The 278,179-nt window shown below is 42.7% G+C and overlaps 14 protein-coding genes across 47 annotated transcripts; 7 read left to right on the top strand and 7 right to left on the bottom strand.

The window, feature by feature from the left end:
* Positions 1 to 22,296: 22,296 nt before the first annotated feature.
* On the bottom strand, positions 22,297 to 27,448 carry eme1 (essential meiotic structure-specific endonuclease 1). 5 transcript variants are annotated; one of them, XM_049015308.1, is made up of 9 exons: positions 27,363 to 27,448; positions 26,144 to 26,901; positions 25,413 to 25,540; positions 25,107 to 25,196; positions 24,724 to 24,845; positions 24,181 to 24,319; positions 23,748 to 23,863; positions 23,362 to 23,551; positions 22,297 to 22,623 (listed from the first exon to the last, which is right to left on the bottom strand). In XM_049015308.1, the coding sequence occupies exons 2-9, from the start codon at positions 26,871 to 26,873 to the stop codon at positions 22,447 to 22,449; spliced, it is 1,692 nt and encodes a 563-aa protein (XP_048871265.1). In that variant the 5' UTR covers positions 26,874 to 26,901; positions 27,363 to 27,448; the 3' UTR covers positions 22,297 to 22,446. The 5 variants fall into 5 exon arrangements, with proteins under 5 accessions (XP_048871265.1, XP_048871263.1, XP_048871264.1 ...); XM_049015306.1 differs by having other exon boundaries at positions 27,233 to 27,441; XM_049015307.1 differs by having other exon boundaries at positions 26,144 to 26,880; positions 27,237 to 27,441.
* Positions 27,391 to 28,616, top strand: mrpl27 (mitochondrial ribosomal protein L27). The gene is made up of 4 exons (XM_049015310.1): positions 27,391 to 27,515; positions 27,736 to 27,864; positions 28,125 to 28,192; positions 28,278 to 28,616. Exons 1-4 carry the CDS (start codon positions 27,479 to 27,481, stop codon positions 28,482 to 28,484), a joined length of 441 nt encoding a protein of 146 aa, XP_048871267.1. The 5' UTR covers positions 27,391 to 27,478; the 3' UTR covers positions 28,485 to 28,616.
* Positions 28,617 to 35,900: 7,284 nt separating this feature from the next.
* xylt2 (xylosyltransferase II) lies at positions 35,901 to 50,474 on the top strand. Of its 2 annotated transcripts, none has more exons than XM_049013890.1 (11): positions 35,901 to 36,366; positions 37,614 to 38,112; positions 39,298 to 39,473; positions 41,308 to 41,510; positions 42,387 to 42,467; positions 44,565 to 44,781; positions 45,573 to 45,749; positions 45,958 to 46,214; positions 47,011 to 47,206; positions 47,313 to 47,646; positions 48,043 to 50,474. In XM_049013890.1, exons 1-11 carry the CDS (start codon positions 36,235 to 36,237, stop codon positions 48,363 to 48,365), a joined length of 2,595 nt encoding a protein of 864 aa, XP_048869847.1. In that variant the 5' UTR covers positions 35,901 to 36,234; the 3' UTR covers positions 48,366 to 50,474. The 2 variants fall into 2 exon arrangements, with proteins under 2 accessions (XP_048869847.1, XP_048869848.1); XM_049013891.1 differs by lacking the exon at positions 35,901 to 36,366 and adding an exon at positions 36,413 to 36,739.
* A 387-nt stretch (positions 50,475 to 50,861) lies between these two features.
* On the top strand, positions 50,862 to 73,840 carry LOC125742167 (ras-related protein Rab-37-like). Of its 2 annotated transcripts, none has more exons than XM_049013892.1 (9): positions 50,862 to 51,886; positions 57,189 to 57,299; positions 68,234 to 68,275; positions 68,388 to 68,454; positions 68,662 to 68,714; positions 68,883 to 68,948; positions 69,587 to 69,643; positions 69,809 to 69,885; positions 72,268 to 73,840. In XM_049013892.1, exons 1-9 carry the CDS (start codon positions 51,746 to 51,748, stop codon positions 72,371 to 72,373), a joined length of 720 nt encoding a protein of 239 aa, XP_048869849.1. In that variant the 5' UTR covers positions 50,862 to 51,745; the 3' UTR covers positions 72,374 to 73,840. The 2 variants fall into 2 exon arrangements, with proteins under 2 accessions (XP_048869849.1, XP_048869851.1); XM_049013894.1 differs by lacking the exons at positions 50,862 to 51,886; positions 57,189 to 57,299 and adding exons at positions 61,776 to 62,273; positions 63,232 to 63,342.
* Positions 73,841 to 74,376: 536 nt separating this feature from the next.
* On the top strand, positions 74,377 to 103,509 carry LOC125741838 (Na(+)/H(+) exchange regulatory cofactor NHE-RF1-like). Of its 2 annotated transcripts, none has more exons than XM_049013256.1 (6): positions 74,377 to 75,085; positions 90,894 to 91,064; positions 95,512 to 95,665; positions 98,896 to 98,939; positions 101,316 to 101,426; positions 101,793 to 103,509. In XM_049013256.1, the coding sequence occupies exons 1-6, from the start codon at positions 74,627 to 74,629 to the stop codon at positions 101,967 to 101,969; spliced, it is 1,116 nt and encodes a 371-aa protein (XP_048869213.1). In that variant the 5' UTR covers positions 74,377 to 74,626; the 3' UTR covers positions 101,970 to 103,509. The 2 variants fall into 2 exon arrangements, with proteins under 2 accessions (XP_048869213.1, XP_048869212.1); XM_049013255.1 differs by having other exon boundaries at positions 101,790 to 103,509.
* A 99-nt stretch (positions 103,510 to 103,608) lies between these two features.
* On the bottom strand, positions 103,609 to 157,384 carry LOC125741837 (caskin-2-like). 6 transcript variants are annotated; one of them, XM_049013249.1, is made up of 22 exons: positions 157,076 to 157,384; positions 154,709 to 155,132; positions 129,969 to 130,020; positions 123,299 to 123,396; positions 122,615 to 122,760; positions 120,376 to 120,471; positions 119,782 to 119,912; positions 117,274 to 117,382; positions 116,939 to 117,047; positions 116,063 to 116,157; positions 114,346 to 114,463; positions 111,334 to 111,507; positions 111,020 to 111,103; positions 110,337 to 110,470; positions 110,075 to 110,156; positions 109,568 to 109,662; positions 109,125 to 109,235; positions 108,806 to 108,907; positions 108,499 to 108,637; positions 106,599 to 108,377; positions 106,070 to 106,328; positions 103,609 to 105,889 (listed from the first exon to the last, which is right to left on the bottom strand). In XM_049013249.1, the coding sequence occupies exons 2-22, from the start codon at positions 154,800 to 154,802 to the stop codon at positions 105,784 to 105,786; spliced, it is 4,113 nt and encodes a 1,370-aa protein (XP_048869206.1). In that variant the 5' UTR covers positions 154,803 to 155,132; positions 157,076 to 157,384; the 3' UTR covers positions 103,609 to 105,783. The 6 variants fall into 6 exon arrangements, with proteins under 6 accessions (XP_048869206.1, XP_048869208.1, XP_048869207.1 ...); XM_049013251.1 differs by having other exon boundaries at positions 110,075 to 110,132; XM_049013250.1 differs by lacking the exon at positions 157,076 to 157,384 and adding an exon at positions 155,307 to 155,659.
* A 7,538-nt stretch (positions 157,385 to 164,922) lies between these two features.
* On the bottom strand, positions 164,923 to 175,885 carry LOC125742477 (alpha-N-acetylgalactosaminide alpha-2,6-sialyltransferase 1-like). Of its 8 annotated transcripts, none has more exons than XM_049014518.1 (11): positions 175,814 to 175,873; positions 174,934 to 174,980; positions 174,607 to 174,827; positions 173,445 to 173,949; positions 173,172 to 173,334; positions 172,650 to 172,809; positions 168,759 to 168,897; positions 168,282 to 168,385; positions 166,015 to 166,098; positions 165,596 to 165,695; positions 164,923 to 165,492 (listed from the first exon to the last, which is right to left on the bottom strand). In XM_049014518.1, the coding sequence occupies exons 3-11, from the start codon at positions 174,702 to 174,704 to the stop codon at positions 165,289 to 165,291; spliced, it is 1,557 nt and encodes a 518-aa protein (XP_048870475.1). In that variant the 5' UTR covers positions 174,705 to 174,827; positions 174,934 to 174,980; positions 175,814 to 175,873; the 3' UTR covers positions 164,923 to 165,288. The 8 variants fall into 8 exon arrangements, with proteins under 8 accessions (XP_048870475.1, XP_048870479.1, XP_048870476.1 ...); XM_049014522.1 differs by having other exon boundaries at positions 174,607 to 174,765; positions 174,910 to 174,980; positions 175,814 to 175,846; XM_049014519.1 differs by lacking the exon at positions 174,934 to 174,980 and having other exon boundaries at positions 175,814 to 175,885.
* Positions 175,886 to 176,120: 235 nt separating this feature from the next.
* On the bottom strand, positions 176,121 to 195,685 carry LOC125742480 (uncharacterized). 5 transcript variants are annotated; one of them, XM_049014533.1, is made up of 5 exons: positions 195,051 to 195,685; positions 189,109 to 189,415; positions 186,574 to 186,694; positions 185,039 to 185,109; positions 176,121 to 176,440 (listed from the first exon to the last, which is right to left on the bottom strand). In XM_049014533.1, the coding sequence occupies exons 1-4, from the start codon at positions 195,465 to 195,467 to the stop codon at positions 185,076 to 185,078; spliced, it is 879 nt and encodes a 292-aa protein (XP_048870490.1). In that variant the 5' UTR covers positions 195,468 to 195,685; the 3' UTR covers positions 176,121 to 176,440; positions 185,039 to 185,075. The 5 variants fall into 5 exon arrangements, with proteins under 5 accessions (XP_048870490.1, XP_048870487.1, XP_048870489.1 ...); XM_049014532.1 differs by lacking the exon at positions 176,121 to 176,440 and adding an exon at positions 178,653 to 179,201; XM_049014534.1 differs by lacking the exon at positions 176,121 to 176,440 and adding an exon at positions 178,653 to 179,196.
* A 489-nt stretch (positions 195,686 to 196,174) lies between these two features.
* Positions 196,175 to 204,144, bottom strand: jmjd6 (jumonji domain containing 6, arginine demethylase and lysine hydroxylase). Its single transcript, XM_049014529.1, has 6 exons — positions 203,742 to 204,144; positions 202,871 to 203,259; positions 202,499 to 202,785; positions 200,555 to 200,690; positions 199,822 to 199,960; positions 196,175 to 197,667 (listed from the first exon to the last, which is right to left on the bottom strand). Exons 1-6 carry the CDS (start codon positions 203,868 to 203,870, stop codon positions 197,536 to 197,538), a joined length of 1,212 nt encoding a protein of 403 aa, XP_048870486.1. The 5' UTR covers positions 203,871 to 204,144; the 3' UTR covers positions 196,175 to 197,535.
* A 1,066-nt stretch (positions 204,145 to 205,210) lies between these two features.
* LOC125742482 (serine/arginine-rich splicing factor 2-like) lies at positions 205,211 to 208,933 on the bottom strand. 3 transcript variants are annotated; one of them, XR_007398117.1, is made up of 4 exons: positions 208,389 to 208,932; positions 207,282 to 207,823; positions 206,116 to 206,208; positions 205,211 to 205,605 (listed from the first exon to the last, which is right to left on the bottom strand). XR_007398117.1 is itself a non-coding variant. In XM_049014538.1 (3 exons), the coding sequence occupies exons 1-2, from the start codon at positions 208,712 to 208,714 to the stop codon at positions 207,292 to 207,294; spliced, it is 858 nt and encodes a 285-aa protein (XP_048870495.1). In that variant the 5' UTR covers positions 208,715 to 208,933; the 3' UTR covers positions 205,211 to 206,793; positions 207,282 to 207,291. The 3 variants fall into 3 exon arrangements, 2 of the variants coding, with proteins under 2 accessions (XP_048870495.1, XP_048870494.1); XM_049014538.1 differs by having other exon boundaries at positions 205,211 to 206,793; positions 208,389 to 208,933; XM_049014537.1 differs by having other exon boundaries at positions 205,211 to 206,208.
* Positions 208,934 to 210,022: 1,089 nt separating this feature from the next.
* Positions 210,023 to 227,180, top strand: LOC125742475 (glutamine-rich protein 2-like). Of its 7 annotated transcripts, none has more exons than XM_049014513.1 (16): positions 210,023 to 211,020; positions 215,437 to 215,541; positions 216,098 to 216,178; positions 216,376 to 216,489; positions 216,576 to 216,840; positions 217,910 to 217,995; positions 218,429 to 218,551; positions 218,996 to 219,070; positions 219,356 to 219,520; positions 219,872 to 219,990; positions 220,368 to 220,433; positions 220,522 to 220,623; positions 222,423 to 222,597; positions 222,727 to 222,838; positions 223,306 to 223,425; positions 224,228 to 227,180. In XM_049014513.1, exons 1-16 carry the CDS (start codon positions 210,628 to 210,630, stop codon positions 224,404 to 224,406), a joined length of 2,280 nt encoding a protein of 759 aa, XP_048870470.1. In that variant the 5' UTR covers positions 210,023 to 210,627; the 3' UTR covers positions 224,407 to 227,180. The 7 variants fall into 7 exon arrangements, with proteins under 7 accessions (XP_048870470.1, XP_048870469.1, XP_048870467.1 ...); XM_049014512.1 differs by having other exon boundaries at positions 223,300 to 223,425; XM_049014510.1 differs by having other exon boundaries at positions 216,651 to 216,840; positions 222,423 to 222,838; positions 223,300 to 223,425.
* A 2,375-nt stretch (positions 227,181 to 229,555) lies between these two features.
* Positions 229,556 to 239,674, bottom strand: ubald2 (UBA-like domain containing 2). Its single transcript, XM_049014541.1, has 3 exons — positions 239,344 to 239,674; positions 235,592 to 235,648; positions 229,556 to 232,012 (listed from the first exon to the last, which is right to left on the bottom strand). The coding sequence occupies exons 1-3, from the start codon at positions 239,461 to 239,463 to the stop codon at positions 231,686 to 231,688; spliced, it is 504 nt and encodes a 167-aa protein (XP_048870498.1). The 5' UTR covers positions 239,464 to 239,674; the 3' UTR covers positions 229,556 to 231,685.
* Positions 239,675 to 239,904: 230 nt separating this feature from the next.
* On the top strand, positions 239,905 to 260,436 carry rnf157 (ring finger protein 157). Of its 2 annotated transcripts, XM_049014517.1 has the most exons (20): positions 239,905 to 241,038; positions 242,315 to 242,433; positions 246,475 to 246,563; positions 247,597 to 247,743; positions 248,726 to 248,843; positions 249,390 to 249,456; positions 249,624 to 249,667; positions 249,879 to 249,926; positions 250,740 to 250,811; positions 250,899 to 251,058; positions 251,304 to 251,416; positions 251,501 to 251,736; positions 252,135 to 252,243; positions 253,229 to 253,337; positions 253,453 to 253,631; positions 253,738 to 253,803; positions 253,895 to 253,940; positions 255,480 to 255,599; positions 257,177 to 257,211; positions 258,179 to 258,286. In XM_049014517.1, the coding sequence occupies exons 1-19, from the start codon at positions 240,951 to 240,953 to the stop codon at positions 257,209 to 257,211; spliced, it is 1,965 nt and encodes a 654-aa protein (XP_048870474.1). In that variant the 5' UTR covers positions 239,905 to 240,950; the 3' UTR covers positions 258,179 to 258,286. The 2 variants fall into 2 exon arrangements, with proteins under 2 accessions (XP_048870474.1, XP_048870473.1); XM_049014516.1 differs by lacking the exon at positions 257,177 to 257,211 and having other exon boundaries at positions 258,179 to 260,436.
* Positions 260,437 to 262,159: 1,723 nt separating this feature from the next.
* On the top strand, positions 262,160 to 267,691 carry foxj1a (forkhead box J1a). Of its 2 annotated transcripts, none has more exons than XM_049014528.1 (3): positions 262,160 to 262,345; positions 263,075 to 263,681; positions 264,743 to 267,691. In XM_049014528.1, the coding sequence occupies exons 2-3, from the start codon at positions 263,112 to 263,114 to the stop codon at positions 265,610 to 265,612; spliced, it is 1,440 nt and encodes a 479-aa protein (XP_048870485.1). In that variant the 5' UTR covers positions 262,160 to 262,345; positions 263,075 to 263,111; the 3' UTR covers positions 265,613 to 267,691. The 2 variants fall into 2 exon arrangements, with proteins under 2 accessions (XP_048870485.1, XP_048870484.1); XM_049014527.1 differs by having other exon boundaries at positions 263,040 to 263,681.
* The last annotated feature ends 10,488 nt before the right edge of the window (positions 267,692 to 278,179 follow it).

Genomic DNA, 278,179 nt, shown 5'->3' with positions numbered 1-278,179 from the left:
AAGAATTGACTTGAGAGGACATCATAACAGTTTTTTGATGTGCCAAAAAATGATTAGTTAGGGGTATAAAATGTGTCATCGCTTTTTACTTTTAATATCTTATTTCCTGCTTTCTCAGTCATGTTCTGCATCTCAGTATGAGCAGAAAACTCAATGGACTCAGTGTTAGTTTATCGGCCACCCTGAAAAACAGGCTTTTCTTGCTATATTATATTAACAAATATTCACCGGTTTCGTCACTTGAGTGTTTTTTGAAAGAACTACAGTATTAGAAAACAGCACAGGGTCTTTCATGCTAGTTAGGGCTCCGACTCATGTTCACGATCCAAGAGTGCCCGTTGTTTGTGGTACCCATCTGCTTATTAATAATGCATTGCAACTCACTCTGACAACATATGGTGTCTGGGAAACGAAATGGAGAGTGAGGAGGACGGAAGGCTGCCTAGCTGGGCTTCAAACACATCCGTCAGACTGTAATCACAGTTCCTAGTGGTCAGGGGTCATGCAGTTACACAGTAATAAGATGCACATGCTTTTGGAGAAGACGCGCAGTCCTCTCCCCAGCTGGTATGGTGCTGTGTCGCTGCACTGCACTGCTAGCGCTCAGGATTCTCGAGGCTCGTTGATGAGGTAGCTTGAGCCTGGGCCTCCGCTCAGGACTGTGAGAAGGAGAGTTTTTAAGGAATTAGCATCTACAGGTACAGGTATCTTTTTTTTTTTTACTCGGGGAGGTCACTCTTTCATCAAAAGCAAAGATATCCCCCCTTTTAAACAACCCTAACCACCCCCACACTGCCCACTACACTTACAGATTAATTCAGAGTCTCTGGCTCGGGCTTGGAGCTAAGACACATTTCATCACCGAAGATGAGCAGTACCCACAGTAAAAGCTCACGTATGCCAGAAATATCCAGGAACAGCCTTTCGCCATCCATTTCCAAAATACAGGATTTTTATAAATACTTAAAAATGGCTCAAAAGTAGTCACAATTTACCATGCATTGTATATGCAAACAATAACTTCGCTTACATTAAAAAACAAATCATACGTTTATTTTGCATGAAGCAAAACATTAATAAACTACAGAAATAACCAGCTGAAGATACCTTCTCCTGTTGAACTAGCATAAGGTCTCAGAGTAACTGCTCTTCATTTGCTTGGTTTGCTTGGCAAATAGACTGAAGACTCAACTCACAGAGCTGTTTCTTCAAGTCTTATGACTAATCCTTAAATATTTTATTATAGTCCCCGTTTGAAGATACTATTTGTTATGTTTGCTGAAGATGCACTAGAAATTTCCATTTTTCAAAAATTGGCAAAAGGCTCCAACTCCTCAAAAGAGCTTAACAATACGTTTGGAAAATGCGATTTTTGGTATGGTTAAATGAAATAGGTTTATAGGGAAACTTGTGACTGAAATGTGTGTGCCTGATTTCCAGGGATTTAGGTATTATCGATGTTTAATATTAAAGTGTCGGTATGCAACTATCAAATATGTTGTGTGCATTGCAGTGCCTCTAGATTCTAGCTTTAATATGCTTGGTCCAGTTCTTGGGTTTGGGCACTAAATTTGTCATAAGCATCACTCGAATATTCTTTCCACCCCTAGAATTCCTATTGAAAGATGCTGAACTGCTGTTCATATAGAATCTTACGTGGGAATATTTCCGAAGATTCCAAGAACAAGGCGGAGCTTCGTCTGATCAAATGCCTTGTCCTTATTTCTGCCACATTGTTCTTTTTAACCCCTTCAACATTAGTCCGACCACAGGCTTTTCATTTTTGACAGCTCTTAAACGCTTGACCCTTGGCAATTAGTTTGTGATTAAGCTTGATATTATAGTTTTATAAGTAGTTGATTATATACTTCAAAAGCACTGGGGGAGTCTTAAAACCCGATGCAATGAAGGGCACAGTGGAGGAGCAGGTGTTGTTTAGACAACAGCAATTATTAGCTGAGAAAAGAGGATTTGTGCTTGTTTTTGCCTGATACTCTCTCCCCTAGTCCTGCTGAGCCCTGGTTGGAGGCTAATTGAAGCTCCACTTTAGGAACAGGGCATTAAATTATATTCCAGCATGGTTTTACTAAGCATTGATGTTTTCAGGCCCTGTTTTCTTCCAGCCTGGTGAAATCTGTTGCTGCATTTCCTGAACCAAATGCTTTACTATACTGGTGAGCAGGGTTTACATCAGAATCAGAAAGTTATCAGTTACAGAGATGCTGTATGTTCATATGTTGGCATGTGGTATTACCACTGTAATGCAATACAAAATAGAATCATTGGTTATTAGGGGCTTCATATTATACGACTTTTTAAAGTCGGAAATTATGCCATAAAAGTCAACTTTATGCTGACTAATCACTGATGACGTCATTAATAAAACGACTGTGGAAGGGAATGCTTCGCAATATGCGACAATCTGCATTCGCAAAACTTAATGCATATGTTGACAACAGACATCTCATGCACATGTTTTATGTGGTAGAAACAAATAAAAACAATAACAGGTTGCAATTTAGCAGCAACAATTTATACAACAATAACTCGCACGCTGCAACTTCCATGCAAAGCAGAAAGACTGAAATGTTGGTATAACGCTTGGGGAGAAAAACAAATCTCACACAGGATCCAACCTGTAAGCCTGCTTCTCACTCTCATAATTAAGTGTAACATATTATATTAGGCATCCATGTTGTTAGTGTCATAATCACATGATCAGCGACTAGTCGACATCAAGCTTAACACGTTGTCACAGAGCAGTAAAGTTGACGTGTTGACTAGTTGACTAGTTTGTGCAAGCCCTGTTTGGTATTGTACGTATTGCATGGTTAAAGAGTACTTGACATTTTTGTACAAGTGTAACTTGTAAATAAAACTTTAAAATGCATCAAAATGGCTTATCGCTACAAGTGATATTCTTGTGTATTCATTAATAATGTCCTTGTGAAAATGCTTCTTACTCGCATCTTACCTCTAACAAAGGCTAGGCTGTCATGCCCGGCTCGTCCGATCCTCGTGTGTGCCACGCCCCCTGATTATCCACGTGTGCTTCCCCAATCTTGCCCAGCTGTGTCTGATTATTTTCACCCAGTCTTGTCTATTTGAGTCCACGTCTTGCCCTGGTTTTGGTCCGTCATTGATGTTAGTCGATGTCAGATGTTTCCTGGTCTCCATTTCCCTAATAAATCCTCAGTTTTCCTTTATTTTGCCTGCCTGCCTGATCCTTCCTGCCTGCCTGCCTGATCCTTCCTGCCTGCCTGCCTGTTCGCCTAACCCACACCCTGACATAGGTAGTATCCAGTGCTGTATTGGCAACAGCCTGGCGAAGCGAAATAAGTCAAAATATTAAAACAGGAGACAGAAATCAATGCATCATCCACTCAAGACATGAATGTCTAATCAGAGCTAGTAATATAAATTAACATTAAAGAGGAAAAAACATGATTTTTAGTGCAAAACAACGTTTGGTACAGTAAACTGTTCAACTTGAATCTTTTACAAAACTCTGGGATATCCAAAAAAGGTTAATGTTGCACGAGGTGGAGCTGCTCTCTGGCAGGGTGTCATTTGGATACGAGGGGGTGGAGTTTGACAGTGTAGGCTTTTTCCTGGGGTGTGTTGCACTGACAGGACTATTTTAAGACACTCACCACACCATAGCCTGCTACTCATGTACGATCTCAGGAAATAGGGTAAACATTTGTAGCTTTGCTTGTGACTGGCGCTGTATCCTTAAGGGTCTGCCAATTGTACCCTTAGCTATAGGTGACTGTACCTTTTAAGGTACAGAAATGGACTCTGAGGAACATTAGGTAGTAGAATGTAGGATCAGTAAGGCTTTTAAACCCTCCTGGTTTGCAATGTGCATATTTTGTAGCTTGTTCTGCTATTTTTTTAACTGCGTATTATATCCCACAAGAAGACTAATTTGCCTCTCTGGCACTGCAGTACTCAAAAACAAATATTTAAGCAATATCAATTATTTGCACATACATAAAGCTCATATGTTTCTTTACTTCAGGGAACCAAAACACCTAAGCTGTAAGTAGATGATTCATTCAGGACACATCGCAAAGTCATACATATGCACATGAACAATCAAGCCAAATGGAATGATCCCCTGTAGCTGTCATTCATTAGTGACATAGTGAAAGTGATTAATTGTCACTGTTGACACACCACTGCACACAGGGCACAACAGCAAAATCTGTCCTCTGCATTTAACCCGTATGTGACACAGCAGAAGGCAGCTATTATTTAGCACCCAGAGAGCAGTCTATAGGAGCTCAGGGTGCCTCAGTGGGAAGGGATTCGAACCAGCAACCTTATGATCACAAGTAAGCTTCCATAACCATTAGGTAGCATTACTCCATTAACCCCCCAGAATACTGAATATTGTTTTGTTGCTCTTACATTTCCAGCAGCATTTATCCACTGCAGTCTTAGTGTAGGACACATAGCTATTTTCAAAAGTGAAATAAATATGATCACTTAAACATATAGTCCAGGCTTCTTCAGTTTAAATGTTTCTTGTGTTTTATGATTTTGTAAACAAATGCATGTTGTAGAGAAAATTAAATGCAATGGAGTTCCTCCTTCGTAGTTCATTTCAGCAGCGGTACCATCCATCAAAAGTCTCCTAAGGAGGTCGGTCTGGCAGTATCTGCCGAAACACTTGGTGCATGAAGGAAAGCTGCCTCACATGCTCCAGATTCCCTCTCCTTACGGGTCCCATGAAACATTTGAACATAGGAAGACGAGACAGGACATGACAACCAGTGAAGCGATGGTTGGTGACGAGGCCAATGCATCAAATACTCCAAGGATAATGTCTTACAGGCCATGTGAAAATCAGCCTGTCGGCAGTCCAGTGCTCAATAACTTTAAATAACATTAAAAAGGGTATTTTAATATTGACAACATATAGGCATATTGGGTGTTTTGAAGGTATTCAAAATAGAAAGCAAGGTTTCGATGACTGTATTGGGATTTTTTTTAAGTGAACATTAAATATTTGGTTTGTCTGAAGATAACTATTCTGAATCACAGGTATTGACAACCACCTGCAAAAACGTTATTAAGTTCAAGCAATTAAGTTCATATTTTTTCAGTGAGTGGACTTTCACCAGATGTTAGAAGTCCTATGCATTCGGTTGAATCCACCATAAAAAACCATCAGGACAAACAGAGATGAGATGAACACCCTTCAAAAATGCCGTCAGTAATCGGTAGAAATTAATTCAGCTCAATGTCTTAACTGTGCATTGTTTCAGCTCAAGATATAATCATATTTGACGTTATGTTCTTCACCATTCTGACAGCAATGCACAGTTCGTACAGTGGAATTACAAGGAATGGAAAAAGTTATGTTGGATTTCTGTATACTGTACAACACTGAAAAAGAATAATGCTAATTTTACAGTAATGATTTGTGGTGCAGATAGATAGATAGATAGATAGATAGATAGATAGATAGATAGATAGATAGATAGATAGATAGATAGATAAAGCTGTTTTCACAGAAGATGTATAGCAGATCTGATCATCTACCTGTGAATCCATACGAATTGACTTTCTGCAGATACAGGTCAGTGATTCACAAATCAGCACGTATAAACAAGATGGAGCAGCTTTGATAGATTGGATCAGACACCCTGGTGCACACAGCTCAGTAGTCTCCTTGTGTAAGAGCAGGTCATAGATTAAAGCTGCAAAAAACATCTGTCATGGTATCAAGTGAATTCGACGCAATATGCTGTACTTTTCCACTGTACTTGTCGATGCATTCATCTTGTGAAGTGTTCAAAAGTGTCTGGTTCTGATTTCATATGACGTTTTTGTCACTCTTACACGCTAATAAGCATTACCCCTCCTACAGCATTCATTTGTGAAGAAACGACAAACTAGGGAGTCTCATTAAAGACCACACTACTACATGTCTGTGATACGACTGTCCTAAGATGCATGAGCTCTGTAATGTATGCAATGTGGACTCCTATAGTATGTGGCTTGATCTAGAGAAAATCTTTCTTTTCTCAAACTTTATCAAAGTAAACTGAAAATAAATGCAGGGAACGAGCAAAGAGCACCGGGCTAGGGCTGAATCTGAACCAAGGATTTAGAGTTTGACTATCCTGCCCCTGCATATATCTCCAGCATTCCTTTAACCCTGATTACATATGTGGGCAGTGCCTCAAGCATAAAATAAGCTAGTACAGCTAACCGATGTCAGTGCATCGAAATGGGTGGGTGTTCCACAAGGCAGGATTTCTCAGCCACCTGAGTTAACGATCGTCCTATAACTGAAAATGTTTGGCACGCATAATACAAAGAATATGGAAACTCGGGAAGAACCATTTTAAACATAATGACAGCCTATAAAGTAGCTCGTTTAGGGCAAAAACAAGGTTGAGGCAGAATGATAGGGAGCAGGCATTTCAAAATGGGGATGTCTGAAAGGGGGATTAGTTTAGACCATCAGGCAAAACAGAACAATGTTGACCAAATTGAATGAGTAAATGAGGACAGGAGTTCAGCTTCATAGTGGGCCATGCTATAAACAAACTAATAGACACAAATTACAGATAGAGTCTGGAAACCTCTGTTTACAGGTCCCGGGGGACACAGACAATGGTCGTTTGGGCAGTGAAGGAGAGTATCATGGTCTGGTGAGTCCTTCTACACCTTTATCTTATCGATGAATGTATATCTGTAACAAAAATGACAGCAGTCTGCTAGTGATGGGTTTTAGCAGAAAAGGGCTCCTGCTGTTCTAAAGTATCCTGGGATGCATCATTCTGGCCTGGGTTCCCTTATCTAATAGGAAAGCAAAGATAATTGAGAGACTGTGAGACAGCTTCGCCCATCTCAAATAACATTTCGGATTATCTTACCTACCTCCAATTAAAAAAATCAAGACTCTAAATAGGATCAGTCTACGGAAGGGTTTCAAGTATTTAAAGTATCTTTAAGAAAGAAAATAAGTCAAATTTATCCACATAGCAGGTTATATTTTTTTCATGTTTTTGACAGTTTGAATGGACATGTGCGTCATTCACAATTATTTAAAAAATCTAGTTTGCTTTTATAGCAAATTGCTTGCAGCAAAAAGTGTGCAGTGAAAATATGGTTCCCAGACTTTGTTGTACAATAATCTTGTGTCTTTTTTTCCTTTACAATCAGCCCTTTGATTAATTACATTTTAAGGAATTTGCTAAATAATTCGATAGATACTTAAAGGGAATATGTTTGTTGTTACAGGGTTATTTGCATAAATAAATAAATACTTGAGTGTGTAACAAACAGAATGCGAATCGGAGGCAGACCCCAGGTTGCCGGAGACATGGAGCCTGTACTACGAAGTGGGGTTACTGGCTTATCGGGGTATGTAAGTGAATGAATATGAAGTCCATTTAAACTGTGGTACCTTAAATCTGACAAGTTACCCCTTTGCAGACAAAGCCTAAACAGGTATCAGGAATCGTGGTTTGGATGGTTGCAGGAGATAAAGAGCCAGAGAAGTCAGTCCTACAGGAAGGCACGGGACGAGAAGACGACAGGGAAGGAGGATCGAGGGATACGGGTCAGGTCCCGATGTCAAGTGGGGCAGACCGGGATCACAGGGTAGAACAGGCAGGTCGGGCAGGCAGGGCAAGTGGGGGAGGGCAGGTGAGACTGGCAGGCAAAGTAGGAGAGACAAAAGACAACCGCCAGCTCAGTAATACCCCGGAACATGGCAACAATACTTCACGTAGTCATCTGGGTTCTTTCCGCTTAAGAAGCGGAGCTAATCGTAGGAGATCTCAGGCAGCTGATACGTCCCGCCCGTGTGGGCGTGACATGTTGCTGTAACTTGATTGGTGCCAGTTGTGCACTTTCAAAAACAGAGCAAATTATCATCAAAATTAATTAATGAGGATAAATCACTTATAAATTAGTTGATTATTCAGGGAACAGAAACTATTAGATAATCTCAGAAATATTTATTTTAAAATATCCTGCAACGTAGGATTAATAAACCCACAAAGAGCACAGATGGTCTTACATTTTGTTTATGCTCAGTCATAAATGATTATTTAATGCGACTGGTGTAAAGACAAGAGCACTATTTTAGTGCTTTTACTACTAATTCTACTAGCAAAGATAGTGTCTCGATTGCAGGCAGGCAACCTCACCAGTAGTCTAACATCACATGAGGATCAGGTAAGGATCAGAAGTGGGTTTCCTAACCATTTAAAATGCACAAAATAGCCAAAAGAATTTCTCATAAAATCATTTCAGTTCATTTTATTTATTTATTTATTGTTTCTTTTTTAAGTGAATGGGAAATATTTTGCTCTTCATAAGACTGCTGCTGAACCTAATTCCAGTCTGTAGGAGAGCACAAATAAAAATAAAAAGCCTTTCATTTTCTTATATATTCCCTGGAAAAAGAATTAAATAATACATTTTGTGTGCTTAGAATGAGAGTGTCATACCGAACTGCCGGACTACAGTGTAGAAGTAACCTTTCCAAAGGGAGGACATCATGGAAATTCACTGCTAGGGAGTAATTTGTCCATGTTGTGTTTTAGTTTTACGGGTCTAAATGTCCAATCAATGAACAGAAAGGGCAGTCAATAAGTTCCTGAATTAAATTTTCTTGGTTTAGGTTGTGTTTTTATCACTTTTCAGCTTTTGAGACTTGAGGCATTTCTGCATTTTTCGGCTCAATAATTTGTTCTAAATAATTGAAAACATAAAAGTTAGAATAATAGTAGAGCATGTCCAGTAGAGCAGTGTATCCCAAACCGGTCCTCGGGGTCCCCAGACAGTCCACAAGAAATGAGAGGGAGCAAAATTGTGGACTCTCTGACAGGGAGCAAAAATGTGGACTCTCTGACAGGGAGCAAAATATGTGGACTGTCTGGGGGTCCCTAAGGCCCGGTTGGGAAACCCTGCGGTACCCCTGGTACACCTACAGCATAGCCCAGGAGGCATAGGGAGACCCCAGCTGACATTCAGGTCCATCTCAGGTTGCACACTCACACATACACACGTCATTATGTGCCATGCGACAGTTAGAGATCCACATTTACATAACAACATGTTTTTGGACTGTGGGAGGAAATCAAAATGTGCAGAATCCCCCTCTGAACACAGCTCGGAGACATGGGCGCTGCAGGATGGAACAGGGAATTATTTTGGCACCTTTGGAGTACAAACAGGTAGGGAGCATAAAAATAACAAATCACCAAAAACTCCCCAAAGCTGGATCTCTGGTCCCAGTCTCTCTCTTCCCACACAAAGGAAAGGCTTGACCCCTCCCATGAAACATCCACACCCTTCCCGTGTCACAGAGAGAGAAACCAGAAAAAACCTCCACAAATGCAGGGAGAAAATGGATACTCCGAACCTGCACTTATGCAGGGATGGCGGTTGTTGTGAGCCCACAGTGCTAACCACTGAGCCAACATTAGTCAAAAAAGAACCATTTTTATTACAGGTAGATGCTCAGTATATTAATATTTACAACATATTGCTTACAGTCATCTTGTTGGTAGAATAAAGTAGTTTAATACCTCATACGTTGACATGGTTTTTCTGTAAAACTGAATATAAGGTACAAGTTTCTTTGTCTTTTGCCTCATTTCACTTTCATTTTATAGAGAAACCTGAAGGGGTTCTATCTCCCCCCCCCAGTGCTATTTGCAAATTCAGCACTTTTCTTTGTTCTGCTGAACCAGGACATGAGGGACATGGCTGCTTTTTAAATGAGTCTTTTCTCAGCTCTGATAAATAGTCCATCTCCAGAACATCACTCAGTTCTGATAGAGCTCACTAACACCTCAAGGCCAATGCTGTAGGTTTCCCTCTTGTGGTGATATTGCAGTGATGCTTCTGCAAGTCGCCAGGTTGCCCGAGTTGCTGGTTATTATGGGATGATGAAGGATTGCCTCAGTGCTGTCTTGCATCTTAGCCCCTTATCATTGTGCTATTTGTCTTGTTGTCGAGCCATCTCTCATTTTCTAAGCACTAGCTTCTGTTTTTGAGCTAGCGTTTTGGTCAAGGCACACCAGGAAAGAGGACAGACTAGTATAACTATATAGTTGCAATTGCTGTTTTATGTTTTTAGAATAGCTTTCAGAGATATATGCTTTCTCACTCGGTTGGAATTTGATGTGCCCAAACTACTTTTTTTTTGCACTGGAAGTCATAAAGTAAACCACCCATCCATCCATCCATCCATCCATCCAAAACACTTACAATGACTTACAATAACATAAACTGACTGGATGCATCAAAAGACTGTGATTCTTTTCTTTTACCCTCTGTTTAAAAACAACCAGTCAGAACAATGATGTGTACAATATCTCCCTTACCAGAATTTTGTCATGTAGGCCCCGTATATTTGCAAAATATATACGCTTTGGTGCAACGCTGGAATCCATGAATAAAGCAGGTCATATTCACTGCTCATGTCATCAGCCGCAAAACATTGTTAAGGGGAATATACCTGCTATGTCATATAGGCAATGCAAGCTTCAGCTGCACATAAGAAAAATATCTATTACAAATTTTAAAACTAAATATTGCACCTTACTATATATGCATGGTTGATCCTCAGCTCATTAAACCTAGTCTTCCATGCTATTTAATAATGTTTATTCCACTCTAGTTATCTTGTAATTGTAGAGAGATACAACTCCAATTAAATCAATGACCATAGCCTCTTGTTGTAGATAGCTGGGAGCACAACAACTCTGAATCAAGTAAACTTTGTAACACAATGATTTGGACTGTGATTAAAGGCTAGGTGGGTTGATCTAGTGATCCAGTGGATGGCTTATCAACCTAGAACTATTAAGCAGCTACCTCCACTAATTAAAAATACGAAGGCCCGCCCATTAATTAACGACCACGTCATTTTATTTGTCTATCTCCATTATTGTGAAGCTTTTTTATTGACATTTAAGTTATTAACCTATAGCAATTAATTTAAATGTATGCCCCTTGTATTCAGTATATTCTGTTTTTTTTTTATCTTAGCCTTTTGTTATCTTTTGTGAAACCGATATTTCATTTAAATTGGTGTTTGAATTTTAAATCCAGGTTAGGAATCATTTTATTAGACCGCAAACCAATATAATTAAACAATGGAATTTTTAAACAAATCCAATTGTAGCCAGCAGTCTATACCATGTACATGTATTCAGTCATTATTTCTGTACTCATGTATTGCCCTGACATGTTTCAGTAAGAATGGTATTTTCATTCCAAACCATCAGGATAACAGTGGCTATGGATTTTTTTTTTGTCATTCTTTTACTTTATTGTTACACTTTTAGTGTAATTTCCACAACAATACACTACAAACTCCGTAACAGAGGTGGATAGTTCAGGTTCGGAAAGTAAAAATCCAGACCAAGATTTTTTTTCCAGCCATCCTGTTGAGCATAAAAAGTCACAGTCACAGATACTCAGCTGGTTGGTTGAAACAAAATCTTGGGCTGGATTTTTACTTTCTGGACCTGAAATGTCCAACTCTGCTCCATACTCAGACTGGAGTAATTTTAAGTAGAATTTTATGCTCATTATTGTCATGCCCGGCTCGTCCGCTCCTCGTGTGTGCCACGCCCCATGCCTTCCCACGTGTATTTCCCTGATTGTACCCCGCTGTATCTGATTACTTTGATTAGTCTTGTCTGGTTTTAAGTCCTGGTCTTACCTGTTAGCGATGTCCGTCATTGATGTTACCTGATGTTGTTGGTATCTGTTGCCGTCCTGTTTCCCCGTTTCCCGGACTTCCCCATTAAACTCCCGTTTTGCCCCGTATTCCGCTTGCCTGCTTGCTCCTTCCACGCCTGCCCGCTTCGCCCGACCGCGACCCGTGACAATTATAAAGTAAAGTGTTATTTTTTATGTAATAAATATTTTGGATCCATTACTAAATTTCATTTGTAACTGAAGCATTTATAATATGAGCAGATTTATATATATATATATATATATATATATATATATATATATATATATATATATATATATTTACAGTAATTATTAGATACAAAAGGATTAGAGCGGGGGTTATTTTAACAATCCTATCAACTCATGTTAAATTTACTTTCCAAAGACCCCAAACATGCACAAAATCACACCAATATATATAAAATATGCATAAACAAAATGTCCCACAAGCAAATTGAGGAAGCACTTCAAGTTCAATGGTTGCCCCTATAATGGTCCATAAGACAAGTATGGTAATTGATAAAGAATTTCAACATTGCTCTATAACAAATTGGGTAAAAATGTTAAATTAGCATGAAGCCGAAACCCAGAAGGACGAAAGCAACATTACCCAGTTTAATGGTAGTACACCAACGGCTCCTTTGGATAATTACCTCATTATCTTCCTATCAATCTTTATTATATCTATCGAAAATTGAATAAATCCCAGAGTCTCCAAAACATAATGTTCGTTCCTTATCTCGTATTATTTACACGCATCAACATTAAATAACCTTGAAACCCATGATGGATGAAACGAAAACTCTGCCAGTGCTACTCAGTCATGTATAATGTTTCTAAGTTGAGGAGAGCTTTCACTGAAATGCTGAGCGTATGTGGGGGAAAAGTAAAAATAAAGACAGTTTAGTCTTCATTAAGCCTAAACCCAAATTTCAAAATGCAAACATAGCTTATCACAACGTTGTAAAATTCAAGAACTGTGTTTGCTAACATTTTCCTTTACTTCTACGTATGACATCCTGTCATTAGACTGTGAAACAAAATTACTGGTGAGATTTTCCACAATATGACCTTGTTCTGCATATTACAGTCAAACAATGAAAAAAAGCTTGCATAACTGCCCTAAATACAATGCTTATAAACCAGATAAAACTATATGAATACATCTATAGTCTTTTTCAAATGTAAGGTTGACAGTATCCCCATGATCACCTTAAACATCCAAAATAGCCTGGTGGCAGGAACGTAGCATATACAGCATGTGGACAAAAGTATTAAAACACTTGCCCATTGCACCTATTGGAGCTCTAATGACATTGCATTATAAATGCATAGACCTCAATATGGAGTTGGCCCCCTCTTTGAACCTATAATAGCTGCCACTCTTCTGTGAAGGCTTTCCACAAGATTTTGCAGTGTGTCTGTGGGAATTTTTGCTTATTCGTCTAGAAGAGCATTTGTGAGGTCAGGCACTGATGTCGGACGTGAAGGCCTGGCTCGCAATCTCTGTTCTAGTTCACCCCAAAATGTTTGATGGGGTTGGGGTCAGGGCTCTGTGGGCCAGTCAAATTCCTCCGCACAAAACTCACTCAACCATGTCTTTTTGGACCTTGCTTTGTGCACTGGGGCACAGTCATGCTGGGACAGAAAAGGGCCTTCCTTCCCCAAACTGTTCCCACAAAGCTGGAAGCATAGAATTGTCCATAATGTCTTATTATGCTGAAGCATTATGAGTTCCCTTCACAGCAACTATGGGGCCTACCTCAACCCCTGAAAAACAACCCCATACCATTATCCCTCCTCCACCAAACTTTACAGTTGGCACAATACAGTCAGGCAGGTAACGTTCTCCTGGCACCCGCCAAACCCAGACTCATCCATCAGACTGCGAGACAGAGAAGTGTGATTCGTCACTCCACAGAACACGTTTCCACGGCTCATGAATCCAGTGGTGATGTGCTTTACACCACTCCATCTGACACTTGGCTTTGCGCTTAGTGATATAAGGCTTCCATGCAGCTGCTCGGCCATGGAAGCCCATTCCATAAAGCTCCTGGTGCAGTTTTTATGCTGGGATTAATGCCAGAGAAAGTTTGGAAACTCTGCAGTTACTGAGTCAACAGAGCGTTAGTGACTGTTACACTCAACACTCGGCGACTCCGCTCTGCCACTTTGTGGCTGGGTTTCTGTTGTTCCTAAATTCTTCCTCTTCGCAATAGTACCACTTGCAGTTCACCATGTAATATCGAGCAGGGAAGGAATTTTACAAACTGACTCACTGCAAAAGTGGCATCCTATAAGAGTACCATGCTTGAATTCACTGAGCTCTTCAATGGCCAATTCTTTCACAAATGTCTGTAAAGCTACATAGCTAGGTGTTTGATTTTATACACCTGTGGCAACAGGTCTGAATGAAACACCGGAATTAAATTGTTAAGAAGTGTGTCCCAATAGTTTTGTCCACATAGTGTTCCAAAGTAAACAGAAGCATTTATTTAGAGTATCATGGTACCAAAGCACATATTCTACACAAATCCTCCTATACATCTGTATTACATTAGAAACATTAGAAACATTATAAACGTAATTCGTTTTCCTTTTATGAAAGTTAAATGACTAATTCTTAGTGAAGTGAACATGGGTTATAGGTAGCTGTGTAGTTTATATGCAGTTTATCTTACAATGCAGAGCATGACTGTTAGGGATTCTTCTAGTCACTGAAAGTCAGTGTGCTCCTGGACCCTCAGATTCTCAGTGCACCTGGGATTTCGCCAGTTCCTGGGGTGCTGCTCTAATTGGAGGTGTGTCTTCATTTTAACAGGAAGCCAGCTGACAGCTCTCAGAGCTCATTTTTGGAAAACACTCCTGCCGGTTCCATTTCCACAGTTTTAAACTTCATGCTTTTTCCTGCTCGGCAGCTCCTTTGGTTCGTCTACTCCTGGTTGTAAGCCGTTAAGCTCGCAAAATTTTTGCCACATTTGAAAGACTTTTCGCGAAGGACTTTTGAAAAGCTTTGATTCCCTGCCAAATAGTATTAAAATTCCCTTTCTGGAGAAGAAGAGGCTTACAGTGGAACCCTACCTCATGCCTTGGTCACATTTTCAATTTGTAAATATATCTAATATATTGTATAAAACGATACATACGAAATATATTTTATAAAAGGATAAACAGCATGGGGATTTTGGCGTAACTACAATGCGCCTTGCCTCCCATTTGACCTACTTAAAGATGCTCATGTTATCTCGGCCCAAGCTGGAATGCATATGTGTTACATTCCTCAGCTGGACCGAGGATAGTGCCGTCAGCACTCAGGAAAGACCTTGGTGCCAAACTCCTTAGGGAGGCACAGTTAGCATGAAGGCCCCTGGCTGATGGTGTAAGCAGAGAGCACCACCAGAGTCTGTGTTCTAAGCATCTGTATCCATGCATGAAGGCTGATATTCTGCATGGACAACAACATGCTAGTCCTTGGGAGTCCATGGATGGGGTTTGTGCTTGGGGGCCAGCTAGCTTGCACTGGGTATGAACAATGGTCTCCTCCTTGTGTGAAGAAACAAAAATATGTGCTGACGATAGTAACAGCCCTTTTTCCAATCTGACCTGGAAATATTTAATATGTTATCATCGTGCTAGTTTTCTTGGTGAAAAGGGTCCAGATACTCACCGACATCCCCTTTTCACCTAGGACCTAATGGAAAGATCTGTCAAGTTATTATTAACGCTATTAGTATAGCAGCAGAAGATAACCTGTTACAGCCAAGCGGAAGCTACACTCCTCTGAATGGATTACGACATTATAAATATAGTGGAAGTTATCTCTGGACCTAATACTTGAGAGCAACGATTTTACACAAAGAAAACTAACCTACTTGCCCCAGACACAGGGTTCTCTCTGTACCACATTCTCCTTTAGGATATCCCAGAATCCTTGGTAAAATTCAGTTTTGATTCTGTCTAAACTTTTTATTTAAAAATTCATCTTGGCAGTACTCAGTCCGGGGGATATGCTGTGCTTATCTTTGAAATCTCGATCAAGGCAGTCCGGAGAACAATCCATGAGAGCATTATGGACATTCATGACTGAAGTACCTGGACTTCTGCTGGACCTCTTCATATATCACAGCAGGTATCACGTATATCTTGTATCTTCTATAAGCCCCCAGATGTGTGCTCCAAAAGTAAAATTATCAAGGAGGTTTGAAGATGGCTTGCACTCCTTCAACCTCTTGAAGAAAGTTCATCTTCAATTAGTTAATAAAAATGGCATTCATTTCTAGGGAGTCTTGAGTTATAGCCTGTTTAATTTCTGACTGTTTTGTAAGCTATACACTATGTACTTAGATTGCTCTATACGGCCAAAAGTATATGGGCACCCCTCATAACTAGAAGAACTGACTGATTAAGTCACATCCATTGCTGACACACGTGTATAATAAAGCACACAGCCATGCAATCATCAACAACAAACACCCACACCAAAATGGATGACCTAAAGAAGAGGCTAATGACTTCCCTACTTCATACACCATCATAGGGTGCCATCCTTCAAGCTAGTCAGTTTGAATTTCTGCCCTGCTGTAGTTAGTCTGGTCAACTACAAATTAACTGAGAGGGAAGTGGACACGTCTGGTTTAGTTCAGTTGCAGTGGTGGGCCACACAAATTCACAGACAGCGACCTGATAACTCAACATCAATACCCAACCTGGATGAGAGCAAATCCCGCCAGAAATGTTCCAAAGTCAAATCGCACGCCTTCCCAGAAGAGTAGAGGCTATTACAGCAACAAAGAGTGACCACTTTCGTATGAAACCACTTGGTTTCAGATTGAGATGTTGGGCAAGCTGGTGTCCAAATACTTTCGACCATGCAGTGTATGTCAGACTGATAAACTGATAAAGAAAAAATTAAAATGGATTTGTTGAATCGGCTCAGTTGTTAATGTTTTACATTTATTTGACGGTTTTTGCCACCCACAACACTCAAGTTGTTTGTGGGCTTAATATTTATCCTTCTCTTCCTGTTCATATATTTTGAAAATGCTTCAGAAAACATAAATCACCGTCCCCTCTGCCTACAGCAACCAAAGACAGGAAGGTGGGAAGAAGATATCAGGCAAGGGCCTGTATTAACAAGGACGAAACTCCAGCAGCGGTAAGACTGCCTCCTGTGAGTAGGCCTTGGTAGCGAAACCTCGCCAAGAAGGAGCACGACACTGTCCACGCCCTTCCCAGCCTGTGCCAATCGACCGGTCCTCCATGGTGAAGATGGACTGGGGCTGACACTCCAAACCCCTGTCCAGAAGCAACATCTGCAAAGACAGATCAGGGTGTCGTTGCTGCAGGCATTGGTTCCTTCCCCAGTTACAATAAAGCAGAAAACGTGCTCAGGATCTATAGCTGGTAGAAACAGGAAAGGTGAAAAAAATTCTGGAAATAAAGAGAGTCTTTATTAAAAGGCTCGATGAAATATTTAGCTCAAGCAGGACTGAAGTATAGAGGCACCGGCAGGTAAATCTCTTTCTTCCTGGGAAGTCAGCTCCATGGGACCCTTCTTGTCCCCACAAAAACATACAGACACAGTACTGTGCTGTAATGAAAACGCAATAGAAACAAACAAAAAGAAGATGCACAGCTAATTTACATACTGTGCTCTTATTGCACTGTGTTATTGAATCAAAGTTTATGAAAACCAGGAAGATGGAACTTATTCCAAAAACAAAAAGCTTAATGGATATTGACAATTTATGAAGTTAAAGGCCATCTGTTATATAGACAGTATATGTAACATAGTAAGGTCAAGTAAGTGAATTCTGGTTTTGCTTTTCATTATTTTTCTTCTTGTTCCTAGAAAATCCCCACACAGCCACAGACCAATTATGCTCGCAGACACCGGGTGCTGAAAATAAATTTTAAGAAAAGCAAAACTGAATTATACCTTATATAATTATGAGGTTTTGGGCCATTCCGGAATGCATTCGTCATTTCCACTCCAAATCAGGGAATAGAACAGGAGTTGGAATTTAAACCTCCCTGAAATTCTAATTCCGTTCCAGTTCTGTTCCCCATAGTTTTTTTCCCAAACCCAACTCCAGATCCATTTCCAGATTTGTACTGGGATGGACGAATGCATTCCGTAACAGCCCCAACCCTGATAATTACATGAATGTCATACATGTCAGCTGTAGAGAGAGAAAGGTATAGCCCCAAGTGCAAGCCGTATGGGGTGGGGGTAGGGTTATAAAAAATAAATGCATAAATAAATTGGGGGAAAAAAGAAAGATGAAGGCTCTGTTGTAAAAGGGATGCATTCCATGTCAAGCAATACACTGATATTCATGGTACAGAATAAATATTATGATAGAAAACAACGTGTAGCTGCTCTGCTGTGAACTCTGTCAGCCGGTGGTGCAATACCCTGTACAGAAAAACTAAAAAAATACAGTTATATGTACAACTGCCAAAACTTTTCATTACATTGACCCTTTTTAGTTTAGTTTATTGAATGGAAACAGTGATAGATTAACTGTATGTTGTACGCAGATTATGGACGAAAATTATATCCATAAATGGTGAAAACATTTATATGTAACTATGCATTGACCAATGAGACAGTAATGCAGTACAGACTCTCATTGTGTCTCATTCTGGCATCAGGGGGAACTTTTTAACGAGGCACTATGTCAAGCCAGTGAAAAAAGACATGATGAATTGCACCTTCTGTCGCTCTTATGCTCCTATATCACACAGATCCTTTGTGCGAGTAAACTCCATGTTTTGTAGACAGCCACTGCTGCGGAGGTGACATCACTCTGTGGAGGTGAGAAAAATAACCACGCCGACCCAGGAAAAGCTAAGTCAGAGGACAGCAACCTTGGATGCTTGAAGTATGTTCCCTGTGGGAAATGTTACACTTCTTGGTTTATGACAGCGCAGTGAGTGAGGCAGTTCGTACGAAAGACGCACCCGAACACCGCCGTCGTAAAGGGCCAAATGCTACCCCAAACACCCCATTAATGAGCGAACGCCGATTGTGTGTCTGCGCCGTTCTTCCTGGTGAGCAGAGACGTGTGTATCTGGTACACCCCCTCCAAGTTTTTTTTTTTTTATTCTCTTATCAAAGACTATTCCCAATTTGTTTCTGCGGATCAAGCAATCTGGCAGAGCGCTGATCAGAATGTTAATAAAAAGCCCTTGAGGGCGATGGCGTGTTGTGAATATTGAACGAGGGCACTCCAGACGCTACGCTCACCTGGTGCCGGCACGCGGCGCGCGGGCTGCTACACAGGCTAACGCAGGCCGACGCAGGCTAACACAGGGCAAACCGGGGCTCCCGCCAATCCTAGCCGGTGAGATTGCATTTACCCCCCGTGCTTTGTGTTGGGTGCTTGTCAGGAGTGCTTAGTCAATAGAGGCGAGTGTTTTCGTTAAAGTAACACTGTTTTACTACAGATGGGGGAAAACGTACAACAGCAAACAGACGACAAATGTAAACTAGTTGCGTTTTGGAGCCACTTTAGTGGAGGCGACATGACTGAAGTGGACTTCCTGTGGAAAAAAAAGGGCTAGCTTAAAAAGATTGCCCTCCAGCATGTGATGTACAGAGATTGGCATGAATATTGGACTGACTTTTTTTTTTTTAAGCTTGAACAACGTGTGCGTGTGTTGCAACAAAACCCTTCAAGGGTGAGATAGAAACTAGAGCATAGGAAATTGAGACAAAGAGAGCAGGAGGAGAGAGTAGAACTGAATAAATGACAGAAAAGAGAATAGGGGGGAGGTACAGAAGGGCATATTTTGGAATGTTTCTGCACCAACATCCTCACCAAAAAGTGGTCAGGCCATCATTGCTCAGTGAATGTTATTCTCCCAAGCTGACTGCAGCTCAGCAAAACAAGACAGACCCTGTCAGTCAGGTGACCCTTAGGACTGTGTGTGTAAACACAAAGCATAAAGGGCATCCGGATATCTAACGGTTGCCCGGGCAGAAGAGCCACTAGAATCAGAATGTTCTGGAAAAAAAAGGCTACAGTTGGTGATGTTCTCCAGCAAGGTCTCCACACTCCCAGCGACTGGCACATAGATTTCTGCACAGATTCCAAAGCTAAGACACGAATACACACACATACACATGCAGACACCATATCTTCCCTCCAAGTCAAAACACATCGCAAAGCTTTACCGGCATTCTCAGATACCAAGCCGAATTTACTGAATAGAATATCAACAAAAATACATGCATAAATATGCATGTTTTTCCAGTGTACAAATAAGTGAGTAGTGGCGCATGGTTAGTCCCTTCTCTTTGGTGATTAATCATCAAGGTCTTTTTCTGTTATCTGTATGTATCGCAAGCATAAGCCTGTTTATTTAAAAGCCCCTGCACAGAGGAAAAATTGACAAGGAGATTGCATGTATGAATATACTTATACGTTTGCATGCAGCTCCATTATAAAAAGCCTTGGTTTCTACTTAAATAGGTTCTATTCCAGACCTTTTTACACACATTTTTAATTTTTCATTTTTAATGCCTTTACGTCTGGTATTTAAATTTCACATGCCATGCTCTTCATTTCAAACTAAATATACGAGCGTAAAACAAGTCTGCCCCCCTGTGGTTACTTTATAAACTCCAGCAGTACCCTAGTAATTCCTACCCACCCTCCCCCAAGCAAAAAAATTAGCTGTCCTCAGAACTGTAACAATGATCATTTACGCGGATTCTGATGCTGTTGGGCAGCACCGTGTAAAAATGAGGGGGCAACTGAGAAAGACCAGAGGCAGCTCGTGTCTAATGGAGGAAAACAAACACCATGCACCCACTTTCAACTCTGCTTCTGGAAATTTTCAAACATTTTTTCCATTGTCTGCAGGGGTATAAATACTAAGAATTTTCCCTGAAATGGCAGTAGGAAGAATTAGGGAGGTATGAAGAGGTATGAAGTACAGTGCTGAAAACATTCAGAATTGCCCTCATTTCAGCCTCAATTTTGCCCGAGCTGCTAAAAATCTTAATGCTTCGCTAAAGGCAGGCATATGGGAGGTGTCATTATTTATGATGTTTGATTTCGGAATGACATTGGAAGGCAGTGCTACACGGATTGGGGTGTTTTCTCAAATAGGTCGCAAAAGGCAACACTTCAGACCTCCTTTAGAAATACCAAACCGCAAATGGTACTGGCCCTTCAGTCTCTACTGCAGAAGCATCTGGAATTTGAATTCCTCCCTTCATAGAGCATTTCAGTTATTCTGATTCTGCGGGAGAGATGCGTCATTCGCTCAGAGACCGTGGCGTAGGCGCTTTTAAAATATTGATGCGTCCGAAGACATATACGTCATATTCAAAGCCCGTGCTGAACATCCTTGACGGATGAAATTTGAAGGACAACGAATAGGCCACCCACATTCTCCCTGGCCGTGCCTGCGCCCATTTACCGCGGCTCGCTCTGCCGACTGGCTTACGGCGCACTTTGAATGGGGGAGGGCGGAGTGAACCACTTAGCCCCAATTTCCCCCTACCCCGCTTCACTTACGGGGTGCAATAACGTGTCGCCCTCAGAAACACAGGCCTGATATGAGACTCATCTCTTAAGCACATTTAACGGCTCGTTACCCACCTTTTCATTCCAGCCGTACGGACCCTTCTTGGTCAGGTGCCACTTCGCTAATGTGTCGGAGATGAGCCGTAAGCAGCACACGTCTTAAATCAAAGGCCGCCGACGCTCGGCGGGAACAGAAACTGCTACATCACGGCTCGAGCGCGCGTGCCATCGTCGGGGGCGAGATGACCAGAGAATTGGGTACAGGGAAGAGAGATGTATTTTATTTTTGTGGCTAATGGCAGGGGAACTTGCATTTCTGGGCTGCTGGAAATGCACTGGGGAAAATTACAGAGGTGAATGGTAAGAGCTTGGACATCGCTGTAACAGATTGAAGGCTGTTTAAGGAAACTCACTGTAGAGGTTTCCCAACCAGACAGGCTACAGTGTACATCCAGGATTCAAAATAGACTAAGCTGACTGTGAAATAACAGGCTACCCGAATTCATGCCGAACGACAACACGCGCTCAAACAATAGCATGTAATATTTAAGAGCACAGACTACACTGGATGTTCTCAATGAGCAGAGAACAGCCAGATAATGCAAGAGTTAGGCATTTCTCAGTGGAATATTCCGGAATACTACATATGCCTGCGACAAGTGACTCAACAAACATGAGAATTGGATATCACCACTGTATTTATGTTATCAACGCAAGTTCTTTCTCCAAGACAGTTTCTTCTCATCTCCACTGTGAAGGGTCGAGAAACTAACAAGCCTTTGTTGTAACAGACAAAGCCACGTCTTTGCAATTTCAGAGAGAAAAAAACGGATGCAGAACAATGCACTGGAGGGGGGAAATAGAGTCCAGCTTTTCCCACTGAGAACTGCCGATTCAAGTGCATATACACAGCCAGACACATTCATGTTCTTGTTACAAAGAAAAACTGTTCTGAAGAGATTCAGTGTTTTAAATTACTGCTTTTGACAAACAGCAGTAAAACAAGTCAAATTAAACAACAGACTTTCAATAATATTCTTTAATAAAAAAATCAATGCAGAACAACAGAAAAATGCTACTTAAAAGGCCAGACGGCAGATTCAGCTGCACGTTTTTTACATTTATAATATCTGAAGCTCCTTGCTCTTCTCCCCTTCCAGGTATCCAGCTGCATTCAGCTCTTGGAGTCGAGAGTCTGATGGGGGTTTGATGATGTCATTAGCAGAAAGAGGCGCTTTGAGAGCTCTGGACCAACCCTGCGAGTCGTAGAGGTCACACCCTCCCCGCGGCGAATCAGCAGATCCGAAAGGAGGGACAGTTTCTCACGCTCGGAGCAGCACCTGGCATATGCCTGTAGGAATACACATGAACTGAGAACCTTTTCAAGGTCATCCAATGATACCCCAAACCCCAAACAGAATATTTACTACAGAGCACAGAGAACCATATCCTGTTACACAGAGAAGTTGAATAAAATACAGAAGATACTAAGTGAGTAAACATTTCCAAGTACATTATTGTCAGCATTTGTCTAGGGACCACACTGATTAATTGTCATGAAACATTCCTTATAAAGTTAATCAGAATCGTAAGGATTTTTTTTCCCTTAAAAAAAGGCCATTTTCCCTAACAGCACAGATCCGTGCTGACTTGCAGAAATGAATACTAAATACGATTCATTAGATTCCTATTGTTTTTCCCTGTGTGCACATTCGTCATCTGGCCTTGATATTTTTACTGGTATATTTGGTTTACTTACAATGAGGAGAGGAAAAGAAAAAAAAAACCACCTTCGGAGACACTTAGACAAAAACCCTGCAGTCCTTAACAGTAACATAACTGCAGTGAACTCGTGAAGGCTTTCAGAAATGATTTATGCACGTAGGCGGGACCCTGCATTGCTGTTCCTCCTCCTGTTATCACAGATTTTTGCATTTGCATATCTGTGCAAGCGGGTTCAGCATTTCGCAGGCATGCGCACACGCTCCGAGTATCTATTTGCATGCCTGAGCCAGTTGCCAATGGCCAGGATTTATTATATACACACACACACACACGCACACACACACGCAAGGGATGCTTGGTTCACCTGAGCCAGCAGCTGCGGGGAAGGGTAGGCGGCGAGGATGGCGTTGGCTATGTCTGGGCTGACCCGGTTCAGCTGCTGGATCTGCCGTCTCCACACCTGCAGCAGGCCCTTGCCGTCCCTGTCCACCCGCTGACCTCCCGCCCACTCGCTCTCCAGGCAGAAGCTGAAACCTGTCTGTTCCCGCTCCCGTCTGGAAAACGGAAGGGAACAAAAAAAAGCAAAAAGCACGGCATCCACGAGCGAATACATGCTGTCCAGCTAAGCCCCCGCTACACATTTCAAACAAATTCTGTCATTTCTAAAGGAAACCCAAAGGCCCGAGCTCAGCACCCCCCAGTACACCAATCGGCGCAGACTTGGACGTGTCACACGTGAAACCAGCTCACTTAAATGGTGCCTCTGCCACTGCTTTGGTTGACATGGCGATATAATCTGAGAAGTCCTTCCAGCTTGCCAGGAAGTGCACTTGGACCCCTGTGTGTAACTGCAGGTCCACCAGGGCCTGGAGATAGGAGGAAGGCGGATAAAGGAACGGATGATGGAGACAAGATTTAACAACAGCGCTATCAGAGATACCAATAACCAAGCACTAGCAGTTTATTTCATCAGCAATATCACAAGCTGCAGTGAACACAGGGCCCTGTCTCCTATTCTCTAGAGCAGGGTTTCCCAACCCAGTCCTCAGGGGCCACCAGACAGACCCATTTTTCCCCAACCCAGTCCTTGAGGACCCCCAGCTCCCATTAGGGGTCCCTAATAAAAGCATCATCCCTCAATTTTAAATCCTGCGCCGAGCCTAGCCAAAGAGAGCCAGCATACCTCCTCCAGAACAACACGAGAGATCTCCGGAAGCTTCTCTCCCGCCTCCTTCCGCTTCCTCGCTTTCCCGGGAGCAGCCACTGCTTCATTCCCCAGCACGGCCTTGCGGTACTTCCTCTGGCTCTGCGCCTTCTGTGACCTAAAGACAGAGAAAGGCACATCATGCCAGAGGATGCCAGCTGTTAAGCATGCCACCTACTGCTCTGCCACTGCACCAACTGGGTATCTGTGCTGTAGCAGTTTATCGCGATATGAAATGAGGAAGGGGGTGTCAGGAAGAACATTCTGGCAACTTTGTGTCAATTACACCTGTTCTTTTCCTCCTCCCGGTAATCCTGTTCTGATATACCCTGATGCCCACATCCAAAATAAATTTTAATTTTACTCTTGCTGTGTTGACACTGCCCCTACCTTGTCCATGGGAACTCTGCTCAGTGCCCTGTCCCCATGTGACATAGTTCTGGGTTCTCACAGCATTATACACGAAGGCACTACCAGTGTTTAAGGGACAGCAGGTTTGTGGAGATCGGCTCCCTCGCTCACCGGAAGTAGTCTTCTATGCCGACGACAGCCAGACTGGGCATTCGGCCTGCACTCTCAGCCAGGAGGCTGCTTGTCCATCCAGTCAGAGTCTGGCTATTGTCAAAAATGTCACCTCTCTGTTCCTGGCCACAAAGCGGAAAAGCAGATACAACTGTAATGATATGCAACGATATTCTCCATACCCACAAAATCGAATGATCAATATAATGTTAATATAAACATTTATTTGTATTTGTGAATGCCACAAGGCAATTTAAACAGGAGCAAAAGGCAACCTAAAAACATATGTGACACGAAACACAAGTGATTAATGTGACATTAATCAGTGCAGGCCATTCTATTGTCCTAGCATTAGCTTCAGTGCTACAACCCTATGGTCTTACCTGACTGTAGTTGCTGACCATTGTGATGAAATCACTGAGTGGCACATGAATCACCACATGGGATTCTGGAACACACCGTGCCTCGTCAATCTGCCAGTCAAATAACAAAGGGACTGAATAGCGCAGGAAGAAATATAGTAATTTACAAATAAACACCTATGTCCAAGTACAGTACAAGCTTCAGAAAAAAACAGTAGGAATGCAGACCGTTAAGTGCTTTGAATAACAGTGAAGCAGATGTATTAATGTATATGGTCTTAGTCAGGTCACGGGGTCTAGTTAATGTGTGCAATCAGCGGGACTAGCCTGTGATTCCGGTGCCCTCCTAGCCCATGTGATGCTTCTGGGAAGGGCCTGTCTCTCAATAGCACAACTGCAGCCCAGCGCCTGGAGTGATGTCAGGAGTGTCCCCCCACCCTCGAGCTGCAGCAGAGCTGTGGGGGAATAAAAAACACACAGAACAGGGCTATCTTAGTGATCTTTATCACATTTCAAGCCCAGTACTCCTCTGAACACGCTCTGCTTCAACGATCTTTGAGATACTCTGTAGCCCGATATCTATCCTAAGCAATTACTCAAAAGCTATTTAGAAAGTAAAAATAAATAAATAATAAGTTTAATGAGATACAGATTTATGGATGGAGCAACATGCAAAATATTGTCAGGCACTGAAAAATGGCCAATATGAATTTTTTTGTTTTAGCAGAACATTTAATGTCATCCTGAATATAACAAATCTAGCTCTCTCTTTGTTAAGACAGTCATCTCTCTAAAGAGGCCCGAAAGCTTTCCCAGTCAGCAGTGCACACTGGGCAGGTCATTTCAGGCTTTGCCACAGCATTTAAAAACAGGGGCCCGCCAAGTGTGAAATATACACCGGCAGGCCAAAAAAATTTCACTGAGTGAGTAGTGCTTAGTGTACCATTCAAGTAGTAAAATCACCATATGTGCTTCTGAGGTTACAGTCCTGGCGTGAAATATATACTGTCTACTGATTCTCTCTGCCTGTAGAGTTACATTCTTAAGGAAACGTTCACCTGGATCTACACACACCACCATGTGTTTGATACACTCTTCTGGCCGTAGAGCCTTAATAGCATCAGCGAATGCCTTCTTCTCAGCCCTCTGCCTCTCCAGCTCGAGTTTGCGCAGCCCCCGGACAGCCTGATTCTTCTCCCGGGCCTCCCTCCTCTTCAGGGCATCCTCCCTTGACGCCCTGATCTCTGTCGCACTGCGCTTGGCGGCCCCCCCTGCTGAAGAAGAGCCGCCAATGTTCGTCAGTGCTCTGGGTTCCTCCAGTGACCCGGGGGCTGAGGAGCCTACGGCGATCCGTGTGAAGTCCGGGGCTTTTCCGAATTCTTCGGAGCAGAGAGGGAGAGGGAAAGGGGCATGACGTTGGCTGGCTGAACCGGAGTCTGCTTTGGCTTGGTGCCGCAGAACTGAGCTGCCAGGCTGGCACACAGAGGCTTGGAGAGGCTGTGTCACAGCAGGGACAGATGACGTCGAGCCCCCCAGGCGCTGCTTTAGTCTTATAGCAAGGGGGACAGTAATCTCTTCTTCATCACTCCCACTGCTGATCATCACTACATCCCTGGGTTTGCCTCTGGGCTCTGGGCGGGAAGCGTGGGGCAGCGGAGCAGTAACATCCGTCTGCTTTGCTCGACCAAGATCTGACTGGTTAGGTCGGGGGTTCAGGAAGGCACAGCTGGGTAGGTCCTCCGTATCGCTGGAGTCGGTAGATTGGTCATCCAGTCTGCTGCCTCCCATGCCGATTCTGTCCAAAATTCAGCCAGTACTATGTGGAACAATTATACATCAACAAACAAGGTAAACATAAAAATATACTTTCTATAATCTGACATGTACTCATACTATACTTATATACTCATATACTGCCCAAAAATCCCGTTTTGCAACCTCCGGGAAAAAATACCATAAAAATTATGCAGTCAGCCTTGTTATCTGAAGTTGGACAGCTATATAGTACCATTCTGACTGGCTACTAACATTGATCCTATGAAATTAACGAGATCTGACTTATGAAAAACTCCCCTACTGAACTGTTAAGTCTCAGATGTAACATTAATTTTGTAAAATACGTTTTTGTTACCTACTTATCTACCTACCGACCTTATTCCGATATAGATAGAGATCAGTGATCTTCGGCAGTGCCACGAATACTCTCCACCTGGTCTTTTAAACTATCATCTATCCTCGTATTTTAGTAATATATTACAGTATTTCAGTAGTTTTTACCATCAGCCGGAGTACACGGGCGCTCCTTTAGATTGAATCGCCCGCGTTTGTTGCCCGGCACACGGCAGCTTGTACTTCCGGGTGAGGGGTCGGAGTGCGAGGCTGTGGAGCTCAGCATGGCCGCCCTGTCCTTCATGCTGCCGGCCAGAGCGGGTAACAAAATGCAGTGATTCAATGCAACAGTTCATGACGATCATGCTCATTTGCGGATTTATGTAGTTTTACTATGTATCTTCGTGCGTGCTTAGTTTTTACACTAATCTGACTAGCCTTCACGTGTTAAGTGCAGTATACTGTGTCTCCCTTACTTAGGGGAAGCATCAGCGTCTGACTTGCAGCCGTCGATTGTCTTTATTTTTCATCTTTATTTCAGGTGTCTTCGCACCGTGCTACAGCCCACTGGCGGTCTTTGCAAGGTTTGCTTCTAAGAAGTCGGGGGGAAGCAGCAAGAATTATGGATCGGGCAGTCCCGGTCGAAGATACGGATACAAGAAGATGGATGGTGCATTTTCTCCTCATTTTAAAAATTATTCCAGTTATAAGCGTACTGTCATGTATGGAAACTAACTCGTCTACGTTAGGTTACAACATGCAGTAATTTAATGGAAGTCAATATGGAAGACCTGCAAAATTAAATGAAGCTATACATTGTACAAAGCAAAAAAAGGAAATCAATTTGTTTAATTTCCGATACAGCTACATTAGCGAATTAGTCACAACGTAACCTGGTATACTATATGATGCCTTATTATCTTTGTACAGGAAGTTTTGTCCACGCCGGGAACATCCTCGCCACCCAGCGAGGCATCCGCTGGCATCCAGGAGCGCATGTAAGACATTTAACGTTTTTGTATTTTAAATTACTGTGGAGCTTGATGATCTGGATGTATAAATCCTGTGTCTGTTTATTCCAAGGTTGGAATCGGGACCAACAAAACATTGTATGCCCTCGAAGATGGCACTGTGAGATTCACCAAGGAGGTGTATATTCCCAGCCCTCGGAGCGTGGAAGCGGTCAAACTTATCCGAAAGCTCCCCAAGGGCGCGGTCCTCTACAAGACCTTCATCAACGTGGTGCCAGTCAAGCAAGAGGGGAAATTCAGACTTGTGGGAATGCTCTGAAAACGGACTCTAAATTCCTGTATGCCAGCTGGAGAGCTGTATGTATTTATTTTTATATTTGTCGGATGGCGTTGTCATTGGTTGACGAGTGCTAAATGCAGGTACTCCAATAAATCATTTTTCATGCTTTAAGCTTGTTTTATGTGGTTTTATAGCTCTTTAAAACTCTGGTAGAAAAAATTGACCAATTTCATAAAGTCATAATGTGTATTGTGGAATGCTGTTGTCATGAAGGGGTGTACTTGGTCTGCAGCAATGTTTGGGTTGGCGGCATGTGTCAGTGTAACATTCACGTGAATATGCCAGAATCCAATGCTTCCCAGCAGAACATTGCCCAGAGCATCACACTGCCTCTACCGGTATGCATTATTCCCATAATGCATCCTGGTACCATCCCTTCCCCAGCTAAACAATGCACACGCACCCAGCCATTCACATGATATATCAGAAAATGTGGCTCATCAGATCAGACCACCTTCTTCCACTAGTCCGATTCTGATGCTCACATGCTCCTTGTAGGCATTTTCGCCGGTGGACAGGGGTCAGCATGGACTGATCAGTCTCATACACAGCAATCAGCCATGCAGTGTGTCTGACACCTTTCTATCATTTATGCTACAGTAGCTCTCCTGCGGGATCCATGAGATAAAATTAGTGTGCCTGATATAGTACTGTATCGTGCCATTATGAACCCAGATATATTGCGTTGTAACAAGGGATCATGGTATGTGGAAAGGCACTCAAAGCAACATGGCTACAGAGGGTCTAGAAAAGCAAATATAAGTGGAATTAAAAACATTGCTGTGTTTCTATATGAAAATAATTAAATATTTTCAGATGTTTAGGATCTAAGACCTGTGCAATGTGTGCATATACAAAAAGTTCAGGTCTTTTACATTTGAAAACCAGTTAGACTCATTCACTGAAAAGAATGATTCATTCACAATTTTTACATCACTATCATTCAATTTGATAGCTGTTATTGCATGCAAGTAGTGTTTCTCACTATAACGCATTATAGGTTGCATAGTGCTTTTCTCTCCAACTGAAAATTGCACAAATATGTGATTCCACATTGTATTGGACTTGGGTACTAATAAATCAATCATGTTAGAACAGATTTGCGGTGTGATATCAGTCGTTGTAGCAGAACTGACTGTGTTCCGGGTGTTCCCCTGCCCTGTGTCCTATGTGCCCTGCGATCCAGGTCTCTTCACAGCACATATGGCTGACTTAAAGCAAACTTTCTAGAGCCATGGTTGAAACAATTGTGGATTTATGGACTGTATCAAATGCAGGTTTCTGCTGGAATCTGGTAGGAATATAGAATCTATTTCCCATGATGGGTCACAGCAAGCCTGCAGTATATCCGTGGAAGCAAAAGGGAGACGTGTTGAACAATTTGCCAGATTTTCAGCAAAATGGTATGTTTGGTTGTGAGTGAATGGTGTGTGAGTGTGCCCTGCGATGGGCTGGCCCCCCATCCTGGGTTGTTCCCTGCCTCGTGCCCATTGCTTCTGGGATAGGCTCCGGACCCCCCGCGACCCAGTAGGATAAGCGGTTTGGAAAATGGATGGATGGATGGATGGATGGTATGTTTGGTTCACAAGGAAAGCCATGATAAGAAAGGGAGAACAAGCAAACTCTACTGACGCTGATAGGAATGAAACCCACATGAAGCCACAATTGTTGTCTACTTTTGATGAGCTTGTGTATTTGCTAAGGTATTTGCTATAATACTCAGGATTGACCAAGTTACAGCATGAAAGAAATGTCAAGTTGTGACGACTTAAAAAGTTAAATAAACTGCGCACACAGTACTGTCACAATAAACTGAGATCTTTATTCTTCATAATTTTTCAGAACAATACATTTTACTTTATATATCTTTATACATTGGGAGCACAGGCTAACTTGTGCCGGAAATGAGTGAAATGTTCTTCTGAGGCATCCATTAACATTAATGTAAGCAATTGCAGGCTATGCTTTTGCAGTAGCTTGTTTTTTCACCAACGCCAGAATGAAGTAACCCTGTATAAAACTAGGTTGTCAGAATTGCAGACAAAGATTATACAGCATAGGGGAAAATGTTTGACCTAAAGTTAAGAACCATGAGAAATGAGTAACTTAACTGAAACACCTACTGAGGTTAATGACTCCCTATGACGACGAGCGACAAGGTCCACTTCAGAACTGTTGCCAGATATCAGGTGTTGTGTGTTCCTTGGTTAAAGTTGGCCAGAAGCCTTCCAGATAAGTAACAGACGAGTCGGAAAATCCTGAATAGCCATGGATTGTTTTTTGTTTCATCCTGAGTCATTTAAAAAACAGGGTCACGATCAAAGAACGGGGCATTTTGCTGTTTAGTGAAAAACAAAAGTCTCCATCAATAAGGCATTGTGGGCCTCCTCGCTTTGAGTGTAAAGGTTCAGAAAGAGACACTGGCAACTGTGTCTGCCTTCTGGCACTGGTGTTTAGCCAGTTGACACTGATACTCAGCCTTTGGCCCAAATCCATTGACTTCTTAACTGGGACGATGTTATCTGCGTTTTGTGTTTCAGTTATACTTATCAGAAGACCTGAAGTGCGTCTCGATCTTACGGAGCCTTTTGGGAAAGGGGGCGGGGTGGCATGAAGGCTCTAGATAGGCACAGGGGCAGAGCGAGCATTTGGAGTGGAATGCTGCCCTGAGATGGCCTCTCTCACCTCAGCGGAGGGTTCACTATGGTGAGAGTCAGTAAGAGAGGGCGAGGCAGTTTGGGGCTCCCCAAGTCCACTGCAGGGGACCATGATAGAGTGGCCAATGGATTCCTCATAAGTCGGGGGCGACTGAAAAGCAAGCAGCAAACAGAGCATTCATTTGTAAAAGAGGGTGGTGACAACCACAGTCCTATATCAGAACAGCAAGTGTCCACAACATTCACACAAGAAATCAAGATGCTGATGATCTATTTTTATGATGTACCTTTGAGACTTCAATTAGAAATTCTTATCGTCAAATAATACCATTCTTGTGGTTTTATTCTGCTATTTTTCTTGTGAAAAGTCCAGAGACTTTGACATGTCAGTGTGTGACTATGCCTCTGTGACTGTGATCACAAGGACGCCAGTTCGAGCCTGGATTTGCCATGGCTGCGAGTCCTTGAGCAAGGCCCTGAACCCCCAGCTCCCTGGGTGCCACAACAGGTGGCCAGCCCTTAGCCGGCAGCTCGCCCTTACCTACAAAGAGCAAGCTGGGGGAGGTATAAAGAGAATTTCCCCACAGAGAACAATTAACCATTTATTCTATAATTAAAAGGTATTTTTAAGTATTTACAGTAATACAAGGGTTGTCATATAGGGAAGAGACTACCATACAAGTAATTACAATTAACTACTAATTTTCAGACATGCAGAAGTTAAATTTAGATAGGAAAGAAGAAATGGTTAAATCCCACCATACACAAGCACCACTATCGTCTGGGAAAAATAAAAGGGGTTCGTTTGAAAGTCAGATGAACATCAGATGTTTCCCCACAATTATCTACAGGCTGCTTTGTTCTATTGATTGCATGTGTGAGGAATCTCAGTGTTAGACCCCATTAACTGTGGCTTGGCTGCTGTTTATCAGGACTATACAATTAAAGCAGTGTTCCACAATCCGTTCCTCATGACAGGCCGGGATTAATCAGCCAGAAATAACGTAGTATTTATTTGCATAACATCCCTGTTTAAAGCTCAGTCCTGACAATCCCTTCCACTTCTGTGTTTGCGCCCTTACTTTGTATCCCTTATCTGTTAATTACTCTGACGCCCCAAGGTAATAGGGACACCGTCCTTTCTTTTCAAGGCAAAATGAAAACATAAAACATCTCTTTGCTCTGGGAAAGCTAAATATCGTTGCCCCCCACAGATGTAGCGCACTAGTTCTGCAATTAATTGCAAAAGCATCAGTCAACTCCGGAGGGTTAATTGTCTACAGGCCTGAATCATTGAAGAAAAAAAAGAAAAGAAACGCTGATTAATTGCGGATGATCGTCTAATAATGCCCTGAACAGAAACATGCCTTCCAGTGAAGCTGTCTTCTTGTATCAATATTTGCAAGCAGGAAGCCCTTTGATTGCGCAGCTGCTCACCTCGTCTAGGACAGGGCTACTGAGGCCGAACCGTTCCGTGATCATCGTGTGGATCTGCTGTTGCCGGGCCTTTTTACGAATGCTCATGTAGGATGGGAGATAAGGCAGAGTGTTTTCCAGTGTGTGCCACTGGTAGTTGCTTGGCTGCCCGGTGAGAAACAGCTGTCCGGGCTGGTGGAAGAATCAGGCTAACGTGAATCAGGCACATTCCTGCAGTTTTTTCAACACTTGATGGAACAGAGTAGTTGGCTTGGTCGCTAGGATGACCAAAAGTGATGGGAGTCTAGACGTTTAGACAGACTCCTTACCTGGGTCACTGCATTGTCATAGGCCATCACTGAACCTTGTACATTACAGGGGGGGGGGCACTAATGATTGCCCACTGTTGTAATAGTGGGGCAGAGCATCCTAAAATAGAAACATACTGTCAGTGTTGAAAACTTACAAACATCACCCTCATATTAATTATAGAGTCATATTTAATATCCTGAAACCAATTCCCTATTTTATCCACAGTTCCAAATTTTGGATTGTCTCCTTATAGACCAGCCCGTTTGATTTGAGTCTTACAAAATGCTGAATAGTAATGCTTTCTTCTTCATCCACATTCACCCAAGACGAAGGCTTATCGTAGTAACTTTAAGAGTCTTAAGATCCCCATTGAAATGAGTGACAACATAGGAACTAAATAAGAGCCTCGGTATTGAAAGATCCCCTGTCTTTACACTTGGTAATGTATCCTAGCAAGAAACCACCAGAAACACGTATTGACTCGGGATATAGCTGAAAATTTAACTTGACTTCAGCAAATCTTTAATAAATCTGAACAACAAAAATGTAATTCCCATTCTTTCCCCATAAAATGCTTGTATAGGTTGGTGTCTCGTCTCATTGTAACTTTTGCATTCTTTTTAAGCTCACTGTGTTCTACTGAAAAACATTCCCTAAAATATTTCATCTACTCTAAAATCATCAAATTTACCCCAAAGCTAATAATATATGTATATGGTACATGTACATTTATATACCAAATATAACTAACTAATCAATCTTGCACCACTTTTCCTGGTGTTGTAGTGCACTAAATAATGTCCCAGACAAATATCTAGGGAAACAATAAAGTAATGAGTAGTCTTATCATAGACTTAGCATGCAAACTCTTTCCACCATCAAACTTATTTATTATTTAATATCGTGTACATATACTTTAAAAATACAAAAAAATAAAAGCACATTTTTGACTCATGTTTAAAATCTAACTTTCACTTCAGTCAGAAATGCAGGCAACTTACTTTCAAGTGCCTGATTAACAACTATTATGAGACTGGTTAAAACCACGAGTGTATTTTATTACATTACGTATGTAGGCTTACGTCATAGCTTCTAAGTCTAATAGGCATTTCATAGACATTACATCTTTTACATGACATATATGTCTTCAGTAACCTGAATTTGTCACGGTAGCTTTTCTGCATTACTGGTCTGAAAAATCGCCGTAAAGGTTTTAAAACTTTGTATGCAGAGAAAATTCACCATAACGCTTACAGAGTTTATTTAACTCCGTCTTTCCGTACTTGATCACGCCCGAGGGGGCTTACAGGGTATTGACGAGAATCCTGATTAGTCCTGATTTTGCAGCAAAACGAGTGTCTCTGAAAGAGGACGGACAGCAGCACCAGGATCGCCACAAAAAACACCAGACAGGAGACTAAAGGGAGCAGAGTAATACAAAAAAGGTAGATTTTACTGTATCGATATACAGTGTAAAATCTTCAATAATAAATATTATATTTATTATAAATAATAAATCTATAATAAATTTTAAAAGTTTTGAAAATAATTCAAATGATCAATACTCACTTGATGCCAATATTATCAGTTGATCCGATGATAACTGTGAGAATGTGGGCGTTATCTGTGTAGTGATTGGCAATGTGGCCATATCTTCTAAAAACACTCTATGTACTTACAGTCTATGTATTTAAATTTTAACGTTAATTAAAGACCTTAAGGCAAATGATCGCAGTAACTCGATCTCTTTTCTTGTCTTACTACTAGAGCCCAGAAACACGCCGTAGATCTCCAGCAGGAACTTCAGACAGACCAAAGCATCTCTTCTGGAGTGACTGTTCATCAAACGGTATTTATACACTTAAGTTCCCGGTTAGTTATATTCACAAGGGTGCGGACTCCCCACACCAGCGATCCTGGGGGTGTATGAAGCGTCGCCTTTGTAAATTAAAAAACCTCAAGAGGTGAACTCTGCCCCGCCTTCCAAGCCCAATACCGATTTACAGATGCTGCACATTACTTCAGACAGTTAATATTTTGCAGCGCGGTTAATTATCAAACAATCTTACACCATAAAGTAGACCTAATCTATAGTCTTAAACTGGGTAAGACTAACCGTTAACAATGTTTGCCCCCTCGTGCATTTAGGAAATTGGTGTTCTAGCTAATCTGGAAAATAAATATCGTACTTCATTGTGGTCCTCGGCATTTTAAGAGACTCCACTGTAACTCCCCGTCCACCATGAAAGTGAACACATGCAGGGATAGGACCGGTCTTAATGTTATTAAGTTAGTGTTTTATGTTAGCTGGGTTGCTAAGTAGTTTGGTTCATGTTATGTGTTAACTTCTAAGTATTTTTAAGTACAGAATATAAGATTTCAGTGGTGGTCCCCTTTGGTGGTACGGTTATGGTTTCTTCGTTAACTGGGAGATATTAGAGACCAGAGCTGACACCTGACGTTGCGGTCAGATTACATAGAAATTAAAAGCCGATGGAAACTTTATCGCTGGGATGAAAGCCCAGAGAAAGATTTATTATTACATAAAGTTCGCCTGGCAGTTATTATATCTTGTCCACTCCAAGGTCGGAAGCAGCGAACCTGTCTTTGCACGGGCCTATTGTGCAATATCCCCAAATTAAATGTAGGGTGGTCACTGATATTTTTGTCCTAGAGCTGTTCGTACTTGTGCAGTCAAGTATTTGATCGTTTTATTAAGCATGCATAAGCCACTCATTTGCAAAAATATTCAGTTATATTTCCATGAGCATGCATAAACCAAATTAAATTAAAACAATATTTTCAATTTGTAATTTTCATGTAGCTGTCTCCGCAAGCACCTGTAGCTGCGGCATCTGTGACCTTCAGACAGATAAAAACACAATTAGACCTAAATAAGATTACGATCTTTTTTTGTTTGTTTGTTTGTTTAATATGAAGTACGAAAAATATTTTCAACATAAACTTCAATGCAGATGCAAGATACAGTTTATACGAAGTGAGGATGTGGAGACCCATATGTTGCATTTATTTCCCAAACATTTAACCCCGCTTGTGGGGGTGTGGACGGCGAATCTGGGGCTGGTTTCTGGCAGAAAGGTGTCCGCCGCAATGGCGGAGCCCGGGTCCTCCCCACGTCACCAAGCCATGCTCGCCCTTCCCAAGGCAGACCCCCCTCCCTTCCATCCCCCTCGCAGAAGTGCAAGCTCTGTCACTTATATCCATCCACCATCTTTCCCCCCGTGAAACTCTAGCTCGGTTTCCTTCCGGATGCGATTGTGTTTCCAGCCCATAGTCCCTGTCCTGCTGCCCCATGCCAGAGCCGAGGCCGAGAACCGGAAAAGATGGTGGCGAGCGCTCGGGTGCAGAAGCTGCTCTGGCGGTACAAGCCGGCGATCGTGGCGGCCCTGGTCGTCCTCCTCGTTCAGGGGCTTGTGGTGTGGAGCCTGAGGAGCCTTGAAGAAGGAGAGGTGGAAGTAAGTAGCCGAATGTAATGGGCAAGCTAGGGATAATCGACCATACACTCGTACTGATCATTCGCCGAAACATGACAGCACTCCCATAGTGGGTGTATTTTACCTCGTCTCTCCGTTTAACTCGATTCAACAACTAGCTGCTTGGTTATAGCAATTAATGCGTTACGTCTAGTTAACCTCGATCGCCTTGTTTACTTCGGGCGAATTGCGGACGCGAAGGTCCGGTTCTATAAACAGGCATATGCTGGTCCCGGTGCACTTGTTATTTATATCAGCGCCATTTTTCAGTTTGGTCGCCTTTTCTGCTCGTTTTATTTACATTTTCCACCATGTTCGGGTTTTCCTTGCTAGATCACAGCTCTGGCACAGTGCGGTGAGTTGCAGGGGTGGCATCGTAAACAGTGAAAGCCTGCATGCCTTTGCACAGATGCTACCTGCCCATGGGTACTAATTTCTGTAACGTTTCGCTGAACTAAATGTATTGTTAATTTGGTCAGAAACTGCCTTCCCCTCTCTCTGATAATAAATGTATAATACGAATCGTATTTAATAGCAGCTGCTTTGCTGTCTAGGTGGCGTGTTTTCGATTTAAATCCTACCATAATTTCCCGGTGGTGTTAGACTGGAAAAACTTAATAGACCTAAAGCAGAATCGCTAAAAAGCTATGACGTCTGTGAAGCGTTAACCGAGATCACCGGCATTACTACGGGGGCCCTAACTTCGGTGGATATATTCTCTCATATTGTTGACTAATAACTCGCTGCTGTTATATAAACGATGTGTACTTTCTGTGACATTGTTACATTTCTTCAGCCAGGAATGAGTTCATTGTAGTATGAACCTTACAACCCCTTCGGGGTTAAGCAGATTAGGTATTACTTAAAAAAACTGTCATATATGCAAGTGGTTCTGCGAGAAAAAGGAAGTGCGTACTTCTGTCTGTCCAGAATTATTTTGAGAATATATTCATGGCAAATCTTTGATTTTCCCAGTTTGGATATTCTGTCCCCTTGCATAGAAAACTAAACTGGTTTAAAAATCAGTGTAATACTGTGTTGGGATTTGATAGGCGTCTTCTTTACCGTACACACTCTGCAAGTCCTGACTTGACTATTATGCTTATGACGTCATGGGAAACTAGTACCTTTAATTGTTATGTAAATGCTTCCTCCTGAATAAAGCACCTAAAGAGTTCGGTGAATTTAGTCTTAAAACTGTTGATCTCTGTTGTCGCTCTTTTCCCCAGAAGAAGCACAGAAGGTCGAAGCTGCCTGACAACAACAGCCACGATTCCAGGCGGGCTACTTCCGTATGGGAGGGACAGCATGGGGCACTGGGGAGAAATCGCAGCCGCTGGAGGGTCGGAAGGGACCGGCTCGGGGGCGCGGCATCCCGGGCCCCGATTCAGGAGCCAGAGCAGCACAAAAGGGCCGGCAGGAGACGCGGAGGTACAGCAGAGGGGGTGCCCTCCAGCAGCCGCAACTTTACAGAGCAGAAGGCGGAGGAGGGGATGGGGCCCGTCCTGCCGGCCCAGCAGGGTGACGTCGGCAGTGTGGGGGGCGCCCCTCCGGCCCTCAGCAGTGACTTTGTGCCCAAGTGCGACATAGTGGGCAAGGACGCGCTGTCTGCCCTGCACCGTGCCAGCTCCCGCCAGTGCAGGCAGGAGATCGCCAACGTCGTGTGCCAGCATCATGACGGAAAGCTGATGCCGCAGTCGTTCCCACAGTTCTGCCCGCAGCAACACGGTGAGCCTTTAAAAAAACAACAAAAAAATGACACGCCTGTCCAAGAAACCGCACACAGGTTTTAATTATTATTATTCATTGCTGGAGTTCAGCCTATAAGCTGTTTTTGACTGGTTTACTGATTTGTAAATGCAGGAGGCGCTCAGTACAGAGCAAGGGTGGGGAGCCTGTTCCGTGGACGGCCGGAGTGCCTGCGGGTTTTTGGGATGGCCCCTCAATCAGCCAATGACAGTGGGTTCCCAGGACTGGAGTTGAGAACTGCTGCTTTATTATTGGCTGATTGAGAGGCCGTCTCAAAAACCCGCACTGGCTCTCCATGGATCAGGAGTGTCACATGTGGTATAGAGCGTACTAGCAGGGCGGTGTAAAGACTTTGGGGGGCAGGTGCTCGGCGTTAAAAGTTGTCTCGTGGGGTAGAGTAATTAGAGCAAATAGTCAGGTGCTCAGGCACCCCCCATTGTAAATAATGTTGGAAATTGTTTATTATTATTTAAATTTTGCTGAGTTTTGTTTTGTTCAGTGTTTCTGCAAATCTTTGAAACTGGCCTTAAAAAACATTGCATTGTTCTTTTGCACTTCTCATTTACTTAAAATACTTAAGTCACCCAAATTGTGTGTTGGAGAACAACTCCTCTTTACCGGCAAGCGTAGCTTATGCTTGGGCTAATGTTCACATTGTCCTACTGCGTCAGAATTTCGGTTCAGATGCGTAAAAGTAACCATATGAAAGGGCTGCGCTGCTATAAATTAAAGGTGAGGATAAAGGCTCTGGGTACAGATATTCATCCAGATCATGTTGGCAGGAAGGGACCATGTGCTCGGAAAGGCGCCAGCCGGCCCTTTAACGGGTGAGCACTTTTAAAGTGGGTGTTGCAGCGATTCATAAAAAGGGAACATTTGCCACATAAAAATAGAATTTTTGCTTTCATCATATGCAGCTGCTGTTGGCAAGAGCTCCTGTACCATTTGGTGCAACACATTGCAAATGAACCGTTTCCATAAACAAAAAGTAGCCGTAAGCTAAACCTACGGAGAATGTCGCTTTCCCTTATTTAATTTTTCAGATGTAATTTAGCTAGGTGTTTTCTAACCCGGTTAAGTCTATTTATAGAAAGTAGCAGCTTGTCAGGTACTTCTTGCTTATAAGCCTGCCTGCTTCCTCCTTTCCCGACTGTGCTCCCACAGGTCTGCCCAGTCCCGTGCTTCAGAGCAATGACCTGGACGACGGACAGGACAAGGTGGATAATCCGGTGCGTGTGGCGTTCATGCTGGTGGTCCACGGCCGTGCCATCCGGCAGCTCAAGCGCCTCATCAAAGCCATATATCACCGGGAGCACTTCTACTACATACACGTGGACAAGGTAGGGTGCCTGGGTGCGCGGGGGGCACGAGGTCTAAGAAGGGTGGAGGGAGCGATTCCGATTCGCGCCACTTCCATGAACCGCCGCGTTTGTTTGCTCCTGGTGTCGCGCCTTGTGCAGGCTCCGTAATGCTTTGGAAATCTCCTGTGAAAGGCACAGTGGGGAGAGAGGGATTGACTTGAATGGAGGAGCGAAAGACAGCCGAGTGCTTGCTGTGAGTGACGCTTGTTCTTTTCCCCCAAGTAAACATGCTGATGTGCTCGTGGCACCACAAAACGGCTGAAGTGAACAGCAGCTGGGATTAGGAATGAGATCTAGGCCGTATTTATTTATCTGTAATCTTTATACGTGTTGTATATTAATATTAGAATATTGGTGCTGTATAGGGCGACTGTAGATGATATTTAAAGCATACGCAGCTAAATTGTAGCGTGAATAATTTAAATTTAGGTTACCTTTAACTTAATTAAATATGCACTTTATTATGAAGAAAAATCTTCAGGAGGCAGCAGTGCAAACTTGTTTCTTTATTGATTTGAATGAATCCACGCAAAATCGAGCTTTAATATCCCCTTTCAGTCTCCTGCGCACAGTGTGTTTCTATATGTTTCCCAGGGAAAGTAGCTAATCGGGAATCTGACAGTTATAAACGGTGTTGATTTTTTTTTTGTTGCGACATAGGATTACTAATTATTTTATACTGTTGATATAAAGTTAGTGAATCAGCTGGATTGCTGAGGTGAAAAGTAATATTATTATATGTTATACGATAAAGCCTGGATATTTGCATGGTGTGTCCTGTTTTTTCCCTTGGACTAAAAAAAGACAAAAATTTCTACCATAAATCTTACACTGTACAATTAAATGTCAGTTATTTTGAGCAGTGCCGTCTGTGTTCTGTGTTCCTTTGCCTTTTAAATAACATTGTGATGTGGTTGGCTGGGTCCGGATGATTTTGTATCTTACAAACTACAGTTGAATTGCTGTTCTATTTGAGAAAGTAAGAATATTTAATATCACATGTCTGTCAGATTCCATCTTAACATTTCTGTACCGTTCCGCTCAAGTTAAATTAAGACATCTAGCAAGGTATGTTATCAGTTATATGTTCAAAAGCGCCAGTCAGTATTCAGCAGAATTATGGCTGCAGATCTTACCATTTGTTGAACCTATGTTAAGGCCACAGTGACGATATGCAATCATCTGTTGCTGATTCGTAAGAAGTGTGCGGGTTGATATGCCATGGATTGAAAATGAAATTGGGAATGGGTGTGACATTTTACTTGAAGAACAACATTATGAAATTGCCGTTTTTGCACAGATTAAAGAATCCCATCCTGTAGCTGACTATAAAATCATTAATTACAGATAACTTTATACATGTTAAGCTTTAAAATTGAGAAATGTCTTTCTCGCCTATTGCGGCCCAGTAAGGACGCTGAGCCTGCTGAGAGCACTAGCAGACTGCATTAGTGTAAATGCTTGTGCTGCATTCCTCGTGTGCGTGTGTGTGCTCGTGTCTTGCTTGAACCCTGTATGATCCGCGCGTGTCTTTAGTGTTGTATAAATTACCCACCATGCGTGAGCATTACCGTCTGCTGTGTGCCCTCCCTGTGTTTCCCTGTTATATTTGGGATCGGTGATTGTTGGTCCTTTTCAGGACTTAATGAAAGGGTGACGTTCTCCCCTAAAGAAGCCATCTCATCATTCGCCGTTATTGCTGCGATGCCCTACCTGCACCCTTTCTCGCTCCGCTGTGACTGCATTAATGTCTGTCTGTTACCACAGCCACTCACTCCCCCTGCTCTCCACCTCTCCTCTCTCCCTCGAGCAGCGCTCCAACTACCTGCACCGTGAGGTGCTGCTGATCGCCGAGCGCTACCCAAACGTGCGTGTCACGCCCTGGCGGATGGTGACCATCTGGGGCGGGGCCAGTCTGCTCAAGACGTACCTGCGCAGCATGCAGGACCTGCTGGCCATGAGAGAGTGGAAGTGGGACTTCTTCATCAATCTGAGTGCCACAGACTTCCCCACCAGGTGCCTGCAGCCGGCTTGCAGACGAGCGCCTGCATATGGCAGTGCTGATGCTCAGTCTTACCTGCCTGAAGTGCCTTTTTTATCCGGCTTTTTTAAGCGCCTTTACTACTCGTAATATAAGCTATTGCAGTTTCGAAAGACCTTAAAACACATTACATAAATCAAGCCCTGGCACATTCATACCTGCATACACAAAATCATAATAACTCACAATAAATTCTGAACTGTTTAATTCTAAATTGTTTAATAATGTATTGGTGCAGTTTAACACCGTTACCACTGCAGGAAGGTGACACTTTTATTTGTGCATTTATGTGTGTCCCATAGCTTATGGTTTAATGGTTTGTCTGTAGGATAAACTATACAGAATTACTTGGGTTTTGTACAAATATTCACACAAAACTCTCTTTACATCCTACGTTGTCTGTCAAAAAGCAGTTTGCTGTTGTCTAATGATTTGGTCCTTTTATAGAGTAGATCTGTCTTTTATTAAAAGTATATTAACGTTGTTGGGCATTTAATTATTATTTTATTATTAATATTATGGGACTACTGTCAGTTAGTGTCTCAGTGTAGCTTCAGTGTTACTTAAGTGTCTTCTATGTTGCTTTGGGGGCTTTTAAGATTCACGAGATCAAGATCATTTCATTAAATCAAGTTAAAAGGGGACTGGTAGGCTAAAAGCAAAGATGCTGAAAAAAAAATAAAAGGCCATACCACTTAAAATAAAAGCTTTAAGTTATTTAACTCATTTCAATGTTTTTCTTTTGGTTAAAACATGTTATTCAATGCTGACATTCTGCTACAGTTGATAATTGCAAAACCATTTTCTTGCCTCACTTGTTTGGCTGACGGTTCTGTGTCATTTCAACATAGGACCAATGAGGAACTGGTGGCTTTTCTCTCTCAGAATAGAGACAAGAATTTCCTCAAGTCTCACGGAAGGGAAAACACAAGGTACCACAACCTCGGTCAATCAAGCGCATGTAACATTGCACCCAATTATGAATGTGTCAGATCAAAGTCCCCTCTGAGTGGTTTTCACTCAGCCTCAGGTGACTCATTGTAAGCGAGGTTTGTTGATTCAACTGAGCTCCTGATTAATTAGCCTTTTCATCTTATTTGGCTAATTGAAGATTCATCATCATTTCTTTCAGTACTGTAAATTGATTTTTCCTTCATAGAGCATTGAAAGTATAAAAGCAAGCATATTTCTCTGCTTTATTTTTACTCCTTAGAAAGACTAATGCAATGGTGGAGCTAATTAAGAGCTCAGTGGATGAAAGCCAGTTTAAAAGCAGACAGTAAGCACCACTGGTCTAATTTGGTGTTGAACTAAACCTTTTATTGCAACTATTTTATTGCACATTTTGATGGGAGACATTAATTAAACTGGAATAAATTAAATTAAACGCTGTTACATGTATACCCTTGTGCAAATTAATTGAAACAAGTTGTCTCACGGACATGCATGCAGTGGCCTGGGACCTGTTGGTTTGCACAGCCAACTGGACAGAGAGTAGGCTGAGTGGATGGAGAGAGAAGGCCCTGTGTCCACAGACTGGCAGGCCTGCTTGGGTGGGGTTAGAGCTGAGTGGATGGACAGAGGAGGCACTGTGCCCACAGACTGGCAGGCCTGCTCGGGTGGGGTTAGAGCTGAGTGGATGGAGAGAGGAGGCACTGTGCCCACAGACTGGCAGGCCTGCTCGGGTGGGGTTAGAGCTGAGTGGATGGAGAGAGGAGGCACTGTGTCCACAGACTGGCAGGCCTGCTTGGGTGGGGTTAGAGCTGAGTGGATGGACAGAGGAGGCACTGTGCCCACAGACTGGCAGGCCTGCTCGGGTGGGGTTAGAGCTGAGTGGATGGAGAGAGGAGGCACTGTGCCCACAGACTGGCAGGCCTGCTCGGGTGGGGTTAGAGCTGAGTGGATGGAGAGAGGAGGCACTGTGCCCACAGACTGGCAGGCCTGCTCAGGTGGGGTTAGAGCTGAGTGGATGGAGAGAGGAGGCACTGTGCCTACAGACTGGCAGGCCTGCTCGGGTGGGGTTAGAGCTGAGTGGATGAAGAGAGGAAGCCCTGTGCCCAGAGACTGGCAGGCCTGCTCGGGTGGGGTTAGAGCTGAGTGGATGGAGAGAGGAGGCCCTGTGCCCACAGACTGGCAGGCCTGCTCGGGTGGGGTTAGAGCTGAGTGGATGGACAGAGGAGGCACTGTGCCCAGAGACTGGCAGGCCTGCTCGGGTGGGGTTAGAGCTGAGTGGATGGACAGAGGAGGCACTGTGCCCAGAGACTGGCAGGCCTGCTCAGGTGGGGTTAGAGCTGAGTGGATGGACAGAGGAGGCACTGTGCCTAGAGACTGGCAGGCCTGCTCGGGTGGGGTTAGAGCTAAGTGGATGGACAGAGGAGGCACTGTGCCCAGAGACTGGCAGGCCTGCTCGGGTGGGGTTAGAGCTGAGTGGATGGACAGAGGAGGCACTGTGCCCAGAGACTGGCAGGCCTGCTCGGGTGGGGTTAGAGCTGAGTGGATGGAGAGAGGAAGCACTGTGCCCAGAGACTGGCAGGCCTGCTCGGGTGGGGTTAGAGCTAAGTGGATGGACAGAGGAAGCACTGTGCCTAGAGACTGGCAGGCCTGCTCGGGTGGGGTTAGAGCTAAGTGGATGGACAGAGGAGGCCCTGTGCCCACAGACTGGCAGGCATGCTCAGCCATCCATGTATGTTTTAAGTGAAGGGGGGGCGCCTCGCCTTGTCATCTTAAGGTGTTCTCCGGGTGTTTTGGTTTCTCTCCACAGTCTAAAAACATGCTGCAGTTAATTGGAATTCCCCATAGTCATGGTGTATGTACCCTGTGAAGGCGATAAGCATGAATTAATATGACTGATGTCCGTCTTAACTGTGGTCAGTCTGACTGCATATAGATGCAACAACATGTTTCAGTTAATTTGCACAAGGGTGTAAGGTAATGACTGAGGTTAGTAAGTACATTTTCTTAGCCTGTGCTATTCGGTCATGATTTGTTGGAAGTGTCGAGTGCTAAGTAACTCGCTGTTGCCGTGGCAGGTTCATCAAGAAGCAAGGCTTGGACCGCCTCTTCCACGAGTGCGACTCCCACATGTGGCGGCTTGGAGACAGAGTGATACCAGAGGGCCTGGAAGTCTCAGGTGGCTCCGACTGGTTTTCCCTTACACGCCGTTTCGTGGAGTACGTCATCAACTCCCAGGACGCGCTGGTATCAGGCCTGAAGCAGTTCTACAGCTACACCTTACTCCCGGCTGAGGTAAGGTACAGTACATCACACTGGGTCACCTGATTGGATGCTGAGTGAGATTTGGCCATATGACGTAACGGGAACAACAACGGAAATCAATCGGTAACTGATTCATTACTGATTTTGGCGAAATTATATACAATGCTCACAGAAAGTCTTGGGATGCATCCTCAATTCAGTAAGAATATAGCAGATTTTTTTGGTTTTATAACAAAAAGCATTTGTTTACTCATTTTCAAAATAACACATTAGAAACTACCGGGAGTTTTAAGTAAAACATTAATTAAAACCCAAATATTAGTTCTAAAAGAAATTAGTTCATTGACAGTCTCACTGGGTGCTTTATAAAAAGTAGCAGCTTTGCAATAGCATGACTCCAAAAAATTGCGTTCCATATCCCTTTAGGGAGCAGTGACTACAATTGCAATAAATAGTAAGAAAAGAAATGAATGAGTCAGTCAAAAAATTCTTAATAAAAACAAATGCTTGTGCAGATTTGTTAAACATTGCTTGTCAGTGTACTTTTGTTATGAAACCAGTAAATTTGCAGCATTTTTTACAGAATTAAGCAAGTGTCCCAAGACATTATATGAGCCCTGTATGTTGTAGGCTGCCTTGGAAATAGATTTTATTGAAGAGATTAGAGATTATTCCTGTGTATCTATTTGAATTAATATTTGTTTCAGTCAAAATTAGCTCTTATGAGTATGGATTTAATTGCTATTTTAATTGATGTAATATTGCTATAGTAATGGGCCTGACTTAGGACTTAGGGGTTTGCCTCTACTCCAACCCCCCAGTCATTCTTCCACACGGTCCTGGGCAACAGTCACATGTGTGACACGCTTATCGACAACAACCTTCGCGTCACCAACTGGAACCGCAAACTGGGCTGCAAGTGCCAGTACAAGCACATCGTGGACTGGTGCGGCTGCTCGCCCAACGACTTCAAGCCCTCGGACCTGATCAGGATCCAGGTCGGTCACTGAACCGAGCCGCTCGGCTGCTCCCGGATTCAGGATGTCGCCATTGTCCTCATTAGCAGTAGATGGTCATGATTAGGTTATATCCCTGGTTGTCACAGGAATATTACTTTTATATTTTGATTCTTCCCTGTATGGTATTTGTCACACCTTAAAATGAGGTTCTCATACCTGTGCTTCTGCTTCCTCTCCTCTTTTGCAGCAACTGAGTCGCCCGACTTTCTTTGCCCGCAAATTTGAGTCGACGGTGAATCAGGAGGCAATAGACATACTGGACGCCCATCTGTACGGGCATTACGCCCCCGGCACGCCGGCGCTCAAAGCCTACTGGGAGAGCGTCTTCGAGGAGGCAGATGGCCTCGGTGCACTGAGCGACGTGGCCCTCACCTCCTACTCCTCGTTTTTTCGCTTGGGCCTCCGCAGCCTAGAGGCCACCCACGGAGGCAGCAAAGCCTGCCGGTGAGGGGGCCTGACGCGGTTGTTAGCCCGACGCGGCGGCTGTACGCGCTCCCTCGTACAAGTCTTGCCACTAAATGTGGCTCTGTTTACTGCAGGAAACATGTCACTCGGTGTTCTATAGAGATACAACTGAGATATAGGGGCAGTTTGGGAAAAAATAAAGGTTCCTTGATTTGCTTATTTCTGCAAGTGCATGTGGTACGTAGGAGGCTGGCTCACTGGCCTTGTCCTTACATGTGATTTAACACTGCAGAGGGCAGGGTGCTTAGCCAGAATTTTGTTGGCAAATGGGTTAAATGTCAAATCAAAAAAAGTCAATTTGTAAAGCTGCCTGCCAGGCAAACAATAATTTAATAATGTAACTGCTTACACATTAAGTGTTATTTAATATGTAAGCTGCTAACACTGAGTAAGGAAAGATTCACACGCAGTCTGTCCACGAAGCCTGCCAGATAAAAAAAAAAAAAAAAAAAAAACTTCCAAGGACAACGACAATTTTGAGAATATTGTAGTAAATGACCTTAACCTCTGTTTTGTGGCTCCAAAAGCCTGTTAGACCAGTTCTCCTCTGTAACGTCAGCTAAATATGTTCATTCTGTGCTATCTTCATTTTCCATATATTTTGCTGATCTGAAGAATAGAGTATGTCAGGGCTGTACCTGGGAAAACGTTTAGCGGAGAAAACTGATGAGTGGTGTAGTAGAATTGACATGATTTAACCATTTAACTCTGGATTATTTTTGTTCATGTTATTTTTATTTGCCTTTTTGATTGATTCCTTTGCATTTTTCTTTAGGTATGAACCTCTCAGCCATCCCATATCTGTGCAGCTGTACTTCTACGATGACCGTTTCCAGGGCTACCTGGTCAGACAGGAAGTGCAGAATGTCGTCATGAGAACGAAGGAGGTTCTGGAGATCTGGGCCGTGCCCCAGAGCACCCTGCAGCTGGAAAGCAACCTACAGGAGTTTGAGAGGCTTAAGAACCTGGAGGTTTGAATGGGCTTAATGAGGGTGTGGTCCTTTTTGGATGCTCTGACTGTATGCATGCTACTGTACTTCGCCCCAGCCTTGTTAACACTGTGTGTGCCTTTATCAGGTAGGGACACGGTGGGACCCCAAGGAGAGGATTTTCCGCAATTTTGGGGGGGTTCTGGGCCCCCTAGACGAGCCTGTGGCAGTCCAGAAGTGGGCGAGGGGACCCAACCTGACGGCCACTATAGTCTGGATCGATCCGACCCAGGTGGTGGCAGCTTCCTATGACATCAGCGTGGACGTCGATGCAGAATTCACGCAGTACAAGCCACCTTTACAGCGGCCCCTCCGCCCCGGGGCCTGGACAGTGAGGGTCCTTCGCCTGTGGGAGCGCATGGCTGAGATCCAGTTCCTGGTAATGCCCTTGGCATTTAAAGGAGGGCGGCCATTACAGAAAGGTCAGTCACCTCCTGACATTTTCATTTTTGTACTCTTTGCACGTCTACCTAATTAGTCCTGGAGAAATATGACCATGCATCCACCTTCCTTAATACTCTTATCCAGTGCAGAAAAGCACAGGGAAGGCAGCAGGGGAGATGCCAGTTTGTCCCAGGGCACACACACACCAAAACACTTGCACTTTGGCAATTAAGACACACTTGTTTGCCTAAGCACAGTGCTCAGGGAGTGCTAGAGGAGACGGCTCTACCAGAAGGGACATTTCAGTAAAAACATAAAGGATGTAGCACATGTTTTGATGCCCATTACATTTGATGTAATTCCACTGATTTACAAGGCAGGGACCTGTTCTCTCTCTCACAAAGTTGTCACTCCCCTCAATTTTGTCTTTCCAGAAGAGGACAGCTGGCTTCACGCTGGTCCCCCTGGGAACCTCTACATGGAACAGGGCTTCCAGCAGCTGAACCAGGTTCTGAAGCTGCCCAGTGGAGATGCCGCCCTGGCGCTGGCCAACAGGAACTCCCTGCTGGTGGGCAAGGCTCTGGAAGACTGGGTAGACCGCAGTGTCAGGGCCTTTTGGTTGACTGGTGACCTGTGTGCTGCTCGCTCCTCACCCTGCCCGTCTTTGGGCCTCTGCCTCAAATCCACCTGGAGTTCCCTTTCTCCAGACCCCAAGTCTGAACTTGGGCCAGTCAAAAGTGACGGTCGTATCCGGTAGCCCCGGGCCTGGGAAGCAGGACGGACTCAGTGGGAATCATCTTTGAGTTGAAGTTCATGACTCAGGGGGCTGTCTTTAATTGTGTTAATGGGCCCTAGATGGTGACGACGTTTCTTTTAAGGATGCTGTTGTTCAGGTCGGCAGCTTTCCGGATAGGGAGCTGAAGAAAGTGTTGACATACTTTGCACATAACAATTTGGACTTTGTTTCGGTTTACTTTTCTCCCAGGTTTCTCATTTCACTGCACATGTATAAAACGGTTCTTTTTAAAGACGTACATGTCATACGTCATAAACATTCAATGGCCATCAGGCGTCTGGTTCCTAGATAACTGTGTGGCCAGATATTTACCTCCATGCTGTTTAATGTTTTATGGGTCATTTGTTTTTAGTTTTCTACACGTCAGTTGTTTAAGGATTGTCAACCAATGGACAGAAAAGTGCACTTTAGCGTAAAAGGGTCCGTTCTCCCTGAGTGAGAAGACTTTCGGCAAGGAAGATCATCATGACCAAGCTCATTTCACTGAACTGTAGCTGCCTTTTTTAAAACCACGGTTTATTTGTTTAACCCTCATTTGTGCTGGGGAGTTGCTGGACTCTGTGCCGTCATACTGACTCAAAAAGACGAGCACTATGATGAACAATGTTCTGCTCCTCTTTTAGATTTTAACTGGTAAATTTCGACCTGGTCTTTTCAATTTTAGTCTAATTTAAGGTACAGAAATGGACTCTAGGTTTTCAACAGGCAATCTGTTTCTTCCCCTCCTTTTTCTGAATAACTTAACTATCCATTGTGAAACTACTAGAAGTTTAGCATAAAGGAAGTGCCTTCCTTTGAACCAATTATGTGTATGTTTGAAATTTTGTAATTAGGAGTAAATCACTTCTTGAAGGAAGCATCCATTTCTGTACTTACAATAATGTCATTTAGTTGTCAAGTTGTTACAGGTGAGAAAGCAGAATTAGGGAAAGTTTCACGCTATGCCTACTTAACAATTCTTTACAAGAATTTTGATTTTACTTTTTCACTTTCTGAAGTGTTTTATATGAAAAAATTAGTTTTCCAAAAAGCTTAGAACTGTCATCAGAAAACAATCAGAAGACCTGAACTACTGCATTGATTTCAATCATGTTCAGTGTAAGAGATTTGTATGATTTTTCAGAATGTGACAGTGCACCATATTTCTGCTTTCTTATCATTTCAGTCGACTAAGCAAACTGATTTGCATCAATCCCCTTTAAAAAGCTGCAAGGTTGCTTCTGTGAAGCCAAAACTATATTAACAACTTGGTTAAAAAAATGGAGGGTTCACAAAGACAGACACTCAGATTATGTTGGGTGTTAACACATTCTTTGCTTTGTAAAGTGTGAATTTTCTGAATATGGGTGATCTCTCATTTGACGTTCAGTCAGTGTAAACCAATGGTCAAGCTAATGGCTTTACCAGTGATCTTAAGAGCTTCCCTCTCTTTTTACTGGAGTAAGGTGGTACATTAAAATCAGGCCTCTAGTAAACAGTCATTTCACTCATGTGACTATTAAATGTTAAACAACATGCGAATGGTTCTATGTGGCCTTTCTGTTTAGTAGAAACCCATTCGCATCTTCATTTTCTCTGTCAGTAATGGTTCGGCTTTCGTTTGTATTCCACTAGTTTTGTTCTGATAAATGGTTCCTTATCTTTGCTAATTTAATGAAGTCTAGCTGCCTGAAGATTGTCATTGGAAAGGTGCCTTTTGGGTATTGGGTAATTGTTATGCAACTATTTGTAACGGCTTCTGAACATTTTGGCATCTTGTGACAAACAGCGGGTCAAGATAGTATCCATCATGATTTGTGCTTAAGATTGTAATTTGTAATTGCAGGGGACACCCTAAAATGGATACCAGTCCAACACTACCAGTCACATACTAAAGAAAACTTTACCATTTAACAATAATGTACTGCAAGAAGAAAATGGGGTACTAGTAGACCACAGCCCAAGCATAACACCCGCCAAATTAAAACAGATCAAGGCTGCTTCCCAAAATGTCCTTATGATATGCTGTTATTATTGTGATATGTTTTGGAAGGTCTGCACGGAATTACATTAATTTTAATTGAAACTAAATTGGATGCCTCCTTATTTTATAACGCTGTTCCTTGTGAATATGGTACGAAGTTATTAAGTGTTTCCATGGAAACAGATCGAAAACTTGTTGGTGTTTTATCTGCAAACATGGCCAGGAGCTCCGTGAAGGCGGGTGCGAGCTGGTGCGTCAATGTTGCCACCCGACAGCAGAGGGCGGTCGCGGGGCTGAGACGCTAAATCCTGACGTAGCATCTATCTAACAAATTCCATTTTCTGTGAAATTACTGAAACCCCGTCCGTCCTGATACATGAACCGGCACGACTTAGGTTCGATTCATAACCTCCCGTGACCACACTACTTATTTCATTACCGCCCCCCCCCCCCCCCCCAAAATAAAAAAGCAGTAACGTCCGCTTTCGTCTTGTAGTGTACTATTGTATTCAGATCCTTCCACCCATGTTCACGTCAAGATCAAACGATACCGTTTATTTACATAACGATTAAGCGATAGAAAAATGTCATTTGTATATCCTTCGCGATAAATATTTGGTTTTAATGCGCAAAAAGAATCAACGCAAATTGTCCAATAAGGAAAGCTAGAGACGTAACTCGGTGACAGTTCAGACGCCGGGGCGTCGCCTCAATCGGCGGTCAGCTAGGATGACATGGCCACCAGCCCAAGACCAAAGGTTTCATTAATGAATCTGCGCCTCTTTTGTTTCGGATCTCTTTTGTTTTTAACTGTGTGAGCAATATTAGCGTAGGCTACATGTACAGAAATACGAAACTGCCAGGGTATACAGATACATAGCATAACCAATATAAGGAATTACTTTATTATCCTACCCTGAAGTCCATTTTTTATTATTAAACTGTTAATTGTATAATCATAGGCTAAATTTTTACTAGACCCGTGTATGTGACGCCTTGTATTTATATTGTGAGACTGAGAAGTGATTTGGCTTTTTGGTTTATTTCTTATTTTTTGTTTTTGTTTTTGCAATAAGGAGCTCTCCGGAGTACTGAAAACCATTTCTGGAAGTAATATTGTCGCGGTAGCATTTGCTCGGTTTAGCTAGTCCACCTCCAAATGGATTTTTAAACGATCATCAGGTTCTCTTGAGATAATAAGCTTCTGCAGTTAGGTTTTTCTTTTTTTACGCATCGCTGTCAGAAGCCGCAAACGAAAGCGTGAGAAAGAGAGAAGCAGGGGGAGAAAAAGAGGGGGAGGGTGCGCGCAACGCCGGCTCCTGCGCTCTTAAGGGCTGGATCTCGACAGCCACAAAAGCGGAGCGAACAGAGCGACGCGATGGAGCCCGATTCCCGGTATCAAAGTGAGACACTCGGCGCAGAAAGCGCTTGTGGCTCCCCTGCCATGGACACGGACGCTGAGGAAGGGTACTACAGTTCACCGGCAGCTCTTCCCTACGATGAAAACTTAATGCACAAGGTAATTAAGCCTTAGCCATAAATCAGCGCTACTAATTCTATGCCGTAGGTTTCCCGAGTTAAAACGCACAATGGAGCTGATGCATGAAACTTGAAAACCGTTCTTCATCTCTCTGACATATGGACACTTACAGAGTTCTGGCCTATACCTTACTGTCGTGAAAGTCCATTTAGCGTTATTGCATTGTGCGGTTAATTAAACGTTGATGAGTAAACGTTGATAAATTGACTGTGGATATGCATTCTAACCAAATAAATTAAGCACAAGTAAATGAGGTGGCATTTCGATGTGTTAATATGCGAAGCATTTTTGTTGTTAACTGCACTGAATCACGTTCCTGTTATTGAAAGTTATAACCATAGAGTGTGACGGCGGATGGACTTACAGAGTATTTGTGTTGTAAATACCCCACCTCTTTCTTAGGCAGTGATTTCCATCAGTCCGCTCCCGCTAGTTCTTCCCATTTCCTTCTTTTCTTTTGTTTTCTGTTTTCTTTATTATAATTTTGTTGCTCAAATAATGGGTTGTTCCCTGCCTTGCGCCCTTAGCCTCCGGGATAGGCTGCACACCCCCGTGGTTTTGGAAAGATGACTAGAGGGATAGATAGTTAGATAATGGTGAAAACCTTTGTTTGGATGGCACAGGCACTTCGCACTGTCCATAAGTAACAGTGGACTTATTTTTTTTGCTTGAATGAAAAGCGGATTCAGTGGCACCGCCAGGAAGATCCTTTGCTAAACTTCTTCCCGAATGGAATTGGTATCTGATGATACATCATATTTATGATGCCCACTTTTTAAAACTTGGTTTTTTTTATTTATTAAGATCTATATTGGCCAGCAGACGTTTCATAACCTGAATGGCAAAGTTATTGCTACTTGCATCGTAGCTAACATGGAGTCTTCTTCGAGAAGAGAGAAATATGGGCAATGTCATGATTCAGATGCATTGGTACTACTGCTGGTACACTATTTAATACTTGGTGCTTTGTCAGTTTAGCAGTATAACTATCAATACTAAATACTCTATTGGAGTAATATTGTCTGTCCTTTGAGGGCCAGTCCAACACTACTTACTGTAACTTAAAATAAGGTTCGACACTTTTGCTCAATCAAGGCTAATCTGTCTTTTTATATTACGCAAGTACAAAAAGTTACGACATCTTAACAATTACGACATCTTAACAGTGTACAGTGGTGCAGTGGACAGCACTGATGCCTCACACCTTTGGAACCACGGTTCGAGTGTCTGCCTTGGCCCTGTGTGTCGTGTTTCCATGCTCTCCCCATGTTGTCGAGGAGTTTCTTTCGGGTTCTCAGGTTTCCCAAAACAGGTGAAGGGGAACTAGTTGCCCAGTTGCCCACTGGTGTGTGTGCCCCGAGATGGGTTGGTGCCCTGTTCTGGGTTATTCCCTGCCATGTACCTGTTGCTTCTGAGATAGACCCTGCAAAGATCAGTATGGACAACATCTTCACTGTCACCTTTATGAGTGTTACAGTATTATAACACCCATCCAGCCATTCTCCACTGCTTATCTGGGTCCAGGTCGCTGGGGCAGCTGTCTGAGCAGAGATGCCCAGCCCCCCCCTCTCCCGAGCCACCTCCTCCAGCAGGATACAAAGGCGTTCCCAGGCCAGCTGAGAAATATGATCTCTCCAGCGTAGACTCAGGGTACAACGGACAGCATTATGGACATGTCAAGCCTAAATGTTATTTGTTTTTATTATTCTCTTTCAAGATGCCTTACATACCTTAACTTTGTTTTTCTCATTGTGTTACTAAAAAGTATCCCCAAACCATATCTATTCGATGTTTAGATAAGATATATATATCCAATGTCAGAAAAAAATATTTCAAATTTGTGCTTTGGCTTGTAACTGGGGCTGTACCTTTGAGGATTTGCCAACTGTACCTTAGCTGTAGGTAATTGCACTGTATAAGATACAGTATTGGACTACTTGGAACATTTTTGTATCATTGATCGAACATTAATATTGTTTGTACCTTGGGGATATTCTTCAGAGTTCATTTCTGTACCTTAAATTAGAGTAAAAGGTACATTTACCTATAGCCAGGGTACAACTGGCAGACCCTTGAGGTTACAGCCCCAGTGACAAGCAAAGGTACAAATTGCTACTCCTTTTTTGACAATGGGTAAATTTGAATTAAAGATTCTTAGAATTCATTATGTGATAATACTTGATATATAGTATACTGATCAAGACAGCAGGTGGTGTGGTGATTAAGGTATTAGACGGAAATGCTCCAGGGAGAATCCATCTGTGGGTGAAATTGTCACAATGGATCTCACAAAGGTCTCATTTTTCTAACTAGATGAAAATGGAATTGTTACCTGTCCTTAAGGAGATGTTTATAAATGATGAGAAACGGAGACCCATTGAGGTGTCTTCTACTTAAATAATTTATTTAAAAATAATAAATTTTAAAATCTATAAATAACTTAAGCATCTTTCTCTGAAAATAGCATCAAGATATCTTGATATCCATTTAGATGTATTAATAAGATCTGGCGTGGATGCATTCATAAAGAAATGATTTATAAATATTTAACAAGATAAGGATATCACAATGTATTTAAATAGTAAATATATACCCATCCACTTATCCCAGTTACTGTGGTGGGGCTTTAATTAAATAGTGAATAGCTATCTCTGAATGATCATTCAGCTTCATTTGTTTCAGCATTGACGACATTATTCTGAATTGTTTCCATTTTGACACGAAACAAAGGCTGAGATTCCTGAGAGAGTCCTTAATTATATATATATACTTCCATGTCATTGTATATTTCCTTTGATCTAAACAGATGTAACAGGCCTGGAAATGCTGGTATATCCCCGCGAATAACTGCGAGAGAGCTACTGAGAAACAGTGTAGACAGAACAGCTGAGGGGATTTTTTCCCACCACCCCTTCGTCCCAACATCACCCGCGGCTGACTGCAGGCTCTGTGGGTCGTATGCATCCTGACAGAGTCGCGCTGATGTCATCGTCCCCTCCCCAGGCAGTGCAGCAGTGACACACTCATAAAGTCCCTGGCCGGCCGCAATAGCTCTGACGTCATTGGCCCACACAATCTGCTCTATGCCAGTGTTAATAATCCGTGCAAAAAAAAAGACGATGTACTGTAAAGGAAAGAGGTTATAAAACTCAAACTGACCTTTATTAAATCCAGCAAACACAGGCTCTTCTAGCACATTGATGGCTTATTAAAGCAAATGGTATTTTCACTTCAACCGTATTATGAGTTCTGGCATCAGGGAAAATGATGAAATATGTCCGTTTGCTCTCTGGTCTGTTTGCTCGGGAATAGAGAAATATGTCACTTTAGAGGAGTTTAGAATTAACATTTTTAATAAGGTGTTTTTGTTAGCTGTGTAATGTGCAGCAGTTTTGCAGCTCACAAAGGCCTGCTAATGCATTTGTATTGGACTGGAAGTTTACAGAACAGAAGGTGATAAATGAAGTTCACACATCTCAGACATAACTATTGGGGATATCTAGTGTATAATATTTCATAATCGCTGTTAGATATACCCACCCATTGTCTGAACACTCATACCGGACAGAGCTGTAGAAGGGCCTGCATAAATTTGTATGGGTGCCAGCCTGCATTCTGCCTTACTCCCTCTGCTTCCTGGGATGGGCTCCAGATCGCTGTGGGTCAAACTGGGTAGGCAGTCACAGAGAAAGAAGAATGGGTGGAGGACTGCTTAGGTGGATTTTATTAAAAGGCATATGCAAATTAAGTTTGAGAAATATGGAATTCAGCATATCTACACATTTTATTTTGACACTGATACGTTCTTCTCGTCACCTTTTCATATTTCTGTCAGGCTCCTTACACTTCCTATAAGTAATGCGTAATTGAACACCTCAAACCCGGTATTTTGTCAAACCTTGCCTCCCTTTACCTGCATGCATATCTGTAAATCCTTGTGGAAAAAAATAGTTGAATGTGATTTTAAGTCTCCTATCAGTGCTGATAAAAATATATATATATATATGGGCTTGAGAAAATCGCATCCCATTTTATCCAAGCTGCTCACACTATCACACCCCGATAATTCATTCTTCGTTTCTCTTTTGTAGCAGTGACAGAATAATAATAATCATTCAGTTGTGAATGGAACGTATGGGCCGGATGCGTCGCTATTCACGGAGTCTTACTTCTTACTGTGGAATGACTCATCAGGGAGACAGTCAACTTCCGCTCTTTATAGGGCCTACTAACACACGCTGGTGTTTAGTAGGCACACTAAATGTGAAATTCCAAAAAAAAAAGAAACTGGCGACTCCACTTAATTGAATCTACTAGGAAGGGGGTGGGACTTGTGCTGCACAAATAGCTGCGTTGCCACAGCAACAACAGTACGCTCTCTTCCCCCTCACTGATTACATGTCTTGCCTGTTTCAGTGTCAGTAACGTGGTGAGTTCATGCAAAAAAAAGTTACAGAGCCGTTTTTCAACAATCCCAAATTCCTGTAAAATAATCATGTCAGAGTCTAAATGCCGGGGCCTGTATCACAAGGCTGGATTTCTTGCTCTGCCAGATATTTTGTTGGATTTTGTTTAAGGTAGTCTGGGCTAAATGTAAGTAAATAAAGACAAAGTCCATTTAAACTCTGGTACCGTAAATCCAACAAGTTATCTGGTTAAGCAAGAAATCCTGCTTTGTGGTACAAGCTCCTGGTTCAACATCATGGTGGAAGTGTTAGAATCTTTTAAGTGAAGCCTATACCTAAGAGATGCAACATGTCCGCCGCTTTTCAATAGAATCTCGCAGTCAAGCTGATTTTATGTGTCATGCTTAAAAGAAGTCTTTCAAAAAACTGAATTATTCCACACGACACACAGATGCTGCATTTTCATTCACAGGAAGATTAACACAAGAATTGTGCAAAGTCGTAAAACATTATTCTTATTATTCATAAATATATTCTGTATAGCTAGACCAAGAATGTGAAATGTTGATGTATGTATTTATCATGCTGATGTTAGGCATCGTAAGTCAAGGGCGTAGGTGTGGTTTCGACATGGGTTGGGGCCAAGTCCGGCCCAAACCGTCCACCCCCATAAACACACATGGTACTCCTCCCTTTTTGGTGGGCACATGTCCCTACAATCCATACCCAAAACCACACCCTTGTTGTAAATCTTCGTTGGGTGTCACTAGGGAAATAATCCATTTGTTCTCACTTACATTTTACTTGCAGCTGCACGTACCCTCTGCATGGATAAACTGCATATTCACTGGATGAATCTCTCTCCTTGACTGCAGACGATCCTGGTGGGAGACAGCGGGGTGGGAAAGACGTCACTCCTAGTGCAGTTTGACCAGGGCAAGTTCATCCCCGGATCCTTCTCTGCAACGGTTGGCATAGGTTTCACAGTAAGTCATTCTGCCCACACCCCGTAGTGGCATGTCCTTGGTGACAGTGTGAGCTCAGGTTCTTCAGAAACCGGTGCTGTAGAGCACCGGTCCTGCCGAGAGCCCTGTCAGAAAGGTTTGGGTTATCTGACACGATTGTGGAAGAATAAACAAATTTGTTTATTCCATTGTGTGGAACAGGACAGTGTTTCCCAGCCCAGTACTCGTGGACCAAACAATCCTTGTTTGGACTCTCTGGCAGGGAGCTGGGAGGGGGAGAAAACATCTTGGGGTCCCCCAGGACTGCGCTGGGAAACACTGGCATAGGGAACCGACTGGCTGATTGACAGCATGGCATTAATTGATTTTTTTTCCATATTTGCCTATAGGAAACCGTTCTTTGTGCTCGGGTGATAGAGCATAATCAGAAACCTTGTCTAATTACGCAGAAGTAGATTAAAGATAGAGGAGGACGATACCTGCATCTGAATTATTATTTTGCTGTGTTCCAGGCCATAGTCCCTGGGGCTTTTCTCAGGGTGTGTCTGAAATCGCATTCTTACACACTAGGTACTGAATTTTGTTAGAAGCCTATTACTTAATGTAGTACATACTGTATGTATGCATAAGAACAATGTGCATGCATTCGGACATACTGAGGTCACTGTCTGCATATTACCTGCCCCAGATATATTCCAAAGATGTAGCTTGTAAAAACTTAAAAATTACCAATGAAAAGAATAATGAATGCAACCAGGCATTGTCTTCTACTTAAATTTGCACAGAGATGGCACTTTCTCTGCCTTCTTGACAAAAATCTCTCAGCAAGTGCTGTTCTTCTCTGGCTGCAGGCCCAGTGGCCTTGTGGGATAGCGTAGCACCCATTGCACAGTACTGTCTCATTCATACTGAGGATTCAACCATACTGCTTACGTTTCATGCTATATCTTGTCATAGCAAACAAGTATACAATTTCGGGCCTGGTTACCAGAGCCATTTTATGTGCAAAAATTAAACTGTTTTAGTGATTTCTGGTTTCAGTGTAACAAGAAGCATCTCTACTCTTAAGGACCAGCAAGACCTACCCTATTTCTCAAGCCACCTAGTGTTATATTTATAAATGCATACTCTATAATAAACCTGTCTGTGACCACAGGCTAGACTGGATAACCCATTGGCTCAGTATGTAACCCTCCTCTGTGTGTGTGTGTGTGTGTCTCTCTCTCTCTGCGTGGAGTCTGCATATTCTCCATGTGTTGCCGGGTTTTTGGGATGGCCTTTCAACTCCGTCCTGGGGACCCACTGTAACTGCCTGATTAAGAGGTCCATCCTAAAACTCCGCACTCACACCAACTCTCCATGGTTCTGGTTCCCCAACCTTGCCATAGACCAGTGGTTCTCAACCTTTTTTGCACCACAAACCAATTTTTACCATGCCAGCTCATACACAACCCTATATCAAATATATGGGTCTAAATAAACACTAGAATGCAGTGCACAGAGCACTCTGCAATTTAAGCCAATTAATGCCTGTTGCACAAAACTGATTGAATGTGCCAGTGAATTTTAAATTAAACGTCTGCGTTTTGGCTTCTTGGATTGGTTGAGGGTTCACTAGTTTTGCGATAAACAGCTGCAGACCCAAGACCCATTTATATAGGTTAATTCTGGGACTGGGGCTGGGGAATCTGATCGTGGATCAGCATAGGAGCTGGCTGGTTTTAAAATGCTTTCATTTCCAACTCGGCCTTTCAGAATTGGGTTGGAACCCACGAGTTGAGAATCGTTGCCATAGACTATTTGGTTTGACAGAGATGTCGTACTGACCACTAGGGGGAGGCAAAGACAATCTATCTTCAGGTCTTCCACATGAAAAGCCAAGTAATACTTTTACAAAGTGCTAATATGGTGTACAGAATGTACTATATTCACAAGTCAGTTTTTGCAGTTCTGGTGCTGGTAATTAATCCTAGTTAAAGAAGAAAAGCAACAGCAATCAAGCAGGTACCATTATATATCGTACAGTAAACTAGCAGAAGAAAAACTTAAAGCTGTGGTAAGTCTGGGTACACTTACTGAAAATAAATTCCTTTTCAAGAAGATAATGACCCTAAGCACACCTCGAAGTTATATTAGTAAATATTATCTTGTGAACAAAGATAGAGATGGAGTGCTGTGACAGATGACCTGGCCCCCACAACCCCCCCCCCCCCACCTAAACCCTTTAGTGCTGATTTGGGCTGTGTTGGATCGAAGAGTAAGAGCAAGGTGGCCAACTTGTGTCCAGTCCAGAACTTGTGGAAACTCCTTCAGGACTTTTGCAGAATTATTCTAGGTGGCTACATCTGCAAGCTGGTTGAAAGAATGCTGAGTCTACAACCCCTGGCAAAAAGTATGGAATCACCCCTCTCAGAAGATGTTCATTCAAATGTTTAATTGTGTAGAAAAAAAAACAATTACATACATGCCACAAAACTATTTTCACTCAACAATCCAAACTTCTGGCTGTATAAAACACTTAAAAAAAAAAACAAAGAAAGATAACTATAGTCAATGACAGCTGTTTTAAAGATCAAACTGAGGAAAATTATATGGAATCACACAAATCTGTGGAAAATTATATGGAATCACCATGCACTTTGCATTTCTAAAACAAACACCTGTATATGATTACAACTGCTAATTAGTCTGCAGTTAAAAAAGAGTGCTTGCACACATCAGTGACGTGTCGAACCAAGATAATTGACATAACTCATGGCTCCAACACGAGAGATGTCAGTTGAAACAAAGGAGAGGATTATCAAACTTCCTGAAGAAGGTAAATCTTCACGGAATGTTGCAAAAGATGTTGGTTGTTCCCAGTCAGCTGCGTCTAAAATCTGGACCAAGTACAAATCAAATGGAAAGGTTGTGAAAGGGAAGCATGCTGGTAGACCAAGAAAGACATCAAAGCGCCAAGACAGAAAACTTAAGGCAATATGCCTTGAAAACAGAAAATGCACAACAAAACAAATGAAGAACATTTGGGCAGAAAGTGGGGTCCATGCCTGTGACTGGACAGTAAGAAATCGCCTAAAAGAAATGGGATTTTCATACAGAAAAGCTAAACGAAAACCATCATTAACATCTAAACAGAAAAAAAACAAGGTTTCAGTGGGCTAAAGAAAGACAATCCTGGACTGCGGATGTTATATTCAGTGATTAATCACGAATCTGCATTGGGCAGGGTGACGATGCTGGAACTTTTGTTTGGTGCCGTTCCAATGAAATTTATAAAGACAACTGCCTGAAGAAAACATGCAAATTTCCACAATCATTAATGATATGGGGTTGTATGTCAGGTAAAGGTATGGGAGACATGACAGTCATTACATCTTCTATAAATGCACAAGTTTATGTTGAGATTTTGGACACTTTTCTTATTCCATCAATTGAAAGAATGTTTGGTGATGGTAGCATAATTTTTCAGGATGATAATGCATCGTGCCATAGGGCAAAATCTGTGAAAACATTCCTACAGGAAAGACATATAATGTCAATGGCATGGCCTGCAAATAGTCCGGACCTTAATCCGATTGAAAATCTGTGGTGGAAATTAAAGAAAATGGTCCACGACAAGGCTCCAACCTGCAAAGCTGACCTGGCAACTGCAATAAGACAAAGCTGGAGACAGATTGATGAAGTATACTGTTTGTCATTAGTTAAATCCATGCCTCTGAGAATTAAAGCTGTTATAAAAGCCAGAGGTGGTGCAACAAAGTAGTAGAAGTGGTTTTATTTGGTGATTCCATACAATTTTCCTCAGATTTGTGTGATTCCATATTTTTTTCCTCTGTTTGATCTTTAAAACAGCTGTCATTGACTATAGTTATCTTTCTTTGTTTTTTTAAAAAAAGTGTTTCATACAGCCAGAAGTTTGGATTGTTGAGTGAAAATAGTTTTGTGGCATGTATGCGTTTGTTTTTTTTTCTACACACTTAAACATTTGAATGAACATCTCATGAGAGGGGTGATTCCATACTTTTTGTACAAGGTGTCATGGAAGCAAACGGGGGCTTTCCTGAAGAGTCCAAAACAAAAACATTTCTCGTTTCTTGCAATATTCGATGTCTATTTTTTTATTGCCTGAAGGCCTTTTACTATACGGTGAATAGCAGCTGAAACAGAGACATGTGCATTTAACACAGGAATGTCCAGACATTTGACCATTATATGTTTACGGAAGGGTTTTGTTAGTTTCTGTATTGTGAACAAGGTGAAAGGCAACAACAGTGCGATGACAATCGTGATTATATGCAAGACAAAGTCAAAACAGACAACTGCATGTTGAGCAATTTGCATGTTGATACATTGCCATCGTTTTGCTCATCGCACGCCACCTTCCGTATTTGATGTGTCCTCGGCCACCCGGCAGAGCAAATGTTGCTATGACAGGATCTAGTGCCCTTAGGTTATTTCTTGCAAGCAGCTTTTTATCTTTAATGCCCCCTCGGTCCTGCCGATGACTCGATATCTTTGCGGTCACGTCGTTTCCCACGATCTTGAACCACTCTTTAATAAATCTCTCCATGCAGAGGAGTATACGAGCACATAACAAAATGTTTGGCAAAACAGAAATGTAGGATATAAGTCACATAAAGAAGATGACGTTTCGCAACGACCAGCTTCCCCCGGAGCTCGTCGATCGCGACCAGGCGCTTCAGCACGGGTTCGCTTCTGCTTAACTTCCTGCATGGTCGCTACCTAGTGGCTTTATCGATTTAAAATGCGTTTCTGATCGTAGCTAAAGCCAGGAGGTGCCGAGTCGCCTACGATTTCACATTTCCTGGTGCCGAATTTATCAGATTGCAGCAATCGTTCACGCAAGACATCTTGCAGCTCGCCGTGATGTCTACGAAAAGGGTATCCGTTTTGAGAAAGGATACTAAAAACGGGAAAAACCCGATTCTGGAAAGGTGCCCTTCGACTAATGAATATTTCGATATTGCATTCAAGGTATGTATTGATGTTGATAAAATCCGTGTTGTTTATACTGCTGTCTTTAACAGGTGATTATCCTGATTGATTTGTGTAGTGTTACCGGTGGTCAAAGTTGTGAAAGGCGTGTGCATATTGTAGCAGTTTATCTTTACAACAGGTGGAAATCTCTTTACATTTAAATAGTCGACTAACGTATATAATAGATTGAGCAAACGAGCGGAAGAGAGACGGGTAGATGAATATAAAGTGAAAGCAGGAAAAAAAAAACCATGTGGTAGTGTGCGATTTTTGGAGAACCGTAAAGTTAAAATTGTTCATTTTCACCATAACGGATGATGAGAAGTTTCATCTGCGTCCGCCGCTTGTAGGGATCATTTTCAAGCGTGTCCCTCTTAAAATTTTATATTTTGCTGTGTGAAAAATTCGTGCTAATTGTTTGCTCAGATCTCCCCCTAAGTGGCTGGAAAATATTTGCCGAAGGACGGCATGCCCCCAAGGCAAATGTTTCACAGCAGGACGTCTCAGTCCACCTTAGGAAATATATCAATGTTACTATGGGGAAAACGCATCAGCAAAGCCAGTTGTAATATGCTGTTAGTTAATATATCAGCGTGCCCACTGGCAGTTACATGTATTTGAATCGGTTTTTATTAGGCTGAATGTTATCCAAAGAAGCGTGATATGATAATTCATCTAATGAAAACCCTTTTGTAAGATCAGAAGGGAGTTTGAGTAATTAAGGTGACTGTTTTGATATTAAGGCACATCGAGGAAGTTTATTATGGTTGGTTAGATGTTACTATGAGATAGGGCTCTGCTTAGCCAAGGTTGGTAATTTTTTCGGTCATTTGTATACCTCGGAGATAAACCTTTTCCTTTTAAATGGCTTCTGCGCTGTTGACTTCTTCAGGGCTGAAGTTGAAAAATGGCCAGCAGTTCCTGTCCTAACTCGACTGTGCTGAAACTTCTACAGGTTATGCTGCTGGGAGACTCCGCTGTGGGGAAGACATGCTTCCTGGTCCAGTTTAAAGATGGTACCTTTCTTGCCGGCAATTTTATTGCCACCGTGGGAATTGACTATAGGGTGAGATTTTGACATGAATGCCGCTGAGCATATTCACGGTCCATGGACCTACAGTACATTCACACAGCCGTTTCTCTTCATAAATAAAACACGTGAACAGTAATATAACCGGACTTCCTTTCACACTTTCGTCTGTATCTGGCAACGCCACGTACAGGTTGTCCTGTTTGCCATTTTATCACGTCAAAATTTATAGGCTTTCATTTGTTATTCTACACATCAAGTGGTGTAGAAAGAAAAATGTTTTTTAAAGGATTAAATATGGGTCATTTGACTCTTGGACCACCCTGTGTCATTCATAGGAAACCTATAAAAATCTAATTTCCATACAGTGTAGGATACCTGAACAATGCAGATTAACAGAGGCAATACTCCAGTCTGTTCTGTTTCAGAGATTGATTCGCTTTTTGTTGTTGATCAGCTTTCAGAGTGAGAACATTTACATTAATTTATGTTGAACTGGCATCGTACAAGGGGGTGGTAGGGTGCAGTGGTTAGCACTGTTGCCTCACACCTCTGGGACCCAGGTTCGAGTCTCCGCATGCTCTCCCCATGTCGTCGTGGGGTTTCCTCCGGGTACTCCGGTTTCCCCCCACAGTCCAAAAACATACGGAGGCTAATTGGACTTGCTAAATTGCCCGTAAGTGTGCGTGTGAGAGTGAATGGTGCATGAGTGTGCCCTGCAATGGGCTGGCCCCCCCATCCTGGGTTGTTCCCTGCCTCGTGCCCATTGCTTCCGGGATAGGCTCCGGACCCAGTAGGATAAGCGGTTTGGAAAATGGATGGATGAATGGCATCGTACAAACTAACTGGTGTAATTTCCTCATGTAAAATCCAAGGCTTTAGATTATAGAAGAGTGAGTAAATAAACACACAAACAAGCAAATAAATAAACATTTAGGGAGGAAGTTGTCATTTTTGTTCCTTAATTATTCTAAAAATTCAAAGAAATAACACCAGTGGGGAATATTTACTGCTAATAATGTTACTTATGAAATATAAAATTTGAAAGATAAAAGTGTAGAACTTTTTATTTTATATTCGCCCGTATGCAAATGTTGTTGCGAGCAGAAATTTCATAGCGGTGTCCTCTAAAAGGATATGCTACACATGTTGGATGACTGCAGCCTGTTAATCTTGTTGCTGGTGTTTGTTGTGGGCTTTTGGGTGTGGCTGCTTTATTTAAATAGCAAAGCACAACATAGGAGCTCTTAAGGAAAAGTGCTCATCCAGAGTGCTGCGACTATCACCACGATTTGAGTTTGCATTGTGCTAGGAGTTGGATTTTAAAGGCAAGTCTACAGACAGAGGTACTCTGCTCTGCCTGCCGGCAGAGCCACGTTGGACAATCACTACATAAACCTCCATTTTGTTTCCCCCGGTGATGGAGAGTAAGCCTTCCAGCTTGTGCTGGATCTCATGTGCAGACAAACTGTGTGAGTCGCAGTTAGCTGGAAGGAGTCTGCCTTAGGGAACAGTACACTGTGTCCTCAGTTTTTACACCATCATGCCACTATCTACCCTCCTTGTCGCCTGTCATGCAGTGGATGGAGATCTTTGTGTGTGCAGCGTCACAGGGCTGAGCAAGGAAAGGGTCTAAGGCACATAATACTTTGTGGGTCTTTAGGTGATAGATGTTCTTAGTTTCCTTACCCAGAAATCACCAAAACGACCTGTACAAGACACTGCAGACATCTGTGAATTTCCTTCCAAATTCTGGTCCTGGACCTCCAGACCCAAGTCAATTTGTACATATATCGGTAGTTAATGGGGAGAGGCGAAACTACAGTACTGCAATACACGCACAGCATCCTACAGCAAATACAGTAAATATAAAATCACAGCGCTTTATAATAAAATGTGATACACCTGCTAATGTCCTAGCCTGTCCGCTTTCAGACGTCTCTCGAGCAGTGTGTATTATTTACTATGAATCCTCGGATGTAAATGGCATTGGATGTTATTCGATAGGATGTAAGTTGATGGGTACCTGTGTTATACTATTTCAAAATAGCTTCTGAAATGAAACTTGAGTCCCTTTTGTGTTTTAGTTGACTCCAGACATTTAATTTAAATAAAACAAATTATCTTCTACCCATCAATAAACTATAACTTGGCATCATTTTATTTTGTTCACTGAGGCGTCAACATTCAAGTCGCAATACATTCGCATTGTACAAAAATAACATCCCACCTACAGGTTTCTCTGAACACTTAATACTTCCTTTCTCGAAGTCTCGTGGGAACATTTGGCTTTATTTCTTCAGTAATTATATGGTGTGTGTGTGTATGTGGGTATATATCTTTGCAAATTAATTTTATGTACATGTGTACTGAATAGTTTTAAAATAATGGATATTTCTATAAAATCCCTTGTGCTGGTGCTCGGATCATGACTGTAGCCTTTTTGATTCAAATCCTGGTCTCCCACATTGTCGGTGGTGACACCACATCACCTCTTAGCATGACTAGGAAGACCCAATATGAATTCGTACGGCAGTGGCAGTGAAATACCCCCTCTGTCTCCCATTTATAGTAAGAAATGAATGATCTGAATTTTAGGTGTCGTCATGCAGTCTGATAATAATATAAGCTATATTTGCATTACATTCTAGTTTAAAATACTTTGAGCGTAAGCTTAGAGTATGATATTGTGTACAATTCCAGGGGATATATATGTACACGTATTTTGTATATTACAACCTAAACAACTAAATGGTAATAATTCAAAAACCATTTGTACTGTGCTTTTTGAAGTACAATGTTTCATTCATTGTGGTATTTAATAATTCCTGATTGCTTTGGTTTTGGGCAATATCATGTCAAACTATGAGCTCATTAAAGTAAATATTTCTCGCAGTGATGCCCTCTGCTTTGCTTTTGCTCGGATTCTTACGCCCTTGTTCACTTTCGACAGGAAAGCCTCGTTGCAGTGCTGGTAAAAGACATTGTGCCCTGTTGCTGTGGCAACTCTGATGGTCTCAGCAGTGTTTCCAGAGATGCACCTGACATAAATCACTAGGGAAATGTGGAGTTTAAGGTTCCTGCAGGTTATTTGAAAAATACTATTAAATGCATGCAAAAAAACAGATTTGAAATGATTGTAGAATTGAGAGAGATTATGAACTGTTTGCAGTGTGTTCTGAATTGGGCAGATTGAAAAAAAAAAAAAATTGTTCCGTGTCTGTATTTCATTTGCAGTTAACACTGTTGCCTAGGTATCTCAGTTTTGGTATTCACGTCTCCTATCGGAAGTCATGGTACGGAGTGCAGGGATAATATAAAGGGAGAAAATGTTTTGGTGCCTGGGACAATGGCTTATGTGTAATACACAGCTGTTGTCCTGGGTATCATAGTCACAAAATTCACTTCCCCTCTTGTCTGTGTCTGGGTGAAGGTCGAAAGTGCAGATCATCTCTACCGTTTGAGGTGTTTCTTCAAAACACCTGTGGTCACCGTGGTTCAGGGAAGGGAGTCCCTGCATAGATAAGTGAAACCGGGTTGGAAATAGCTTCTGAAAAACTGAAAAGGTTGTGCCCATTACAGACTGCTCATGACCTCTGGAGGCACTGTAAAATTCTCATAATATCAGAACCTTATTTTCTCCAAGCAGTGTTTTCTCATTTGGGGAGTATGCATTATAGCTAAAAAAAAACTGTGTTATCAGAGCGAATTGTGTGAATGGAATTATTGCTGTTGTGATGTTACGGCTGTCATTATTTACCGTGTATATCTTTCCTTTTCTAAAAGGACATTAGCTATACAGGTTTTAGATTTGGTTTAGCTGTAATTGTTACTATACAGGCTGCTTTTGCTTTTCTGGTATTGCAGACATATTCCTGTGTGATGCTGGCATTTAAACACAGATGGTCCGGTGGCACGCGCAGAAACCAAGCCTTCGGGTACACTGCCGGCCTTCGCACCACAGCCCTCTCCGGCTTATTCTCCAGTCTGTTTTCCCATTGTTTTGCCGGAAAAAATTAGAAGAATATAAAGCTGTGTTTGATGAAGTAGTTAAGCCAAAAAAGAAAAACAAAAGCGAAGTGTGAAAAGCAAGTGTGAAATGGGGTATTTTTGAGTGTGTTTAACTGAATATAATTTCTCTGATGGTTCCGTGTACATCAGTAGGTAATGAATGAATGAATGAATGAAGGCATAAATGGACAGTATGAGAATTATCTAGTGCTGTATTATACCTGTGTTAAATTAAAGAGTAGCACTACTTAACTGTGCACATAGCGCTGTGTTTATTAGACTCCTTGCCATTGTGTCCTTCTGTCTGTAATTGTTAATTGTCTGTTGTAATGTCCGTAACTGTAGCAAACTGTGCCAAGAAAAATTTCCACTAGCCTTGGTCACATGGCAATAAGTATTCTTATAAAGATGATATTGCAAATGAATATGTTGCTATCTCTGTTATTAAGTTAAAATTGTATATTTTAATAAATGGAATTGCTTTGCTGTGTTGATTTCTGATAGTATTTTGTTTATAATTTGTTTTGATATGGGAAAGCATGTCAAGCTCAATGTGAACCATTATTACTGCAGATGAGTCTTTCGCTCTCTGTTTTAAGAGCTGGTCTTGCACCACAGGATGTTGCTATGAGTTTCTAAAAGGAAGTTAACTGGAGGGCTGTATATGAAATATTTTTCTCAGTTGTGTGATAATCTGAAGGTCATGGTGAGAAGATGTGAATGACCAAGTGCAAAATGTCATATTAGAAGTGTATGAAATGGATTGGCCACCAGTTTGTTATACACATGGAATACGCACGATGAATCCACTAAACCTAAAGTCAGTAGTGAGTTATTCTCATTGTACTTTACAGGGCATTTCATGTAACATGGCATTATTTCACCTCTTTTGTTACTGATGTTCCCATTTCCCCAGAACAAAGTGGTTACGGTGGATAATTTGAAGGTAAAATTGCAGGTGAGTTAAAAAAAAAAATAATAATTGAGTATATGTTGCAGGACGTTCACATGTACACTATCTGTATGGTGGCTTGATTAGATCTGATGCTGAGTTTATGCTTGGCCCTCAGATATGGGACACGGCAGGACAGGAGAGGTTCCGCAGCGTTACCCACGCCTACTACAGAGATGCCCAAGGTAAGTCCCTCCCCCTTTCCTCTGCCTTTCTACTGCATGCATCAGCCTGAAGAGAAACTAAGAGGCCAAGTGTTGAATAAGCAGACATGCTGAATCACGTGCCTCTTTTTTGATTCGTCTGTCTGAGTCAGAGGGCCTTGTTTAATCTGATTTATGTGCCATTTATGCTCTAATAATGCCAGTCACTTGTCTCTATCATTCTTCTAGCTCTGCTTCTTTTGTATGATATCACCAGCAAGTCTTCCTTTGACAACATTAGGGTAAGTGCTTCCCCCACCAGGTCTTGGATTACCAAAATAGATACACTTCACTCGTTACATTTCTTCCGATATACATACATTTATATTTCTTTACTGACATCAGTTGTGACCTCAGAGCTCTTTTCTTCTTTGGTTGTCCTACGTAATCATGTTTACATCTCTATGTAGGCTTGGCTAACAGAAATTCATGAATACGCACAGAAGGATGTGGTCATCATGTTGCTGGGCAACAAGGTAAGGACGACTTCCTGCTATAATACCATATCCACCCACCAGGAGGAAATAAAATGCTGGTTTCTTTCAGCCAGAATATTGTTGACCACATAATTTTAGACACAAGTACTCCACCCCTACTATGTTGTTGATTGTGAAAGATCATGCTTATTTGCTCAGTATTTCCAAACGTAATACCACAGAGAAAAAAAAAAACATTGTTTATTGACTGGTTCCTGTTTCTGATATACATATTTAACTTCCAGGCCAATACATAACCAGGGTTTTCTGCTGTAGTGCAAATGCGATATTACTATTATTATTGTGCAGAAACATTTTGAATACATGTTGCATACACAGTGTAGTTCATCACATGAAAAATAAACATGTTGAACGACTTGTTCATGATGCATTTGCGGGAAAAGCACTTACACCATCTAGTGGTGACATTTTTTAATCTCCTTGTTCTTTTGAGCATGTGGTTCAAGGTGACATTCTCGCAGTGCAAATTGATCACAGTGGGAGATCCATTTTAAACAACTTTAATAAAAAATTTAGAATTTACATAATTCTTAGTTTTAATTATTTGAATAGTCAAATACAATTAAGTAGGTGCCAAATGCCCTTTTTTGATGACGCATTTTGTACTTTTTGTACAGTCTGATATGGTCCACGAAAGGGTCATCAAGCAGGAGGAAGGACAAAAGCTGGCCAGGGTAAGGGGAATTCTTTCCGTTTTGCTTAGCTAAAGATGTGCAGATTGATAAAAGGTGATCGAATTACAGGGCAGGCCTTATGAAAATCTGCTTGGATGTGCTTACAGTAACTATGGGTGCTTGGTGTTCTCGGGTGTTAATCTCAGATTCTTGGTTGTGATTCAGGAATATGGAGTTCCCTTTATGGAGACAAGTGCCAAGACTGGAATCAATGTGGAACTGGCATTCCTAGCAGTGGCCAAGTAAGTTCTGTAGCTCTTGATTCTACCCACGTTTTAAACAATGACACTCTTAGAACAAAATAGAAATATTTTGATGGCATCGTTTATTCAATTTTCCCTTATTATTTATTGATGTACAAACCCCATTTCCAGAAAAGTTGAGAGATTTTCTAAAATGTAATTAAAAACAAATCTGTGATTCATCAATTCACGTGAACTTTTACAAAGAATGATTTTCGACAGTTGTACTCACCAACTTAATTGTATTTTGTAAATATATGCAAAGGTAGAATTTGATGGCTGCAACACACTGAACAATAGTTGGGACAGATGCATATTTAGCATTGTATTACATCATCTTTCCTTTAATAACACTTTTTAATCGTTTTGGAAATGAGGATGCTAATTGTAGTAATTTTGCTTTTGGAAATTTTGTCCATTCTTGCATGATTTCACTGCTCAACAGTCCATGATTGCTGTTGTCTGATTCTCCTCTTCATGATGTGCCATACATTTTCAGTAGGAGATAGTTCTGGACTGACAGCAGACAAGTCAAGCACACACACACTCTGTGTCTACAAAAAGACGCTGTTGTAGCCTGTGCGGAATGTGGTCTGGCATTGGCTTGCTGAAATAAGCATGGACGTCCCGGGAAGAGTTGTTGCCTTGATGGCAACGTACCTCTCTCTAAAGTCTTAATGTATGGCTTGGAGTTAAAGGTATCTTCACATGCATGTAGCTCACTCATGCCGTTGGCACTGCTGCACTCCCAGACCATCACAGATGCTGGATTTTGCACCTTTCGCTGACAGCAATCTGGATGGTCGGTTTCATCTTTGGCATAGAGAACTTGATGCCAGTTTTTACCAAAAAACAAGTTGAAATGTGGCCTCATCTGACCACAGCAAATGGTTGCACAGTCTTTCAGTCCATCTGAGATGAGCTTAGGCCCAGAGAACTCGCCGGCGTTTCTGTTTAGAGTTAATGTATGGCTTTACATTTACGGACTGCATTATGTGACAGTCGTTTTCTGAAGTACTCACAAGCCTGAGGGCTCGAAGATCACACACATTCAACCGACCTTGCCCTTTACGCACTGAAATGTCTCTGCATTCTCTAAATCTTTTCACAATATTATGTGCTGTAGATGTTGCAAGACAGAAATCGTCTACAATCTTGTGTTGAGGAATGTTCCTTTTCCTTTTGATCTGACTAACAATTTTCACTCGAATTTTGGCACAAAGGGAGCCATGACCCACCCTTGCTTGCAGAGCCTGAGCCTTTGATGGATGCTACTTTTACACCCAATCATGATGCTTCAGCCTGCTTAATGTGGAGTCTTCCAAACCGGTATTACCGGATATTCTGTGCACGTCGGTCTTATTTTAATCCTGTCCCAACTTTTGTTGAGTGTGTTGCAGCCATATATTTCTATGTTTACGAAAAACAATTAAGTTGGTCAGTACAACTTTTGAAAATCTTTTGTTTGTGCTTTTGTCAGTTAAAGGTTCGCACAAATTAAAATATCACAGTTTTGTTTTTATTGCATTTTACAAAATATCCCAACTTTTTTGGAAATGGTGTTTGTAAATTATTATTCAGTAAAGGTACATATTAATTTGAACTTGAACTTTATCGATCTCAGGGGGAAATAACATATTGCAGGTAGAGCTGTGCGATATGACCAAAATCTCCTATCCCGATACAAGTCAGTCCAACAGTCCGATCAACAGACCGGTGTAACGACAGTACACATAGCGCAAACAAATAAATGTAATGCAAACAAATTTTAAACATTACACAGCACACAGACAAATGAAATGTACTGAAAAACAGAATGTGAAATTAATACATCTAAGTTCTTCTTTCTTTAGTTCCACGCCAACTTCTATTCAGAGGAACAAAAACACTGGTCTTACAATCTGACTTGTCATTTGATCATCATTATATACATACCTTATCGTTAAATATTTATTTTAATATCATTTTGAAAACATGTTTATGTACAAATAAATACAATATTATTTACATTGTGTGACATGGAAAATGCTCCATTCTTTATGGATCCTATACCAGGTTACTAGGTTAATTATTGGTTAATGTGGAATTAAGATTGCTGTTGTTTTTAAAGGTGGGTTTTTTAATGGGAAATTTAAAGAAGCCAGTTATCATGACTGCTTGTCTTTGGACCGTGGGACACATGCAAACCCACAAACTCCACACACACAGGGCAGAGGTGGGATTGCAACCCTGTCTGTGGAGGTAACTGCGATACCTACCGGGGCCATTACTGCCACTGTTTCTTTGCTTTTTCCTACCCCTTTCGCCTCCTTTGCCCTGCTTCCGCTAAACTCCTTCTTTCCCCATTTCCCTCCGTTATTGCTCCTCCTTCCTGTTGCCCAGGGAGCTGAAGCAGAGGGTGAGCCAGCAGCCCAACGAGCCCAAGTTCCAGATTCACGACTACATTGAATCTCAGAAGCAGAAGTCGGGATGCTGCGGCTTCATGTAGAGCCGCTCCGGGACGGGCTCGCTGGAGTGGGCCCGCGGGGCACTGGAGGACCGCCGGGAAAGGCCTGTGCCACCATAAGGATGGACGTTCAGATCGGGTTGGGGGGCAGCTTTGCCGGTGCGGCTCAAGCAGGGGAGGGGGTGTCACCTGCTCGCTCCCTAGTCTGCTCTGACGCATTATGGATGTGAGAGATTGCAGTGCATGATCCCCTGCCTGCCTGACACCCCCGTAATGCAGACATGGGGAGCATGCTGTACTGCTACCCGGTTCACTAAGAATTTGTCTGAATAAATCTTGGGCTTAATTTGCCAAGTAAGATGGATGTGGTCACCAGCCAGAAAGTATTATTAATAGGTTTTGTAATTTGTTGTATTTGGAGGAAAAAGTTTGTCGTCTTTTTCTTCAAGAATGCACTCTTACCTGAATTTGATAAACACCCACCTCTCTTGAGTTGCCACACATTAGAGATTTATACAAAACCAGTGACCCATAACGTGTTCTTATTTTCACCATACGTGTTTGTCAGTTAAAACTCTACTGCTGATTTTCGTAATGCACACAGTTCTTTTGGCTGAACTTGTGAGATGGAGATTAAATGAAAGTGGCTTGTCTTTGTTGATAACGGTTTTCTTTTGTTTTACAGTTGTAGATTCGTATTGTAGTTGTTTGTGGTGAGAAGCTACATTCATGTTGCGCTGATTTTAACGCATTCTGTGCGTAACAATGGAAATTATGGAGTCACATCCAGTGTGCCAGTATGACAGGACCTGGTACGCTGATGGTGCCAAAGACATTATGATCAGAAACATAAGTAAAAATATTAAGTTTTATGTCTGGCTAATATTTGCTCCACCTCTAAAGTACCTGTAAAATTCTAGTTTGAAACATGCGTATTTCAGTTAGAACATTTTTTCCCCTCAAGATTTTATTTTCTTCGTAACATAGCATTCCAAACCCATTATTATAAATCAGTTGCATGTTTAAAATTTACGTCATATACCATACATTTATGTATATGATTGAAACTGATTCACCTTTGAAATTATGTTCCGTTAAACCTTTTGACAGTGTTAGTGTAGGTGTGCCCTTGTTTTCATTTTAATTATGTATTAATCCTGTTCCTGCAATAGTTCATCCCTGTTCAGTTCACTGGAGCCCAGGTTTCCAATTACATATGATGATGACAAGAAATGTTTACAAAGCTCTATGAGAAACAGATTTATATTTTGTTAACGTCTGTTTTTCATTGAGACTGATATAAGTATCTGCCTTGTTATGTACTCTTTTACCTGTGAGTTTATGCTGGTGGTTCTCAGGTATTTGAATGTCATTGACCTATAGAGAGTGACCTGTATGTACCTCCCACTGCTCCCAATGCACTACTGCACAGTGGGAACCTTTAAGCGGTGGCATGAACACCAAGTAATTTTCATGTATTTTGTGCTATTAAAATATTGGCCATTACTATTTGTGCTATTTTTGTTTTCTGTGACCTTTTGAACTTTAGATGACTTTTTACGTGCACTGTCGTTACTGTTTTTTATTACCCAGGGAAAGCCACCATAGAAAACACAATATTTAATGAACACATATATTTCTGCTGCTGAATCGCCTACTGGGGTAACCACTTCCAAAAATATGCAAGGGAAAAAAACAAATGTGAATCTCACACACACTTTCATTTATTGGTTATTTCATCAATTCTGATGTTTCTCCATTTCAGCCTTACGATTATTTAGTAAGTTATATGCTTGTGTTTTTGTCAGGTGAAATACATTGAACGTTTCATACTTCTTAAAGTAAAACTAATCCCTTCCAATGAAACCGATACACCTTTCAAAACGAGAGGTGTCGTAGAATACACTTCGGTGACCGGGGCTCACGTAAGTAACCTAAAGCGTGGAACGGCGTCCTTCTCATGCGGACCGCTGATTGGCGCGTCACCTGTCAACCCCGATGACGTCACTGTGTTTTATAAACTAACCGGAGCGGGCAGTCTCGCGTTTGGTGGGTTGGGACGGCTGGGTGTTTGCTGCGCGTCCGTGGCCTTTATTTAATGAGATTGCGACAGACTGCTGTGCTGCTTGGAAGTCAGTTTCGGTTTAGTGTGCAACAGATAGTTGATTTACGAATAAGGGTTATTTTTGTTAGTCTTTTTTTCTTTCTCAGTTGGACTTGAAACATCTCTTTTGGTCCTTTCGCATCCCTCCGGAGTAGTTTCTACCGCTTGGGGACACTTCACCAAAAGTAAGTATGTCTAGCGCGCTGCGTCCCAGACTGTGTATTTTAGAGAAGGGGGGCAATGGCTACGGCTTTCATCTCCACGGAGAAAAATCAAAGTCCGGCCAGTTCATTCGCCTGGTTGAACCAGACTCTCCAGCGGAAGCCTCGGGTTTACGTGCTGGGGACAGACTTGTGTTCGTGGGTGGTGGGAACGTAGAGAACGAGAGCCACCAGCAAGTCGTGTCCCGGATACGGGCTGTAACGGATAAGCTGGAGCTCGTCGTGGTGGACAAGGATACCGATGAGCTGCTGACAAAGCACGACCTGAAGTGCCTCATAGAGTACGCGACCGAAGGAATTCCGCTGCCGGGTAACGGCTCCGATGACGGGACTGATGCCCAGAGCAGCACCCCGAGGGAGTCGACGCCGGTCCCCGAGGAGAATGGAGCGGTCCCCCTGGAGAAGAAGCTCAGTGTGAGTTCGGACAAGGTGAGCAACGACTTTTAAATGCATCATCCATAGACAGCATGATGTAGTTTACTCGTGTTGCTTTGAAAAGTGAATTAACCAATTGTTTTCTTCAAAGTTTCAAATTTGCAGAAAGGGTCCGTGTCGAGTTTGTTGGCAGACTGCTGTTCTGATTAATTTTTCCGTTTCTGTGGTACTGTATGAGTTTTCAGCAGTGCCTAGCTCGAACATGCAGCATCTAAGTCTAATTTTTCATTCACCATCCATATGACAGTAAAATGAGCGTAACTTTGAGATAGAACCCAGAAGTATGCAGGAGTGAATGCAAAGATAGCATACCATTGACCCTTTAAGACAGGCTATCACTTTATCAGGCAGGGCAGGGATCCAGACTTGCATCCAGCAGAGCTCTCCATGTGCTCAGCCTGTATGCCCTCCCCTCTGTTATATGGCACCCTCCCACATTCCAATGACAAGCAGTTCAGGTCAACTTAAGGAGCAGATGGTTTTCCCTGTGCCTTGCTGATATAAAACCTAGTAGCAGTAGACTAGGAATGTCTCTTTCCATCTTGGCTGAAAGAATTATAAATGTTGGTTCTCTGACTTGTTTCCCTGCCTGACATATATCTGCATTTTGTTGAACTCTTCTCTTTTTTTCCCTGATGAAGATGACTTGTGATGCTACATATGGTTGCGGTTTTATTTGCCGTTGAAACTTTTGATAGTAGTCCTGCTTCTGCTCATTTTTCTGTAGTGACACTCAGAATTTGCTTAACTGCTGTATGCCACATAGCATTCACATCTATAAACGACAATTTAGTTTTAAGCTATTATTATAATAATATTCCCAATATGAATATTTATGTAAGAATATTCTTACATTTGCATGGTTTTTTTTTTCCTGTGGAAAATGAAATTTCGATCTACAAGCCAGATTCTATTATGAAGTAACTAACTTTGCGACCTCTTCCAAGTGAGGAGTAAGCTGACGAAATCCCTCGTCCTCCACTATGGAAACGGCTGATAGTCCAATGTAGTCATTGCCAGTATTTAAGTACAGTCTCTAGCTCTGGTCTAGTCTCTAGCTCTGGTGGTGCTAACTTTGAATATTGAAATAGTTTAAATATTGGCTACGATACGTCATACATGAGACCGATGCTGATATCTTGATTTTTATTGAGTACATGTTATCCAGTATATCGTGCCTCTCTACTTAGAATGTATGGGTTAAGGGATTCCAGACACCTTTTATCACATATCCTTTCTTCAGATGCTCTGTATATTTTTACATCCTGCAAAAGTCATTTCTATTGGTCAGTCACTTGCCTGTGTAGTAGAAGTTCAAAGAGACTACGCAATCATATCTTTTAATTTTGACACAAAGAGAAAATGACTGCATGTTTCTGTATGAACTGCTTTGTCTAAGGAAAGTGAAATTTTTCTTGACCTTGGCAGGCAGGCTGCTTTTGCTTTCTGCAAAGGGAACCTTCTTGGTGGAAGTGTAGCAGAGCCAGTGAGGAAGCCAGTTTTTTCTTTTTCTAAGTGTCTTAGCATGCTAACCTAGTCATGTTTCGCAACACTTACAAGCCGTTCTTACCATATAGAGACCTGCTGTAAACTGCAGGCTGTGCTTGTAACGTGTCTGCGGAGATGACGTTTAATACTGGAATTTGTCATTCTATTTGATAATTTAAAACTTTGTAGTTTTCCAGTGAACCCCAGGAAGTGATTTTAAACAAATCACCTTAAACAAAGGTGGTATCTTGTGCAGAGAAACACAAACTTGTCTTTTAACCAAGTAGTTGCTATCATATCTTTTCCTATGCTCATAGTTGTAAACACTGCTACCCTCACACGAACCATGTCTACACTTTCTACATTAAAATATTAATTAATTTTAAAATTAAAATGTAATGGAAATTCCCGGCCTAACTTCAAACTTTGCAACCTTCTCCTTGGCTGATCTGATTGTTTGTCCTCCCCCCCACCCCCCCGGATTATAATGGGCTGTAAGAGGATGCAGCCCCTGAGCTCTTCAGATGAGAGGTGAATTATGCTGGAGTGTCTGATTCTGTGTAGTGTCCCGATAAGCCTTACTCACCCTACTACCATGTGCTTCTAGATAGACCTGGATAGTGCAGGGCAGGGCAACTAGGAGAGCATTGGTTAAACAATGAAAGCAACTGGTTGTTGTTTAAGATACTAATTGCTTAGATTTATTTACTTGTAAATTAATTAGTAAATAATAAATTGGCAAGTAATATAAGTGGACAGCAACATGTTTGGTGACATTGTCTAAGCAATTTAAAACGAATATTTTAAATATGGCAGAATTGCAGTGTTGTAAGGAGGGAAGCATCTGCCTGTTTATGGTCAGGTTACACACACAATTGAAATTCAAAAAGACAAAGGTGAAATGAGGCCTCGGTCTTGTATTGCCTTAGAGAGCTCCGAGCTGTGTAAATGAATCTGTGGTTTGTTGGCTTCCATTTGCCTCCCCCGGTCTTTACAAAAGCCGAGATGCTTTTGGTACATTCATGGCCTGTGGGTCACTCATCTGGGCTTGTCTTTGATGCTCGTGTCAGGACAGCGCAAGGTTTTGCATTTTGCAAGCGGTTTTAAAATATCATGATGTAAAAAAAAAAACTCCTGTTTCTTTTCATAATAAAATGGACCAATAAAATGAAAAGGGAGACTTTCCTACACTGACCGTATATGCATGTTGGATGCCACATTTATTATAATACTATATATGATAAGTGGGGGGCGGCATGGTGGTGCAGTGGTTAGCACTGTTGCCTCACACCTCTGGGACCCGGGTTCAAGTCTCCGCCTGGGTCACATGTGTGTGGAGTTTGCATGTTCTCCCCGGACCCCCCGCGACCCAGTAGGATAAGCGGTTTGGAAGATGGATGGATATGATAAGTGATGGTGACTACTTGTGTGTGGCATGTCACACATACGCTCCCCATTGTGCTCCTGTGCTTGATAAGGATGTGGCCCACACCTCTCGCGTTTGAGTTTTTGGTGCTTCCTGCTTGATGGTGCTGCGAGCACCTCCAGGCGAGACTGTGAGATTCCAGTTCACAGTGACAGAAGCTACTGTGTCAGCACCCTGCTTCTCATCCACTTTTGGGAGAAAAATCAAAGTCTGTTTACAGGGAAACTGCAGTGCGAGGTGTGTTTTTGACACAATCATGAGGTAATCATGTTTTGCCGCAGTATATTCCTCAGTGATGACAGAACATGGTGTGTGGTTCTTTTTTTGAATGTATTTTTTATTATTACAGTGAACCGCCGCCTATCGCTGAAGACCCATCAGTGATAGCTGAAAATCCGCGATATAGAAAGACCATATAAAGAAACATTTTTTTAATAATTTATAGTTTAAGCCTTAAAACAGCACATATGACATGTGGATGTTGGGCTAAGGATATGAGTAACACAGAAATAATAATAATATGTAATGTAAATTATATATGTGTGCACATCTCTCTCTCTGTATACGTAATGGAATATATAAAAATACGAACATTTTAATAATGGTGAGTGACGTCCGCGGAGCGCTTTCCTTCCCGAAGCATATCCAGGAGTTTTACCTTCTCCTGAATGGTCAAGGTCTTCCTCTGGCGCTTAGGCTCACTACTACCAGAAGGCTTAGAAGATGCAGGACGCTTGGGAGCCATTGTAGGGCTTAAAGCAAAACAAGAACAATTGGACCACAAGCAAGGTACACGATACGCAGAGAAGCGTGACGGGTCGGGGAAAAATCCGCAAAATAGCGGGGACGCGATAGCTGAACCGCGATATGGTGTGGGATCACTGTATTATTTATTTTTTTTTTGCACTGTGGTTAAGCCAACTTTTGGGCAGCCCAGCTCTGAAAAATATCACACGAGGTGTAAGCTGCACAGCATAGCTGGGGATGGCGCCTCTGTTACGCCTTTTCCTGGAATGACTGATTTAGCTGCTGCCACAGGAGACGGCTTTAAGGTTGCCGTGGCAACAGTCAGATGGAAAGGATGTGTGTATTCTGTATGTTTTGTGTGCCTGTGAATCACGAAAAAAAGAGAGGCAAGGAGAGGCCAATAGAGGAAGCAAGAGCCCTGCAGCTCCCCTGGGAAACCTCTCCTAACTCCTGGACTCTTCCCCATCTCCTGTCCAGTGTCCAGAGGGGAATCTGTCACTAGTGCAAGTTTGTGTGCATACATACATCTGTTTAAGTAAAAACTACCCGAAAAGTCGTATACTCACATTCAGCAGTGGTTTATAATGGAATATATTCTACTTCATTAAAGAGTAGGAGAGTCAGAATACTTAACTTGAGAAATGCTTAACATTCGTGGAAATCTGTCATCAGTTTGAAAAATAGGGACCGGTTGTTTTTAAATTAATTATTGTCTTATGCGACGTCTACCAGTTCGCGTCGTGAGTTACTCTTTTCCAGCCTCTAGTACTGATTAAGCATTTCCATCCCTCATGACTTGTGCGTTTATGCTTGACTGCTGAAATTTTGTAATGATACTTTGATTATTAATTTAGAGAGTGGCCGGTGATATCCTAAGCGGTTATTGTGACTTTGTAGAATATTATAACATTTTTGTGTCCAGACTGGGCTTTTTCGGTGTTACAACTAGTCAGTTATATTTTCAAGCGTATCCTCTCTTATGTAGCACTCCTGTTTGGGTTTGTGTCCGTTTAAAGTTCACTGTTGCAAATTTATTTGATATACGGTTGTTTGGACTTTTTGAGGTGAGGTATAGATTTTGTTGTATAGAGACTTTTTGTGCCAGGGCTTCTTTGGTAAGAAAATTTCTCATTTGTTTGTATTTGTATGGGAATAAATTTTAATACGTCCTCCCTGTCGACTCTAGTCTTCTTCATATCTATTCTAAACCGTGCGTGTGTGTCCCTGCATGAAAAATTCAGGGGAAACGTAGTTTTGGAAACTGCACAGCCCCCACCCCCAGCCATTTGCCAACTGTTGTTTGTTATTCATAGGCTTCTACATTTCCACAATAAAATCTTTCTTGACAGACCTTTTCTAATAATATATATTTTTTTATTTACCTCTGCTTGGCGGAGGGGTGTAAATGTTACATGTAGATGTATATGCTACATCTCTTTAAAGCAAATCTGTTAAGAACAAATGAGGACATGTTTTTGGAAAATGATGTCCGGAGGCCTTGCCAGCTTGTCATGTTGTGTAATTGTGTGCGTGTGCATTTTTAATCCCAAAGGCCGAGTGACAGAGGCTGTGTAATTTGGGGTGTCTGCTTTCCTTCAGTGTCTGGCACCTCTTGCTGCTGTCGCTTAAGGAAATGGCAGAATCCTCAAGGACCCTGACATGTGACTCACTTGTGGTCTGAAGTAAGCAAATTAGAGTTGTAGTCCTGCTCTTTCTGCATTATACACATGAGATACGTGTGTGGAAAATTTGCATATTTTTTATTCTTTGTATTGGAGGCAGAGTGGAAGGATGGATGAAAATAACTAAATGCTTTTGAACTTTTGACTTAAAATTATAATTCTGCATTTACCTGTATTCATTTGTGATTCTGCATAAAAAAAAAACAATCGTGATATGATATTATCACCCATTCCTAATTACAGGCTAGTGGTTAGCATCCCATTTGATTCTGTGACACTGTCCACTGTCCCCCCCCCCCCACCGTGCTGCTATTTTCAAAGCTTGGGAGTGGGTGTTACCCACCCTTCCCTTAATGTTCCCTGGATTGTTGATCTGCACTTCCCAGAGGAAATTTATTTTTAGTCAGGGGTGTGTGTGTGAGGGGAAGGTTGGCGCCTATGTGCGTGTCGTCTTTAACCTGGAATATCTGCATGCTCATCAGGGTGTGACCAAGGAGTTTCTGCTGCTGTGTCAGTGACTTGGAATCGTGCCTCGAAGCTGGTTCACCTCGTTTAGATGGCAGCGCACCGGTCAGATTCCTGGAGCTACTTATCTATTAACTTGCTCACCAGATACTCTGCTACTCAGTCTTTTGCTACTAAAGAATAATTGTGTGGGCAGTACTGTGCAGAACATTTGGAAAGCTACATCTTTTCCCCACCCCAAACACACACACACACACACACAGACCAATGTTTTTGGTCAGTTAGCTAGTAACGTTCAGCCTTTCTCTGTGATAAGTTCCACATGCAAATAAATAAAGAAAAATTTATATTGATGTGTCGCTCTAACCACATCGTGGCATCTTGCAGACCACTTCCTAAACTCTGGTGTCTTTGTCTGGAGAGAATTAGCCAGTGATGAAATCAATGGAGCGCGAAGCCTTAAAGAGGATCTTGTGTTGTCATCTTTCATGGGATGCAAGACAAGGCTCAGATTGTCCCATTGTGTCTCCCTGTGTGCCTGAAAAGACTATAATAATGTCCCTTCATCTTTCTCTCAGACAAACCCGCTTCTAATGACCCGGAAAAGGATGCTGATTGTCAGTATGGCATTATTTAGCACATGTGACAATTGTAAAGAAGTTAATCACATGGAAACATAAAATTCCATAAAATTTGAAGAGCGATTTCATAGTTAGATCTGACCATTTCGTAAAAGGCATATGGAGAATGTCTGCAGAATCCATAATAATATTTAAAACCCACCTTACTATGTATTTATTGCTAAAATAATAAAGCATTCTTGGTATGTGGAGAAAACTGTTACACAGTTCACTGAATTTTGGTTAAACGTCTATTGAATACTTTGTTTTTTGGGTACCACTTTGCAGTAAGGCTCCCCTTTGCCGCTTGTAAATGGTAGTAACTCATTAATAAAAATAAAACTATGTTATAACTTGTTTCAAATTGTCTATTAATAATTTACAGAGTGTTAACCTAATTAATAACCAGTTTATAAACCATTTATACGCTTTATATGGGTAGCCTTATTGTAAAGTGGCACCGTTTCCTGTAATTAAAATTAATTAACTTTGCATGTAAGAGAATGATCTTTTATTTATTGTTTGAATGGAGTGGGAGGTGTGAAACATTTTGTGTTGTAGCAAACTTAATTATGTTGAGATTTATGGTGGAAAAGCATGAATATTCATATAATTCAAGTTATCATTATTGGGAGGTAATATCATTGACTATGCCACAGTTCTCATTTTAGAGATAAAGCCATGGTAACAAGACTGAAGGCTTCAGTAGACCCTGTCTGACATGGGAGTTCTGGATATCTAGAACAGCCAAGAATTTTAAAGCAGTTTAAAATGGCCATCCTAGTGTTATATCCCTATGCATATTCTGTATATGATTTGCCACCTCTGTGTTTGCTTATTTTCTTCTTTTCTGTGTTTTTGCTCAGGTATTTCTGGTCACTATTTGCATACAGATTTGGTCACCATTAGTAGACAGGAGAATAAAAGACTTGTTTGGAGGGGGGGGCCCTCTCTCTCTGCTTTCTCTCTCTCTCCCTCCCTTCCCTTCCTCCGTCTGGCTCATTGGGTGCTGGGAACTGTTCTGGAGCTGCATTCAGTTCGCTTGAAGAGATCCTTGTTATTGAACTGACATTTGTTTTTTGAGCAGTCTGACCGATTTCCGTGTATAATTTGCTTGAGGGTGCTCTCACTCTATGTAAAATTCCCATTTCTCAGGCTTAGAACTCCTATCACTATCCCTCTTTTTGTTATGAACCCTGATCCAGTTTGTGACACTTGTAATCGAGTGAACTCCTGTCCTATCACCAGTCTTTGTACTGGGCGAACTTAATTGTAAGCACATGATGTAACGTGCAAGTAAATGAATGATGAATAAATAAATGATTGATCACATTCTGTCACTGAACGGTGCATAGCTGGATCTGTCTGAAAAGGTTATGTAGAGCAGCGGGTTGTGTAATACCGCACATTACATGTAAACTTAACAAAGTCGTTGTGTTTTATTATCTGACTTCAGATTAATGGTGATGATAATCGCATGAATACCAATAAAAGTACAAGCATAGTTTACATATCTCACTATCAGTGTTGCTTCAAATTATGCAAAGCTGTAACTGAAGCAGTGAGTGACTTCACTCAATCCTGAATTGTAGAAAATAATACTGTTTTATCACCTGGACAATGTTCCAGATCTGAAATTCTTCAGTTACAAGCAAGTGACATGCTTATAATAACAATGTCATTTTTTATCGTGTGTTTATAATCTCATATAGTACCCAAAAACTCTTTTTCTCAGTTTCATACAGTCCCCTCTGCATAGTGCAGAGAGAGAGACCCTCCCCAGATTTAGTGTGGCAATAGAGAAACAAAACTCTGAACTATGTTGATGGTGAAATTCCAGTGCTTGAAGTTGAAGGACAAAGTTTAGAACAGATTAGTCATAATAGTTTTATTGAGGTTCTTTAGAAACTCAGTCAGCTCTGAAAAATGTCAAATGGACCTTTTTATTTTGTGGGCTCTATCTCTGATAATCATTTCCCATAACTGGATGGGGACAGCAGCTGATTAATAATGTGCATGGCTGTCATTTCACGTCGTCGTTACTGAGGGGGGGTCTTGTGGTTTCTCCTGTCGCTGAATGATCTTATCTTGAGGTCAGGGCTGTAGCTAGGATTTGAAAAATAGGTCTGGGACCCTGGGGTTGGGGTGGTTGGGTCTCGTCATTCACAAATTATGTACAGGAGGCCTGTTTCTGTTTGCAAGAAATGTATTTTAGAATATATATTTGCTCTCCTATTTTTTTCTCCCACTGAGCATTGTTCAGCTGCTTTCTTCCAAATGTCCGATGAGGATAGCTGTACTATTTATTCTGAAGTAAATTTGTTCTGTCTCCATCTGTAAGTGCTTCACCCTGAATGGTTTTATTATTCATCCTCTGAGGGTCATTGGCATGTAGAGTGAAGCCTGCATGTTCTCTGTCTGTTTTCTCTGCGTCTCTGTTCTGTCCCCCCTCCCTGCTGTATTCTACCCCTCTGCCCCTCTGCTCTCCATCCTCCTCTTCAGTATGGCTCTCCTCTCTGTAATGCACCTCTCTGTCCTCCTCTTCTGTATGGCTCTCCTCTCTGTACTGCACCTCTCTGTCCCTCTGCTCTCTGTCCTCCTCTTCAGTGTGGCTCTCCTCTCTGTACTGCACCTCTCTGCACAGTGTTAAAATAGAGTTTATATCAATGAATGGATAGTTTAGGTTACAGCAAGCTATGTGGAGCTATTATATGAATGTGGCTTACTGAATGAATTTACACCTATGTCATAACATTATAGAGCAGTAAAATATGGATATGAAGCATATAATGTAAGGTTATTTGTAACCATATATAAACATAAAAATGAAAGACAAATGTTATATATTAATATATCATTACGAGCTTACATCATCAGATGCACTTGTTTTTATCCAAATTTGGCTTTGAAATATCTCTATGGAGGGGCGGCATGGTGGTGCAGTGGTTAGCACTGTTGCCTCACACCTCTGGGACCCAGGTTCGAGTCTCCACCTGGGTTACATGTGTGTGGAGTTTGCATGTTCTCCCCATGTCGTTGTGGGGTTTCCTCCGGGTACTCTGGTTTCCCCCCACAGTCCAAAAACATGCTGAGACTAATATATTACATACATACATACATACATACATACATACATACATATGTACACACACACACAGCAAACACTATTAATAACACATTTCAGCTGACTTAAGAACGCACTTGGCCTGAGGACATTTTCAACTGCAGATTTTTATTTATTTATTTAATTCAGGTAAATATTTAACTTTTATTTTTAGCTCTTAGAATAATTATCGAGGTCCAGACTTCGGTGAACTCATAGCTGGCTAAGGTCCTTATTGAGATATGGTTACACAGTCAGGCTTGTACTGACAGTGATATGAGATTCACGTGTGTTTCCAGTCCAGTCCCCATTGCTCTTCTGTTCACAGACATCTGCCCTTTGTCTTTTCTAACCCCTGAGCTTGAAGCCACTTTTGATACGTTAAGTGTAGAAAATGTGCTACACGTCAAAAGGGAAGAACAAGTTAAGTTTCATCAAGCATGGTGATTCAAAGCCCATTTGCCCAATTAAAACGGAGTGACCCATACTTAACCTTGTTATTTAATTACCTCTCTGCTGATGTCTCCCTATTTTCCCGCACCTCTTAATCTTACCAGCCGGTCGCATGCCCCTGACTGTAACCGGAAATCGTTCCATAAATATCCTTCTGTATAAATGGGTGAAACTGCAATCCATGTTTAGCCTCCTGCTTCAACGATACTAGACCTTTTATAGCTTCTGGTGAAGCTTTTTAGGGCTGATTGCTTCTGTGCCCACTGCCTGTTTATTTAGGCGTCATCTGTAGGACGGAAACATGGCAGCCCGTTAGGCTCCACAGTCTTAGTCACTCATTCAAATGCAAATCGCTCCGCTAGCGGCTACGCGCTAAATGTTGAATGAAATGTCACAAAGCAGGATATGAAGAGCTGTCAGTGCCATCAGTTGTTTTTTCAAACAGTTTCTTTAAACCGAATTGCTGTCATGGTTTTATGGCTGACAAAAACTCATTTTCAATTATGTCATTTAGTTACCTATAAAATGTTTCTTCTAAGGCTTGACAGTTTTGTTTTAAGCCACTAATAATATCTTCACATTAGGCTGTGAGCTTTTTCTCTTCTGGCTGATAGTCACATTATTTTAAAAGTGAAAAGGAGTTCCTGTATTTTTTTTTTATTGTGAAAAGTATTCCTGTTATGTTAGATAAGGTACGGGAAAATCACCCAGCAGAATCTGACAAGTGAAGCGGCTTTTAGTATCAAATGGTAGTCTGTCACCAACCTAAAGTACTCCTGGCAGTTTTACTCCCCCGGGGCCCTTGTGTGATGTTCATTTATCTAGCCTGCAGCACTCTCTGTCTTGTTTTCCGTCTCCTGAGTCTGTTTTTCTTCCCCTTTCCATTGACCCGAGGCGTAATTTATGTTAGGAGTGTTTAGCTTAATGACACAGCTTGGCCATTAAATGTCATGTCATGCACAGTTACCTTTCAGGGCAGGGGACATTAGTGTGTTCTCTAGGGCAGAAGTGTGTCTACCACTGAGCTCAAGCCTTGTGATCCAGCTGCTCTTTATGAAATCTCTGCTGTCTGGTGTGAATATCAGGCTGCGCACTGGTTTGACTCTGATGTACTCTGTTTTACTCTATAACCATCATCAATCGAAGAGGATCTTGTTAATGTTTAATTTTGCAGTTAGATGCCTAGCATTTGCAACTTATGCCGGTTGAGGGCATTTTTGCATTTTCCCTTTTTAATTCTTTAAGAAACTATGTAATGTTATTTCTTTGTGGATTGCATTGACAGTGTCTTGCAATTAATGAAGTTGATGTTGAGGGCTTTGAAATTCCTGTGCTTCTTGTTGTCGCTGATGAATTTGTATGGAACTCAGAAAGCAGGCTAGTGCTGTAACGAAGACTTACTGTGTAGCACCCTGGCCGCGCCTGTCCCAGGTAACGCACTTTCTTCGCAAGGAGCGTTCCGCTGACTGTGACCCTAAAACAAAGGCCATCATCAAGCCCATGCCGTCATTCCTTCTGATCCCATGAGGGCCTTGGGTTGGCGTGAGCTTACAGAGCGGCCCTTTGTCTGATCGGTTCCCAGGGAGCCGTGAGAGAGTGGTGCAACGAGCCGTCCACACGGGCTCCGGGAGGTTCCCTCTGTGCAGACGGGCCTTTAGTCACTATATTTCCAATTCTAAATGTACCGTATGTGGTTTAACAGCATGACATTGCGTGCTGGGCACTCTGGACGCTTCGGCATCTTCTTGTGTCCATTTCTCCCTTCTCAGAACTGGGAATCTCCTCCCCTCTTACTGTGCGAATTGGATAAAGTCAGATTCAGTCACACAGAATTAGTTGCCTATTCATCAGGACTGGGGGGGGGGGCTCTGGCAGGGCAGTTGGCTGTGTGTTGGCCCTGGGCTTGCAGCCTTCAGCTCTGGCTTGAATAACAGGAAGCTCCCTGCCTGCTTTCAGTCCTTCAAACATGGGCAATGAAGTTAAACATGACTCTCAATACCTACATATGCTGGATTGCTTCAGCTGAATGTAGTGGAACTACAGACTGTTAAGGTGCATCATTCCAGGAAGTAGGTTATGATTGGCCCGTAGAATGTTCCCCCTATGTCCTGTTCTCAATGAGGTATGTAGTCCATCAAGTAAGAGGTTAACGGCCATGTGGCTCAGCTTTGGTGAGCTCATAAAGGCAGCCTTTAAGCCTTTTCATAATCCTCAAATTATTTGTTAATAATTCGCTAAACATATCTTATCTCCAGATGGTGATTGGTGGTTAACCAATGAAATATAAACTGAGGGAGGGAATAAATCGCAGACTGTTCTTCGGGAATCTTTATTACCGAGCAGTAAAGTTTCACTCACGACTGAAACTGAAGGATAGAAAAACCCAATCACCTGTTCTGAGGAACAGTGGGGACAGGAGTGACAGCTGTGACTAATGCAAGCTTGGTTTAGCATGGTTGAGATTTTGCTAGGGTTTGATACATAAAGAGGGCTGGAGGGTGGTTTCTGTACAAGCCTCATTTTCATTTAGCTTGGGGGCAACTGATCTGGATGGCATATGCTGGAAAAATTAAACACTGCTTTCCCAGGATTGCCCCTGTTTATGCCCTTGGCCCCTTCGGGTACCTGTTGCGATTCAGCTCAGTCAACCGAATGCTCAACGTGGGCCTGGATCCTGCAGGTTTGAGGCCAGTTCCTGTGGGCCTCCCTGCTGGGACAGACAATGGACATCAAGGCAAAGTCTGGCTTTTTTTTTGGCTGCTCCATTATCTGGATCCTTCCATACGCCTGCCAAGTCAGGGGTTTCTGGTCTTGCGTGTTTGACCTCTTGCCATGTGTGAAATCTTACTGTAATGTGACCTTGTTAATCTGGATAGCCTGTTTTTTTGTGTGTGTGTCGAAACTTGCTGTTCCCCTGGTGAAATATGGTACAACTTTCACCTTTTAAACAAACATCTGAACAAAATCTGTTTTTTTTTTTTTTTTTAGTCAGTCTGAACACATTGTACATTGACATTTTTCCTCTGTCAGCATCTGTAATTAGGGACGTTTTAGTGAGTCGGATGCCACTTAAATTACAAAAACGGAAAAAGGTGCATAAGAGAAAGAAAACGGAATGAGAGAAGCACCAATAACAATTTTGCTACCCCTGAGGCGTTTGAGATATTTTTCTTCTTTAAACGTTCATGCTTCATCAGACTGACCCTGCACTTGGTGGTACTGTTTGGCCCTGGAATGCTAGTCGGCACTGAGCGAAACGCTCGTCGGCAGCACGGGCTGCCAGCACCAGCGGGGAAGCTCTGTGTTCGGGGAGAGTCATCAGTGCAGGAACTCCTCCAGAATCCCAGTGCATGTAAAATGTTCCTGTTGAGTAATAGCAAAATTACAGCCTTTCTCTAGGCACATAGCCTAAGAAACATGCATCATTTGGAGCAGCATTCCACTTTATCTGCTTACTGTCATATTTTCCATGCGCGGTCCTATGTAGTGCCACAGAATGCCTAATAATAATTATTTTTCAGAAGTGTTTTTTTTATGGCATTAGTAATAATGATGCAATATCAATAACCATGTGACGTGAGAATCACCAAGGCCAGCCATTGTGTTTTTATGGTTTGGATTGTGCAGTATTATCAAGACATGACTCGGCTCTTCCTGAAAATGAGCTGTGGTACTCTCCCATGTTCCTCTTTCTGTCGGTGTGAGAAACTCAACACCACTGGAATGCAGAGACGTTTGTACTGTGCCGCTGCACGGTGTTGTAAACCTGCAAAAACAGCCGACGGAGGACCAGCTGATCCATAGCTGTGGAGGGTTTGCAGAAGGTCTCCATGTCAGGCTGGGAGTGCTGAGAAGGGCACTGGCTGTAAGAATGACCACTGTAAGTGATTTCTCTCATGTTTCTGTGTTTCCTTTAATCCATCCAGCAGTGCAGTGGTTTAGGCTGCATGTGCCCTTGTGCATGTAAGACCCTTCAGCTGCCATGTCCTCTGATGAATGCCTTACTTAAACGTCAGTCTAGTACAGAGGATGGTGACACCTGTTATTTTGGGTGGTGTTTCATTTTGCTATCGGAAATTCTTTTTTTTTTTTTGTTCAGTTTATGCACAGCTGTGTTGTATAACAGGTTTTTTTTTTTGCATTTGCAAATTGAACCTTAGTTTTACAGTTGCTATAAAGTAACCTGATCTGAGTTCTCAGACTGTTAAACCACTTGTGGGTATATCTGCCTGGATTGCTGGGGTGCTAATAGCCATTTTGGCACATCAACAGTAAAACGAAGGTTCAGTGGCACGGGCTGAGTGAGAATAAGGGTTCTGTGTGGCCTTGGAAGGCTTCTTGTCTCAGGGCTCCGTTTTGTTACAGCAGCATATGCTGTGGGCCCTCTGCAGTGTGTTGTCCTGGAGGTGACGTTCAGCAGTTGTGAATGGGGATACTCCATGGATTTTTTGCTGATCACAGCCTTACCTCACTAGTAGACAGTTAGACCCGTTGAGCTGCCCGAGATCTTTATGCAGTCAGAACAAGCGCACCCTGTCTGTAAGTGCGGCGTGCCGAATTGACTTTATCGCCGTGACGTTAGCTCAGCTGCGCCCCCAGCCCGTCCCATGCAGGAGTCCATCCCTTGAGGCATGCCAGCCCGATGGAGCCCCTGAAGGCACAGTCTCACGTGGAAAGCATGCCCGGGGAAGGCTTAGTGTTCGCTCTCAGCAGGGACGTTCATTTGTCAGAGTATGATTTTGGTTCTTGTTTTAAACAAACACAATGGTATCTGTGTATGTGTTCTTCGTTTGGCGTTATTTCTCCCATAGTGGAGGCTGGCATTGTAGTGATGTGTGGGAGGCTTCCTTGAGGGGATAGTTCGCATACTTGGAGTGTACAAGGCAGCATAACAAGCTGCTCATCTGAATAGACCTACTCCACAGCCCTGTGCTCTCTGTCCATAATCCCCCGAATTCCTGCATGTTAACACCCAGCTATATTCACAGGCATACAGAGCCGGCTATTGAATAAATGCAAAGGACCATTGCAGTTATTTGTCAGTTAGTATTATGGCACACTGCGTGCTGTGTCCTGGTCCAAAGCGGACAGCTCTAATGAAATATCTAAAATATTTAATCCAGAGCGGCCAGTGTGGTGCCTGACTCATCAGCTTGTTGTTGCTGCTGTTTTTTGTTTTTATCGTCTTTCGTGGAAAAGTTCCAGAAACTGATTTTGGACTCCGCCCACTGGTAAATTCTAAGGTTGTAATTTTCCCCTGCACCTTGAAGTTCATACTGCGGTACGTGCCTTAAAACCAACATCCATCTGTGAATACGAGTGCAGTCATTACAGTGAAGTAATTCTTAACATAACCAGACAACCTTTTTTTTTTTTTTTTAAACATTCACAGGAATAAGTTTTTAAATGATCAGGGAGAATTTTTTTTAATGGAATATCTACACTTTTGCCATCAATCATTCTGTGTGACTTATTCAGCCGACAGAATGCATTTCCAGTGATTAAACCTTCCAAGAGTAATGGGAGGACAGCAGAAGGTCATGCCGTTTCATCTGTGGACACCTCCACAGTCCACCACCCTCTGCATTCTTTCCCTGTTGCTAGGGAGGTGCCACATGTGAGGAAACTGCTCATAAGGGTGGTATTTTTGCTGGTATGCAACCAAACCATAGCCAAACAGTGAACCAGAACGAGTTATTTCTCTGTAGCATGTTCATGGGTACGATGCATGTGTGACATTAATGAATTCAGATGGATGAGTAAATACAGTGATTTTGTCGAAAGAGCTGTTTTGATCGGTGCTCCTGTACATCCACAGGAACCCAAGAAGGAGCTGCGTCCTCGACTCTGTACCATCAAGAAGGGGGCCAATGGCTATGGATTCAACCTGCACAGCGAGAAGTCCAAGCCAGGGCAGTACGTGCGGGCAGTGGACGAGGACTCGCCAGCCATGAAAGCTGGCCTTCGTCCCCAGGACAGGATTGTGCAGGTACAGACCTCCTGTCACAAGTGCTCTGTGCCTCTGTCTTCTAGTCATCCTCTGGTTGTCTTAACAATCACAGGTGCTGTTAGTGTCCAGTATTCTCTGTTCTAACGACAGTTCCATTTTGCGTGGTAATATGGTACAAAGCTCACACTGTACCTATAAATGGATTGCCATTGTACCATCTGTCCACACATATTCAGCAGCATGTATGTATGGTAAAATATCCATATTGGAAGCTTTCCAAGTTATGAGTTGGGATGCTGTGTAAAATGTAAATATAAACAGAATGCAATGATTTGCAGGTCATATAAACCCATATTTAATTGAAAATTGAAGAAAGATATCATATCAAATGTTGAAACAGAAATTTAATTGTTTTATGACAAATATATGCTCAATTTGAATTTGATGCCAGCAACACGTTACAAAGAAGTCAGTACTGTGGCATGTTTACCACTGTGTTGCTCTCTTCTTTAAGAAACACTGTGTAAGCGTTTGGGAACAGAGGAGACCAGTTGCTGGAGTTCTGAAAGTGAAATGTCCTCCCATTCTTGCCTGATATAGGATTTCAGCTGCTCAGATGTTTGGGGTCTCCTTTGTCATATGTTTCATTTGATGATGCGGCAAACATTTTCAATGGGTGACAGGTCTGGACTGCAGGCAGGCCAGTCTAGCACTCGGACTCTTCTACTACGGAGCCATGCTATTGTAATACTCACAGAATGTGGTTTGGCATTGTCTTGGTGAAATATACAAAGCCTTCTCTGAAAAAGATGTTGTATGGATGTGAGCATATGTTGCTCCAAAACCTGTATATATCGTTCAGCATTAATGTTGCCTTCCCAGATGTGCAAGCTACCTAATCCATGGACACCAATGCACCCCCATACCGTCACAGAGGCTGGCTTTTGAACAGTCCGCTGGATGGTCCCTCACCTCTTTAGCCCAGAAGATGCGGCATCCATCATTTCCAAAAAGAATTAGAAATTTTGATTTGTCAGACCACAGAACAGTTGTCTATTTTGCTTCAGTCCACCTTAAATGAGCTTGGACCCAGAGAAGTCAGCGGCGTTTCGCATCATGTTTCGATATGGTTTCTTCTTTGAATGTGTTTCATCCTGCATTTGGGGATGCAACAACGAACTGTGTTCACAAACAGTGGTCTTTGGAAGTGTTCATGAGCCCATGCAGTGATTTCCACTACATTGATCCCCCGCCTGTAGCAGAACTTACATCAGCAATAGGTGAAAATCCATAGAAATACCAAATAGAAACAGCATATAACTTTTTTTTTTAATAGTTTAAGCCTTAAAATACCCCTCCCACATGCTTTAAACACATGTAAACTTGTTAAACCACACTTTGTAAACACATATGCTATGTGGATGTCGGGCTAAGGATATGAATTCCATAATAATAATAATAATAATCCATCCATCCATTTTCCAAACCGCTTATCCTACTGGGTCGCAGGGGGTCCGGAGCCTATCCTGAAAAGCAATAAACTTTGTAAAGTGATAAACCAGTAATAATTATGCTTTCTTTCCAGTTCACCTACATTTGAACATATTTGGGCCTTAAAAAGGCCAAACAAAACCTGCAGCTGTGACTGTGTGTACAGGCAGGATTCTTTAGTCACAGTGGAAGGTAACAATGCCTTCAGACGTGGTTCTCCAGGCAAACACCACAGGCTGTTACTGACTCAGGTTGAAGTTCCTACTGGATCCACCGAAGAAAACACCTCTTCATTGTCGCATGCAGGAATTCACAAAAAGGCAGAGCTGTGTGGCATGAAACTAGCGACGGAATGCAGCTTAAGAAGCTTTTATCTCATTTCTGACGCACGAATGGAAGCTGCGACGGCCTTGCCTGTACCCCCCGCACCTTTGGCTTTCGCATATAGTGACTAGGTTGACGTTGCTGTGTTTACATGACTTGCATTGTTCAGTTTCCGCTGCATGGCTGGTGTGAGCCTGGGGCACACCCTACTCCCCTCTCCGTCGCAGGGCTCTCCCACGTGCAGGAAGTCCTACTTCGTCAGAGATACACTCCACAAGAATGCGTACATGTACAAAACATCAGTTTCCCTACTGAGTCCTCTCGTGAATAATGACTATGTTTACATAGCAGATGTATAACAGGAATAGATTGTGCATACAAGTTAGAGTTTTTATGTATGTAAAATGGGGGGAGGACACCCCTGGATTAGATCATCATATTTTGTTATCTAGCAGTAAACAGGACCTGGTTAAAAGTGTAGTATTTATTATGCTATAGGTTTAGTTTCATTAATTTATATGTTAGGTTTTTTTCATCAACGGACGTATATTATTAATTGATTGCATTACATCACCATATTAATTCCTTAGCCTAAGGTTTTTAAATAAGAGCATAATGATCATGTAGGCTATTTTCCTTGCTTTAAAACCTGTTATCTAGGGGTTCTTCCTAGCATTAGCTGAAAGAACAGCCCGATAAACACATTTTATAGGGATCTGTGCCTGTTATTGCACTACTGCTGTGATGGTAATAGTACTTCCTGAATGCTGGGTTGACATTCTAGTTAATGAAGCACCACCATTAGCAGTTGTCGTCATAACGTTTTAAACTCTTTAAATATTTGTCATCAGTCATTTCATGATGTATCCACCATTGTTTTTTTGTGAAGTTTTACTGTGTCAACATACAGAGCTTTGCTAGTGGGTTTTATCATTTGTTTTCAGTCTGTACCTGTTTATACACACGCAGTCATGCCATTGTAATATGCAGGCTAAATGAAATGTCAGGAAGGTTATTTACAGTTAGTGACGGCTTCAGTGAGCCATGTGTGTATAAGGGTGCGTCCACTGAGCAGGCGAGCTCTACATATTAATGAAGTGTCACTCGCAAACTGCCGTGCCTCGTAATGGAGCATCTGCAGGTGGCTGTGGTGCTCCCTTCAAGCGTACATGGAGCACGCTGTCTCCGTCTCTGAGGGTGGCCTGTGAGGAATCCCGAAAGTCCACTTCAGGCCTTCCTCCCTCAGTAGCGGAGCCTCATCGGCGCCCTGCACCGCAGCCTCGCCCTCCCGGCCGTGCTGGTCTTACACTGGCGAAAATAGCACTCTGATCCAACCATTTCACAGTGATTTAGAGCCCTTAGTCTCCCCCCTCCCCATGAATTTCCTGAAGACGACTTTTTTTTTGTTGTTGTGTTGGTGATTGTGGGTGTGCTTTTCTGTGGTTAATAAAGCAGACGCAGGATTTCCTTCTTGGACGTGCAGGAGGGGGGATTGATAATGATGACGAATGAATCCTGTCATTGGGGAAGACTGTGCCTGTGTCCTTTGTCTGCTGCAGTAGAGTCCAAGGCCAACATTTCTCTTATTTACATCGGCTCTATTTAGCTTAACTGTTATCGGTGTCAGTTTGCGCGCTTGCTGTCAGCCCAGCCTATGCTTATTATTAGCTGTCTTTGACTCTTTGAGCTGTGCCTGAGAAATTGTGTGTGTGTTACACTTGTTAGTGTTTGGTTAACATGACAGAAATACATGACACAGATTAAGAATGCATAATGTTCTGTTGTCATTCTGGGCAGCGTTAAGGCAAAGTGGAACCTGATGTAATAATTTGGACATGCTAAAACAACAATTTTATAAACCGAGAGATGCTAACCAAAGGTCATCCTTCAGTAAGTGTATTTGTCTGTTTCATAGCTGAACTGAAGATAATCCAGGGCATCTCCCATGTTACTGGTTTCAGTTATAATGGTACAATAAAAAGAATGATCTTTTGCCTCCATGATAAATGTGGCAAACATTTAACTTGGAATAGACTCATGTCAGCAGATATTTAACTACTGGCAACAGATTAGCAATAACTAGCATTTGTAGATAGATTCCTTTAGCTAATGCTCAGGTGAAGTGAATGGACAATGTCCGTGGAGAAATACCAGCTGAGTCTTCTAGGAGACAACAGGGACCTTTTATAATGTTCTTCTCTACCAGGCTATTCCACAAGCTGTGTGTGTCCATTATGCTCTTTATTCAGTGAGACATTCTGACATTGGTTCAATTTTGTATGGATATTTAGTTAAATTCTTTGAGACAACAAAATTTTTAAATTTTAAGAACATTATTTGCACGGATCATGTCTCCGTTTCAGATTCATCCAGTGGATGCTGGTGTAATTCTTGACAGAAACCGTGGCTCTGTTTGCCCTGCCTGCTTTCAATCTTAGTAACACAGCTAAATATTGCTGTTTCGTATTAAGACTTTTTTTCAGTGATTTATGTGTTGGTGAATAATATTTATAACTTCCTCATGACCTCAGTCAGTGTCCCGATTCCTGATTGCAGTGGAAGAATGATTAAATCCTGCCAGATTGGCCTTTAGTTTCTAATTTGGCATGAGACTGGATCATTAGGTGACATTGGTTAACTCATTGACTGTTTTCTACTGTACTCCATCCAGGTAAATGAAGTGTCTATGGAAGGGAAGCAGCACTCAGAAGTAGTCGCAGCCATCAAGGCTGGGGGCAACGAGACCAGTCTGCTGGTGGTAGACTCCGAGACAGACAACTTCTTCAAGAGCTGCAAGACCACCCCCGCAGAGAAGCATCTAACAGGTGCGCTTATGGGGAGAGGCACGGAGCCGATGCTGCCATTCTTTACACTGTGTTAAAGATGCTTCCAAATCAGATTGGTCTAGGTTTCTCTTCTGGGGCCTTTTTTATAACCTCATGAAAATGATCTCACTGAACACATTTTGAGGCCATTCGCATTATTGCCTCATTGAACAACTTGAAATATCTTCTGTCCTGAAGGGTTGCTTCCCTTACTTTACCCTTGGGGCTGTCAGTAGGAAGAATCTAATAGGAAGAGTCCTTCAAGAGACACTGAGCACGTGTCTTTGTTTCCGGATATTCCGCCAGCTTCATTCTCAGGCTCAGAGGCACAGTAAATGTTCCCCGCTGGTCATGAAGAACGGAGCAGGGTAACCTCTCCAGAGGAACCGCAAGCTATGGTTCAATTCTAAACCTTTCTGCTGAAACGTTGCAAGATATTTTTCAGAGTCGACAACAATCTGCTTGCATGTGGATAAGACATGCCAGCTGTGGCCATAGCGACAGTGTGTAGGAAACTGTCAGAAAAGATGTTTGGTGTTGGGAATCAGTTATAAGAATCTCTTTTTATCCGACAGATAACATTAAATATGATATTGTTCAATTAAATCGATTATAATGTAACACTATGAAGTCGTAGTGTGCTTGGAAGTGTTTATTTTTCTGGAAAGCCTGAATGAACAGGATGTAATGAGACTCTTTCAGTGAGCTCATGTACCTCCCAGTTTCCAAGTTTTCCTGTTATTCAGAGGCTGGAGTTGTTTTGAGGAGAAAGTCACTCTTTGGCTTGCAATCACTTATAGCCAGGCTGAGTGGAATGGTTGAAGGTATACTGAAGTTCATTTAGTGCAATACCAATTTTTTCTTTCAGGTGTGTTAACTTTGTAAGTTAGACATTAACTAAGAAGAAATGTTTTTCACTGCGTCTGGCTGCTGGCTTAGACCGTATTGATTGTGTGGTCACAGCACCCCCCCCCCCCCCCCTGCCAGACTTTGCTCAGTATGTGCTTTCTTCCTGTTGATTGGTGGTCCAGCTCTCAGTGATCTCCTCCAATGTCTGTGTGCCGGGTCTGCAGCACAGCATGCTCACCCCCTGGCTCATCTCCATATTGTGTGTCTTTTCATACTAAGTGCTGCCTTCCGCCTCTGGCTGGTTTGTGTTTTTCTGGACTCTTTAAAAAAATTGGTTATTGATGAACTACACTGAGTGATGCACTTGTAGATAAGTACAGCTATTATAGGCAAAATATGTAGCATATTTTTTGTGTTCTGGTGTACGGCTAATAATAATAATAATAATAATAATATTAATGCCCTTCACATCACAAGATCTCAAAGGGCTACAAGTTAAAATAAGAGACGAAATAAACAGTTTTTAAAAGTAAACAATTTTAAAAACTCTAAGTGGAGGAACCAAAGGTTTTGTTAAAAAGAAATGTCTTTAGATGCTTTTTAAAACAGTCAGTGGGTTGTGGTGCCCTCAGGAAGTCAGGGAGGGCATTCCACAGGCGTGGAGCAGCAGCACAGAAAGCCCTAACTCCCATAGTCTTCAGATTGGTTCTTGGTTTGTGGAGGAGGTTTGCGTGCGTAAAACGGAGGGAACGTGTTACGCGTTATGAGTTGATAAGTTCTTTGAGGTGGGGGGGGGGGGGCATGTCCATGGATGCATTGATGTGTAAGAAGCAAAACCTTATATTCAGTCCTGGCGGAGACGGGAAGCCAATGAAGTGAGTGGAGAATGGGGGTGATATGCTCATGTTTTCGCACTCTCATCAGGATCCTAGCTGCAGAGTTTTGAATGTATTGGAGCCTCTGCAGGCTCTTGCTAGGTATCCCATACAGAAGTGCATTACAGTAGTCCAGTCTAGAGGCTATTTTATAGAAAAAATGCTATTTTTCTATGGATTCATCTATCGACTATTTTACCGATTGGTCGATTAATCTAAACGATTAATTACATTCCAGAAAATCAAGTTGCCCGTTTAATTAGTTTGTTAATTTTATTTGACAACAATAATGTCATTGCATGAGTTTAGATAATGGACGCCCGCTTTTCGGCACTATGCGGACGTAAATCCCCCACAATTCGATAAGCAGATTAGTTGTATGCCTAAATATTAATGATATGCTTATTGTAATGCCCAAAAGTTAGTAATTTGTATAAATTCATTGTATCTTTATGCTTATTAAATTCGGTTAGCGGAGCCCCACGTGCTACTGTTTTGGAAGCAGTAAGTACTAATGTTGCGGTGAAGAAAGGGGCAGCTTAGCAACTACATCATTTAAAAGAGGGGATATTGTGGTTAAACTAGGAACAAGCCCGACGCGCACGAACACAGACTGGTACCGTCAGTCATTATAGAATAACCACAAGTTTTAGCACTTATTCAATGGAGATTCTAAGTTAGCAGACAGACAACTTTATGGATTTAATAATGTGTGTATTTTACACAGACAAATGATCTCCATACAAATGGCAATTTACTAAACATGAATAGACAACACGCTAGTTTTGCCTGCACCGGCAGTCCGTCGTCCGGAACAGCGCCAGTGTGTTTCCGCTTCAGGTGCCGCCGTGGTGTAGGCCAACATCGAAACTTTTGTACTGTAAAACCACCTTTTCGTTTAGTGATAATTTGAACTACTCACACGGTTGCGCAGTGATATTAAAGGAAACGTGTTACGAATAGAATCGTTTTATAAATTATAAAGGTAATTTCAGTAAAATAATAAAAAATGATGCGTCGATTTAAAATATTGATTCCACTGCATTTTCAGCGTCTACGTCATCGACTACGTCGACTAATCCCAGCAGCCCTATTCTGGGAATTTGTTCATTCGCTCGTTGGCAACGGACACTCATATGTATAGTTTGCTCAAATTTTATAATATATTATATTCTAGCAAATCCAGTCTAGCAAGTATGTACTGCTGAGGTGATTCTCACACACTAATTTTGGTCTCTTGGCCATTGATTTCTGGGTCTCTCGTCTACTGGCTTCTGAGTCTAACCAGAGGAGACAACTGGAAGTAGTGGGTAACCTTCTGCTTAAAGCTTTATTTTAGTGTGGGTATTATTGCTTAGCAGTCCACCCTCTTTATGCCACACTGTGCTAAATGTAAGAGTAGCCTTTAAAGCAGTAAACGTTGGGCTTGTGGTCCACGGAGCATAGATGGATAGATGTGTTTTTTTTATCATGAAGAATAACCCATCTTTGCTTTTGTTGTTTCAGGACCTCTGCCAGAGCCTGTGACCAATGGAGAGACGCAAGACATGGTGAATAAATTTATTGTGTATATTTTTTTTCCAGAAAAGACTCACAAAAGCCCAGACATCAAATATTTGTAAAAAAGTGACACAAACTGTGCAAAGTGGAAACCCTTGGCTGGAATGGGAGAATTTGTTTATACGTTGGGGATCGTCTGCCTGCCTGTGGTGTACTGATGGTAGACATGGTCCTGATGGGACCTTTTGTTCTGTAAAGAAACAAAGGAACTGGAGGCATCCCAAAGTGGGGGGGGGGTCCCTTTGGGAAGCCGTGGGTGGGGTCCCAAATCATGGCGCTTTGCCCAGTGTACAGCTCTTCACAGGCTTCTTGAAATGGACTTGTAGGTTTGTGGGGCTGAACCGAGGGGCCTTTATACACCTATCAGTGCTTACTGGGACTGACAGACCTACAGATTAGATCAGATCTGCCGATACTTTGTTTTACCTGAAACTGTTTTTGCTAAATAAACTAGATACTTGACTAATGATGTATCTAGAACGTAAGGTTGGGTAATTTGCCAGTGGAAAGAGTATGCGGGACAAGCATGCAAGGATTTACTTGTTTTCAGAATTGGGTTATATCCTAAAATGGCAAGTAAGAGTGTAATGGAATCGGCTGCAGATAGAAACCTATTCCAGTGGAGTTATTGACAGAGGACACTCTTCTATTTTGTGAGTTTTCCATGCATGTCTGACACTCCTCCGCAGCTCAGCTCAATGCTTGACTTTTGCATTACAGACCGGCAAAAGGAGATAAATTTCATTTCTACAGAAACTGCCCAACCATACCTTTGAGATAAGACTTGTATGCTTCTTCTCATACCTCGGATGTGTGGCCTGTTGGATAAGATCCTTAATTTGTCTTTAGAACCACACTTGCACACAGGGCTAAAACTATCCACGCAAAAGAGATATTTGCCTGGAAAAATTTTGGGGTTGCTTAAGGGTGGAGTGGTGGCTCTGAGGTTAGGGATCTGTGCCAGTAACTGGAAGGCCACAAGGCTCCACTCAGGTTCTCATCCCTGAGGTGGTTTGTCATGTGGTGGGTATCAGTGCATGCTCCTTACTTCTCTCTCTTGTTTAAAGCACACAATACTAGAAAGTAAAATATGTAGTTTCAAATATGAGTTTATAGTTACTAGAATGTGAAATTTAGTGGGGTATGTTAACATAGCGGTTGCCCCGTTTCTTTGTCCCTCTCTATGATATAACGTCACAGTGCATACACTGGTTCAAACCACTTGGGGCTTTAAGTCGGGCCCCATAAAGCCGAGGTAATCTCAGTGAATTAGGTGGGAAGATGAGCTCTCTGGGGCCACCTGTTACTAGAAAGGCACCAAGTATTCGCTACTAAAGAAGAGCATTTCAGTGTGCAATTAATAAGGCATTGGAGAAGATGGAAAGGCTTTGACCGATGTTGTTCAGCATGGGGGGTAGGCAGAGCTGCATGGTGGATTATCTGTGTCACAAAAGCCTGTGTTGTATGGTAAAATGGGGGGAAAATGATCTAGAAACATTTAATACGGCAACAAGAATACATTATTAAAATTTAATCCTCAGCAAGTCGACTCACAGCATGAGCCGTAGAACTCAAACTCAAGGTCTCATTGGACTTGACATTTTGCAGACTCTTTAATTCTTCAGTGTAGTAGAAGTTCAAAATGGTTGTGCTTTGGATTTTGTAATTAGTAAGGACATGAAAAAAGCAGGCCTATATGGGTTAATAAAGTGAATGTCATTACTGTTGCGGTTTTCATTACCGAGTTTTGAGAATAGGTTTATACTTCTGAACATATCCTTATTTTTGAGTGTAAAATCTTTATAAATCAATTTTAAGGAGCCATAATTTACCTCTGCTTACAATAACACTGATGATTGGTGTTGCAGCCTCCAGTGGTGAGGTGGACTATCAACAGGACAATGACGAATAGTAGCTGCTTCAACTCCTGCTATTGAAAATGACCGAGTCCCACTTCTTGCTCTCAATCTTCAGTGGAATGATAGTAGATATCTAGACTTTTTATGGTCAAGCCTGCCCCCTAGTGGAATGTTAATGCCCTAAACCAGGGGTGTCCAATCTTATCTGCAAAGGGCCGGTGTGTATGCAGATTTTTGATAAATTTTAGGTCAGGTGTTCAAGCCCAGATGTGAGGACTATTCAGCCAGTCAGTCCTCTAATTAGTAACCTAATTGGAGAATCGCCGTGAAAACCCGCATATACAGCGGCCATTTCTGGATAAGACTGGCCACCCTTGCCCTAAACCATGTGTTTTTTTCCCTCTTTGAAAAATAATTTAACAGACATGCATTTAACAGCAGCATTTTGTTTGCCAGCTGCTCTTACCTGGAGCATCGTACTGATCCTCCTTTCTTGGGACCTTACAGGTTAATGGGAAAATGGCCAAAGAGCTGGACACAACAGTTAGCCATCCAAGTAATACCATCTCCACTGCTGCAGTTACAGAGACACAGCAGCAGAGTGCCGAGGCCCCAGCGGTGAGCTCTCACAAACGAATGCACTCTCGAATACCCATACATGTCGGCATTGGTCTGTAAGATTCCCACTTTGATTCCTGAAGTCAAACCAAGAAAAGAGTAAATTTGATGATAAAAACTAGTAATCTCTTTAAATAGAATTAAAAAAAAACATTACTGATCCCAGGAGGGAAATTTGTTTAAAATATATGTCACAGTGTTTATAAAATTCAGGGGTGTATTTTGGTCATACCATTAGAATAACCATAATGAAGATCATGATTTTTTATTTATTTATTTTTTTTGAGCACATGGTCATGTATTGTTAACTATTTAAACACCATACCTAAAATTCCATCGTCTCCCTCCTTGAATTGTTTTCAGCAGCCCATCCCAAGTCCCCAGCCAGTGCATGTGCCTCAGGAAACAAAGGTGGAGGACGCAGCCCCAGCCCTGACTCTGTCCCTCCAGCAGGCCAAGGAACGAGCGCATCAGAAACGCTCCAACAAAAGAGCCCCACCCATGGACTGGAGCAAGAGGAACGAGCTCTTCAGCAACCTTTAGGACAGCTGCTCCTTCCTATCTCATGTCGAACAGGGGAAGCAGGATGGCCCCACCTGCTGTGATTTCCGCTGTGTAACAAATGTATTGCCCATTCAGCTAAAATACAAGCTGCCAGTAAGAATGAAAGACACTATATTTCTGTAGTAGGGACCATAATCTTTATATTTGTATCCAATGTTTAAAAGAGTAGGAATCCCTCTTTGTAGAGGGAAAATTATGTTAAATTAGTGAATTGAGTGCTGAAGCCCTGTTCTGTGTGTGATTTATCAAGGCTTGATAGAGCATGTCGTTTAAGAAGGTTTGAATGTGTTTTTTTTTTTTTTGATTCCATGATTCACCCTTACTTTGAAAGGGGTATTTTCTGTCTTAATTTAAACTGTAAAATCTTTGGCAAACAGGGCAATAATTTTATTCTTTTGTCTTACTTTTCACATCTTGCCTGTGGAACATTTACAGTCCTCTATGGTACAGCTAATTGTTTCTTAAAGGAAAATTTTTATAAAATCTGAGCCACTGCCTTTTCTTAGCACTACTAACTTTACTGTTTTTTCCCCTCTTCCAATGCCGGTTTTGTTCGAAGGAGAATTCGCTAGCTAGAGTTCAAATGATTCAAGTAGGAGCTTGTAGGCACTGAATCTGAAGAGCAGATTATAGCTTCAGGACTAGGAAGGTGTCTCGGAAGGAATAAAAGGATATTTAAAAAAAAAAACAGATAAAGATCCTCTTAAGGTGATGTGGAATTGATAGCATGGATATTTCATGGTAATGTGTGCCGTATTCCACCAGCACCCTGTTTAGGTAAGACAAGTATGTTAATTACTGAACTCTGCTCCCCTTTCATGGAAATGTTAGACCCCTTCAGGGCTCGTTTTCCACTTGGCTAATCCTTAGGACTTTGGACCTGAACCTCCTTCATGTGACAAAACAGGCCACACAGTGCATTTGTCGAGCTGAATTTTGATGCATTGTTTTAAGACTGAATATTCTACATCAGCCAAAGAATGGCTGAAAAATGTGAAAGGAGTAATATTTAACCTTTCATTGTTGTTCTTAATGATCCCGGAATCTATGGGCACTGCGTAAGGAATAACCCAGGATAGGATCAGTTTAGCATGTTTTTGCACTGTGGGATAAAACTCCACAATGACATGGGGAGATCTTGGAAATGGCATTTTCTGAAAGTGCATTCACTCAGTCAGGGTGGAGATTCGAACCCTGGTCCTAGAGACCCGAGGTAACCAGGGTCAACCAGTGTGTCGTTGCTCCCCAAATCACATCAACATTTTTTGTTTTAACCAATATCGATAATTTTGTAAACTATGTATAATAGTCTGCAGTCGTTTTAAAAATTGTATTGATTCTGTTAAACTGCTAGGACCTGTGTACCTGTGTCTACAGGATGAGCATGTTGGGATTTTCAGTTATTGTTTATTCAAAATGAGTCGTAGTCAGTTTTAGTACAGTAATTTCCCCCCCTCACTGGTCATCCATCTTACTCAAAGAAAACTGTATTCAGAAATAAATACTGATTTTCACTGCAGCTTTGAAGAATTGTCAGTGCTGTCATCGGAGACGTGGGTGTGACGCTGGGTCCCAGCACTGTGTGTGTAATGTCAAGAAGAAGTGCTGTATAGACCAATTTGTATAATTCTATCAGAATTTATTGAATTGCATTTTGACCAGTTGTCATAAGGTGCTTCAGCTGTATACAAGCAGCCAGGCATCAGCTCCTTAAAACTGGTCTTAACCTGTTTCAGCACAACTGAAACCAGTTAGTCAGAGCTTATGCTAGTTAACTGTAGGAATGAAGCAGCTCATGGTTAGGGAACAATTACAGTATGCTGACACTATGGAAAACTATACCGCAAAAGCAACAGTTAAAAACATACATTATATAGGTTCCGCAACCCCAAAAAAGCTATTTTTGTATTAAATTATGTGCTCACAAGTGAATTGTAATCACTTGCGAGTACTCTATCAAGATGGACTGGAGAAAACCACTCGGGTCCTGTGAATTACACGGAACACCATGATACAACCACAGTCACCATGGTTGTTTAAGAAATATGCAGCAATAAAATGTGGAATTTATGACAAAACTATTAGATATAATGCATTGATGCGTGGGCTATACATTTCTCTTTAATTTGCTATATTTTAGTATCAGCGTTTCTCAGTCCTGCTCCTTGCGATTTCTTTGATAAAGCTTTATTCCTTGAGTAAATTAAAATCATATTTCTACAAATGCATTGAACTCAAATTTAATTTTCCAGTCAAATACTAAATTTGTCTGAAATAGTTTTGACTATAGTTTTTTTCCCCTAAAAATGAAGTATTTTACGAAGAATTACTTGTTTAATAGGATTATCAACTTGATAATTAAGTACAGGCTTTCAGCTTCTCAAATTCTGACATTTATTAGCGCCTACATAAAACCTTTTTTTTTTGTATGAACTCCTGAACTATAATATTCTTTAGTATTGTAGCTCAAATGTTACACTAAAGCCACACTCAGCTGAATGGTACACCAGCACAGAGCGGGCTGTGGGGACCAGGACAGAGAAACACTGGCAGATACTGGCCTGATGTGGTCATACATTAGTGTTCACTAGTGACATTTCAGGGAGTGATGACTCTACTTCCCTCTCAGTTATGGCTGAATACTTGTGCTTGTTTCTCACAAAATACTGTAGTGCTCTCTGTCACAACAATAAACCTATTTTTACTTGTTGAACTGCTAAAGTATGCACCGTTCAGAGGAAAGGTTCTGCAAAAGACTTTGGTAAACTACATTCACTTTCTTAGCAACATATGAAGGAAGTACATATGGGTAATATTTCATATACATATTATACACAGAGGGCTTAGTTAATATATATACTAATTCTAAATTAGACAAAATAGTTAATGTTGCTGCTAATATAGTAATTATGTTTTCCATTTCAACTCCATAATTGTTAACAGTTGTAAAAAAAACGATGCTCCCTTTATTAAAAAAAATAATAATAATAAAAACACCATTATGTAAATATTTTACATAACAGGAACATGGAATCATCTTCTATGTGCTTTCTATGTTCCTTCGTCCCACAGTTGAGTTTTGGTCTGGCCTGGGTAAGGCATTCCAATCAGCATGAGGTAACAACAAAATAAGCAAGGCTATAAAAACCACTTAATTGTACATTAACGTTTTATATTATGATTTTTTTTTTACTATGAAAAATACTTCCTAATACTGCAGTATTTCTAAGGCTTTTAAGCGGGCAGAACAAGAAATATAGAGCATTTTTACCTGCACCCCGCCTGCGTTTTTAAAGTGATGGAGCATTTTAAACAGTGAGCACTGTTAATTAGAAGGGCTCCAGGTGCTGCTGGGGACATGAGGCGGCAGGGAAGAGAGAGTCCCAAAGCCGGGTGGGGGGCTCATATAGCTGCCCATCTTTGGCGTGCCCCCCCAACCCCCATCTCTCTGCCCAAGTCCCCGTCAGCCCACATCTTCGCTCCTACCCCGTGCCGTCTGACGGGTCACTCCAGCTGGTGCTTCTGCTCGCTTTTTGCCCCCCACCCCGCGTCACTGCACAGCAGTACAGTTCTCACGCGGAGCCTCTACGCCCCAGCAGACAGCAGCATTTTAAGTGCTTCCGTTGTGACACCATAACTTTACTGTTCCGATGGTGCGTTTAAAAAATAAAATTATAGACAAAAAAAAAAAAAAAAAACTCACAAAGAACCCAAACTGACAGCTGGGTGATGAAGCTTAGAAAATGAGTTTCAAGGCTGAAGAGCCTAAGAGGGTCTGTGGCAGAGTGCAGGCTCAGTCCAGCATGGCGTCCAGCTGGTCAGCCAGGTCGTCAAACATGTTCCCAATGTCATCCAGGATGTTTCCAGCTGACTTCGCCATGCTGGCAGAACTGTGTGGGCTGAAATTGTAGGACGAACATCAGAGATATAAACTTCATGGACACGTAAATCTACAGACCATTACAGGGTTTACTGGACACCAAGAAAAGGTGTCTGATGTAGAAACACAGCACAGCTGCTTATATGCTGCCGTGCTTATGGCAGTCATACGAGGCCTTTGGCGCAGAGGCGTCCCTCACCTGTCAGTGCTGCCCTCTAGTGTCAGCTCCCTCTCTACAGCCTTCAACGCTGCCTCCAGGGAGCTGCTGGTCTGCTCCAGGCGCTTCACCACCACTGTGCTTGAGGTCAGGCGCGGCTCCCGGCCTAGACACACACCCACCTTCCCTGTCACCGGGGCCGAGTCGTGAGGGCTCAGCAGGTGGGAAGGGCCGGGCTCAGGTGAGGGGGCCACGAAGGCCACGCTCTGCACCACGCTGAGGGTCACACTGGGGACTCGAGCTTTTGGGAGCAAATCAGAAGTTCAGGCTAGTGCATGAGCTATGGGACAGACAGCACAGAAAACATTAAGGAGGGCATGTGCAAATTATTTTATCCATCCATCTTCTATACCAGCCTGTCCTATGCAGGATCAGGGGTCTGGAGCCTATCCCAAAAGCTATCAGTATAAGGCAGGGAATAACCCAGGATGGGGCGGCAAGCCATCGCTACAAATCTGATATTTATTAAAAATATTAAATTAACGTAGTGTTCTGCATGCAGTGGCTCTACCTGCGGGTGAGACAGGGACCTGAAGAGGCACAGAAGGGGGTTTCTCAGGACTGGCGGGTTTCGGGGAGAGGGGGGGCTTTTGCGGCCGTCCAGCTGAACTCCCTTTCTCTAAGCTGAGAAGGCTCTTCTCGATCTCGGCAATCCTCCGGCTGACCGCGTCATCGCTCTCTGGATGTGCCCCACTAGGCTGCCCCGCAGGTGGTGCCTCTTCCTTTTGGGGATCCTTGTCTTTGGGTTTATGGCGCCGCTTGACCGTGTCTGACTCCTTCAGATTGAACTCAGGGACGTCGGAGGTCTTGACCACCTGGGCCTTCTCAGGATCTTTACCACTCGGGTCCGGCTTTAGGGGCCCACCGATCTTGGGCCGCTGCTTGATAGTGAGGTTGCCCTCCTCAGCAAAGGGGATGCACTCGCTGGAGCTGTGCTGAGGCGATGAGGAGCTCTCCAGGTCTGGCCCGCCCCTGCTGTCCTCCTCCATGTCGGAGTGCACGCTGCTGTCAGCCTTGCCCTCACTGTTCTCACATGCTGCCGGCTCGCTCACCGTCCGCCTCCGGCCTCCTGCTGGCTCCCTCAGCTCTGCTGGCAGTACTGGCTTTGGAGGCGGCACTGGGGAGGTAGGTTTTGGGGTAGTCATGAGTTCCTTTGTTGGTCCTGACTTGTCCAGTCTGCGGGGCACCAGGGATGTTCCCACACGGGAACCCGTGGGGTCCAGCATGGCCGATATGCTTTTCACGCTGCCCGCGCTCTCCACCTCCACTCCACTGGAAGGCACTGCCGCGGGCGTTTCAGGGCTGGTCCCACCGCTCACCGAGCTCAGTCGTTTCGGCGGGGGCGGGGGAGGTCCCTTCCGCCGCGCGCGGATGGCAAACGACTGACTGCGGCCGACGGTGCCCTCTGGGGTCGAGTGCAGGCGGGCTAGCTGGCTGCGGCCTGGCCGCCGTGTCAGGGTGGCGTAGGATGCTAGGGTCCCCGAGGGCGTTGAAGGCAGCTCATCCTCATCGGGCTCACCGTCCGACAGCGCATAGCGTGTCAGGCTCTGGGTGCGCTTCTTGGGCCTGAAGGAGTCACCATTCACTGGCAGCCTGGGTGCCCCCGGTGTGTCGGAGCTGCCACAGTGGGATTGCAGGTAGCTGAAGGCCTTCTTAGCAGTGGGGCCCTGGGAGGTGCTCTGGTAAGCCAGTGCCAGAGAGCCGCCCGATGTGAGCTTCGCCGGTATAGACGGGTATACGAACCCCGGCGCCTTGCTGGGGGTGTGGGGAGGCGTTGCACTGGGGGCAGTCTGCTGAAAAAGCTCCATCTTATGCTGCAGGGCCTGCCGCTGGTCCCGGCCTTCAGGAATGTTACGCTCCTTCCCCGGACTGCCATTCGAGCGGCTGCCCCCGCTGTCCCCGCTGCCCAGGCTCTCCTGAGAGCGACTGCGCGTGGCCCCCAAGGCCGGCGGCTCCTGGGAGTGTCCCGAGCCCCGCGAGCGTGTGCCAATGCTCTCCTGGCTGACGGACATGGCCGCCACACTCCGCATGGCTAATCCATCCTGACAGCCGCTGTAGGAGCCGCACATGGCGCTCTGCAGCTCGGCGCTCAGCTCGCTGTCCTGGAAAGTCAGCATCTTGGGTGTGTGGGGTGAGGGGCACTCCCCACTCTCCAGGGACTCAATGGCCACCAAGTCCAGTGCGCCAGGCAGCTTCCGGCGCAGCGTTCCCTGGCCCGCCTCTGCCTGGCTGTGGGCTTTCTGGATGTCAGACAGCCTCTTCACTGCCAGCATTATCTTTTTCTGGTGGCCTGAAGAGATATAAGCAGAGCAGTGGGAGTTAGATTAGGACACCGGCATAACGGCCTCTGGATCTTGGACACAGACCTCGTGGGACGGCGAGAAGGCTGGCTGGGGATCACGTGCGCTCACCCAGCTTGGTGATGCCAATCTCCTGCAAGTCCTCCCAGGTGATGTCCTTCACGATGCTAATGGAGTCATAGCCATTCTCTGACAGCTTCTTGTGGTACTGAGGAAGCCCAATGGCGCTGAGCCACTCAGTGAGGTCCGACTAAAAAAAAAAGGGAAACAGCAACAGTCAAGACCAAAACAAAGGGGGCAAAGCCCTGGTCTTACAGGACTACTGGCAGAAGTCTGCGGTACCTTGTAGTTATTATACAGCAGGAATACGAGATGAGATTAGCTCCCATGTAAATCACCCCCTCAAAGGGCAGCTCACCGGCATGTAGTCCGGCAGCCACTCTGGGATGCTCAGGTTTCCGATCTCTATGGAGATCTTCTTGCGATGGCCTGGTTTGGTCACCCCAATGGCAGTAAGGTCCTGAAAGAAACCAGATTTACGTTAGAACACAGCAGCTTCACGAAACAAAGATTCACACACAGCACCAAGTCAAAATTTCATCCACCCAACCAAACATCCCAACATCATGGACAAAACACAACTTCACAAGACACATAAAGAGAACCAACGGGAGCAGGAAGTGAAAGCACAAAGGTGAGATGGTGTGACTGGGGCAACCCTGGTAAAGCAGCCCTACCTCAGGCGTCATGCGGCTGATTGTGGGCACGTCGTAGCCAGCGCTGAGGAAGTTGCCTGTGTACTGCTCCAACTGAAACTCACTCAGCCACTGGTAAATGGCCTCGGCATCCTGAAAAAAAGAAAAAAGCTAGAAGCTTTCACTCACCAGACATCTTAATCCTACCAGTCCAAAGTGACTGAAAAGTTTGGGAGAGAAAGCAGGGTCAGTCAGCGTCCCTGGAGAAGTTGGGGTTTAGGGTTGAAGTGCCAGATATGGGAATTTAAGACAGCCTTCTGGATATGGACACCGATCTCTAAGCTGCACATCACTCCCTATTCATGTTACTTATAAGGCTAAAACAACATGCAATTTGTTTAACAAGCTAAACAAAAAGTATTATACCAGCAATTAAATGCAGTAATTAAATTAGAACAGCGAGCGATTGTGGGCGGACTCCTCACCCTGCCCTCGAGAAGCTGCTCAGGACGGACAAACTGCTGGGTGAATCCCTGCTCCACAGCTTTCAGGCTGTTCAGGTTCTGTCGCCGTGAGCCACCTAAACCCCAGAATGGCAAAGCAGAAGGGCGACTCATATCTCTGCATTCACAGTGACACACCATCAGGACCCGCTCAGTGCAAGGAGCTTTTATGACTCTCTGACTTGCCTTAACATGTGGGGAGGCTGAGGGGGTGCAGAGCAGTGCAGGAGACACACAGACAGCCCCCTCCAGCTCCCTTCTCATTCAGAACAAGTCGAGGCCAGAGTGCCAAAAGCCCACATTCAACTAGGATGCAAGACCTGAGACTGTCTTGTTAATTCACTTCCACAAGATAAGTTCATTCACAAAAAACATGACTAGCAATCAGGCATGAGCGTCATCACGTCTTACGTTGATTCCGGGATGGAGACACAGCAAAGGTATTTAATAAGCTAAGATGCTAAGAAAGCAGGAAGGAAAAGAACTGACCTTGAAGCACGTCGGGCTGCTTGACTGGGTCAGATCCTGAGCTGAGCTTCTGTACCATCTTATCACAGACAGGGGGAAGTTGCTGCATATAAAAACGTCACATGGCACTGAGTGTTAAACTACCACTTACAAGGCCTTAGATCCCATTCTGTTGGCTGGCAGCGATAATAAACGCCATATATTCTTAAGGGTGCAGATTAAAGAATCACAGGCACTGAATGCAACCATATGAAAGTGAGCAGGGTTAGGCTGAGTACGGCACCTTGCTGAGGTCACCGGCTCCGGTGCTGTGCTGTGAGCCGTTGGGGGCGTGGCTGCTCTCCGTGCTCTGCCCGCTTCCGGCACTCCGAGTGCTTCCCACGCTGCCCGTACTGCCCACGCTGTTCCTGTCCCCAGCTGCGGGGAGGGGTGTCAAAGGGGAGACAGAGAGACACCGGAAGGGGTCACCTGCCTGCATGTCACCCTGTTCAGAGCTGGACCGAGCCTCGGTCAACAGAGCTGTCACTTACCATATTTCAGTGGAAAATCAAATGGAGGAAAAACGCACAGAGAGCGGCAAAGCACTGCGGGGCTCTGGGCCTCAACGAGCAAGCGGCCATTAAGGCATCCTGTGCCTTCTGAGACACAGAGGTTTATTTTTGGGAACTGGGGGAGGGCATTGATACGTGTAGGCTGCGGAAGCGCTATTGGTATACCTGTACAGGAAATGAGTGGGGGGGCCAGAGCAGGTGGGCAGCAGGCCTGGGGGGGGGTATAACCATTGGGGGGGGGGGGGGGGGCTCTTCTCTTTAAGGCTGCTCCAGGTATACCCAGGATTCCCAGCATTGTCATGGCAATGGGCAGCACAAGAGAACGGGCAATGACAAGCGCAATGGAGGATGAATGCGGCCAGCGGGGTGAGGAGGGGGGTTATGGAGAGCCCACAGGTTTGGGGGTGACTCTTACCAGTGACTGAGTTTCTGAGGACCCATATGTCCTCACTGGGACAAGCCGGCTCAGAGAGGAGGGCGGGACTGCCGGCTCGCATACCTAGCAAACACAAACACTTCGTGGGCCATGAAGCGGTGCTCCATACCCCAGGGTGGAGGAGGCTGGGGGACGGGCCCGTTGGGGGAGGAGCCCACTGGAGACTGCATCACCTCACCACACAAGGACAACGGCGTGAGGGGCTATGTGAGGAATGATGGCCTGCTTTGCCCAGAATAGTTTTGCGTGTGAGAGACAGAGACAGAGGACACCGACCTCCCTGCCTACTCTACCTGCATTGTCATCCAGGCCGTTGGTACGGGGCAAGGTGAGGTGAGGGGGGGTTGCGTACAACATGTAGGAGTCATCAGACTGGGGGGCGGAGCTCAGACTGGTGGCAAGGGGTGCTCTTGATAGGAAGAGCTGGCGCTGGTTGGGTAGGGAGGCGTGCCTGGAGAGGGTGCCCCCTGCAGGTGGAAAGATCACAGAGGGCAAGATGGGAGCTGCTTTTAGTACAAAGGAATGGAATGATGACACAGGGCTGGCTGAGACCATTACAGAGGATGGTTTATGGTAAAGGAAAGCAGATGTAAAGAAAAGAGGATGGGAGGTCAATGGTTAGAAAGCGCTGGAGCAGGCTGGAGCGGACTGGGGGCAACTGGAAGGGCACAGAGGCACCGTCTGCCAACAGCCTGGAAACAACAGGCTCCTTTTGCAGATTCTCTCTCAACTGGGAGAACTACAAAATGATCATCATGCTGGAAAATATGTTTTTATCATGAATTAATATCACTCTTTATGACAATACCACACAGCATCATATACACACAAAACCTTATGTACTGAAGACAAGAGCTGGACTTCACAAAGCGTTTTACTTAATTAGTTAAGCATAGCTTACATTGATCTTATACCAGTTCTTATACATAATATCCCTACTAGGAATGCTGCTCGAAAACTTCCAATGATTTAAATATTTCTAGTGACAGTGTCATTTTCCATAGCATTATGCCCCCTGTTGGCCACATGGACAAAGAGCAGGTTATTTTTTCCTTTTACGGAGGAAGCAGCTCGCAGCAGGCACAGAGAACACAAACCGTGTCTGTTTTGTCACAACCAGGAAATGTTCCCCCCAGAGTGGGCAATCCTAAAAATAGGTCTAGGAAGTGCCTGGTTTGAGACGATGTGACGGGCCCCAGTTTGGGGGCAGACCCCAGTGTGTGAGCGCGTGAGAGCGAGAAAAGCTCAAAGTCATGGTGCTGTTCTACTCGCCACTAGGGGGACCATGTGGTGTGGTGAGGGGAGTCAACATTAGGGGTGGAACGTAATTATTCACATTAAACAATAACCCAGTTACATATATGTATAATAACAAATTAAAAAGTAGAATATATTCGCTACATTAGACACAGCTACCTAGCTGAAACTTATTTAACCGCTATGAAAGACAAACTTCGGCTTATGCAGCCCTTTTGTTTGCGCTAATGTGCTGTTAGTATTAAAAACAGCAGCGAATCCAACACCCTTAATCAAAAAGCTGTAAGGTTCATAACAGAATGGCCTGAAATTGTAAAGCTTAAAAATTTTCAGACGCATTATGTATTTTATACTGTTTGATAAACAGACGTAGTTTATCTACTTCATGTTCGCCAAAGTTTACGTTATTTAACAACGTTATATAATTATTTTTTTTTTTTATACAAATCAACTGAGGTGAAAATTAAAACATGCACGTTTTCAGGGTTGCCAACTCTCACGCATCTGGTGTGACACTCGTGCTTTCAGACTTGCATGCTCACGCAAGAAATCTTACGGAAAATCTATATTATTGCATTATAAACCTAAAATTAGCTACATCAAAAGCATTGGGGTAGTTTCCAAGCCCTAAAAACTATTTACAAGGTAATAAAACTGTGACATACATGTAAATGCGTGTGTGAGTGTGCAGACTTGTCTGGAATTGAAAGTCTCACTCCAGACAGCTGACAGTTGGCGACCCTGCGTTTTATTTGAAATGAAAAGTAAAACGCACTGTTTTCGGCTGAAACAGCTTGTCATTCCCTTTGCGTTGTTACTCTGACAATTATAAAAGAAATATGACAAAACATCACCTGTCACTCTTTCAATCTTTTCTAAATAAAACTGCTGATACCCAACTGTAATAGCAATGAAACTGTACTTGGTATATTATAAAATATTTCTTTTAATTTGTATAAAGGGACAGGACATACTACTCCTCCCAAAACATGGAAAAATGTAGTACCGTGATACAATACTGTCACTGTTCAAAAAGTAGAAAATACCATGATAATAATTTTAGGTCATACTGCCCACCCCTAGACAACATGCACACCTGGGTGAGCAGGATGAGCTACTACATGGGGTAGGAGATGCTTTGGGTGACAGTCACAAGCCTGCAGCTGGCCTGCTGCCCCCTACAGGGCGGGAAGTGAATGTGTGGTAGCGGCCATTCTGTGGTCAGCTCCAGGCAGTCACGCCCCTATTCTCAGTCAAACCTGGTCACCACGCCATCAGCAGCGACGGCAGCCCTCGTGCACATCTGATGGTGCACAGCGATACATTCACTAACAGAGGTAGTGGGTGGACTGTGCAGCAGGAGCCAAGGCACGCCAAGAGGAAGTGCTCCCCAACAGGAAATGCTTACACCAGCACAGGCCAAAACTCCACCCAGACATGACGAGACAAGAGATAGGGCCCGTCTACTTTAAACAATGAGCCGACTCAGAGTTTATTCATGGCTGTTTTGTTTTTTGGCCATTCACCTTCTCACGCAGCAGTGAGCTGGAAACATGATTGATGATCAGTATCAGAGTGCACTGCCCTGCGGCAGCACTGTGCTGTAGGGTAGGTATGTCTCAAATTCTGTATAATGTACAGCTCTGATCTTCATTACAGCAGGGAAGAAGTTTTACTAAAGTGACACCTGCGGCAGTCACATGGTCGAACCTGAAGAGAGCAAATGGGTCACGGTGGTGAGATTCCTGCACCGATAAGTGTTTCAGCCTCACAGGTACCACTCACAGGCAGGGCAGCTGTACCGTAAATATCGGCCTGGTGACACCGGCTCTCCCTGCTGACGTCACAGCAAAGCACCCAGAGGTCGCTGCTTCTATCTACATCATAATACAAATGTGACCAATGGCAAGTACAAATCAACCTATCGAAGACCAGCTGCAAAGTCAGCGTGCATATCACCAGAGGCGTTAGTGACATGTGTCAAAGGGCACAGGGAGGCAGTCATAAAAATAAACAGTCACCCAGCAAAGGGAAAGGCAGCGGCTGACCTGCACGCCGGCTGATAACCTCAACGATGGAGGGGGGGAAGTAGCCCACACGGTCGGTGCCCCTCTGGCTGTCGTGGATGTGCCCCTTCCAGCGGCCGTCCATGTGCTGCTCCAGTACCTGTTTAACGGTTAACAGTCACAATAAAGCCTTAATGTGCTTCAGTGCAGAATGTCAGCTTATGCCTGCTCTATACTTATTCTGAATTATATTTTTGGTTTGTGATGCTCAATTCTCTTTCCTGCAGTGACACAACATAAGCTGGATTTCACACTTACGTTCTTTAGATAGTAACTGGGCCAATTTCACCATAAGCACAGGGTTCCCCAAATATCCCTGTCGTCGCAGTTTTCACAATGCATGAAATAATTATCCACTGTGTAGAGTTTCACAGTTCAGGACTGACACATAAACAACTGGAACAGAATAGAGCGCTGTTATTCAGTTAAGATGTAAAGTCAGTAACAGCTGGTAAAGCTTTATTTATTTATGTAGCGGTATTGCTACATTAGCCTACTGTACCTAGCAGGAGGTAACAGGCCCTCAAGGGCCCAGCCATGTGAACGACAGCAGGAGGAAAGCTGCCGTGTTCTTCACTATGCAACGCTGGCTCCACGACACACGTGTCTCAACCCAAAGTAAAAACTAAAACACAAGCTCCCTGCTAGATCCTGTACTCTCAGACGAACCAAACAAGCTCGAGATTACCGGGAGACCAGACTAGGAGGGCTCTGAGATGTTCAGAGGAGCCCCTTAGGGTGCACTTCTGAAGAGCAGCAAGGGAGTAAACAGCTTGGACAATGGAGTCCAGATAAGAGAAGCAATATAGGGCAAAGGCAAGTAACCCCTGGACAGAGTTCATATCGTGTTGTACACTCTCGAGTTTCTAATTAACTTGAGCTGGCAAGTCACTCTGCCTGTCTCTGCTTGCCGCTCAGCTTTTATGACCAACACTCATCAGCAAAGCATTCTCCTAAGGAAAGTGCAATTTGTGACAACAACAAAACAAGACCTATACAAAACCTACAGTACAAGCTTATCCCACTTTGAGAAAACCGGAGGGTGGCCTGATGAGGGTACAATTAAATATGTAAGTAATTTTCAGTCCAGCAGCACGTTTGAGGGACACCTCATGATTATCTAAGACGTAAAGCTCAACAGGAGGCAGACTGAAGTGAACCGAGGCAGGTGTGGGAGTGGCATGTTATACAGAGCAAGTGGAGCATCCAAAACAAACATGAACACGCACGAACACACCGGGATTCAAACACGTGCCGACGATCATGACTCGTGTCTTTTAACGCCCATTCAAGCATCGACAGGCCCGTGGGCTCAGGCACGAAGCAGACAGCAAGTCAACGTGAACGGCATGCGTTCAAAATGTTGACAGCCAGTCCCAGATGGACAGCAGTCAGCTACACAAACTCAAGCATCTGAGACTCATGTTTGCTAACAAGACTGGGCTGGCTGCCCCATGTAGTTAATTTCTTATAGAAGAGATGACTAAAAGAAAAGGGGAAGGGGCAGGAAGTATGGTAATGTACCTATGTTACCAGGTACAGTAATCCGTGATGTCATTTCCTTTCCGGACACGTCACTCATACCTCTTTCCCAACACCCCTCAGGAAATTGAAAATGGCAGCAAATTTACCATTCAAAACAAGATTCAAAGCATGAGGCAAAGATAATGGCTTATTTGCATTTCTCCCTGCGGCCTACCATGATAATGTCCCCAGCTCGGATGTTGAGGGCCGTGGGGTCGTGAAGATTCCAGAAGTCTTTCATTGCTCTCACCTGCAGGAAGCCGGTAGCATCTAACAGCGCGGCGATGGCGGGAGGGGGAGGAGGGAGAGAAACCCAGACATCAATAAGGGACAGCGGCAGACAGACATTTTCAGATCAGCTTCACAAACCGTGCAGTCCAGGTAAGTTAGGGGTCTTGCAGCTAACAGCAGAGTCCAGTAATAAACGAGGTCAACACTGAGAAACTATCAGGTCTTTGAGTGCAGGTGCATGAGCACCCAACCCTCTGTCTCGAAGAATAACCTGCTAATGGGAGCAAAGTGCTGCACAAAGCAGGGGCTCAAAGAGGGGTTTGTGAGCTTTTAAGGTGCTTTGAAAACCTCCATCTCCAAAGGGCTCTCTTTACAAGCACCGATTATCCCTTTTCAGTCCTCATATCAAAAGCCAGATCAAAGACAGAATCTGCTAAATTAAAGGGAACATAGCACCAACCATGGACACCTTTATCCTACACATACTCACACACACACAGAAGTGAGAGCCTCACTCTCTGGCTCGACCAGCATCCCCCCCCCCCCCCCCCCACAAGAGTGCAGGGGAAACAGATACACCCAACAACAGGCCCCTGCCTCAGACAGCCAGCAAGGAGATATTGTGGATGAATGAAGCACAGAAAGGAAGACTTAAAAAAAAAAAAAAAAGATGACATAATGGATGATCACAGGAAAGGGTAGAAAGAAAGAGAATGAAGTGGGCGAAGAGGACCCTGGGTTCCTCAATGACATGGCGGACATGCAAAGGCGTCTACCACCGGCCAGGGGAGGGGAGGTTCCAGGCGCGGCTGAAGCTCACCTCGGAGGAGCTGCTTGATGTCCTTGCTGGCATGCGAGGTGGTGAACTGGTTCACGATGTCCAGCGCCGTCTGGTTGTAGGTATTTCGGATGTTGACGTCGATTCCGGCCTGCCAGAATAACGAGACGCTCAAGCCGGAGGTTCACAAGTTCATTAGCAGTGTGAAGAACAGAATTTCGTTTTATATTTGTACAACGACAGTTAAAGGAATCTAAGTGAACTTAGCTTTTCAAAGAACTAGCAAATGTACAATTCACTTCACCTGCACATGCCAAGCACAGAGTTCACCACTATTTAACACAAAGGCCTTCCACAAAAGCTCCAGTTTAACTTACATCCAGCAGCAGTCGCACTACTTCAGTCTTCCCGTAGAGGGCGGCCTCATGCAAAGCGGTGCCTGCCTTAGTGGTCCTGTTAATGTCAATGCCTGCTTTCAGGAGCATCCTGGGCAGAGCAGAGTGAAGAACTTTTACAACCTTTGCATTGACAGACCTTTCAATAGCTAGTTAAAACAGCATTAAATAAGTAACCAGAGAGCCATAAATCAATAACTAATTAAAAAATATTAAGTTACAAATATGTCAAGAAAGAAGCTCTCAATTGCAGAGCATAGCAGACGAAAGTCAGGAGAAAAGAGAAAAATAGAGAGAGAGAAGAGAGAGAGCAGCCCTTGGGGGTAGAGCTTCCCAGCTCCCATGTATCTGCTGCCAGGACAGATGTCCTCGACCAATGACAGCCACATTCCTATGTGACGCATCGCATCCCAGCCCCCAGGTGTTAAATTCAATCATGAGGCGTGTCAGTTACCATTCAAAGGAGCACTGAGATGCTCCTCAGACACTGAGCTCTGGGATGGTGTGATCATCTTTAGAGTTAGGTGACCACGCATGACCGTTGCTGGTTACTATACCAATAGTGAGCATTTGTTGGCATCCCTCCCCGTCCTCTCTCTGCTTGATGTGTATCACCACCAAACATAACAAGAACAGCTTTTAAAAGAAAACCTGCTGTTCTATGTCCACTCCTCTCACTCATCTCATTTTCCATCCCACCTTTGAGATGCTCTCATGCTCAGACTTCTTTTTACACTTCTTACACTCTGCCAGCACAGACCGTTGCCTGAAGCGGATCCGGCTACACACCTGGTTCAGCGGTATGACATCCTCAACCTAGGGCAGTCAGCCTTGATAATGATGATTCACTCCTCTGTCTATGGGCTTATCACTAGAATTTAATCACCACAAAGTGGTTTGTGTGTTTTAATAAGTCCCGACAGGACAGAAAGCCCCCAGGAATTAATGGAAGGAGTGAAGCTATCGGTGAAGCTATCAGTGACTGACAGGATGCTAATGTCCCTCCGACTCAGCGGGTGCCTGTCTGTCAGGGAGCTAAACTACTCACCAGACAGCCGCTGCATTCTCATCAACGGGGGAATGTGAAGAAAGTAGCCTGATAAAGCTCTTGGTGCAGCTTGGCCTTCAGGGAGACACCCTACCCACACCTTCACACCATTTTTAAACAAATGCAGGCCTGTGCAAAAGTCTGCTGTCTTTATACATGAGTATTTTCATGTATATTTTCTCCTGTCTTCATGTGATCAGATCATCCACACACATACGTGTGTACAAATGACACGTATATAATGTCGGCTTTTCATAAAAAAACACCCCCAGGGATGAGGTTAAACAGAGCTTCAGGGCTGATATCCCTGGGGTGCAGAAACACCCTGAGGGCAGCAGCCACAGACAGCTGTGCTGGGGGGAATGTGTGGTATGGGGGCATCGCACTCATGAGGAAGAGCAACGCCTCACCATTGCAGGTTGGAGCACCAGTCCAGGCTCCTCTACAACAGGAGACCCCACCAGGGCAGGCCAGGCCGACACCACTGACTCACAGGCCGACAGCAATGACTCATAGCCTGACAGCAATGACTCACAACAGGAGAAAGTGAAGAGGAGGCCAGAAAGCGGCATTTAACTTCAATCCTTCAAAATCCCTTCAGCAATACCCCTGCCATTATGGCCCTGCCTAGCTGACGCCTTTATCCAAACAGTCTCACTCATCAGCACAGCTGGATACTTTGACCAGCAGCGTTCAGGTTATAATAACGTGTGACTGTATGTAATAAAAACACTGAGCACAGCTACTGCCTTATAGCAGTGTGAGGGAAAGTGTGAAGCCAGCAAGATTTCTAGCAGTCGTACCAAGCATTCAAAACCCATCCTGTAATGGAATTCCAGCAGCTGAAACTGGAAAGCAACACCGTTATTAAAGATGGCTGCCAGCCACCCCTTCCTCAGTCCCGTGTCGAGCAGCGGTCCAGCTCATCAGAGATACTGTGGGCAGAGACCGTGCTGGGCGCTGTTTGGGCAAACCTGCTGTCCCGATCGGAACCGCTAAGTAACTGCTTCTGCAGGGAAGACCACTGGGTGCAGAGTGGGGAGCCATGGAAAAAGCAACACCCCACTGCTGCAGTGCCTGCTGAGCCCAGGCTCCACCATGTCCAGCTTCCTTGTTTTATCTCCAGTGGCTCAGCCCAGCCAAACCTGTAAGGTGGTGCGTCAGTCACAGACCGGGCTGCAAGGCCTCCGAATTAGCATCCCTGGTGGAGAGGTCGCGAGTGAACAAAGAGCCAGGGCTGCTACCCAGGTCAAAAGGACATGAGCAGGCTGCTCTCCAATCAGCCAGCTGCTCTCAATCACCAATCAGACTCTTCCAGGGCACCACAGAGCCGCATGTATGATGGGAGTCTCCCCGGCTGCTCCCCAGCCTCGTACCTCACAGACACAACAGCAGGAAAGGGTGGCAGAGGGGCAGAGGGGCAGCGGGGCATGTGGCCGTACCTGATGATGTCTTTGTGTCCATTGCGGGCAGCCAGGTGCAGGGGCGTGTTGGCAGAGGACTCGGAGCCGTCCTTCCTCTCTCCTTCCAAAAGGGCCCCGATCATGTTACTGTTAAGGAGCAGTTGGGTGACCTGGGGGGGCGATGAAGACATACTTAGCAGATGTCCAGAAAGGGGGAGTTACCACAGGTGAAATTCCCACTGGGTCTCAGTGCCATGTACAACCAAACCCCCTCAAAACACCTGTCACCTTACACAGGAGTCAGAGGTTAAATGCCCACAGCTAACCTTGGAAACTCAAAGCAGAGAGCAGATAGTTCACAGCAGAAACTACACATCCCCCCCATATACAGAGCACATTCATGATACGCCCCGGCGTGCCTCAGACGCCAAGCTAAGCTCATTACTCCCCCACAGCGCACAGAGATTAGTAACCGATTTTAAACATCTGATTTATGAGACAATGGTATATCTGAGTACACTGTGGATTCTCAGCGCACTGCTCCAGAGGGAAGCTATGAAACATCACTACACCATCACTTTGGCTAATAAATAAATCCATGTTAGACAGGAACTGTTTGAACAGAAAACTCACCTTCAGCCTACCGAACTCACAGGCAAGGTCCAGGGGGGTCTTCTTAACCTTGTTGACCAAGCACGAGTTCGACTGGTGCTGAAGTAGCATCTCAGACTAGTGGAGGAGCACAGGAGACAAACTGTCACATAACCACACACAGTCCCCCAGCAGGGCTAAGCACACGGGGCCCGTATTGGGTTCATACCACCAGGTGCTGTTATACAGATTGTATTTCATGCCATCACACTTCCAGGGGGTTAAGGGGGCATCGGCTGCAAGACTGAGCATGTGAAAGGAGGGCCAAGAGAAATGTGCAGAATTGTATAGCAGCTGAAAGCCATGTAAAAGAATACTACACAACGGACAGATTCCCATGTCTGAGCACAGACTTGCCAGGCGGACGAGCTCATGAACGCATTGTTTGGGCAGGTCTTTGTGAAATAGGTAACACACCTCAATGCCTTGTGCATTGTGAGGAAACCAAACCCATGTGTTTCAGTAACACCCTGAGGAAGGTTCTCCCAGCTCCCATTTGTTTGGACTCAAGGTACCACCATGGAAACCCGCCTACTCCTGAGCTTCTCGTGAGACCATAAGACGACTTCAATCCATCTTTCCAGCACCAGCACAAGCAGATCCGTATGACTTGGCCAGCAGGACAAACTGGATGGTGACAGGGAGGCTTCTGATCCTGCTCTGATCTCTCTGAACCTCCACTCGGTGCCCTGATCCTGCCTCGTACCAGACAACTGGAGAGGTTGCGGTGGATGGATGCCCCATACAGAGCAGACAGGGACTATGTAGCCGGATCCTCCGGGCTGGCCAGACTGGAGTGGATCAAAGAGTGTGTCGGGGGTTAAACTTCAAACGACCTCCTGCTTCCTTATCTCCAGAAAGCACTCACAAAGCCCCTGAAGCCAGCCCAGCAGGCACTGAGCTCAGAGGAAGAGTGCAGCCCAATGGCAGATCAGCCTTAACTCCATGTTCACCTCATCCTCATTCGGCATGACCCCTTGAGATCCTCTATCTAAGAAACTGACCCGGTTCCTGCACAGTCACTACACCTAGCTGGCAAACATATGCACACAGATTTCACAAGCTGTGTTAACAACCCAAAACCACTTTCGCACTTGTGGCTTGCGTCTTCAATGCAGATTTATCTGGATTTCTTTAATGTATGCCCCTCTATTTCTTTACACTAATATGATCTATGTGAACCTAGATTTCACAAACCAATTATGCAAAATTCAATGGAATGTGCAAGAGGGAATGAGCAAAATGCCTATACGGAATATTACACAGAATATTATTACACAGAATAATAGTGAATCCTTGAACATAAAGGCATAATTTAAAGGGGCAGTTCCCCCCAAAACTGAAAAAGATAAGTTTTAGAGGGGCTTTACTGCTATCTATCCATCTAGGTCATTCTACTGGGAGTTGCCCAGTTTTAGAGATATCACCCGTAGAAATGTCAGGCCTTTCTCGAATATAGTCGGAGTTAATGGAATTCTTTCTCTGGTAATTAAAGCACCCGAAGTGTAGTGAGCAGTTTAATGTACTTGCTATTTAGTATAAATTACTATTTTCTTCTATTGAATGCCACACACCAATCATATCACTGTGTAGAAGATACATGCGTAACCTCCCTGGCAATCTTTTCTGCACAATGATAGGATTGACGTGTGGACCAACTCCTAGAAGAACAACCTAGATGGATAGACTGCAGAAAAGCACCCCCCCCTCAAAAAAAAAAAAATTCTTTTTCAGTTTTGGGGTGAACTATGCCTTTAATGTCAGGCTGTATTTTCTCCATGAACACAGACTGAGGTGACATTACGCTGGCGGCTAGGAGCTGATTCTGTATCCTCCTCTACAGCGTGGTGTGACAGCTGAGCAACCTTTCACACCTGCCGGATCCGTAGGGCACCATCCGTTAAACACGGAGCCCCTTCTCGGTGCACCCGGCCGAGGTTTTCATACTGCACCCTGCTCAGGCCTCCCTACGCTGAGAGAGAAAAGTGGAAACCGAATAGTGCGTCTTTAAAAACACCTGCGTCCTATTAAACGGCTGATAAGTGAGGACTGTCTGAAATGCAAAATGCTGGAGCGGATTAAAGCTACGAGTAGAAGAATGCTTGCATTGAGCAAAATCCCCATGGAAACACTCAGAGGGTTCACACTGCCTTTCTTAGAGAAGTATTAGGAAGACGCATGGAGATCAAGTGGGGGGACAACGTGATGGCTGCATACTCACCACCTCATAGTGGCCGTACTGGGCGGCCAGGTGCAGTGGAATCTGCCCGTCCAGTGAGGCACCGTTGACCGAGGCCCCGGAGCGAAGCAGCATCAGCACGGAGTCGGCCTTGCCCTGCCATGCGGCGTAATGCAGAGGCCGCATGCCTGCGGGCCAGGGGGCACAGATGCTGTCACAACAGGTACAACACAGTCCAACACAGACACATGAGCTCTGCTTCCTGGTTTGTTCTTTTCCAGACGGAGGCGGGATTTCCACCCGATAATTTCCAGTAAAACATTTACTCCTGTGTATACGTGTGTAGCAGCACCAGCCAAAACTCTTTCAGGGAAATTCCACTCTGAGTGTCAACACAATAAAACTGCTAAAAATAATAATTAACTCTAACGAGGGAATGTCTTCTACTAATTTTCCTGAACGCTTTGTCCCCTACTTCCATTTAAAAATATCCTTAAGTGCAGTTATGGTAACAGCTACTCTCAAGAATTTGTCCCCTTGTCAACAGGAAGAAAACAGAACATTATGTATTCGTTCTGGCACAGCAAAGCACATCATTCAGGTTTTTGCAGCTGCTCTCTGTTTTTTGCATTATGATCAGCGGGAGAGCACCAAACACTGAGAGTTCGCTCAGAGGCTGGTGGCTCCTGGCCAGGGGGTACGATGGGTATCAGCAGCCTTGCTCACCGTTGCTGTCCTTGATGTCCACCGTGGCTTGGGCCTCCAACAGCAGCGACATGAGGTCTATGGTGCCGGTAAGAGCAGCATGGTGCAGAGCCGAAAATCTGTATGGGAGTGAGACGGGGACATGAGGAGAGTCCAAACTTGGGGGGGGGGTCTGCTGTGTACATGCTCCACCACTAGGGGGGCCCAAGTGCCACTGACACAACTCTTTAATCCCAACAATCCGCGGCAACAGGGTTCGCCCATGTTGTGACGTGAAAAAGACAGCTTCACGTTCAAGGTCACCTTTAGGTTCAGGCTAAGTGTGAAGCTAAGTATAACAGCATTATGAGTGACGGAGTTCTCAGTTTAATACCTCAGACAGCAGTTACTGATGCTATGCTGCTGTTCACCCGGGGCTAAGGAAATGTCTGGCTGACTCAGGAATCCCACCAGGGGGCAAAACAAAAAGTGTAAATGGCCACGTGGGACATCCCTTGGCTCCCAGAGCAGCGGGTTACAGCCAGAACCCCGGAGCGAGGCAGCGACCAACAGACAGTTCCATCCTAGCGTGTCGGCTCAACAGGCGGATAAGTCAAAGGCTCCGGCTGGGGGCCTCAGCCCCAGCACATAAATCTCCCTGATTCAGGCCCGAAATACACATACCCTCATGTCAGCAGAAAGGGGGTAACCCATAACTCAAAACCCGTGCTGTTAAACAAATGTCCATACGGAGAAATGAAAGAAAGCAGTAAATCATCTCTCAAAATCCGAATCATCCAGAAAATGATGAAGGCTTGGGGGTGGGGGCACATGGTTCTTCCTCTCCCAGCCTCCACGGAATCGCAGTGAAACTGGAGCTTGGAAGTTCCACTCGTAGGATTTCGGAATGGAGTCGGGTTTGGGCAATGCCCACTGTCCGACAAGGCCACTCTCCTGAGAACCACAGCGGCGTGCCAGAGTATGCATGTGAGGCATGCTTCATTCGACTCTTGTTGTGGTGGAAAGACACTGTGAAAGAGCTCTAATCAACAGGTATGTTTTAAAAAGCATGAAGAACCTGTTTTATCTTGTGGGAGATTTGGGACAGAACCAGTTCCGCTTATGCAATACATGCACTGTACTGCCCTCTGAATTTCTAAGTCTTACCAGCGTATGTGACCTCCCTGGACAAGATTTCTTGGATACGAGTATATATGGGAAAGAACATGGGGCAATAGACAGAGAGAAAAACAGCTGTATGACTGGGCAGCAACAGGCAGTAATTCAGTCCAAAGTACAACAATGTCATAAGTCCAAACAGACCAAGACTGCATGGACCTGCGGCTGGTCTTGGGTTTAGGAAGCAAAAATATTGATTACATGCCTAAGAACAGAGCACGGAGGGGGAAGATCTGGTTTATCAGGCTTTTCTTATTATGCTTTTTGCCAGCTTTATCGTCATCACCGCTGTGTTTTAGTCGCACTCGTGGGTGCATGGCTGATGCGTGCTGCGCTTACACACACACGTGTAGACACACTACAGCAACATTCCTGCACAGCGGTCGGTAAGGCTCATGCTCCTTACCGGTGGCATGAGGGGGCTTATCAGGAGTGGCGAGGCAGCCAAACCCCGTTTCCAACCGGTACACTGCACAGAAGGCCGTTACGGGAAATGCCGTTCTGTTTCATGACGTGCCAGCGGCCGGGCTCATTCATGTGTAAGGCCTGACACAAGAAGAGAGGGCAAACATAAAACACTGGCCTTGAAAAAGGCATTTTCAATTATGTATGAATTGAAAAAAATAAGCGTGGGCTGATTGTGAAGCCTGATAGCAGCTGCATTTGCTGTGGGGATAAAGCAGGTGATGATGGGGACCGGATGCCCAGGGCAGTGAGGCTGAAGAGGCCGCGACACACTCAATGGCCCCCATAACGCTCCGCCTCCCCCCACCCCCCCACCTGCCACACCCGGCTGGCTCTCTGACGTCTTATCGAGAGGCTTCCCGGAGAGATACGGTTGCTGCATGGCATGCGATCATGTACATAAGGGAGGAAGCACCCGCAGCTCTGGAGGGCTGCGGGGCTGCATGCTCTCACTGTAGGCTCAACAACAGCACCAACAGCCCCAACAGCCCACCTCTGGGATGGCGATGGGGGAATGCAGCGACTGGGAATCTGTCAGCATAATCGCAGAAACTAGAGCCGAGAGCTGCTGTCACTGAGAAATTCTGCCCCTCCAACAAGTATAAGATGGGGAGGGCTGTGCTGTCACATTCCTGCTCGTTGTGTCCCTGTCGTCACCTGCCAGTCTAAGATTCAGATCAGTGCGTGCAGACGGGGACTCAGACACTTCATTGGAAGCCTGCCACCAACAGAGTCCGGCAGCGTCCCCTGAAGGCGTACATAAACACCCGGAACGAAGAGGACACTCTTCACAGAGTGAAAACAAAACAAACAAAGAAAAGAATCTCACAGCATCTTGTCATTGACACTCAGCTAGCTCAGCATAAAACTGGAAAATAAAAAAAAAAAAGACAGAAAGCATTGAGCCCGATTTGGAGATCAGCGTCAGTTGGTGATTTCCACATATTCCTCAGAAAGGGAGGTGTTCACAAGCCCACCACTCAGCCTCCGCAGACAAAAGGTCAGCATCAAGTCTGCGGCGTTCCACAGGCATTCGCCATGGCAACACAGCACACCCTTTGCCAATCGCAACGGTCACAGAGGTGTAGCCATTTGGCGCTGGCACACAGCGCCGTTTTGTGAGACAGCTCTGGAAAAAAAAATGCTGTGAGCAGAGCCAGGCTTCCCCAGGTCTCCAGAGTAACCGTCTGGCATCAGAAGCATCATGAGGACAAAGCTGGAGGTACGCTAAATGACAGGCCTCTGGGAGGAGGGTTAAAAAGACACACACACACACACACACACACACACATGCACACACACCCTGTGCACTGTAAGGACAAAGCTGGAGGTACGCTGAATGACAGGCTTCTGGGAGGAGGGTTAAAAACACACACACACACACACACACACACACATACATCATATCACATCACATTACTACACACACACAGTCATGTAATCATATTTTTTTGGGGACCCCTCATTCATTTCTATGGGGATAATGCTAATGCTATCTATGACAATCTTAAGCAACCAACAAGAGTTTTTGCATTTTTACTTTTTTCATTGGAGTCACGGACTTTAATAAAATAGAGTTCTCCCATATGGGGACGAGGAAACTGGTCCCCATAAGGAAAAAAAACAGGTATTCATCACATTGTGGGGACATTTGATCCCCACAAGGTAAGATATACCTGGACTACACACACACACACACACTGTAAGGACAATGCTGGAGGTATGCTATACAATGAGTGTCCAGCAAGGGGGTTTAATACAGAAATAACTTCACGCACGCACGCACGCACGCACGCACCCACCCACCCACACACACACACCACACACACACACACATATATTATAAGCACACGTGACACATGAATCAGGTGTGTTTCCTGCAGATACTCCCTCTGTGCAAGTCCTCACCTGACAGTCAGTACTTATTCACATTTGAAGTGGAACTGCATGTCTTTGGGCTATAGGAGGCAAAACATATGACGCGAGGAGATCATTTCAACTGCAGCAGCACTATGTCATTTGTTAATTAAAATAGATTTGGCTCCTGGGTATTTCTCAATACTTAAACTTCCAAGTAAGACACACCATTTCAGAAATAATCAACATGTTGAAAAATCAGCATAGTTTTCAGAGATGACAGAGTTCATTTATATTCCTGACTGCCTACGAGAAGCAATGTTCAGCACAGCTTAAAGTCAAGCCAACCCTAAACTCCTCCGGTCCAGATTTTAAGATGTTGAGGTTTAAAATGAAGGGAACAGTGTGTATCCTGTATCTCTCCATATGCCGCATTACTGGTTTACGATAAACAAGAGATGATGAGTCAGATAACTCAGAAAAAAAAGTTTGTCATGTTGCCCAGGAGTGTGACTTGAGTCGCGCTACAGATGCACAGTAACTGGCCTGAGGAGGAGAGCAGCACTCCTGTTCGCTTTGCACCATACGTCTGATAAGCTGACGGCCAGCTGCATGTTCGCAAACATTCCAGTGCAGTTTCCCGCCCTTCACAGCATGGGATGGCGTGTGTTGCTGGCAGCGGCGGAGCCTAGCAGAGGAACTACTCTGGCTCCCAGGCTCCCAATCCCAAAGCTGGCCACGTATGCAAAAGCCCAATTGGCACTACGACATGCTAATGCTTAGGGTAACCCTCAGCAAGCTGGGATTTTCAGCCATTTTCTTTCTTTCACCTCCAATGGTAGTGTCATCACCACAGCAAAGTGCGGCATGTAGGTATCATAGATGCTCTTATCTGATTGGCCATAGTCCACTCCCTCACATTTTATAATCTTCATCATTATCGGTGGCATCACACCCCCAACCCACATCTGTTCTGGCCTACCGCTAAACTCTGCTGTTCACAAAAGGCAAAAGACAACAAAAAACAACACACACAACACAGCCATGAATCTGATAAGCCTTGACCCCCCCCCCATTACCAGGACACAGACGCCACCTGGCTGCTCAGTCAGATGCCAAAATGTGATTCTGGCCCTGAGGACTGAGAGGCGTGTAAAAAGCATCTGAAGGGGCTACAGGGAACCCAGTGATTCTGAGGACTGAGAGGGGAGTGAAAAGCAGGGAACTTAGTGATTCTGAAGACAGAGAGGGAAGTAAAAAGCATTTGAAGGGGCTACAGGGAACTCAGTGATTCTGAGGACTGAGATATAAGCGTGAAAAAGCATCTGAAGGGGCTACTTGGAACCCAGTGATTCTGAGGACTGAGAGGGGAGTTAAAAAGCATCTGAAGGGGCTACAGGAAACTCGGAGATTGGGAGGACTAAGAGGGGAGTGAAAAGCATCTGAAGGGGCTACTGGGAACCCAGTGATTCTCAGGACTAAGGGGAGTGAAAAGCATCTGAAGGGGCTACAGGGAAGTTAGTGATTCTGAGGACTGAGATATAGGCGTGAAAAAGCATCTGAAGGGGCTACAGGGAAGTTAGTGATTCTGAGGACTGAGATATAGGCGTGAAAAAGCATCTGAAGGGGCTACAGGAAACTCAGTGATTCTGAGGACTAAGAGGGGAGTGAAAAGCATCTGAAGGGGCTACAGGGAACCCAGTGATTCTGAGGACTAAGGGGAGTGAAAAGCATCTGAAGAGGCTACAAGGAACCCAGTGATTCTGGGGACTAAGGGGAGTGAAAAGCATCTGAAGGGGCTACAGGAAACTCAGTGATTCTGAGGATTGAGAGAGATACTAGCACATGTACAATGAGTAGATTGTATCTCAAAGGGGAATTCCACCACAAAACAACTTCATGCTTGTCACATTCACAGTGGCAAAGACATTTTGAAGAAATCTTTTGCATTCAGTTTCCTCATTATACAGAACACTGCCGATTTGAATTGTATGCAGAACAATTGAACTTAAGATCATAAAAAACAGTAACAATTTACAGGCTGCATTAATGGCAATCCCCACATCATTCCTATTTAAAGCTAAGTTTCAAGTGAAATCATCGGTGCATTTCTTTCCAGGAAGCAAAGTACAGAAAAAACAGCTCTCTCATGTAAAGAGGCATACAATCTGTCACTTTGGATCAAATTTCTACTTAAGAGGATGACAATTAACCTGAGCTAACCTTAACATTCATGTCTCATCTGGCAAGCCCCTGCATACTGCATTTCAAAAGATGAAAAGATAACAGTAAAATAATGACATGAATGGAATTCATTAATGAGGGGAAGATTCTGAGGTCATTTTCCAAGCTGTAGGAAGCAACCTTTAGGGAGTATGTTTGGAAGAACTCCGGAGTTTGGCCTCATTAAGAGCTGTGGGTGCTGCATGGGACATAGCTGTGTGATGCTTGGGGCTGTGTTAAGTCATTCACTTTGCCTGTGTTAATCCCGCTTCAATTCTCTCTCTCTACGCATCACATCACACACACAGCCCACGGGCTCCTTAATGAGGCTGGTCCACATCCTCAAACAATAACCGTCCCCCACCCCACTATCCAGCAGAGAGGCTGTTGTATTAAGTACCAACAGACACTAAATCATTTCAACAAATAATGTTTTATTTCTGCGGGGGTGGGGGGGGATGTGGTAAATTGACCTTGGCTGTGAGGAACATTTATTTTAAATGCACATTACTTTTGTGCTGGAACAGTCACAAGTGTGATTGTCAAAACCGTTAAAAAGTGTTATCGAAGTGGGAAAAGCCTTCATGCAAATAAAGAAGGATGGGGACAGTGAATGAGTCATGAAGATGTCGGAAATGGAGTAAACACACAGTCGGGCGAAGACCTATTTTTTTGTTTTGTTCTTTCCTTTGGCACCGTCCAGCCTCCCTTCCATAGTGGATCGGTATATTGCGGTCTTCATTGGGAAAACTGGTCTATCTTGTACTGCAAGTAAACTTTCTCTAAGTGGTCTATTTGAGTCTCCGAGCATGTTGTTTGGGTAGTGGCGCAACCAACGGGAGACTGAGGACAACAGTCATGCTCACCTCACTTATGCAACCCTAGACCAGAGGGTTGTAACAATCACAACATTATCATCAACAGCGAATCAGAAAACTCATACAACATACAGCACTCAAAAGACCTTCAAAATCAAGGTGTTACTCACCCATCTGAGTCCTGGTAGTTAACATTCAGCCTCTTTGTGGAGCCCAACAATTCTGCAAAGATATAAAAAGAGAAATGTTATTCTAAACATCCCTTTTATGCCAGTCTGCCCACTTCTGTAAGAGATTACCCTCTGCTTTCGTAATAAGGATGCTGCCTGTCCTGTCCGTCTGTGTCCTTCTGCAATCTTTTGTGCCAAAGAAATCTCAAGAATGCCCTTAAATTCCTCAAAGAAACACTGTCAGTACCTTGAAATTTTACCTAGGTTTGTAAACTTTGCAAATACAAAGTGGTCAAAAACGGTTAAAACAATGCACCGCATCATTAATCTTTCAATATTCCTTGTAACTACAAATCTTGGCCCCACAAGCCAAAGATATGCTGACATCTACAAGCTGTCAAAATAAGCTGCTCATTCATTTTGAAATATAAAAGCTAATTATGACCCCGGATGACTCTTATAGTCAGCTCTGAAAACTGGGCGAATATGCAGAGCGCAACAAGCTGAATGATGCCCTTGAATAACCACACTCTCATATTCTTAGAGTAAATGGGGCTTCAGCTGTCCTGTCACTTTAGTGTTCCAGCCCCAATTGAGCTAGTTAGAGACAAATCACTCCTTTGGGACCATTCACCCTAAAATGAATAACAGGTCCTGTGTTCCACACAGTCGCGGAACAGAGACATCCCAGAGTAATTAAACACTTTTCATGCAGAGATCTGTTCAGAAAGCATCTAACAAATATCAGATGCATTATCGTAATTCAATACACCAATTTCATTTTCATTTAGCTTTGTGCACTGTGGTGTAACCCATTGAAACCCGGGGTTTCAATGTACATTTGTAAACAATCACAAAATCTTTAGGCAAAAGCCACTGTTTTACATCACCAAACCTTCCGTAACCACATACCTGAAAAGGAGGCAAATGTAAACTCTTAGGGTGTCAAACAGCAAACAATGATTCATAAAATAAACACAACAATGTCAAGTTTTCTAAACTGCCTTTTCTGTGTCCATGGTAGACAAACTCAGAGCGAGGGTAGCTGAAAGTTTGGTTTTCCCACAAGAAAACCCAAACTGTAATAACCCCACACTAACCTGTAAGACGGTAGGAGCCTGGCATCCCCCACCCCAGCATCATAAATCTCTCCCTTTCTCGCTCCATCCCACAGGGCAGTTCATTAACCTCCAGACCCTAGGTCAACCTTGGCAGTAAGGTCAGAGGACATTAAAGGGTTGACTGGGGAACTGAGAGGAAGGGAGGGTGGACATTTAAAGGAGGCTGCTTTTGCCCTTTGAACTTTTGAAATTATGCCTGCGATCCATCAGACCCTCGCGGCTTTAATTAAAGACAATGTTGTCACTGGGAGTCCCCAATGAAGCCCTGAAACCGCAGCTTGCTAAAGGCTCCAAGCATGTCAGGTGACAAGCACTGACACGAGTCCTCTGACTCACCCCTGACACTGCATTTAGGGGACATGTTTACACCCTACCATGGCTCTTAAAATGAAATATCAGCTGTGCGACATAGCAGCTGAATAATCTCTCTGCATACCCCTCCCCCCCCACCCACAATGTGGCCCATCATCAGTGTTAAAAGAGCCATTCGCAGCATATCCTGCATCAGCTTTCTTGTCACTATTCACTCATTTATATTATTTGCTTAGCAGACATTTTTAATCACTTACACTCTGCAACTAGACATTTGATTTGGGCACTTCAGGTGAATATTCTCCCAGCCTGCTCAGATTCACACAGCCAGATGCTTTCATTAGCACACTCAGGACCACTACGTTGAGGATCCCCTGAAGACTTTGACAAAGCTCAGCCCCTTTACCACCACACCACCTGCTGCCCTAAAGCTTCTTGATCGCTGGAGCTCTTTAAACCTGAACAGCTTGGCCCATGAGGGAAAGCTAGTGTATAGATACCTGCGGATATGCCATTTGATACATTTTAATAAAGCCGCCCACGTACATCCGGCGATCTTAGACACAGCCCCACAATCCCGAAGAGAGTGGTGCCCTTGGCCCCATGCTGCAAATAATAGCTTGTGTCAAGCTTACTACAAAATCAAACGTATCACCAGAGCTTTGTATGAGCTCTGCTCCAGGGACAGCTCACTGACATTATCATCAGCCCCAAAGTGCTCTCCAAACTGGCCAAGCAGGTGTCTGGGCTTATTTAGAATGTGTCTCCCTGAAGCCCTTTTATAGTACAGCACTATACATCTGCAGACATTACCACATTAGCACAGTAAAGCACCTTGAAGCCCTCACAGCGGAGGCCAATAAACGTTTACACTTGAGTGCCGGTAGCTATTCTGATAAGGTGACCTCCGAATGCCCGACTTGGTGATGACAGATCTGCCCTACGTGGGTACTTTGGTAACATTCAGTCATTTGGAAGGTCTGCATTATCTTTGCGACCAAAGACAAGCAAAGAACACATAGTGAGGCAAAGGATAACATATCAAAAAGTAGGCCAGCTTTCAGACTGCAGTCTGATTGCTCTGCCCTGTCTTTGTTAAAGTGGGAAAGGTTAAATAAGGTTAAAATGTCAAAGGTCACAGAGGCTGAGGGGGGCATTACAGAACAGACTGCATGGCCACTCACAGCATGAAAAAAAGACAGAACAATAATCTATTTACCACTAATGTGTGAAGCAAACAATATTTATCTCTGCTCTGCCATGTCTCACATGTACAAGACTAGACTACAACTGAGTTCTGAATCACAAAAGCTGGAATTCTGTACATATATGTTGTTTCTGGCGTAAAGCATAAAAAAACTTTTATCCAGCCAAAGACCTAATGTAATAAAAACTACATATTACTTGTACTATAATTCAAACTAAAATAAGAAGAAACTGATATTACATTTCATTAGGTAATGCAGAACACAAAACCACAAAAATGCCTAAATATTACAACTACTGCATCTCTCCTTTAATATTAAATATTACACTAAACAAAACAGACCTGAGTGTAAGCAAAGTAAAAATTGAAGCCTTAACTCAAAGTCAGTAGATTGGTAGCAAGGAAATTTCACAGTTAAATCACAGTTAAAATGATCTCCAGCTAATTGGTACTATGAAGCAGATCACTGCAGAAAGATCTCAGACCACATATTCAAAAAATAATCACCGGAACTGCAATGCAATTTTCAAAGGGAGCCATTTTCTCCAGATTTACATTATTCATGGAATGGAGGTGTCATTGACACAAATTCCTGCTGCTGGATAAATGTTTATTCGCTTATAAAGACAAATCAAATTCTACTACTCTAATAAATAAACTACAGGGCAGCCTTGCAATTAAGGTCAATTGATTCCCAGAGGAGATATCTGGAAGGCAGCCAGTTTAGCTAAAAGTGGGGGGCTAAGGGGGATTCAGATGGCATGTAGAGCTGAGGGCATTTCATCAACAGGCAGCAGAGGGCTGCTGGATGAGCACCAAAGAGCTGCAGGTTCAAACAGCACAAAGAAAGCAATCTATCACCAGCGGCTTCGGTGAAGATGCCTGGCCTGTAAAAACAACCACAGTGCGAAGTGGAACTGACATTTCCACCTTTATGAAAATGTCCACTAGCAATAACTACAATCATTAAAGAGAGACAAAAAGAAAAAAGGACTAATTAATGTGTCGTTTACAATCAAGTCAAAAACGACTCTGAGCTGACAGTGTCATGCCTTAGCTTCTGACATAATACAAAGACCAAGGACCAAGAGTGCGTTCAGGCTAGCAAGCAGTTAGCTGGTCATGCAGTTATGCATGAACAAACCTCATCCTTTTAAAGCATCTCAGGTTTTTTTATAAAATATCCAAAAACTCTGGAGCAACCAATTATACCAAGAACAAATTTATCAACCTGATTCCAAACTTATACACATTGTGCTTATTACTTCTGAAGTAATCAAATGCAATAAAACCACAGAGTCCAAATGAAGAGTAGAAACAAACAATTTAATCTGCTGACTCGTACAATGACTGGAAATCCAATGCAGTAGAAAAACATTCAGCAGTTTCTCTCATACAAGGGGGGGGGGTCAAGAATAAAGACAGAGCAGTAAGCTGCCTTCTGTATTAGTAATTAGATTTGCACATGAATAATCTGCTACTCTACATTTCCTCGATGTTCCTCATGTTTCACATCTAATCTACACCCTAACTGATTTCAAGAAGTGAGACAAAGGAGACCCAGCTGTGACATGGTCAGCGTCTCACTTCTGAAGAAGATTCAAACAGATAAAATTAAGCACGAGATGCCATTCTAAGCCTGAATATCTCAGTGTCAAACCACCTGTAGCTTTCTCCCACATCAGAGTGGCCTTGGCAGGAAAAACACACGTCATCTTATACCCAGCACACAACAACTCACCGGCCTGCAGGCACAGAGCTACCTGTCCCATGTCTCCACCATGCCATCACCACATCCACCTCATCCAGGTCACTTTGCCCAGTCGTCATTCCACATCCAGATGACACCTCACACACACGGCCTATTCTTCTACAGGTCTTCCCCATTTGTCTTCAGACACAGATGTATATATACGCACAGGCACAGACATGGCAAGAAGCACGCAAAAAAATCTGTCCACTAGTAAAATACCTTCCAACGCAAGCAATAATAGACAGCCAAGCGGGCGAAAGGCACAGCTATCAAAGTACTATACAACAATGCTGTTCTTTTTACAATCCCCTCTACCCACCTACCCTATTCTGCTGAGGTGCGGGGGGGTATATTTTATCATTCTCAAATTAGTTTGTTCATCGGCCTTGACACTGGCATAAAGCTCTTTCTGGTGTCTGATGAAATATTTGTCATTTCTCTTTCAGACTGTATTTCCCGTAAAAAGGTTGTCAAGGCAACCAATTTTCAGTGCATTACAAACAAAAACTACATGCACCACATTCATCCATTAGGAAAACAAGTGTATGCAAGCAGGTATAACAGCATTCTACTGATTATCACTGGCCCAGAGACCATGGAGAACAAACCACATTCAAACTGCAATGGAACTGAAAGCAGGCAAAAATAAATAAATAAATAGAGCGAGGACAGCTGAAAATAAATAAAGCACTGTGAGGGAAATCATGCCAGTGATTCGGTCTTTTGGTTTCGGTGCAAATCATGATATTAAAACATTATTGGCATTCATATGTTGCTGCTACATAGGCAGTGGCAAAGCAGCGTCTTGGAATTTTCTGTCTCAGAGTTAGAACCGTATGCTACAGTGACATGAGCTTAGACCCAGACAGGTGTTGATGTCAGGAGGATTACAGACAGAAGTGACGATTACAGGAATCTGTAATTCTTAACAGCTGTGGCTTTTTTCCCTTTTACTGCGTACCTATTTTGTATGCATGTTTTTACCACCAGAGGACCTGGGTATGGCCAGCATTTCTGATCTTTACTTTGCCCTTTTCCAGTATTTTAAAAGTAATTGTCTTGGGTCAGATTTCAGTTGCAATGAGAAGTGAAGTACAGCTTATGGACAATTAAGCACTTTATTTTCTGATTTAACATATAAAAAGTACTGTTAAAAAATAAGGCAATAGTAAAAATGAAACGAGTATCATAACAAGGAAACATTCATTACCAATGGTGAAACAGCCATTTTCCAGCTAAAATATTTTCTGCATGTGTCATTCTTTGATACACTCGGTTCTTATATTCATAACTTGCATGGGGGGGGGGGGGGGGGGGGGGTAAAAAAAAAACGTGTACCAATTAGCAATCTCAGGGACATGAGGAGAGCCAACTGTACCAGACCAACCCAGAAGAGCAGGTCTGCCACTTATCTGTGTTTTGTTTCATACTTAGTTTATAGCATATAGTTCCCTTTTGGCATCTGGCCAAATCGGAAGCTTATTCATGTTGGTGGCACTTCTCCACAACATTGAGGCATTTTGTCATCTCTAAATTCTAAGGGCAAAAGGAGATTAAAATGCTAACCCCGTCCTCAGTGACCTTTCAGGCTAAATGGATGGCTGAATGGATGACTTTCAGACTGAATGAGGACAGGATCATGACGCTACTCCCGAGGGACGGGACCACGCTGACGCTACTCCCGAGGGACGGGACCACGCTGACGCTACTCCCGAGGGACGGGACCACGCTGACGCTACTCCCGAGGGACGGGACCACGCTGACGCTACTCCCGAGGGACGGGACCACGCTGACGCTACTCCCGAGGGACGGGACCACGCTGACGCTACTCTGAGGGACGGGGACAGGACCACACCGATGCCACTCCCAGAGATAGGGACAGGAACACGGCGACGCAATTCCGAAGTATGTGGACAGGACCACACAGCGCAATTCCGTGGGACGGGGAGGGAATCACACCGACGCAACTCCAATAGACAGGATCACGCCAACCAGACTGCAAGAGATGGGGACGCTTCACATGATATAACTCAGAAGGATGGGACCAAGCCAACGCAACTTTGATGTGACTGAAGGAATCGATCACATAGACATAATTCTGCCAAGGATTGCATAATCATGTCCCAGTGTCCTTCTAGTGTCCCTCCTGCCCATGACCCCCCCCCCCCAAACGGAGATCCCACTGTACTTCGACAGAGCTACCACAGAAAAGGCACTCACTTCCTTCACATGCCGCGGCACGGAGGAGTTGGGCGCCAGGCCAGACAAGGCTGAAACTTTACAAATTACAACGGGGCAAGAATCAGTAGTGATGAAATGGTTGTTGTGGGCCTTTCAAGAGTTCAAGTTACAACATGAGCCAACATTCCCGGCATAGCTCGCCTACTCCCCCTGTCCCCCATCCCCATCCCACTCCCACCCCCCTGCCGTCAACAAGCGGCTCTTTCTCCCCACCCACGCGGGCCCTCCACTCTACGAGCAGCCGTCTCAGGACAGTTCCCAACATGCTGATGCTACCTTCACTCTCCTGATATCAAAACCGCTAACATGAGTACCTGTGATTACAAGGTGTAGGGGTTAAACCATCCATTTTCAATGCCACACAAGCACATTCCTTAATTCTGAAGCTTCACAGACTTCGGTGAAGGCACACAGTAAGCATATGGGGTGACTCCGACATGGCACCGCAAATACGAGCCATGTCTCTGCAGATGCAGAAACTCTATCCTTGCATACTTCACTTCATTCAGACAAAATCATTGTGGTTTGTTTGACGTGAGTCGGCAATGACCGTTACCACTACATTTCTCCTGGACAGAAAGGAACACATTCTGACAGCCCAGCTTCACAGGTCACTTTCAACCAAAAGCCGTGGCACATGTAACCCCCCCCCAGCACAAAAATGATGCAAACGAATAGGCCAAACAGCAGTCAAACAATCAAAGGTAAACAGTTAAAGCAGTAGTTAACATAAATAGGAAACGCTTCCAACTTCAAAAGGTCTCAGTTCATATTACATACTGAGTTTCCGCCCTTCTAAAATTTAGCTATTAATTTACAAGCCCTTCACTGTTCCCCTTCCCCACCCCCTAAAACAAGAACCACATACAAAACATTTTGCCTAAAGACATTACTTTTGACTATTTAAAAAATCTTTCAAAAGTCATCTGCGAATTATATGAGGAAAACAAGCACTTTTTCACCTGCAGCAGGAAGTTACGATAAAATCTGCGTAACAGCCTTGAAAAAAAAGCAGCAACTTAACGAAAGTCAATTTTGCCACTTGGCTGGAAGTTGGTCAAATGTAAAAAATGGTTTCATCACCCATCCAGTTGAATCAAAGTGGAAATAAACTGGGAAGTGCAAGTCTCATTACATTACACCATTATCATTACAGAATCATTATACGGCCTTTCTCTGGGTTACGATGGGGTTACGTTCTGACAAACGTAAGGCGAAAATGCATTTTAATACAGTATATCTAACCTAACAAACATCACAGCCTAGCCTAGCCTAGCCTAGCTTAAACATGCTTACAACACTTAGAACATTAGCCTACAGAACTTTGGGGAAAAATCATTAAGACAGACAAACAAAGCCTTTAAAAAAAAAAAAAGTGTTGAATATCTCATAGAATTAATTGAATTAGGTACTAAGAGTGAAAAACATTTACCTATCATATAGTCGAAATATCGCAACATGGACCATCGTAACACAGGGAGCATCTGTGTGTGTGTCCCTACCAATTTCAACACTTTTTCTCCAACAACCATAAAGTCTGAATAAGGAGGTATAAACTTAAGATTCAAAATTCAGATGCAGTACACAATGATCAGATTTATCTCTCCGGATGATAATAATAATAACACCCCCATTACCTACGATTTAAGCTGTCAGTGAAATGTCTGCATTCCTGTTTATTGGTTGTTGAAAGACTTACTGTGAAAAAAGATGAGGTCTGGAAGGCAACATAATTCTGTTTTTAATGCCTAGAGGACTGTTTTACACAAGCATATTCATCCAGAAGAAAGTAAGAGTGCAGAAAAAGGATCTTCATTAGTCTAAGACACATAAACACATGCTAGGAAGCATAACCAATAAAGTAATAAGGCTTATAAATGTATATCGTCATTCTCGTTCTCATTGATAAATAAATTAAGAAAAAGATAATGCCTCAACACTCTTGACAAGGCCCCAAAAGTGTTCCCTCTCAGTTACTACCCCTTCAAACCATGCGACCGAAAACCGACAAAATTTTTTCCTTAGTCGAACTGGTGCGCCTAACATCTCGCAGGTCTATTTTTTCAGGGCTAGAGCTAATCAAAGTCAGAGTTGGGGCGAGTTTTCGCCAATTCAGACTAGTTTCTGAAACTATACGCTTACGAACGTTTTAAAAGGGCATGATTTTATCTAATATAAAATCGTTTACATTTACCTTGATATTATAATCAACATGTTTTATCAGATTATCAACGTACATTTAACTCGATAGCGATATGTTGTATTTATTATAACCGTGTGGTAGCAACATGCTTGCTTAACCTTCAGGATTATAATTATTACCTTAACAAATCGATATTAGGGATTTTGCTTTACTCTTATATGCATTTAATTGATACATAGACTGAATTATATTACACGTAATCTAGACACACCTTTTGAAAATATTTCGCAATCGTTGTCTATTTTATTAATGAAAACGCTAGCTACCGATATCGAGTTAAATATAAGCCACATCCATCTAATAAAACGTTAAACCACCTTTAAAATTATTAAAATATACAGTTTCAGAAACACTGGTCTAAGAAATACATCCTGTGTCGTGACAAGTGTGTGACCACCAGAGTGCTCGCTTCGCCCCGCGGCGTTTCAGCGTCAGGCAGCGGCAAACCGAAACCTCTTCTATAAATATATGGGAGCAGCACACACTTTTGAGTCGTTTGATTTACTTTTTCAATTTTCAGTTTGTCCACCACTGTTTTAGTGCTGTGATTCAAATAAAGACAAATATTTACCAGGACCTTAATTCTTGTTTACAATCATTTCCATAACTATCAGTGTGAACAGGAAATAACAAAAAGGTAACCCTTACAATGTATTATTTTGGGGCCAAAGGCGCGGTGGAAAAAAAAATAGGCGCACTTAGATTTTGTGGCAGCACAACTCAATGAAACAGTTCGGCGCACCAGTGCAACCAATGCAAAAAGTTAGTCTGTAGGCCTGTTCACTGCAAATAAATCTGTCGTGAGAGCAGCTGGCACATTCATTTAATTCTGTCTTAATTTAAATGTGTTTATGATTATAATTCTTTGATCACAAACGAGAAACATGCCAAATGTTATGTCCCTCCTCATGCCAAGTGGCGGTTATGATAAAAACCAGAAAACACACAGAAGTGAATGCAGTTACTAACTGCACAAGAATACTATTAAGCTGCTGTTCTTAGCCACATTTCTAGTCAGTGCCTGTCTCAGCAAATACAGGGCATGAGGCAGGGTACACCCTGAACCACCGCACACACACCCTTATGCTAATTCCAAACCAGGCTACAACCTATACTTTTCCTAGTTGATATTAAGGTTGCAAAAATGTATCAGCACCTGCTAATAAAACACAGATAATGTCATATTGATCATGAGAAAATGGTTAGGCAAACTTGTAGTTGGAATCTGATATATAAGCACTGTGTGAAAATGTATATGGCAAGATACTCCTCATAGATAATATATATTTGGTACAATAAAACTGATTAAAAATTAAAGCAGAGATCCTTCAACATAATATAGAGCAAGCAAACTCGGTATCGAACAGGAGATAACTGAAGACAACAGGTCCATACATCATGCCTGATGCATCAAAGCAGTGTACTGCAGACCATCTACATTCTCCCACTTCAAATTCAGTCTTTCCAACAGACTTTATATCTAATATCCTTTCAAACAAGAACACTCTGATCCGCAACTAATAAAGGCCCACTATTCTTCATGATTAGAAAAGATGCATCACAAATAGTTCTCATCTAATAATAAGAGGAAATACAGCATACAGCATATTATACAGCATATATTGGAACCTAGGATAACCTTGCACTATTCAGACTTAGTGGAATTTAATGTAAGCAGTTTAATGAAAGCAACATGAAGTTTTTAATATTGTCTCTCAGCAAAAAAACCAGAGTGGGATTGAAGACAGCTTAAAAAAGCCATCCAATTTTTCTAATACTTACATAAAGATTTGGCTCCAAGTACAAAACCATATATAATGAATCATAACAATTAGACCAATCCTTCTATTTAAAACTATTGCATAAGGTAATTTAATGTAACCATGGCCAGAGTTCTTGCTCTGTTTAATATTAAGATCATACACCTAAAACTGCCTGAATTTGCAGTAACTGTTACTACTTACTCTTCTTTGTCAAAACAACCCCATGGGGGGGGGGGGGGGGGGGTTAAAAACTCTGTACCAAACATCTGCAACAAAAATAACTCCCCTTGAAATACAAACTAGGAGCTCCTGCACCATTTAAAATCATTAAGCATGAGCGAATGCAAAATAGTTCTCAAAGCACGGCACTCAATTAAAGTTACTATGGTCTAAAATTAAGATCAGCATCCTAAACATGAAAACATCTTAAGTGTAGCAAAACATCTGACCACAGAAAGCTGTGTTCAGAGAGAGAGAGAGAAAAAAAGAAAAACAGATGCTGTTCTGCATTAACCATAGCTGACAGACACATCCATGACAACCCATATACATGCAAGTAGCTCCAAGAAAGAGAAGGAGAAAGAGGGAAACAACCTTAATGCTGGCGCCTACAGACACAACCCGACAGCTGCTTGACTAGAGTAACAGTCCCATAGGAGCTCACCCCTCACCACTTTCACAACTCATGTCATCTGTGCGTGTGTCGGCAATGGTGTTTACTGAACTTGGGCAGCATTTAAAATCGGAAGAAAAACATCTTCTTACCCCTTAAACCTACTCCTATTAACCTATTAACAAACTCAAAATAAGATAAAATTAAAATACACATGACCAGGGCATATGTTTTACAGAAAATGACAAAAGCACATTTCTTTCAAAGTAAGCCTTCCAGAATTCCAGGACTGATAATGAATTATTAAATCTCCACAGTCAAAACACACTAAATGCAATAGACTTATGATGGAAACATTATTTTTTTTTGGTCTGTGGCTCCTAATTTGAAGACGATCCATCTTGAAGCAAAGATAATAAAAGCAGGAGTCCAGCAAAACAGAGCAAATGAAATGCTAGGCATCTCCATTTGTGACGCGATCGGTATGCCAGTAGACAGCAGACAAAACCCAAAGTGACCCAGGCCAAACCAAAGCAGAAATGATCGTGCGGTAATTTCATAACCATATTCCATTTCTCCTGGAGAGAACAACTGGCAAAGAAATAGCAAAACTAAAAGGAAATTTTTCCCCTTTGTGTGAGACCAATGCAGATCTGTCAGTTAATGAGAGAGTGGTGATGTTTTGATGTTAACCCCAGAAACCTGGCAAAGTGTCCAGATTAGCGCGGCCATCTGAAGGAAAATCCTTTACATACTGCAGACCCATATCACCCAACTGTGAGGTGCAGAGGCTCCAAAAATGACAGAGACAAACTCACTGACTGTCAGGTGACATTCGCGGCAGTGACTGACAGAGAGATTAGTGAGAAGACTTATATAGATGAAAAAGAAACACTGCTGATTGCGGAAGAGTAAAGAAAGATCTGAATGGGAAAACTACAGGAAGTAGCGAGGGAGACAGGAAGGTCAATCTGGCCCTCAAGCTCATTGGCCTACTTTGCTCATCCGCTGGTTTGTCTAGGGCCCTGCTCAGGGGGGGTAATCTACATGAACACTGGGGCCCGCCGATCCTGGTGAGCCTGTGGTTTCCTCACGCCAGTCTTTCAGAGGTGGCCCCAGGGAGGAAATTAGACATTTAATCTTGCACGGGACGGATGTGGAAATGCGGCAATATGAGATACGTGTCAGCTCAAACTGGAAAATACACCAGAGGGTGTGCTGGTGTAGGCCGCCTCAGTCCAAGTAATTATATGGGTCACAGGTCACTTCACCTGCTTTTTCTGTGATTAATCAGACAAATATTACAAGGCAATATATGCATGTTTTCTGCACCCCCCCCAAGACACAGCCTAAGCTAGAAGCTAATTTCCTAATAAAAGTATTAAAAGATATACTTTCTAAAAAACACAATGGGTCAAAATAAAGAAAGGAGGGTGCATTGAATTTTTTTGCTCCCCAAACCCATTAGTGTCAGTCTCTTTCACAACCACTGACTGTGCCTGGTGCTTCCAGCCACAGGTGTCAGCCAGTCCTGGCTATATGACTGGCAAAGCCAAACTTCTTTTCAGACATTACTATTATTGTAAAAACAGTCAATTTAATCAGGTATTTTTTAAATAATGACTTAAAACTCAGCATCCCTGTCGTCAGACTATGATGTCGGTGAGGGGCGGGCACGCTGTTGTGCCGTCACGCGTTGCAGCTTCCACCAGCCTAAATCTCCGTGGGGACGCTGCTGGAGCCGAACGCCGAGCACAGCAATTAGGCTCAGTTGCAAATGCCAGGGAGCACAATAGCAGCCTTGTGAAGACGATGTACCCCCCCCCCCCCCCAACCAAACTCCCACCACACGCACACAGCGCTCACGTGCAGAAAGCTCCTTTCACAGAAAGCCCGTCTAGCCTGGGCTTTCCACAGCCACCACATGGCCCGTCTTCACAACCCCACCTTCATCTGTCCTCCTCCTCTTCCTCAACCCCTTTGCCATCTGACTGTTTCTATGAAATGAAGACCATCTTCTCCTGCAGTCATATATGTCCTGCCTTAACTTAACACGTCTTCACCTCAGAATACAGTCTCTCCCCTGCTTTTACAAACATCCTCTTCTGTGGGAAATTGGGAACCCAGCTCAGTGTGCAATGAGGTGTTAGCTGATGCCTCTGCGCATCAGGAAAGTCATCATCAAGGCCTCTCGCTTTCACCCCAACAGCCTTACTAAAGCGGACCTTCTCGTCACAGAAGGGCCCCCCGTCTCTTCGGGTCTTTTGTTTCACTCTCCTCTCAAACTTTGCCAGAATGTTGGTTCAGGTTACTAACCACTTCTTGGCAGCATGGAAGATGCGCTGTAGCTAGACTAGTGCCCGTTGCAAGTAGAGCCTCTGGATTTTGCAGTATGTTCTGCATCAATGGTGCCGATTTGGCTCTGCTGCACCCATTTTGATAAGTACCAGGCTACCGTGTCGCCTAAGTAAAAACTTTTATAATAACTTCAGCACTATCCTGTAGCAGAAGAGTGCATCACTGAGAATATGAATGCCTACTAAAGCAAAAAGTGAACAATAGATAGGAAAACAGTGCAGACTCTTCATGGGCTCCCAGTATTCATATCAAAGCACAACAATCACTCCTTCCTAAAAAGAGCTTCCAGGGAGCTTCTGCACCATGAGAACAGAATGATACACCAGCTGAGGAACTTCAGAGGCCCTGCCAAAAAGCAATGGCATTTTGGAAGCCAGCTCCAAAGTCACTAACATATCTAGAAAACTGGTGGGGATCTATCTGCTACCTACTAGGTTGCTGACGTGAAGACAAAGTACGGGAAGGGCAGAGCTGGCGGCTGCGGTGTTGATCCAGCTGCTGGAGACTGAGGAAGGTTGGTTTATGCTAACAGTGGAACACTGCAGACAGCCCCCTCCTCAACAGTGTGGCCAGCAGTAGGAAGGCAGGGGAGCTGACCGGCAGTGTCAGGGAAAACCCAGGTCCTGAGAATGCCGGCCTAATCCTGACTCACTGAAGCTGACCACCGATGTCCTCAACCATCAGCTGATGAAAACATAGTCAGGTGATCAAAAAATGTCTTTTGTGCCAGCAGCTACCTTATGTTTTGATTTATTTGTATGGTATTTTGTTGGCCCAGTGTCCCAGTGACTGAAGAGGGTGGACTTAAACAAGGATGCATGGACCAGCCAACCAACAATCTACTGATCCTCCATCAAGTTCCTCTCACCTAATAATGATCCCCAGTGACACCCACAAACATGAAATCAATTCCCTGGGTCAGACACAGTGAAACCCTGTCTTTTTTTCTAAGCTGCACAAAAGTGAGGGGATGGCGTCAGCCCTCTGTCCTTATCTTGCCCTTCTCCTTTTGTCTGCCAGCACTGGCCCAGCCTTGGACTGGCAAGGCGTGGGATCGGGGAGGAAGCGCTCATTCAGAGTGACGCAGCACCCTTCGTGGGGCCGCTGCCTGAGCCATGGCTCCAGGGGACAGCTGGGAGTGCAAACAGCGGAAAGGGAGACACGCAGACACACGCACTCACACTGAGACAGAGCACATAATCAGTCTCTTCCATTCTTCTAGCTTTATCAACTTTTTGTGTACTTGTTCACCCCTCTGAACACCGCATGCAGGCAAGCACAAACAGCAAGATCAGGTGGAATACTTTCAACACACTGGCCCTCCCACTTTCTGAACAACTCAAAAGCACCTCTGCGACAGTATACAGCCATTCAGGCAGTCTGCAGGACAGGAGAACAATGATCTGGAAGGTGGCCTGTGAAAGAGAATCTGAACTTAAAAAGTTCAAACCTGCGAATCAGGCAGCTACCATAAGGGCTTTGAGGTTTTTTTTATTATAATAATAACAGACTTTTTTCTCATGGCAGTCTTTGCTTTGTAATGGTCTCCCTGCTGTGCAAAATTACATTACACTAGAAATAGGATTCCAGGCTTTTTCTGTGGAGAAATCAGCGTGACAGGAAAATTCCCTCTTTTCAAGAGACAGCTATGGGATCAGACATAAAAACTAATTTTCCCCCCACTAAAATTTGCTTTCCTCAGTCATTTTCTATATTTTGGGGATGAAAATCATTATCTAAGTTTAAAAAATAAATACAATATCTTTCTGGTTACTCCAGCCCATCCAGCCATCTTTCATTAGCTTATCCAGTACAGGCTGATAATGCTTAAATAATGTGTATTAGCTTTTAATAATAATAACTATAAGGATTTTCATAACTCATAATTCTGTGCAGAGAAAGGTATTTCTAGAACATTCCATATTTCCAGTTTCAAAATTTGAGTATTTTTAATGCATACCCACAACATTTCAAGAACAAAAAGCCATAAAGACAGAAAACAAGATCAAGTCTAAGCCAGTCAGAGCTGAAGCAAAAATGTATAGGCAGTTAAATAAAAGAAGGCAATGAACCTCACTTTATGTGGCAGAGTGACGTCTGTGTGGTACATGCGTGTGTGTATGCCTGTGTGGAATTCATGAGAATTCAAACCTTATCTTAAAACACACTGACTGTAAAGTCTATCAGACTTTGAAATTAAATTATTTCCAGCTGGAATTCCCATAGAAATACGACTTAGACTCTCTCATAAAACTTACTAAAATCCTTGTTTTGTATATAGTTATAAAATAATAAAAATACTTCCAAAGTAACTGAAGCAGCAAAAGCCAAGCAGCTGAGAAAAATATTAAAAACACACAAAGAGAAACAGATCTTAAGAGGCCCATTAATGGCAGCGTGAATGGCCTGCTGAGAACCAGCCTTAGTCAGAATATACTCCTATACAGAAGAACAGAGATGACCAAGTTCACAATATCACTTCCAAGTGCTCCCAAGCAGAACTGTCTGCTCTACCAAGCAGAACAAATTGTGCAAATCTATGGCATGCACACAATCTACTTCTGAAATCCACTTGTGATGCTGCTTCACCCAAGCTTTTCCCAAAACGTGAACGCCTGTCTTCTGGTTTGACGTTTCACAAAAAGAGCTGAAAAAAGGACCAAATGAATGAAGACTAACCTGAGGTCATGTTGCTCATACAAGTTTCCTGAAGATTAACTTAAACGTGTTCCGCGTTCTTTACCATCTAACAAATCTCACAAACAAGGCAAGAATTACTGACTGATCACTCCAAAGAAACAAAGGTTAATATTTTATTTTAAAAAGTTTGAAAATTCTTCCAGAACGAGTCTGGTTTCACACCTGACCAGCATAAGCTGCTTATGAAACGCTGCCTCTCTTTTGCATTTTTAAATTTATTATTTTATTTATTTATTTATTTATTTTAAGAAAAAGGTGACCCTTGTACTGAGATATGCCACCAGACTGTTTAACTGGTAACTGAGGCATTTCATGCATCAGGTTCACACACCATTGACTGAAGTAGATGCAGAATTTCACACACCACCCAAGTTTCAGACATGAGCTCTATAGTAAACAAACCCTCCACTGAAGATGGAAACTTCCTATGACACACAGACCTGTCTTAATACATTTGAACATCTGTAGAAATAGGCCTCTCTCTCTCAGGTGCTCCTATACCAAACTCATGCAGAAATCTTAAATATTAAGTCAGCATCGTTTTTAAAACACAGACTTAAAAATGTATTTAATTTTATACATTCTGCTGATTATTTTGGGCAGAGGTGGATAGTTCTGGTACCAGCTGAGTACTCTGTGACTGTGACTCTATGTTCAACTCGTTAGTTGAAACAAAATCTTGGTCTGGATTTTTACTTTCTAGACCTGAACTATCCACCTCTGCTTTCAGGTCAACTTCCAGCATTCATAGCTCCACTGATATGATATGTACAGCTTTAAAACTTCGTGAACATGGCTAATTGTCTGTAGAAATGAAAAATTTAATCTGTTGTATCCTTTGTACTTGTCCTCCTACAAGGCTCTGAACATGGCTGAAAATTCAAAACGACATCACCTTTAAACAGAATGCTAGATAAAGCTCTCAGTTTCTTTCCTGTCATTTTTGACATATTGGGCCACGCATACTGTATGCATTAACCATGTCGATTACTTTTACAAGAGTGTCATAATTTTTTAAAATGTGCTTGATTTTCAAAATTGCCCATTTTCATGTCCTCATTTGACCACCATTTTTCTATTTTTACTATGCATTCTTATATATCTGAAGATGATCTGACAAAAATTTGTTGTTGCTAATCTTCCAATGAGTTGTCATCCTCTTGCTTCCGTACAAATTCAACTAAAGCACAAATATTACATAGTTCACAGTTTCAGAATTTTTGAATTCTACAGAAAGTTAGCCATATTTACAAAGCTTTAAAGCTGTACATTTCGAAGGAGCTATGAATTTTGGAAGCTGACCCATAACACTGAGTAGGCAAAATGCAAAAAACTAAAATATCAAAAGACTGAAGTTTCTCTTAGAGATACAGACCTAATATTTGGGGTTTCTCCATGAGTTTGGTATAGGAGCACCTGTGATTTTTTTCAGGGGAATAAGAGGGTGACATTTTTTCTCAAACTGGGTGATTTCATATGGATTGACTTCTGTACATTTAATTATCAATTCCGAGTTTGCCAGATCTTTAAATACACATGAAAATAAATAACTCACGCTGTAAGCTCCATAGTGGTTTAATGATAAAGACTTTAACTCAATTGCAGGCAAATTCTTCAGTGGAGAATAATTCTGCCACTGATTAACCATTCTTCCTCTGGCATGTGGCCGTGTGTGGGTGGAGGGGGGAGCACATAATGAAAGTATCCAAGACCCCACATTGTTGGCATCTGCCCGCCACAGTGCCCCCAGAAAAGCAAAGTGGCTCAGTGGGGTTAAATAGGGAGAACCCTTCCTTCAGCTCCTATGATAAATCATCCATCCATCCATTTTCCAAACCGCTTATCCTACTGGGTTGCGGGGGGTCCGGAGCCTATCCCGGAAGCAATGGGCACGAGGCAGAGAACAACCCAGGATGGGGGGCCAGCCCATCGCAGGGCACACTCACACACCATTCACACACATACGCATTCCTACGGGCAATTTAGCAACTCCAATTAGCCTCAGCATGTTTTTGGACTGTGGGGGGAAACCGGAGTACCCGGAGGAAACCCCATGACAATATGGGGAGAACATGCAAACTCCACACACACGTAACCCAGGCGGAGAGTCGAACCCGGGTCCCAGAGGTGTGAGGCAACAGTGCTAACCACTGCACCACCATGCCGCCACCTATGATAAATCAGTCATCTTGAAATAAAATGGACAATATAATGAAATATGGAAATAAAATGAAATATATAACCATTCTTATGATTGCTGTTCTGAGAAAATTTGCATATTTGGACATCCTCAGAGACGTGTTTCAGTTGTGGAGATTCTACATGAAACTGAAGTGAAATGCACCATTCAGCTGAGTGGACACCAGTTTAGATGATTGAAAAGAATAGTTTTCTTTATGAAAAAAATAGAAAATAAGATCTAGGGGAGATTAATCATCTTATTCAATTACCTAAAGTCACTAAACAAAATTTTTACATCAGTTACAGTTTACATGTAATGTCAGTTCTGCTCTAGAGAGTGGCTAAACAAGGGGCTAGTGCTTTACGTTAGTTATTTCCACACAGAGAAAAAAAAAACAGGCTAAAAAAGGAAAAGTCTATTAAACATGTCCACTGACCATTACATTAAATATGTAAACGAGAACAGTGGGCCAATCTCTCCTTGCTCAATGTACTCCACAAGAGTTTGGGAATGGGAATCATTCTGATGTGGCAATCACATGAGTTATGAATAAACAGAGCCTGATCTTAGGTGTACTTAATGTGTTCCACAGCAGTGTCTCAGTCACTCGAGAAGATTGAGTGATGGTGAGAAGCATTTACAGAGAAACACTAAAAGAGATCAGAGAAGAAACCCGGGGATGCCACGTCAGGGGGGTGGAGTGTTGAGAATAAGAGGAGGAGGGTGTCATTTTAAATGTTGTCAAGCCTATTTCTGGTTTACAGCATTAAAACTGCTTCTAGACAGACTGGGAAAACTGTGAACTTGTAACCCAAGGCTGACCCTAGGTGTGCCAGCTGTAGAGATGGGGAGACAAAGAGAGTAGGGGGTGGCGGGCTTGCCAAAGGTTAGTGTCGGCTAAGTTTGCACAAGGGGGTGCTGTACTGCTTAAACAAGACCTTAACTACACCAATGAATAATTAAATGGCGGTGGTGGGGGGCTGGTCACTGCATGGGCACTTACAAGGGCTCTCATAGCCGTTGAATTTGTCAGTGGCCCAGCCATCTCACAGCTGCCCCGCCCAGGACGGCAACACAAAGCCGGGCAGAGCCCAGCACCATCCGCCTTTCGCAGGAACACAACAGGCATCTAATGAGCCATTAATAGGGAGCTCTTTGTCCAAGCGCTGTCTAAACATCAGCCCTTAATAATAAAGGAATCGGTGCCACACTCTGCTGGACGCTGTCATATGGACTTGTCACGGCACCCCAGGGATAGGGGACGAGCAGTGCCATGGCCACGCAGCATGTGCCATATTACACACTGCTACGCTCGCTGTTCTTCATGGCGTTAAATGTAAAAAAAACTCCATACCTGCAAATACATAACCAATGACACTGACTGGAACAGCACCTGGAGGTATGCAAAGCAGCAGGGTGGGTCCACTTAGCAGATCTCGTTCAAAAGTGCTGGAAATGAACAGCACCAGAACAGAAACTAAATCAGATGTAGTAAGTACTCATCAGTCTGAGACCTGACCACAAAGCATAAAAACTTATTCGGGAGCAACAGTCCAGTCTAAGGCCTTGCGGGCCTAATTCCCTCGGAACTCTAAAAATAATTAGGCTTGATCAACAACACTAATAAGTTAAGCATTCAATAACAGCTTTTTAAGTCTTACTTCTATGTTTATTGAAGAACACATGGAAGTGCTTGTCCTAATCTAATTTTCACTAAACTTTTCACAAACTGAGGAAGCAATAAGGCTGTTTCTTCACACTTTTTAGTGGTTCACAAACCCCTCCTTAGACACTCCTGGGTATCTTAGGGGGAAAAAAACATGCAAAAAAACAAGTCAACACCACATCAATCACATTTTTTTGGTTTTTGAACTATGAGAAAGATGACCATCTGGAATTGCTGGCTTAGTCCTTTTAATATAACCTGTCCTTGATGGCACAATTTTTTTAAATGATACTGATCAACAAACTTTAGCAAGCACTACCTCTGACCACCTCATTGGTATGACAACAGCTGGTGCAAAGTTACTAGGATCCATTTTCAGTCTGAGAAATATGAGTGAGACACGAGAGCCTGCGGCTACAGAGAAAATGTCAGGAAAACTTAGTGTTTCATTTCAGTAGGTTCTATTTCAACTAAAGATTCCATTTTTGTGAGGTCAGGTGCCAAGTTCTCAGTCCTTGTTTCCACGGTTTATTCCCTTTGAGATTTAGCTATTGTTCTCACAGAACAACAAACAATTTCAGAGTGTGGAAACTACTGTGTACATTTAAAAACAATGGGATTTGTGGCATTTGATGTCTGGGAAGTTTATCAAAAGGGGAGTAATGCTGGACTCCAAAAGATTTATCAAGCTTAAACCATTTTGCAGATTCCTGCATCTGGGGGTCAACTCCTGCACCAGCTGCAAGAAAGGCCAGCTTTTGGCATATATGTGAATATTTAAGTGGACCCCAGGTGGCCTGCATCAGCCAGACTTTGATTGCTTTAACCTTACAAACCAATAGTAAACATTGACACTGTCAATAGCACAGAACTCAAAAGCAACTTAACACAAGGCATCAAACTTAAAAAAAGGCCAGAAAATTAACCTCTCTAATTGGCCAAGATTTATGCTTACCTGCTAAAACTTAATACTGGAGTTTCACTTGGGTTTCAGGGCATAGCCATGACAACATTAAACAAGGCAGGATGTATCCAAATCTGAAAGGTTATTTGCATAAATTATACATTTATACTACTCCCACTTGGAACTGCAGTTTTTTTTTAAAGAAATCATTTTGTGATCGAATATTGATTATGCATAACAATTTATATATCCAGATCACCGTTCTATTTAGTGGGCATGTTAATTTCAATATTCAGCATCCTAAATGTCCTATCACATCATTTCTACAAGGACTTAGACAAAATAAATGATAAGATTATTGGCGAGACTAAAAGCAAGCCAAGAGTGCGTCAGACATACTGGAAGGGCAGTCAGGCAATCCACTGGATGAGATATAATGGTCCATCATGGGGTGTAAACAGAGTTGACCTCCAGAGACCAAGAGAGGGCGAGCAAGGGGCTAAGTGAGGGGCCAGGCTTCCTTCTGTCAGGGCAGATCCAGAGCGGTGTGCAGGTGCTTACAAGTGCTATCCCATATGTGTACAGTGTGTGTATGTGCATGTGTGAGACAAAACACTAAAATGAAACCACAGACTTTGTGATTCTTACCAGAACATGGGACTCTAAAAAGATGGAGGGGTGGTTAAAGTCAAACTGTACATATCTCACAGAGAAGAGAGAGAAAAACATATATGACATGGTGATTTAGTCAAAGGAATCCAAGAGCATTCTTGGAGTTCACTTAAAATATATTTTTCATGTGTTCAATGTAAAGGGGATAGTTAAAAAAATATTGCCCATTAGCTGACCCGTTGCATGACACAGGGCACACAATATGTGGTTAGCAGATAGAATTATCACAGATATAAAGACTGGGTTCAGAGTCATTATTTGCAGACACCCTCCAGGTGTTGTTTTTCCAAATGACCTTGTAACCATCTTAAGCATACAGTTGCACACTGGTAGCAACAAGACTAGACTATCAAAATAGCAGTGGGTTACCTCCATCTCCTAATTACCTAATATGTTAAACTAAATCAAAATATATGCGACAATGTCTTAGTGAGGGAACAAGAGAACTTAAATTGTTAAAACTAAATAAACATACACTCAGTGGCTACTTTATTAGGTGCACCTACTCATTAACTCAAACGGTAAACCATGTCATTACAACTGAATATACTCACAGTACGCAGTGTTAAGCACTTCAGATGTGTTCAACTATGTTACTATACATTCGCTCAGCTAAGACATGATCCAAATGGTTTCTGTGGTGTGATCGTTGCTGCCACATGTGGTGGTTCCAGCATCTTAGAAACAGCCACCCCCCTAGTATGTTCACTCACTAAAGTGTTTCCACAGAATTGTCCACAGAAGGTCAGAAGTGCAAAAATATCTCACTAGAACAGTAGTGTGCAGAAAGACATCTCCAAAAGCAAAGCTTGGTTCTGGGGACAGAAAGTGGTCCTACCCTGGGATACCTAATAAAGTGGTCACTGAGTGTATATGGTATATCCTGGATTAAAGTGTGCTTTCTCAGCAAACAGTTATCGTTCACACATGGCAGAACAGCAGGAGTTTGCAGTGGAGGTTCTGACTGCTGATGAGGTTTCAGTGCCTCTGAAGGGCCACTTTTCTCATGGGGCTTAATTTTTACTCCCAGACCCATTTTGGCTGCATGATGGCAGGCCTCCAGCAGAGCTTTTTGCAGGTCATCCTACATCAACCTCAGTTCATTACAGACACCAACCCTAAACAATGAGTTTTTAAGGACCACTCATGATCTGACACCCCTTCCACAAACTTCATGTAGGACTACTTGTCAAGCTAGCTCTTTGCATCCCTTGCCTTCCCCTCTCATCTGGGTTGTCAATCAGCCTTCATCTGCCCAAATGGGGGGTTAGGATGGAGGGGGGCAGCTGGCATAGCTACAAGGCTGAGAATAGCAAACAGCAGGTGTTCAGCCTAGGCCATAGCTGACGGTGGCAGACCCACCCAAGTGCTGATTGCTCTGTCACTAGGCTTTAATGCCAAGCACCAAATGCACTGATGACCATTCACAATACCAGCACTCTTCAGAAGGTGGAGACATAAGTGGGGAAATTGGTTCAGGTATGGAGAAACAACCGCCAAAATAAACTCAGACTGCCCCTTTCACCAATACTCCAGTTTGTAGCCTTTATTCTCAACTCACATCGCTTTAAGTGTTTTCTAAAGTGGAAGGCTTGGAAATGATTGCTCAAAGGCAAACCTGAGTTTACAAACACTTACCTCAATGAAGCAAGATTCTTTCCCCCCTCCCCACATGACCATACTATGGCTAACCTTTAACACTCCACACTGAGAAGAGAACAGCTTCTGAGTGCAGAATGAAAGAACAGTGCAGAGACACAAGAACCAAAAAAGCTTCTTGAACAAAGATAAGGCAGATAAGGATTCAGCCATCTATTTATTGATAATCAGGCCGGTTTTTCACAGTTTATACAAGTTTAAATTGAGATGTGCCTTTTAGATAACACCAGACAGTACTATATGTTTAATCTGTCAGTATCAAATTGTTACAAATAATATTGTAGATTTTAATAATAAATTTGCCCATCATCAAATTTCACATCCTTGGCACATAAAGAATGCAGGAATTGCTTTTCCTGCAAACACATGTAGATCCCACCAAGATGTCTAATCCTGCATATCTCTGTATACTTAAGAATGGGAATGATGATTGCACTAGTGGGTGTGGAGCAGATGTGTGTAGGGGCCGTCCAACAGCCAGTGAGCAAAGAGCATAAAAGGTCCTGTCCCTCACCAGCAGATCAAAGGGTAGTCCGCAACAATCAGAGCCACCGACCCTTGCAGGGGACTGTGTGGTATAAAGGGGACACTCCCTTCCTAGTCCAGCCCTCCCTGAGGCTAGCACATCAGAGGTTAATGGATAGAGTGCAACCTCAGTTTCCAAGAACAGGAAGCCTACCCCTGCTGGCTGGCTGGTTCCAATCACAAATCTCAGGCTGATTTTCGAAAATAGAAAGTTGGAATAAATATTTCACATTTACAGTGTAGGTTGCTGATATGCACATTCATAATCATTTATTTCAGATGCACTTGCCAAAGTATTTATAAGCAGCCCACTGAACATTTATTACTCAACTGACAATGATGAGTGACAAACGTTGTCAGGAAAAAGTATTATAGTTTCCCTTGAGGAGCCTAATTAACAAAATGAAAGTATTCACACATGGGTTTAAGAATATTGATATACCTAGGATACAAACAGAAGAGATTTAAGTTGGCAGGCGTGACATTGCACACACAGACCACCTGTCTGCACTGCAATAAATCAACACATCTCATATCTAACCACTGCAAAATGCCCAACATTCAATTCACTTTCTGGTAGTTATTAAGATTGATTTTAGTACAGGACTATGGAATTTGTATCCTTTCTGTTACTCTAAGTTTTAACTAGGTCAAGAGCACGAACAGAATAATAAAGAGGTAAAAACAGTCCAGTCCTTCATTTAGTTGACTTGGACACACATCTTTAAGTGTTTTGACATTAATTTGTTCCCTTGCTATTAAAGTTGTCATATGTCATAGAATAAGATAAACTTCCATAATAAAATTGCCTAATAAGCTAACAGTCATTTCCTATTGAAAATAAGAAGCATGAAGACTCACTGCTGCGATTGGCCTTCACCTTTGCCACCAGCTTCTGGGCAGAGGGCAGGTCTCCATTCTTGACCGCCTGCAGGAGCTCCTGCTCCTTGCCCATGGTTTCCGTCCCCTGAAGGTCACTAATCAGAGTTGTGTGATGCCCCTCTCGTCACCTCAAGAGGCCATTTTGCATAGGCCCCTCATTAAATCCAGAGAAACGGAGCCTGGCGACTACGCCTATGGATCAAAGAACAGCTGCCGAGGAGCTTGTAATGGATGTGATGGTGGAGCCTGAAATCACCCTGTCACATCAGCAGTGGATGCCAGCTCTGAGTCCTCCGGTTATGTGGATAACACTGTAAAGATACTGTTTTGGCCTCAGTTTCTTTCTCTTTCCAGACTGTTGCTTCAGCTCACCTTCAAGGCAGTTTAATATCCATGGCAAAACCTAAAGAAAAAGAAACAAAAAGAGCTATCAATTTAATGCCATAAATCCAACATCGGCAATCAGACCAGCAGTGAACCAGACAGCAGTCGTTGCAATGTCTGCCACCATTGTAATATGGAATGAAAGGTTAAAGAATGCCTAAAAATACCATGAACTATAACGGAAAAAAACTACCTAGAAATCATGTTCACAGCTAACTTCCATCCTATTTGCCCAATCTGTTTGGAAATTGAACGAGGGAGTAATCTTGACTGTAAAAGGAAGTTGGCATCATGCCCAGCATTCGCATAGAGCACTCTCCTTTCCTGCAGGAAGCCCGCTGCAGTGACCAGTTCACTCAGCCTCAATTGTTCACTGTGGGGAACATGAACAAAGTGTTCGAGAATAATATCCTGCTGAAGTTTCCAGCATTCTGTCAGCAAATTAGTGCAGAAAGATGATCAGAGATCAAATGAAGGTCTCCATCAAGTTCTCACGGCAACAGGGGTCCAGAGGAAACAGATCCTCCACGCCTATCCATCAAAACAGGACTTCACATATTCAAAAACAAGACTATTACAAACTGCCTGTGTACTTTGGGAGATATAGGGAGGTCACTCACTGGGAGTTTCCTGCATTCAGCCAGTAGAAAACAGACAGCAGTCAGCCCCAAGACAACTCTGATTTCTGTTTTTCAAAGATGCATGGGGCTCATCAAGCCTGACCTAACTATGCACTTAAAAGGAGCTGTCCGGGGCGTCTGCACTCAGCTGCACTTTGTAATCTCCTGCTACCACATTATATAACTTCTCAGCGTCTGCTTACACACCCATAAAAGAACAAAGGGTGCATGGAGCCAGATTGGTAATTTTTCCAGCAACAGTAGTCATGTGTTCCACCTTTCCCTGACTAAATACTACCCCTCTTTCTGCAATATTTACATGATAGGGATGCCCTTCGTACTGGGTGCAAACATATAGTCGTTCACTGTGTGGATGTTTATAAGTAAGCTCAAACACAGGTAATATTTAATATATATTTTTTCTCTTTAATTACCAGGTTAAAAAAGGACATAGTACCCCGTTCTTTCGATTGGTTACTTTAAGTATTTGTTCCTGGTATATTTTGTGCACAACTTTGTAAATGAAAAACCAAAAAAAAAAAAAAAAAACAATTTTATAGAAAAGGTTCACAACGCATCTGACCAAGACACTGATGTTAATTGCCGTTTTGATTTTAGTACCGAGCTTATAAATCACATATAACTTTCAATAAAGCAGACTGCAGTAGTCTCTCAGAAAAAGCAGACATAAAAGTAGGAAGGCAGTCTTTCTTCACACTGCAATGCAGCTCACGATCAGATTTTTACTGTGTAACGAACATTCACTCATTAGAAATCATTTTTGGTTAGCGATGTCATTCATTTTCCATCACAGTCGCTATCACCACAAGAGTAAATGTATCGTAACTTATAAATCACCTGTACAAGACGTACGTGTGAGGTACTTGACTACAAACAGGTGGGAAGAAAATCAAATACGCGTCACCCACAAGATTTATGTCCATAAAACAAAAGCTAATGTAAACCCTTTTATATGAATCCATCATACTCCAGCGGCTAAGTGTGCACAACAGACTGTGCGTTTCTGGACCGACCGATGCTGAGTGTACCAATGAAGAACTCATCCTTTACCTGGAGAAAGTTATCCAGAACAAAACTATGGACCTTGTTAAACAACTAAATGAGCCATAGTCACTGTTTTGGACACTTTCCATCTTCCTGCAGTAAGGAAAGGTCTACACAGGCAATCCCTAGTACGGCTGTGGACACCAAAACGGCCAGCTAGCTCAAAGAGTAACGCCAATGGATTTAACGACTAAAAAACAACACAAGTAGAGTCCACGCTGGATGAAGCTTACGCCACGTTGGTTTTCTACCCCGAGATGTTGTTTGAAAGTCTCACCTTCCTGTCGGCTGGGACATTTCAAAATGCCGATTAGCCGGCGAGCTAACAAGGTAGACAGACGCGTCAAGGTGCTTTTCAGTACCGTCCCGTCCGCTCGAGACAAGTTCGTTACTCGTTACGGTCGGCTTTCTGTAGAGCTCGCTCCGCAAACAATCCATGGAAGTTCAGTCACATCATTTCCGACGCAGAAAAAAAAAATCACACCGTTAACCACAGGTTCGTTTTTTCGTAAACTATTAAATTTGACAAAGTGGCAACAACCAAGCACGACTTAGCCGTGATGAAACTCCGAGCTCAACTCCTAGAACGGCCACCGGCCCAGAACCTCCTCCAATCAGAGAGGCGCGTCCCCTCCGTTAGGTCCCGCCCCCTCCGCTCGAAGAAGACTGCATACCTTGACAAAAGTAAAAGCTGGGCTTTATGACGGAATGTGTGTTGTGCTGTTTTGATCTGCATCTTATTTCTTGGGATATTTCTAATATCATGAAATTTTGTATATTTTTATGTCAGTCTACCTTCCTTCAGCGTCCCTTTGTTGCCTGAGACTATGAAAAATTACCATAAAATTTAACTGTCATGGTATAATTTATAAAAGTTCGCTGTCTGTGTAAGTTTTCTTCTGTATTCCTGTATTACTATTTCTTTTGTTGAGTAGGCTGATGCTAAATTAATACCTAATGAACAACTTCAAGATAGTTTATGTTGGATTCTAGTTTATTCCGTGCAGTCAATATAGGAAACTATCCTTTTGCTGACATCTAGTGGTTAATCAGCATTGTTGCCTTTTAGTTTCGTTTTGCGTGGCATAGATAAATGTTTATCGCGGTTAACTCCAAATCTTGTCGGTAATTGCAATGGACTAAGGTCTGACACGCAGAAGAAAAATAGCGACGTCAATTAGTTTTAAGTCTTCAGAATATAACCAACACAATATAGCGAGACGGGTTACAGAGCACATGCAGGGCAAAGTATTTGTAATTTAGGCATCCAATATATCAAGAAAATAATTAAATATAAAAATAGGGCATACAGCTGGGAGGTACCCTGGATGGGATCCCAGCCATTGCGTGTCATTGGGCTGTGGGGAGGAAACCAGGGCATCCACAAGAAACTTGCACAACACAGGGAGAACAAACCCCACAGACACAAAACAATCCAGGCAGCAGCACTACCCACCCAGCCGCTTTTTACTACACAGTACTTTTATCAAAAGAAAGAAAAAATATTGTTTCTCAATGTTTTTGAGTTATATGTGTGTATTTTGTCTGCATTTTTATAATGTGCTGAACTTTTGGAGTACTGTACTGGCTGGGCCAGCATTCTGAACACCCAAATGTACATCTTCATGGTGCTTTTGGGGTCTAATAACTATATACTTATGTTCCCTGAATTAAATCACTGAACCATCATTTCCAGGAAAAATGAACTGGAAAATATGGTCATGTGGCCTCACACCTCCAGTACTGTGGTTAAATTTCTGTTTTGGTTCTGTGTATTTAAGTAGAATTTGCAGAGTATGCACGTTCTCCCAGCGATCACACTGGTTTTTCCTGTATTCCAGTTTCTGCCTTGGTACAAAACATGTGCTTTACGTGATCCAGTGTCTTGATTAGTGTGTGACTGAATGCCTTATATATAATGGACTGGCATGCATACAGGGTTTCCCCTTTCTTGGCCGTTTTCTGAGGTGAGCTTCAAGCTCACTGCTACCCAATATAGTATCAGTGGCTAATGGAAAATGAATTGATGGAGTAACTGACTTAAATGGTTTATAATAAGCTTCTCGTTTACTTACCCAAGCATCCTTCAATATTTGAACAAGGAAAGCTGAACAAACAACGGTAACAATGATCCCTAAAGGGGAATCCCCAATGTTTTTTTTCCGATAAAAAACATTCACTGTTGGGGAATAGTTACAGGAAAACTACAGTATGTAGCCATTAAACTATAGCCTGTGGGGTTTATTTTGCGAGCTGTCTTCAGCAAAAAAAAGATAAGGATGAAAAATCTGGCTCCTGTGAGTGATTCTTTGGCTGTAAAATTCCCTCTGTCTGTTAAATTTTTAGCTAACAGACAGGTGCAAAAACAATTCATAAATGGATGAAGCTCTTCAAAACACATGAACTGGTCTATCTCAGATTTTTTTTTTGTTCTGCTTTTGGAAATAAAATATTACAAATTGGTGGAGCTTTTCCTTGAGGGAGAGATGTTTCTCAAAACTATTACAAATGGCAAACACAGCCTCAGAGTAAGCATAGAAGTTCTTCACACATAAATATTATTTTTATGTCCTGTAGTTATTATACAATATGCTTTGGGTACGTATGGTCCTTTTGAGCCTTTGCCATAAAAACTGGAAAGAATGTTTTATATTTCTGAAACATGTGTGAAAAATATGAATATATCCAACAAATATAAAAGTGTTTTAACTGTGTGGCACATGGTGGAGGAAAAATTCGATATGTGGAGCAGTTACTTCTTTTACATACTCTGCTTAAACGTTCCTGGGGAAACAAGAAGGTTTTCTAATGCTGAAAAGTTTAATCAAAAAAACAAGACTGAACTGTAAGGCCTTAACCCAATCTGGGTTTTTCAAATGTAAGTATTTTCATTTCCAAATGATAGACACTATCCCAACCTTCAGCTGAAACATGGCCATTTTACAAGTAGAGGGATGAGTTTCACTATATTAAGTAATTTTGTCATTATTAGTTGGTTATTTTTATATTTTAAAACAAGCAGTTAGCTATATCTTACAACAGGTTTTGTCTAGATATGAACACGTGAACATATAAGTGTTTATGTGCTTGTTCTTAAAGAATTTTAATTCAGCAATGAACATAATACTGACGGACACAGTAAATCAACCAAACACATCTATTAAAATAATGTTACTGTGTGCTTATCTGCTGCAACAATGGTGCACCTCCCCCGATTGAAGAGATATTTATGTGCAAACATCACCTAACAATATAAAATGAAGTTTGCTGTTCCATGTAGCTTAAACATAATGCCGGGGCCTACACACAATAGGCAAAGACAATAGTAACTATGCACTTTACAACAAATTAAACACCTTTTTTGGCCAACCAGTCTTCATTGAGTGTCATTGATGGATGAATCATACGTCAGAAGCATGTGTAATTAACGTCAAAGCCTTTATGACATAAAAGCTCAAAATCAATTGTTTTGTGTATCTGTTTTAGAGAGAGGTCTTTAATGGTAACCCTATATCCACATTTTTATGCCAATCATTAATATTAGTTGACGGAGGCCATACAAAACAGTCTGGTCTGATGTGGGTGTTGCTGGGAAAGATGAGTGGCCTGTTCACATTCCACCAGAGACTATGGGGTCTCTTCTAAAAACCATTGAAGGGATAACAACTTCTAGAACAGACACAAGAATGAACAAACATGTAACTCTTCCAAGGTAGAAAGTAGTGTAGCGATAGAGGACACAGGCTTGTAAGCTGAAGGTCTCTGACTTGAATCCTAACAAATGGTCTGCTGTGGTTCTCCTGCATAAGATATTATAATCTGCTTCTACTAAGAGGACCAGCTGCGTAAGTAAAAGTTGCCTCAAACTGAAGTGAAATACAATGGCATCAGGTGAACTATCAAGCTATTCAACGATAGGCTCATAAATATCTAAGCTTTTTAAAAAAAAATAAATAAAAAAAAAATCCTACTATTTTCCTTATTTTTCCCAAGGGACTAAGCCCCTGCAAACTGGCTTGTTTGCTTGTTAGGTTAAATAAATTTAACTCACACAGAAACTCTTTTCTTAATAAAGAAAACTTTATTAGTTTAAACAATATTCTCATTTTTTAAATTAGATTATAAATTATGCTAGCCTCTTGTAGCTGGGCATTGACAAATTGCATAGAGAAGATTGTGCGAGAAACAAGAGGATGTAAAATCTAAATTATATAATGCTTAAAATGCCTTCTTGTGATTAACTGTACTCTGTATAACATCCATTCCCTTTGAAAGATCATTACCATTGTTTGTGCAGCTGAAGCTCATAGGGCCTCCATTGGTGAACAGATATGTGGAGAGAGACAAAGTTACAATCCAGCACAGACCCCCAATGAAACATACCAAAAGCTGTACCCTGCCCACAATAGGGTTACTGGGGCCTTATACAGTCAGGACCATAAATATTTGGACAGAGACAAAGTTTTTCCATTTTTAAGTTCTGTACATTAACACAATAAATGTTAAAAGAAACAAGTGAGATGCAGTTGAAGTGCAGTCTTCATTGCATAAAAATAAGGGGAACTAAAGTAATTTTTCTACACAATCCCCTCCTTTCAGGGGCTCATAAGTAATTGGACAAATTAATATAACTGCAAATAAAATGTTCAATTCTAATACTTAGTTGAAAACCCTTTGCAGGCAATGACTGCCTGAAGTCTTGAACTCATGGACATGACCAGACGCTGGGTTTCCTCCTTTTTAATGCTCTGCCAGACCTTTACTGCAGCAGCTTTCAGTTGCTGTTTGTTTGAGGGTCTTTCTGTCAGTTGTTTAATCTTTAGCAAGTGAAATACATGCTCAATGGGGTTGAGATCAGGTGATTGACTTGGCCATTCGAGAACTTCCCAGACCAATCATATTATGTTCCATATTTTTTAGGGCCCCTGAGCTACAGGGGCCCTTGGAACCCTCCTAACTGCCCCCTCCTTCCTTTTACGGTGCCCCTGCCTATGATTTACCATTTTGTTTTTATTCTCACCTATTAATTGTATTAACTGGCTGCAATAATAGCACTTCAGCACCAGAGGGAAGTGTTTTTGAATTTACAGTAGAGCAGAAAAATTAATTTTATTTACAGTTAATGTTACATACTCCCAACTATTGTCCTCAGATCTTCACAACCATATTTTTAGGATTATATAAATGCCATGTAACTTAACAACCCTTTAAGACATGCATCAATAGAAATTGTTTGCAAATGGCTAGTCCCATTGACAATATTGTTCGAAGGTCAGTCATAGTTTTCTTCTGCTCTGTGCTTGTGCTGCAGGTGTCAGGTGCCTCACTAGTTTGGTGCTGGGTTACAGAAAGCAGTCCGTTCTTATGTTGGAAATTTCATGCTTTGATTTACATCATAAATTTTACGCCATTCATTTATTTATAGTAGTAGGACAATGGTCGACAACTTTAGATAGATTTGAAACAATACACAAAGAGAGAGAACACAGCACAACAATGTAGTTCAGAAAAAGGGGGGAGCTATATGTTTACTGTAGGAGTGGTGCCTTGGGTCTTGACCAGCACTGGCCGTGACTAAGCACACTTCATAATGCCAATGATTACAATCTCCACTTTCGAGCAGATCTGCTTTAAATGATGTATGTCAATGACATGCCAAAGAGATTAAAAACAAAACACCTGACAAATATGGCGTGACCCATATCATCATCCACTAGCCTCACATAATTTCTCATACGGTTTATAATTTACAACTTATATTTAACAATAAGGAAAAACCAATGGAAGTCATTAGGCATCCTTCCCATACTTGCCTCTGCACACATCAATAACTGCGATAAATATTTACTGTGTGTGCAGTTCTCGCCAGCTTCCGTATTTAACATTAAAAAAACACACAAGCATGACTCAGATTCTTGTGGCCTATAAATCTGCTGGGTATATATTTTATTTATCCAGCAGGAATACTGACTTTAAGGAATACCTTAGGAAGGTACAAAGGCTTACAGTCTCCAGTGTGGTTTTATCATTTTGCTCTAGCTTGTGAAAAAACAGGTCTGAAGACCTGCATTGCAAGCTTATTTGTTTGTTGCAAATTTTGTGAAGAAAAATTAGATGAGGAGTGAAAAATATGGCAAAAAGGTTATTCTTTCAAATATGGAAAAACTAAAAAGCAGGAGGTTGTATATTTGTTGGTAAGAGGTTATGTTAATGGGATGAACTTTTTCCTGTATAAAATCTATTTTATGGAATTTAATTTGATAAGGTTTGTTATGCACTTTACATTGTAAAACGAAATTTTAAACAATATTTATGTTTAGTGATTCCAACGATCTCAGTCCAGCGTGAATCAGTTTTTTTCTGGGAAAAATCAGTGAAGATCATGGTCTACAATGTTATTTAATAAAATATCATACTCAAGATACTGCAGACAACCATTTAAAATGATTACACAAGCTAACAGTCATGACATATACAATTGGTTACTATATGTCATATACCAGGGGAGTCAAACTCTAGTCCTTGGGGGCTGGAGCCCTGTGTGGCTTAGCACTCTACCAGTCCCACCACAAATGATTCAGCTCAAAAGCTGTGTGGTAATTAGCACAAGGAGTTGAATCAGGTGTGTTAAATGAGGGGTAAACCCAAAAATGTGCAGGGCTCCGGCCCTCCAAGACTGGAGTTGGACACCCCTGCCCTAGAAGGAAGAAACCTTAGGAGGAACCAGACTCAGAGGGGGAGCTCATCCTCCTGGGGCTGGCAGGCAACGTCGATTGATCAAGATGTCCATAGCTGATACAGGTGCTTAATTAAGCACACCGTGATAAATTTTCCAACAAGCCAGTTCAGCAAATTTCTCCACTGCTTGAACTGCACTGGTCAACTATAGGTGAAGTGACTGTGAAGCGAAAATGTCTGTGAGCAAATTCAATTGCCTATATGAATGGACTCGATCACAAAAGACATCGATAACCAAGCGGAATGGCAACAAATCCCACCAGTAATCTTCCAACATCCAGGGGAAAGCCTTTCTTGAAGCTATTATAGCCACAAACGGTGGACCAACTTCATATTAATTCCCTTGATTTTGGAATGACGTACAGTAGGACAAACTGGATGCTTCTAGCTATATTGCTATATTAAAAATCATATTACGCCCCTAAATATAAAGGCAGGGGATTCATAAAAAAAAAAAAACTGATGTAACATCTGTAGGAGGATCTTGCTGATGTTCTACCAGTCTGTTGTTGCCAGTGTTCTCCTCTATGTCGTGGTCTGCTGGGAAGGCAGCATTAAGACGACTGATGCTACGCAGCTGGACCAGCTGGTGAGCAGTGTCTAATGTATTTATTTAGAATGTATTTATAGTATTTACAGCTTTACAGCATTTAGAATATTTATATTAGTCTTAGTATTATAACTTTTATATTTACAGTTTACCGTAATATGTATCTTCTGTGCAAATCCATTTGCACCTGCACTATCACTGTAACTACTGGCAAATGCTGTATCACTAAACAGTTACTTTGTAATGATTAGTATTCTTAGTACCTTTCCTTTCATCATTATCCTGAATTATTGTTGCCATTGCCAGTTTTGTCAATGTTGCTCTTTATTTTTCTTCCTCCTTGGGTGGAGTGGTGGCTCTGAGGATAGGGATCTGTGCGGTAACGCGGAAGGTTGTTGGTTTGAATGCCTGGAGTAACTCTACTCCATTGTGATCTTGAGCAAGGCCCTTAACCTACAGTGGTTTCCTGCAGCCCTATAAGGAGGTCCTCCAACTTACAGGAAAAAGCTTGGGGTTGATTGCAGGACTGGCACTCCAGCCACTGGAGAAAAAAAAAACTCACACTAGTGTATTTGGACTAGTGTGGTGCTGAGGCATCACCCCGCTGCATAGCTGCACTCATCCCTCATCCCTGAGGTGGTTTGTCGTGTGGTGGGTGCAGCAACGCACTGTCCTCAATGCATGCTCCTTATCTCTTCTTCTATTACTATTTTGCACTGTGGCATTTTATATACATAAACTATCGGATGCCTAAATTTCCTTTGGACTCAAAGTATCGTTTTATAAACATATACACATTCAGTCCCCAAATTAATGTAGGAGTAACAAAAAAGGACAACATTCTAATATTTGTTTAATGGTTTAACTTAAACTTGTGACATACAAATTCGCTACAAACTGAATTTCAATGCTCAAGAGTCAAATGGAGTTTTATTGTCACGCCAACCATATTCAGTAGCTACACTGCAAATAGTGATGCGAGCTAATGTTCCCAGGACTGTAGTGCTACATAAAATACATAAATAAACAGGACAAGTGGGGGGAAAAAAGGAATGACAACACTGACATACAATGTAGTATTGTTGACCACCGTAAATATAATTTAACTTAAAACAGACAAACCTTGCTCAGGATAAGAAAAAATGACAAAACATTTACACAAACAACAGTACACATATGAAGGAAAAAGATATTTTGCAATTTCAATGGAACTGGTCTGTACCATTGTCCTTGTCTTCTTTCCTTTTATACAATCTAATGATCTTGGCATCATTTAATTTCTCCCATAACTTAATCTCCAAATTATAATCATGGTTGATATAAAAAATAACGGATTTTCTTAACTTGTCAAAATAGTAGTTTGGATATTGACTGTGGTTGGCTGTAATGAATCCATATGCATCCACCTGAAAAGAGAGAGAGAGATTTTGGTGCTCACAAAGACAGACACCATATGTTGGGGTCTGCTTTGACCCATGCAAGGCATGGGAGAGATACTGGTGCCCTCACCACATCACATGTGTGCAGGGCCAGAAACAGTGTGAACGCTCCATTAGTGGGTCGGTAGTAGTGCCAGTAAGCAGACTCCAGCTGAGCAGACCTCATGAACCTGTGATTGAACACACAGCAGATGCAGGCACCTTAAATCCATTTAACAAATTATACTGATTAATCACTGACATTCATTAATGCGACACAGAAAGAAAGCAGGATGTGCCAGTTACTCATGAAAATGGGGTTAAGGGCCTTGCTAAATGGCCCAATGGTTAAGTTACTGTGCAAGCATGCGATTTGAACCAATGACCTTCTGATCACAGGCAAAGAGTCCTTACTCGCCGAGCCATGCAACAGCTCCAATGAAGATTCATTTCTCACCCGAATAACCTGCTTTGCTTTTAGAACATTAAACATAGCTTTCTTGTTCTCACCTGTTCTTTACATATCTGAGAAAATCTGGGTGCAGGACATAGAACCGATTCAAATCCAGTGAGTTAGGGTAGTACATCCGGGGTCTAGAAATCAGGTGGGAAAAAATGAGAAGTATACATTTTTTTTAGGGGACAAGCCATTCCATTTTAATTCAACAAATTACCAAGAAAGATTGTCCATCGCCATTTTGTATTTTGATGATTCGTAGCATGTGAATTACTCCTACTAATCTGAAGTCTCAAAAAAAAAACAAAGGAAGAAACACTGGGGGGAGAGAGACAAATTCTTCACGTAGTTGGAAAGTAAATACCCTTTAGCTGCTTTCAGATAAAAAACTGCTGTTATTCAAAGGGATGTAGGAGTCACGAGACTCTGAAATTCACTGAAACGACAGACTAATCGTAATGTCGTTTAAAATGGAATGACTTGTCCACTAAATGTAAATTTTCTTTTTTCATAAAAATAGCTTACAAAGTTCCCAGGTTATGTTAGTTGGTGGTTTTTTGCGAGAACCGTCTTCACATCTTGGTGATTATATGACATTTCCCATCATGCGCGCATGTTTCAATGAGCCCAGGTTTGTCTCTGCAGGAATGAGTGTCTGCTGCCTCAGCTACCTTAACACTGACAGATCAGGTACTGTGTCAGTTTAATGATGCTATTTTGTTCACCTCAGTATGTGTTTACATAATTTAAGTATTTTGAACAAATACTGAAGAATGATTTCTTACTTACCTTAGGATGCAAATGTTTATCTTAAAAAGCTTTAGTTCAGTTGAGATTTTCACATAATATGCATGTGTCATTGTAAGTTACAGTCAACCGTAAGTAACATTTCAGAATATAAGATGCGGCAAATTTTAAAAACCCTATTTTCATTTCGGGACATTTTTATTTAAAAGCCTGAAATTGTTCTTCCAGGTCACACAAATTGATCCTCTCATGAATGTCAGTGAGGAGGGACGATTGTGAAAAAACAAGCAGTCCTTTTCCATGAAAATGTCATGCCATGAAAATTACTTATTTGCAGTGAGCTAAACGAGCCATGTAGCTGTAATCAAAAATGGACTATCATGATTTTGCTATTCGCAGTACAGAAGAGTATTATATATATTCCACTATTTAAAAAAACAAACATTTCTTAAGGTAGGTATAAATCACAAGCTCAAATGTCTGTTTATCCAAATAAGTTCATTTCCATTCTTTCTTTCTTTTTTCAGGGATGTATATGGGTCTGAATTCAGTTATTGTCACAGTTGTCTTAGTTAATGATTGTTTATCCAGGTCTGTACAACTTAGGCAGATATCAAAAATCTGTCAAGTACATGAATATCGATTAAACACTAGAATTAGCTTAATACAGATACACAGTCAAATTAAATCCATAAGCACTTTGCAGACCCTCCACTCATAATCTCACATTTTAAAAGTGATATGGAAAAGTAAAAAGGGAATTCAGCTCCATATCAATATTCATGACATTACCATAATATCCTAGACTTCACAATCCAAAGGAAATACAATACCTTTAAAAAAAAGTATCGAATCCTTTAAAATGATAATTTGCCTGAATTACAAATGATACACAATACATATTCTTCCTCTCAGTATTTTTACTTCTCGCAGTAAATTTTCCAAAGTCAAAATCAATTATTTGTCAGCAAAACCAAAGATGCTGCTTACATATTTATATCCATCCATCCATTTTCCAAACCGCTTATCCTACTGGGTCGCGGGGGGTCCGGAGCCTATCCCGGAAGCAATGGGCACGAGGTAGGGAACAACCCAGGACGGGGGGCCAGCCCATCGCAGGGCACACTCACACACCATTCACTCACACATGCACACCTATGGGCAATTCGGTAACTCCAATTAGCCTCAGCATGTTTTTGGACTGTGGGGGGAAACCAGAGTACCCGGAGGAAACCCCACGACGACATGGGGAGAACATGCAAACTCCACACACATGTGATCCAGGCGGAGACTCGAACCCGGGTCCCAGAGGTGTGAGGTAACAGTGCTAACCACTGTACCACCATGCTGCCCCTTACATATTTATATATTATTTGTAATTCAAACAAATCTAGAGATCTTAAGTAAATCTAATGTGTTTTTTAATGGGGGTTCAGTATGTTTTCAAGGCATTGTAACACACAAGACAAGCATTGTTGGAGGTTTTAGCTTTCGAAACTGCCACCCTTGATGCTCCAACCTCTTGGAATCTCTCTCATCCTCTACCTAAACAAATCAGCAAAAGACCTCTTACATTAAGTTCTGATATTCCCCCTTGGGCACCTGCACCTTATTCAGCAGAGCGTGGAGCCACTGGAAATCTCGCAACCCCTCTGGTAAGAAGACATACTTGATGCCCTGCATAAGAATTGTGGGAAAAAAATACATGGCTAAGGTTGAAATGGAACTGGATGAAAACTGGAATTGGACACAAGATACACAAGTTTGACTAACTTAAAATGAGAATGTATTTCACACTGCAGGTGAGACTTAAAGAATTCACACACATAGGCATTAACTTCCTGGAGAGATAAGAATTTCAATTCACTTGAGACCCCGTAGATCTACTGTAGAGATCCTTTAAGCTGAGGCACAATCCAGCCAGCCACTATTAAAGCTCTAACTGGAATTTAAGCCCCAACGGTTTTCCTCCATGGGGAAAAAAAATCAATCAATGAAGAAATAAGCCCTGTGGAGGTCATGGGATATCCACTGCTGCCGGTTTACATACCTCATCAGTAGGGATACTGGTAAAGCCGTACTTTCCCAACTGACCGAGTGTACTAATAATGGAATGTGATGTGTGGACATACACTGACGTCTTATTTCCTACATCCTCTTCATACCCTTTTATAACAGCACCATTCATTCTAAAAGAAAAGGACAAATAAGTCAACAGTGGCTTATCAAGCATCTTTCCTACAACAAACACAAACGTGAAAAATGTGTAAATACAGCGGTGGTCGGTTGTCTCGTTGGCACTGAATGTTTCCCCCACTACTCTGTACAGAACAACTGCGAATGCACTTTCGGGTCGGAATTAGTGCCTGCATTTCAAATGTAGAACTGGACATCCTAAAATGTTTAAGCCAGAGGTTTGGTGTAAAGCGGTTTGCTACTACATCCTCCTACACTGTAATTATTGTATTTCAACGCTGTTTTCTTTCGATGGAAAAAAAAACATTCGTTTTGACTAATTCAGCTGATAAAATTCAAAAATGCCCAATTCAGTTCCCCATACAGGCAGTCTTCAGATCCATTCCCTAAGTCTGTCTTTAAGTTGAATTTATAGGTAAGTCGGAAAAACAGTGCATGATAATTGTACAGCAATAACAGTAATGACATATGGTACTGTTCCTCGAGTTCCCGAACTGTTGAAGCTGTGCAATGTTTTCAGAAGTATCACAAAGCAGTGTGTGTTGGTTATTACGAACCATGGTATTAAAATTTTTTATGTAATAGGCTTCATGGCAGTTCGTTCGTATGTAAGAGTCGTCCCCCAGCTGGACGTTCTTAAATCCCGAGATTCAAATCAGTATCGATCTAGACCTGTTAGCTGGATCGCGTAAATCGGCCATATGTGAATGATCCAACCTTTTCCCCATTTTAGATTCATTCAAGCTAAATGCCAACGCTGCCTCTCAGTCTATTTTCCACTCAGTGGTTGTGAGCGCAGTGACTTCCGCAAGGAGCATAAGAACATCAGATAAGCTTTTATGCTTTTATCAACAGCTAGTAGAACCGGTTTTACAATCTTTGTAAAAAGGAAATAAAAAAATTGGGGGACATTTTCAGCATTCGCCGTTTGCGTAACTCTCATGGAAAACATTCTAATTAAATTGCCTCATAAACGCTTAAAACAAGATGTACAAAAGAGGTGGACAGTACATTATGTATGTTACCAGTAGCCTAATTAAAGCTTTTTTGGCATACATTTTTACATTCATTTTTGCTAGTTAAAAAACATTAATAATGTATAAATTATACATATTTATACATTCTATATACATCTAATATCAAAAAAGGAAAAAAACAGCTTTTGTATCGGAATGTGTATCGCTATCGGATTGGAACTGAAAAAAATGTAAATCAGGCTCATCTCTACTGTACATCCTTTCCATTTCACCCTGACACCCGTATTTGCTTATGAAAGCAAGTGAAGTCAAATGTCATACCCACAGACATGTGTATAAAAACCACATATGTCTGTGTGTGTGTGTGTGTAATTATATATATATATATATATATATATATATATATATATATATATATATATATATATATATATATATATATATATAAAAATTTCATATCATCCCGCTTTTGGATGGAGAATTTGGCATGCTGACGTAGTCAAATGAGTATCCCATGGAACTGAAATTGCACTTGTCTTGGATCAATATTAAGGGGGATTTAAGCTAACTTACTGGGGATGACTCGGACTTTCACTAGTATGAGGCCACAGGCCATGCAGGCCCCGTCGATCTGAGCTCTGGCAAGCCTGCAATGTTCCACCCAGTGTCCTAAGGCAAAAGTCCACTGGCTCCGACAAGACTGGACACAAATCACCCGATCAGCTTTTCAAAAGGGGTCACCTCACCCCCACTGGGTGGCCAGAACCCCTCACCAAAATTCCAGCGACAAGGCCTGGCTGCCTCAAGACACAGATGCATCCTACACTCGCTACCTCACACTAACACAGGAAGTATTACCCCAAACTAACATTAAGGACACATACAACATTAGGAATTCCCACATTCCTCCTAAAACAATTTGATTGGCTGAGGGTCTGAGAATTGATAAGATCAGCAGTTCTCCAGAACACACACACACACACACACACACACACACACACACACACACACAAACACCCAAGATCAAAACAGTCCCTAAAATAATCAATCACAATATTTGGTACATTCTGTCACTTGGTTTGGAATACTTAAGGAAGAGCTCCAGAGTAGCAAAGAGAGACACTCTGTAATCAGAGGTCCCACAAAGTGCTGTGTGAATCTGTAATCAGATATTTTCTGCAGTTTCTCTGTGTCCACTCAGCTGAGGTATGTAATTATTGTATTGTTTTTGATTGGATGGTATAGTTTAGGACTTGTGGCCACATGTTAGAATTACATTGTTATATTTGGTTAAATTGATGTGTCTTGTATTAATTGTGAGTTAACCATGTTTTGATTACTTCTTGGCTGTCTGACTTTGCTAACCTCTGCATGTTTCCCATACACTGGGTTTACTTCTAACACTCACTTGCCTCACGAGCCTCTGACTCGACCCCGTTTCTCCGAGACCCGATGCAACTGCCCAAGTTGAGTTACGGTGAATACCGGTGGATTACGACAAAAAGACCGGCTCAGCCTCTGAGGCGCGCACACGCTGGGTTACGGCAAAAAGACCGGCTCAGCCTCTGAAGAGCGCACACGCTGGGTTACGGCAAAAAGACCGGCTCAGTCTCTGAGGCGCGCACACGCTGGGTTACGGCAAAAAGACCGGCTCAGCCTCTGAGGCGCGCACACGCTGGGCTACGGCAAAAAGACCGGCTCAGCCTCTGAGGCGCGCACACGCTGGGCTACGGCAAAAAGACCGACTCAGCCTCTGAGGCGCGCACACGCTGGGTTACGGCAAAAGGACCGGCTCAGTCTCTGAGGCGCGCACACGCTGGGTTACGGCAAAAAGACCGGCTCAGTCTCTGAGGCGCGCACACGCTGGGTTACGGCAAAAAGACCGGCTCATTCTGAGGCGCGCACACGCTGGGTTACACCGGCTTAACTTCTGAAGCAGTCACAAGCACAGATACGGCAAGTGTCGGCTGAGCATCTGAGGAGTTGTAGGTCGCCGGGCCTGAACGGTTGTAGAAGCTGACATTGTGTTACGTTGTAGAGATTTCCCAGCCTCTGAACCGAGTCCTACGTAGCAGATCTGCGGATCGCCCTATCGGCCGAGGCGAATTCGGTGTACTCCACCGTCCGGGATTAATGGGAGTTGAGTAATAGAAAGCACAGCCCAGGAGTAATCTGAATAACAGAAATGTCAGGACTAAAACACCCTAAAAGGTCTTTAATTAAATTGGAGTCAGATATAATTCGGTTATATCTAAGGCTAAGTAACTTTACAGGAGCGCTCAAAAGGACCTACACGCATTTCAAGCCTGCGGCTGTTCAATTCGGTTCCACCACTGGGCCAGTGGACGATTCCTACACTAGTGATATCTTGCTTAATAAAAGTTGCACAGAAATGGTTCTCATATTTTAAAGCTCTTTATCAGCTCAATGTTTTGAAAATTCACAAATGGTTTCATATCACTAATGGCCATGAAATAGTACGGTAGGCACAGGTGTCATTGATAACATAAAAAGGCTGTTGTGAAAGGGCCCATTAGTGATATTAAGCCGTGTGATGCCACCTATAAGGCATGAAATCTCAGCAACAACTCAAAGGCTAAATTTTCTGGAGATGTTCATAACATTAGAGGGTTCCATGGGTTACTCATATGACCAAATCAGCATGTTAACATTTGTTAAAATCCGTGATGATGAAGTAAACATACAAGCAGCTCTAGTTGAGATTGAACAAAAACAACAGACCCAAAAAAATAGCACCTCTTACTCACCGAAACACATAGTCGTGAGAATCTATCTCCTGGCCCATCCGGGAACCATTAAGAATTCCTGAAGTACCCACGACTGCACAACTTATACAGCCTGACTTAGGAACTGGCAGGAGCTGATGGCTTTTCAGCTTGGGGATTAGATCTACTGCCTGTTTCACATCTGCATTTAAAAAAGAATCACATTAAAAGGTGCAAAACCATGCTGAAATCTTATTGAACTTGATCTACATTTATGTGACTGATGAGTTGTGAAAAAAACAACCAAATCTCTAGTAACATCACAACAACTTTGATAACACTTTTGTCTGTGGTTCAGTAGGTAGGATGCTCTGCATGTGATCAGGTCACTGGTTAAAATCCCACAATTGGCAGAGTGATTTCACCATTGCATCCACCGAGTAGGGCCCTTAATCAATCCCCTGTTGCTCCAGGAATCATCTGAAAAATGCACATCGCTTTGGATAAAAGTGCCTGCTAAATAAATGTAAAAAACTGGTTTGATTTTATTCCTTTCATTCTTACCCTTGTACATGTACCCCATGAAGCCAAAGGGATTGTTGAAGTGTGACAGCTGGTTCCAAACATTCCTGTTTAGGTCTTCCGGCTGCATGAAAAGCCGGACATCGGGAATGAAGGCATTCTTAAACTCAGGGTCTGTGTTATTCCTTAATGATTTTGGGCAAGACTGGAAACCGGAAAAACCAGGAGTCAGGCATGGTAATATTGTTTATGCCTCCTGAAAATGCTTTTGGAAAAGTCGTAAAAGTCATGCACATGATGAAAAGAAAAACTCACCGTTTGTTTGAAATTAGCATCCCGAACATAGAGATCCTCAAATTCCCATTTTGGCATTTTCACAAAAGCTTCCTTAAACATCAGGCGTAGGAGGGCAACACTGTCCGTTTGATGACCCTCTGTAATTCCTTGTTTAGACAGAAGTTTAGTACTTATTATATTTTGCTGTATAGGGGAGGTATCATACGTTCGGCTGCCCAGTGAAGGGTCAACCTTGCTCTGCTTCACTGTGACAGGCTTTGCAAAGACCTCATTTGTACTAGTGTATCCCAATCCCTGCTTTTTGGATAGTCTCGAAGAAGGACTTTTGGAAGACTGAATTTGTTTTAGTACTGACTCAACTTTCCATGTGCTTCGTGTGAAAGTGACACTTTGTTCAGTAACTGAGTCAGGGTTGTCATCTTTCCATTCAAATGAAGCGCTTTGCATCATACTTCTGCTTGTGGACCCAGGACTTTCACTTCCACTGAACAGAGTTGGTGAAGCCCCATGGTACAAATGTCGTCTGTGTGCACAAAAGTATAAAAACACCTTTTACTGAGTATTAAAATTACGTTTCTGGTGGAATTCCATTTGAAAGGCATTGTAAGAGGATCATCTCGTACACTTGGAACTCAACTTGTACTCCTCAATAATAGAATTCAGAATCATTTTAATCTAAAAAAAAAATAAAAAAAATTCAATATAATGTTTATATTGTTTATATTTGTAGGCTGTTTAAATAGAATTTAAACAGCCTACAAACTTTTTCCATTTTTGTATTTACAAAAAAGGTAACATATTTCCTGATTTTGACATAAATGGTCCTTACGGGTAAACTATCCAAGATACTATTATTTATTTTAAAAAATCAGACAGCGCTTGGAAATACAGATTGTGTTGCACAGATTGTGTTGCATCTTTCTATCTTAAATTACTGGTATTAACTCTTTTGACTAGGGTAAGATAGGTCAAAATATTATAATAAAATAGTTAAAATATGTGGTAGAACATTCATATACTAAGACAACTGATTCAAATGATGTTGGAGGAAGAAATAGAATCACCAACTTTTGACACCAAAATAATGTTGCCGATACCAGTTCAAGGTAATTTGATTGCTGTTCTTTTGCTATTCTCTGCATTATCAACATTCATAGAAAACACTGTACTCACAACTTACCTGTTGTTATAAGTTGTGATGTGCTGCCACAGTAAGGCATATAAAAGGAGACAAACAAGGACGGCAAAGGTCAAAGGCAAGACTTTCCGCGCTGTCATTGCAGGTGTGCAGGGGAAGAGTGAACTCGATTCCTTCAATCTTCAGTCCCACTTGGAAAAACTAAGCACATTAGTCTTTCCTCAACTGCTTTAATATTGAAAATACCAGAAATACAAGTTGCCCTGCAGAAAGCGATGAATCGACGTGGGTTAATCTACCCAGTATAGTTGAAGCATTCAGGCGCATATAATTAGCATTGCATACCCTAAGATCCTAAGTGCCACTTACAGCAGTTCCTCGGGGTCTCGGAAATAAAACAGTTCTAACCGGAATTTCTGTAAGGTGAAGAAAGCCAAAATAAACAGAGATATCATGAAAGCCTACGCCCAGATTTCAGCGGAGGTGTAGCGCACTTGTTTAATCACCGTGTCACTTGTGTACTGAGGATTTTGCATCTAAATGGCAGGGAGTCAAAGTTTTCAGATCAGCGGTGATATAGCACTTCTGACTCAAGAGCCATCAATTTCCAAATAAAAAACCATGACAACTATTTTTTTTACATTATTTGTACTTTAAGAATAAGCCATCTACATCAAACACAGCCTAAAATCCTATCACAATGGCTATTTTTAATAACCAAATAAACGCCAAATAATTTTAATATTAACTTAGGCCTACCTAACAAAACACGTATGTAATAAAGCAGTTCATCTTACTGAAAACTGAATCCGAACTAAATCCATATTTTCACGTATTGCGTGAATTTCGAAGATAAAACACACTTAAATTCTCGAAATATTTCACGTAAACTTACAGGACTGTTTATATTTACTTATGTTAGAGCACGCTAAAAGCAATTTAAGTCATTTATTCTTTCGTTATAATCTTGATTTACAAGATTTTGAGAAGTACTTGGCAACAGTATGATATTAAGTAAACAGTGCACGTTAAATTCCCCATTATTAAAATATGATAGTAATTGCTAACTTCCAAAAGTTGATTGAAATTTTCAAGTCAACTGAGTGCCAAGTTAGGCCTTGTTATGAAATAATAAGCCTAAAAAACTGTTTCTGAAACACATTCAGTAATTAGTAAGAAACTTTTAAGTTGATCTTGCCATAATTCGAGAAACCATTTCAAAAAAAGTAAAACATTTCATGTAAATTACCTTCGCAAAACGCAGAGCTTTCCACGCTGCCACACAAAGCATCAATTAAGTCAAAGCCGCCACCTGCTGGTCTGGAAAATTAATGGCATCGTGTTTTTGTATTAATTCGTCGACTCAACGTGTGACTTCTGAAATGGCCAATACTTGACATTTCTTCATCATGCCTTTAGTCAAACATACAACATGGCTACTTTTCGCATGTAGTCCTTCAAGTTTCATCTGGGACATTTTAAAGCTTGTTTGCTTATGCTGGGATACAAAGGTAGTCACGAGAACCAAAATTATGTATTTATTGATTTTATTTATTATAATTTGTTTAATATTTAGATTATTTGCAGATGCCTTCAGTTTTATCTATAACATGTTTATATTTGACATACATCTGGAAACTGAATTTAAAAATATAGTGATTAGGTTGCTTGAGGATCAATAAAAGGGTTAAAAACAAATCTGAAGTCCGTACTTTAATAATTATACATAGTGAAAAAACCCTAATTTATCTAAGTTATATTGCACTGTGTCTAGATGGAGTAGAGTTTGAGCTGTTCGTCTATGTCTCCTTCTGTCACATGACCAAAGGTCTGTTGCAGCAGTTGAAAGATGCCAGCCAGCTGCTCTCGCTGCACCCTGAAACACACAGAGAGATCCTTTACATTTATGTTATTATTACGCTTCTCGATCCCACCAATAATGCAAAAGGCCACACACTCAAAAACAAACAAACAAAAAAAAATACTAATGTTATATCTGGGGGTGGCATGGTGGTGCAGTGGTTAGCACTGTTGCCTCACACCTCTGGGACCTGGGTTCGAGTCCGGTTTCCCCCCACAGTCCAAAAACATGCTGAGGCTAATTGGAGTTGCTAAATTGCCCATAGGTGTGCATGAGTGAGTGAGTGAGTGAGTGGTGTGTGAGTGTGCCCTGTGATGGGCTGGCCCCCCATCCTGGGTTGTTCCCTGCCTCATGCCCATTGCTTCTGGGATAGGCTCCGGACCCCCCGCGACCCAGTAGGATAAGCAGTTTGGAAAATGCACATAATGAAATAGAAATGTTATGTCATGTGAAAAACGGTGTAATTCTAGCAGACAGTAATATTGTATGAATGAGGTAGGTTTAAGCAGTAAATGCTTAATGCTGAACGTAGGCAACTTGCATCCAGGCTCCTTTCTAGGTAAGCAGTCATGGAAGAGGGATGGGAGATGGATGGATATGGCGGTGTATGAGGAAAGCTATCAATTCTTACACTCCAAGATCCACAAGTACGATATGCAGCCCATTCCTATGGCCTGACATGGTATGAGAGCAAACCTATAAAAATGTAATACTGTATGTCAAAGTTCATTTAATTTTAGTCAGTGAAATCTAACTAGTCTTGCATGATCCGCTTACCTAAACAACGAGGTTTCAGGTCATCCGTTAAGTCATCTAATTTAAATAAATGTTACCGAGTAAGTGCAGTGGATGGCATGTTAAGAATCACACTGTTATACGCATTTTTTAAATATTAAAGTCAGAAGCAGTCTGAAGCAGGTGTCTATAGTCCAAAAGCCGCACAATAATTCTATACCATCATTGGTGGTGACCAGTTATGTTTGTTTTACTCCATTTCATTGAAAACTTGCATTTGCACATAACACAAGCTTGGTCTCCCATGTCTGAAGACTGATCTCCAGCTTGATCTCTCGCAATTCAGGCTGGACACCAGCTAATGCTGGTGGATTGCCAAGTGGCCGGGTAGCTTTTTTAGAGGCTTTGACTTAAGTCTGCATATTCTACAGCAGTGGTTGCCAATGTGCTGCCCATGAGCTGCCAGTAGTTTGCAGGGAGCCAATAAGTAGCTCGCAGAACACTTTTTAGAAATAAGATCAGTTATGTTTCTTTAGCTTTTTTTTTTTGTATTTTGGCATGGTGGTGCAGTGGTTAACACTGTTGCCTCACACCTCTGGGACCCGGGTTCGAGTCCCCGCCTGGGTCACATGTGTGCGGAGTTTGCATGTTCTCCCCATGTTGTCTTGGGGTTTCCTCCAGTTTCCCCCCACAGTCCAAAGACATGCTGAGGCTAATTGGAGTTACTATATTGCCCGCATGTGTGAGTGAATGGTGTGAGTGTGCCCTGTGATGGGCTGGCCCCCCATCCTGGGTTGTTCCCTGCCTCGTGCCCATAGCTTCCGGGATAGGCTCCAGACCCCCCCGCGACCCAATAGGATAAGCGGTTTGGAGAATGGATGGATGTATTTTGCTCATATAGGTATACACTGAAGCACTGCAAGGAATTTCAGTTTACTTCAGACGATGAGCATGTTGCAGAGTGGATGTTAAAGGAAAATGATTTTGGTGGGCAAGTTTTACCTGTTGCTAACCCCCCTCCCCCAGGTTGGCAGCCTTTACCTCCCCCCCACCCACCCCACCTGATTTAACTTTGGATTGGACTGAGCACCTAGTTCCCCAGATTATCTTCTGTTTAGAAGTGGATCTCATTGTAAATGAAGTTGGTGAATCCTGCTCTAAAGACCATCGGCTTTCAAAGTCTGATGTAATTTATACAAAACACAGTATTAACTATAGGACTGTACTGCATTTACTATGTAACAAACTACTTAAGTAATAAAATCCTAACAGTTAGACTGCATTTTGAAAGGAGAACCACAAAGATGTTCTAACCTGAATAATTCTGGCAAGCAGATAGAAGTGAAAATGTATCATTTTTATAACGTACGACCCAGTTACGATTTATTGCTGATAAATGTTGTGGTTTTATTAATGGAGAATGCATTTACCCATGATGAGCAAGGCAGGTATTAAATTCATAAGATGGAAAAAAAGACCTTTTGAAAACATAAAAGCTAATAGAACCACTTTTAATGTGTATTTGCAAAAGCGAAACATTTGTTTTTCTGTCATTTCTTTTTTATAAAAGGGACTCAAGTTTTAAGTAAATAGTAAAAAGGACTCAAATTTGAAGTGAGATATTTCAGGTACATAGATCACTAAAACCTTTTGCTAATTTACTACTGAGAACGGGCCCAGAATATTGTAACAATGTTTCTGTGTGAGCTGGAACCTTGCTCCTAACATACAATGAAACATGTGTCTGATGCTTTTGGTGTCCTGTGAAGAGGAACCTTAATATTATTTGTGGAAAAGAAGAGTTACCTAACAAAGAAGCAAAATACTTGTCATTTGAGTACCAATGTATAAAACTGTCCCTTAACCTTTATACACCTATATAGAAGAAAAATGCAATAAGCAGTATTAAAAAAAAATAAAAGAATATAGTCAGATGATCAATGAAAAGGCTGAGCTTGGTTTTTTTAAGTCCTCAAGGTTCTTCTTAGGTGAAATGTTCTCAAAAAAAGGTTCTTGGTTGATTTCTTCTCACTCTTCTGCTCTGAAAATAAAAAACATTGATCTTTGGCATTAGTGAATTCGACCAAAAAACGAAAATTCTCAGAAAAATGATACAGTTCAGATGGAGAGGCAGGAATGTACGTTGGTGCAGTTAATGGTGATGTCCCAAGCATGGCTGCAACGCAATCTGTGATGTGTCACATGCTTAGTTACCCATGTCATAATGGCAGGAGAATAGTGAGCCCAGAGTATATGGATTTCGAGGAATCCTGCTCGACAACAAAAGTATATACAAAAGCTGATAAAAGGTATTGACACTTTCAGCTTGTAAATTGCTTGTCATTTGTGTTTTGTTGCCAGATATAATTATTTTTTTGATTAATCTGTTTATAGGACATTGTTTCCAAGCCCTACAGGTGTTTTGCAAACCTGAAATGAGCATTCAAGAGCTGTGGTTCTTAGTTTGCTATATAGACATACTTCCAGTTTTTCCCAGTCATGCATGCTGACCTGGATGCGTTCCCAGTCATTAATGCTGGACTGGATGCTTTCCCAGTCATGAATGCTGAAGTAGGACCTCCAGATTCATGTGTGTTGTTATATGACTTCCTATTCCAATTGGACAGTTTCCTGAGAAGTTTCACTATTAAGTACAAAGGCCTTACAAATTGCTTTGCAGACTACAGACATTAATTTCCACACTAACTTGTAGGCCTCGAAGACTGCTATTGGAAGGAAAGTATTTTTTTTACGGCATCAAGTGTCTTTAGAACACAGGTACTGATAATTTTACACTGGAGTTTAAATCCAGAGTTAACCAGATTTATACTGAACTCAAAACAAAAGTAATATACTATTTACCAATGTTAAAATAGTTCTTAATTTAAGTAGCAGAGTGTTGCTGCCCTGAAATTTTAACCCCTCCTTTTTTTGATGTACTTGAGTCCAGAGCAGATCAAGAACTCGGTGTTTAAATAATGGAGAAGACTGGTACATTCTTATGTGATGATAAGGAGAGGCTGTGGTTTTCTGTTATAACACTCCCTTCCCACTTGCATTCAGGCTGAATAAGCTTATTATTACAGAAGTGTTTGCCGGGTTTAATTTTGCCACCTTTTCTCTTTACTAGTTAGAGCTGGTTAAGATCAGTGATCTCAGTTTTCTTTTCTTTTCTTTTCCAGTATTTAGTGAAAAATATACCATATAAAATCCATCTTCCCACCACTTATACAGAACAGAATCTAATCAATTATCATGACATACAAAAACGCGGGTTAATACAGCAAACTAACATGTTGTGTTTCTATATACAAATTTGACTAGGCTACTAGTCAAATATACAGACACTGTGTGTTTAAGCTGTGGCATGACTGCATTCCAGAAAACCAACCTGGTTTCAACCTGCCACATTCATTATTAGCCTATTAAGGATCATATAAACCTGATTAAGGCGGGGTTGGAATGCAAATATTTTGGAGGGGTGGGGTGCCTGGAACAGAATTAACAACCAGATAACCAATGCCCTAGGAACAGGGTCACATAACTAAGGAGGAGAGAGGCTGGTTATAGGTAATTGAAGGAAATAATGGGACCTGAAATTGACGCTAAGTCCCCCACACTTAGGATTGAACAGCATTTCCTGCTAGGACACAGAATGGATGTCTATTACAGGAGATGAGTAAAATGAAAGTAGAAAATGTTAACTGGAGGCTAAAGAATAGGCATAAAAAATGCAACACACTGCACATATTCTTCCATAAATACTGTTAGCTATGTTAGCTTCTGTTAGCTGCTGAGCTCATATCCCATGTCAGGGTCCATCAGCAGCAATCCTGAAACAGCACGCTCCCCAGGTTGCTTAGCTGACAGCAGGTGAGGGGGGAGGGGACGGCTCGCTCCCCAGGTCGCTTAGCTGACAGCGGGTGAGGGTGGAGGGGACGGCACGCTCCCTAAGGTCGCTTAGCTGACAGCAGGTGAGGGTGGAGGGGACGGCACGCTCCCTAAGATCGCTTAGCTGACAGCGGGTGAGGGTGGAGGGGACGGCACGCTCCCTAAGGTCGCTTAGCTGACAGCAGGTGAGGGTGGAGGGGACGGCAAGCTCCCTAAGGTCGCTTAGCTGACAGCGGGTGAGGGTGGAGGGGACGGCACGCTCCCTAAGGTCGCTTAGCTGACAGCAGGTGAGGGTGGAGGGGACGGCACGCTCACTAAGGTCGCTTAGCTGACAGCGGGTGAGGGTGGAGGGGACGGCACGCTCCCTAAGGTCGCTTAGCTGACAGCAGGTGAGGGTGGAGGGGACGGCAAGCTCCCTAAGGTCGCTTAGCTGACAGCGGGTGAGGGTGGAGGGGACGGCACGCTCCCTAAGGTCGCTTAGCTGACAGCAGGTGAGGGTGGAGGGGACGGCACGCTCCCTAAGGTCGCTTAGCTGACAGCAGGTGAGGGTGGAGGGGACGGCAAGCTCCCTAAGGTCGCTTAGCTGACAGCAGGTGAGGGTGGAGGGGACGGCAAGCTCACTAAGGTCGCTTAGCTGACAGCGGGTGAGGGTGGAGGGGACGGCACGCTCCCTAAGGTCGCTTAGCTGACAGCAGGTGAGGGTGGAGGGGACGGCACGCTCCCTAAGGTCGCTTAGCTGACAGCAGGTGAGGGTGGAGGGGACGGCAAGCTCCCTAAGGTCGCTTAGCTGACAGAAGGTGAAGGTGGAGGGGACGGCACGCTCCCTAAGGTCACTTAGCTGACAGCGGGTGAGGGTGGAGGGGACGGCTCGCTCCCTAAGGTCGCTTAGCTGACAGCGGGTGAGGGTGGAGGGGACGGCACGCTCCCTAAGGTCGCTTAGCTGACAGCGGGTGAGGGTGGAGGGGACGGCACGCTCCCTAAGGTCGCTTAGCTGACAGCGGGTGAGGGTGGAGGGGACGGCACGCTCACTAAGGTCGCTTAGCTGACAGCAGGTGAGGGTGGAGGGGACGGCACGCTCACTAAGGTCGCTTAGCTGACAGCAGGTGAGGGTGGAGGGGACGGCACGCTCCCTAAAGTCGCTTAGCTGACAGCAGGTGAGGGTGGAGGGGACGGCACGCTCCCTAAGGTCGCTTAGCTGACAGCGGGTGAGGGTGGAGGGGACGGCTCGCTCCCTAAGGTCGCTTAGCTGACAGCAGGTGAGGGTGGAGGGGACGGCACGCTCCCTAAGGTTGCTTAGCTGACAGCGGGTGAGGGTGGAGGGGACGGCTCGCTCCCTAAGGTCGCTTAGCTGACAGCGGGTGAGGGTGGAGGGGACGGCACGCTCCCTAAGGTCGCTTAGCTGACAGCGGGTGAGGGTGGAGGGGACGGCACGCTCCCTAAGGTCGCTTAGCTGACAGCGGGTGAGGGTGGAGGGGACGGCACGCTCCCTAAGGTCGCTTAGCTGACAGCGGGTGAGGGTGGAGGGGACGGCACGCTCCCTAAGGTCGCTTAGCTGACAGCGGGTGAGGGTGGAGGGGACGGCACGCTCCCTAAGGTCGCTTAGCTGACAGCGGGTGAGGGTGGAGGGGACGGCACGCTCCCTAAGGTCGCTTAGCTGACAGCGGGTGAGGGTGGAGGGGACGGCACGCTCCCTAAGGTCGCTTAGCTGACAGCGGGTGAGGGTGGAGGGGACGGCACGCTCCCTAAGGTCGCTTAGCTGACAGAAGGTGAGGGTGGAGGGGACGGCACGCTCCCTAAGGTCGCTTAGCTGACAGAAGGTGAGGGTGGAGGGGACGGCACGCTCCCTAAGGTCACTTAGCTGACAGCAGGGGAGGGTGGAGGGGACGGCACGCTCCCTAAGGTCGCTTAGCTGACAGCAGGTGAGGGTGGAGGGGACGGCACGCTCCCTAAGGTCGCTTAGCTGACAGCAGGGGAGGGTGGAGGGGACGGCACGCTCCCTAAGGTCACTTAGCTGACAGCAGGGGAGGGTGGAGGGGACGGCACGCTCCCTAAGGTCACTTAGCTGACAGCAGGTGAGGGTGGAGGGGGCCAGCGTTCCTTTTATTTACTTGTCCTTTATTTATGTTTCTTGCCTGGCTATTCTTGCCTAAAAAATGATACCAATATGCAATTTCCTTCAGAGTTTCAATGATGTACCACCTCATGACTCTCAACAAAGGCATCATGCAGTGTCTTCTTACACTAGACTCCTAAACTCCTAAGAATTATGAATTCTTCTGGATTTTTCATTAACAATTAACACGCTATACAATAAATATGAGAAAACTTTACCAATTTCATTGGCAAGTTGATTGAAAAGCCATGTGCAAGCTTGTTTAATTCTAGGACAACTGGCCATGCAGTACATAGCATCAGCCTGAAGAGGGGGCTGTGCAACAATGAAAAAGAACTCAAAAGTCTCATGAAATTTTAAACATTTTCTGACCACCACCATTTTTGTTCACTAATCTGGCCTGCAGCCATAAAGAATCCCCTGTCTTCTCTCTAGCTCACTAAATTTGTTAATTTTACATAGACTTGTAGTATGTGTGCCTGTGATATTTAGGGAACTGTGTATTATTACTGTAGCTACAGAATTACATATTATGGTGAATGTATCTGGAAAACTAAAAAAACAGTGACTAGTTGGGTGATTTTAAATTACTGACTAAAATGTAAATAAATTTTTTACATGGCGGAGAAAAAATCATATTAATCTTCAAGCCTCACTTTAATTTACACCATTGAAGTCCACGAACAGAGATTTTGATCAATTCAAAACAATGATCCCCTTTAAACTTGAGGGAATATTGCAGTTGCTAAGTAAATTCACACACTATATGCAATTGCCTACATATCACCCTAAAGAAAAGCCTGAGCTGCAGTAGTGTGAAAAGGAGCTGAAAACAGACTGAAAACAGCAGGCAGTAGGAGAGGAGTGGAACCTGGAGCGAAGCTTCATTCACCAGAGGCAGAACTACGGAGAAGAGCAGCTGGTAATGCAGCAGAAATGTGCTGCATTTAACATATGTCTGAGCCGTTATTTTCCTAATAGCTGAGTGCTGTCAAGCTGAGACAGAGGAAAACAGGCCAAAGGACCCTGTCATCAACCAACAGCCGTCAGCGTTTATCGAGGCGCTGACCCGTATTCTGCCAGGCCTGTAGGCCCTGGACTTCAGCTGATATGATCTGCACTGTTACAGGCCACAGTGTGCAGAAGGAACAAGAGAAACACTGTTCTGGAGAAGAAGAACTGGCATCACTGCGGTGAGAAACACTGTTCTGATGAACTTGGTACTGGACACAGACCACATACGTCATTATTTGTCTTACTTGGTCTGGAAAATCAAAATATAGGCACAAGCATAGCGAAGATTTCTCTGCAATTAAGTTCAATATTCCAGCAGACCCTGTGTTATACAAATGACAGTAAACAGAAGTCAGTATCCTAATGTAGAGATGGTACACGACAGAAAATAACACCTTTCCAAAATAACAAATAAGGGAATATAAGTTTTGGTAAAACAATAATAGAACGTAGATCAGCTTCAAGTCTGATCTCTCTAGTCCACCCTGTGGATGGTCTTTTGCTTGCTGATTCCCATGTCCAGTACAGCAGTCCAAATGATATGGAAAGAGGTTACTTTTCACTGTCCATGAATTGCAGTTTCTTCATGCGAGTATGGTACTAAAATGAGTATTAAAGTGCAGTATTAAATGAGGTTTTAATAAGAACTGCCTGTTTGCAGGGGACACATCACAATCATGGTGTAAGTGTGAGAATGGGCGTGGCTCCGGTGTACTGCGCTCTGCACAGTTAGGGAGCGTCCGTGCCAGGCCTAGGGGCTGAGGTGACGGGGCTGGTGGCATTTGGAGGGCAAGCAGGGCATAGTGTCCGTGCTGGGAGCGTGTAACTATGTGGAGGATTAAACGAAATGTATACCTTACCAAGAGCTTTCTAAAACACACTGCTTGTCCTTGTAGGTTAAAGAGAAGTAAAATCAGTTGTGAACTCTATCCTGAAAAATAAAGGCAGGGAAAGGTCATGACATAGGTCACACTGTGGAGTCACACTGTGCTTGAAGGTGTTCAGTGTCATGTCAGATATTCCCAACATAAAGGTCCTCTTGCCCCAATCAACATACAACAGTACATTCACCCCTTAATGCAAGATATGTTAACTTCCAGTATATAAACACTCAGAATTAACCTTAACGAGAGTCTCATCTCTCTACCTTTCTACTTTCTGTCAACGTAATGTGAGCACAATAGACATTTCCTCTGTGCTTTTTGGTGGGGTTGAGATGAAGGCCTTGGACATGAGCCAGCAGTAATGAAAGGACAAAGGAAAGACAGTTCCTACGTTTTCATTATAATTATAATGTAATTTTTCAGCCTTCTTCACATTACCAAATAAATCAATTCATGAAGTTTTTACATAACACATAAAGTAACACTACTTAAATGCACAAAACTGTGGCATGTACTTGAAATTAGAAAAACAACCCATTTAAAGGCAAGCTTCTATAAACTACTGCAGAATATTGTGAAGAGATATCAGTTAAATCCACTATTGAGCAAAATGTGATGACATCACACAGCTTGTTAATATGAAGAAATTCCACAGAAATATAAGGGCTCAGTCCCTTTTGACCTTACTTGGGCTTTTACTTGCTTCTCCACAACAAGGCTGGTGTTATTTTAGGTACATGATTCAATCTCCCTTGGTAGTTCAAAGCTCCAATCATTCTCTCATGTTCCAGCCACTAGGGCTTGACTATATCTATCTGTACATCACAACCCAGGCTCTTCATTAGCTTGCAAACACAAATACGGATTCCCAGAAGACAATAACCAGGTCTCTCCCTTGAAGTTAACTAAGGACATCTGAGACATTCGAAGGAGTAACTCTCCGTCCTAGATTTGTGTGTAAACACAGACTCACAAAAAACTTCGTATTTGTTTTCATAATTACGTTAATAAAGCAATAGAAATAAGAGCATAACTGAAAGAAAGGGAGGAAGTTGCAAAGCTTGAAAGGAGAATTTTTCCAGAGCACATGGCTTGTGCCATAGTATTTAAAGGTCAAAGAAATCATCTGACATCTCTGTCAATGGTCATGAGACAAGAATCATGTTCTCATTTTGTTGGGATTATGTCCCTTTGGTGTCTTTTTTGAGTAACTGATCCTATTCTTGTGTCGGAATAAAGTTTTTTGTAAATAGCAATATATGCAATAGATCATCAGATTAGCTTGAAGCTCTTCGGCATCTAACATGTAAAGAAACACTTAGGTAATGTGAAATGTGCCGCATGAATTGCACCAGTTAGCAAAATGCCTTTTGCAACCTAATCTCGGTTCTCGCATTAGAGGTGAGATGAAAGGCAGCACAGAAATTCAGCTCAAAACAGAAAGGAGAAGGGCAAGGATGAGCGTCTGAATGCATGTCGCGGTGCCCTCAGCACTGGCAGCTCACACTGACCTCCGCTCCTCTTCCAGCTCCTCTTTGGTCATCATCTCCTCCAGCTGGCTGCTTCTCAGCTTCCCGAGAGCATACTTCAGAGGCAAATCCTCCTCACTTTCCACACCTGCTGCCACTAAATCTAATAAAGAAAGAAAATCAATTTTTAGCTGCCTGAACCAATAGGGCTGCCTGGTTCACAAATCAATCCATCCATCCATCCATCCATCCATCCATCTTTCAACGGCTTACCCATCACAAGACCATGGATACTAAATAACAAATATTCCCAGAAATTAATATATTTTAAAATCAAATGTATTTAATACAGCTCTATAAAATTTTCATAATTACAATGTCCCCCACAATTACTGGCACCCCTGGTAAATAAGAGTGAAATGGAAGAGGATGAATATAACAAACTGAAGTAAAATAATTGAAGTGAAAATACAAATTTCATAAAAAATTATAACATATTTTGTACAAGATGTATTTGTATCAAATGTGTGCCACAATTATTGTTATCCATTAATTTATTACTTTGCCCTCCCCCCCTTTGCCAAGATAGCACCTCTGATTATTCCCCTATAATACTTAATGAGATTAATGAACGTGACGCCCATTCTGCCACACAGAATCTCACTAGATCTTTCAGGTTTCAAGATCAATTTTTTTTGTGTTGATTTTGAGGTGTGTTTTGGATTTTTGTCCTGTTGGAAGATCCAATCACGGTCCAGTTTAACAATCCTAGCAGAGGAAGTCAGGTTCTCATTTAATATGTTCTAATTCTTGATGGAGTCCATGATATCATGTACCGCAACAAGCTGTCCAGGGCTTTTGGCAAACAGCCTCACAACATTCACAGAGGGGATGAGGTACTTTTCTGCATTTCATTCTGTATATGTCAAACCCACACCTAGTGTTTATTGTTTAAAAACTCTGTCTTTGTCTCAAATGACCATAAGTCTTCGTCCCATTCAAAATTCCAATAATGTCTGGTATCGTGTAGGCACTTGAGTTTGTTTGATGTCAGCAGTTTTCTGGCAACTGTCCCAAACGACTTGAGGTCATGTAGGTGGCATCTAATCATAGTTCTGGGGACCTTCTGACCACAAGACACAACAACCATCTGCAATTCTCCAGCTGTCATTGTTCAAGATTCTTTGGCTGCTCCAACCATCCTCTTCACTGTACATGGGGTGAATACAGATCCATGTCATGTACCAGGCCAATTCTCAATATCTCCAGTTGCTTTACACTTATTAATTATTGACTTGATGGCAGAAATGGGCATTTACAGTCATCTGGCTATGCTATAAGCATTCCTCAATTTGTGCAGATCAACTACCTTTTGTTGCACATCATTACCGTGTTCTCCAATCTGTGATGGATGACTAACGGAATTTAGCCCGAGTGTCACGTTATATGTGTCCTGCAGTGAAACACAAGGTCAATGCAAAATGTGTTCCCACTTACTCATTGCAACTTAAAAACAAAAACATTTAATAAGCAATATATTTTTTTTACATTTTTCTCCTATGACTTTCTAGGGGTGCCAATTGTTCTACACAACAATGAGAAAAATATTTCTTTTATGATATACTGTATATATATTTTTCCTTTCAGTTATTTCACCGCAATTATCAGTTGGATTGTTTTGTTTTTTTTTTTAATGAAAGACCAAGAGGATAAAGAAAAAGACACTTTAACAGCCCATTTCGCTTTTATTTACCAAGGCTGACAATAATGCTGGAGGACACTGTATGTGAACTGCAGTTACTGTACTGCACAGTTACAGGGATAAATATTATAAACCAAAGTGTAAATAAAAGTTTATTTATGTAGGCAGTACTAAAAATAGCTCTCTTTAATTAATCCTGAGTAAGTCTCTGGTGAGATGGCAATCCCATAAAGCTTAAGAGGCATTTCAGAGGAGGCAGTTCTGCTGGATGGATGTGATATGTTTCCAGTGCATGACTGAAAGCACCAGTGACCATGCAGTATCCCAGTCCATGCATTTGATGCATTTCTCCATTTTGTTCCTATTCACATTAAAGCTATTCCTTGCCAATTTTAACTTTTAATGACAGTAGATCAGTACAGGGAATACAGGGGAAATCAATCCAAAATTAATATTAAATCTGGGCAACAAAAAATGAAAAAGTAAAAAACATTTTCCAGCTCGCTGCCTTTTAGCGGCCACTGCCCTTCACCACGATCATGCTCCCCCAGGAGACTCCAATAAGTTGAACAAATAAAATTTGTATCTGTTGGGAAAGCTGAAGGTGATTTCGCAGCTAAAGAAAAGCGACTTCCAGGTCAGAGGTTCAATGGAACATGAACGGTCTGTAAATAAAACCTTAATGATGTTAATCAGTTGCATGAAAGTTTAGTGAGATTCTGAGAGCGATCAGTGTTAGAACCTTGATAGTAGTTGCACAGTAACACACCCCTGTCTTTGGCACATGAGTAAAGGATGATGATGAGATACATGACTATACAACCCAGGGGATAGAGATCGCGGGGTAATTTTCGGATTCACATGACAGTACACACCTTCATCCTCCTCATCCTCTGGGCTGTACTGTGCCAGCTTCTCCTCCAGCATGGCCAGGGCTACCTCCCTTTCAGGCACGAGTTCTGGGTCCGGCACTGGGGCTTGCATATGGCCTGGTCCCTTTTCAACAGTAGGATCCGAAACAAAGCCCCTCCGCAGGTCAGAAGTTGTTTTGTTCGCATCGGTAGGTTTTCGGGTCTCTGTATCCTGGACCGATCCGGAACTGACCATCTTCACAGCGGTTGGTTGAGGCCCAGGCACTGATTTCGGTACACAGACTTCAGACACGGGTTTTGAACTGCATTCCTGTAGTTAGAATGGACATGAGGAAAAAAGGCTGTGTGTGAATTACACTGACTCACCACTTACCTTCTGTCCTGACATTTATCTTCCCTGCTGATCAATGAAAACGGGGATTCACTGATTCACAAGACATTAATAATTATCTTCCTGGCTTTAAAATTTCCAGTACTTACTTTATATGTATTTATAACAATACAAATTTCTCCTGATTTTGGCATATACATGGGCAATGGTGTCTTAATGGTTAGGGAAGCACACTTCTAATTGAAAGACTGCAGGTTCGAATCCCCAACCAGCAAGGCACCACTGAGATACCCTGAGTAAGGTACTGCTACCCGGGCACTGACTTAGCTGCCCCCTGCTATGTCACGATGTCACATATGGGTTAAATGCAGAGGACACATTTATTTTGTTGTGGTGTGTCAACAATGACCACTGATCACCAAAATTTAACAAAAAAATGTAATCATGCATTCTGAACATATTTACAAAGAAAAACGACCATGCCCATGCTTCCAGACAAACTGCTGTCATGATATCTTGTAATATTAGTTCCTAAATGGCATTAAGGGATTGTGGTTAGCACTATTGCCTCACACCTCACAGTTTGCATCCACACATGGCTCCCCATCCTGGGTTATTCCCTGCCTTGTGTCTGCAGCTTCTGGGATAAGCTCTGGACCCCCATGACCATGAAGAGATCAAGCGGGTATAGAAAATGGATGGATGTATCCAACTGAATCATGTTAAACTGTGTTCTGCTTCTTTTCTGTAGACATTACAGTGGAGTATTATTAGGCTTGCAGATCACATCTGGCCATTTTTGAGTGTGATTAAGGTCTACACTTCAGCACTCTGCTTGCCACGAACAGAAATGTCAGCAGTGACAGGTGAAAAGGTAGAAACCTTCTAAGAAGTGTCCTTTAAATTATTTAAACAGTAATTGCAGAGAAAACCTTCCAGATTGCACCAGTAGTGCTGAGGCTTGACTCACAGGCTGCACAAACACACACGCTGTCTGAAGCACCTTGGCAAGTTCTATTAGGGAAGGCCAGCCCACTGTTGCTAGTTTAACGGTGGAGAAATAGTCGCTGTGCCAGGTGATCATTGGTGTGTTTGGGGCCTAACATGCTATCAACCAATCAGAGTATTATCTCCCATTCCCATTAAGGGCCTGGTGCGCTTGCATCTTGGCGGATTGCTACTATAACGGCAGATTTGTCAGGTGCTAGAAACTCTTTTCTCTGCTCTCACTTTCCGCTGCCTTGACATGGCAGGGCGCCAGTCAGTAACACAGCTGACGGACACCCCATCAGGAGCTTAGGGCGCAAGTACATTTGCTATTTAAATGGCATGGCTGCTGCATGGGAAAATGACAACTGCATTGGGCTCATGCTATCAAAGACACTTGGGTTGTGCCTGGAGCCGATGCGCTGGGTGGTAAATAGGCCTCATGGCCTGTCAGGCCAGGGCTGGCTGACTGTGCCACAAACCCCCTTTTCTGGCTCTGTTGGCAGCTCCTGAGCCCTGCGTTGGCCAGACCCTCGACGCAGACAGGGGCCCGACTCAGCCCCACAATCTCTTCTGACGTCAGGAACACAACGTGGTGTTTCTGTTCCCTGTGAATGGACAAACCAGCTTGCCACCCCCATATATTCATAAATAAAAAAACCTTTTCAATGTTAACAAGTAGTGTTTTTTGTTCTCTAACAAGCAAATGCTATTTCGCTTATCTGTATGTGTTATGTGTCTTACTTGTATGCTGCCTTTGGAGAAAAGCATCTACTAAATAAAATAAATGTAAACTAAAGATAATATCCTCCTTCTGGGGCTTTGGGGATGCACTGAAAAACAGACGGTTGTATGACCATTGTATGGCTTCCCTGAGGCCTCAAAAGCCACCAGTATTAAGTTAACACGGCAGATTTCTGTTGTGTTACTGCTCAGTAGATCTCAGTAGATCGAGTTCAGTGCATTTCACATCAGGAAGCTCTCTTCAAAAGCTCATCAGTGCAGTGAGTGAACCAAGCGCGTGCTGCAGTAGGAGGGGAAGAAACAGTCATCTGTGCAGCTGACCCATTTTCAGTGGGCGTGAACTCTGCAGCTTTGCGCGATACTGATGAGCCGTATCATTACGCCATTATCACTCAGCGCCGTCCGAATGCTCGCCAGCAGCGTCATTGATTTAGATTAGCAGAGCCCACCACAAAAGTGAGTCAATGATTTAGATCAATCACACATGTATCCTACAACTGACCCTGCATAGGACAAGCCATTTATCCATCCATCCATCCATCCATCCATCCATCTTCTGAAATCACTTAATCCCAACTGGGGTCGCGGGGGGGACCAGAGCCTATCCTGGGAACAATGGGCGCAGGAGGGAACCAACCCTGGGCAGGCGCCAATACACTGCAGGGTGAACTCCACACAGAAAGGACCCGGGACAGAATCCAGGATCTTCTCGCTGCGAGGCAGAGGCAGGTCACCATGCTGCTCGGCATAGGGCAAGCAGATATGGAAAATGAATGAAAGAATAATTCCATGACAAATCTACAGATACCTTGGTACGTCGTCGCATTTAGACTCTCTCCTCACATAAACAAAAGCAATTTCATTGACCCTGATGAAGGAAACAAGTAGGGGGCTGGAAAAGCAAGCAGGGAACCAGGCGTGGATGAAACGTATGCTAATGCTATTGCATGTTAAGCAGCAGTAGAACTAAATGTTGTACAAAAGATTTCTTGCAACAAACACACTTCCAGATGTTTTCATTAATGAAAAACTCAAGTGCTTACACTTTAAAACCATTTTTTTCTCAGCAAATTACAATATAAAATGTGGTTTCGTCATTCGGTTATCCATGTCCTTCAGTAGATACAAGAAAAACCCACAAACCAGCTACATCTTGTGCAACCCAATGAACATTCAGTTTTCGAGTTATATTGTTACGTTTTCCAAAAAAAAAAAAACACTGAAATTCTTCTGCCACGGTTACAGGGCACGGGACAAGTGCACGAGGACACGATCATGAAACAAAAGAGCAGTGAAGACTAAACAGTGCCACATATGAATTTTAGTCACCTCGTGGCACTTAGCAGTGGCGTGCAGCAATCCAGTGTCAGCATCATATGATTTAAACCTCATCTGTGGCACAATTATTTCAACTATTTCAGTTGTTTATATACCAGAATATAAAAATAATGAATAAAGATCCTATAAACCTAAAGATCTCCTATATTTCTGCGTCTAGAGCAATAAATGGAATCTGACCCTTTTACCCTTTTGTGTGGTGCTGACCAAGTCTGCACCAAGCACTTATGGAGGGCGTTCATCAACACTGAATGAGACCATATCACACAAAGATCCCCTTTTAGAAAACCGGAACAACGGGTTAAACTTTTATAGCAGACCAAGATGCAATGTACTGCATCATTTTTTTGCTTAAAATATGTCCCCTGAAGAAAATTAACCATTTCTATGTATGAACAGATATGTTGTGCCTCTCAAACATACATAATAATTCCCTTCACTGGAGTTTTATTCACAAACATTTAAATTAAATATACTACTTATAGAAATTAGGTCTTTAAAAATTAAATATGAGAAGTTGTATGAAAATGATTTTCTTAAATGGCTCGAGGTCTAATTAAAAATGAACAAAGGATGAGAAAAGGTCAAATGTTTCATGGGGGCAATAAACAGATTGATTACTGGGGTGTTGCATAGTCATAGTACAACTGCAGAGGGCCAAGTCAACTGGCATGAGAGAGAGAGAAAGGGAAGCAGAATAAAGGAAATTCCAGTCACACAAGGTCAGAGGCGGTGTAGCAATCAGCAGGGACCACTGCAGGTGCCATTACAGGCTGACATTAACATAGGACACTGCGAAGCCAGCTAATGGCTAAGGAATGTTCTGGCGTTCACTGCCTACTAAAACAGGCCAATCTCTTCTGCATTGTAGATACTTCACCTCTAGAGTTCTCTGGAAAAATCCATTTCCCAAACTGCTTATCCTACTGGGTTGCGAGGGGTCCGGAGCCTATCCTGGAAGCAATGGGCATGAGGCAGGGTGGGGGGGCAGCCCATCGCAGGACACACTCACACACCATTCACTCACACACGCACTCCTATGGGCAAGTTAGCAACTCCAATTAGCCTCAGCATGTTTTTGGACTGTGGGGGGAAACCGGAGTACCCGGAGGAAACCTCAAGACGACATGGGGAGAACATGCAAACTGCACACACATGCAACCCAGGCGGTGACTCGAACCTGGGACCCAGAGGTGTGAGGCAACAGTGCTAACCACTGCACCACCATGCCGCCCCCAGTGTAAAAATCCATTTGTGAAATTGTTACTCAGCTTGGTTAATTACAAGTGAATAACTTACATTGTTAAATGGATGGTTTAAGCCAAATATGAAATGATTTTACTAGGTTTTCCTCAGTAAAAAGTAGAAGCTATATAAAGGTTTAAAGCTAAATCTGACACCAAAGACATATTTTGTGGTTTGCATTCAAACACCAGTGGTGGGATGATTGTAGTTATGTTCCGGCAAAGAAAGGTTTAAGTGTTTGGCTTTAATAGATTTCATCCACCATCATTCTCTACCCAGGACAGATAAAAAAAAAATAGTATTGACCAGTGTCATTTTTTTGGCCAAAAAACGTGGCAGGAGCCTGAGTAAAAGTTGATTTAGCGAGGCATGTAATCATCCCCATAGAAGCAGGTATTGCTGTATCAGCTGTCTTGCAAGACAGGAGACTATGATTGAACGAAATAAAGATAAACAAAATCCAAGAGCACCAGTGAATTACCCAGACTAACACAGAATACGGAAAGCACCAGGAAATGACACTGTGTACATCTTGGTGAAACTAGACAGCTTAACGCAACGAGTCTTTTTCCATGCAGTTTTCTCGAAGATTGAGGGAGTACAAATAAAGCCGGGCGATCTGGGAACAATCCAGAAAGTCAGCGAGAACACTGAGTTGTTTAACAAAGGACTTGATTACTTAAGGCAGGAATGGGCCGCATGCTCATTCTCAGCATGCCATGATAGCGGGCATACACAGCGAAGCGCTGCTGTTCATTGTTATATGCCAGCCTTGTCCCAAGAGTGGCATTTAAAACGGGGTCGCAAAGAGCGAGCATGTTATAAGCTTTTTATAAATACCGGGCGCCATGTGCAGTAAATGAATCTACTTTAATGTCCAAATAGTGCAAAACGTATGTTTCTGTTGCTTATTAGCCGCTTTTGTTCGAAGCTTCTTTAAAAATCACTTTTGCTCATTTATACATGTGTATATTTTTCCAATGCGCTACAAACTAAGTAACGTCCCCCGTTAAAATGGTCATTGGCTCAGTTCTTTTATGGACAATGCCAACTGATTTGTTATACCGTATATAAAGTTTATTAATAAACTTTAGGATTTAAATGGGTTATTTAAACTAGAGGTTCATCATTTTCTTGTAAAATTACAGAAGGTTAAGACATGAACTTGATGAAGAAAAAAAAACAGTTTCACCTAAGGGGTTTATTCTCAACACTACGCGTATGTTAACAGGACATTATGCTTCGATTCACATATCGAAGCAAATCAGCCAAACGCACGGGATGGATTGGCTGTTCTTACCTTGATGCTTGGTTGCAGACCCCGTTGACATGAGGGAAACTGGATATTGACAAATTCTGTTCTACGCTGCTGTCCTGCGACTCCGACGTCCTCTACCACAGAAGCCGTTGGGACAGGTGCGACTGCTTTCTCCACAGTCTGCTCCTCTCCTCCCATTGTCTTTCCTCCGACGATTTTCAGCCCATCGGCACTCTTTTCGTCTCCTGTCCGATGCACCGCCCGGGATTCATTCACCCCCACTTCTGGCTCGGACTTCGGGTCTGCGCTCTGCTTTTGCTCCCCGCGAGCAGCAGCATCCTTCGCTTGGGAAGGTGAGTCGGGCGCAGACGTCTTACGGAAAATCGTATTTACTACAATAATTGCGAGAAGCGTGAATACAACCGCAGGTAAAGCGAAAGACATTTCGGTAACATCCATTTCCTTTAAAATACGATCGTCCTGATTTTGGCTGATACTTATCGATTTTGTTTTATAGACAATGGCTGCGATGACCTAATTAGATATAAGATTTTGTTTTACAAACTGTTTGCTGATCTTTGATGCCGCTAAGCGCATGCAGACGGTTCCCTCGGCGACCTTCTCCGCTGAGCTCCCGCAGACCTTAAACCTCCTACCGACTCGTACGTATTAAGTTGAATTGCGCCCCTAACTGGGCGTATTTTCTTTTCTGTCCAGTACGGGAGGGCCTTTCATTTTAAAGGGATAACCCCAACGAATATTACCCCATATCCACAGTGATTAAATACACCTCACTGTGCGTTTCAGAACAGGTCGGCTATATCTTTTTTCATATATATAAGGAACGACGTGGATACGATATAATGGGAACATTAAACAATTACACGCACAGCACGAACACGTTATTCATTTGCAGCAATATGCTCCCAATATTCGTTAAGTAGTATTGAAGAAACTGGAATTTTACTGTTTCATGAGTAACGTGGATGTCACATTGTGAGAGACAGTCCTGCTTCTGTTGACGCCTAACGCTACAACTGCGAGGAAAACATGCCGAAATCATTCACTGCTGTGAATGGAAATACATTCAAATGAGAAATAATGAGCAAGAATGTGTGGCTGGAACAAAATCCCAGTTCATGGCTTAAGAAAGCACAAGTCACATCTGTGATAACATACAAATTTATTAATTCACTACAAATTTGAACAAAATTTGATATGATACAAATCTGTGGATACATTTACGACAGGCCCACATACGGCGGATACTGCTCGCTGTAGGACTGTGATTAATATAGGAGTGTACGCATCTTGCACCTCTTAAATCAGAAATGCCGTCCCATTGTCACAATTTCCGCTGCCGCGCTATAAATTCGTAACAACTTTAAAAACTGTAATAGACATTGCACCATCCAAAATAGTACAACTGACCTGCCCTCTTTAAAAGTCAATGAATTTCAGTCATACATCACACCATCAAACCAAATATAAACATTGGCATGGACATACACGTATTCAAGCTTAACTTAGTATACATTTCCTTTCCTAAGATAACATTAATGTTCTATAAAAAAACAAATCCGGTAGCACTGACTGCATTTCAAACGTGGCTATGGAGATGGTTTCTCTCATCACTTCTGCCACCGCGACACAATCAACCGCAACAATACAAAACTCACAGCTCAGGGATGTGGTTCATTCACATTACCATGTCCTTGCATGTTGAGGCACATCTTCCTTGGTTTCTGCACATCCATAACTTCGATGGGTATGAAAACTTTATTATTAAATATAATGCAATGGAAAGTTCATTATGTTGTACAAAAATATCCTTAAGGGCATCGTAAGGAATATTGCGCATAAATTTATATAAACTTCCTTGCAATCTTAAAAAGAAAAAAAACTATGGCAGCTTTAAACCAACTCAACTCCATACTCTGCCTAACCGTTTGCCTAAACATTTTTCAGCAATTCTAGGTCCTCAATGATAATTATAACCATTACATTTTTTAGGTTCCCCAGATACTAAGGCAGCAAGTGTTAAACCCGAATCCTGATTATGTTTCCAAGAAAACAATTACTTCATTATTAAACAGTCATTTTGAGAAGTACTGACCAAGGAGCATAACTCCCACAGAAGTCCTGCAACACATCAGTGGCACTGCAAAAAATGTCCACCAACTCCCTGGGAATTTCATTCAGCCTGATTTTTTTGCACTCTACTTGCAAAAGGCAACAAATCAGCCCATTTGAACATATTTTCCACCTACTCCCAGAGCAAGATGCGCCAAACTGAAATTCAGCTTTGTAAAAGCCACTAAATACCGTCCGTGCTATTCATCCACTCAGACAAGCAAGACTTTTGTCGAGGGCAAAACAGGAGATATAAGCTAAGAGGCAGTAATATCAACTATATATAAAAGCACAATTGTGGTAGAGACCAAGATGATGTATTTAGCGTCAGCTAATCCGAAGGATAACTGCCCAGAAGAGCAGACTAAGATGGAGGTGAGAGGTGATCTGTGTGTCACCGAGATGAGCTGCGTTCCTTGCTCACGCAGTCATCCTGTGTAGTGCTGTCGCCATTTCCCATCATGCTGCATGTTCTTCTCTTCTTCCTGCGATGTGACATGGCATCTCCCTCAGAGCCAGACTCACCCTGTAAGATAACATAGGGCATTATGGGAGTCGCAGGGCCAGGGGGACAAAGCACTCTCATATCAACAGACAAGAGTAAAAAAAAAACAGCCCTATCTAGAACATGCACTCCAGGATGCCAACAATCTTCAAAACGCAATATACCAGCTATAGGCCAGACAGTCATCGTTACACTCGCTGTGCCCTTGTGCATGGTGTCTTTAATAAAGATACTGTAAGCAGATAAAAGCAAATTAAACATCTATATATTTACGTAATTAAAGTAGCACATCTTGGTGTGTTACTGAGTGTCAGTGAAAAGACCCAAGTGCCACAATTCACTTCGCACAACAGATTCACTTCACTGTTCACTGTTCACTTCACATAAACCCAGCCCCCAAAGGTTCCGGGCTTCATCTGTCTTCATTCATGACATCCAAATTAAACGTTTACATATTGCAAAGCTGCAGAATATAAGAATATATTGGTTAACATCAATACATACAACTGACCTGTACTGATACTAAAACTGTGTGTAGAAAAATGTAGCATCCTCACAGGAGGGGGGGGGGGACCCTATCTGCACGCAACTCATGTCTCACTGCCTTTTAACAAAGGAGAGCTGTTCAAAGCACTGTTTCTAGAGGGAGGGTATCATTTACTTTTGAGGCAAATTAAGTGATTTTGGATCTTAAAATGTAAAGCCACACCCTCTATATTTTTGGCTTATTATTAAAGGTTTAACTATGATAATTGTGAAATACAGTAGCTGGACCAAAAACTACTGAACGCTAGTCTAATTTTCTTTGTGCTAGGGATGGCAAACAGAAAAACAAATGAAAACCAAGTGTTCCTCATTAAAAAGTATTTAAATACATCAATATACACTCAGGGCCACTTCATTTGGTACCATGTAATAACTTCTTTTGTGTTCAAACCACTTCAAGGGCAGATGAGTTGTGCAATCAGAGAAGCTTTTCTGCACACCGCTGTTATAATGAGGATTATTTGTGCACTTGGGCCCTTCCTGATAGCTTCCTGACAAACCTTGTCCACATGGAGTTTTGAGCCACAGAAAAGCCTTTGACTGTGTTCTTTTTATTTACCTCAACAGTCTGTGTAAACCCCAGGCACATCAAAAGCTCCAGAAGGCGGCCATTTCAGGGATGCTAGAACCACAACCTCTGGCAACAACCATGTTTAAAATCACATAAATCACACCAGGGATGCAACACAAATAAATATCATCATACCAAGCGGTTTAAACTGATGAGTTGTGCCAAATTAAGGATGCCTAATGAAGTGTATCATTTGGATGCTTACAGCAGAAGCACCAAGAGGAAAAAAAAAAAAAGATACCATCAAGGAGCAACTTGAATATTTGCCTGTACGGTTATTCTGTATCACATGAGTGAATATTTATTCACTCAAATAATTCAGAACAACAGGATTGAAACATACCATGTTTTTTTTAAAAAAAAAACATATTTCTCACTACTACAAAAATTTTTCTGGCGTGTTCCAAATAGTAGGTTAAAAGTTGATCTGAGGACCTACTGTACGGTATTATTTATTACCACTGGAGGGCCCCAAACCCACACTCTACTGTGAAAAATTATTGCAACCGATGAGGAGGGTGTGTTCTTTTTCACACGCCAGGAATGATGGTTCTCAGTTCTGTTCAGTTTCCAGCAGTTTGCACACAAGAGCTGAGGACTACAGCAGTCATTCATTCACATTATGCAACGTGATAACTCCAGGACTAAAGCTTTAAATTGAATGCCAAAGTAGAAGATCAAACGCTGAACTATTATTATTATTCATTAGATATATAGTCTCAAAATAACCATTTGCATCATTAAAAATATCAATGGAGCTATGATAAAACAAAATAAACACTACAGCAACACATAAGAAAAAAACCTACATTTCCTTGGAGTGATATGCAGTATTTAAGGCATTAAAACTCTTAATTTAAACTCATAAAAAGGGTTTTAAAAAGAGCATATAGCCTAAACTGTATAATCAATCAGTTTGGTTAAAAGATAGCATAGCGCATAAAATCTCCCATGAAATTGTGTCTTCCATATCAAACCCTGGCCCTCTCTGCCAAAATAAATAATTAAAAGTTTCCAACTGTGAGCAGTTAATTTTACACACCAGGGTCATGTCTCACCTCTGAGTCCGAGTCAGAAGAGCTAGAGGAAGAAGAGGATGAGGAGTCACTAGAGCTGTCCGAGGCAATGCCTGTTGATTCTTGCAAATCTACAGAATCTGCTAGTGCTGCTAGCTCTGGTCGCTCCTGCTTTAAGATCCTGAGAGAGAGAGAGAGAGAGAGAGAGAGAGAGAGCACAGCCCATTACAGCAATCTTTTATCGAACAAGTGTTTAAATTATCCTCATTTTGTGCGGCACTGGAGACGCAGCTAATTAACAGCTTTTTTATACATTTGCTCTGAGTTTTCTGAAGTTTTTTTTCCCCCCCATTCACTGCTTGTTTGTTAAATTGTTCACCAATCATCCATAACCACTTATCCAGTGCAAGGTTCCAGTGTCTCTAAAGAGGCATGGGCACATCCTGCAACCTGTCCCACAAGGACGTTTACACCCCAAACAGGATGCCAGTACATATCAAGTTGTATACCAACACACACAAAATAATGTAGGTACACTTTGAATGGCAAAGGGAGACCCAATTACCTGGAGAGAATACCAACATTCACACACAAAGACCCAGGGAGGAAATTAAACCAACAGCCCTGGCAGTGTAAGGTGACAGAGATACTGCCTCCATTGTCCAACAATCACTAAAATTTCATATTAATATACTGATAAGTACAGGGCTTCACAATGCAGGTACAGCACTGCATCCACAATTAATTCTAAATATGGACAATTTCTGATTCATACCGGTACCACTTCCTGGAGAGCTTTGGTCGACCACGCACAGTTTTGTGCCACACGACCGGAAAGTTGGCGGTGCTTGCAAAATTCTGGGTTATGGCCATGGTTGTGTCAAGGTTGAGTACGACGTGCCACCAGCCGCCTGGGCCAAGGAGACGAGAAGACATTAAGTCCAACCCAGATACTACATATTGCTCTCAGATTTATAAAGGAGTAGCTATGGACAAAACCAGCCTCCAAGAGCTATATAATGAAACAAAGCCCCCTCCGTTCTATAAATCTTAATGACTGATATTCACAATAGGATGACACAATACCGTTTATATCGATATACTTATCATATCACACACACACGCAATAAAACAGCCTAAATAGTCCAAACTGTCTCCTGCTCTCTCTCACATACTGATGGTATTTGTATTTTAGGCACATACAGATGACAGCACACTTCTCCTCGAAACAGCAATAGTACGTATTTGTTTTTTTTTAACAAACAAGGTCATGATACCTGTATGCATTTTAATCTGGGCTCATTTCACATTAAACACAGAACATTTATGCATTAGTTACTTTTTTTTTTTTTTTAAAAAAGCCCCCAAAATTTTGAAATGCCACTATAATGATAAAATATTTAAAAGATTTCCTACACTGTTAGAATCTACAATCTACTGAGATGTCAGCCTTATGGAAACTCTTTAAAATGTAAACTCAAAGTAGCCTAACAATTGCATGCAAATTTTATAATGGCATCCTTCGAAAATGAGGCTGCACCAGAGTACCGTTTCATACTACGAATCAAATTAGGCACTTGCCGAAGCAAAGAAAACTCGTAAATCATGAGGCTTATACAGACAAGGACTGCGCCATCACCTACTGAATGTCTATGTACATTTAAATATTTAAAACATGGAATTGGGACTATGAATTGGCATATAAATATTATCTATAAATATAAATATTGAGTGAATCAGACAGGGGTAGCCGAAAAAGCAGATCGGGACGTCCCTACCTATGCCAAGCACATGCTGAACGCAACCGTCAACATTTTTCCCAAATCTCATATAGGTCAATTTATGTTACTGCAACAAAGCCAACAACTTTCTCCAAGTCTGAGCTTATCTCAAATGGTTTGTTACAATAAAACAATAAATCTATGACTGTCCTCACATGATGTGTAACATTACAGTGTATTGGGTTCACTGAATTTAAACCTACAACACATTGTCGAGAAGGCTATTTGTTGTTTAGGTTTTTTTTCCCAGTAGGCGATTTGTGGGTGACTAATCACCCCTGTACATATTTATATCTCAGTCCTGGCACAACCAAGACGACCAAACTTGCTCAGGAGATGCTAACAATTTCTGCAGTGTTCGTGGGGCGGGGGTGCCAGCAGATCAATCGTTCCCTAGTTTCTGGGACCCCCCCCCATCTATGGGTGGCCTTGCCTGGTAGTGGTTCATGTCCTGCCCCCTCTAACAAAATAAACATTTAAATTACCAGGTATAAAATCAATACTTTTACCTTAGAATCCATTCTCAAAATAAAAACATTCAGATCAAGAGAATCAACATATAAGCATCGCACATCCTCAAAAATTACAGCATAGTAACATGTTATATCACAGTTGTAACATTCAGGGCTGTAAAGCAGAGGAAAGTTAGGATGATACCAAGTGCCATTGAGTGACTGGGACCCTAAAAAATTTGGAATATAATCTGACTGATCTGGGTTGGGGGTCCAATATAATATGCTTTCATGGGGCCCAAAATCATTAGCAGCACCCCTGCTAACAGTTCACGTCCATTTAAGAGTTTTACAAATATCTTACTATTACTAGTTTCCTTTCTTAATAAGGTACTAATTCATACAAACTAACACAACATAACATGAACAATCTTTGGAGACTCTTTGCACCCCTCTGCCCAATTACCACAGCAAGTCGCAACTGACCGGGAACGAAGACCGTGTCCCCCGGCTTCTGCAGGATCTCCAGCGGCTTGAACTCAGTGGGCCAGGTAGGCTGCTGTGTCCGGGGATAGATCACACTGAACCAGGTGATGGCTTCGTCCTGCTGGTTGCCTCCCTCATCACGGGTGACCTTAATGAGCTCCCGCGGAGTGTGGGTGGGAAACAGGCACCAGCGTTTGTGACCCTGCACCAGGGCATTCCACGCACTGGTGCCCAGAGGGTCAATGTGAATGCCAGTTCCGGAACGAGAGGGCCCCATCACGAACCACCTATAAAGAAGGGACGTGTAAAATTAACTGAAAAGGCGGCCATGCAGACACAAAGGATGCAATTTATCTTCCAAGTATTCATTACCTGTAGGGGGGTCTGCGCTTCTCTCCAGCAAACTGAAACAGGTCCTCACGAAAGAATTCTGGAACCTGATAATCATCTAACAGTTTTCTGCGTTTAGCATGCTCCCCATAGCTGCTGTCAAAGATGTAGAGGGGACTGTCATCTTGTGTCGACTCCATGTACTCGACGTAGTACTTCATCTTCATCTTCACCGAGTAGCCGTCGTTGTCCTCGCCGCACTTGAACTTCTGGTTGCGGTACTTGCGTTTCAGCCGCTCTAAGGTCCATTTCTCGCGAGCAGGCCAGCCGTCCTGGCAGTTAAGCAAAACCACCGGTTTGTAGGGCTTCTCGAAGCGCTGAGCGAACTCCTCCTGGTTCAGCTGACGGGAGTCCACACGCTCCACATTATCCTGGCAATATACAGACTGGTGTTGTGACGAGCGGCAGGGACCGGCGGCGGCACAGCACACGCAATCCTGCTAACGGCTACTGCATCGCATCGCCAGCGAAACATAAGCAGCGTTCCGCGTGATCTATCACGGCATCGAAAAAAAAACACAACAGAACAACCGTTTCATAACAAGAACAAAATCTCAGCAGAGAGAAATCTTCGCGGGTCCACCGGTGTGAGCGACAATCTTCAGATTTTAGCCCATTTTAAATGACCTCTTGGGTATTAGCATGCTAACGTTAGCCACAACTTCAGACCTAGAAAGATAGCGGCCAGCTACTTAAATTACTGCAAATTACTGCAAACGAAAACCCACTTCGGGCAACAGTTCGTTAATCTACCGAGTATTACTAACATAGTGCTAGTTAGACTGCGCACAGCATGTAACCACCTAGCTGCATTGCCTCTGCGTGATACAGAACGTGCTCGTACAACAGTTACCTTCACCGTCCGAAGAGACAAATCAAAATTCTCATAGTAATCATGTTTCGTCCAGTCTGACGAGTCCTTCAGTTCGGGTCTAGCACTCCGTTTCGCCTCTTTAATCCTTTTCTTGCTTTTATGGTTCATCGTTTGATTTTGCCCAAATAACTGCCTATCCACTAACTTTTACTTGCTAGTCTTAACTAGCTTGAAGTGACGCAGGGGGAATCACCGGTAACGTTTTTTTCGGTTTACTGCTAGGCCACTATCAAACTAACAAGGTAGATATACAGCTAATTTTGCTTAAAGTGTGTGGCGATCAGTGATTTCGGGACTCAAAGACTCAATAAACTAAGATGGCTACGTGCTAACATTACCTACTAAAATGTGAGGAAGACAAGCTAATTAAATTTCTAGAAGATTCACGCGGTTCTCCTCCCTGGGTACAACCAAACCCTAAGCCCCGCCTTCTGGATGCGTAGAGCCTTCCGATTGGCAAATTTTGGGAAACGTCACGATGTTAGACATTGAATGAGCAAATATGTTGAGCCGTCCAACCTATTACTTTACTCAAGGTTGGTTGTCAAGGGAAATAGTACAGTTCGTAGTTACATTTCTAAATGCTGTTGCGATGTCTTATATTAGAGCGACACTTCTTTATTGTAATCCTGAAATAAAACAATGAAACGACATACTTGATTTCTTTCAATAGCTAACCTTGAAACGATGACTCCGCTTTTTTTTGGATCGCCGATAAAACTTGAATACTTTGTTCCACCTATTAGCAGAGTTAACCGGAAAGTGTCCGTAATGAGACACCTAAAAGCTATGAAATAGGAATTGATGCGTTTAGATAGTGAGGCTGCAGGGTACTAAATTTATATCGAAAACGGATTTAAACAGGACAGCACTATAGAGCAGAAATAACTACTCATATACTAAATATGCGTATTGCCGAAGGCCACCATTCGTCATACAAGAAAGGCTTCCGTTATTGTCACATTCACTGCTGATATTTAGCTGTACCGCATGTCCAGAGGGTCTTATTTTGACTACCACCCTTGGGGGGCGCAAAATCTTTACCAATGCCCCTGCCTCACATAGTTAGTACACTTAATGTTTCAGGACAAGATCATCTGTAAATCAAACGGTAAATTGTCCGTTAAACACTTTAATTCCGAAAAGCTACAAGAATGACATAGTAAGAATTCACATCAATGTATTTGCCAAAGCAGTACTAGATGTGTGAGATTAAGAACTACTAGAAACAGATCAGCTTACCTCGGGTTCATGCACTTATTGCAAAACGAGATTCATCTTCTAGTATCTTAAACGTTGAGGGTCTTTTTTATTCAGAGACTTACCATTGATGATGAAATTCATCTCAATGTGCAAGAACTAATTTTCTCCAAAGACACCACACACCAAATCAAATCGACTCCAAGTCAACCAATACCAGGGCTTCTGATTTTTCAAGACCAGACAAATTACACCAAAAAAAGTTTATTAGCATTCACATGAGCTGTTACAAGTACAGTATGTAAAGGAATGCACCAATAGCAAGTTACAGAATTCGGTTACAATGTTTTCAGTGTGATGCAAAGTTATTTCAAAATATGGGGGGGGCAGAGGTTTGTAACTACTTGCAAGATGTGGTCACTGAACTATACATTCCAATGTACTGGGAAGAAAAAAAAATGTCAGGAAATTCAGAGCTGGCGTCCTACCAAAAGTAATCTGTGGCAGCCATTTAAACACATCGGCACACCAAGGCATCGTAACAGGAGCAATCGGGAGAAAACTGGAAACAGCCAAGCACTCTGCACTGCCACACGCCACCTTTAACAGCTAACCAGCAATACTCAACTGCTACAAACTGCGCCTAGTGCACAAAAAATACACAAGAGAAGAGATTAGAATCACAATAAAACAAAAGCCACCATTTACAAATAAAGCAAGCATTTTAAATCAGTGCTAAGTTAACCAGGATAAAGACTGCGCTGACCACGCTACACCCTCTTACCAGTTAATGTTCAAATTACTCCTCAAAAGCTAAAATTAATCTGACATCAGCACAGGCATGCAAAAGCGTTGATTTTCCGTATTCTCTGAATGAAACAAAGCAGACCCTGGGTACTACCAAGTCTGTCTTAAGCCTCGCCCAATCACCTACTTTAGTTTAGACTATCTAGTTGAATATTGCATGAATTAACTGGAAATCCTTAGCACTGTACCATTCACTTTGCAAGTCTTGCTTTATCCCATTTACACAAGTCCATTATGTTGTTCATCCTATTGAGTTACAGGAAATTGGAAGATGGCACAAAATAAAGCCTTAATTCTAAACCAAAAATTATACTCATAAAAAGTCAGACCGAGTTACAATAATAACCTTTTTATCCATATCAAGAGGAACCGGTGGGTCCTCATTCTGAGGCCATTACTTTTGATGTGATGTCTTCAATGACGTCTCGATCTGAAAAATCTAGAAAGAGACAAGACAATGTGAACATTCGATCATTGCAAAGGAAACCTCTTTGGTAATATTCTATCAATTACCATAGGATTTTAAAGGCTGCTTGATACTTTCAAGCCAAATAAAATGTGGCAACTGGCTATTGCCATGTTACAACTGGAAAGTCTTGTGGGAGCCAATTAATTGCTAAACATAATTCTAGTCATTGTACCAATATCTGTACCATTTTCCACAGTCGGAAACCAAGTTTTAGTGCAACAATCCAGTGGTGTCAGACTTCATTTTTAAAGGGGTAGTCTTCTAAATGAGCACGGCAAGCTGTCAGGCATGTCCTTTAATTACTGACAAGTAGGCAGACAAACCTTGGTTCCCTCCTGCTTCAGTCTGTGCACTAAGTTTGAGCACATGACCCGGGAGGACAGTGCAAGGCTTCTGTCCATTGTCCTGCAGACGTACCTCAACACCACCTCAACACTGACAGAGACCGACCTGCTCCATAGCAACCCCCAACAGCAGCAGGCAGCCCATGGGCGGGTCACACACTAACTGCTCAAACTGCCCCCAAACTCCATTTTTGCAAACAGGAAGCAGCAGCTTGGAGGAGAGAATTCCACATTTTTGGTGAATATTTTAAACCCAAAAAATAAATCACTCAAAATACACCTGACCCTAACCCCCCATAAAGACTAGCCTGAAATGAAGTTTAAACTTCATAACACATTAGCACCAGAACTGTGAGAATGCAACACAGCGGCCTTCTCCAACCTTTCATGCTCAGGTAAGGAGTCAAACCCAGCAATGCTGGATCTGACTTTATTCTTTTCATATGTCACTGTAGTTCCAAAAATAACTATATTAGTGTATTAAATGAAAAATAAGACCCTATGACTGATTGTTTTGAGCAGTGACCATTACGTCGAAGCTTGCAGAAAGCCGTCTTGAGCCCTTCACCCTTTCCAACTACTTGTGTCCTACCTTCTTTCAAATCTTATGCACACCATTCACTAGTGGTGGAATCTCAGCATGCTTGAGATCTGACCCTAAACAATCAATTTATCTAACAGTTTCATTCACATACTCACTCTCACTCCATTAGGAAGCTGTTCCTTCAGCCTCGGGAGACTTTGCTGGGCTCTTGGACCTTGACCTGGACTTGGATTCCCTGTTAGAAGGGGGTGTACGGCTCCTTGATCTGGATTTTGACTTAGATCTGGAGCGGGATCTGGATGCAGACTTGCTCCTGGGAGGAGTGCGGGACTTTGAATTCCTGCGAGGGGAACGAGACTTTGAGCTCTTCTGGGGCGAACGGGACTTGGAGCTTTTGCGTGGAGAATTGGACTTTGAGGGTCTCCTTGGTGAATGGGCCTTCAAATCCTTCGGAGGGGAGCGAGATCTGGAGTTTCTTCGGGGAGACCGGGACCTGGAATTGCGTCTAGGAGAGCGGGACCTCGAGGGCTTTCGGGGTGAACGGGATCTGGAGGCCCGTCGGGGCGAACGGGACTTGGAACGGGAACGAGACCGGGAGTAAGATCGGGATCTGGATCGGCTGTAGCGCGAACGGCTGCGGGACCGAGATCGGCTCCTGCTCCGACTCCGTCTTCGCCGCCGCGGGCTAGGAGAATAGCTAAGGGGGGGAAGGTCACACACGTACAAAATCAGAATAACCCCATTAAACGTTTCACCATTGGTTTGATGGGGAAACGGTGGTAATGGCTATGTGGACACTAGGTCTTAAGTCACGGTTGTGATTACAAAATCTTATTAAGAGAACTACAGCGAAAATGAGCCCTGAGTGTAAAGTAAAACCGCTGACTGGATATAATTCAATCTTAAAAGCTAAGGCAGTGTGCCATGAGGCGCGCTCCTGCTACAGCGCGCCTCGGAAATAAGCACTATATCCTTCGTGAATACACGAGACCACAACAAAATTTCCTAACAAAAACCTTGTCCCTTCACTTCCTTTCCTCTTATTTGGGAATTGAGAAAAATGGCCAAGAATTAGTAAATATGCCGGAGAAAATACGTTTTAGGCCTACGGGTGACGCATGTGGTACAAGCAAGAGTTTACCGCCAGTCCACCCCCTCCCCACCCCAAAAAAGATAAATGGCTTAAACGCAAGCAAAGATGAGAGCTAGAGCTCTAACGCTCCGCTCTTACCTCCGACTTCGTCAGCCATATCCCCCCATACCTCCGGGGCGGTCCTATGCGGCGACCATAGTAGGAGTCCGGCGGTCTTCCATAGCGTGCCATCTGAACGCGCAGTTCCCGCCCGTCCAGCACCGCGCCGTCCATGGCGTCCATGGCATCCTCGGCGTCCCTCTTGTCGTGGAAGCGCACAAAGGCGAAGCCGCGGCTCTCCTTAGTGTAGCGGTCCCTCGGGATATAGACGTCGCCGACCCGTCCGTACTTCTCGAAGACGCGGCGTAGCGTCTCGGGCGAAGTTCGGTACGTGAGGTTGTCCACTTTCAGGGAAGTCATGCCCTCGACGTCGGGCGGAGGCCTACCGTAACTCATCTTCCCTCACAGTGCGATCTCGGCTTGCTACTTAGTTCCCTAAATCTCTAAGCTAATTAGTCGGAGAGAGCAGCCAGTGAGCCCTGAAAACATAAAGATGCTAAGAAGCGTGTTGGTTTCACACAACCGATTTGAGATTTGCAAGCTTAACAAGTGACTAGGTCGCTCGGCGATACCCAAAAGAACCACACGCAGCGAGACGCACCGTGTACTAAGCAGGGAGTTGATCCGGGTTACTACCGCTTCTCAAATATTCACAAAATGGCGGATAATGCGCAGGAGGCAGTCCTAAAATGTACAAGGTCTGTAACGGAATGGATATTTTATACGAATAAATTCTATTGAAAACTGTTACGTTAAACACAATTCATTACGACTTGTTTGACTTTAAACTCATATTTTTATTTATTTATTGTAAAATTGTTTTAGTCAAGGAACAATACGTCGCCAACTCTGATTTGCTGAAAAGATCACATGGTCTGTTTGGACGAATAAAATTTGATTATGCTGAGCGCTAATTCTAGGCGTCGCAGTTTGCCGGGAAAGGGGATATCAGTATAACAGAAGTGGCCCATATTAGGTTTGCTGGCGCCAAATCGCTGGCAAATCAGTAACTATTGAAGTATCGATACTGATCGAGATATTTACCTACATATCCCTACATGTTTGTGAATGGCACAGTTCATAAGATTAACACTGTTTATGGAAGTAATAATATAAAATTTAAGAACACTGTACATGCACTGAAAACGCTAGTCATTTTTCAAGGTGAGAATATGTCAATAATTACTCAGAACAAAAACATACTTCCACATTTAAAAACTCCCAGGTGTTGAATTTAATGCATTTTGAAATTCCAAGTTAACAATACAAACAACAATGTTTTTAAAAGAAAAAAGGTAACGTGGGATTAGACTCAGAACACGACACAAAATCAGATGAATGGAATAGGAGAAGATTCTGGAGTACTCCAGGCTTGACGTCATCACTGAGTCTGGATATTGCACTGGGAGTAGCCTAGCTGCGACAGGCTACGGCACTGGGCTTTATAAATAAATCATTGTAGTTAGTACATACTGTATGTCTTTGGTTGGATCATAAAATGAAAGCAGCATAGATCTAATAAAGGAGATATTTTAAACAGTTGCTCACGCATTTAAAAAAAATATTATTTCTTTATTGTAGTCCAAGGAATACGACATAAGTATCAATTTTATTTAAAAAAAAGTTTACGTTCAGTTTCAGGTCTTTGATAATCAGTAATGTTAAGGATGTGAATTATATAATTAAAGCAAATATGCATGCCTAGTTTCATCTTTTATTCATGCATTCTTTTTTTCTACGTATTTTGCGCTTGTAAGCAATATTTTAGGAACGGCGCTTTCATACCACTTAATGCCAATAACTTGGTTAGTGAGCGGCCGAGTGTATTGCTAAGCGACTATACCAGCTTTGGCCCATAAAGGGGTTGCTTACAGATTGATAGTTCGGCTGCCCAATCACCGCGGTCACGAATAATATGGATGGTAACGAGGAAGCCTGATGAGAAGACGCAAGCTTGCATAGAGCTTGGAAGTCACCTAAAGGAAAGTAATAGTGACAGAGGCTGCTCTGGATACTACCGATGAATCTCAACCGTACAATGTTGGCTGGCTGAGATCACTTTAATTTTTTTATCTATTAATTTAATAATATGGGACAGACAAAATACTATCAACTTTGTTTTTCGGAAAATTTACGTCAAAGAAAATCGAATTTGTACTTTTGTCATGAAACGGATGGAACGGAACATTTTATAAATTTATTCCGATACAAACAGATAATTTGTATAATACGGAGCCGTTGAACTTGTATTTTAGTCAAGGGACATTTCCGAATTCTGTCACGATAGTTTGTAGATTTTGTGTATTGCCATGTCATCAGTTATTCGTTTATTTGACCTGGTAAATCTATCAATCGGCATCCCGGACACAGGATGCGTGGACTTTAGCGCGCTGCACACCCTCCTGCATGCGATCATAACCCGCCTTAACATACAAGATGCGACCACGCAGTGGATCCATGAGGATCCGAGGGGACATGGCCCGACCGAGCAGCAATTATCTCCAGATGTAGAATCCAGAGTGTCCCATCACATGGAAAGCAAGCTTCGAGATATCGAGAGCAAGCTAGCCTTATTAGAGAAGCTGCCAAGCGGGGCTGACCTCATAGCCTGCACCAGTACCCGTGTTTCACCGGTCAACGATATGTGGCAGATCATGCAGCTTCGCCGAAGGGTTGAAGCCAACGAAGATGGTGTGTCTAAGGTAACGGCATACTAGGGACATTTACATCTGCAATATAGTTAGAGAACAAACGATAATATGTTCGTACTGAGATACACACATACAGCAAAAGCGTTTTCTCTATTAAGGCATCGAAACAGATTTGTAGAATTTCAATTTAGTGTAAGTGGGGAGACAATAATTAAGGAGAAAGAGACAGGACTTGAGCATATCTACTTTGCAAAGGTGCAGTAATCCGGGAATCTGGAATTTCTTACTGAAAAGATTAACAGTGATTTTATTGAATTTATTTATTTAAGGATGTATTAACCAGATTTGGCAGTTTTGGTTTTTTGTGTTAATCTGGCAAACTAGATTTACTGTAAGTAATGTCAAATGAAAACATATACAACATCAATAATACTGTAATAGACTGGACTATTTAAAAAACTACACTTGCTCTTTGCCTTTATGCCTGTTTTAATAAGTACCATAAATAATTGTATTTACTTTGGATATTCACATCAAACAAGGAATGATAAGTTTGTGTTTTATGACCACTAAGTGTTTTATACTATCAGTAAGGAGTCCAAATTCCTTCCATGGTATATTTTTACCCTGTCCAGAGCATTGTCACTATATATACAAGTAAATCACTCAACACACAATAGTTATCCGAAACAACACTATCTCCTTCTGTAGACCTGCAGCCCTGAATACCATTTAAACAGACCAAAGCATGTGTCATCATCATAGACAGGGTGCATTCTTGCTCATGCCAGAGTAGGACTTGGTCAGGCTTGCCACTAACTAAATACACCCTTATATAATATGCAACATTTATAAAACATATGTCAATATGTGTCAAATATTCTGATGAAATCTCTTAGATTTTATACAATATAAAATTATTTATCATGGATTGGTTTGCCAATGGCTTTGTGAAGTGATATATTTTAGTATGTAATAATTAAGTACAGTCTTTGTACACTGTATACTGTTTTAGCAATGCATTGTTTCAACCAACCAGTTGAGCATAAAGAGTCACAGTCACAGAGTACTCAACTGGTTGGTTGAAACAAAACCTTGGTCTGGATTTGTACTCTCTGGACCTGAAATCTGCACCTCTGAAAATAAGGAAATCCAAGTACAGGTTCTGCTTTTCACCATTCAACTGTTGTTTGCTAAAAGTGACTGCAAAACTATAAAAATAAAGTTAAGTTATGATCATGACCATCAACTGAGTAAATTTGGGAATAAAACATTGTTCCTTCAAAGGGCTTTAGCCACAGACATGGATGAAGAAAGGAGGAAATTCTTAAAACACGTTTGCAAAAACAGCTGAGTGGCCAGTAGTATTTACAGTAACAGCTCAACAGTGATCACTGACTGAACATTGTACATGACAAATGGACTTTAAAAGTGAATATTTTCTTTCCAAAATACACCTTCAGAAACTTTCATCATACTTCATAAAATGATGAGTGATGGAATAAATACAAGAACTTTATAATTACTCTAATACTTTCCCATTACTAGAAGTTCATGCCTTTTTCTCTTCACTAACTGCGACATACAGGAGAATTATTACCCAACATAGTAATTAAAAAAAAGACGAAGAAACAAATGCCACATTTGGTATGGCTGGTTGCACCCTGATTTTTATCCCTACAATTTGCGATATATGAAATATAGATAAATGACACTGATTTTAGCAAGACGAACAGCATATTGAAGGATCTGTGTAAATGACTTGGCAAACTAAAACATGCCCTTCATCTTTTCAAAAGTGACAAAAGTTCAGCATAACTTTTGGACCAAAAGTCCTGCTGTCCTTCACGATGCAGAGGGAGTCGTGCATCATCTTCTGGGGCACTACCAGCTCTGTCCTTCCAGCACCAGCTAATTAGTTCGCTCAGCAGGGGGCCTCTCGACCCCAGGTCAGTGCCGATTAACCCAGAAAAGGACAATGGCTGATGCTGACTGAACATCGCCTTCTATCTTCTCGGATGACTCTGCCCAGGTTCTCTTCAGGTTTCTCAATTCGGGTCCAGAGTTCCATATTTTACTGCAGTTTTTTGGCGTGCTAAGTTTTTGTCTGGATATGTACTGCGTATAGGCGAGTTTCACGGGAAGAGTTAAATATATGGTACAGTACGAGTGTGTAGTGGGTAGTGCGTTAGAGCTCTAATGACATTCCTCTTTTCTGCTTCAAGCCCAGACCTGTCCTGTCCTGTGCAACTCATTCTCCATATGAAGTTTTAATTAATACCCCCTGAGCAGCTTGTCAGTGTCAGTCTCAGGTGAAAGTTAGCCGACTGGAGGAAAATAGGACCATCTATCAAAGGCTGTTTAATAATAGACGGTCCACATTGGGCTTTTGGAGGCGTAGTAGTGTCATCTGTTCCCCTAGCTGACCCACCATGATTAATCTCACATGAACCTAGGAAAATCTTACAGGTTTGTTATGTCCATCATTGTTTCTGACTTGAATATGGTTTGTTGTTCCAGGTACTCTGCTTTTTATAAATGCTGTTTGTCCACCAAAAAAAAGAGAAATATTAATACTTCTAACATGATTCATTGATATCTTCTTAAATAGCATGGGAAGTTGCTGTGTTTGGCTGATTTCAGCCTTTCCACAGAACCTTGATTGTTTCTTGTGGTTTTTTTTTCTTGAGACGTAATTATGATGTTCGTGAGGTTATAGCAGACACAGAGATCCATGCTGTAACCAACTATTCTGCCACAGCTGGTGCCCTGTTGTGGAAAGATCCACACGTTCACTCTTCCCCATTGTGGTCGTCATATCATGGAACATAATTCCTCAACCATCATTATTAATGCTAGTTAATGGATCACTAGTCATTCTAACAGAATGGCTAAAGGATTTCAAAGTAATGGAAACAATCACCCTTACCATTAAAAAAGAACAGTCTCAGTGTAGTGCACATAAGCCGTTTGGCTTGAGTCTTATTTCCTCTAAGGGTTATATATTTATTGGCACACACTGTTGCCATTGACTACAATTGTGGCACGGGTGCTGTGACAGTGTATCTACTAAAGAGGTGGAATTCTGTTTAGAGTGAAGGGTTTCCACAGCAATAGTGGAGCTTCATAATGACGTAGGGAGGATATAGTACACATAGCTAATCTGTACTACGACTGACTGTAAGCTGGTATCGGCATGGAGATTCATTTTCTCTGCTCCATCTCATTGTTCTGTTTGGAACAGTATTATTCTTAAACATAAAATTATTGTTCTCTAAGGTATGATTGTTGGATGCTCGGAAATTTAAATATTCAACTTAATTTTTGTGCTAATTCTGATAAATAAGTTATATACTTGCTGTACAACTTAAAATAACAAAAATAAAGGTGACCAAAAACATGCTGGCAATGACACATGTATCTCAAAATGCGACTGCTAAGTTCATAAAACTCAGTGTATGCAGATGTACAGTATGCAAAAGAGGTTTTATTGAAGATATTTCAGTAGTTATTAATCTTGTGGTTGGGTCAAGATTCTCTGTCTGTGATCAGAAGGTTGCTGGTTCTGTGCTACATGTTTTTCAGAAAACAACCTTTAAACACAGTTTAATGAGAATGGTTTTTGAGATTCTGCTAGTTCAGTCCGTTGTGGGGCACTAATACTTACATTTATGCTATACCCATTACTTAGAGGTCATGTGTTTCGATTATGTGAAGTTACTACTACAAGTAGCTGCAAGGTGCTGTTTGTGTATGACAGCGTATGTATGAACAGGTCCACTGATTCACTGGGATCCATTTCAGGGTGTTGGCATCCTTCATGTCCTGTGCTGACTGGGATAGGCTCCAGGCCTTCAAGCAATTGGAACTTGTGTGCATCATATTTTTTTTAAGATTAATTTGTGAGCCATTCCTGGTATGACAAGATCAAAGCCAGTCTTCAAAGGAGTTTGTTAAATATTTTCTATTTCATATGCCTTGGAGTCAAGTGCTACTCCTCTGTTGCTCCTGAGTTACGGTTGTCATGGTGAGGGACACGCAGGAGCTTTCAAGGTGAATGACGTCATAGTTAAAGTTATATCAGGCTAGTCAACACCACAGAGTGGAACAGTGCTTGCATTCTGTGTTAAAATGGAACTACAAACGTTTAAGTGATATTCTTTGATACTCAGTTATTTAGATTTCTTTTAATAATAGCAATTATACTGTTTTATATGAGTAATATTATAAATATTTTTGACCATTTTAAAGGAGTTGTACGCCTCCTGATTTTACCATGGAGTGCTGGACTGAACAATAAATGACATTTCCTTAGCATTAAAGTTTCTCAGATAAAACAACAAAACGGAAACAAAAATACTTTTTTAGCACTGACACATGCTAAATGAATGCGTTCGGCTTAAATGCCCCTGTGTGTAAGCAGACCCTTGACTGTACTGTCCTTTTGCCTTCTCTGCTTATGATCAGGCCATGGCTCTGATACAGGACTTAATGAAAGAGATTAGCGAACTTCAGGCATCCAGAAACCACTTACAGGAGGAGGTGAGGACTCTGCAGGGGCGGCTGTCACAGGTAAGGACGTACAATTGCGGACACATTCCTGACTTCTGAAATAAATCCACATTGTAATGAGGTGGTGCAGTTATGCTTTACTTCTACAGACGTTGAGTTTTGAGGTGATGTGATGGTTCAGTCATTGGACAAACCTCTTCACACCTCCTGAGTGGGGGGCTTGGAACTTTGGGGATTGGCTCCAGGTCCCCCTAGGGCCCCGTCAAGAAATAGTGACTGCAGAATGGACAGATGGATGTTTCTGTGTTTTTGTTTCTTGCAGTTGTTTTGAAGCCACATTGAGCATTTCTCTGTCAACCAGTTGTGGCAACAAAGAATCCTGTGAAATTAAGGATTAGAAAACTGAAAGGGCTAATAGGCTACACATACTGCTCTATATACAAGTATTATCATTTTAAGGTTGAACACATTGATTTCGTTTTTCTCTCCATAGACTAGCTGAATAAAGCTCTGGGTTCAGGAGAATATTGATATGTAGATGCATATACATGTATGACCTGTGAAATCTACGTTTGCAGATATACTTACTCGTTATGCATGCTTTTTTTTTCCCTAGCTGAACATGAATGAACTACTGGGGAAAGTGAAAGTTCTGGAACAGTGCTGCCACCAAGTGGAAGACTTGGAGAAAGTATTGGTGCGTTCATTTGTTTGGTGGTATTTATCTGAGTGTTTGCGTTTCTAAGTATTGTAGAGACCATATTTGTCTCAGATGAGTATTACTTATATGATCTGTGGCTAGTGACGTCGGATATTGAGAAGTACTGACATTGGACATTGAGGAGTACTGGTATGTTATTAATCGATAAGTTTCTATGCTGACATTCATTCAAGAGGGAGGTGCAAGAGTCGGTGAGGATGTACCCTGATCCAGAGGAGCTGACTCACTTCATCACCTGGGATGTTCTACAGGATACCCTAGTGAGGGAGGACCAGCAGCTGTTGGAGGTACCCCGGATTATCTGCTGTTATTTCGCTTCAGTGCTGCCCGACCTGCATGTGTGTTCAGCACAGTCATGTTTGCTATTGCCCAGTCGGTGGGGCCCCCCCCGGAACCAGCTGACTGCACACCGCGTGATGGTGACGGGCTCTCCCCCCGCCCACTTCAGCCCCACGCCAGGCTGCCGCATCGCCTTAATGTGGGGGTGGAGCACTATCCAGAGACCGTGAATGCCCTGAGGCACGTGGGCCAGCTGAAGAAGAACCATGATTTCCTGGAGGAACGAGTGGCTCAGGTGGAGAAGGACAAAGCTGAGCGGTCGGAGCTGCAGCCCCTGAGAGACCACATCACAGGCATAGGCACGAACGGCCACTTATCAGCTCATTCCTCGACATACAGCTCATCCCCATTTGCACAAGTCTTTTAATTTTTTTTTTTACTGTTTTTATTTATTTTTATATATGATCATTTTCTTCCATCTTTGTCTTATGTCCATGTCTCAGTATGTCATGTTTAAATTCTCAGTTTTTAAATGTCATATTTACATTCTATTTATCACTGTTTTCATGCACCATATCCATTGGGATCTTAATATCGTATCAGCGTATCATATCGCTGAAGATCACAATAAAGACACTTTGGCTTTGACTGGACATATAATGGGGCAACGTTTGCTACATGCTGCTAAGAATAAAAAGCTCTGTGTATGACCTGACCATTGGCAGGTTAGTGATACATGAGTGAGATAGTGGCATTGTTTTCTCACAGAATGGAAGTTTAGCTCAGCTTGGTTAATGTTTACTGGTGTTTTGGTTTCTTCCCACTATCCAAAAACATTATGGCACAGAGAACTGGTCCTGTCATAAACACCAGATGATAACTTGGACTAGATGCGTGCTTCTCAATCCAATCCTTGGGGACCCCCAGACAGTCCGCATTTTTGCTCCCTCCCAGCTCCCTGCCAGAGAGTCCACATTTTTGCTCCCTTCCCGGGGGAGGGAACAAAAACATGGACTATCTGAGGATTCTGAGGACCAAGTTGGGAAACACTGGACTAGATAGAGAGGTAAGGAGTGTGCACTGATTACAGTGCGTTGCTGCACCCACCATACGACAAACCACCTCAGGGATGAGAACCTGAGTGAACCTGATACTTCAGCACCACACTAGTCCAAATGGAACAGTGTGAGTTTTTTCCAGTGACTGGACTGCCAATCCTGCCACCACCATGCAAATTGTAACTAAGTTGGACGACCTGCTTGCAGGGCTGAATGTAGATTAACATACTCTGGGTGAAGCAATTGCTGGATAAGGACCTTGCTCAAGAGCCCAACTGAGTAGGATCACTCCTGACATTCATGGGTGGACTAGGCAACTGGTTACCTATAATGGAGGCATTATATACCCGTATTTTATATACCCTTTTAGCTAACCAGAATGCACATGATGATCTCCTGGAGCAGCTGAACTACTTGAAGGGTCTAGTGGATGGATTAATGACTGACAGAATGAAGGTATGATACCCAAAGACAGAAAGGAGGTTTTTGGATTTTTTTTAAGGTAGAACTATTTTATCACAGATGATTGACATGTATTGGCAGTTTCTCAAAAACACTTTTTTTGATACTATCACAGCGCAAGCAACTGATCTGAAACAGAGATAGGGAAGCTAAATTGCTACAGAGAAGCTGGAGGGAAAGATTAGATCTTATAAGACTTATCTAGGGCAGGACAGATAGTAGAGTGCAGACAAGCCCACTGTTTATTGTCAGCGTTGATCAGTAAATGGCTGTTCTTATATTGTTCTTAGAATATAAACTAATTAAAAGCATGATGTAACTCTTAATGAGGCCTAGGAACCATCGGCTAAGTCCATCAACATGTTATGGTAACATTACACCCTGACAGTCCTCGGCGTCTCTGCCTTCTTATCTGTCTAATTCTCAGAACTCCGAGCTGATTGGCATTGCGCAAGGGGCCATGTGGAAACTGGAGGAAGAGAGCAAGAAGCTTGGAGACACAGTCTGCCATCTAGTGGAGGATCGGGCCCAAATGCAAACTAACATGGATGTGAGTGGGGCAGGGAGAGAGGGCTGGGGAATAATGTGCTCTGGGACTGATGCAGGGTTGGCAAGGAATATCATTCTCCTGATCTACATCATTTATATCATATTAAAATGCTTTTTCAGTCCCCAAAGCAATGGAACTACATAAAAATTTGGAAGTGTGAGTCAGATACTAGACCGATAATTATCTATAAGTATCGATCTATAAGTCATTGGTAAACCTACTGGAGGGAGCCTCATATTTGCTTTATTTAGTTAGCAGACGAAAGCAACATTTATGAGAGGCACATAGAGTACGTGCATAGACACTAGTTAGGCAGAGTGGTATTGTGCCATAAAGCTGTATATTATCCTGCATAATTGCATGCATCAAGACATACAAATTCAGTAATTACTGAACAAGATTCGGTGTAAGAATTCAACATGCATTTTGTTATGCTTTCTTTAGCAAATGCACAAGTCTCTGAATCATCTGGAAGAGAAGAAAGCAGACAGGGACCTTGTGGAAATGAAGATTGACATTGTAAGATGCCCAGAACTGTGAGCCCCCTTGCAGTCTATGTTCCTAGTGATGAAGATCAAGGGTGATTGGATTGGTCTGGAGGCCCAATATGATATGATATGATATGATATGAGGGCTGCCCCGTAATGAGGCCCACTGAGATACTGCTTTGGGGATATCAGGCTTGCTAACTAGCATGACCGGCCAAACGTGGGCCCCATTTCTGTGAAATGGTCCCAGAAAATTAAAATTGACTGCTCGGTGTGAAGCCGTCATCTGTCATGTAGATGTATGTATGTCCTGCAGAAAGCAGACAAGAGAGCCCTGGAGTCGAAAGTGAGCCGGACACAGTTTGACACCATGACGGAGCAGCTCAGCTCCATGTTTCACGAGCTCCTTGGCAAAGTCACGGGCCAGGAGCAGGACTGGCAGAATGTTGTGGAGAAGATCTCTGCTGAGATGGAGAGCAAGGTTAGGGTTACAGCTGAGTAACGTGAAGAGAACATCCCCATCAACACTTGGCGAAGGTCTAGATAATCTTACACATTTAAGTTTACACTTTAGTATGGCGTCTTCTTGGACTTTTTTTGTTATCCTAAGCAGCAGAATACATATCTTCTTTAAAGAGAAACAAATTCTATCTATCTATCTATCTATCTATCTATCTATCTATCTATCTATCTATCTATCTATCTATCTATCTATCTATCTATCTATCTATCTATCTATCTATCTATCTATCTATCTATCTATCTATCTATCTATCTATCTATCTATCTATCTATCTATCTATCTATCTATCTATCTATCTATTTAATGCAGCTGAACCGCATCGAGCTGGATCCCCTAAAAGCACAGCTAGAGGAGCGCTGGAAGGCGATTCGGACGCAGCTGCAGGCCCAGCCCATGCTAGAGCTGGATGACGCTGCTGGGTTTAGGAAGTGAGCAATACTCTGAGGGAGTTGCACCTCGTTCCTCTTCTGAGATAATCACCTTGCGGGGCTTGTGTGTGCTTCTTACATTTCCTGGGTGCTTGTGTGTGAGGGTTTCTTAGGAGGGGATCTCTAGTTCACTTTGATGTCCTGAAGTCATTTTTACGTGGCTTTAGTGAACTGCATGAGTAAATATAATGGATTTAAAAGAAAAGGTGAGAGAAAAAGGTATCAGTTAAAAAAGATAGATAACATTCCAAATCTAGTCACTGTTTTCCTGCACATCTGTAGAGACATTTGCAACCCAGTTTGCTGACAATTAAATGTGAAGAACAGAATATGATCCAGTAATTTGTAGCTTATGGCTCCCTTTCTCCTTGTTGCAGACAGCTAGTGGCGCGATTCCATTGTATTTCCTGCGACCGACCTGTTGACATGTTGACCCCAGGGCCGTAAGTCCATACAGACTGTTATTGTGCTTCCATCACCAATTTTACCAATGTGCTTCCTGTCTGACACTTATTGGTCCTTCCTGCACAGACAGCTCATCAGCATTCCCTGTGCTCCTGGCCTGCCATCCCACAAATCCAACCGCCCGTATACCGTGTATGAGCTGGAGCAAGTGCGTCAGCATTGCCGAAGGTGAGAGCTGTATAGGCAACAATAAGCAACAAAACCTATCAAAATCAATATGGCTTTTTTGTGTCTATTTTCCATCCATCCATCCATCAATTCATCCATCTTCTGTAACTCCTTATCCTGTTCAGGGTTGCGGGGAATCTAGAGCCTATCCCAGGAAACATCAGTGTTGGGTAATTCAGGTCTAGAGAGTAAAAGTTCAGACCAAGATTTTGTTTCTACCAAACCAGCTGAGTATAAAGAATGACAGTCACAGAGTATTCAGCTGGTTGGTAGAATCAAAGTCTTGGTCTGGATTTGTAGCTTCTGCACCTGAAATGTCCAACACTAGGAAACATCCTGGATAGGAGGCTTGTTCATATCAGGGCACGCACTCATACTATAGGCAGTTTATCACCACCAGTTAATCTAAGTACATATTTTTGGACAGAGGGATGAACGTAGCATGTCTGGGGGAAACACAAGCAAACAAGGGGATGTCATGCAGAATCCACACTGCCAGAGCCAGGTAGCACAAGCTGAACCCCTGACCCTAGAGCAACGAAGTTGCAGCACTTCCCCTTGAGTAGGGGTGTAACGACACATTCTACTGACAATTCAGTTAGACGGACGATTCAGGGCTAACGGTTCAATACGCTCACAATATATTCAACAAAATAAGACTGAAAACAAGCTTAGATCTCATGGTTCTTATTGGTTCCTTTTAGGTGTGGATATTTACAAAAAAATGCTGTATTCAAACCATTTTTTTCTTGCATTTTTTCCCTTATTCTGCAGACTCTAGTGGAAATTGCAAAAATATAATCTCAAAGCAAAACTATTGTACTCTCTTGTGTTAACATTAATGCATTTCATTGGAGGCATGAACCTCTATTTTATATACTGTCTTGGTTAACCAGAACACACATTTTTGTACCACGGTGCACTGTTACACCCCTATCCCTGGGCCACCATGCCTCCCCATTGTATACATCCGCAAGCTAAAATAGTATCTTATCAAATCACAGTTGAACATCTTGTAAGCCAAGCGTGTAGGCTCTCTTAACCTCCTTCTCCCTGTCTTTCTTCAAGTTAATGGCAGCAATAATTATGCCCTCTACCATGTGTATGCACTGAACGTCTCTGTCATCGACACCCTGGGCTATGGAGAAATTTCTTTCCAGGCTCCAGTGGCCCGTGGGAAGCTGTGGGTTGGGGACTTGTCCTAGTTAATAAACTCAAGCAAGTCCAAGCATAGGAAGTGTCCCAGTTATTGAGCACAAGAAAGTCCATGTAACTGTAATTATCTAAGGCATTCAACATTGTCCAGGCCAGGAAGCGTCTGCAGGAAGTGGCTCGTGGGCAGTATCTGCATGAATCATCCTGAGACACTCAGTCAGTTCATGTTTGTACGCAGCCAAGCTAGGAGCCAGACAGGAGAGTCAGATCACAGGCTATACGCGTGTTCATTTGTTCTGCCTGGCCTTTCTTCTTTGCATTTTTGACATTTGACATGACATGAGATATAAACAGACTGTCAGAAAAAAGGGGGCAGCTGTGGTACAGTTTTGTTCCCCAAGGTACAAGCAACATTAATGTACCGCCAATGGTACAAAAATGCTCCTCGAAGTCCATTTCTGTACCATTAATTAGACTAAAAGGTACATTTATCTACAGTGAGGGTGCAAGTAGCAGACCCTTGAGGGTACAGCCCCAGTGACAAGTAACTGTATGCTCAAAGGTTTCTTACAGTGCGGATCCTTAGAGTATTTTGTCTGTAAACATCTGGAACTGTCTTCTGGCTTCTTTTCTTCATTTATCAGTGAGCGGATTCCTGAGATGGCTGACTACAGCTACCTGCCGGTGTCCAGAAACTGCGGCGGCAGCCACACCCTCTCTCTGGCCAACCGGCGCTACACCCATTTGCAACACATCGCCCATTTCATGCAGTCATCACCTGAAGCACAATCCTCACCCAGACCAACTTTGCCTGCTCAGGTGGGTGTTGTCCCCAGCATGACTCGTGCATTATCCCCTTTGTTCTTGTTTACATCATGGTCTCAGGCTAAAGCCTCTCAAATCTCCTGTCGCACCAGATATTTTTTTGTATGTGTGTCTTTCTGTCAGGCAGAAGAGGTGGATATTCTTGGCCTGAATGGACAAGTCTACAAGGGCCGTCTGACTACAAGAACAGTCAAGAACATGGATCCCGGGCTGCCAACCATTATTCCTAAAGAAGGTTATTATCTTGGAAGGATGCCCTGTTCATGAAATGTCAGATCGACACTATGGGTGCTCAAAGGGTAAATAACAAAGCTTAGCGGAGGCATCAAAATACATTTTCCACTTTGATCATTACATGTCATGCTGCCACTTTATGCCACATTTAAAATGAAAAAAAAAACATTAATATAACATACATTTCTGTGAAACAGATGTAGCTCAACTGGATTCAAAGCAATTTAGTCTGACATGAGTCATATCCAGGTCAAATTAGAAAAAAAAACACTTATTGACAGGTATTAAGCAGAGTGATCAAGGTTAGACCTATTCCTCAAGGTTTCTACAGCAGGCAGCCTTTAAGCCGCAATACATATGAGTTATGTTATTAAATTAGAGACAGATGGGAGTTTTTTTGTGTGGTTAAAGAGCTGGATCAATGATGGGATTGGTTGTATTTATTCTATTCTATTTATTAAGTCACAGGTACTTGCAGAGGCAGAGAGAATGTGACTAGGTTACAGTCACAAAAACTCAACCTCGTCAAGGGAACTTCCAGGACTATGGCACGTCCTCACAGTGCCAGGACATATCGCAGCCAATCAGGTGAGCCTTGTAGTGCAGCAAGCCTAATGTTCCAGTGGCTGAGAGTGGGAGGTACTGTAGTGGCTTAGGGCTGCTTTAAGTACTGTGAGGAGATCTGTTGTAGTACCCTTGAGCAATGTACTTAGCCTGAATTTCTCCACCAAAAATACCTGGCTATGGAAATCCATCCATCCATCCATTTTCCAAACCGCTTATCCTATTGGGTCGCGGGGGGTCCGGAGCCTATCCTGGAAGCAATGGGCACGAGGCAGGGAACAACCCAGGATGGGGGGCCAGCCCATCGCAGGGCACACTCACACACCATTCACTCTCACATGCACACCTACGGGCAATTTAGCAAGTCCAATTAGCCTCAGCATGTCTTTGGACTGTGGGGGGAAACCGGAGTACCCGGAGGAAACCCCACGACGACATGGGGAGAACATGCAAACTCCGCACACATGTGACCCAGGCGGAGACTCGAACCCGGGTCCCAGAGGTGTGAGGCAACAGTGCTAACCACTGCACCACCATACCGCCCCCGGCTATGGAAATACCTCTGTTAAAACATCTAAATATTTTATCTAATTGTTGCCTTCGTTGAAGCATAAAAATCACAAATTTATGTAAGTTCTTATCTGTACTTTTGCACACCCAAACAAAATCGCCTTTTATCGTTCTCAATATTTTGCATTGGGTTAAACCTTATGTATGAGTTTTGGTTTTTATATTTTTTGGTATTTTTAATTAAGTTACTCTTCCATGTAGCTGCACTCTCAGTCCCGAAAATTCTCCCAGACCTTATAGATTTTCTTTTCTGCAGCCTTGTCCTGCTCTGGAAAGGGACGCCCTACGTCCTCCTCAGCGCGTCTGTCCCACACCACAGTGTCCGAGTCCACACTCCCAGTAGATAATGCCAATGAGATCCAGCAGAGGTTGGAAATTCACATGGACCATCTGCAAATCCAAGAGGGAGAAGTGACTGGTGGAAAATGCACTTAATTTCTCATCTCAAAGCTGTTCTGTTTGCTCACTGGGTTCATGCATGTATGATGACAGGATTGCAAGACCAGTATTAACTCATGGCACAATCCAGCCATTAATTTTTATAAACACAAATTGCAGCCAGGATGGCAGGCTGTGCAGGTCGAAAGTATAAGAATCCAGGCAGTTTGGTGGATAAACAGTGTGCGAATCTCTAAATTTAGTAGTCAGCATCCTAAACTATTTTTGTTTTGTCTATGATTCTAAACTTGCAGTGTTTTTCAAGCTGATCTACAAAAGTGTAAATCATTCCAAAAGAAACAAATTCACAAACCTTTCAACAATTTACAAAAAAAAAGCATAAATTAAAATTGTGAGATGGAAAAATATGTATACCCTTTGTAATTATGATGGTAATTTTACTTAGGTGCAGTGTTTTACCTTACAAACTCGCCCAATTTCTTCATGGTGTCCACCTGTGTAGGAAATGGGTGGATTACCTGTTTCCAACTTATTAATGAAGATAACTACACAGTTTCTTACTGAGGTCCAACAGTATGATGGTGATTTTCATCAAAGCAAACCAGAATACAGACAAACGAGTTTTCAAGACAAGTCGGGGCTATTATTATGGAGAAAGAGAGATATGGGGGTAACGTAGGTCATCTCAAATGCTCCTAACATCCCTCAGAGCTTCATGCAGTCCCTAATATGGAAGTGGTAAAAATGTAAAACTACAGCCACACTGCCTATGCCAGGCTGCCCTTGTAGACTTAGTCACTCTACAAGAATGGCACTTGTCAGAGAAGCTACTGTGACACCTACTGTCACTCTGAGTTGCAGAAGTCAGCGAACGTGATTGGAGATGAAGTTCGCAGGTCAGCACATCTCCTAGGCATTGCACAATCATGGCCTTTATGGAAGAGTGGCAAGGCATAGGCCCAGACTGGGGAAGGGGGAAAAAAAAGCATGTCCTTGCCTGTAAAGAATTTGCAAAACGTCACTAGAAAGATATGGCTGAAAGTCTTGTGGGTTAATGAGACTAATGTGTGAGCTTTTGGCTTAAACTCAAAGCATTTGTGTTGCGGTGTAAAACTAACAGTGCACATGAGCTAGGAAACACAATCCCCGCTGTAATGTGTGGTGGAAGCATTGTGGTGTGGGGATGCTTTTCAGCAGTCAGGATTGATGGAAAATCAGGATCTCAGCAAATTACAGAGACCCTGAAACAAAGCTTGCTCCTCTCTGCCAGAAAGCGTACATTGGAGAGGACAATGACCCAAAGCACATTGCCACAGCAACAATGGAGCGGCTTAAAATGAAGAAAATTGATGTCCTTGAGTGGCCCAGGCAGAGTGCTGACCTTAACCTCATTGAACATCTGTGGCAAGACCCAAAAGCGGTCTACCGAATTCCCCATTTACCCTGGCACAGCTTGAGTGATTTTGCAAGGAGGAATTGGCAAATCTTGCCTCCATCACATCATACAAAATGAATAGAGTTCAAATATATATTATATACAGCTGCGGAAAAAATTAAGAGACCAAATGTGTGTGTCTGCGAATAACATTTTTTTTTTTGCAATCTGCAGCTTAGTTCTTCTCTGTTTCCCATTAATGAAGGGCTTCTTCTTCGCTTTAAGGGACTTCAGTCCTGGTTCTAGGAGACTGATACGAACCATACTTGTAGTGCACTACACACCTGGACTTAATGTTTCCCATTCTTTTTGAAGGGCACTTAATGTCATCGTATAATTCATGAGAAACTGTTGAGTAGGTTAACAGTCATCTCTTGCATAAGAAAGTTGCTTCTGCCCTTTATCTTCTGGTTTCTGGTCATTCCCAGTGTCTCCTGTGTCACCTTGCTCTTGAATATTGCTGTCTTAGAAATTTTGATGCTGGAGCAACCTGCTGTTCCTCGTAGCCTTTTGCCAGCAGAACCACGATTAAACCACGATTTAAAAAATGCAGACTCGTTTCAAAATAGATACAGTGGTCGGTCTCTTAAGATTTTCCACGGTTGTGTGTATATAATCAATAAGGGAATTACCAAAGTAATTTATGCACCATCATGCTAGATGTTTCTAAATACTGCAGTGCAAAACACAGGCAAATACATTTAATAGAAATATATTATTATTAAAGTAATTTATTTCATAGATATTTGACCAAAGAGCACCCTAGATGAGATTCTCTCTAAAAAAAGGATTTAGTCATGAAAGTTCAGATGTAAATAATTGCAGGGAATGTTTGAGCAGCATGTTATGCACATGTAGGTCCTTCTATGAATGTTTTCTCCTGTTACTATTAAGTGTGTTACATATAATTCTGCATACCTGCAGTCTTTGTGGCTGGGACACACTGAGATACAACCTGAAATGCAGTAATGTTGTTTTCATTATAGATGGCACAAAAATACTACTTATTTGTGTGATGTATAAGTTTAAAAATATTCATACGAAACCAATTTAACTGTAGGTGTTTTATTTATTGTAAGTAGAAATGTTTCATAATTTTCTGCTCCTCAAGCTTTTCATGACTCATATTTTGGGTCCACTGTAATTTTTGCAGTGACAGATCAGCTGCTCTTAAGGAGTAAAAACAAGACAACACTGGTAATAAATCATACTGTACCTTGTTATTTTAAAATGTATAAATACACATTTCAACCAGGGAAATAAAACCGGAAATGAAATTACAAAAAATAGCATCCAATTACGTTATTAAGCGATGACTCTCCAGGCAGCCTCCTGCTTATACATTAGATAATGATCAAAACAATTTGTATCAAAACCTTCTTATAGCAAAACCATGTTATAATTGGCATAACATATGGTTTATCTGTTCACCACTTTCTAACAATGCACATTTCTCTGCTTAACCAAATCAGGTTTAAAAATTAGAGAACGTTACCTCTGACAATATATTTTCAAACTGTTAGGTTTTAAGAGACTCATCTCAAAGTCTACTCAACTATTCAGTATTTCTGCATTGCCTATCCATCAGGCATAGAATATGCAGTGCTACATTTATATGCAGCTAGAAATGATCAATCACACAATAACCAAATTGTTCAAAGCCGCTTGATATTTTCATCATACCACAGCATAATCATCCATGTTTTTCTTAATCATAAATCAACTAGAGCACAGTCAGACACACAAAATCCACGAGTCATTTCGCAGACAAGAAAAAAAAATCTGCCTGATTCTACCTTATTGCTTCATCTGTAAATGCAGAAACTGACTAAAGGTCCACTGTGGTGGAGAACATCAGAGAGGTATCTGTTGACGTGGATCTGGATTGAGAAACTGAAAAGCCCACTGGAAAAACTGGGGAGTAGCTGGTGTGGATGAGATCATCATTAACGTTTTTTTTTTTTTGTTACTTTTTAAAAATCACTGTGCTGGTATTTGTGTAAGTAGCAAAATACTAAAGAACTCCAAAGACTACAACTTGATATGCTGTTTCTTTTAGCTACATAAAAAAATGTTTTCCTTTTTGATATGAAGTATCATAGGTACATATATCACGCATGGATAGGAAAATCTCATGACGGAATTGAGCAATGCATGCTTTCTAACCATACAAAAAAAGTTATACATCCTTTTCCAGCAGCTGCTATGGTAAAAACTGTACAAAGCAAAAGGAATATAAAACAAGCTAAAAAGGTTCAGTTTTTAAGCTGCAGTAAGTGTATCGCCGTCAAAGTGACTAAGGTCGTGTTCTCACATTAACCTTTCCAGGATGCACCGTAATGTGTAGTTTGCTCGCTTTTTAAATGTATAAATTTCTATTTAACAATGAACATTTTGCTCAACAGCATAGTCACAATTTTCACCTATGGACAATATCATTTTGTGATAGTGGTCACAATATGGTTAAATTTTTTCCACTGTTCTTTTCAGTATGCACACAACTCACAGTCCCAGCTCAAACACCCATTGCTTCTAAAGAACATCCCAAATGAGAAGTTTCTAAAATGAAAATCAGCTTGTTTCCAGCAATCCCCAAAGACTGCCTTCACGCAAACTTCACCAGTCAGATTTAAGCAAAGCATCAGATCAATATAATACAACAATTAAGTACTCCTGTCATGGTAGGATTTCAATGAAATCAATTCTCATTGCATATGTATTATCCCTTTCTGAGCAGAACAGCGCTGATGTGCACGTGTTTCATTTGCACGCTCCTACTGTCCCTGTGAGATGGAAGTCGATCCCAGAGATTGTACAATGGCTTAGTGTAGCAGGGTCTGAAATGACAGACCAGAACTTTGGTGTGGGTCACAGATGCTCACATGACTCACATCACATGACCATGTTCAGCATTCCAATGCCCACCTGATGTCCTGACATTCCACATTTATTATTATTTTTTTAAATGCTGTCCCATAAATCAAAACCTTACAACGTCAAAAGAAAGCAGTACACCATTTCTGACATTTGTGATGGATGTGACGTTTGTGAAGAATGAATGCATTTTACTTTCTATAAGAAGTAAATGCATATAAGAAGAAACAGAATCCACCGAGACGACCCACAAAGTGAAATGACTGAAACACACAGGCAAATTTAAATCTCCAGTCAGCATCACAGCATCCCCTAACCCCCACCCCCACCCTCCGGCCCCCGCCCCCACACCACACAACCTAAATCAGATAACAAGAGGATCTGGATGTTCTTGTGTGTCAGTTTTGCCAATTCTCATGCAAAGATTACTGTTATTCTACTAGATTCATAACTGCAACCACTGTGAGGGTTGAGAAGCACATCTGTACCCCACGACCATTTAAATCCATCGCTTGCAGACCTAAAACTTCCTCAAGGGCAACTGTCTCTCTTCACATACCACACCATCTTAATCCTAAAACACACTATCCGTAATACATTACCAGATGTGGCCCTACACACCTTAGCCCGGCGTTTCCCAAGCTGGTCACAGCGACCCCCAGACAGTCCACGTTTTTTCTCTCTCCCAGCGGAGCAAAGACGTCGAAGCTGGGAGGGACAAAAACTCGGACTGTCTGGGGGTCGCTGTGACCAGCTTGGGAAACACTGACGTAGGCATTGCTCAGCTGGCAATGACCTTCAGTAGTTTTATGGGACTGAAGAGAGAAAAGGAATCCCAAAAATATATTCATCAGATTTCAGTGGACTCCTATTAACTTTCTTCTGTCAGTAAAAAGCCACAGAACTCAGCAAAAGTGGTTGAATGGCTGCTATGACCCACTAGAGAAAGTGGACAAAGATGCACATGAATTAAAAACATCCAACTGACTTTGTGCTCAACACAACTCTACACTTTGCCAAGTGCCCATTTTCACCAGGACATTCAATGCATGAAAAATGCTCCCACCAAGAAGAGGTAAACTCAGGAGTGCTTGTATTGACTGCATTGTTAACCTTCCAATGTGATCTATAGACCAGTATCAACTAATTACTTCAGTTTTCCCAGCATCCATAGTGAGAGGCCAAACGCGCCTTTCCACTGCACCAGGTACCATACTTTTGGTACTTTCCCTTTTCCATTAACTTCCGGTCAAGTACCAGTACCAACAATTGTGGTACCTAAAGTACCAAACCAACTGGAGTACTTCTTTGGTACTTGCAAACACTTTCTTTGTTGACTGGTTATGCAAATACCCTGCCTCGAAACACAATACAACCACCGTCAAGTTACAAACTCAGAAAATAACGTCAAAAAAAGTAATGATGGATGTGAGGACAAATGAAGAGACCCAAGCTTTAATTGTGATTTGGTTGGAAAATCAGATACAACAAAAATCAGGATGGCATGACGAGAAATAAAAAATATATCCAAATATTGCCATGTAATTTTGTTGTAAGAGATATTTGTATTGGTATTTATAAAGCAAAAAACGAGTTCAACATAAATTTCTCACAATGCTGTCCGGGAATGATTTAAACAGTAAGGATGAAAATGACTGATTGTCTCGGAGAATGCATGCAGTGCTCATGCAAAAGCAGCGGAGGTCAACTTTAAACTGATTTCTTAAACATACTAGATAATCTTAAAAAGGAAAAATTATTAAAACTGCAAAACTTGCTAAGTTTTTTTTTCCTCTGACAGAGTAAAAATGTTTTAGTGAAACAAAATTCCCTGTGCTAAAATGTGCATACGGAATTGAAGGTAAGAAAAAGTCACATCTTAATCTTGCCGACTAACGATGTAAGAATTGCACGTGCATAACATGCAATGTTGGCATTAATATCGCATATCATCCAGGCTGACATTATTACTTAGTATGGTACTGGTGCGGTGGAAAGGCGCCCCAAGACAATCACTAGCCATTTGTGAAATTATTCTCAAAAGTCTGTGCAGGTAACATAAAAACAATGCATTCAACAATCAGTATACTGCTTCCTTTTGTGGTCACACACGGGATTCATCAAAACTTTCCCATAAAAACAGATTGAAAGAAAAAAAAAAAAAAAAGCAATCTCAGACTGTTAGATGTCAACAAAAACCAGTGACAGGACTACAACCAATCCTGACGTGTCCGCTAGGACCTTTTAGTGAATCACGCTGGGCTGTTGTCAAATTCCTTTGTTCCATTATTTTTGAGCTCAGCAGAAATGTTCACACACAAAAAAAAAAAAACACTAAATCCATAGATTTGTTCTTAAACCAAGCAAAACAACTTTACTTCATGAAGAAGAAAAACTGAACCCAAAGGTAACAGGCTGGGTCAATGATCCGATTTGAAGGCTTCATGTTCCCCAAGGTCCACATTGTTCTCCTTCAACACAAACCAAGCACAAAGGCTCCTTCAGCAGCCTCCAGGGTCACTTTTTTTTCGTTGCCAGTCCTACAAATGCTGCAGCTGAAGCAACAGCAGGGTCTTATTACACTTGGGGTCCCGAACACAAGGGGTCCTTTTTTCCCCCCATCAGGCAGAGGCAGGTCAGGCCATATGGATATAGCCTCCCTGCCCTAAATCCTTCAGAGTCTTGCAAATGTTTCCAGTGCTTAGTCACAGGCTTGTTTGCATTGCTGTGGCAACTGCCTTTCCTCCCAAAGTGATCTATGCCAGAAAGTAGGCACTAGGAGGCCTGCTTCAAAGACACTTCAGACATTTTCGGATTTATATTAGTAGTGGTCTCTCCCCAGATTTGGATATTTGTACCTAAATTACTGACAAAAATGTAGCAAACGACATTTTTAATAAAGATCTTTTTTTTCAAGAAATGGAAAAAACTACGGGTCTCTGTCACTCGTCACCATCTGCTTTTGCTGATACTTCAACCCCTATATCCCCTCATGAATTCCTCATCTCATCTCTGGCCATGCAGCGCAGACACAAAGGGCGTCTGCTGGGTCTTGCCAGGCTGGGACACGGGTGGCCACATGTGGGTCTGGTGCAGGTGGTGGTGATGGTGTAGGTGATGACCCGTGGGGGATGAGGGGGGCAGCCAGACAGGCTGGTGGCTGGGCGGGGAGGAGGCCCAGAAGGATGAGGGCGGTGGGGAGCAGGCCGTGGGTCCCGCCGTCGAAGTGCTTCCGCTGCCACCGCTGCATTCAGATGCCCGCAGTTTGGAGAACATGGTGATGGCGTCTGGGAAGTTGGGTGGGGTGGCTGGTGTATTTCGCGGTGTGCACATCTGCATGGAATAGAAAGAGAGGAGGAGCAGAATCAAAACCTGAATTACAATGACGAGGCCCTTCCTGACTGCCTCTGGGCATACTAAACATGGTAAACACACTAAACACTTTGGGCTGCAGAGCACATTTTCACACATCAACACAAAACAAACGTAAATCACCGGGACAAACTTGAACACAGAATTAGAGCAAAGTGAAGGCAAAACTAAACCAATGGTGAAGCATACTAAACTTTTACATGAGTGGTGCTCAGTACCACTGGACTAAGTCTTCCACGACACTCCAACAGTCATTCAAATCATTTCCAGACAATACAGACGCTCCTCTACTTACAAACGTTCAACTTACGAACTTTCAGATATACGAACGGAGAGGACTGCAAGTCCAAACTGTGTTCATTGGGCTCCCGTTTCCTGTTCGTAACATCAAATTTTTTTTTCTGCGCACCAAATCCGCCTAGTATGACTTCTGGCTTCTACTCCCACCACGCAGAAACGTAGCGTACATACTCCCTGCATCCTAGTTCTTTGTACTTGCGTATACCCTTAAAATGATGTTGAATAATGACTTACGAACATTTCACTTTACGAGCGGCTTTTCGGGGCGTATCTCGTTCGCAAGTAGAGGAGCATTTGTATTTCTAAATTGTTTTAACATCAAAAATCAAAAGACTAGGAGGCAAAATAAAACCACAAACTGGTAAAATCAAGCACACATACAACATGTCAAACTTGCAATGACATTGGTAGTACCTATTTATGACTCTAAAACTGAGTCTGCTCCGAAAACTAAGCGGAAGGATTCAGGAGATACGCCGCCCACTGGAAATAAAGGCTAAACTGGGTATATTCTTACACCCCCATTACGTCAGAGTACTACCACTACACATCCTTTTCCATTACTAACTTACATTGTGAAATGAGTACAATCAAGTTTGAGTTTCATTCTTTATGGTCGCTACTCATGTAATGACATAATGGATATATTTTCATCCAGCTTTTACGTTATATCTAGTTACAAAAACGACCGACAAACCCACTTTGTATGACCAAATGCAAAGCACTGCTGATTCTGAGCTGAATGTGGACATACAATTCAAAGAGCACAGAGAAAACTACAGAAAAAAGTGGAAGTGGTTTATGATTTTGCAATCGATGCAAAAGTCAAGTGCAAGATGTTCTTGTGAACAATGCTGACTGCGTCACATGGTTGTTAGTAAAGGTATAGAACGTTCTGTTTGGATGCCGTCAAAACGAAAGTAGCGGCAGAGCATCCATCTATTCAAGCATGAAATACATAAGATTCAGATTAACGATCTTACAAACAGACAGCGGCATTCCACGTGTGCTGCACCAATCACATTTAGTCAGCAAAATAATATTTTTATCCTAAGAAAACTGTGCTATATAATGACCAATTGTAAGCAATACTAGAAGGTTCAACCACAGGTCACAGAGGTGTAAAACTGGAATGCTGATTGTTTATTCAGGAGTTCACAGAAAGTTCTAGCGTGTAGCTAAAAGCACCGCAAACATCTCTAACTTTCAGGTGAGATTATATTGTGCAATGCCTATCAGGACTGCAGCTTTTCACATATTTAACTGTGTACTGTGGAAGTACACCACTGTTATATACATAATCATTTCTTATTTACTATTTATACAGAGACCTCCCCTTGATCATGTTAGCCATAGATTGTCTCACAGGATCTGCTGACAGTTGAGCTCCGTGTTTCAGTACGAGGGAGAGGTGTACACCGCTCTTCACCGCCAGAATATCATACCCCAGAGATGTCTTTCACAGGCCCAGACTGCATGTTTGTTTATCAAGACAAAAACAAAAATGCAGACCCTCCCCCCTCATCTTTCGTACAGAACCACAGAAACCTGTCAACCAAACCTAGTTGTCCTAAAAACATGTGATTGCTTTTAAACAACTGCTCAGGTTGGGGGTTAAACTTGATAAACCAGTCGAAATAAAGAGGACTGGACTAAGAAAACTGCCTCATCCAAGTGCACCTCTACTGGAGGATAATGGAACTGCAGGTAGAGAAAAGAATCGACATGTCTTATGTGGGGGAGGTTAACCTTAAACACAGACAGAGGCAGGGGGATGGGAGTCACTGCATTCAGACGAGACAGGAAGTCACAGTCACCATAGTAGCTTTAGGGCTGAAGCCAAACGGGCCAGTTCAACTGGATGTTCGCAAGGCAAATCATTCAGTACTCTCAACACTATATGAGAACTAGTGTACTATGCGTATACCTGCTTTGGTACATAAACTTGCAGCCTTCAGGCTGCTAGATCAAAGCCAAGGATTTAAAAAAAAAAAGCATCAATAAAATGGGTGAAAATACAAGAAACTTGGGGGGGAGGCTTTGTCTAAACAATTAGCTCTGTCAGAAATCAGAACCATGTGACTGAGTATGGGTTTTACATTCTTTTATCCTTCCCTTTTAGTCACTTCATGGCACACATGCTTAATTCAAAAATTTTAAGATTATGTCTTTAATAGACTGGTATGCAGATCCAACTTCAGCAATTCACATGCATTCAATGCCATGGTCTGGCATTTAGGAAGAGGCTTGTCCCCCTCCTTTAACAGATATCAGATAACTGTCAGATATCAGATAAGTGTTCAGTGGTCGCAGCCCCCACAACTCGATCCAACGTGCCACAATCACCACAAAAGGACTTAAACCAAGTCCTAATTACCCTCACAAAACCACACACGTCCTTTTCACCAGCAGCTTCTGGGGAGAGCCGAAAGCCTCAGAGATATGCCTTTGTGTCAAAATCAAACGAAAGATAGCGTTTCACCTCTGACTGGATCGGGGCTTTTCAGAATGCCGCCGTGACAGACTTTAGACAAAAAAAGGCTTTAATTTCAAGCTTTAGAGAAATGCTAAAAAAAAATAAAATATAAACATCTGTATCGGGGAGACCCAAGACACTAGAGAACAATCAGAACTTCACACTTGCAGACATCACAAAATGAATGAAGACTAAACAAACAGTAAAACAGACAAAACAAATTAACTTCAACATACTCGTAAATAACCAAGCGACCAGCCTTGTGATCATAGAACTGCACTGCGCGTCTGCTGCTATCCAAGGAGACTGCGGTGGAGCAGTGATAGATGCTGTCAGGAGAAGGTGTGATGAATAAATGTGTGGTGTGTGTGTTGGCGGGGGGGGGGGGGGGTGGACCACTAGCAGATGCCAGCTTGCCATGAAAACCCCTCCTCCCAAATCCCACCTCTCCACCCTCTCCTTTCCTGCCCCAGAATGATGTAATGGCTACACCCTAAATAAAAGCAAAGCCTCACATGGAGACACTTGCAGAAGTACCACCCAATACACCGAGAAAACACACATACAACTATATGCATGTCAGCTAGTTGTAAAGCAGAATATTACAGCTCACAAATCTACACTGTTCACAATGACGCTTCTTTAACAATGACCCTTGGACGCAGCACAGAAATTCATACACAAAACCTCAACAGCTACTTAAATTTCTATCTTCCAAACAGTCCATCTTTTTTTTTTTTTTTTTTTAAACTAAATGCTCTTACCATCTGGTGGTGATGACTGGGGACATTGGCTTCTTGAAAAAAGGAGCTTAGAGCAGTCTGTATGGGAGAGAAAAAAAGCAAAAGCATGTTACACATAAGCACAAAGAGTAAGGGTCCAGTTCTGAATGAATGTAGGCTGTGTAAGTTTCAATAAAACTGCATATTACTGTTTTTCAATACCACGCTTAGATAAACATACAAAATATACCTCTCGGACTGCGTCATGCTTACGTAAAACATCAAATTAATATTTCAGCCATGTACCATCTACTGTTTACACCTCAAGGGGCCCAAAGGCAACGATTATGCCTTTTTTTTGCCAAGACTTATGCATAAAGACTTCCAAGCACTTCAATGTAACAAGCCTGAATGAAGGGAAATTAAAAGGCCCTGAGCTTCACTATGGCCCCCCTCCCAACCAGCCCACTGCATTCTCTCTGTTTCCCTGCCCCCCCCTCCCCCTTACTGAATGCCGGGCCGTTCCTCCACGACACACAGTGGTGGCGGCAGTGGAAGAATGCTCACTGCTAAACGTGACACACATATCAACGTTCAGACACCAGACTCCCATTGTCTGTGAGGGCACCGAGTTTGTACTATTCCCCTGTGCGCATGCAGCCAGCGCACTTACAATTCGGGGTTCTCACAGCCTCGGCCTGCTAGCGTATGTGTAAAAACTTACACTGAATTTGAAATGATTCCGAAGGGGGAGGGCGCAGGACAACTCACCACAGTATAATGCTAGAGAAATCTGGTAAGCTATGGATGACTAACAGTTACCCAAACCAGAGATCCAAAATTTTTAAATGTACATACAGTACAAAAACAAAACAGACTAGATCTGTTGTCTTGGTGCCTCTGTATTTAAAGATGTATTTGATCCTGTGCCTCTTTACCCCCACAAATTTTGGCAGCACCGAACAGTTCAGAAAAAGCATGCTGTCCTGACAAACAGCCTCTGGGAATCACCACTGTGGCCTTTTGGTTAGACCTATATGATGCAACTGACCTGCAACGGCAAAACAGTGCAACATACAAGCAGACCTAGGGGCTCCCTGCCAAGTTTAGACTAACAGAAAGAAAAATTATGGATTGGAGTTGAAGGAGGGGAAAGAGGATGGAAGAAATTACAAGAGCAAGCAACAGTCAGTATTGTCCTCTCATAATACATTTGACTGCAGAAGCTCTGTTTTCATCAGTACAATCAATGGCTTCCTTTGACCTACCTAGAGCTCCTGAAAACAATGATATGATTTGTTGGTCCTCTTCACTACAAAGCATGAGAAAGGACGCACAGAGACAAGCCCCAGCAAAAAAAAAATACACTTCAATCACTTGGGCTCCCCGTTCTCAAAACTGAGCTTAACGAAAACCCAAAACTATTGAGACATCTTAATTAAGCATGTAGTCGTCTGCCAATACTTGTCGGCTACTAAAAACAAGTGACCAAAACCAAATGAGCAAATAAGGGAGGCTCATAAGGAATCTGAGTTTGCATTGGGTATATAGGACACTATCCACCATTCATGATTCAACATGAACTATTGTGATCGGAAACGGCAATGAGTCTGATGTGGCATTCCCTCAGAGTATGACTCAACAACGTTTGCATGCCACTCAGTCATAAAGCAAGATGAGGGGGAGGGTGCTGTTCCTGTTCAAACCTAGGATAGTATCTCACATTTGTAAAGGCATGTTAAGATTACTTAGGCAGTTTGTGGGAGGTGCGTCCTGTGTTGCAATAATACGGTTTAGACTGTTAAAAAATAAAACAAAAATGGGGTCCACAAAATGAAATTACATTTATGAGACACTGCATTAAAAGGTAAAAGAATCATGAAGCAGAATTTAAAACCTTCTGGCTTATATGAAGTTGGGCACTTATTGTACTTGTTGTAAATTAGATATGTTCATTTTAAATTAACATGAAAAAACAAAACCTATACAATTCTAACCACCTGGGAAAAAATGAGTGTCCCGGCACTCAAAGTAAGTTCCAGTTCCAGTTTTGGGATGTGTGCCATGCAAGGTTCAACAAAACACAGCTTAACAGAATAATTTGTGTCTTGTTCAAAAAAAAAGCAGGGAAACAGATGGTCTAGTGGTGAAGAAACTGGGTTTTGGACCCGAGGAGTCCCTATTCCAGGACCAGAAAAGGATCACAATCGTCAGCTTGATTCTGAGATGACACTCATGTAAACTTATGTCAATTTGCACTAGTTATACAAGCAAAATCTCATCATAATCAGAATTACCTGGGATGTCTCATGGGTAAATTCAGTCTCAGTTCCCATGATTGGATTGTCTCATGGCTCAACCACAGCTTTAGTTTCAAGGTAGAATGTAAACAGATCTGCATGATCTTTATGAATGATAAATGTGATTTCAAGTAGAGCAACAATTCTGTTATGCCACTGAATTACCTTACTAAACAGAGAATCCCCGTAATTATAAGCAAATGTATTAGTTATATACTGAATACATCTTTACAAAAATGTATTTCATTACACATTACAGGGCATTAATATTTAGTATTGTTTACATGAAAAACAAGTCACACCAGTTATTCCTGTACTCACTGTTGTACATTTCCTTAAAAACAAATTTAAGGCAGGGTCTAAACTAACCGAATAAAACAGCTTCATAGAGCGATTGTTAAATCATTTCTTAAATCGTGTTTAAGAATATCTAGGTCCAAAAAAAGAATGCAAAATTACGGGATCTGTTTTTTTTTGTCTACTGAAAAATGTACAATACGTCTATTTTACGCGTATTTGCTACACGCAAGATGACAAAACTGAAAAAGCTCTTCAGCTCTAAATCAATACGATCCGTTCACTGGGAGTTTTAAGATCGAATTCTCGTCATAAACACGCCGTTTAGCTGCCAAAGATGCAGGACTGTTTTACATCATAGCAGGGGATACTCGCAGGAACAGTTTAAAAACGCTTTTCTTTTAATCGTAAAATCGTCAATTTAAAAAAAAAAACGTCTTGACTGCTGAGTATTTTCATTTTGTCAATACAAACGTGGCGGAAAATGACTGACCGGATACTACTACAAACAGCCAGTAACCAGCAACTGAATGTAAACAAACATTCAGGATTAGCTAGATGGCCCACAGACGTACATCGTTTGACTTATACAGGTAACCTATGAACTAGATTCTAAACATATTTGAATGTGCACTTGGACTTCTCTAAATACGACCAGAATCGGCCTGATGTCATGTTAGCTAGACACCAAGCAGTATACATATATCTCGCAATGCGAATGAGCTTTATTGTAAAAAAAAACACGTCTGGTTTCCTACGTTAGATGGCTAACTGCATCCCCAACACGGAAGAATAAACGCGTATTATTTTGTTGGACAAGGAGCTATCTAGCATAACACCCAGTTGCTGGTCTTCCGGATTAGCTAGTCAGCAGCCAAACCGCAGGCGTGTTACACGGGTACATCGTGTCCATTAGCATTGGACGATTTGTTTACACCATACCAGGGACTAACTGGCATATCATACTAAAATACATATAGTAACCACCATGAAAAATAACAACAAAGATAATCGATCTGTGGACACGTTATTTTCCCAATGGTCGTTAGCTAGGTAGCTAACAATACTGGCAAGATTACACCGGGTGAAAAATTTGTGTCCGCATCTTGTATCGACATCATAATACAAAGCAAAGCTAAACGGAGTAGCAACATAGGGCTAACATCAAGCACACTCATGATCATGATGTAAACATACCTCGAACTGCCAGTGAGCTGCTTGGAGGAGCTGCTTTGCTTGATCAGCGGCACAACCAGCGGTCAAAACAAACTGGTTGATCATCACTTGGTGCCGGAGCTCATCCATGTTCACCGACATCGTCGACGCGAAACGTGTAGATTTCACTCAACGTTAACGATCGGTAAGAAAAAGGAGAAAACACTAACGCGTCGGCGAATTCTAGGTCATGCAATCCCCATTAATCCTCCCAACTCAGGCGTCTCGCCTTCCAGCAGCAACAAAAATATTTTCCAGCGTCACCACCAACAACCAAGTCGTTCAAGCTCAGTGATTGGACAGTTGTGAAAGAGTACTCAAACGCACGAAAATTTCATTGGCCTTCAAGCAAACGTCCTCTAGGCTGAAGAAACGTAACTCTCATTGACAAGTCAGTCTGGATTGGAGACCGGAAAAAACGAGAACTATTCTTATTGGTGTTTCTAACCGCAAGGCACCTAAAAGGCGATATATCATTGGTCAACAGTCAGACGACTTTGTATTGGTAGGAATTTTTTCGTTTGAAAAATTAATTTATGTAATTACGGCTTGAAAGGGTTGTGGTCTGATGGGATATATGGTATTAATAAGAAGCTGTTGCAAGGTTACATTTGTGTAGATTCCATTTATTAATGTTCACTGTGAGACGTCAGTAATTTTCTTTGGAAATGGAAAGCTGACTGTAAAGACTTTATGCAGCTTGACAGATTTTCACGTGGTTACAGGCTACTGACAGTTAGCTAGCGCTATATGACGTTGAGGATAATCATTACTGAATAGCTTATAATGAGCATGTGTGGAAATGTTGCATAATTGCAATGTATACCTACACATTAATATTTTAAATCGATTATTAAAGTTTAATCCAAACGTTACCGTTATGTAATATTATACATTATTATTATATTAAAAGTGAAAATAAATGATAAGCATTGGGTGAAGATTCCGTGCCCGAACCGCACTCATTCGGCCATGGTTAAAGTCCCGCACTGCAGTGAGCGATGCCAGTGATGGGAAGGTCATATTAGCAAAGCGGGAGCTGGATCGTACTGCGCAAAACCCCACAGTCTGGACCGAGACCTGACGTCAGAGGTAGCCATTAGAGGCGTTTTTTGACAGCCGGGGTTTCTGATAGGGTACCGAGAAACCCGAACCTAATGGAAGTAGAGCTCACAAGATGCCGTAGCTCTCCCGCAACCGTGCGCTTTTCCCCCCTTTTGTCTCAAGGAGTCCGAAAGCGGCGCAGTCAAGTGCAGGGGGCATAATAAAGAGCTTAGCAAAAAAAAGGACGCAGTTCGAGCCCTGTGGTAAAAACCGCTGCAGGTTTATATCTTCGCCGCTTGTTGGTGGCATCCTTATGTAAAACAGTAAGCAAGGGCCGTTTAGGTGTTAGCTTACTATACCATAAATTTAGTAAGGTTTAATCGAAACACCAACAAAACAAAATGCATAATAATACTAAATATTTTACCAGTTAAATTACGTCGCAAGTGGAATTAAAGTAAGGAAAGAAATAGGGTTCTCATGTTGAACTTGGTGTGGTGATGCTTGCTTGATTTTGCGATATATTTGTCCAAATTCATCTGGAAATGGGATCTTTGACAAGTAGACAAAATGCGGGAGTGGAGGAGGTCGACATCCCCTCTAATTCGGTCTACCGATACCCACCGAAATCCGGTAAGTGTGATCAAGCACTCGCATGAATTGTAATACGAGCGCACGGTACCTGCTTTATATACGTAACGTTTCTGCATGTTCGGCTACGCTTCGTGTCGCATGTGCGCATATACGTATATATAAGATTTACGTTACATTACGGATATTTTAAGGAAACCGTAACATTTGTGCAGTCGAATGCTGTTGATTGATTTTTGGAATGCATTGCTTGAAAAATAGCGATCGTTATCTTACCAAGAATCTCATGTGTACAATAATTCGTTTTGGTTGTACAAGGTATGACGGGTAGCCCCTTAAGGGTCTCCACCTATCAAGAGTAGGATTAGGATCTCAGTGTCTACCAAAAGCAATTTATACCGGGTGATATCCCCTTATTTACAAGTAACGCATAAAATATTTGTGTAAGGGTGGGGGGTGTGATAAAATAAAAAACAAAATTAATATATTAAAGAACATGCATGTTATTGAACATTGATTAAGTCAGTATGCTTTATTGACTGGACCGTCTACCATGTTTCGTACAATATAAATATTAATATGAGTCCCTTTATGTAATGATACAAGTCGATGTTCTCCATGTGTTCACCCTAAAGATTAAGCTCATTTGAGCACAGGGTAAGCGTGCCACTGGCACAGGATAGCTTGACCTCCTGAGCTCAGCACTGAATTATTCAGCTGTGCAGAAGGGAAAGCTGATGGCAGAGAGGCCCATCTATTATGGATTACATAAAGATACCTGCTAGGTGTGCACAGTTGAATGGTAATCTGGAGGGAAAAAAAACTGCAGCCATGGGATGATCAGTAACAAGTTTCATTATGACATAGGCTTGTATAACTGGTAGTGCTCGTCCAGGTCAGTTGTTATGTCATTTATGTCATGTTTATGTCAGTTTAGATGTCAGTTATCAGGCTGTGGGGAACTAGCACCAGTCCCAGAATGTATTGTAATTCTATTGAAAGTAAACCCAGGACAAATTGCATCCATAAAATCACAAACAGGGTCTTATTTATGCATATATTTATTTTGTACTAACATATTTGATGCAATTTATAAGTGCACACAGCTTTGCTTGTAACAAAAGAGGGGTGATTCACAGAGGCAGAAAAGTCATAGGTGGAGTGAAATGTAGCAGCACGTAAAAGCTACTAAAAATATACACTGCCATAAACAGTACCCCAAATATACACCCCAAGCATACAATTACATGTCCTTAACCATGACCTTGCGCGCTCTTTACTCCATCACTGTCCTTACCACTCTCTCTCTCCTTTACAGGTAGTTACTTTGCCAGCCATTTCATCATGGGAGGAGAAAAGTTTGATTCCACTCACCCAGAAGGGTACCTCTTCGGGGAAAATACAGACCTGAATTTCCTTGGCAACAGACCAGTAGCGGTGTGTAGGTGCTTCTTCACCAGTTGGCCATTCTGTCTGATTTCATCAGGGTCAAGTCATCTCTCAGGCCATGCGGGGGTTACGAACGGACAGGATACTCCAGTTGATTTATTGTGTAATTTTTTTGTTTCTTTTTGAGATAGGATTCGTCGATTTGTCTGCCGTGGAGTTTAAGGGCTTTTTCTGCAGTGTCATGTCCATGTTAGCGATGAGATGTCAGTCATGTGCTGCTCTTGCAGAAGTCAGCCCCTCTTCCTTTCCACGTACTGGTGCATTAAGTGCAGCGGTGCTGTTTGGTAAACGTGTGCATCTACAGAGTAACGATAAACTGCTTGTTGACAAATGGGCTTTCTCAGACATGCGGGATGTCGCAATATAGGCGTCGTTGCTTTTTAGATCTCAAAGTGCGTGTATCTCAAAACAGGACAAATGTTCAGTTACTGAAAGCAACAGCCCTGTGAAATTATGCTGCGGGGCTGAAAGACATATTGATGTTTTTCAGTAAGGGGATTAAGAAGTTGATAAACATTTGTAAGGTTTCACACTGCATTGACTATATTACAGATGACAAAATAAGTAATTGGAACATAGAATATGACAAATACAAATGAACAAAGGGAGAGAAAGCAGCTCTGTATTTATTGGAAGTATATCGGCAATTAATATGTTTCAATTTTAAACATCCATCCATCCATCCATCCACCCACCCACTTACCCTGGTGAGGGGCCTGGAGCCTATCCCATGTCGTACAGGGCACACAACAGGGGTGCCCCCTGAATAGAATGCCAGTTGTTTGTAGGGCTCACATCCGTACTCAAAACAGTTGGCAGTGGGCAATTTCGAGCCGTATGTTATTCAAACTGGTTGGCGCCCCATCCTGCAAAGCCCATAGAGTTCAGGGTTGGTTCCGGACCCCCACAACCATGCATAGGCAAAGCGAGTGTAGAAATTGGATGGATGGATGTTATTCAAACTGCACATCTTTGGACTCTGTGAGGAAGGGGTGTATCTGGTGGAAGCACATGCTGCATAGTGAGAACATGGAAGCTCCACGCACATGGGAGGAAAGCAGGATTCGAACCCCTGTAGTGCCGCCCACTGAGCCACTGCGTCTCCATCCGTTTTAAAACAGTAATTTTCTTTGAGACGATTCAAATTGACATATTTGTTCAATTGTGAACAGAGACGGCTTATCGGAAACTGACGTAAGTATGATATTGGGAAACCTGCGTATCATATTTGTATTCTTTTTATATCCTGGACGTTGCCAAGTCCTGGATCATAATACAATACAAATCCCAACATGGGGATGTCTCTACAGCCTAGGGTTGCAGTCAATAGAATAATTTTTAACACAAGTTCTTTTCATGTGACTTATAGAGACTATACAATAAATTACTCTTAGAAATACAGGAAGATTATTGTGTAATAGAATCTAGAGAAAGGATGTTAGTAAATGTTTAGGATTTAAAATCCTTTCTCAACAATGTCCCATTATTTTTTATCAAGGAAGCCATTAGATGGGAGGTTGACGCATATGTCTAAATGGGTGCTTTGGTATGCAGTGAAGTTGCAGTGCTTTTAAAGGCACTTTCCTCCTCCCATATTATCTCATCCTCTGTATTATAATTCTGCCAGCTATATAGACAAGTGGGATTCTCAGATTTGTTGTGGGAAGTCGGCAGAGGGCTTTTAACAAAATGAAGCAAACAGATCTGTTTGCCAGCAGCTCATTCTGCCCCAACACAAGAAACTAGCTTTTGACAGCATGACTGCCCCGCTCTCCTATACTGCATGTGTAATTTGCTTTCTGTTTTGCATTTTTCATAACAGCAGGTCTGAAATTACTCAGGTTTTTGCAACAGTGAGTAACTGGGAGGTGAGAGTGAACAGAAGTGAACTCAGTGTAGGAGCAGAGCTCATTGCAAATGCGCGTGAAATTAATTTTTACCCTTTTGAGCTTTTAATGTGCTTTATATTTATTCCAAATCTACATTAAATTATCAACATTCCCTACTCAACAAATAATATGCGATCGACCTACTTTTGTGATTCCTCCCATGAAATTTGTGCTATTTACCAGCTGAATGAGCTTTTTTGGCACCTGCTAGGAAAGCCTGTCTGCCTGCTACCTGTGACATTATTTTTTTCCTTTGTGAAGATGTGGCGCTTTTATCAGTGTTTTGTGAAAATAAGGTACACTGGAGCATGAAGGACGTCTCGGGCCCTGTGATGACATGGCGGTCCCGTGCCCAGGCTCGCCCGCTGTTGTTACCCTGAGAAAATTGCATGCTTTGGGGAGGCTGTCATCTATTTAAAGAAACAAAATGAGAGTCTGGATGTGCTTTGCGCACGGCGGGTCATCGTTTGGGACAGTGGATCCTGAAATCCCACGTTTTTCCAAATCTCTTGCATGGAGGTGAGGGTAGGCAGTGACGATTCAGACACTAGTGTGCCGAGTTGGTGTTTAAACTAAAATACCCCTTCCCCATCAGCATCTGGGTGCCTCTTAGGTACAGCAGTGGCACGGCATCAGCAGCTGGTGTGTGAAATAGCGGGAAGGTTCTACATGTCAGGTCTTGTGTGTCTGGGCCTTCATTCATCGGCTAATTTCCATAGCAGCTCAATTAGCTCAGATGCAAAATGCCACGGAAAGACCTGGATGCTTTTGCCTCCACCGTCGGCTTTATGCGTCTACGCTCACCCTTCCTCTCAGTTTAAGCAGGCAGTTTGTTAATGGCTCAGATTTAGGCTTCGGCTTACGTGGGTCCGTACGCAGCTCGCATGTTAAGCTTCTGGATGGGGGGTTGGGGGTGGCCAGCGGCAGAAAAGGGCAGGTGTTCACTGCGCTTTGATCTGTAGTCAGAAAGAGACCGACTGCTTTCCTGCCACTGAGACCCCTAGAGGCTTGTTTACCTCCCTTGTCGATACAAGACTTGCCACTCGCCAGACCATGGACCTGAACATCTCCTTTTGCCGATACCCATGTCCCCAGGATGGAGGGTACAAACATTATATTATTTATTTCCTCTCATTTCTTTAGATCCTTTAATTAAATCCATGAAAAAAAATTACTGCGGAGAAGGAAAGGAAGAAGGCGATATGTAAACAGGACCATTAAAAATGGAACATGCTACTTATGTATGTAATTTTATTTTGTTCTTTGAAATTATAATTTTGAACCCTTGTGTTGATCAGTAACAAAGACAGCTAAGGACAGAGTGGCAGAGGAAGCAGTTTATTTTAATTACAGAGGGTTTAATAAGATATTCCTGTTGTTTTGGTTGAGTTGCATAAATCTAAATAGTCGTGGTTTAAGGGGTAATCTTTTTGCAGGGCTGTTAGCCCATTAGCTTAGCCGGGACAGTAGCAGGGTGACTATGTCTCCTCTGTTATGCGCACCTCAGTGTCGGAGCAACATGCTAATCACCTGAGCACCCCGGGACATGGCCTACTGCTGCGGCAAATTAGAGCAGTTTAGCGCTCTCAGGGTGCTTTGCCTGTCAAACACTACCCTCCCCCAGGCGGTTTAAGCCGTCCTTCCCGAAGGTGTATTTTTTTTTTATTTTTTATTTTGCAAAGCTCATTCTTCGCTCCCCTTAAAGAAAGGTGAGCCTGACACAGGCCACAGGAGTGGCAGAGGACTGCCTGAGCCACGCCGTGGCCCATGGCACGATGACAAACGGAATTCGTCACACGGCTAGAGTTCTGCTGGTGTCTGGGCTTTTAAGCCTCAGGAGTGTCCCCCCCCCGCTGAGGACACCACGCACCTACCCTCCCCGCAGCTCTTAGCCCTGGGTCTGATTTCACCACTTCCTGCCTCTGGATTTCATGCTGGAGATTAATTCCATCTTTACTCACGGGTTCTCTTTCAATGGAAGAGTAAAGGAACACAATAACATGTGCATGTTGTGTGTTCTTTTAATCAGCACATTGTTGGTTCCTCCCTCCACCTCCAGCCTTTATTACCTTAATCTGTTCTGACGGAAGCTGGATGACGAAGTGTCCTTTTCCGTTTCTTTCCTGCTTTTTGTTGTCAGTTCCCGTACGCTGCCCCACCCCCCCACGAGCCCGTGAAGACTCTGCGCAGCCTCATCAACATCCGCAAAGACACACTGAGATTAGTCAGGTGGGTGCGGCTGGTTGCTCCTCGCTCAGGGATACTGTAGAGGGTAGATGCCCCTCTATGCAGTGTACGATATCTTGCAGCATAGCGAGCAAATCATTATAACTAGAATGCTTTTATTGTCACTGTAACAAGTTACAATGAAACTTAATGTGTGTGATTCCCCAGCGATGCTTTGAAGTACATATGAATATTTATGGAGCAAAGATAAACTAGATTAAGTTCATTTAAAATTCAGGAGTGTAAAGAATAAAAAAATTTAATTAAGGTTACACAGGCTGGTTTTTACAGGACAATACACTTGCCTCTGACAGACATTCTCTAGAAGCAGAACAGAATTGGATTTTCATCCTCCTGAAGAAGGAAGGTTTAAAATAGCCCAGTGTATTATTTTTTTTGGGCTGTCTGCTATACACAGTGCTTCCATTTACCTGTCAGAGGCTTGCAGACTTGGTTGCTGCTGTTCCAGTGTGTGGTGAGCTCTCCTGCACCAAATGTTTCTCACCTTGTAAAGTGTGCAGAGTGACAGGGGTGCGAATCACCTGGGCCCATGTCTGATGTCATCTCCTTCCCGGTAGGCAGAAAGTGCCAGGCAGCCGAATCCAAAATGGCTAGAATAAAGCAGTCTGGCACAGGAAGCTGTCTGACAGTGGAAGAGGACTAAAATTAGGGGTAGAATATTGAGGATATAACATCGAAATACGAAAATGGTCATCGTCCTTTAGGGAGGATTTCACAGTAATTATGAAACCAATATATAACAAATGAATGTGTTGTTCAAGTTTCATCGTGCTTCTCATTTTGCATCCATGCTCTAAGACAGTGTTTCCCAACCCAGTCCATGGGGACCCTGAGACAGTCTATGTTTTTGCTCCCTACCAGACAGTGCACATTTTTGCTCCTCCGCAGCTCCCTATTGGGGGAAGGGAGGGAGAAAAAAATTGAACTTTCTCGGGGTCCCCAAGACCCGGATTGGGAAAGACTGCTGTAATGTACTGAATGGCGCGGCAGGTGATGTTCATCGTCGGAATTGCAGGTGCAGCGAGGACATGAAGCTGCTCCGGGATGAGGAGGGAAAGAGTCCTGCCAGCTACAACGTGGAGTTCACCTTCGATGCAGACGCTCAGGTCGCCATTACCATCTTCTACCAGGCCATTGAGGAGTTCCACAACGGTGTTCCCATGTGAGTAGGGGCACCAGAAGCTAGACTAGAACCATGCCAGGCTGTTGGGCACATTCTCTGGTGGGGACAGTCCCCATGCCCCTAAAAGAGCCATGTCCGCCCCCGAGATCCCACATTGTTTCTGTTTTATAGCCAGACAGATTTTATGCAGAGCCATGATAAACACTGCGATCCTTACGTCTTTCCCTCAAGTATCATTCAGGTCCAGTGCTGATTATTTATGCTGATTATACTAATGAGAGACGGGTTCATACTCAGACCTTCTGAAGTGTCCTTTCATGGCTGCGTATCCATCCCTCACGTCATTTTGATTCTTCATTAAGCGATTATGTCGGTTGCTTTGTCTAGAGGTGTTAGACTCCCGCCATTTTATATGCTAAAATTGGTATTAGTTTTAAACAAAAGCAGTATTTATAAGTAGACCTGTACAATGATGTTGTATTGTAACACATCTTAACAGCTAAAGCTATAATAAAGCGATTTCAGGAAAGAGGTAATGTGGGACGGTGTTTGTTTTCATCGGTGATATTTGGACATTGACCATCTTGTGTATATGGTAATCTATATTATACACTGAGTCTATTATATCCTTCCGTTATCCATAAATGCGGTTCAGGGTCACCCTGAGCCGAATGTAACTGGAGTCTGTCCCAGGAAGCATGAGGCGTAGGGCAGGGAACACCCTGGATATGATGTCAGTCCATCTCTGGGCACGCACTCACAATAGACATCAGCTCACCTGACTGCACGTCCTGGAGTTTTACTGGGCTGTACTTTATCGATCTCAGGCGGAAATTCTGTCGCACACAGCAGTGAGGTACATACATCTCAGATACAGACATATCGTGCAAGTGCAAAGGCAGTACACGTAGTGCAAATGGAGTATTGTGCAGGAAATAAATATAAATTAACAGGTGGTATATGTGCAATTAACGTAGTAAAAGTGTAAAGATTTCTGCCATTATGTTTTGCTTGAATGCAGATACCTGCCCCAGGACAGCTCACTGCAATCTGAGACGGTGCACTTTAAGAGGGGCGTTTGCCAGCATTTTTGTCTGCCCTCCCATTCTGTCAACCTCTCAGAGTGGAGCGACGAAGAGGTACAGGGAATTGTGGGATGTGCATCGTTTACGCTGCAGCATCTGCTAGAAACTGAGGCAGGAACTATGTGCTGACTAAAAGATGTTAAATGGTTTGCCCATTTACTCATTGCTGCTTTTTAAGAAAGTGAAACCGTAGGCATTTAGGGGAGTGGACTGTTACGTGCATGTATAGCTGTCTGAAAAGGAAACGCCGCACCGTCAGAAAAAAGAACCAATTTGTACCTTTGCTTGTCACGGGGGCTGGACCCCAGTGTAGGGTCTGCCAATTGTTTTCTACTTGTTGGTAAATGTACATTTTATTCTAACTTAAGGTACAGAAATGGATTCTGAGGAACACCCCCAAAATACAAGCAACATTAATGTACCCCTAATGGTACAAAAATGTTCCTTGTATGTCCATTTCTGTATATTAAAAGGTAGATTTACCTACAGCTAAGAATACAACTGGCAGACTCGGGTGCAGCCCCAGTGACAAGCAAAGGTACAAATTGGCGCTCTTTATTCTGACAGTGTAAGATTGACCCCCAACCTGTTGTTTTGTAGCTTGTTTTTGACATGGACAGAGACGTCTACCCCATGGTGGTGCAGGCCGTGGTAGATGAAGGAGAAGGTGAGTTTGATGCAGTATTAATCCCAGTTAGAAGCTCATCTTTTTCATTCTTGTCTTCAAAGTCAGAAGGCAGCCACAGCACAGCCGTGAGCAGTGACGGCCTGCAGGGGCTGAAGCCCTTCTTCAGCATTTAATGTTCCATTTCTTTGTCTTGTTGTATTCTTTAGAGCATTTAGGCCACTCCCATGTGCTGCTGGCCTCCTTCGAGAGGGTAAGTAGTGGGACCGTGGTGCAGCTGTTTACTGCATCATGTGTGAAGGAATTCTTTAAACAGAGCGCTTAAAAACGAGAGCAAGACTTAGAGGTGACGCAGAAAACAAACACACCTTAGTGCTGATTAAAATCAGAAATATGCCAGCAATGTGTTTATTTGTATGACGTTTCTTAATACTTGTTTTTAAAGCAAGCTATTCCCTCCACAGCACATGGACGGCAGCTACTGTGTGAAACCACTGAAGCAGAAACAAGTGGTGAGTCCCACAGTCTTGTGTCATTCTTCAGGTGCATTCTGGGTAGCCGGGTGTCAGGCTGGTGAGATGCAGGCAGCGACGACGGCTTCTTTCAATGCCGGCTGTCCTTGTCTCCTTTCAGTAACATAAGTTAAACACGAGAAGCGGACACAGACAGCGCCGCAAATGTAACAGGACCTCAGCCAGCCTGGTCGAGGCAGTACGCTGTGCTAAATATTTCATATCATTCGAAGGAAAATGGGAGGAGACTGCATATTCAGTTTGTGTGGCTGTTGTTTATCCCCTCCAACCTGGAATATACCAAATGCAAGAGAGCAATTTATAATGTGTTGCAATTACTTTTAAAGCCAGCAGAATGACCTTTGAAAGGGTTGTGTTGAATTTCGTTCCAGGCAAATCGTGATTGCTTGCTCATTCTGGAGCATAAAGATATATAAAAAAAAAAGGTTTATGCAGCCAGAAAATTTCATTGCCAGCCATGGATTATATGAGATGATTTTAGTGATAAAAGTTTATTTTTCATCTACTGCATGTATGAGTCTTTTTTCTGGCTGACAATACAAGCGGCAGCATTCTTTCCATGAATCATTAGGGGCTCATTAAACCGCAAACTGACATGTCCTCCTGGACCACTGCCTATTCAGTTATGTTGAAATTCACGTATGTAAGTTGGAGCTACCATGCCTGACACAGGATTTATTTAGTTAAATTTTTGATTCTTTCTAACAGTAACCATATCAACAGCAACATAATTGTACGATGAAATAATGCACACTTATATGGCCCTTATCCTGTCATCTTTGAAATCTCCAGGTGGATGGAGTCAGTTACCTCCTACAGGAGATTTATGGCATCGAGAACAAGTACAACAGCCATGAAAACAAGGTCGAGTCTATAGTTTTTTTTCACCGCTGATTATCAAAGCCGTGCCACAGTCATCCAAATGTCCCGTTTTTTCAAATCAATTCCCAGGCAGCAGACGACGAGATCAGCGACAACAGCGCAGAGTGCGTGGTGTGTCTCTCGGACGTGCGTGACACCCTCATCCTGCCGTGCAGACACCTGTGCCTCTGCAATGCCTGCGCAGACACGCTGCGCTACCAGGCCAACTGCTGCCCCATCTGTCGACTGCGTAAGGACCCGTGCCAGAGGCCTCTCCTGCCAGTCGCCTTCCTGCAAAATGCCCGCTTTGCATCTTCTGCTGCGCCTCCTGCAGGGCTTCGCTCTGCTCCGTGCCTCGCTTCGCCGTTGTGGCCTTGTGGCCAAGCCAGGAAGCGCAAAGCGTTCTTAAGAATCGGCGCCATGACCACGGTTGGAAAATGGTGATTCTCTTGCATCCCTGGCCGTATTGTCAGTCCCCTGTTTTTTTTGTCCCAGCATTCCGAGCTCTGCTGCAGATCCGAGCCATGAGGAAGAAGCTGAGCCCACTATCACCCACAGGATTCAATCCTGTCATCACGTCCCAGACCTCTGACTCGGAAGAGCACTCGGTATGCAGCTTCTCCGCGGTGCCTTTACCACAGTGCCTGTTAGCTCCCAGGACTTCTGTGTCTGACACCGTGCCTCGTCCCCAGGCCTCGGAGCGCATACCCCCCGGGTACGAAGCCGTATCTCTGCTGGAGGCCCTCAACGGCCCGCTAAGCCCCTCCACCTCGGCTCCCCCCCTGCCAAATCTGACCCCGGGCCACGTCTCTGGGACCTTGCTGTCCTACGGAACTGAGGCTCACCCCCCCACCGCACGGTCCCTCTCCCCCCTTGAGCGATACCTGGACCCCGCTCAAGGTCTTAAGCTCAAGAAGAGCGGCTCTAAGTGAGTTTTGTTTTTCCTTCAATGTCTGATTCCATTTCCTACTTTATATTCATCTGAAAATAACTTACCTGCTTGGATAATGAGTTGTAGCGAGTAGGCAGGAATATATACAGGGGTGGGGTACTAGCCCCAGCTGAAAGCTGATTGGCCCCTGGAGTGCTCCCCCTACCGTCACTCATGATTCAAAATATGTCATTGGCTAATAATGATACTGATCCTTCTGTATGAATATTAGCTGACTTTATGCCCTCCATCTTACATTTTAGAATCGCCCTTGCAAGTAGGGTAGGATCGCTTTAGAAAATGTTTAAACTAGCTTAATTCTCCAAATAAAGGCTGATCTTGGCAAAGCCCCGTCCTACTGGTCCCAGTGCTGATGTGTCCCGTGAACCTGGCAGGTCCCTCTCCCAGAATTCCTCCATGCTGCCAGAAGAGGACGACGAGAAGTCCTGTAGTGAGTCAGAGGTGCAGGCATGTCGGAGGAAGATGGCGGTTGGTCAGCAAGAGGTAGCGACATGGCGAGAGTCAGTCACCCGTCTGTTTGGGACTTACCCCTGCAGGTGTCCTGCAGACGCCTGTTCAGTGTCAATCAACCAGGATTCTGTATTTTTTTTACATTTCCATTCAGTAAATGTCAAATTTTAAGCCTTTTGTATGTGTGAAAGTACTGCAGAAAAAAAAACGGAAAAGCATCACAAGCTTTTCTGTTCACATATTCAGTATCGTTTTTATTTATAAAATTCAGCTTCTAAAAAGCTTGGAAAATTTGAATGGAGGAGATTTTCTCTTTTGCTTCAGAGTGTTGCGGTAAAGTCGTCTTCTGACTGCTTATGTTAGTCACGATCAAAGGGTGGCGTGCAGCCAGTGCCATGCAACACAGGGTTTATACAGTGGCGGGGCAATGGCCCCAGCTGAAAGCTGATTGGCCCCTGGAGTGCTCCCCCTACTGTCACTCATGATTCAAAACATGTCATTGGCTAAAAAAGAAACTGGCCCTGAAGTGATGCCAGTCCACTTCTGGCTGCTTAAGCACAATACAGTCCTCCTTGATGAGCGGTTTAGAAACTCTGGTTAGCCTAACTGCATATGTTTGGACAAGGGTAAGAAATCCGGGAAGAATCCCACACACACTGAGCAGAGGTGGGATTCAAACCAAACCCCGAAAGTGTGAGGGAACAGTGATACCTATGGAGCCACCGTGTCATCCCTGTTGTAATGCTAAGGAAAAAATGTAATTAAATGCTGGGCTTTTAGGGGCACATAGTGGGTGTGTGCTCTGGGATGGCATCCCATTCAGGGTGCCCCCCCCCCCAGCTCTGTGCCCTGTGCTGCCTGGGATAGACTCCAGGACCCCCAGTGACCCTGAGCAGAATAAGCAATTGGATGATGGATGGATGACTGGAATTTATATTATATTAATCTTCAAAATTAAATTAGTAGCCAACTGTACCGAAGGTTTGTTGCATTTGCCATTTGCCGCGTTCTGTGCCAGTGTGGCGTAACACCAGACAGCGAGAACTTCACCCTGTCGTCCTCTGGAGCTATTGACCGGTCGTCCTGCACTGGCACTCCCCTGTCCTCCACCATCACTTCCCCTGAAGGTATGATTGGGCGTCATGCTGTAGTCCCCTAATGCACTGGTGGGGGGGGGGTGGTACACAGACTGCACGTGGACCCCACCTGCCCCATTTGGCTGCTTGTCTCCTCTGGGCCCAGATCCTGTTAGCAGCAGTCTGGCCCAGTCCGTGATGTCGATGGCGTCCTCACAGAGCCAGCACTCCCAGCTCAGCACCGACACCATGTCCTCCATGTCAGGCTCCTATTTGCCCGGGGCTGAGGCAGAGGCCCTGGAGAACTCCAGTGAGAGCAGGGGGCCGTCCCAGCAGGAGGGCGAGGTGAGAGGACGGAGCCACGCGTCTGTATGTTCGTCAGCTCTGAACAGCATGCCATCCGTGTCGTCGCTTCCGGTGACAGTTCAGTACATTGTGAGCTCTGATGCAGGAAACGCCCCTTGATGTGAAGGAGCAAAATTTTGCCGCCGCTCTTGCAGAAGAGCAGGACTCTGAGGTAAATCTGGGTCCTATTCTTTCCACAGCCATTAGGATTCATGCTTTCTCTGTAGAACCGCCTGATCTAATTGGACGTTTGCTTCTGTCAGGGTAATGATGTCACAGAAGAAGACTGCTCACCCACCCAGGATCCGGGTAACTATAAACCTTCATCTGTGATTGGTTGTTTTACTTCCTGTTAGGCTGACTATTCCTCTTGCAGTGCCTCGTCTTTTGTTTTTGGAGGCCATGCCATGGTCATCTAAATGCCCCGTTGCCATTTTGTTTTAAATCAATTCACAGGCAGTGGACGAGGTTTACTGTAATTATTTGATGTTTAATTTTTGAGACACATTCACCAAATTATGGAGTTGAGAAAATGTGATTAGATCAGGAAAATCCTTTTTCTTGACATTACAATTTATTACAGATAAAATGTAATAAATAAAAAGTACCTTCCCAATCATAAAGTTTTTACCTTGTAGCTTCGGAATGTAGTTTTTGTAATCTATGTGGAAGGTATTTAAACAAGTCATTTAACTAAATAAAACAGCAGTGAGAGGTGCGATGCTGTTACTTATTCTGGTCTTGCCTGTGATAATTCCAAAATATCATGTTTTTGTGAACTCTGTGAGCTCTCCACAGCAGACTGATTTACACCAGTGGCAGTTTATGTTCCTCAAAATGGGAAAAACTCTGAATTTGCTCTTACTTGAATTTCAATGCAGCTTCAGTTACAGACCTTGGGAGAAGCCCTGAACTGAAAATGAAAACGCTTTGTTGAAACCAAGTACTGTTCCACGTGATGCGATTGAAAATGCCCTATAACGTAATTATGTGAAATCTGTTACATCATCATCAAGGGCCTTGGAATCTTGTTTTGGCCTGTCGTGTCAATTATTCTTTCACTAGGTGGCGCTACCTTACCAAAAATGAATGCATTTTCCACAGCATTTGAACACAAGCTTATAGTACTCACACCATCATGAGGTCAGGACGGGGGCTAATGCAGTGTCAGACTGTTCACAGCAAAAAATAAATATGGATGAAATAATTATTTACTTCAGTTTGTAGCAGTATGTCCTTATTCTCCCCCTCCGGCTTAGGCTAGTTTAACTGGAGTACTTTGCTGTGTACGCCTCATAACTCAGCTGGGGTACAGCGAGGTGGCGTCGGTCGTGCTCGTCCCCGGTTCGCTTCAGGCCCCTCACACTGGCCTCAGGGATTGGCTGAAGGTGTTTTAAGAGGCTTATTGAGTGTTTGTCCCTGCCGTCCCCATTAATCACACTCTTACGGTGCTCTGGTGCTCATGCGGCAGCCTTTTTGCTTTGCTCATGCACACAATCGCTTTTGCTTGAAACGGCGAGATCGGGAGCCATCATAATGTATTCAGGCCCGTGACCTTTCTGAATGCGCCTGTCTGTACGGATCCAGCTGTATTTTGAAAGATGACTTTTGATCCTTTGGGACTGTAGGTTATACACGTGGAAAGAGAATGGCGATTACCTGGTAGATGTGGATATTGGGTCAGCCACACAAACACCTGTGCTCTCATTTGCGTGGCCGCTTATGTCGTGCGTCTGTCTTGGCCCCCCACCTGTCCTCGTGTTCGCTCAGCCTCCTCTGTGCTGCCTGCCTCCCCGTCCATCCTGCTGTGGCCGGCTGCTCTTGTTTAACCTCTGACCTCGCTTGCAGGTGGGCGAAGGAGAAGCGAGATGCCTTGTCCAGAGTTTGACAATAACAATCAGGGCCGGTCTGACACCCCCTGCTTGACAGGGCTGGACAATGAGCAGTGTCCTGAAAGCCGATTCGCTGGTGAGTGGCGACCTCTTGAACATGGACTTTCCTGAGAAGATGGGGAACCTGGATGGATGAGAGCCGAGTTGCACTCACCAGGACAAATTTAACACTTAGTCTCTACAAAAATTAAGCATTGTGTAATGTGATATGTTTCCCTCCTGATTGGATTGCCTTCAGTGCCTGTGAGACTGTGTGTATCTACCTTAGATATAGCCTGAGGAACACTGGGGGTATGCATATTTGATGTCATTTAAGCCCACATAGAAAATGTGACATTCATTTCAGTACTCAATTCACTTCTTTATGGGGGGAAGTGGCATATTAGGAAAGGGGATCAATTTTTGAAGTTACAAATATAAGCATTGTTGCAAAATAAAACCCAATTTGTTCCCAAATCCAATTTTTCTATTCATTGCCATCTTTCTGCCCCCGTTAGGAATCAGTCTGTAGTATTGTGCCCCTCCCCCCACCCCCCTCTACTGAAAGTTTGTGTTCTCCGTGTGACTTCTGTATCTGGGTGTCTGTGTTTGGTCCATCCCAGAGTCAAGTTCATGTTCAGTGTCTGCCAGCTCCAAGTGGCTTTGCTCCACCTTCAGCATTTTATTTCTCTATTTCTCAGCTGCCCCACCACCCTCCCAATAAAGAGCTGGCCCTTCGCGGCTCAGTGTAGTTGCTGCTGGAATGGAATGCGGCTCCCTCCTTTCTCCGCCGGGCCCCGTCTTTGTAGGGACGCTCCTTCCGCCCTCGTTAATGGGCTCTGCTTCACAGTGGCTGCGCTGCTGAGTTTTACCACCTGAAAATCTCACCTATAAAACTCTTACTTTTTCTAGCCTTGTCTCTGGCGATCCCAGAATAAAATGTTTATGTGAAGTGGAGGTGAGCAGTCGGTTTTACGCCAACCCGATTGCAGCAGCTCGGCTTGGCTGACGGGGAAAAAAATGTGACTTAATTTCATCGTAATTTCAGTTTCTGGGGGGGCCTTGGAGAAGCCCCTAAAAGAAAATGCTTCATTCAAATTAAGTACCGTTAGGTGTGATTTGGCTACGTATCTGATGAAAGGCAGCAAATGATATTTTGAAATCTTCCCTTGATACGTTTATTAAAATTTAAATGTAAAATTATCACATTTCCATTAATGTTTTGCTTTTTAATGTGTTTATTGTAGTTTTTGTCATTTTAATCAATCGACCTTGTTGTGTTTTTGTAGATTCCTAGACGTAGCTACTTTTCCTGTATATTACTTTTTTTTCTTGTCCATGGGAAATAGATGAAATATGAATTCTGAGTAGTAAGAAAGTAACTGATTGGCTGGCTGTGGCCTGTAGGGCAGGGGATCGTTCACCTCTGTGAAGCACACCATGGTGAAAACGCGTGAACTCACTGCAGAGATACTGCCCCTTCTATTCCAGCGCCCCCCCCTCCATGATCTGCACCAATTTTCACTCTGCAGTCATCTACCAACAGGCTGCACCCCGTGCGTGATCTAAGTGTGCTGTGTTCTCTCCTTTGTCTCTCTACCTCATCACTCTGTCCTCCTCTGCTCTCTCTCTGTGTACCTCCCTCTCTCCGTTTGCTTTCTGGGGGACGGACAGCCGTGGACTCGTGTCCTGTTCACGTTGAGGAATAGGTATGGCACTGTAGTGGTCAAGATAATGTGCAAAGTAGAAATGTACTTAGTCACAGGGGCTGTTCTGCACTGTATTTCACACTTTTCGTGACCATATGAAGTCGAGACTTAGACATTGTGCATGAGATGGGTGTTTTTATCTTTAGGAATGTTTATTTTGCATGTATCATTGCCAGTACAGCTGCTTTTCTGCCACGATGTGATATCCCTCTTCCATTTTGTGTTTTTGTAATATTTAAACAGCCACACAGCAATATGAGAACTTTGGATATGTGTCTCTGTCCCCATATCGTTGCATTTTTTAATTATTATTGGGCACCCCTAGTATGACGCCACCAGAGACATAATTAATAGCCCTTCTTTTATTAAGGTAATGAAATGTGAGAATTTAATTGATTTCCCTCTATTCTCATTCTGTAAATGTGTCCATAGTTTTTGCACCTTTTAATTATGAACTTGAAACAACTTGGGCCCCCTAACTGATTGTGTGAAAAACACACCATGATTGATAAAAATGAGAAAGAATGCTGGGGGCAGCTTAGGGGTTTACTATTGTGGGGGTCTTTTTGACACTAGTTAAATTCTTTCACCATAATCTTTGTTTTATAAGCTGTGTAAAAGCTAAAGGTTTATTTGCTTGGAGAGCAGTCTGAGTTAATCCTATTACTTCTCAGCCACGGGATGTACTATTGCTGTGTGTTAAAAATATTACTTTTCCTGCCAGCATTGCAATAATGCCACAATGTGAAATGGCTTCCATCATGAACTGCTCGAAGAGTTTAAAGATTTTAGATAAAGGCTACTGTCCGACTGGTCCTTTTGCTGTAAGGTACTGCAGCGTCTCCATAGATTTATGTGCGCAAAGCCCAGTCTGTGCAAAGCTTAAAGCAGCAGCTAGTAGCTACAAGGTTGTCAGTTTCTATCTCGGCGTCTTTCACGGTTCATGCTGTGTTCCCATGTTTCACAGGCCTACTGTACCTGGGATTCAGCCAACAAGGACGACAAGCCCTGACTCAGCATGTCTCCACGAGCAACATTAACCTGGAGGAGAAAGGGTCCGACAGCTCGCCCTGTCATGGACCCCTCGCTATATAACCCCCCCCCCCCCCCCTCCGCTCTCAACATTCGAGTCCCAGTCCCCCCCACAAACCCACAGGCCAACCTTTTAGCATTGATGGACAGTGTCTACTTAGGTAGGAACCTGGGCCAAATGTTCCAAAGGGGAAAAAAGTACAGTATTCTCTCTTTAAAAGGGTGTAAGATTTAAAGTGTTTGTGTGAAATAAAGGCAGGTTCTTGGATTAGAGGTTGATGATAGGGGCACCTGATGGCCTTGGTCTTTTTAATACTGTTGGTCCATTTTCAGCATTAACAGTCCTGGAACAGCCTTTTTTTTTCTTTTCTACTCTGGATTGACCTCAACCAGTCTGACCCCCCACCAAGACCACGACCCTGTGGGCCTCTGATTTAGGGTACCGACAGACATCAGCCTTTGCCCTGGGAACTAATGAGTTAAATATGATGGCTTGACAGATTGATGGTGGTCACGGTCATGCTCTTTGTCTTCAGTCATTTCCTTAGGTAGACATGGAATTATCTCCATGATAGTCCTTGCATGGCTGGTCCTACCCAGCCCCCAAAGTTGGAGAGACAATAGTCTATTAACTTTTGGTCAGTGACATCATGGCTTGAAGGACTATCCTTTGTGTGATAAATTTTAATGTCGCCAGAACGTGTGGGGGACCCAAGGAAATGCATTTCGATGAAGTCACTTAATGTATTACACTTTTCTGTTTAATTGTTTTTCCTTGTCAGTTGCGTATGTGAAGCAATTAAATAATAACCATTCTATAGATCTCGAGGATCTAACCTACACCGAGAATTGCATGCATCTCCAACTCTACAACTGACCACATCTGAATTTACTACATAACTTATGTTTTTGATATATATGAGATGTAATATAAAAAGTGTGAAGATCCTGAAAAAATGAAAGGTTTTTCATGACAAATGGGACATGTCAAGGTGTCGAAGTCCTAACTAGGGGGAAAGGAAAATTTACTGCCCAGTTTCATTTCCGCCATTGACTTTTCAGCATTCTGTTCATGTGACTCTATGGCCTCCTAGCTGGCTTTTAGAAGTTCAGTACACAAAAGAAACACTAAAGCAATAAGATGTCTCTGCATCCTCTATAGCTCTGTTGCTGTCGACTTGAGTACAGAACCCCCCCCCCCCCCCCCCCCCTCGCAACAAAGTGGGTTATTGCAGTCCGAGATGCTCTCCTGAACTTGCTAACTGGAATGTCTCTCATTAGGTCACCAGAGATCCTGCACGTGGCTCCGTGTCTGTTTTTTGTAAACACTGGTTTGATGTGCATCTCATACCCAAGGACACTGAAAGCAATGGCAGATTGAAATGTTAATTCCGATGAGAATTCAGCGGCCCATTGTGAACACGCTGTGTTGCTATGGATGTCGACCATTCCTCTTTTCCTACCCATGACAGAAAAATGAGAAGGGTCGACATGAGAAATGACTGGAGGGGAATAGGTGCTTGCTTTCCACAGTTCTTAGACAACATGCATGGTGCTCTCTGTCTTCTCACATATGTAGACATGGAGCCAAAGAGTCACTGAATCATGCATCGTTGAAGTATGGGAATTGCATAGAATGCCTCTCTTATTGGTTTTTTTTTGTTTCAAAAAATGTTACTCGTAGGATAATGTGACGTTCCTTCACAAGGTGATTGGTGTGTCTCCTTGTGTCATTTAAATGTCAATGAATCAGCTGTATAATTTGACGTCGTAAGAGCTCTGTGGACTGCCTGTACTGTTACAATGAAGGTGACAAGTCTTCACAGATGTCTTTCTATCCAACACCACAGATAAGCTACTCTCCAACACCCAACGCATAGTTTCTCTTGGTTAAATCGCACCTTTCCTTTTCCCCTCTGTCTTCAACAGCGTCATCCAGAAGAAAATACCAGACTTTGACTGTTCTGAAGGTGCAGGTGGTTCACTCTGACATGTTAGTACTGATTATACATGAATGAATTGTAGCCATTTTCATAAAAAATTGTGAAGTTGATATTATTTACATTTAGTTTTTCTGTTAGCATAACTTATTGTTACTATTGTCACTGTGACGTTACGTGTTTAGCTGTTGAACCTGTTTATTATACTGGATGGTAATATGTACAATGAATAAAAAACAGTGTACTTCTTTAACGGAACGGTAATGCAGTGCTAATACCATGTGCAGTGCTCCTCATTTGGCCAGAACCGCAGTGCATGTGGCCAGTGTGGTAAGCATGGTAGTCCAGGCAAGTCCAGTGAGTAGAATGTCTCCTATCCAGGGCTGTCTTATATTTGTACTATACTATTATCCAACCACTCATTCACAGCAGTTCACCATACCCTTCTCCAGTTATGCCTTTAAACACAATCCTATATGAACAATTAAAGTGGAATAATTGTCTCTGTCATGTTATCTTTAGGGAAATAGGACATTGGTTTATTTTATTCAATTTCGATACAAAATAAAGTTTTTAAACGCTCGTTTTTCTTTTTTTCCCCAGTATAAATTATTTTGCCAAATTAATCATCCATGCATAAATGACTACTATTTTAGCTACCTAATTGTGATTTCTGCTTTCCTGTAATTTTGAAATCTTTTTATAATTATGGACTATCTTGAATATCACGGATTGGGCAAAAACGCTTCTTTAGATTTATCACGTTGTTATTTGTTAATGCAAATATTGCACATTGTTCAGACATGCGTCTCTAGAAGTGGTATTTTGAAGACAGCGATTTTAACATGTTGAATACTGTAGTCTGAAGAATTACATTTCAATCATATATGCTATTCGCCTGCTACTACTGTAGGTGCCTTCATTAATACGCGGTTTGGAATTAAAATCATACGTTTAAAATATGTGTTATCCAAACAAAAAATAACTACTTTTGGTTTAAGAGGTTGTTTCACCAGATTCGTTTAATTCCCGTTTGAGCGTGTTTGTTTACAATCTAATTGCTGAACAGCACACAAAACATGGCTAAATAATAGGTCACCTGGGTTTAAACGATGTATTTATTTATTTATATGTGCAGCTTTATTCACTTGGTGCACCTAGTGTAAACTGATAGTAAACTAAATAACAATTGCGTGGTATCGTAGTTATAATTTCTATAGCCTTTTACCTATGGACTTTGAACTTGACAGGTACTTTAATCAATATAACAATAATAGAAATTAAAGTAAAAATGAAAGTCAAGCTAAACTCAAGCTTAATATGTCATCCGAATTTACATAACATACTGCAGGTATCAGCAGTTAAAGATAACATTTTCTCCTAAAATGTTCAGTAATGGATAGCAGATAAACACATAGATATCGTTCCTGCAAAAGCTTTCACAACACCCATCATGTTCACATCAGTAAAACGTATCATATTTTCCCGAATTCGTTCATTCAACCAAATATTTTCCAATGTCTGCCTCATGACAGATGCATTTTCAACATAGTGGGGTTTAAGTCCCAGTTTATCTAGAATGGCACGCGGAAATGCGGAGTCATGAGGACAGTCATTTAAAGAGCTCGTCTATAACGTTACTTTAGTGTATCATCACAAGGCATCATTTTAGATATTTTTTTCCAGATTTTTTCGACTGCCCGGTTACATATCCAACTGATTTGCATGAAAAAAAAGGTAAAGTTCACCCTGAAAACGGCCCCACCCCCAACTCCTTTCTCTACTATCAGTCTGAATTAACTTTGAGGTAGTCAAACCCGAAGTGAGAAAATGATTAAAATGGAATGCTATAGCAACCCCTCGGCCAATGGGAGATGAGGAAGCTGTTTACAAGGGGGTGTGCCGTTTCTATGGTGTTCAGGCAAACCTCTTGGTGCAGGTATTAAACTGCCCCCAAGAGCTTTCCTGTTGCTGCCACCGTTGACAAGATACCAAATTTCCGGACACAACATTGCGAAGCGGTCGAAACTGCCTACTTTGGGTTTCTTTACAGGGGAGCGAGAGCTGGTAGCAGGTGTATGTGCAAGGATTTTATCAACGTAGAGCATCAGGAGTTTTGTCAAGGATTTAAAATATTTATAATTTTGTTTCGTATTGAGAAGGTGAGTCGTTCAATACTAAGAAGAATATTTTATTATAATACTACAAAAATATTTGCATGGCAATTATTGAATGTTAACGTAAAAGCAGCGTACATTTAGTGTTCAATATACATAAATGTACAAATTGTCATATCTAATATGCATGATGTACTTCAATTTATAATACGGTTGGTAGTAATATATATATATATATATATATATATATATACACACACACACACATATACACGAAAATTAAATTATATATATCTTTTTTCTGTAGTGAATACTATCATTATCGATATATTCAAAAATATCATTATTTTAATTTATTTGAAATAGATCTATATAAATAAAAGCGGCACCTGCATCTCCGTTGCTTGATATCGGTACGCAACTCCATCGCAATCATTAACAGAGCAGCTGTAGCTTCTGAGAGCGAACGCGAGAATTTCAGGAAAGTTCTATGACCGGCTGAGGGCTTGCATATTACCCTGCCTCACGGGACTCTGTTTCTTAGTAGTGTATGTTTTGAGCATTTGAATTAAAATCATAATGAAACATTTCTTTTTAAGGAAAAATGTTTTAGATTTCACAGATCCGGTTTACCCAGTTATAATATAAGTATTGTACAACTGCTATATGATGGGCAGGAGTGAAATATACTAGCGATATGGCCATATATGTATCCTTACTGTCCTTTTCTTGCTGTCAGGTCTTTACTAGCTCTTGCATTGTACCTGCCAACAGCAGTTAGACAGCTGGTGGGAAGGAGAGAGAAGTCGTCATGTCTCTGAGCAGTGCAGACTCTTGGCTCGAAGGCTCTATGGGCCTGGAGGAGGTGGTGGTGACTGCAGCTGCAGAGGCAGAGGAGCGGGACGAGAACATGGGCCGCACCGGCAGCAGCTGCGGGGGCTCGGTCAGCCTGGACGACAGCCTGACCAGCCTACAGTGGCTCCAGGAATTCTCCATCATCAACGCCAGCGGAGGCCAGGTGGCGCCCCTGTCCGCCCAGCACCACAGCCTCTATGGACACCAGCGATTAGTGGGATCTGAGGCCCCCGCATCTCCCATGGCAGCAGATCCGGCATCCATGGGCATGCCACACACCCCAGGCAAGCCAACAGCTGCGGCCTTCTGCAGGGGCCTCTCCTCGTCCGCTTTTACGGCCTACGGCCACAGCCCAGAGGAGGTAGACTACAAGACCAACCCACACATTAAGCCGCCCTATTCTTACGCCACGCTGATCTGCATGGCGATGCAGGCCAGCAAGAAGACCAAGATCACGCTCTCCTGCATCTACAAGTGGATCACAGACAATTTCTGCTACTTCCGCCATGCTGACCCCACCTGGCAGGTGAGTGGGATGTATTTGATGTTCCAAAGTTTTTTGTTGTATTTATATGGATTTCTGAACTGTACAGCTGTCATTTATTGACTGTGTTTTACTTTATATTTGTAAGAGATAGTGGACACAAATACAGGCAGAGACAGAGAACAGTAGTTTGGGTGTGTGTTAGATATACTGTACACTATGTACTTATTATACTATTATATACTATTATACACTATAAGCTTGCTGTTAGTCGAACTGATGAGTTGGATCATGCCAGCATTTCTTCCCTCCTTGTTTTTTTTAACCTGCCAGTCAGGAAGTACTCTCTGCAGCAGTTGATGTAGCCCTTGGTGAGCTCTGTGTATTTTGGGGGGGGGGGGCAAGTTGCAGCTGGGCATGGTTCTGTTTTACGGGAAGGAGTCAGACTTTTTTGTTAGGCTGGATATTTTCAAGAGCTCCGGGCGAGCGGCCATATTTGAGAAGTGTTAGGACTGAAGCATTGTGTGTAATCAGTTGCATTCACATCAGCCATCACAGCTGTGCCAGTCATAGCCAATCCATATTCTCCACTTTCTGACATCATATTTATTAAGTATTCTGAATTTTTTTTGTTGCCTTTTTGTTTCAGCAGATTGATAATCAGACAGGAAAAAAAAATTATTGGGCTAAAAGGAGCTATATTGCGATGGCTTAATGTTAAGAGAATGTTTTAATACTTTAATGCAATCTGATCCAGATGGTTAGGGAACTTGATAAATCATTGCTGAATCTATTTAGCCTCCTTATTGTAACGTTTTGCTAAGACTAATTAGGTGCATTCCTACTCAATTTTGGTTTTCTAATCCAAAGCACAGCTTCAGTAATATTTAACCTGTAGAAGAAGACGGTAGTCTTTATAAGTTAACGTGACCGGGAGCAACGTAACAGTCTGTACTTTTTACAGAAACATTTGCTGTTTACTTTCACACTCATTTTTGCTTTTATGATTGGAATGATTAATTGTTAATTATTTTGACTGTTTCAAAATTCGGAACACATTAATTGCTGTAATCAATTGGTGTTTTCTCAACAAATCTTTGCAGAACTCAATCCGGCACAACCTGTCATTGAACAAGTGCTTCATAAAAGTCCCAAGGCAGAAGGATGAACCTGGAAAAGGAGGCTTCTGGAAGATCGACCCCCAGTATGCAGACCGACTGATGAGTGGCGTTTACAAGAAGCATCGGCATCCGCCTGTGCAGATCAACCCCGTGCTGCAGGCCAGGGTGAGATCAGCACCCCTGGGGCTATCGAGGCCCCTCCTTGCTGGACAAGGCGAGCTGCTGGTGAGCCCAGAGTCTCAACAGCTGCTGCGGGACTTTGAAGCGGCTACGGCAGTGGACCAGAATTGGGACCCGTCCAACAGGGAGATTGCTACATCCGGCATGGGAAAGAGGTGTGGTTCCAAGAGGAAGCAAGCCCAACAGCTCAGGATCACGGGAGTTAAAGGTCTTCGGCGCTGCAGTTCCCCCTTGCTGTCTGCTGATGAGCAGAAGGAGCTGGGATCTCTGAAGGGGGACTTTGACTGGGATGCCCTGCTGGACTCAGCCTTGACCGGCGACCTCATCCTGGACAGCACCAGCCAGCTGAGCCCCATAGAGCACGACGAGGACCTGACGATACACGGCATACATATTGGCCGTCCAGAGCAGTGGAGCCCTCTGGAGACCTCTGGTGATGCTTCAAGCAGCCACGTTTTATCCGAGACGCAGGAGAGCAGCTTGGATTTCGACGAGGGGACGTTTCTGACCACCGCTTTCCTGCAGAGTCCCTGGCCTGAACAGGATGATGAAGAGGGGCAGGAGAAACGGGCTGACTTTCTCTGCAATTCAGCTGTTAACATCGACCAGCTATTCGACCTCGGAGACCCCCTTAATGGTGATCTCAGCAGTAAGATCGAATCCATGCTTTGAATAAGGTGTCTTCTCTGTTCCTGAGCTGGAAGCAGGTGATATAGGGAAGAATCAACTCATTTAAAGAGCGAGCAGACTGTTTTTACCTCTAAGGACATTGAGCTTTTATTCCAAACTTTGGCCTAGCATGCAGAGATGTGGAACCTTTTTGATACTGTCATGTTTGAAATATTGTCAAATGGTAGCTTTCTTTGAACAACCCTTAATAAACATTGAGCAAATTGTATGTAATCCCAAAATGCAACATCAACACAGGCCAAAATCTGCCGCAGAGAACAGCAATGTGACCTTTTAAATACTTTAACACTTGGTCAGGCTTTGTGAATGCTAAAAAAAGGGCTTCCACAAAAAGCATCAAATTCTGACTTGAAAAATGATCCTATATTAGACATATGTGCAGTGAGGTTTCGTGTTTTTTTTAACAACTATGTCAGTTTTCTTGCAGTTCAGACACTGTTGATTCACCTCCAGTTTCTGATCACGATTGATAGTTATGCCGACTTGACAGCAGTCATACAGCATTGTGTAGAAATTAAACAAAGGAGATATATAAAAAAAAATGGACAAACATCAATTCTGCTTTGTTTGACCTGTCAGATTGTTTCTTTCTGGGCTTCTTTATGCATTAGATAATGGGAAGCAGAGGCCAGGTATTGAGAAGAAACAGGAAGCACTAAAAACTAGATCTTCATACGTAAGTCTTATGAAGACCTGATTGTTAGTTGGGAATCACTGAGCACCATGCGTTACTCCTAACTGTCTCTCATCTAGTGGACTGAAACTAATTCTGATCCCTTAGACTGACTCAAACAGGCAACTGGGGAAATAACAGGTTAAGTGTTTTTGTCTATAACAAAATATAAAACTCTCTAATAAATAGATGAGACGTATGTGCCAAATGATCGTAGTTTTAAGGTGGCTTAATCATGAAGCTTGTTTTTGTTTGGACTTGCCTGCTTTTGAAGTAAACTGGTTCAAATGATCACTGTTCTTCTACTATGCACACAAAACAGAAGAAAATAGGATTTTTTTAAAATATAAATGTGTTATTACCAGAAATGCTTGTACTGATTTCTTTCTCTTTTTTTCCAAGTTCAGACCAGATAATCACCTGTCAGATATTAAAGCTTAAAACGGCAAGGCAGCTTCTGTTGATCACTGAGCGGTAGTTTTATTGTAATAATCTCATCTGTTTAACAAAAAAATGAAAGATAATTACAGATTACTTAATGAAGTGGTCTTAGATAAGTGCTCACATACAAAATGTTAAAATTTAACTACTTTTTGGATGCAAAGACCAAAATTAGGACTTAGTGATTAATATAAGCTTTGCTATTTTTTGGAGAATTTAGATAAAGGTATTGGAATATAATCATTAGGTCTTTGGGATGTTTTATATTTATTTGGTAATATCCATTGCTGTAGGAGAAGTGAGAAATGTTATATCTGGATTATTTTGGAGTATAGAACAACAGGTGTGCTTAAATTTTTGACGCGCAGAGGATGCTAGTTGGGATGCTGTTTCCTGTTGGCAAAGGTAGCAAAATTTGAGAACAAGCTGCAGTCACTGCTTTAGGAGAAACAACATTGTTTATTTCTCATTTTACAAATGTTACTGCATGACACACTAGTTGTGGTCATTTTAAGGAACCGACCGGCAGTCACCAAGCTGATGTGGATTATGAATAATGTTCCAGCTCCATTTAACAAAAATTGTGTTTTCCTTCTCGGTGACTCAGGATATACACACAAAGGACGTCATGAACAACTTTTCCCTAAATGCAGCCCAAACCAGACTCTGCTGTTCTATGTCCCGTATACATAATAGCTGAGAACGTGTTGTGGTTTGTTTTTGTTTTTTTTTATCTTTGTCTGTAACTTTTCGTTTTGCGATGCTGAAATATGCAGTTCAGGAGTGCTGGTGCAACAACCCCTGTCGTGTTTTAATGTTTTATTTTCAATAAAATATCTTCCTTTAAATTTGCCGGGTGCTTCTTTGGCATTTCTCGATTACGTCTTGTTTGCTTTTACTCGTGTTTCATTTTCTCAGTATGTTTATTGGTTGTTACCCAGGTATGATAATATCAATGACAACAACAATAATAATAACAATAAAAAAAAAAAAAAATGTACTTTGGTTTGCTCCTTAGAGATTAGCTAATTAAAGGGAACGTTTTCAAGGTGCTATTCATTAGGTAGCCTGTATCTGCTAAAAATGTCCTGTGTCATGTGTCCTGGGGATGAGCCTCAGTAGTCAGGGATGTGCTTCTGTACCCACCTTTGTCTGTGCTCAGTCAGATCATTGTCTCCCAGGGTCGCCTCCTCCCCCCCCCCCGCTGGGTCCGTGTGGGGTCTAAATAGATGTGTACTCTGTTTGGACGTCTCTTTTTGTTCAGCCTTACTCAACCTTAGGGGCATTCTCTGTCGGCTTTCTGTGTCTCCATTGTCCCAAAACTTATAGTGATGGATTTATGTGGCATTACATCAAGGACCTGTCGATAGGAAACGTCTCTTTTTGACTTCGGACAAATTCCCGCGGACAAATTCCCTTTCGCAGGGGTGTTTTATGATTTCTGACGAACACTTGCGGATTTCTGTTCGCGATCAAATGTTCTTGTTGCCGGACGCTGCTCTCACAGAGCGATTTCAGGGAAGGACTGCTGGGTAGCTGCAACAAATGAGGAAGTGTAAAATAATGTTAGAGACAGAAACTAATGCTGAGGGGGGCAGTTTAAGCCTGACATAGAACCTTATCAATAATGTATGAACTCCTTACATGGTATAATGGCTTTCAGGTGAGATTAGATGAACTGTGTCTTAATGCTCTGCGAGGACGTCCTCTAAGCGGATGGGGTGGCTGACTGGCATTACCGGCCTGAGGTCATACTTTGGGCAGACACGCACCTATTGAGAAGATGTCCTGTTTCTCTTAGGCAAGTGCTCACGCTCAGGACCGGCCTATAATTATTAGGTAGGTTTGTTAGAAGAGAAGCTACCGTAATATGATGCGAGCATTATTTCCCAACCTCACTGACAGCTTTGTGTAAGGAGATACCCATGCTTAGGCAGTAATCCTGCCCGGTGTCATCCAAGGAACACTTTAAAACTCAAAGCTCAACATGTCAGCAAAAAAAGTTACTTCATTTCTTTAAATGCTGCACACTTTGTTAGGCAGCAGGATATAGCACATTATTTTGTGATATTGTGATATTCATGTGCATTTTTAGATACGTTTAAGAAACACAGTGTGAAGAAAATGCTTGGTGGTGTTGTTGATGCTGTGCAATTATAACAAAAATAAAGAGCTTTGATTTTTGGTTCGGAAACAGCTTGAATCGATAACAGCCACACACAGAAAGACACTCACATGTTGGTACAAACATGCTTGCAAAACGGGCCGTTTCAGAAAAGGAAAATTCAATTTCCCTGCAAACCTGCGATTTCTTATCCGTGTCTGTTCTTTCCCCAGCCATTTAATAGAAAATGAATTTTAAAGTCCACAGAAGTACTCTAGAAACAAACATTTTCAACAAAATGATTTCCTGTATGTTCCAGATAACATTTTGGATTTTCATTACTGTTTATGATGTGCATTTATCCCTGTGACCCTGTCCAGGATTAACAGTTAGAGGATGGATGGATGGATGGATGCATGTGCACATAAGTTTAGTTTTATGTAATATACTTCTGGAAACATCCATTTGTTCCTCAAACTTTTATAAATGAAAGTTGTCAGCAACACACAAAGCATATGTTCATGCACACCTTCAAACTTGTACCCCCCTTCCCCCCCCAATGAGAAAACAACGACTGATTGAAAAAAGGACAGAGGGGCTGGACCAAGACAGAAAATGACCCGGAGAGGCACGAGTGTCTGTTCAGCCAACTGTGACGTGCTGATCCTTAGGATTTTCGGGCCTTGTGAAAATATTAGCTTGGCGGCGTCACCAAGGAATAACAAGGCTGCCTTCAGGACGTATTTTGCACAGTTGCCCCACAACCCTATTGGTATTCTGGCCTGAGCGCAGACAGGGAGGGTGGTCAGGCCTCTGGTGGCTGGAAGCCTCGGGAGTTCAGCTTGTCCCGACGTTTCAGAAAGGGAGGGGGAGGCTAGGACTAGGGGAGAGGCACAGGGGAAACAGGGAATCCATCTTTTTTATCACATGGCTAATGAAAGGCAGTCTCCCAGACAACTGCCAGTCCTTTTGTCATGTAGACGGCAAGGAGAATGCGAGAGCCTCCACTGTTGATCCTCTGGGCCCGGGAGGGTTAGGGTAGCTTGCGGAGGGAACAGTGGCCGTGGAGAGGGAGAGGTCGCTGGCGGTTGAGATTAATTACAGCCGCCACGCACGTCTTTGTAAAAGTGCATTTGCTTCACCAAAGTGAACTTTTAATAACCCCAATCAGCAGGGGTATATTCAAAGTAGGTTTTTGAAACAGTGTGTGTTTCTGGTATAATACACCGGAATAAGCCCCTCACGCCGTCTAGGCGATTCAAAGACGCGGAATGTGTTTGTTGTGGTTTTTGGGTGTAAGAAACGATGTGCTGCATAGAATGAAACAACAGCAAGATGCAAGCAGGGGCTGCCAGGCCTTCCTCCGCATTAAGTGCTACTAGGCAGGGGAGCTAGATCCGTCCAGTGCTCCGTGATATGCTGGGCCTTTTCACTCCACAGGAGGTGAAGGCGTAATGGAAATTACACCCGTTTATCGAGATTTAAGAAAACAGACGTAATTTTTAGATATATATCAATGTATCATACCAACATTTCAATGGGTATGGTTTCATTGTATCCAATAGATGAAATACGTAGCTCTCTACAGAGAGATAGACTTCATTAATCTCCAAGGATAAATCAAAGAAGATGCAATCCTGTATCTTTTCATTAGCCTGTAAAGGGAACTTTGTGAAAGTACTCACACCTTGGCAGAGGCACCAACTCTTAATTGGAAAGAATTTTGTCTTTATAGCAAATATTACTTGCATTTTCAGTGTCTGTGATGATATCGTACAAAGTTACTGAAAAACGTGATGACAGAGCTGATTGAGGGACAGTGGTGAATGTAACCTGTTGGGACACTGGGAACCTTTGGGCCAACACTGCGATGCGGTTGGTGGAGAGGTTGCTCATTACAGCAGCATGGGCTGACGAGTCTTCCTGGGAGAGGGAAGCGAGAGAGTGACCCAATGTGCGTCACCGGCAAAGGGAACCAGTGAGCACAGCTTGGCGAGAAGGTCCATTATTCTGCTCTCAGTGTTTTTAGGGGCAGATGATTGGAAATGAAAAGTGGGAAAGTGGGAAAAAGCCTTTCTGGGAACTATCATTCACCATGACTGTTTTCTTTGTGTTTCTCAAAGTCCCAATTCACTCAACTATCTCTCAGTCAAATTCCACTACACAACAGCTGCCTGGAGCTGTGAAACACTGCGCGGTTTTAACTTTGCCATTACTGGTCGATCTAACCAATTACTCAGTCTTGTTGGGAAATAACAATGGCATTCCGGAAAGAGTTGTATAAGAAGTTTGAGCAGTTGAACTGTTCTGAATGTCTTCTTGAGCCCCCTTTACTGCCCCCCCCCCTTCAATCCAGGTGGGTAAGTGACTAAAGCGTCATTAATTCCTCGCAAACATCTGTCACCTCCTTCATACTCAGCGGAAGGAGGGACAGCAGGTAGGCGGGAGATTTGATAAGGTTCTTCTGGTGTATCACGTGCTCCAGGGAGCTGGTGATGACAGGAAGTGTGAGATCATTGGCTGGTTGTGTGATGAATATTGCAGTGATCACAGATACCATGCTGAATTCTCCCCAGAATTCTTCTTCTACAGCTCTTCTCTTCCTGTCTGAAATTCAGTAGGCTTTGTGTATGTGTGCATCCAAAATGCATGCTGCCAGTTTTCCGTGACGCTAACATTTTGTCTTTATGGTACTTATTGTACTTTTTAAGTTCCATTAGTCATGTCAAAGTTCCGAAGGGCCTTTTTGGCAGCATGCATTAAATCACAGATAGGTGAACGTTGGACATCCATTGGAATACTTCATATAATCCCTTTAATTCGAATGGTGTCATAATGTCATAGCAATCTGAAGACACAAAAATCATATCTGTCCAAAAAGTTGCAATGCACTTGTCCAAGAAGCTGACTTCTTTCTAGACGGGTCTCTAACTACAGGTACCAAAAGGGCCGTAACACCTACTGTAACCAATTAGCCTGTCCTTCACAGTTGCACAGGTGAATGAATAATGCATCGGCATGCGGCCCTGCCGCATTGCTCTAGAGGAAAACTGAGAAATGAGAGGTAAACAAACGTCACAAAGCTGTGTACGTTCCCAACGGCCCGGCCTGACGCTGTGATCTGTGTGTTCAGTGGGCAAGCTCAGGCCTGCCTGAGAATAGAGGGCGGAGTAAGCGAAGCAAATCCTGAAACTAAGCAGCCCTCAGTGAGGAGGAAGGCTTGGCTTGATTCAATGAGTTGACATGACACCCCCAGTCGCTCCCCCCCCCCCCCCCACACACACACACACCATTGTAAACGCTGCAAACAAATAAGGACACAGTAAGCATTTTATTCCTTTATTTTTCACCCCCCTTGGCTTTTAGTAGACGTCCTGGCAAGGCTTTGCTTATTCATCATGAGCGATTATTTTCTTTTTATATTTTTTTCTGTCTTGCTGTTTCAAGCTTCCTTGCATTTTTTGGGAGAAGGATATTAACTTCAAAAAGTCCCTGCTTCACACGTCCCCATGCTGCGCGAACCACCAACCGATCAGAACAAGTGACCAGCAGAAACTTATTGTACACAAAAGTGTGGTTTTCAGGTATTACTGTCACTGTAGCACTTCTTGTTATACTTTGTGCACCGAAAAACAAAAACCTGACAAAATGAAGAAAGTGTCACATCCTGCCTGCCACATCTGGCTGATACTCCTGTCTCCTCCCTAGTGAGGCCCTAACATGCCATGCCTGTTACTCGTTTATCTTACCTATGGTTCCTAACCCTCGCGTTAGTCACTCCCAGCTGTCTCTTGTTAGCTCCCTCGCTAGTTCCCTCATTAGTCCTGTATATATGTGCTTCCCAGTTCGATGTTCCCCAGTTCAGTCACTGACTTTGAACCTTCCTGTTGCCAGTGCCCTTCCTATTGTCCAGTTCTCTTGTTTTGGTCCCTCGCATTCCAGTTTGTTTTTTAGTCTTTAAATTCAAATAAACCCTTTTTTTTTATTACAACGCCTGCCCTCAAGTCCTTCGTCCCCAAAGTTGTGACAGAAAGATAGGAAATTGTGATCATCTTTGCTTCTTTTTAAGTGTCTCTTGTCAATTCAGTGCCTGTGCTTTGATCTCATTCATGGGCTTTTATAGGGGAATTTGCATTATGCCTCGGTCTGCTGTCAGTCTGGATGAGAACAGAGGACTGTCTGAACAGAGTCATGAACATGTAGGCCCCCACAAGCTGTAGACATTATACATTGTAGTCCAAACAAAAGCTCACCTGTTTACAAATAAAGTTACTTGTAGACTAGCAATAATAACAACATGTAATAACCTATTCACCCCCCATGACCATATATGGATAAGCAATTGGAAGATGGATGGATGAGTACAGCTCCAGAGAAGAATTAAGAGACCACTATAAATATATTAAAAAATCTGTATTTTTTAATCCTGGTTCTACTGGCAGAAGACTACACTATGCGGCAGGCTGTTTCCAGGTTCAAAGTTTATAATGCAGCAGTACGCAAAAACAAGGTGAAGCAGGAGAGACTGGCAATAACCAAATAACCAGCCTGGTAGAGGGCAGAAGCAACTTTCTAATGCCAGAGATGACCATCAACTTATCCAGCAGTGCCTCATAAATCGGAGGATGACCTCAACTGACCTTCAAAAAGAATGGGAAACATTAAATGGTGTGAAGTGCACTGGTGGGACAATTCATAACAGGCTCTCTTGGAAGCAGGACTGAAGACCCATAAAACAAGGCCCTTTATCAATGAGAAGCAGCGAAGAGCCAGGCTAGAGTTTGCAAAAAAAGTGTATATTTTTCACTGGCGCATACACATAAATTGAGAAATGAATGAAACTGAAAATTGCTGTAGTCTTATTTTTTTTCCCAGTGTTATATGTCCTAGATCTATAACAGAACAAAATGAAAACACCTTGAGTATTATGAATTATGAAAGTCTTTTTGTGACAGGGATTATAATATAATGAGTCGTGTATGATTTTTTGACAAAACTACACAAAAATACTTATACACAAATCATTAGTACATTTACTCTTAAGTGTGAAAAACCAAAATTGAAATTCTGGAGTTATATCATAAGAGCCGAAGGGGGCCCTAATTGAATTCACATAATTATGAGCTAACATGCTAGACGGATGTCGTTGGATGCTTCGTTTATGGAACTGAACAAATGTGCTGCCGTGGTTCTTTTCATAGTTAGGAATGCGAGAGTTTTTCCTGCATTTGCGTGTGTTTACTTGCAGTGACCATTAGACCCTGTCAGAAATCAGACAAACATTTATTAACTGCAAGGAATGCAAACAAGCGGGAGTCAGCAGGGATCTGGCCATGCAGCAGCTCTCCAGCAGGGCGGGAATATTGCCGTCGTGGTGGGACGAATTCTTCTGACTCCGCCATTCTGCTCTGTTAAAGTTCTAACTCCCCCCCTGGCAGGTCATACATGTAATGTTTGCTTGCAAATGCATGTTATTATTTTTGGACCAGCAGCTTACTGAGTGAAAGGAATAAGGCATTTACACTGCTTTAAGAAAATATTCCATTATTACAATTTAATTGGCAGACAATCTGCGTAAATGTACTTAACTTTCCCCTTGTCATTATGCATCCCTTAAACATCTGACAGTTTTAACATGCAAGTACAAAAGTAAAGAGACCTTTCAATTTAATTATATTTTAGAAATACGCCTATAGCTAACTCTGTCATAGTGACTTGTTTACAAAAAGTTGCATATTGATTGAGAAATACTTTTTTTCTTTTTAAATTCAGTTGTTCCTCTATGTTCTTTACGTTACTCTTCGTTACGCTCAATTGCCTCATCAATCAACCAGTGAGCATCGCTACCAGCCCCAATGACTCGAAGGAAATTCAGCAAAAAGTGGATATGGCTATCACAAAGTTAAGAAACAGACCAGAACCTTACCATAAAGCAAAGGGGGGCAGAGGGGGGGGGCAACTCATTAATCAAAACAATATCAAATTTGTGACAAGGAACGCGTGGGTTACCGCCGGTTCGGTTGTATCTCCCCGGGCTGCAGCCCCGGTTCCCTGGGTGACAGCAGCAACTGGTTCTCTAAAAAGGAAAGGAATTTTATTCCTTTATGGTTCCGAGCAAGTCCAGGCACAGCCACATTGTGGCCAATTCATTAATATGGACAGTTAGTAACACTGGGTTTAAGCAGGAGCCAAGCCTCACTATGCAGGGCGAACCCCCAGCGAGAGCAACATTGCCAACATTAGTTCTGCATTCATTTATATTACACATGCATTTAGTGTCCCAATTTTTTTTTCCACCACTACTGCTGTTTTGTATTTTCAGGTTCAGGTACCTTCAGCTATGTAATCCACAATCTATTTTCATTTAAATTCTGAAATTGCACCCTTTTCCCCTGGATACACTGGATGCTGTTTTTGTTTTATATATATGTTGAGGAAATCTGTTTGATGTTTGTTTAATTTTACTTTTTAAGGTCAGGTAAGTCTAACCATATTCATAGCTTAAATATAAAAATAATAAAGACTGTACCTAGAGACAGTATTCTTCTCGCCATTTTAAGTATTTCTCGAGCATTGAGGCCTATGAGGTTGGACGGGAATGTTAAGGTGATAGATAGCACACGAGGCACATGAGACAGGGACGTGACGTTTCCTGCATTTACCTTTTCTCTGTCCCTGTAGTGGAAAGCGCGCCTGCGTGGTCCGCTGGCATGTGTACTGAGGCACCAGACAATGGTGTCAACACCTGATGTAACAGATTAGTGCTGTGCATAGTGGAGCTGAGTGCTTTGGTGTTGTTTTGTTTGCCTTTGGCTTAGGTGTCTTCTTTTGAAATGCTTTAAAGTGTGATTTGAAGAGGATAATTGAGAATTGGTGGAAAGGAAACGGCAGTTTGTGTTTTTCGAGATTTGATCTGCTGCTTTCGGTTGGTGAAAGATCATGATTTATTTATGAAAGTAGAAGATTTTTTTTGACTGACTTATTCAGTTCTGTTCTTGCCATTTTGCTGTTAATCGCAATTGTGGCCATTTGGCTTCTACTGGGATGCTAAACACAAATGTTTGGTATTTGATGTTATTGCAAAAGTATTACTAATTTTTTAATAAAACTAATGAGAATGAGGAAATTGTGTGTGTGTGTGTGTGTTCATGTGTGTTCGTAAATGTTCCCCACAATGTAATAAAAACCTGTTATTTCGACATTGTGGGGACCATTTTTCAGGTACCCACAAAGATCTGTGAATGCAATCAAAAAACTGAAAAAGCCTCGTCATGTTTTCCCTATAGAAATGCATGATAAGTCCCCACAAAGATATTATTACAAACCTGTGTGTGTGTGTGTGTAAATGAATAAAGTAATGGTGTTTGTTATAAAAGCAGTACATTTCCAGTATTTTTACTGGATTAAACAAGGTTCCAAAGATTTTCTGTGAGCACTGTATAGAGACAGACAGACAGACAGACAGACCAGATGCAGACAGACAGACAGACAGACAGACAGACAGACAGACAGACAGACAGACAGATAGATAGATAGATAGATAGATAGATAGATAGATAGATAGATAGATAGATAGATAGATAGATGTTGTCTTGTTGATCTTTTCTCAGTGGGAATCCCCCGCACTGAATCAACAAATGACATACTAGCTTTCAGCCCTTCCTGTACAGCACTGACGGGGGTCAATAGGGCATGTTTTGCAAGTCAACGATTGCCACAAAACAGAAACCCCCATTTTAGCGGATTGGGATGGTTAAACCCCCGGTCATCTAAAACCGCATCAGAAAGTCCGACTTTCTCAGGCGCCTCAGAAAAGGTGACGTGCTCTCAGTGACAGGATGATAAAGACCCACTGAAAGGAGCGCAAGGACTCACACGGCACATTGTTGCAGTCACAGATCAGTAAGCATAATGGTCACGGCATGCCCTGGCACGAAATACTCGTACATGTCAGTAAAAGCCTTGTCGTAAGAAATGAAATAATACTGACTGTTGCAGGATGTTTGGGATTATTAATTTACCCTGTGAGTTAAAGTGCGCTCTCTGTCTGTAGAAGTATCAACAAATACTATTTAAAAAGAAGTGGGAAGCACTTGAACCTCAGGTTAAGTATATTTTCATGAAATCTTTCAGGTGCATCACGTCGATTTCAGGGAGTGGTTAGAGCATGCTTTCTGGATGCACACTTCCTGCATGGGTGGTCTTTTTTTAACTGGGTGCAGTGGGATAGCAAAGGGGGCCGAAACCATGGTGATGAACAAGGCTCAAAGAACTATCTGACTTCCTGGAAATTTTGATTATTGTTTACTTTCAGGAAAGGGGACGAACTGTTGTTTAAGGGAAGGGTCAGAGGCAATTGTAGCCCCTTCAGTTTCAGTCGTTCTCGTTCTCCCTTTTTTTAGGCACGTTGTAAACATTACGCTCTTGCTACTACTATCAGTGGCTCATTCATTTAGGTTGATTCAAAGCAAATGGAGGTGCTCTGTGCAGAGTGTGAGACAAACCCTGGGCACCTCAATGCGTCATTTTCACTCAGTTCTGACATAATGGGTAGTTGTCACCCATTGGATATATCCCTTTTGTTCTGAGGGTGCTTTTGCCAGCTGCACTAACAGCTCTTAGTAGAAACTTTGTGTTACTGCAGCTAATCACACTTTACATGCCTCCCGTGACTGCATGCGTTTACTAAATTTGCATTTGATTGCATTACTAGCGGCCAGTTTAACTTCATGGCTACCAGCGCATCAATATTAATGGCCATCGGGGTAAGTATATTAGAAGTCATAATATAAATAATAGTACAGCTTTTATTCAAAGAACAATTCGTACTAACCCCTTTGGTTTCATTCATCAAGACATAAATCTGAAATGACAACAAAATACTATGTGTAATTTAGGAGGCCATGATATAAAGATATCATCCATACATACATCATTTCATCCTACTCAGGGTCGTGGGAGGGGCGGAGCCTATCCCAAAGGCTATGGGCACAAGGCAGGGAAGAATCCAGGATGGGACACCAACCCATTGCAGGGCACACACACACACACACACACACACACACACACACACACCATTCACTCACAAATGCACACCCACGGGCAATTTATACATTGATACCTGTGTATTTATACATTGATACCCGCCATTCTGTTGCATTTTTCCCCCAAAATAAATGAATAGAAGAGGAAGTGAAGAGCAAGTTTATAATTGTGGGAATGTTAGAAAGATTCATGAAGAGACTGGAACTAGTCATTGCCTAATAACTAGAATGCTTAAACATTGACATCACTGAGCTCCAACAACATTACCCAGCAAGAGTGAAGAGCA

This window comes from Brienomyrus brachyistius, chromosome 5, assembly GCF_023856365.1.
Source record: "Brienomyrus brachyistius isolate T26 chromosome 5, BBRACH_0.4, whole genome shotgun sequence".
NCBI lineage: Eukaryota > Metazoa > Chordata > Actinopteri > Osteoglossiformes > Mormyridae > Brienomyrus > Brienomyrus brachyistius.
Note: the sequence above shows the minus strand (reverse complement) of the source record. Positions and strands in the feature narration are given on the sequence as shown.

Coding starts and splice junctions, on each gene's coding strand:
- jmjd6 (XM_049014529.1), bottom strand. CDS start 203,870: ATGAACCATAAAAGCAAGAAAAGGATTAAAGAGGCGAAACGGAGTGCT. Junction 203,260..203,741: donor TGTCTCTTCGGACGGTGAAG/GTAACTGTTGTA, acceptor GTATATTGCCAG/GATAATGTGGAGCGTGTGGA. Junction 202,786..202,870: donor AAGCGCAGACCCCCCTACAG/GTAATGAATACT, acceptor CCTTCTTTATAG/GTGGTTCGTGATGGGGCCCT.
- LOC125742480 (XM_049014530.1), bottom strand. CDS start 195,467: ATGGATGTTACCGAAATGTCTTTCGCTTTACCTGCGGTTGTATTCACG. Junction 186,695..189,108: donor AGAGGATGAGGAGGATGAAG/GTGTGTACTGTC, acceptor TTTCTTTATTAG/ATTTAGTGGCAGCAGGTGTG. Junction 176,441..186,573: donor GAGCTGGAAGAGGAGCGGAG/GTCAGTGTGAGC, acceptor TGTGTGTTTCAG/GGTGCAGCGAGAGCAGCTGG.
- foxj1a (XM_049014528.1), top strand. CDS start 263,112: ATGTCTCTGAGCAGTGCAGACTCTTGGCTCGAAGGCTCTATGGGCCTG. Junction 263,682..264,742: donor ATGCTGACCCCACCTGGCAG/GTGAGTGGGATG, acceptor AAATCTTTGCAG/AACTCAATCCGGCACAACCT.
- mrpl27 (XM_049015310.1), top strand. CDS start 27,479: ATGGCCGCCCTGTCCTTCATGCTGCCGGCCAGAGCGG. Junction 27,516..27,735: donor CATGCTGCCGGCCAGAGCGG/GTAACAAAATGC, acceptor TCTTTATTTCAG/GTGTCTTCGCACCGTGCTAC. Junction 27,865..28,124: donor CGGATACAAGAAGATGGATG/GTGCATTTTCTC, acceptor ATCTTTGTACAG/GAAGTTTTGTCCACGCCGGG.
- LOC125742167 (XM_049013892.1), top strand. CDS start 51,746: ATGGAGCCCGATTCCCGGTATCAAAGTGAGACACTCGGCGCAGAAAGC. Junction 68,276..68,387: donor ATTTGAAGGTAAAATTGCAG/GTGAGTTAAAAA, acceptor CTTGGCCCTCAG/ATATGGGACACGGCAGGACA. Junction 69,886..72,267: donor GCATTCCTAGCAGTGGCCAA/GTAAGTTCTGTA, acceptor CCTGTTGCCCAG/GGAGCTGAAGCAGAGGGTGA.
- LOC125742477 (XM_049014519.1), bottom strand. CDS start 174,704: ATGACAGCGCGGAAAGTCTTGCCTTTGACCTTTGCCGTCCTTGTTTGT. Junction 173,335..173,444: donor ATGCTAATTTCAAACAAACG/GTGAGTTTTTCT, acceptor TCCGGTTTCCAG/TCTTGCCCAAAATCATTAAG. Junction 168,386..168,758: donor CCAGTATCCCTACTGATGAG/GTATGTAAACCG, acceptor ATTCTTATGCAG/GGCATCAAGTATGTCTTCTT.
- eme1 (XM_049015308.1), bottom strand. CDS start 26,873: ATGGGAGGCAGCAGACTGGATGACCAATCTACCGACTCCAGCGATACG. Junction 23,864..24,180: donor CTCGTGTTGTTCTGGAGGAG/GTATGCTGGCTC, acceptor TCCTATCTCCAG/GCCCTGGTGGACCTGCAGTT. Junction 22,624..23,361: donor CCCCGCAGCTGCTGGCTCAG/GTGAACCAAGCA, acceptor GTATTCCTACAG/GCATATGCCAGGTGCTGCTC.
- rnf157 (XM_049014516.1), top strand. CDS start 240,951: ATGGGATCTTTGACAAGTAGACAAAATGCGGGAGTGGAGGAGGTCGAC. Junction 242,434..246,474: donor TTGGCAACAGACCAGTAGCG/GTGTGTAGGTGC, acceptor TTTTGTTGTCAG/TTCCCGTACGCTGCCCCACC. Junction 253,804..253,894: donor CAGAAGAGCAGGACTCTGAG/GTAAATCTGGGT, acceptor TGCTTCTGTCAG/GGTAATGATGTCACAGAAGA.
- xylt2 (XM_049013890.1), top strand. CDS start 36,235: ATGGTGGCGAGCGCTCGGGTGCAGAAGCTGCTCTGGCGGTACAAGCCG. Junction 44,782..45,572: donor ACACCTTACTCCCGGCTGAG/GTAAGGTACAGT, acceptor CCAACCCCCCAG/TCATTCTTCCACACGGTCCT. Junction 45,750..45,957: donor CGGACCTGATCAGGATCCAG/GTCGGTCACTGA, acceptor CCTCTTTTGCAG/CAACTGAGTCGCCCGACTTT.
- LOC125742475 (XM_049014508.1), top strand. CDS start 210,628: ATGTCATCAGTTATTCGTTTATTTGACCTGGTAAATCTATCAATCGGC. Junction 216,841..217,909: donor AGACCACATCACAGGCATAG/GCACGAACGGCC, acceptor ATACCCTTTTAG/CTAACCAGAATGCACATGAT. Junction 219,991..220,367: donor GACGCTGCTGGGTTTAGGAA/GTGAGCAATACT, acceptor TCCTTGTTGCAG/ACAGCTAGTGGCGCGATTCC.
- LOC125741837 (XM_049013249.1), bottom strand. CDS start 154,802: ATGGGCAAGGAGCAGGAGCTCCTGCAGGCGGTCAAGAATGGAGACCTG. Junction 109,236..109,567: donor AGCAGCTTCTCGAGGGCAGG/GTGAGGAGTCCG, acceptor TCTTTTTTTCAG/GATGCCGAGGCCATTTACCA. Junction 106,329..106,598: donor GGTCCCTGTCTCACCCGCAG/GTAGAGCCACTG, acceptor TGCTCCCAAAAG/CTCGAGTCCCCAGTGTGACC.
- LOC125742482 (XM_049014538.1), bottom strand. CDS start 208,714: ATGAGTTACGGTAGGCCTCCGCCCGACGTCGAGGGCATGACTTCCCTG. Junction 207,824..208,388: donor CGCATAGGACCGCCCCGGAG/GTATGGGGGGAT, acceptor TCCCCCCCTTAG/CTATTCTCCTAGCCCGCGGC.
- LOC125741838 (XM_049013255.1), top strand. CDS start 74,627: ATGTCTAGCGCGCTGCGTCCCAGACTGTGTATTTTAGAGAAGGGGGGC. Junction 98,940..101,315: donor ATGGAGAGACGCAAGACATG/GTGAATAAATTT, acceptor GGGACCTTACAG/GTTAATGGGAAAATGGCCAA. Junction 101,427..101,789: donor AGAGTGCCGAGGCCCCAGCG/GTGAGCTCTCAC, acceptor AATTGTTTTCAG/CAGCCCATCCCAAGTCCCCA.
- ubald2 (XM_049014541.1), bottom strand. CDS start 239,463: ATGTCGGTGAACATGGATGAGCTCCGGCACCAAGTGATGATCAACCAG. Junction 235,649..239,343: donor CAGCTCACTGGCAGTTCGAG/GTATGTTTACAT, acceptor TCTCCCATACAG/ACTGCTCTAAGCTCCTTTTT. Junction 232,013..235,591: donor CCAGTCATCACCACCAGATG/GTAAGAGCATTT, acceptor TATTCCATGCAG/ATGTGCACACCGCGAAATAC.